Consider the following 288,358-nt stretch of genomic DNA (forward strand, 5'->3'; position numbering starts at 1 on the left):
AAACACATATAACAAGTGGCAAAGAAACCAATTTGTCCAAGTCATTAGCAAAATAGAACTCAGAAAAGGTATACATAGGAGAATATATACTAGACAGCAGAGTGAAGTTCTCCATTAGGACTGTTAACGGAATTTTTAATATAATCCAGACAGGACTGATCTCTAAACAGGGAATTGCTGGAAACACATAAAGTAGGCAAAAGCTAAGAATGCCAGGAAATATGGTTTAATTAATTACTTTCAGAGAGGGTAATCAGACTTCAGATCTTTTAACTTCTGTGGAGAGCTTGCCCCTGCTGGATGAAGGCTAAACTTATATACATAAATCACAAGTAGGAAGGAAGAGGGAGATGGATAACAATACAATCATGTTCCAGGGTCTGAGTGGTTTCCCAAAAAGCCCATGGTTACAGGACAATGTTCTCAAATCCTGTAAAAACAGTTCTTAAGTGATTATTTCAAATCTCATGGATCATTATTTGCTGAGGTACAGAACCTATAATGAGAACAGGTTCTGCAATCTTCAATTCACTGTCAGTTAATGTGCACAGGAGATCTTTGTCAAGAATTGATTGATTATTTCAAGCTGCTGAGTGAAAACTGACTCCCAAATCAGAATCTGCTGGGAAAATGGTAGCTCTGAAAAAATCTAAATTATCAGTGTATTCCTTACACATATTATCTCAATTAATATGAAAATTACAATATTCTTCACAGACATAAGGTAATCAAAGGAATCCAAAGGGAAAATCCCGTGAAATCTCTAGTGTAGCAAGCTGAAGGCTTTTCTCAAGTTGGCTTCTTCTTCTTCCCTGTTCTTCAACTTCAAGTGGGGTTGTCATTGTCCATCTTTTCTCCTGATGTAATTGTCTTCTTTCTGTAAACATTAATGAAGCCCCAACTATATGCCTGGCACAGGTGCTGGATATAAAGACAAAAATGAGACAGTCCTTGCCCTGGAGGGGCTTACATTCTTGGAAGTGGGAAGAAGACAGGAAGTACTACATGACTGGCTCAAATCGGACCTGACATATTAGAGTAAAGCTCTACAAGTCACTTTATCTCTGTGCTTCCATTCCCTCCTCGTAAAACAAGGGGAATCGGACTTACGGGATTCTAGGATATAGAATAGGATATTATAGGGCACTATCCTATTATGAGATTTGAATGAAGGTTTAGTTTCCACCGTTATGAAACTGACATTAGAAAAATCCAGAGAAATGGCACTGAAACCTAAGATATGCAAGCTAAAGATTACACAACTTATAGAAGGAAACCATAAATTAGAATAAGAAACACATTCCGTATTTTTGGGGACTCTCACTCCCGTGGGTCTCTCAGGATAGGCTGTGACTCTGTAATCCCCAGCCAATGGGGAATCAGGGCAGGGACTAGCATTTCAGAGACAGGATATAAAAAAGCATGTTTTTTAATTGATTATAAGTGTGCTGACCAGCTTAGATTCTAGTTCTTGCCAGAACTCAAAAACAAAATCTTTTCCTGACTTCATCAGCACGTCTATAGAATTCTCCCGTAAGATGCTTGTCTCTTACATCATCCTGCTCTAAATGTGGCGACTAGAGAAGTAAGCCCAAAGGAATTTCAGGGAAGACTCAGTGACAGTTGGGGGGACCAAGGAAAGGCAGCTTTCTAGAAGAGACCCCTCTTCTTTTTTCTGGAATAGATACCCATTCTTTTTGTTCTAAAGGAGATTCTCTCCTCTTTGAAGAAGATACTTTTTTTCTAAGGAACATAATTTGTTGTAGCTTTTCTTTCTTTCTTTTTTTTGGGGGGGATCTGAAGGAGATGATTTTAAGTATTGATGGGTTTTTAAGTTGGAAGGAAAAAATTTCAGGCTTGAGGACCGATGCAAAGACTAAGAGACGGCTGCAAAGTGAGAATGAATCACTAAAGGGTCCGTTCCCGTCCAGCGCCCTTGCACCGGGGGCACCGAGAGGAAAGCACGAGCTCCAGGAACTCTGAGGACACGTGCTCCAATTCTGGCAGTCCGCCAGCCGCGCCGGCGCACCAGGCGGCAGCGGAGCGCGCCGGGGCGGGGCTCCGGCGTCTCTGACGTCACGAGCGCGCCAAGCTCTCGCCGGCTAACGGGTGACAGCGAGCTCTGGTCGGTCAGTCATGGCATCTTCCGCGATGGACGCACTGGTGCCTTTGGTGACGGCGCTGTACGAGGCGCAGGCGTTCAAATTCGGGGACTTCGTGCTCAAAAGCGGGCTCTCTTCCCCGGTCTATGTGGACCTGCGTGGCATCGTCTCCAGACCACTGCTCCTCAAACAGGTGGGAAGCGAGAGGCCGAGGCCGGGGAGTTAAGGGTGTCGCTGCGTAAGGTCTCACGATACCAGAGGGTGCCCTTTAACCTCTTCGCCTTTTCTCCCCCAACCCCCGCCACGTGGTTTTTGCTCCTTATTTTTAGGCCCCAATTTCCGATTTACAAAGCTCCCCGGGAGGAAAATTCCTTGTCTTTGCTGATCAGCATCCGTTTGACAAGCTAATTATTATCTAGCGGGAATTCTTGTTCTGAAATGTTCACTGAGATGTCCGGGGTCGCACAGACGCCGAAGTGGAACCGAGGGGCTGGGTCCGGGGCTGCCTCTCCCTCTGTGCTTGCCACGTGGTGTTGGGGGTCGCGCCCTGCCCTTGGCCCTGACTCCTCGGACACGGGGTTCTCCATCGCCTTCTCCATGGATTGAGGCAGGCCGGGTTAAGTGATTTCCCCCGGGGTCGCACAGCTAATCCGCGTCTGAACTTAAATTTGAACTCGGATCTTTCTGATTCCGGGCCGAGTGCTCTAGTCACCGAGTCACGGAGCGGCCTCTGGGCTTCCCTTAGGGATGGGTAAACGTTTTTATATAAACTTGCTAATCGTCATAGTTGGAAGGTTTACAAATCTAGTAATGACGCCTATCTCAGGGTTGTTGTGAGGATCACGTAAGATGCTCGTAAATCGGTAGCTTTACTTTTATCAAAATGTTAGCTTTTCTCATTTCATTGGATCAAATAAGGCTAAAATAAGCTAATTATAAAGCTGTGAATGTTAGCTGTTCTTGTTTCATTTGATCCTCACAACCCTGGAAGGTAAGTAGGGTTAGAATCCCCATTTTGCAAATGAGAAAACTGAGGCAGCTGGTGGCTTCCCCAAGTGGACTGAGTTTAGGGCTACCTGAATCCAGGGCCAGCTGTTCTACTCCCTGACCAATGCAATTATTAATCACTGTACTGGTAATGTGATGAGGATTTTGGGGGTAGAAATGGCATTGTCCTTAGCAGCAGTGCCCTCTAAGCTGCTTGCTTTGCAGTTAATTAATTATAAATTTATGCCTGCTGTTAGAGGTCACATTCCTGCATTGCTTCCTGTGGGAGGGAGTAGGGGGAGGGAGGATCTTTTATTTTTTCTTAGGCAAACTGTAGAAAACGCTTCTTTTCAAATTCTAAAGGATTTGATTCCTACAGGAAATCGGATATATTCAAGTGAATTTATCATTACAATTAGAAAAGAAAATGGAATGTTTTTGAACTTAATGGGGCAAAAGTATTAGCTTCCTTTTCTTGTGCTGGGGATTGCACAGTATCTTGCAGTCTTTGATTTTATACTTTGGAGGTTTGCTTACAAGTATAGCAGAATAATAGTCCTTTTTACATTCTTCCTACTACACTTTGTTTTAGAACTGGCTTTTGGGGAGTCGGGATGCATTGTAATTTCATTGGTGTGGAAAACTTGTGTGAAAACTTATTCCATTAGGTCAGATTGATGACATGCTACTTTGCAAATTTTTAGAATTAGGATTTAGAATCGGGTGACCATATTTATTGTTAGGTTTCAATTATAAGCAGTACTTGACTGTTGTTTGGATCTTTGCCATACTATTTAACCTCTACAAGATTCACTTTCTTCATCTGACAATGGAGTTAGATTAGTTGACTCCTAAAGAACCCTTCCAACTGTAAACTTAATATCCCTTGATCTTAAACTATTATTGTTATTATTCTAAAACAGTTTAGGGTAGGTTTGGCAGAAGTCCTTGGGAAATTGGATATAGAAGTCTTACATTTCCTCCTCCTCTACCTCTCTACATCCAATCCAAAGTTTTCACATGTCTAACACTGGTCTTATTTACCATCTTCCTAAATTACATGGAGCAACTACTGTGAAATTTTCACCCGACAACAAACACTTTCATTCAATGAAAGTGTCATGGATGAAGAACGATTACTACTGGGAATTGTTCAATTTATCACTTACAATACTTTTTTTTTTCTTTTTTGCTGAGGCAATTGGGGTTAAGTGACTTGCCCAGGGTCACACAGCTAGGCTTACAACACATTTAATATACTTTATTCTCTCTAAAAATAAGAAAAAACAAACCTACAGGATGGGGAAGAAAATTTTATCAAATAAATTAGAAATACTGGATATGGACAGGTGCAGAGTAACATTCAGTTGGAAATAATGTAGCTTGGCATACTTCCCTCCAAAAATAAAAACCCAACCATCATTATGAGCATTGGAAGCCAAACAGAATGAAAATCAAATCTTTATTGTATACCCACCTGTTATGCCACAGTTCTCTTTTATTGTCCTGACTCAGTCCTGCCTCGGTTTCCCTGCTTCTCAGTTCTGCAAAACCTCCCCTCCCTCTTTATCAGAAAACTTGATAAAGATAAAAGATCCTATGTTTTAGAATATCAGAATGCCTCTCCCCATCCCAAGCTATTGGAATGGCAGATACTGTCTTATCAAGATGCCTCTCCCCATTTCCAGGGTGCCTCCCTCTGATTATGTCATCCCATCTCTAGTTGCTCATCCCTCCCCCCACCCCCCATCAGAATCCCATCAGTACCCTGACTCCGCCCCTGAGAACTCTGATTGTTTGCTGGATTCTTGGAGATGATAGTCTCATTCAGCCCTGGAACCAAACCATGAATCCATTTGATCCCAGTAAATTTTTCCATTTAATAAATTATTAAATACTCCCTAATCTCTGTCTTGCTCAGTTTCTCCAGCATTACACTTCTTTTGTATTACCTTTCCAAGCTTCTTATATATTACCTTGTGGAGTATATTACTCACATATTCACCCTGTGAAGATTAGAATACATTTGGGGAAATTAGTTTCTGGGTAATTTAATCATTTATTGATAAGGCCAGCACATTATTAATAAAAGAATAGTCATTTGACTTTCAGACCTGCCCTTGTGATAGTGAGCTCACAGTTTATATGCCCTTTGATAAGTTGAGTTGAAGAGTTATTGGTTAACATAATGGGAGGTGAGCTGTCTTGGGGTATGACCCTTAGGTTACCCAACTTTTGGTCAAAGAAACATTAACTTCCATATCACAAAAGGAAGAATTAACATTTCCCCAGACTTGTCTGAGGAAACATCTGGAGCAGGAATATATATCCATTAGCCCATCCTTAGATTTTTTTTTCCCCCCTTTTCTGATTAGATCTTTGCCTGGGTAAATCTTTAAGAGTGATTTCCCACACTAGTTGGTTGGAATGTGCCAAAAACGTTGGGGTACAGGGACATGTTGTGGTGTTATCTTTGAAAGGATTCAAGCTCAAACTGTCTCCAAATCAAGCAAATAGCATTTATTTGGGCATTTACCTGGGTTATGGGGTAACACTCTACAGGCCCTCTCCTTAGAGAAAGTAGACCACATAGTCATTGAGGAACATGATTTTATATAAAAGGAAAGTTAGAAAGGAAAAAAAAATGGGAGAATTGGGCTGAGCAGGAAAATTGATTGTTCTCAAGTAGTATTTTGCATATCCTTGGATAATTTCAGATAAGGATATTCATGAGAAAAGTCCCAGTGATTAGATTTATTTCAAATGAGGTCTGCTTGGGAAAAGTAGGTCCTTTTGTTCTAATAGGGTGAAGGAGAAAGTGACTAGGATATATTGGGGCGGAGGCCACAATAAAGATTCCATCATTGAGAAAATAGAAAAGGGGGAAAACTTTGTTCCTAATAAAATAGTTATTAAATACAAGAGAGAAATATTAATTTTTCACATTACATTCAGTGAACCAGTTACACTGGCTTTGATGCTATCCCATCCATGCAACATGCTCTCACACCAGCAAGTCATGTGAGACATGAGGAATTAAGAATTCGACTTTTCATTCTACCACTTACTAGCTGTGGGGTAAATGGGACTGGGCAAGTCATTCAACTTAAATGAAATGAATGCATTGGACTAAATGAAATCCAAGGTCTTTTCCAGCTCAAATTACTTTATTCCTGTCTCAGCTGAACAAAAGCCATTATAAAATCTACAGAAATGAGATTCTTCAGTCTAGTGAGATGAAAGCTAAAAGATGAATTTGAAATCTGTAAAATCATGAAAGGTATGGATGTAGTGACATTTACTTGAATACCCACACAGGGAATCATTTAGTATTTTTTTTTCTTCCAGGTTGCAGATATCTTGTTTAAAACTGCTCAAAATGCAGGGATCAGTTTTGACACCGTATGTGGAGTGCCCTATACGGCTTTGCCTTTGGCAACAGTTATCTGCTCAACCTACCAAATTCCAATGCTCATTCGAAGGAAGGAGACAAAAGATTATGGTAAGAATTAGGATCATTATGTGAGAAATAGATGGGCACATATTTGGTTTTCACTGTTATGAAAATTAAATTGGAGAAATGAAACAAATTAGAAAATTGAAACCTACAAGGACATCAGAGAATCTTCTCCCCCCTTCTAGAATGGACTGGCTTTTGTGATCTGAAGTGGTGGCCTGAGATTTGAAAGGAATCTTTTGTTCTTTGCTTCCTGCCCTCCACTGTTATATCTTCCCTCTTCTAGCATATAAGCTCCTTGGGGGCAGGAACGTGCAAGAATGTAAAACAGATCTTTCCTGCATTCATCTTTTGTAAGTCTGGAGATTTTGGATAGATGCTTTGTTTCTTACAATCATAATAATAGCTAACATTTATAAAGCACTTTTAGGTGCCAAGCACTGTGGATAACCATAAAATTTGCTAATTCTTGCAAAGTCTTTTCTTAGTTGCATGTGCTATACTTTGCTCTTAGTGGGTGTTTAATGAGTGTTTGTCAAAATGAATTAAGTTGATTTTTTTTTTTTTTACCAAATTATATTTACCATGAGATGTGCAAATTGGAGTTTATTTTGAATGCAATGCTGCAAATTATATTATTATTTTTATAAGATTTTGTGATGACATTGTAATGAATTAGCAGGGGAAATTAAATGCTTTGAATGATTTGAAGAAAGGTTGGTAGATTTTGTACAAGACAAACTTTCACTAGGTTGTCCTTCACTCTAGCTAAATTTGTTCTGGGATTTGGGACTCTTCCATTGATGAGGTGTGAGAATTGAGGTATGCAAGTCAATATAGCAATATGGTCTACTATTCTTTTTTTTTTTTTTTTTTAAAGCAAATAATCCAGTAGAGCAGCATAAACTCCACATGGAATTATAAAGAAGTATCTTTTCAGACTCATCAGCCCTAGGGGTTAGAAAAATTCCTAAAATTTGCAGTCAGCCCACATCAATCAGAAGTTTTGATCTAAGGGTATCTCCATTCCATCCTAGCAGTGTACTAGATACTATTGTTTTACTGTTGTCAGTAAATTAGTCCTTCTGAGCCTCGGTTTTTTTTTTAATCTGCAAATTGAGGATGTCTTGTATACCTTAATTTTCATAAGAGATGAGAACTATGTAAATAGTAGTATTGTTATTTCAAATTATAAGAAAGTTGCTCCTGATGAAATGGGTAATTGTTATTTATTTACCCATAATTTCCTTTATTTCACTTGAATCATGTCTTTATAAATAGAAGTTTGTAGTAATGGTAAAATGTGTTGAACCTGTAGACATATGCTCCGAAGCAAAATGTTTGGGCTTATCTTGATGGGTAGTTCCAGCTAATTTGAGAAGGTGGGAAGAATAGAGAAAAAAGTACATTTTGCTAAAATTCCGTTCTTAAAAATGAACGGAGTTTCTCTGCTTCCCCAGTAAAAGTATTAGTCATCATTTCCTATTAAATGAAATAAAGCAGTTCAGAAATAGTAGGAATCAAGCCTTTCACTAAGATATATTTCTTATGAACAAAACAAGATAGACCTTTATTGGCGTCGACAAGCCATAATATTTTTAATCAAAGCTAATAGAGATTTTGTTGTTATTGTTCTTTTTTTTTAGGTACTAAACGTCTCATAGAAGGAACTATTAATCCAGGAGAAACCTGTTTGATCATTGAAGATGTGGTGACCAGTGGTTCTAGTGTTTGGGAAACTGTTGAGGTCCTTCAGAGGGAAGGTTTGAAAGTCACAGATGCCATCGTATTGCTGGACAGAGAGCAGGGAGGCAAGGCCAAGCTGCAAGAGCAAGGCATTCACTTACATTCCGTCTGTACCTTGTCAAAGATTCTGGAGATTCTTGAGCAGCAGAAAAAGATTAATGCTGAGATGGTTGGGAAAGTGACGAGATTTATTCAGGATAACAACTTTGGAATTGCTAAGCAAAATGGTATCGAACCTGCAAAGGAAACTCTCAAAGAACTTAGCTTTGGCATGCGTGCCCAGCTCCCTGGGACCCATCCTATGGCATCAAAACTTCTCAGGCTTATGGAAAAGAAGCAGACCAACTTGTGTCTTTCTGCTGATGTTATTGAGGCCAAAGAACTGTTGCAGCTAGCAGCTACTCTTGGTCCTAGCATCTGTATGCTCAAGACTCACGTAGATATTCTGAATGACTTCAACATGGAGATCATGGAGAACTTGAAAGCCTTAGCAGAAATCCATGAGTTCTTAATATTTGAAGACCGAAAATTTGCGGATATAGGAAACACAGTGAAGAAGCAATATGAAGGTAAAAATTGTATTTCTTTAAAAAAAAATTTTTTTTTTTTTATAAATTTATTCTCTTCTCCATTTTTCCCTTTTCTCTAGTATTTACAAAACTATGCATGGGTAATTTTTCAACATTGATCCTTGCAAAACCCTATGTTCTAAATTTTCCCCTCCTCCCCCTATCCCTTCCCCTAAATGGCAGGTAATCTAATACATGTTAAATATGTTGAAATATATGTTAAATCCAATGTATGTATACATATTTATACAATTATCATGCTGCACAAGAAAAATCTGATCAAGAAGGGGAAAAAAAACCGAGCAAACACCAACAGAGTGAACAATTTTAAAAAATTAGTCATGTCTAAAATTGTATGTTTCTCTTTTTGCATTTTAAGTATCATCACCTCTCTTGCAGGAGGTGAATGTCTTGTTTGTTTTAGACCTCTGTACTTGGAATTAATTATTGCATTGATTAGCGTTTTTAAGATTCTTCCAGGTTTTTCTTTACAGTATTAAGGTTTTTTGTATAATCGCTCTAGGTCAGTCCAGAAGTGTCTTCAAAGTTTTCTCTGAAATTGCCTATTTTGTCATTTAATAAATTCATATACTACAAAATTTAGTTCTTCCCCAATAGCTAACTAGACATCTTCTTAGCTTTTAGTTTTCAGCTATTAGCTATCATGAATTTTGGGGGGGGCATTTGGATCTTTTTTCTTTTCCTTTGATTTTTCTCTCTTTTTCTCTTCATTTGATTTCTTTATCTATATGTGTGTGTGTACATGTATATACCACACACATATATCTGGATCAAAAAATATTTTCAATTTAGGAACTTTTTTTTTTTTAAACCTTCTTCCAAATCATTTTCCAGAAAGGTTAGACCAGTTCCCAATTTCATCAACAGCACATTAGTGAATTTATTTTCCTTCCGCCCCTTCAGAAGTTGTCATTTTTGCTAATTTGAGGGATATAAAGCAGAACATCAGATACATTTGATGAGTTATTAGTGAGCTGAAACTTTTTTTTTCTTAATGTGGCAGTTGATAGTTTGAATTTTTTTTTAACTACCTAGTTTAATTATTTGGCCTTTTTTTTTTTTTTTTTTTTTTAGAAAATAGGTTACTCATAAATTTGAATAATTTCCTTGAATATGAGAGCTTTATCAGAGAAACTTGATGGAAAAAAAAAATTTCCTCAGCTGTTTTCTCTTTAATTTTAATAGCATTAGATTTGTTTTTGTAAAAATATATATATAATCAAAGATATCCATTTTATCTTTTGTGATTTTAATCTCTGTTGTAAACTTTCTATATCCATAAGTGTGAAAGATAATTTCTCTAATATGCTTGTGATGCCACCTTTTTCATTCAGGGTTTTTGTTGTTTATATGGTGTGAGGTGTTGATCTAAATACAGTTTCTCTGAAACTATTTTTGGATCTCATACTCCCCTTCTCATTCCCTTCACACTTTTTTTCCATTATTATCCATGAAATTATTAGTTTTTTGTTCTTCCAGATAAATTTATTTCTATTTTTTTCTAGCTTTATAAAATAATCCTTTGGTAGTTTGACATGGCATTGAATAAACTGATTTAGTAGTATTTTTTTTTATTATATTGGCTCAGCCAACCCTTGAAAAATTAATGTTTCTTTAGTTATTTTGGTCATTATTTCTGCAAAGTATGTATTATTGGCTTTATATAGTTCCTAAGTGTGTCTTAATAGATCTCTATCAAATATTTTATACCTAGAGTTAATTATTTTGTACCTGGAATTATTTTGAATAGAATTTGTCTTTGTAAAACTTTTCCTTCTGGGAGAGAACTGAATCCCAAGAGACGAGCTTTTGTGCTATTCTTTTTTGGATTTTTCAGTAAAGCAGAGTTTGTCTACTGAACTAGTTTTCCATGTCTCTGGGATTGTTGTAGTCACCATTAAATGCTAAGTTAAAAGTTGATATTTAAAAAAATGTGACTTAAGCAGTTGAGTAGATGAAGAGTCAAGAACTCCAGGGATCAAATCTGACCTTAGATATTTGTCTTGGGACCACTTAACCTGCCTACCTCTGTTTTTTTAATTATAAAACAGGGACAATAACACCATTTCTTTCTCCCAAGTTTTGCAAGGATTAAATGAGGTGATATTTGTAAAGCATTTAGCCAATATTAGTATTAAGAGAAATGTCAGACTTGCTATCAGTTGATATAGTGGTATCTCCATATGCTGCTCATCTTTAAAATAGAGGCTACACAGGCCTGCTGCTACCTAACTCCACAAATGTGTGCCCCCGCTCTTTAAATGGGCTTTCAATGTTTTAGAAAACATTTTAATGAATAGGGCATTTTCCTCATTTTGGGAAATGAGAAAACAGTTGGAGAGAATATAAATCTTTGGAAATTGAATGAGGATAGAAGAACCAAGACTTGGAAGGACTAGATCTTTTAAGATAATTGCCAGGCTTAAAGTTTTGACAGGAATGAAAAATGACAATTTATTCTTTTAATGATACTTTAGGTAATTGGTGTTTGATGGCCCTAACAATCATGAAAAACAGTACTTCATCCTAAAGCCTGTTGGTTTCTCTTCATCAGTTTGAAAAGCTACAGTAACATTTACTAGAAACATTGAGTTCCAGATTCTCTCCCATCCTCCCCATCCTCATTTCCTATTAAGGTACATGTGAAGTTATGCAAAACATTTCCATAAAATAAAAAATAGCATTGTTAACATTTGTCTTCCTTGCATGATGAAGATTACAATGTTCAATCCATGTTAATGAAAAATATTTGCAAAACTTAGTCTCACTTTTTATGGTCTTAAGCTAGTTACTCTAGGGAAGTGTTAGCTTTTCAATGACACCTTTAATGTGGAACCCTGGGTACAATTACATTTGCAACAGCTGCAAGCTCTCAGGAGTATCTGGGTACTAACGTGTTATTACAAAATTTCACATTTCTGTAATTGTCTCTTGCTTGAACAAGTTTCACTTGAGAATAATCCTATCTATTCCCCTCTCTCTTAGGTGGTGTTTTCAAAATAGCTTCCTGGGCAGATCTAGTAAATGCCCATGTGGTGCCAGGCCCAGGAGTTGTGAAAGGCCTCAGTGAAGTGGGGATGCCGATGCAGCGAGGCTGCCTCTTGATTGCAGAAATGAGCTCCTCTGGGTCTTTGGCCATGGGCGACTACACGAAAGCAGCTGTAAGTGAGGGCTCAGCCCACCTAGGCTTGGGTAGGGAGAAACAAGAGGGAAGCAAATAAGGTATGTGTACATAGACCAGATCTAAGGAATGCTTTTTGGATTCTTTGTGGATTTGTGTAATTATCATATCCATTTTCTCGGATGACTCTTCCATGACAGCATTTCATAATGGAAAAGAAAACCCCGTCTTTGGAGCCAGCAAAGTCTGGATGCAAAGGCTGCCTCTACCTCTTGCAGCTCGAGAAGCCATTTAAACAGTAAATTTTGGTTTCCATAGCTGTAAAATAGAGATAATATCTGAAGTAAGTCCTTCAGATATTTTGTGAGGCTCCAATGAGATGAATGTGAAGGATTTTGTAAATTTTAAAATAGATGTTACTGCTGTTCATTAGAAATGCTAAGTGATCACTTTCCTTTTTCTTTCATCTTGTCCTATTCAGAAGTATTCCCTGAAGCCCTAGCAATTAGGGCTGAATTTATTGATAACTTAACATTTAGAGACTTTTAAAGAACTTTAAATATATTATCTCATGTGAACCTCCCCACAACTTCTAGTAATAGATTCTGGTCATTGTCCTGGTTTTATGGATGAGAAAATTCAGTTTTATAGGGGTTAAATGACTTGCTTCTGTATTTCTAGGGGAAAAAAAAAAAAATCTAGTAAATGTAGAATGATTCAAACATAGTTCTTCTTGCCTCCAAACACAGCATTCTATACTTCCTTTAACATGTGTATACATTCTGCTTAGTTTCTCTGAGAATCAAGTTAAGCCAACAGCTTTCCATAATACCACTCTAGCCACCTGACATAGCCAAACTTTACCATAATTTGAATAATTTTATGCTCTTATCAAATTTGTTTTTAATACCTAATTCATCCTGAAAGTATAAATAAGCTAGTCTTTGGAGAATCCTTAAGATACGTGTCCACAGAGTTCCTCTTCCACATGATTGATTTGAATCAATACAGATTTCACAATTACTTCTAAGAGAGTATTTTTTTTCCTTACCTTGTAATATACCAAGATGTAATATATCTTGTGATATTTTAATTCTTTCAAAGAATATAATATTTTCAGTCTTAGAATTAGCAAATTCATAATACATTTTTTTTTAAGGACCAAATGGGAAAGTCAGTTTTACAGTGGGTTTTCTGGGTGATAATCCCTCAGTTATACCATAAGTCTTGGAATCTGCTGTCACAGCAATATATATAGTATTCAGATTTTAAGTGACTGCTGCCAGGTGTTAGAGTTGTTAGTGTTTTGAAGAGTCATAGTGTTGCAGTTATAGATAGGGTCAAATTATAATCCCAGATCAAAGGTGACATGTTTTGTACTCTGTATTTACATAATTTCAATATGAAAGGAAATCCATAAAGTAGTGAGGTTTGAGATCAGAAAGTGTATTATTCCTATAAGTAAATGTCCTATATATTTAAATGTGTTTTGTCTCTTACATTCTACCAGGTGAAAATGGCTGAGGAAAATTCAGAATTTGTAATTGGTTTTATTTCTGGTTCAAGAGTAAGCAAGAAACCAGAATTTGTTCACTTGACTCCGGGTGTCCAAATACAAGCTGGAGGTAAATACAATCATAGATCGTGTTGTCTCCATTATACTTATTAACCCAGTGAACTATCATTTTTATACAGTAATTTACATGTTAATTTGAGGTCTACATTAAACTAGTTTGAAATGATCTATTTCAGGTTAGAATTTATAATGGGAAGACTTAGCCTGGAAGTTTATCCTAACATCCTTGCAGCCTTTAAGAGATGTTATTCCCTTAAGGGTTTGAGAATCCTATATATTGAGAGGAGAGATATTGGTGTTGATCAGTGTGCTTTCAAGTTGGGATACTTGCATTATTCTAGCCATTTAAAATAAACATGGTATTGGGACTCAACCCAAATGAAGAGTAAAGGATTCTGATACATAAACACAAACGTGAATGAACATTTTTAAGGTTTGTTCATTTAAAAGATTACACAGCCCAAGTACTTTAGCCTGGAAAAAAATAATGAGAATAGAAGCACACATTAAAAAGGTGCATATTCTTCAGTCTGAGAAGTCAGACATAATTTTTAGATGGTTCTAATACTGATGGGTGTGAATATTCCTTCCATGGATGTGATCTTACAGCCTATTTGTGCTCACCTCCACCTATTGGAGGATTATACAATAGAGGCTTTTTTTACATTTCAAGGCTTAAAGCATAATAGCCCCTAAAACCAGGATTGCATAAATGATAGAATCCTTCATCTCTTAAAATTGAGTTGAAGTGTGAATTCCAAAAAGTGTAAAGAAGGAAGTTTCAAATAAAATAACATGGTAGCACTATTTAAGCTGATGCAGTAAATGAGTGATAAGAAATTTTATCCTGAGAAACTGTACTGATAGGAAGTTAACTCTAAATTAATTCATAAATAAGTTTATATAAATGCATCAAAAACCTTAGCTGCTGAGCCGCCCTTTTGTTTAATGTCCTGCCTGGGTATTGGCATTCAGTGGCATTTTTTTTAAGCCTCAAAATGATTAACATTTTAAAAGAACTTTTTTTTAAGCCATGATGCTATATCTGATCAGACCAATTGGTAAATCAGTTTTTGTTCAAATAGCCACAGTGTCCCATTATTCTGTCACTGTGAATTAGGGTATAGCTACAGTACAAATTCTGATAAGATGTATGCACATACACATATGTATATTTGAGAAGGTAGTGAATGCCATGGGAATTGTGACTGTGTGTGTGTTTTTCCATTTGTAAAATTGAAGGGCTTAATGCATTTTAAAGCCTTTAATTCTAGCGTGTTAATGGTTTATGGTACAAATAATAAATTTAGGGATACTTGAAAGATTTTCTAACAAGATACCTTAAGAAAAGCAAAAAATAAAATAAGGGGATGAAATCATTTAACATGTTTTCCTTTCTACAAAAATGTTAAACATTATATATGTATAAGAAGTTTGTTCTTTGTTTTGATCCAAATATAAGCTGTGCTTTTCCCAAAATCTGGCTTATATAAAATCTGGAAAACATATAATATGGGGTAGTGCTATTCCTCTCTGAATAAGCATGTATTTCCTTCAGCCTCACCTTTTTAGAGCGGTTTCATTTTGCTCATATTACAGCATGGCATAAGAAAATGAGAATTGAAAAGATAAGATTAGGTTTTAGCATTTTGGTTAAAACTGCTGTAGGTTTCTTTGTGAAATAGTTAACATGAAAGATGCTTTTATACAAATTGTTTTAGCTCTTGTCATAAGATAAATAGTTTCCTTATTTTTTCCTTTCACAGGGGATAATCTTGGCCAACAGTATAACAGTCCACAGGAAGTTATTGGCAAACGAGGTTCTGATGTCATCATTGTGGGCCGTGGCATATTAACAGCCTCCAACCATCTAGAAGCAGCTGAAATGTATAGAAAAGCTGCCTGGGAAGCCTATTTAGCTAGACTTAATGTTTGAATCTCTGAAAATACTTTATTTTTTAAAACATTTCTACTCAAATGCTCTGACTTCACATTGACCATACCACAAAATCAAAATTGCAAAGACTAGGGAAGCTGCCAGGCACTTGAGTATTTAATGACTGGGAAACACTCCTATGGTAATAAATGCTTTCTAAAATATAGTTTTCTTGTGACTGACATTTTATAAGGCAGTCATGGAATCTGTTCCACCTTCTTTTTATTAAGCTAAGAGCGAAAGAGCTGAGTCAAAAGGCTCAGCTTGTCAGTGACAAGCCTTTTATACTTGAATATGTTTATTTTTGTAGAAATTTATTCCCATTTAAAAGACAAAAAAAATTTATTGATGTTTTATTTTTTTAAACATCTTGGTTACTTTACTTCTCATAAGGAAATATAGTTAAGCAAAACAAACTGTACTAACAGTTTTATATGTCAAGGCCACCATTTGAAAAAAGTGTATGTTTTGTCTTCTGGAGTCAGGATTGGTCATTTTATTAAGCAGAATTAATTATTAAGCAGTTGTTATCCTTTGTTACCATCATATAAATGGTGCTTTTTTAAAATGTACTCTGCATTCATTTTTATCAGTCTTCACATGAAACCCCTTTATCTTTGGCATTGAAGTATATGCCTAGTAGAGGTACTTGTGGGTCAGAGAACATGGACATTTTAGTGATTTTTTTTTTGTTTTTTGTTTTTTTGAAGAGGCTTCCTTCTCACCTCCCAAATATATGGCAAAACAATAGCTTGTTAGTAGCAGTGAATCAGTTTTCTTCTTGATTCTGGGATAAGAGGGCACTTTTTTCTTCCTGTTTTATAATCATCCTTTCAATGATAAATTTTAAATGATAGCTTTATCATTCATTCTCCATAATAATAATTTGCTAATCCAAACATGTTACCTAATTTTTTCTTAAAAGATATTGAGACATTCCTCAAGATGTAGTTGACTCAGGAGACTTGATGTCTCTGCCTTATTACCTGGATACTAAGCATCCACAAGGAGCCTGAGGACTCTCAGATGCTTGGTTAATAGGTTGCAACTGGACCTTTGTTCAACTACATCAACTCAAGAGGTTTTTCAATGTTATTTGTCTTTCTTGATACCTTTATTATGGCTAAATAAATCATTCTTGCTAACTGTTGAGTGAAATTTGAGTGTCTTATTTTATTCCAGTATCACATCTCACCTACTGGGGGATTGATCTGAGTCCAGCCCAAGTCACTGGCAAATCCTTTGGATAGGAAGTTTCTTACCTCCAGTTCATGAAGCATAGCTGGTCTTTATTTTCTGGTGTTATTTGTTGTAAGAAGTGTCACAACAAAGTGTCTTTGGAGGTATTGTGATATCTTTTCTGCTGTTTGGAATAGGACTGTAGAGACAAGTTTTCCCTTCCCTGACTTTATCATTGTACTGTTCACTGACCAACTGGCCTAAAAAAACAGATTTAGGACTCAAGAGACTCTACTTTCCAATCAAGATTAAAATGTTTTTTTTCATCATAGAATAGCTTTGAGAAAGTAATTGTATGGAATTAGGTTGAACTAGTAAGAGACTTACCACCATTGTTTGCTCTCTGGCACTGTCAGCAGTTTTGTCTGTGGTTGGGTAATGGGGACAACGTGGATAAATGAACCACTTGGGCAAATCTGGAACTTAATGGCAAAATAAGTTTGTTTGAAATATGGACAATTGGGACATGTAGAATTAGCAGAAGTGACAAAACTTGTGGATGGGCCCTTGTAAGGATGTAAGGAGGGCATATTAGGCCCTCTTAAAATTTTTTTTGTTTGTTTATATCATCTGAATTTCCTCTATTGGTTCCACTCTCAAAGAGCCATCCCATATCGCAGAATATTTTTAAAATGAAATGGAAGAGGAAAAAAAGAAAAACTGAACAAAACAGCAAAAATAAAATCTGACTACATGCTGTATTCCATTTTCCTACTCCCTCACTCTTGCAGGAATGAGAAGAAATGTAGTCTTTACCCTTAATAGGTCATTCATAATGGGATTAATCAAGTGCTCTACACAAGTGCCAATACCTCTGCCTGTTTTCTTGTCACAAAACCCCAATGTAGACATGGAAGAACAGTAAATGCTAGAAATTGGGCCTTGTAAGGGGCATGGTGAGGGGAGTAAGAATTTGGTAAGGAACCAGAATGCAGAAGGACAAGCGTAAAGAAAGGAATTGGCAAGGTGTAGTGATAGTAAGGAGAAATCACAGGATCCTGTTTATGACTGACTTTTGTAATGTCTCTGGGGTCTAATTTAGCTTTTATAATATGAGCAATACAATGTTCTCAACAATAGAGTGATTCAAGACAATTCCAAAAGACAAAAAATGCTAACCTTCAGAGCCTTCTGAGAAAGAACTATGGAGTCTGAATGCAGATTGAAGCATACTATTTTCACTTTTTTTTCCTCTTTTTGTGGCTTTTCCTTTTTGTCCTGCTGCCTTTACAACATGACTAATGTGCAACATGTAAACATATTTCCACATGTAAAACCTATATCAGATTGCCCTGTTGGGGAGGGGGAAATTTTTTTGAAATTCGAAATCTTATTAAAAAAAAAAAAAAGAGTTACGTTTAAGACTTTACATGTAAATGGAAAAAATAAAATAAATTACCATTTCCCCTCCCCAAAAAAGCAACTGGCCTACATAATTCTGTGACGTCCTTTCTCAATGTCCTATAAATAAGCCCGAATGATCAGAGATGAAAAGAAGTGAATTTACAGGGCAATATTTTCCCCCATTCTCTTCTGTACTAACAAAGCTTCAAATACAAGTTAGCTGTACTTCTCTTTGTAGCTTAGTTCAGTTTGCTTTCTCAGTAAGTCTGCAAATGACACATTGATTACTGCAGCGGCCCAATTACTAGCCCTAGAGGAAACATAGTAGGCTAATTTAGCTAGCTCTAGACACCAGTTGGATAAATTGGGAGGTATTGGGAGTGAGCCCAATAAGGTCACCAAACGAGGCAAATCATCAGAAATCCAATAGTAAAGTATTGAAACCTCTCTTACAAAGCAATCTAATTCAGGCAGTTAGAAAAAAAGTCATTCCAAAGCCCTCGTAAAACAATCCCCATGACCTCAAACTTGAACCGGTTGGGCAAAGGACAGACACTTACCTCTGCAGTTGTCACTGGACACCAGCCAGTCACAGCTTGGCTTTCTGGCTGTCGGTTTCCTCAGCACTGCCTCATGTCCCTAAAATTGCCTCGGCTCTTTAATCAAGCAGGAATCTCCTTCAGTTAAATACTCATTTAGACTTAGATCTCCTAGTGAGCCCAGAGACCTCCAAGACCACATGTTCTGTTTGGGAAGACACTTGGTGGTTTAAAGGGAATGATTTCTCCTTATCTCTTCCCTGGCTCTGGCAAGACGCCTCCACACATTCCCATCCCCATGTTTGTTTTCTTACAATAAACACTTCACTCCTCTTGGCTAATCTTTGCTACTCCCATGGTGCCTGGTTACTCAAAATTATTCATGGACCCAAACACAGTGATGGGGGAGGGGAAATAAATCTAAGTTGGCTTTAAGGGACAGGGGTTCTTGAGACAGACTCATGTTGGCTGGGTACAAACCAGATGAAGTACTTTAAGCCAAATACTAAAGATCATTAAAGTTTAGCAGAATCCCCAAGTCAGTTCTAAGGGTAGCTACAGTCCTCAGTCTGCAATCCTGGCCCAATAGATGAGGGCATAGCTTCTTCAGATCCCTACAGCAGCGGATCCATTAAGGTAGAATATCAAATTGCTGATCCACTGTTTATAGAGTGAACTTTTTTACTAAGTTTTTTTCCTAATAGATTTAGAAGAGCAATTTAGATATGGAAAACATGGAGAAGTTAAGTCTAGAAGTTGGGATGTTTTAATTAGTGGAATGTTACCCTCTCTCTTCCCCCCCTTCATGCTGCAAACAAAATTGGTGTTTTCTTTAATAATAATTGATGACTAGGAACTTTCTGTTTTGAGGGAAAGAAAATTTTATCTGGTCCATGGGGTAGAATAAATTCTAGCTATTAAGCTATCTTGCCCACTAGGGGAAATAGGAGACACATTTGACAATGGTTTTGTAGGCTGAAGGGGGCAATAAAGTAGTGATATTTAAACACTTCCCTGCTGGGAGCTTTATTCTTGCAGCTGGAATTTGATGCTTCCTTAAAAGCACGTCCTCCTGGGATCATAGATTAGAGCTGGAACATAGAGGCAACTAAATCCAATCCTCATTTTACGAATCTGGAAATTTATACAGATGAAGGTTAAGGATCTTCCCAAGCTCACAGATCTAGTAAAAGGCAGAATCGCAGATCTTGTGACTCCAAAAATCCAGCATTTCCCACTGTACTATGGGAAAGGCAAACATCACTCACCAGAACATAGCTGCATCATCCAACAGGATCAATAGGTACTTGCCTAGGGTTCTTCAAGGTTAACCATTAGGGTGAGTCTGGCTCTATTCCCTGTCATGTGAAAATTTTTCCCTTTTACAGTGTGGGAGTGAGATAACCAGAGCAGTGGTTCCCTCCTATACATCTGTTCTGCCCAGAACCCCAGTTCTAGACCCCGAATCAAACCAGGGAGAAAGGTGACTGATTAAAGAGAGACTTTTGGCAGGGCTCAGTACAATTCAACAAGGTTTTACTATGTACCCATGAGCTTAGATGCCAAATTAGCTACAGGACTTTATACTAAACTGAAGGCTATTGATACAAAGAAATTAAACAGTCCTTACCCTCAAGGAGCTTACATTCTACTAGAGGAAATGAGCATGTACATAAACCAGTCAATACTAAATACAGGCAAATCACTTCTTAAGCGCAGAGGGAAAAGCACCCACAACTAAGACTCAAAAGTTGGTGCTTGAAAGGAAATAGGGATCGTTTAAAATGTTGACTAGGAGGAGGGAGAGCATTCTAGGGTTCAAGGACAATTTGTGCAAATGCAGAGCCTAGAAAATTGGTTGTCATGTTTTAGGAAGTACACGTGGCAGGAATACATGAAGAGGAGCAATATGAACGTTTGGAAAGATTGATGGATTCATACTGTAGGAAGCTTTAAGTGCCATACTGGTCCAGGACAAGTCCCATTTGGTCATTGTCTGTGTTCTGATGAACTTAGATTGAATGTAAATAGCAATCATTTCTACTTTGGCCAAAAACCCTGAGAGTACCCCTCCCAGGCTTATTTATTTAGCTTTTTTTTTTTTTTTTTTTTTGGGGGGGGGAGGCTAGGTAAGAGAGGAAATTCTTTGCCTCAGTCACAAAAAAAAAAACAAAAAACCAAAAAGACACATTTTTAGGATCCAGATCCTCAAAGATCCAAAGCCCAGCAGAGGGCAGCATGACACCGATAGTACTGGCCCGGCTTGTAAGTAGTGCACATCTGTAAGTTATTAGAAACAGAAGTGGCCCGTCAGAGCAGATGGGACGTCAGACCTGGGGAAGGGGAGGGACGGCGGTAGCCCTCGGTATAGCCCCTCATTTTATGGATGTGCAAGAGGGAGCCCACAGAGAAACAAAGTGACATGCCCATGGTCCCACGGCTATAATCAGTGTCAAAGCCAGGGCTCCCCCGTGCCAAGGCATTTGGCTCTGGGCCCAGGGCTCCTTTCAGCACCATCTTTACTTCTCAGCAATGACTGGCTTTAATTTTCAACAGATGGAGGGAAGTTATGAAAGAACAAGAGTGAAACATCAGTCGTCTATGAAAAATGTGCATCTTTTTTTAAAGCTTCTTGGACATGATGGTGTTGTGTGATGGAAAAGGAACTGGGTTTCTGTCCTGATTCTTTCCTAATGACTAGCACTTATGTACTAGAGTTATTATTATATTGCCTTTATTATTCTCTTCAGTACAATTATTACATCTATCCTTATTATAATTATTACAAATACTATCTTAACAACTCTGAAAGATAGGTTGCTATTATTAGAATAGTTTTGTTTTTCTTTGCTGAGGTAATTGGGGTTAAGTGACTTGCCCAGGGTCACACAGCTGGAAGTATTAAATGTCTGAGGTCAAATTTGAACTCAGGTCCTCCTGACTTCAAGGCTGGTGCTCTATCCACTGCGCCACCTAGCTGCCCCTGGGTTGCTATTATTATAGCAGGTAGATATTAAATGACTTAATCACACAGCTAGGAAATATCTGAGGCTGGATTTGAATTCTGATCTTCCTGTCTCCAGGTCCGGCACTACATGTCTACACCATAGTCTCCCTCTGGGTCTCAGTTTGCACATCCATAAAACTGGGGGATGCAGATTTTATTTGTTGACCTCTCAGAGTTAACATTCCATGGACAAATCACATTCCTTCTATAAATATCATCTTTAAAATTTTTTGGGGGGGACTCATTTAAATTAATCTCTCTAAGCTGATATTTTATGAGTCAATGAAAAAAGATTCTGAAATGTTTAATTTGTCCCGTTAATGAACTCATAATTAAAGAAGAAAGAAAAAGTCTTTTTTCTGGAACAGTTAGGTGATGCAGTGCTTAGAGCTCAGGCCTGAAATCAGGAAGACTTATCTTCCTCAGTTCAAATCCAGCCTCAGATGCTTATTTGGATGATCCTGGGCCCTATTTGCCTCAGTTTCCCCATCTGTAAAATGAACTAGAGAAGAAAATGGCATTTCAGCATCTTTGAAGAAAACCCCAAATGGGATTATGAAGAGTCAGAAATGACTGAACAACAGTCTTTCTCAAATCAATAAATGATTATCATCAACTCAGAAGTGTCTTGTGTTCCTCCCTTGCTATTGCCAGGACTCTACTTACTGCTACAGAATATAGTGGAAATGCCTATTCTCTGGATTGCTTTGGCTACCCAGCATTTGACTAAGGAGTCAAACTTCTAATCCCTAATTAATTTCCAATGTGGACAGGATAAAGGAAATACCAGACCAGATGTTTACTTAGTGAAAAGAGAGTGGCTTCTATGGTTAAAATTTCATTAAACCAAAAGTGTCAAATCTCATCTCTGAGTGAGAATTCAAGATTAAAATAACATTGGGAAATATTGAACAACATAAATAAGAAGTACAAAAGAACATAGGCAATATTACTAAGTCACTGTGCAGCTTAATGTCTTTTCAACAGATGAATAGCCTCTACTTTCTATCTTGAGTTTGACACCACTGTGTCAAAATGTCAATGTTTTCAAGATGAATTGAGAAATATGGTCCAGAGTTGAAGACAAAGAATATATCTGAGGAGAGTAAATTTGAAATTTGAAGGGATTCTGGGGAAAAGCTCAGAATATAGTATCCTTAAAAACAGCATGAAAGAGATCAAGAAAAAAGACATCCACACGGTGAAGCAGAAGCAAGAGAGTTAAGAGACCTATTTCTGCCACTAATTAATTGTGTTACCTTGGATATGTCATTTTATTCAGGCTTTTAATTTCTTCAACAACCACAAAATACTTATTATTACCTATTATGCTTAATGGACACTGGTTACAGAAATTTTTAAAAACCGCATAGCCCATGAGAGGCTTGGACTCGATCAGGGAGGAGTTAGTTCTTTGCCTTTGTTTGGGTCATGTCTCTTTCTGGCAGTCAGATGAAGCCCATGGACCCCTCCTTAATATCATGACTGAAGAAAATGCTAAGTTTCAGTTGGGGATTGGCGAAATTAAAAATGCATTTTTCCCCCATCCAACTTTTCCCAAGTTCCTGGAATCACCCTCCTCCCTTCCCCTCCCAGTCCCTTGCATTAAATGATCAATCACTCAACCAGTATTTGTTAAGGGCTACATGATGCTTGATGCTTAGGATCCAAAGACAAAGCAGGAAACAGTTTCTGCCATCAAGGACCCTTATATTCCATTGGGGTTGGCAGTGGAAACAGCACAGAGATGATCTCTTACTTCCTTTTCAGCTCTGGCATTCTATGCTTTTAAAGGGACATTACTATGGAATGACCTATATAGTTTGTGGTGAAGCTCAGGTGAGTGGGGAAAGGAGAGAAGAAGAAGAGAGAATAATGCATCCAGCAAAAGAATGATTAAAAAGGTAACTGTACTTAGTTCTGGGAAGGGAGTGAGCAATGGGCAAAAGACAGATGCCACTGGCAACCATTCAGTTTCCATTTTGCTGCAACATCTGTTCCAACCCCACCCACACAAAAGAAAAGCATGGAGGCCAGATCACGTTCGGTCGGGACCCCAGCAAGGCATTCGCCCTGGTTACAACCTCTCAGTACCTTCAATCCCATCTCAGAAAGGGTCACGCAAATCCAATTTCTTTTTGGTTTTAATATTTAATCCCTGGAGACATTCCCCTCCTTTTCATCACCGAAGTACCAAACATGGAGGGGAAGAGGAGGATCTGAGTATTCGATTTCTCCTCCCTTACAGAAGCCAAGAATCAAAGCATTTTTACCAACAGGAGGACTGCACAGCCAATGGGGAGGGAGGAGTCATCAGAGCAAAACCATAAATGCTCAGTAATTTTTTCTTTAATATAAAAACGACCAACTCTAAGACATCCAGACTTCTTGACTCCATTGTTGGTTATACTCACACATAATTGGTTCCAAACAAACTTCCCTTCTGCCCTGGGAGGTATCAGGGCAGAATTCCTTCAAGTCAGACGATTCTTTCTAAAGTTCAGGTCACTTAAACTGGAAAAAGCATGGGGTGCCAAGGCCCTCCAGCATCGTCCATTCCTTCTCCTCCTCCTCCCTTCATATACCTCTTCTGGGCCCAGGTAAGTAGGTGGGTGGCAAGGCTGGCCTGGCTCCAGGCTTTACAAAGCATGGCATAACCTGGTGCCCCTTCTCACCTTGACAAAAGGCTTCTTGTCCAAGGCCACTTTAAAGGATTGTTCATCATTTCCTACTTAGGGAGCAGTAATACAGTCAAGCACTTGTCTACACTTGTCTTGGAAATTTTTTCCAAAAAAAAAAAAAAAAATCCCCCCAATCCCTCTTCAGAAGAATGACATCAGTCCACAGTACCGTTGTAGGATTTGTTGAGCTTGTTGAAGGTGAAATCCACAGTGTGGGTAGATATTGGCTTTCTATAGAGAGGGTTGGAAGCCTGGACAAGTGGAAATAAAAAGGAGAAGCATTAAGGAACTTCATCCAAATATAAAGCTCTAATAAACTCACGTTGAGAAGGGCTATTTTAATCTAACAATGCAGTGGAGAATTAATTATCCCTTACCATGCAATCAGCACTGGATATGATCTCTATCTTTCAAGAGTTGGAGGAGAGAGTTAATTTTTAGAGTTTAGGAGAGGAACTAAAACTGTGATTTCACTGCTTTAGTCTATATATTCCCTATTGAAAAAACTCCCTTTTTTGAAACTTAAAACCTCAGACAGATGCCTGGGGCACTGAGAATTTAAGTGACTTGCCCAAAGTCAGATCTGTCAGGGGTGGGGTACTTGAATTCAGATCTTCCTGGCTCCAAGGCTAGCATCCTATCCACTACATCATGCTGTCTCTCTCTGAAATGATGAATACACAAAAAACAATCAGAACTCAGTAAGAGATTACAAGTAATAATAACTAAGTTATTTATTTATTACTAAGTTAGTTATTATTACTAACATTTTCATAGCGCTTTTAAGGTTTACAAAGAATTAATTGCTACCCATGATTCCTTCTTTTAAAGAAAAAGAAACTGAATCTGAGAAGTGTTAAGTGACTTGCAAGGATCATGCAGCTATTAAGTAGATGAGATTGGAGTTGAATCCAGTTCTCCCACCATCCAATGATGGATTATCACAGTGCTTTTCCTATAGCTTGATAATCTTATTCCCTTACTTGTTACCCCTCTCATTCCTTTTTTATACAGTTCTTGAACTGCAACCTTTCCCTCTTTACCCCTGCCCAGACATATACACACAGACACACATATATATAAAGTATATATATATATATATATATATATATACACATACATACATATATATATATAATGTGTACATACATATATGTATATAAAGTATCTATATATATACCTTACCTTCCCCTTTAGTCTTTCTGAATCAATTATAGGGAATCAGCTGGCTTTTCTAGGTCTGACATCTGTAAGTATCCCCCATTTTTCCTCAAACACTACATGGATGCCTCTGCTCCACTGATTTCTCCCCAAATTTCATCCCATCCCACTCAGAGATATTTAAAATCCAGATCAGGATTCATCCATCTAGTATGATTCTTTCCTAATAATCTCCCACCTAATCTACCAATGCCTTGTTTGGGGTTTTTCAATACATGCCAGGGGAGAAGAGGGCTTTTGTACTTTTTAATTTTCAAACTTATGAATGCGCATTTATTTTTAATTTTTCAGGCTGTTTCATGTATGTCTATTTCATGTCTTTTGCTAAATAAAGGCAAGCACAGCTAGGTGGACAGGTGGATAGAGCACAGGGCTTAGAATCAAACAAACTCCATGAGTTCACATTCAGACTCGGATACTTCTGAATTGTGTGAACCCCAGGCAAGTCACTTCATCCTTTTTGCCTTAGTTCTGCCTCTGTAAAATGGGTGGCAAAAGGGAATGGCAAACCACTTCAGTATCTCTGCCAGGAAAATTCCAAATAGGGTTATAAAGAATCAGATGAGATTGAAACAACAACTAAATAGGGCAAATTCCTTAGGTAAAAACATAGTATTTCCCATTTCTGCTATGCTCTGCCAGCATAATAATACATAATATCAATAACACATAATGATAATATTAACAATAATAGCTAACATTTATATAGTGTTTTAGAGATTGTAAAGTACCATATATATGTATGTATACAAACATATAATTATATACACATGTGTAGATATATATATATATAAAATTTATATATTTAGCACTATGTATATGTATATATAACTCTATATATACAGAGAGAATATAATTTCATATGATCCTGACAAAAAACCTTTGAAATATTATCCCCATTTTCCAGATGAGGAAATTGAGGTTGAGAGAGTTGCCTAGAGTTACACAGCTAAGTGTATATCTAAGGCAAGATAAGGATATCTAAGCTCAAGGGTATTAAATGCCAAATCTAAGGTTCCATCCACCAACCACAAAAAACCCGTAGTCAAGGTTTGCCCTCTTGCTCAGATGCTCCATAATGTCAGCTTAGTGTGAGCTTTCCATTTCTTTTGTCACTGTGACAACTGCCTTCCATCTCAAACTGCCGGCACCCAGAGTTCTCCCTCATTCTCAGCTTACCATTTCGTATCGCGCTCTGGATCGTTCGCTCTGGAACTTTGCAAACTCTCTTCGGTCGTGAATGGTGACGAGCAGTTTCCAAATGGCAAGCAGGGCAATGCCAATGAGAAGAATGCTACCCACCACGGCCAACAGGATGGTCATAGCGCTGGGTGCAGATCCACATTCTGCAGAGGGAAAGAATGGGGGCTGTGTTAGGGACAGTGGGGGACAGGAGTCCTTGGAAAGAACGGGATTCACAGATGCTCCGATCACATTGTTGATCCAAGGCTTTGGGAGTCAAACTTAGTGAGCAAATGAACAATAGAGCGAAAACGGGGTCACCTAGCTGAGAATTTCTTCTGCTCTTAGCAGCTTTCACATACAAGCCCAGGACACACATTATCACAGATTAAAAGGACTTTTCCAAGATCACACAAAGGCCTAGGTAAAGTTCAGACCAGTAATCCAAGTTTTAGTGGACTACAATTTTATTACTTTCATTCTCCATCCCCATCTAACTCAAATCTGCCCAATCTAAACACGGTGTGATCTCGTCAAACTGAACATGTTTGAAGGACAGACTTTGTTGACTGGAGGGTCTATAACCACTTTTTTTGTAGTTTGGGTCACAGAGCCATCATTTGGAAGTTTTTATACTATGAGGATCTTGGGGACTTGTTGGCTAGATTTTTCTCTTAATAATTAAACTTTTTAAACTTTCATTTTACTTTTTCAAAATTAATAAGCATTTTCTCTTTCATCTACCCAAAATTTTTTTAAAAAAGAAAAAGACAAACCCTTGTAGTAAATGTGCAATCAAGCAAAACAAGTCCTTGCAAATTCCCACACATTTGTTTCTCAATCTGCATCTCAAGAACTTTACCTCACTGTCCTGAGATGTTTCATCATCAGTCTTCTGGAATTATTAATTTGCTCAGATTTATTTTTTAAATTAATTTTAATTTTTATTTTAATTTTGAATCTATCAAGCACCATTTAGAAGGAACATTTGCATAAACATACTGTGCATGGAGCTACTGGTCTCAATATATAATTTGCTGTGGAAATATGTGTAGAAGAATTGCACATATTTTTGTTTTTGTTTTTTGCTGAGGCAACTGGGTGTAAGTGACTTGCCCAGGATCACACAGTTAGGAAATGTTAAGTGTGTCTGAGACCAGATTTGAACTCAGATCCTCCCTGACTTCAGGGCCAGCATTCTATCCACTGCACCATCTAGCTGCCTCCAAGAATTGCACATGTTTAACTATATTGGTTTACTTGCTATCTAGGGGAAAGGGAGAAAAATTGGAACACAAGGTTTTGTAAGAATAAATGTTGAAAACTATCTTTGCATATATTTTTGAAAATAAAAAGCTATTATTTTAAACATATATGTATATGTAATTTACTTTTCTTCAAAGTATATGATAAAATTAACATAGTTTTTATAGCTGTCCTTGGAACTGTAAAACTGTTCAACTTTCAAAGGCAGAGAAGGAAAGCTCTAGAAAGCACAGTTGGCATTTCCCTTCCATGGTCACTCACAAAGGATTGGGGCCTATGGCTGCCTCCTTCAGCTCTTTCTGCAAGAGAGAATGTGTTCTATGCCTTAGCCTAAATTAGGAAAAGTTTCAGTGTCATAGATTAGCTGTAGCCAGTTTGCCATACTCTCCTATAGCCTGCTGACCTAAAAGCCCAAGTCTTGTTACTGAATGAAGTCCGTAAGGAGATAGCTTTCTTTCTTTTAAAACATTTTTTATTAATTTAATTTTAATTTTTATTATTTTTTATTAATTTTATTAATTTTTAATTGAAGTTTTTTATTTTCTAAACATATGCAAAGATGATTTTTTCAACAATGACCCTTGAAAAACCTTATATATCAATTTTTCCCCTCCTCTAGATGGCATGTGATCTAGTGTATGTCAAACATGGTAAAATATATATTAAATCCAATATGTATATACATATTTATATAATTATCTTGTTGCATAAGAAAAATCAGATCAAAAAGTAAAAAAAAAAAAAAAAGAGAGAGAGAGAAAAAATAAAATTCAAGCAAACCAAAATAAAGAGAGTAAAAATGCTGTTGTAATCCACCCTCAGGTCCCATAGTCCTCTCTCTGGGTGTAAATGACTCTCATTATCACAAGATCATTGAAACAGGCCTGAATCATCTCATTGTTGGAAAGAGTCATGTCCATCAGAATTGACCATCGTATAATCTTATTGTTGCCATGTACAACATTCTGGTTCTGCTCACTTCAATTAGCATCAGTTCATCTAAGTCTCCCCAGGCCTCTCTAAAATAATCCTGCTGGTCGTTTCTTATAGAACAATAATATTCCATAACATTCATATCTCACAACTTATTCAGCCATTCCCCAACTGATGGGCATCCATTCAGTTTCCAGTTTTTGGCTACTACAAAAAGGGCTGCCACAAACATTTTTGCACATGTGGGTCCCTTAAGGAGATAGCTTTCAAGAGGAATAGTGCTGAAAATCAGAATTCCTCAGAGACAATAGTCTATTGTTTCATTAGCCTTAAGAGAGGCACAAAGATCATGATTTGAACTAAATCTTGCTCTACAGAGGGATCAGAGAATGACCAACATTGTGGGAAGTTTAATGCAAGAATAATTATCCAAACTTGCCATGTCTTGGAATCCAGCCTGGGATGGAAGACACAATAGATTCATACTACCAGCTCACACTGTCCTAATCACTCTATGATCTACTCTTGCTAAACCCAACATAAAAGTATACATTTATTCAAAAGCAAATTAATATGTTTTTTGCTACAGGAAATGTTGATTTTTTTTTTTATATTGCTACTTTCATCTCTAACTAAAGATTCCTTTTCTACAACACCTCCTCTACTTCTTGGCAGAGGTGTGGGACTATGGATGTGGAATACCACATATAATATTGAGACTTTTTTCTCTAATATGTTGTTTCATTTTGCTGAACTTCCTTTTTTTCTATTTTACGACTCTATGCCAATGAGAAGCAGAATACAGTAGGTAAATGGGTACCCGTGATTTCATTAGTATAGGGAATTCCCAGATAAGAAAACTCAATGTTAACATCAGCAGCAGCTTTTTTTGGAGAGCTGAGAAGTCAGGAGATTTGTCCAGAATCATTTAGCAAGGATGTCTAGCAGGTAGGAATTGACCCCAGTCCTTTTTTGGTTCCAAGACTGGCTCTGTATCTACTATGCTATGTTGCTACTCAAACAACAAACCACTCACAAACCAAAAGGTGTCAATAAAATTTCTTTTTAAAAATTAAGAGGTCCTATTTCTTTCCTTGAAATCTCCATTCACAAGTGACCTCTCTATATCCAAGGGGTAGTCATTAATCAATGATGTTCACTGACAGCCTTATTCTTCTTTGATTCTTTCTTCCTCATATTTCAGGGACTCTGGGTGGGTAGAAGAAGAAAAAGGGTAGAAAGGAAGCATAGTTAGTTCAGAGTGGGCTAAAGCCTGTTTGTAAATGGGATCCCAGCTGTTTACTGCTTCCATGTCCCTTGAGTTCAACATTGGTCCCTTGGTGCATTAGATCAGGATTCTGAGACTACCCTATAAGCAGCCAGAGGCTTGGTGGGACACCTGTGGCTCTTCTGCATTAAGAGACCAGGGAACTCACCCAGTCTGAAGAGGTACCCACCTGGCTCTTTGAGGACCATGAGCTTGGACTTGCCACTGGGTAGCTCTGAGTAAGTGAACATCATGACACAGTCCTTGGCAGTTTTGTAGAAACACAGGACAGCTTCCTGGTCATCTTTTGCTGTAAGAAAGCCAAAAAGTTAGGAGAAGGAGGACTATTCCTGAACTATGCCAGTTCTATAACTATAACTGAGGGGTCTGGCTAACCTGAACACTGGAACATCCTAGAGATGGAGACAGACAGCTGGGAGATTGAAAGGAGGAGAGATGGAGGAGGAGAAGGAGGAGAAGCAGGAAGAAGAGGAAGAGGAGGAAAGGGGAGGGGGGAGGCTGAGTTCTGAACAGATTATTTTTGGTCTCTATCATCCAAAACTTTGGCTAAGGCTCTGGATTTCTCATTCCTCTAGGGACTATGAATTCCTTTCCGTTTCAGGGGTTTCCTGTGGGGACACATGGAAAAAATTAGGTAACCTTTAAGCATCTGAGAAGTTTGTTAGTGATGTTGATATAGAAGAAATGATTAACACTCAAGGGGGGAAGGGAAGGATTACAGATGGAAACCAAAAGGGAAGAAGAAAGTGCCCTGGAATCTTTAATAAAGATGTATTGAGGAAAAGGAGTCTGTAAATATACTTTATTCCTTCAGGTCCCTTGCAAGAAGGTAGCCTTAAGTACAAGGGGTTTAGTTACTGATAGATAAGCTAGAATGGAAACTAAGCATCTGAATTCTAATATTAGTTTTGATTTCACTAGTTTTTGGTCCTAGATAAGTCCTTCTGCCTATCTGGGTCCAAGTTTCTCTCTCTTTTTTTTTCAGTATGTTAAATCCCATATATGTATACATATTTATATAATTTTCTTGCTGCACAAGAAAAATCAGATCAAAAAGGGAAAAAAATGAAAAAGAAAACAAAATGCAAGCAAATAACAACAAAAAGAATGAAAATGCTATGTTGTGATCCACACTCAGTTGGGACCAAGTTTCTCATCCATAAAATGAAGGGATCAGACAAAGTGACCTTTAAAGTCCTCAAGACTGACTGAACCAAGATGTTCATCAGCCCTACTCAACTGACTGCTAGATAAAATCTGTCCTTGGGAACATAAAGGCATTAAAATATTTGGGTTATTTTTTTCCCATTAATATCAACGAAGCAGGGATACACACTGACCCCAGCTGCTAACCTCAAAAGGCAGATGTCAGGATGTTGGCCGATGAATGCTTCAATGGCTACTATTTAGGTCATTCCAGCTGAGTAGCTAAGCTGAGAGATACACAACCTTCCTTCTTAGTAGCATGATTTTCAGGGAGTGAGGATAAAAAGATTAGTCTGGTCTATGTTTGGAAAGCTCTCCCTACTCCCCTCCTCCCTCTCATTTAACTGCTGACCTAAGGGTGTGTTATCAGAATCTGACTATTGCATTCTGCAGCTGAATTAGGAAATCGTTGGAATGTTATTTTCAGGAAGGAAAGGAACTAGGGGAAGTGAGAGGTGAAAATGAAGGTACAGATAGGAAGTTACAGACTATAACTTTAAATAGACCAAAAAAAAAAAGGACAAATTAAAAAAAAAAAAAAAACTTGTTGAAAGGAATACTGCTCAGTTCTTGCCTCACTGTTTAGAGAAGCTTGGACTTGGGGCCAGATAGATTAGTTGGCTGTCAAAGTAGAAGGCCTGGACCATTTCAGCTTATATGTAAAAAAAAAAAAAAGAAAAGAAAAGAAAAGAAAAGAAAAGAAAAAAAAAAAAAAAAACACGAACATTTTGCTTTAAAAAGTCTCTCTCAGTATCCAAACCTTTTGTGATTGAAGCTGTTTACATCTGCACTAAGGGAATAAAAAACTAAAGAATTGAAGAATAAGAAAGAGTATAGTGTAAATTAGTAAATTTGTGTTTTCATAAGGAAACAACTATCAACTTTCAAAGACTCAGGAGAATAACAGAGTAAACCACCATAAACTCAGACATAATTTGAGAAAAACAGTTAATGAGTCACAGGAAAATTCCCAGCGTTTGGAGACTAAGTTAGTCCAATTCCATCATTTTTGCAAAAGAAAATGGCTCCTAGTATATGGCAGGGTCTCCCTTCTACCTTCTTTTCCAATCACATGTGATTTACCTTATATCTTCTACACTCCTTCCATGCAGGTCATTCCTAGTAATAGGCTGCATGCAGCCTATTTCCACTTCCCATGTCCCCTTCTATTGTCCTTTATATCATTTGCAACTTCATGAGATCATGGGATTCTGAGATTTGCAGCCATACACCATCAAATAGAAATTAAAAATCGTGGCTTTGGCAGCAGCAAATAGCTTTGGATGACTGAATAAACTAGGCAGTTTCTCAAATGTAATCTGGACTTTTCACATCCTCTTAATCAATTCTGGGTTCTATTTACTGTTTGTCATGTCCTATCCTGATTACATACTGAGAAACTAATTCAGTGGTCTGCTATCAAACCGCATAGATAAGAACAATTCATTCTTTCTATCTACTTTGTGTTTCTAATACATATGGCTAGGGTAATCTCTTGGTGTCCTATTGAATATACAAAATATTAAAAAGATATTAGTGCTGAAATAGCTTAAATCAAGAAGAGATTATTACAAGCTTTAATAGATTAAAACAAGAAAAGATTTTTTTATGAACTAGGACAGCTTAAAATTGTTTTAAAGACTTTGGGAATGTACTGAATTTATTTATTTATAATAAAAATAATAGTTAATAATTATGTAATACTTTTTCTAAGCACTTTGCACATGTGTTCTCATTTAAAATTAACTCTGTGAAGTGGGTTCTAATATTATCCTCATTTTCAGATGAGGAGACTGAGTCTGAAGGCCATTAAATGACGTGTATGATTTTTAAGTATCTAAAGGAGGATCTGAGGTCAGTGCTTCCTGACTCCCAGGTCTAGCACTTTATCTACTGTATTGCTGATGTCCCTATGATATCTAAGGTAATCCTGAATTTTTGAAAGCAATGTAGTGGAAAAATTGTGTGTATCATCCAAAGATCAGCCTAAGTAACTGGATTAAATATTTCTATTACTGGCACCTAATCAAGTGTCTGACCCATAGTGAAGTCTCCTTAAACATTTGATTTGATTGATTCATCATCGGTATTATCTATTAAGGTCTATAGGGTAACTATCAGTAGTGGGAAGTTTCACTTACATTCAAGAAATTGCTAACACTTTTTAACAAAATAGCATAACTATTAACGTCCTATATTCTGAATTCTGGATTTAATTTTATTAAGAAATATTTCATCTACTATTCAATTCTTTATTCAGTTGACTGCCCATCTTTTATGCTTATGTAAGACAGACAGATAGATACATACATACACCCCAATTAACTCAATGGGTCACCCCTCAAAATGCAAATACTAGAGGCTGAATCTGCTATCTCATCTAGGCTTAAGAACAGTGACTACTCCAAGGCTGAATCCAATAGTGATCTGCCCAGAAGTTTTGTTCCATTTTTTTTTTCCAGTGTGAGCCGGTTCATACCTCCTTAGGCAGTCTGGTGGCCCCTCACTTCTAAGGACTCTTCATGTATGAGCGGGACTCAATGAGGACACCCAATTGGCTTTAGATTCCCTGCTGAATTATTCAGAACTCCTAAAGAAATGCACCAGCCTCAGTCTCCCCAAGAGCAGGGATTATAGCCATATGTCACCATTCAGTAATGAATAATGAACCCTAATCCTGATAATCTTATTTTTTTTACATCTAAAGTGTGAAGAAATGCTTAGGGAACTAGTATGAACCAGCATACAGACATTTCATTTCTAAAATATTTGAACTAGACTAAAACTGTCATATCACAATTTGTTTTATCTCAACCTGAATTGGACTGGTGTTCCAGTATAAAGTTCTGGTCTCTAGCAAGAAGGGTTTTTTGGTTTTTTTTTTTTTTTTTTTTTCAGAGCTTGAGGGACAGAGAATAATGAGATTAAAAGCTCTTATCTTTTTCCCTTACTGGAAAATAAATTAGCTTTCTGTATAGCACTATCAGTGATCCTGAGCAAGTCACTTACCCTGGTTTGCCTCAATTTCCTCTTCTATAAAATGAATTGGAGGAGGAAATGGAAAACCACTCCAGTATCTTTTCTCAGAAAATCCCAAATAGGGTAAAGGGTCACAAAGAGTTGGACACCATTGAAAATCAGTACATATGTAGGAAACCTTTATCCATCTCCCCTAGAGTAGCATGATAATATGGGGAGAAGGAATGAGTTGAGAGCAACCCCAAAAATATCTTCTATGACAATGTAATGGATAATAAGAATGATGATAACTAGCATTTTTTTTTATTTAATTTTTATTTAATAATTACTTTATATTGACACTCGTTTCTGTTCCGATTTTTTTTTCCTTCCCTCCCTCCCTCCCTCCGCCCCCTCCCCTAGATGGCAAGCAGTCCTTTATATGTTGGATATGTTGCAGTATATCCTAGATACAATATATATGTGCAGAACCGAACAGTTCTCTTGTTGCACAGGGAGAATTGGATTCAGAAGGTAAAAATAACCCGGGAAGAAACACAAAAATGCAGATAGTTCACATTCGTTTCCCAGTGTTCTTTCTTTGGGTGTAGCTGCTTTTGTCCGTCATTTATCAATTGAAACTCAGGTCTCTTTGTCAAAGAAATCCACTTCCATCAAAATATGTCCTCATACAATATCGGTAACTAGCATTTATTAAGTACCTACCAAATTCCTGGCCCTGAGCTAAGACTTTTTCTTATTTTCTCATTTGGTCTTTACAATAACCCTGGGAGGTAAATACTATTGTTATCTCCATTTTACAAACAAGGAAGCTTGATTAGGATGAGGTCACTTGTCCAATGGACAGCCTGCAAGTATTTAAAACTGAATTTAAACTAGGTCTTTCTTGACTCCAAGACTAAGTGCTAATGAAAATGAAAGAGGTACCCAGGAGAGCCCAGGTATTCAGATAGGAAGAGAGAACAGTGAACAAAAAATGAGGGAGTATGAAATTTCCAGAGAAAGAGCAGACAAGGTTAAACTTGTAGTCCCAACAATGAGCTGACTATCCTGCTGTTGCACCTAACTATGTTAGATGCTACCTACCTAGACAGTAAATAGCTTAAGCAAAACATTGCTAAACTGGGGGTGGGGGTGAGGAGAAGGACAGAAATAGAATTTGGAATTAAATAAAAATGTCTTGGCTAACCAGGGAGAGAAGGACCTGATTGGGAAGAGGCAGAAGCTGATGGACTGAGGCTTAAATAATTAGGGTACTTTATAAATTGGTATCTATTTTATTCATAAGTAAATGCTTAATGTCTAGATCAGAGTTACCCAGAGCTAGAGCTAATAGAGACCTCAGAGACGATCTAGTCTAGTCGCCATCATTTTACAGAGGAGAAAATTGAAATCCAAGGATTTATCTAAAGTCATAAAGATTTTACATGTCAGAGACAGGAGAGTATTGTATGCATGTAGACATTTAGACATGATAATCTATCAGAATCTAAAATTATAGAATAATAACAAGAGATTACCTTGTTTCTTTTTATAGCTGACGAAATGGGATCAGAGGAAATGTGATTTATAAAGTAAATTAGTGACTGTTATTGTTGTCTGTCCTTTGTCTTGAAGAGAACCATAATATCAGGCAGGTGATACTATGACATGCAAGGGAACTGCATTGAAGGGAGGGAGGGAGAGCTGGGCAAGGTCACCTGCCTCACTTTTCCCTCCAGACCCATCTGGGTCTGTGGTCAGACAGAGATTTGGACATTTGGCGATGGCCCTGGATGCAATGGGAGACCTTAGGCTTTTTAAGCTAAGATCTTTCAAGAAGTCTTAGTCTGACTGAGGCCATACCAATTTAGTGATTAAGGATAAGTAGTAATTGAGGCAAAGAATCTCTGCTTTCCCCTAGTCAAAAAAACCAAATAAATAGATAAATCTGGGAGGGTAAGACCTTCAGAATTAGTGGCAGATCTAAGGTGAAAATCCAAGTTTCCTGAATAGCAAAGGAATTCTTAGGGATTTCATTCCATGTTCTTCCAGAGACTTCCCTTCCTTATTCAAAATTGAGAATTCCCCCTTTCCTCATGGATGAACTCCAAACATCTCAGCTGAGATCCCAAAATGGAAGGTATCCAAAGTGATGAACTTATAAGCAATCTGCATCCCCATCCCCACTCCCCAACAACAAACCTCCCGCCCCCCCCCAAAATAATCCCCATAGTATCCATCTCCTGCCATCCCTCAGCTATACTTACGGATTGAATCCACGCGTGTGATGACTTCATCCCTGCAATGCTTTTGGCACGTCTGGTTGTCAGCCAGTCTCCCTGAGTTAAATAACATACACTCCACACAATCTCTTTGAAGATAAAAAAAAAAAAAAAAAAAAAAGGAAGGGAGGAAGAACATGAAATACCATGCAATCATGCTCTACAAGTATCTATTTTAATGTTGATGTAAAACTTCCAAACTTCAGCTCTATGAAGGTCCTGGCTACACCCCCTCCCCTTTCCCCCTTCACAAGCAGCCTCTGTGGAAGGCTGTGAAATGTAAAAACATTTTTTTTTTTTAAAATGCTGGTGTGCAAGGAATGGACATAGAGAAGAGCATCTGTATGAATTTTATCTACATGTTTGGTTAACTTGCTGACTTTAGGATCAAGGATTTAGAATGAAAAAATATCAGAAACTATACCAGCTAAGCTTTTTATTTTTATTTTTTATTTTTATATTTTACAAGAAAGGACTCAGGAAGGTTTATTGATTCAATGTCACTGAGTCAGGATTTGAATTCAGGGTCTCTGACTCTGGCATCAAGTCTTTCAAAATAGAACTACTAAGATTTAAGCCACCAAAAATTGATATCATGAATCCTGACTGGAATTATTAGGCAGCTGTGTGGTACTGTGGATAGAACCATGGATGGAGCTGGGAACTTGAGGTCAGGAAGATATGAGTTCAAATTTTGCCTCATGTTTATTAGCTGAGTAATTTTTGTCTGCCTCATTTTCCTTATCTCTATAAAATTAGGTTAATTAATGCAACTACTTTCCAGGGTTGTGAGGACTGAATGAAATCACACTTGTAAAGCACTTTGCAAACCTTAAAAATGCTCTAAAATTGGAAACTATTATTATTATTATTATTAATTATTATTTCCTTGGAGAACATAGTTGCACTGAGGCTCAAAACAATATGCTCCTTCATTCTAATTTCTATTGCTTTATCCCACTTTCCCAACAAGTGTCCTTTGTTCTCCCACTGCTGCTTAGCTGCACAGCACCTCCCACCATGGAGACTCTGGGTCTGACCCTCCATCATAGCACCTTGTGTTCAAGACTCTACCCATCATCCTCATTCTGTCCTGTTCATACCAATCCTTCCCTTCACTAGATGCAAGCCAACAGGGGAGCAGGTTTTCATAGCCCTTAATAGGCTCTCTTTTGGAGGTCACAGAAATGTCCCTTCTAGAGACAATCTCTTAAACCAAAAGTTGAATGTTAGAGTTATGTCAGGCACCATATTTTTGGCTATGTAGGAATTTGTATTTCCCTTCACATCAACCATTTATATTACTAACTACTCTTCCCACACATAGAACTGGCATCTGTCCTTCCAAAGCAGACTAAATGCTGACTCAAAGTACTTTGTGTTCTGAACTCATAAAAGCCTGAATTATAAAATATTTTAAAAGAAATACACTTTTCATTTCTCTAAAGTATGTGCAGAAACTCAACAACAACAACAACAACAAATTAACAAATAATTGCTATTAGAGATTCTTCCAGAATTGGTTTAGGAAATAAAGAAAACATTTATAATTAGAATATTTTTGTATCTTGATAAAATGGCTTTATAGACTCATATATTAGTAGAATTAAATGGAATTACTTAATCCAAATACCTCATTTTACAAATAAAGAAACTGAGACCTAGAGAGTTTTAATGGCTTTTCTAGTCACTGAATTATTTAGAAGCAAGATCAGAACCCCAAAATCCAGTTGTTCAATGGACCCTTCTGATTCTTTTATGGTCTGAAGAGCCATCCTTAGCCTGGTCTGGCAAGTCACTTAATCTTTTAAGGCTCTTGGCAATTCTGGAAGACTCTTTAATTGCAGGGTCCATGCCCTAGATGCATTGATAGAGGGAAATGGCTCATTTAAGTGTTTCCCATGCTAATGAAATCAAGTCCCTAGACCTTTACCATCTTTCTCAATCTTTTTCTTGCATTGAGCAGTTTTTATCACCTCATCTTCTGAATACTGGCTTCTCTGATTTTTTGGGACACTATTTTCTACTGGTCTCCTACTATAATGCCCCCAAATTGTAGGTGTTTCCTAAGACTCTGACCTCAGATCTCCTCTTTGTTTGTCCCTATATATTCTCAGAATCTCTATTTTTTTTAGAGTTGGAGCTGAAATGGACTGAAAACACCATATAGTCTAACTCCCCTCATGTAAAAGACGAGGAATAAGGCCATGGAAGTTGTCTCATACAATGATCCAATCAGCTATCATGAACTTAATTATTATCTCTATGCAGCTGAGACTCATAATTTATATTGTCTAGGTCTTACCTGGATCTTTAGATCTATATCACACCAATTCACACCAATTGTCTATGGAACATTTAAAAAGCATTCCAGCTCTAAATATATTTCAAACTCAACATCCACAAAATCACAACTCATTATGAATAATCTTTCACCCCAAACCTACCCTTCTTCCAAATGTCTCTATTTTTGTCAAGGGCATTACCATTCTTTCAGTCTTCCAAGATTGTATGTAGCTTTGGCATTTCCCTTGACTCCTCACTCTTAGTCATCCCACATATCCAATTAGTTGCCAAATTTCACTTTTTCTATTTCTAAAACATCCCCCTTTTTAAATAATAGCTTTTTATTTGTCTAAATAAAAGATAGTTTTCAACCTTTGCAAAACGTTGTTTTCCAAAATTTTCTCCCTGCCTTTGTGCCCCCTTCCCTAAGCAGCAAGCAATCCAGAAAAAGGTTAAACATGTGCAATTCTTCTAAACATATTTTCATATTCATCATGCAGTGGAAGAAAATCAGATCAAAAGGGAAAGGGAAAAAAAAAAAACAGGCAAACAAAAACCACAGGTGGAAATACAATGCCTTGTTCCACATATAGTTCTTTCTCTGAATGCAAATGACTTTTTCCATCATAAGTCTATTGGAATTGACTTTGAATTACCTCATAGTCAAAAAAAGCCAAGATCATCACAATTGATCATCTCCCATAATATTGTTGTAAAATCCTCTTACATCTGACCCTATCTCTTTATTCACATGACTAACACTTTATAGCATATTTGTTCATAGCCTAGATTATTGCAACAGTCTTAAATGGTATCCCTACCTCTGTCATTCCAATCCATATTCTACACTGCTGGCAAAAGGGTTTTTTTGTGAGCTTAAAATCTGACCTTGCCATAATAAATTCCATTGGATCCCCAATGCTCTGAAGACAAAGTTTTAGTTTTAAAATTCTTTAGTTATCTTTCCAGGCTCACTGGATATTACTGCCCTTCTCATATTTTCAGTCTAGCCAAACAAGTCTTCTCTCTGTTCCTCACACAAGAGCTCCATCTCCCATCTCTGCATGTTTACCCTAGTTGTCTCCCATGCTTGGAATATACTCCCTCCATATCTCAGCTTCAGAGAATCTCACTTTTCTGTCAACTCAGTTCAAAAACTTTTTATATGAAATGTTTTTTTATCTCCCCAAGTAATTGATTCTCTAATGCTAGAGAAATTGAGGCAAGATAGAGATTAAAGAGTATATAATATTTTATTTGAAAGGGAGAGATTTACTGGAACCAAATGAATCCATGGTTTGGTCCTAGGGCTGAATGAGACTATCAGCTCCAAGAATCCAGCAAACAATGTGAGTTCTCAATGACATATATATACACATGGCTCAGATACAGGGGGTAGACCAAGGCGGGAGCGGAGTCAGGGTGCTGAGAGTGGGAACGGGACTCTGACAGGATGGGGCGAGCTACCAGAGATGGGGATGATTTCAAAAAAGCCTGGAAAGACTTATATGAACTGATGCTGAGTGAAATGAGCAGGACCAGGAGATCATTATATACTTCAACAACAATACTATATGATGATCAATTTATACATGGCCATAGCAAGATTATATGATATCATTATATGATATATTTGACCCAGGTTTTACCATCTTAAATCACATCATCTTGAGTGTTGATTTTATTATAAATGTTAGCTATTATTATTGCTTTTGTCATCATTAATAATTAATAATAATAATATTTTCCTATTGTATCTTATGGTTACAAAGCACTTTGCATGTTCTCTCATATGATACTTGCCATATAAGGATGGGGATGGGGGGAAGAGAGGGAGAAAAAAATTTGTAACACAAGATTTTGCAAAGGTGAATGTTGAAAACTATGCATTTATTTTGAAAATAAAAACCTTTAAAATATAAAAAGAATATATATATATATATATATATATATCTGCTCCTTGAGGACAGGGGCATGCTTTGCTTTTCTACTGAACTCCCTGACTTCAATTCTCAACTAAAACATCATTTTACAAAGGAAGTCTTCCCTAATTCCTCTTAACTCCAGAGCTTTCTCTCTTTAAATTATTTCCCATATATTTTGAAAATAACTTATTTTGTATATTTGTGTATAAGTTGTCTCCCCCAATAGACTGTAAGCACCTTGAGAATAAGGACTGTCTTCCTTCTTTTGTATCCCCAGAGTTTAGCACAGTGCTTGGTACCCTACTGTTATACTCTATTGCTTAATACATAGAAGGTGCTTAATAAATGCTTGTTGACTGAAATGATATAGGTGAAAATGCTTGGAAAAAATATAAAACACTATAAGGAACTATTGTTATATAACTAAATATTAAGCAATTATTACTATTATTAATAATACTCTGCTCTCTCCAGACTTAAGTAAGCAGCTGCTAAAAATGTTCCTAATAGGGAAAACATCTTGGCAATTATGAGAGAAAAATGCGTACTCTGAATAGCTCATGTAAGAAAAGTAGGTAAAGCATAATTAAGAGAGTTTGACTATAATTAAAAAATCAGTTATTCCAGCATTAGTCACAGAAGTATTACTCTTGTGTAACTGAGGGTTAGAAATGAAAGTTAAGAAATGGATACATTTAGTTTTCTACCAGAAATACAGAATTCTAAAGTTGAGATCCTCAACTATACCACGAGTATGTTGAACTAGATCACATCTAGGGTTTCTTCCAGCTCTGTATCTATGATACTATGATGTAGGGTGAGAGCTGAGGCTAAACAAAATTAAGCCAGATGAAGAGTAGAAAAAAATCAATCTTGCTCTCCCACATGCTCAAAATGATTCCTGTTGGGCTTGTTTCTTTGATGCTTGTGAATTCATACACTCCCAAAGATAGCAATTGTCTTAAGAATGCAACCGATATGATTCATGACTCTCTCCTTTAAACTATAGGTGAAAGTCACCTCATTTAGGAAGCCAGTAAGATTTCAGTTAGCCCCAGGGAAAATATGGTCAATTTTGACTGTTATAAACCAAGTCAGACCAAAAGAAGTTTTACTATATATTAGCTAGTTATACAAACTGGCATGACCTTTTAGGAAGAAAAATTGTTTATTATGACCTTCCACACAAAAGGGTTTAGAGCTAGAGTCTTAAATAACTTATCTTTTTTTGTTTATGCCATGAGAGTAGAAAGAAAGGAGAGAAGGGAAAAAGAAAAAGGCATATTTTTTCTCCCACAGACTGCTCTTACTCAAGAAAAGGATAAGAGTAAAGCTGAAATAGTACATTTGTTCTACACTGAAAAAGGACTTTAAACTGAAACAAGCAAAACAGGAGAACCAAGGAGTCATAAATACACCCCAGGGGATTGCTCTTCTGAATCAAGTGTGTAAGGATAAGAACCAAGAGTTTCTGTTGTTATGAAGGAAATAGGAGAAAGGAATAGAAATGGTACTGATATAATAGGACCCTTTGGTCCCCTGATCTTTGTGGGTAGTCTGTGTCAGAAAATCTCCTGAATCTCCTGACAGCTCCTCTGCACCCTTTTACTTGGCCTTAATAATAATCCTAAAATAATCCCCACCTTCAATTCGCTTGGAGATCCTAGCCTAGGGATAATCACCAATCATTATTTGACAGGAGATTATTCCCTCAATTCATCAGGAGATCCTCAGGCCAAAGGAGGCTAAATAGAATTGAACTCTGTACCCCAATCTCAGCTACCTTCAAATCAGAAGCCCATTGAGAACTATTCCGTGAAAATAAAACTCTATTTTGCCAAAACCTCACTTGAAGACTGGGACTGCGAATTATTTTTTGTGACACTGGTCTGAAGACCCCCAAACATTGTTAGAGTATCTCATTCCTCAACAGTACCAGTTAAGGATCAATGTATTAAAAATATATATTTATAATTTAACTTCTTTAAAATTTGCTGTCCCTTCCTAAATGATTTCAACATCTCATTTACTGTCTTCCTCTTTATCTCATTGCTTGCCATCATCCTTGGTGATTTCAAGAACTATGTTAATGACCCATTAAGCTCCTCAGCCACTAGGTTTCATGGTGTCCTTGACTCTGTAGGTCTCCAGCTACATTCCAAATTTCCACTAACACTTTGACCACACTTCATTAAACTCTATCTATAGGCTTTTCAGCCCTCTTTTCTCTGTAATCTTTATCACTTGGAGATTTCATTTATTTTCAAATTTGGGCAGAAGACTCCAAAATTTATATATCTGGTTGATTATCTCAAGGGACTTGAATTTCTAATTCAACTGGACTCTTAAAAATCAGTTCTTCCTCCTGACTTTTTAATTTCTATATTAGTTGCTGCTGTTCTAGGTTTGAATCTTAGGCAGCTAATTCTTTATCTTTTCCTTATCCACCCTAATCATAAACCTTTTGCTTCTTCATTCAAAATCTCTCCCATATTTATCTCTGCCTTTCCATTCTGACTATAATTCAAGTCCTCATTTCCTCATCTAGACCAAAGCTTCTTAAACTGTGGGTCATATCATATACCTGAATGTGGGAGTCATGAAATTATGATTTATTATCATACCTATTTCATATACCTATATATCTGGAGTTACATAAAAATTTCTCAGGTGAAAAGGAGTTTGTGAACAGAAAAAGCTTAAGAAATCCTTATATAGACCAGTGTTTTCCAAGTTACAGAGGTAGGAAAAAAAAAAAAGAACTGACAAAAGATACAGAATAAATGCTAATGAGGCGTTAAAATTGACAGTGAGTTTGTGAACTCAGTGACTCCAAGGATGGTGTGCTGCTGACAGAAATAGTAAAGTAGGTTTAGATGAGTAAGAGACAGTGATATTTAAAGTGCAGATCATAACCCATTCATGCCCTCTCATCCAGTGAAATTTCACTTTTTTCCTAAGGTGAATGAGGCTCTCTCTACTCCTGGGATGAGTCCATCCTCCAAGGGCCTAGTACAAAGCTATTAGGTGATCCATTAAAAAGGGAATGAGGGAGTGACCAGCATTTGGGAAGATTTTCTCAGTGGTACCTGCACAACTGTTGGGTGTGTTTGGGGAGTGGTTGGGTTATGACTTCCCTGAGAAGAAGATGTCTATCTCAGAAAAGGAAATCTGAGAGCTTGAACAGTAGGAGGAAGAAATTCTATTGGGAAAGTGTTGGGGAAGAAAGCAGGCAATGATGGTGTTGGAGAGAAACCCATGAGGGAGTGGGATGTTGACTCATCTTCCCACCTTCTGTTCTTCTGAAGAGAGAGAGGGGAAACTTCTCCTTGTGATCATTTGATCATATAGCCTTTGATGTTACTTTGATATACTCTACCAATGGCTTTCTAAATGGTCTTCCTCTTTCCAGTCTCTTCCTTCTCCAATTTCTCCTACACCATATGCTGGATTCAGTTTCTTAATTATCCCCTCATTGACCTCGAATACTGCACAAAATCTTTCAGTGGGTTTTCAGTCCCACTTCTGCCAAAGCATAAAAAAGTTGTGATCCATATTGATAATGGAGGACCTCCTTAGAGAAAAAAAAATACACTTCTCCAAAGGACAGAAAATTTAGATGAATAATTATATATATCGAAACCCTTTTTTATGCAAAAAACATCATCCAAAGGATTTGGGGGAGGAGATGAATACAAAAATAGCTTAAGTATAGTCAGTACTTTCCTTCAAAAATTTTAGTATACAGTTAGAAAGATGACGTCTGTACAAGTGAATATATAATATAGAAAAGTTACTCAACCATTCGTACCTTTAGATTTTAATGATCACACCACTGGGCACATAGTCCAAGAACATCAAAGATAAAAAAGAAAGGCCTTGTATGTAATAAGATATTCATGGTACCACTTTTTGTAGTAGCAATGAAAAACAAATAGATCTGACAATAAGATAAGTACCCATTACTTGGAGACTAGTTGAACAAATTATGAAATATGGTGGTAGAATGATTTGATGCCATATGGATGGGATGGTGTTACATTCTAAGAAATCATTAATATATGAGGAAGATGGAGCAATACAGGAAGAATCATAAGAAGTGATGCAGAGAGAAAAAAGCAGAAAAGAATATCATATATTGTGACTATTAGAAAGTAATTGGAAACAACATTAAAAGCAGCTGAAATCAGATTAATTTCAGTGAAGAATATTAGTCCAAGACAAACAGACAATGAAACTATCTCCTCTTCTTAGTAGAGAAGAAAAAACTACAGATGTATAATGTTTCATTCTCTGTTGGACAGAGCTGGATTTTGCTTAGTTTTGTTTAATTGCTTTGTTACAAAAAAAGAGTTCAGGAGCAGCTAGATGGTACAATGGACAGAGCATTGGTCTTAGAGATAGAAGGTTTTGAATTCAAATCTAACCTCAGAGATTTACTGGTTATATGACCTATGGCAAGTCACTTAATCCTGATTACTGGGAAATGGGAAAAGTTTTAGGGGGCATGATTTGTCAGAAAATGACTGTGATATGTTAAAAAAAAAAGAGAGAGAGAGAGAGAGAGAGATCTGTAAACTTTTTTAAGCTATCACATACTGACTGTTGAATGCCCAAGTAGACTGTAAGAGTTACTGTCTTTTTCTTCCTCTGTGTATTTCCCACAATATGTCAGAGCCATAAACACAGCCGGCACTCAAATGTATATTGCTTTTTCTTCACCCACAGGAGGCTCTAATCAAGTCATCATCAATTCTGAGCCACTTGACATTTGGAAACTCTTGAACATGTATCCAAAATAGGATTTATACATTCCTGCCCCATGGATGGAATCTGTTCATGGTTTTCATGCTATCAATACAACACAATTAAAGAACATTTAACTGAAAGACCCATGTTGGAGTGTTAGCTCAGCCACTGGCCAGCTGTATGACATAATTTCATTTATCACCTCCCAGGACATCAATTGTCTCACTTATAAAGAACAGGCATTAGATTGACTGGTTAGTCTCTAACTAAGAACTTTTTCAGCTCTAAAATTCTGATTCCAATTCTTCACAGTCCCCTAAAGTAAAAGAGAATTGGCTGCAGAAAGCAGATTTCCATTTGGGGAAGTAGCTAAATGGTGTTAGTAATTATCTTGAAAATGGCATGTATAAGGAAAAGATAATGATAAATGTGGAAGCAGATAAGGGAAAACTGGGACACTAATGGTGGAGTTGTGAAATTATCCAACCATTCTGGAGAGCAATCTGGAACTAGGCCTAAAAAGCTATCAAAGTGCACACACCCTTTGACCCAGCAGTGCCATTACTCAATCCGTATTCCAAGGAAATCATAAATGAGGGAAAAGGACCCACATGTGCAAAAATGTTTGTAGCAGCTCTTTTTGTGGTAGCAAAGAATTGGAAATGAATAAATGTCCATCAATTGGGAAATGGCTGAATAAGCTGTGGTATATGAAAGCAATAAAATCATCTTGCTCATCATTTTTATAGAACAATAACATATTATTGTTTTTTAAAAATGATCAAGCTGATTTTAGAAAGGCCTGGAAAGATTTACACAAACTGATGCTGAGTAAAACAAGCAGAACTAGGAATACATTGTATACAATATTAATAAGAATGTGCAATGGTCACCTTTGAAAGACTTGGTTTTTCTCAGTGGTTTCAGTGATCCAAAGCAGCCCCAATAGACTTTGGACAGAAAATGCCATCTGCATCCAGAAAAAGAACTAAAGAGACTGAATGTAATCAACACATGGCTATGTTCACTTTTTTTTTTTTTTTAATTTCTCCCATAGCTTTTCCCTTTTACTCTGATTTTTCTGTCCCAACACGTTTCATAAAGCAATGTATGATAAAAATAAATAAATGAACAAAATAAAATAAAAAAGAAAAGAAAAGAAAATTTAATGTGTGCCTCCAGGACAATTTAGGAATTTTGATAGGAGGCAGAGTAAACCCCAGAGGATGGAGACTGATGCTGATTCTCTATGCCCCACTGCAGCAGCTTCTACCAAGATTTTCCATAAAGGTTCATTTATGTAGCTCAGGGATGGCTAACCTAGACTTTAGTCCCAGCTTATCAAGTTTTCTAAGATTAATTGCCTTGATCATCACAAGTCCACGTGTTAATATCAACAAATACAGCAAAACTAAGAAAAGTTGTTAGTGAGCTCTGAATTAAATTAGACACACCAACCTAAAATAAACAAGGCATCCCACTCTTGCTCTTCCAAGGCAGCAATTATTCTGTCCTAAGGCAGGTGAGAATAAAGAGTGACCTTAAGAGATCATTCTTATTTTTATCATAATATGCTTTTTGTTGTTGAGTCATTGTTTAGTTGTGTATGACTTTCTGTGACTCCATTTGGGGTTTTCTTGACAAGAATATTGGAATGCTTCACCATGTCCTTCTGCAGCTCATTTACAAATGGGGGGAATTGAGGCAAGCACGGTTAAATGACTGCCTAGAATCAACAGCTAATAAGTATCTGAAGCTGGATTTGAACTCAGAAAGAGAAAGGAGTCTTCCTGGCTCCTGGCTTGGCACTCTCTTTACTGTGCCACCTAGCTATCCCCCATAATATACTATAGACCACCTAAAGAGAAGAAAGAAATAGATGAGGTATTCAGGAAACAGATGACAAAAATCTGGCACATAGGCATAATATGGTAGTGATAGGAGATTTAATTATTCCAACAGCTGCTGGTGCTCTCTCTCTATGCAAAGCAGAGTAGCTAATAGTTTCTTGGCATTCCTCCTGATAATTTCTTCCCCAAAAAGTGGTGGAATAATTGAAGAGAACTGCTATTCTGGACCCAATTCTCACTAACAAGAAGGAACTGTTTCCCTGTATGTCTTGGGATTTCATTCCTATCCCTCTTAGACTGACTGACCCTGTAGGATTTTTGTACTTGGAACCCTGCCTACCCTTTCCCTGAACTCTTTGAAATTTGCTTTCCAAAAATGTGGAATGTGAATGACTGTGTCTGGCTTTCTATCAAAAAAAAAAAAAAAATCTAAGATAGTACAGTCATTTCCTCCCAGGTTCCCTATTGTTTCTACTTAAACAATTTCTCTTCATTTTTGTGAATTTCTAATCCCTTTTGGGTTTACTTTCCTTCTAAGGAATATCTCTGAACTATTAGAGCTGTTCAAAAGTAGAATGAGTTGTCCCAACAATTCCATTATTGGGTCTATATCCCAAAGAGATCAAAGAAAAAGGAAAAGAATACACAAAAATATTTACAACAGCTAGTAGCAGCAAAGAATTAGAAACTTAGAGGATACCTAACAATTGGAGAATGGCTAAATTGATGTGGACAAATGTGGTGGAATAATATTCTATAAGAAATTATGAAGAAGATTGCTTTGGAGAAACTTGGGAAGATTTCATGAACTGATGTGGAGGAGAGTAGAACTAGAACAATTTATTCAATAACCACATTCTTTCAAAATCAAACATTTTAGAAACTGTTCAGTGCAATAATCAAGGATGATTCCAGAGCAATCAGGATGAAACACATAATCCATCTTTTGGCAGAGGTGATGGGCTCAATTGAAGACTGAGACCCTCTTTTGGATGTGACTGACAAATAAAACCATGAGACAGATTGAAGTCAAGTTGTAAAGGGCTTTAAAAGGTAACAGAGGAGTTTGTATCTTTCTCTGGAAATAATAGGGAGCCACTGGAGCTTATTTTATGAGGCAGCTAGATGGGACTACTGCAAAGTTAGAAAGACTCATCTTGCCGAGTTCAAACCTGATCTCAGACACTTCCCAGCTGTGTGACCCTAGACAAGTTATTTAACCCTGTTTGCCTCAGTTTCTTCATCTGTACATTGAGCTGGAGAAGGAATTGGCAAACTACTCAAGGATTTTTTATGAGAAAACTCCAAATGAAGTCACAAAAAGTCAGATATGATTGAAAAACAAAACAATTTGAAATATATTGAGTAGAATAGTAACATGCCTATATGTACAAAAATATTTATAGCAGCTCTTTTCTTGGGCAAAGAATTGCAAATTCAGGGGATGTCCATCAACTGGAGAATGGCTGAATAAATTGTGATATGTGATTATGATGAATATTATTGTTCTATGGGAAATCCTGAGCAGGATGTTCTCAGAAACACCTCAAAAGTTCTCCATGAACTCAAGCAAAATGAAATGCACTGTGTACAAAGTAATAGAAACACTGTGGGATGATCAATTTTGAATGCTATTCTCAACAATGCAATGATCCAAGACTACTATGAAGGAGTTATGATTTGAAAAATGCTATCCATATTCAGAGAAAAAACTGATTGTGTCTTTTTTTTAAACTTTATTTTTCTTGAGGGTTTTTTGGGAGGGAATATATATTTTCTTTAGCAAGATGACTTTAATGGGAATATTTTATTTCACATATACCTTCTTAATGAGGGTTGGGAGTTGGGGAAAGGGAGAGAATCTGGAACTCAAAGTTTTAAGAACAGTCACACAGACCTGCATTTAAAGAAAATCTTTTTGGCAGGTGAGGAGAGGACTGATGAGAGGGACAAGAGACTTATGGCAGAGGGACAATGGATGGACAAAGTTTTTTTCTCTTGATTACTCTTTATTCTTTTTATGGCACTTATCTACTTTTCTGTATTTTAGTTATCTATCTAGTAGATGGTGTACTCCTTGGTATTACTCACTGTTGTGTCTCTAGCAATATCTAGATCATGATTAGCCCTCACAAATGCTTGAATGATTCAGTTTTGAAACAGGGTAAGAATCAGTGGAATATCTAGCATAATATGCTCTTCCAAGGAGGTAAGGGAATAGTACCCAAGAGAATCTGAATAATAAGGACTCCCATTTATATAACCCTCAGGAGGCTAAAAAGCATTTTTCCTCACAATATCACATTACTGTATCCACTTTACAGATGAGGATACTGAGGCTTAGAGAGGCTATGACTCTGCCTCTATAAAGACTCAGGTCACTTGGGTCCTGAATCAGAGTCCCACAACAGTGGGATCAGGGATACAGGTGTAGAAAAGAGATATTTAAAAGTATGAAGAAGAATTTTAGAGGGCTGGGATCGCTTGGATTTTGGTAGGTAGAATAGGTAGGGGTCAAGGTCTAAGAACATGAACCAGGGGTGAAATATTGTTTTTGAGTGTTAGGGAACGAATTAGCTGAAATTGCTGTCCCATCTCTCTCAATGTCTTTCCATTTTTCTTTCATTCTCTTTCTGACTCTATGTCAGGATTGGAAGAATATTCAGAGTTTAATTAGACCAATCTATACATAAACATAGACTCTCCTCTATTACATCCTGGCTCTGTACTTAGCATCTTTGTGACTCTGTGAACACTATTACAGAGGTACAAACTTAACTCAATTTCCTCATCAGTAAAATTAAGGGGCTGACAAAAAGAAAAATAATTACACTGTATATACCCACTGAGAGGCAGCTAGATGACTCAATGGATAGAACACTGAGCCTGGGATCAGGAAGACTTGAATTCAAATATTGTCTCAGACATAACAGCAAGTCACCTTATCTCGATTTGCCTAATCTACTGGGGAAGAAAATGGCAAACCAATCCAGTATCCTTGCCAAGAAAATCCCATGGACAGTATGGTCACAAAGAATCAGACATGACTCAACAACTCCTGATAGAGAAGGTAATGGCCAAAATATAAAGAATAAAACACACACTTATGGATATGATCACTCTGTTTTGCTTGACTATGCATATTTGTTACAAAGATTTTGCTTTTCCTCTCTTCCCCTTCATCCTCTGGGGAGAAAATGGAAGAGGTGAGAGGGAAAATCAAATATTAATTGAAAACAAAACAAAACAAATTTTAAAAATAAAAGACAACTGGATTAGATAATCACTATTACAATCTCTATTAACTTTAAATTTATAATCCTATGATCCCTGACAAGTGTCCATGCAGCTTCTATTGGAATATCTCCAGCAAGAAGGAACTCACTCACTACCAAAACAGTTCATATTGGGAGGCTTCTAACTGTGAACAAAATTTCCCTTATGTCAGGTAAAACTTGCTTTCAGGCAGCTGACACCACTCATTCTAACTCTGTCCTTTTCCTTCAAGGAAGTGCTTCTGTATGAAAGCCTTCCAATATTTGAAAAAGTTCCCTTTAAGTCAAATGAAATATCACCAATTTCCTTAACCAATTCTCATGCTCCAGGAATCTATTTAATCTTCCTACTACCCTGCCTCCCTCCTTTGGATGTGTCCTTCTTCAAATTTGGCATCCAAGGTGAAGGTGATGCTCCAAATATATATTTAGTGTTTAGCCATTCTGTTCTGTCCAACTCTACATCACTCTACATGTACTTTGTCCATGGGGTTCCCTTGGCAAAGATACTGAAGTGATTTGCCATTTCCTTCTCACATGCCATTTAGAAATGAGGAAGTGAGACAAATTGGAATTAAGTGACTTGCTAGTCACTTAGCTAGTTAGACTTAGTTAGTCACATAGTGTTTAAGGTCAGATTTGAATTTAGAAATTCCTGAAGCAAGGCCCACTGCTCTATCTATTGAACCATCTAGTTGGCCCTATATCTTCCATATTTACTACCTGGAGATATAGCTGTAGACGTGGATAGAGAGAGGAAAAGAGGGAGGAAGAGAGGGGAGGGGAGGGAGGGAGAGAAGAAGGAAGGGAGGGGGAGAGAGAGAGAGAAAGAGAGGGAGGGAGACAGACAGATAAGCTATAGAAATAGATAGAAAGATATAGAGATAAGCTAGAAATAGCAATAAAAAATAGATATATAAATAGATCAATTGATCACCTTCCTTATTCTGAACACATTACACATAAGTGGATACAATACGCAATACAAGCATACTTTTTATTTGCTATGTTTACTGAATCAAATTTTACATGCTTAGTTCTAACTTTTGTTTATTTTAATTCAGATGTGTTATTTCACTGACCTAAGAAACTTCCAGTGATGGAAATTTTCTCCATCAATGCAGATCTGCAACTTATAGTTTTAGAGAATATTATCTTGTATGTAGCTCGTAATACACACACACACACACACACACACACACACACACTCCTCCCTATTATTATTGTGGTTTCTTTGAGCAGGGCTTCTTAAACTTTTTCCATCCATGACCCTTTTCATTGGGAAATTTTTACATGACCTCAGGTATACATGTACATAAAATAAGTATACAAATCAAATGTTTACTGATAATGAATCATAATTTCATGACCTTTATATTTAGTTACAAGACCCATATGAGGCTGTGACCCACAGTTTGAAAAACTGGGTCCCTGAAAACAGGGGCTGTTTTTGCATTATATTGTATATTGCATTATATATAATGTATACATAGTGACCAGCATCAGTAAACGCTTAATAAATGTATATTGACTTATTAAACTAAGAGTTCCAATGACTTGCCAAAGTCACATAGCCAGTATGTGTCAGAGGCTGGTTTGAACCTTGACTGTCCTGATTTCAAGGGACAGTTCCACTCTGCCAGGCTGCTTCTCCAGAGTAACCAGAGTTCTGATGTTTAAAGCTGATGAAATAGAATAATAAAGTGTCCCCTATATATAACATAAACAAACACACATATATATGTATATATGTATTTGTGTGTGTGTATCCCTATACAGATAGTGATAGTTATAGAAAGATCAAAACAAAAAGACAGATAGACCCGTTTGTTATTCTAGATACTGCATACTTTTAATTTACTGTATTTGTTGATTATGTAGTTATACATATATAAATATACATTCACTCTAGTGATTTACATGTGATTACAGTGATTACATTTTAGTGATATATGTGAATTATTGTATATACAGATCATACATATATAAATGCATATATAATATATGTATGATGTTTTATATATATATGCATATATACAAACATATATCATCTATATCAAATAGGAACTATAACTTGCTTACAACCTCTTCTTGTTCTTATATGAATTATCCATTCCCAGTGCTTCACCTGAGGTGGCTTTTCTGTTCCGTCATTGGAGCAGACATTAGAGCCACTTCCCTTAGCCCATAGACATGTCCTTCAATAGTGACCGGTACAAGCTTAGGGAACATGAACTCACTTTAAAATCAGCTTGAGCCCAGCATCATTAGGAAGGAAAATCTGCTGCCAAAAGACAATTACATAATGCCCTCTCTCCAAAGCCAAATGGCTCTTGTATCATCAGATGTTTCTCATTATTCATGTCTCTGTTTCCTCTCCATTCCCTGCCCTCCCTCAAGCACAGACACTGTTGATGCAGCTGTTCTGAAGCACATTTCAAGTTAAAATGTCAGCAGTGCTTTCCAGAAGGCAAACGGCCGCTTCATTTTCTCCTGTATTCCTTTTCACCCGCCTCCATTCCTCCAGAGACCAAGGGAGTAGTAGAGCAGGGTGGGTAGCTGGCTTTGGGAAAGAAAGAACACTGGGCATTGAGTCCAGCAAACCTGTTTTCTAGCAATGGCTCTAGCATTGTATAGGCAAACTATGGGGCTCAGCTACCTCAGCTTTGGGTGCTCCACATGTTCTATCTGTACAAAAAAGGTACTGGGCATAAGGCACATGCACACGCAAGCACGTACACAGAGACACATACACACATGCGAACGGATGATTCAATTCATTTATTACTTACTAAGCACCTACAGTACAAGGAACAGGCCTGGGAGTTAGGAGGCTCTAGTTAGATTTTCTAATCCTGACTTTATGACTTTGGACAAGCCATTGGACCCTCCCAGTACCTCAGGCAATGGTCTAAAACAAAAGTTCTTAATGAAACCTACCTTCTCAGGTTTAATGCATAAAATAAAATACATAGGAAAATATTAAGGTCATTTTTTTTCCCATCCAAGAGAGAGAATCTGTGTACCTCAAGTTAAGAATTCTTGCTCTAAGACTGTAAGTTGCTGAGCAAGCACCAATCTGCACTGGGAGTGGGAGTTTAGTTACTGGCAATTTGTGAAACACTTTGAAGTTTGCAAAGTCCTTTATAAATAAAACATTTGATCTTTACAACAACCCAGGTGCATAACTCATGATATTAATATCCCTGTTTTACAAATGAGGAAATTGGGGTTTAACAAGATTAAAAGGTCACATAGTTAATAAGTGTTTGAGATGGGAATGAAACCCAGTTCTCTCCTGATTCCAAATCCACAAAGCTCAGGATCATAGAGCAAGAGCTGAAAGGGACCAAGGGACCATACACATCTTTTAGTCCAACCCTTTCATTTTGAGAAAACCAGAGTTCACAGAAGAATGATTTACCCATAGTCACAGAGCTGATGAGTGTCTGAAGTCTCTTTTGAGCATCCCCATAATACTAACATTTTATGACTATATGGAACTATATCTGACTTTGCAAATAGTTCTGGTCTCAAGGCCTAGAGGACACTAACCTTCAGCAGAAATATGTCATTGGAAGGATAATTGAAAAATCACTATGTAAGGTTGGAGGATTTCCATCCCTTCCCCCAAGTCAATTGACTTTCTTTAACCATGTTTTGCTTCCGTTAAAGAGCCACCTCACAAGAAGAGCTATTTAGAAATGAAATGGGTTCTTTCAGGATGTATTCAGGTTCCCATCATTTGAATTAAATAGAGTGTAAGTGGCCATTTGTCAGCATACTCCTATAAGGAGAGGTAGTAGTTTGGATGAGATGACATAAAGAACCTGGTCCTCCTCTAGCTTCTAGTTCCTTCTCCTCTGAAATAATCTTTTGTCTAAGAATGGAAATTTTTTTCATTCTTTGTATCTAATACCTGGCACATAGTAGGTGCTTAATAAATGCCTGATAATCTTTTTAGAATTTGAAAGTCCTCAGTTGTTTACATGTTGTTTCTTGCCTTAGAATGTAAGCTCCTTGAGGGCAGGAATAGTTTGTTTGTTTTTTACCATTTTTAAAATTCCAGCTTTTAGCAAATAAATGCTCATTATTTGACCAACTTCTAATTGTAAAAGTCATAATTTTAATATTTAATTTTTTTCAGCCCCTGAGTAAATAAAATAGCATCTGGATAGCAAATGGAAATAAAAAAGGCACAGTAATGCCAGAAGTTGTCTGGTGTAAGTGTCATGCCCTTGCAGGTGAAGCTGAAAGACTAGGGATGCCCCAGTGGCCGAGAAAAGAAAAAGTAAAGGAGAAGGGGATGCTGGGAATTACCTCTTTGTGCTGCAGGCATCTGGGCAGGTTGGACACTTCTCACATGTCTCTCCAAAGGCCCCAGGCTTTGTGCACTGGCACCTTCCACAGGAGCAATACCCTCGGCCACTGCAGATCTGGCCATCGTTGGAGAGACACGTTTCAGTCTCTGTAGAGCAGTTACAGTTGTCCCCGATGTAGCCAGCATGGCATTTGCACTCCCCACAGTGGCATTCCCCGTGACCTAAAACCAACACATAGGGCATATCAGGGCATTTGACCTCAGCAAGATTGGGAAGGACAGGTTATTAATTTAGGTTATTGCACCAAATGGCTGAGCCTCACTAGGATTTCAAAATTCCTGATTCTCACTTCTCCAAACTATAAAATATGGAAGTCAGTAAACATTTATTTTTAAGTGTCTGCTACATACACCATCATAGTCATCATTAAAGTCCCTTCTAATTCCAACATCTAACACCCATCCCTTCCATTCCAAACCAACTGTGGTTGGAATGATCAATGACACTTGCCAACTCCCTTGGTCTGTCTTAGTTCAAATGAGGCACTTAGCTCATTTGTTGGCTCTGAATCCCCCAATCCCCACAGGATCTGAATATGCCCAAAGAAAGATATCTGAGCAATGAGGACAAAAACTTACACAGTACATGCTATGCCCAGGCCTAAAAACCTATTGAGCTCAATCTTGGCTGTCCCATAGGAAGAGGAGCCTTCATCTAAAAGGCTGGAATATTATTTTTCTCAGAAGTCTGTAATAGAGCATTTTGTAACTCAGTGTTTGCCAAGCCCAAGGTTATCACTAACTTAAGACATATAGCCCTTTAGAAAAATTGTTTATACTAAAGAAATATTTCATAATCAGAGCTAACTAGGAATGAAATGGGCTAATTTCAATATAGTGACCTCCCTGTCACTGGAAGTGTTCAAGCTGAGTCTGAATGATCACCTATTTTTCTACAACAGACAAGAGATAAGACTCTTTATGTATGTACAGGGTAGATGGGAAAGAGGTGGTAGGTCATCTCTCGAGAAGTTTCTAACCAAAGCTGAGAGTGATCAACATCACTGACAAAGATACAGATCAACAGAGGCAGCCTCTGCTGGAGTCCTTTTGTTGTCTCATCATGGCATAGAAATCCATGATCCTGAAGGGAATTTCTGCCCAGCCTACCAATAAAACACAGTATAATAAACATTTTTAAGCATCAGTTACTATGTGGCAATGCTAAACAATGGAGATACAAACAGAAAAGTAAGATAGTGACTATCCTCAAATTTAATCTAAGGACAGAAGACAATACATAAAAAGAAACATTTAAAAAGAGAGGATGAGGAAGTGGGACAAAGTAACAAAGATGATAGAATCAAATTTAAGAAGTGCAAGCAGTGGCAGGGGAAGCGCTGGCTGGGGTTCTGAGCTGTCTTTATGGGAGGCTTTGGGAGGAGCGCTTTGCTCCAGCTCTCCAATCAGAGAACTGAGAAGGTATGGGAACAGCAAAGCTGAGAAAGCTTCCCATCCAAGCCTGGACCTGTTATCTCAGGAAGAGCTTCACTAAGTATCTGCACTGTTTTTGGCTTGTCAGTTTTTCCACAGCAGCTCATTAAACCAGTTTCCAAGAGGGTAAGAGCCACAATAGGTATCAGTAGAAAGGTTGCCATGCCATCGAGATTACAACTCTGACGAAATGAAAATGATGGGTGCCAAATATCAGCACAAAAGATACATATTTGAAATACAGATAGATCTTTGTTTGGTGTTTGATGCTTTTTTTTTCAGCAGCAGATTTTCTAATAATTTTGATCAAAGCTAATTTTGGTAAAAGATTAGTTTTCATTCCCTGAGTGTGTCCACACCAGAGGAGATCAGAGGAGCGGAAGGTGGATTGGGAATGTGCCAATCTCACTTCCGAGCCAAAATCAAGACTCAGTTCCGGCAAAAACATGCCAACATGTGCTGCACAGCCAGCCACCAAGTCAGTGTGAGCCCAAGCAGAATAAGACTCCTCTGTGGAAAAGAATCAGTCGGGCGATGCTATCTGGCACATGAAGGGGGGTGATCTAACGGATGGCTAGACTTCAGAGACATCACTAACGCCTACCCTCCTATTTCCAGGCTTACCCTCCTTTCCCCCTCAGGATTTACAATAAATTATATTTCAGTTATGCTGTGATCAAGGCAATTTACAAATCAGCACTGGAGCATATGGTGAACACTCTGGGATACCAGGGAATGCTTATTTAACTGCTGAGATGCTAATACAATGTTTGAACCCCATGGCATACAGTCTTATAACCCAATGACCCCAACCAAGTCACACATAAAGCTGTAATTCTGTAGGAGGCTCATCTAGAAGGCTCCATTCCTCTCCACCAGGTGCTGAAAGCCATTACCTCCTTCAGGTATCAGTTTAAAGTCTAATTTTAATAATTTGGAAGACTATAACTCTATAAAATATCTCATCATCTCCCATTAAAATGGACACAGAAAGTGTAGATGGTTTAAACTTGTGTGGATAGTTGTTGTTGTTGTTGTTTAGTGATTCAGTTATGTCCAATTCTTTGTGACTCCAGGGACCATAGCACATTAAGCCCTTCTATCTTCCACAATCTCCTGAAGTCAGTCCAAACTCATGTTGATTGCTTCCATGACACTACCTATCTCATTCTCTGCCATCCTCTTTTCCTTCTGCTTTTATTCTTTCCCAACATCGGGATCTTTTCTAGTGAATTCCATATTCTCATTATGTGGCCAAAGTATTTAAGCTTCATTTTCAGTATTTGTCCTTCCAATGAACATTCTAAATTAATTAATTTTTTTTTGAAATATAAATGAGAATCATATCTCATTTTTTATTAAACTTTTTTATTTTCATAACGTATGCATGGATAATTTTCAACATTCACCCTTCCAAAACCTTATGTTTCAAAGTTTTTCCTCCCTTCACTCCACTCCCTCCCCTAAATGGCAAGTAATCCAGCATATGTTAAACATGTGATGAATTAATTTTAAGTATTGATTAATTTTAACTCCTAAAGTCTTCTCCAGCAGCATAATTCAAAAGAATCAATTGTGTAGAGTTCAGCTTTTCTTGCAGTTCAACTCTCACAGCCATAAATCATTACCAGAAACATATACATATATTTATATTTAAAAAGCAAACAATCAGCATTTTACAGAATTTTAATTTCACAGTTAAAAGGGAAGTAAGCGGTCACCTGCTCCTATGCATATATGAAAAAGAATATATTTGTCTAACAATCATTGAGCCTCCATTTAAAGACTTCCAATGATACTATATTCACTAACAGTAACAAAAGAGTTTGTACAAAACGAGACCTCTTGCTATTTCCATAACTGAGCTAGCACACAAAAGCAACTCACATTTATTATCACTTTGTTATTTAGAAAACATTTTTCTCCATAACAAATAGATGAGAATAGATAGCACAAATATTTTTGCCCCCATGGGTTGAGCACTGGTCCTGGATTCAGGAGGATCTGACTTCAAATCCAGCCTCTGGCACTCACATAGCTGTGTGACTCTGGGTAAGTCACTTTACCCATTTTACTTCAGTTTCCTCATCTGTAAAATGAGCTGGAAAAGGAAATGGCAAACTAAGTATCTCTGCCAAGAGAACTAAAATGAAGTCAGGAGAGTTGGACTCAAAAAAGAAAAAGAACAGAGACAGAGAACTAAGATGGTGCTCTCAGTCTCACTCACAGCCCAGCGGTAGAATTGAAAATCAGATTTCTTATGACTAATTTCAGGGCTCTTTTCATGACAACATGCCAGTACTTCTTTTTTCATTTTGCTTAACATGCATTTGAATGAAATAAAAGCTACTCATCCACACATTCCTACTCTAATGCATCAGGGTACTGATGCATTTAGAACACACGGTAACCATGTGTTCTAAAAGGCTATAACATTTGACTGTTTGCCCTGAAAGGCTGTCCAATCCTGGAAACACTTTGAGTTCAGCTCTGACAAGAAATGCCTATTTTCTAAGGAGCTGGTTAGCTAAATTATACAATGGCCAATAGATGGGCCAATTGGAAATGGATTCTTTCACAATGAAGACCCATTAAAATGCTCATTAAAAGTTGATAAGTTCTATTTCAAAAGACTGTATTGCTATATGATGATCAAATCTGATGGACCTGGCCGTCTCCAGCAATGAGATGAACCAAATCAGTTCCAATAGAGCAATAATGAACTGAACCAGCTATATCCAGTGAAAGAACGCTGGGAGATGACTAAGAACCATTACATTGAATTCCCAATACCTTTATTTTTGCCCGCCTGCATTTTCTGATTTCCTTCACAGGCTAATAGTACAATATTTCAGAGTCCGATTCTTTTTGTACAGCAAAATAACAGTTTAGACATGTATACTTATTTTGTATTTAATTTATACTTTAATATATTTAACATGTATTGATCATGGGGGGAAGAAGGGGAAAAATTGTAACAAAGGTTGGCAATTGTCAATGCTGTAAAATTATCCATGCATATAACTTGTAAATAAAAAGCTATTAAAAATTAAAATTCATTCATTAAAAAAAAAAAAAAAGGACTGTATTGGTGACAGGTATGAGGTAACCAAGGATTATAAACTGTTTGATTGGGGGGGAGATGTTTTATTATACATGAGTGGATGCTTATATAAAGCACTTTCTGAAACTGAATGCAATGCAATTTCAACTTGCCCTCAAAGAAGAGACAAGGAAATCTACTTCCCTCCCTTGTTTGTAGAAGTGAAGGAGTAGGGGTATTGAATCACCTTATACACTGTCAGCTTAAGTTATTAAGTCGGTTGGTTTAACTGAACTGCCTTTTCTTGTTATTTATTTTTCAGTCTTTGTTAAAAGGGATGACTCATGAGGTCAGAATTAGAAAAAGAATATATTTGGAAAAGAATGCAATATAAAAAAAGAAAAATTAAAGATGTTTTAAAAAAAAATTCTTTCTGAGATGATAGGGGCTTTACAGATATGGTCTTTTCAGGACAGAGAAAAATGTGGGTTACCCTAATTATCAAGTTAAACTAAGTTAGTGACTAATAGTAGATTGGAAATTAATTCACAACATTTCTGGCATGGATTAGGAAAGGAGAAATTAATCTGGGGCATAACAGGGCAGAAATATAACAGAAGGCAAACAGTTTTTCCAGATTGAATAAAACTAGACTCACTCTATATTCTATACATATAAATTATGTTATTAATCTATGTTTGTAACTGAAAAGAATTACAGAACATTAGCACTGGAAGGGTCCTTAGAGATCATCTTAGAGATCTTTCTGTCAAGAGGATTCAGACAGGGTCTTGATGCCTAGAGGATTTCTGAATTCATTAGTTGAAAATGCATTTATTAGGTGCCTGCTCAAGAGGCTGTCTGCAGAGAAAGAATGGGATATTGAAGGAATTGCTCCTTAGGCTAAGCATTGATAGGAATCAGTTTAACCTCATGGTCCTACCCTCTGTGAAGGTCCCCCCCTTCTCCTACCCTTTTGGGTGGCCCCGTCTTTCTGTGTCCTGTCAGAAATCCCAGTCATGTCCCTGAGGTTAAATTTCCCCTATAAATCTGCCTATGACCCACACCATCTTTGCTGAACCCCTTTGGGTCAATCCACCACAGCACTCTGTCTCTTGAAGTCTTTCCCTTCCTTCTTCCCCCATGCCACATGGTATCCCTCCTCTCATTCTCCTCCCTCCACCATGATTCCCAGATGTCTCGCCTCTCATCCCCCACTATGCCTTATAGTGTCTTTCTCCTCTTTACACCTAACTTTTTTAGGGTGCTAAATCCCTTTCAAGATTTAGCCCGCCAGCTAAAGGCATGCCCCAAACTCATGGGATATTCCTGGATAATTGCGAGTTCCAGTAGGAAACTTGTCTTTTCCTTCATTAATTATTAAAACCCCTTTGCTTGCTATGTGCTTTCTCTCCTTTATTTCATATTTACTATTCCTGATGTTTACTGTTCTTCTTCATTTTGTCTATATCATCTTCTCCTAAATAAACTTACCTTTTCTCAAAGAAAATGGCCAATTTAATATGAATTCTTCACATAGTTGAACCCCAATATATGGTGCTCTCCTCAATCACATCATTTGGTATACCAATCACATTACTATTATGTACCAGATACTATGCTTAGGTAGTCAGGATATAAAAAGAAGAAATGAAGTGTTTCTGACCCACAAAGGGCTTATATTCTGTTAGAGAAGAATAACACATTCATGACATAGAAATATGAATAGAAAATAAATAGAAATTTTCATATATAGAAATAAAATAATAGAAAATAGAAAATAAAATAAAAAAATATGGGTAGTTAGATGGCAGAGTGCCAGAGTGCTAGAAAGACTAATCTTTTTGAGTTCAAACTTCAGACATTCACTAGTTGAATAACTCTGGGCAAGTCACTTTTGACCTTGTTTGCCTCAGTTTTCTCATCTGTAAAATGAGCTGGAAAAGAAAATGGCAAACCACTCCAGTGTCTCTTCCAAGAAAACCCCAAAAGGGATCACAGGAAGCAGACAGAATTAAAATAACCAAACCACAAAAGATTTGCAAGTCATTCATTGTTGTATCAGGAAAGTGATACAAAAGCTGTGAGGGAGGGTTATGCAAAGTCACCTGCCTCACTTTCCCCTCTAGAGCAATCTGGTTCCAGTGGCATGATGATATAGGTCAGGATGACTGAAGATGGCCCTGGATGGAATGGGAAGCCTTGGCCTGGGGAACCAAGAAAGACCTTCTCTAAAAGGTGAAGTTTGAGCCCAGTCTTGAAGGAAGCCAGGGAAACTTGGAGCCAGATATGAAAAAGAACATTTCAAGCAAAGGGGACAGCTGGTGAAAAGGTATGAAGAGGAAATCTCCTTCCCTTCTTCCTCTCCCTCTGTCTACTTCAGGTATCATATCCTTACCTGCAGTTGCTCTGCCCAAAGAAATGTAAATTTTGATCCCTGAAACCTCATAAGATATTTTGGGGTATACCTGATAAATTTATTTAATAAGGAACATGCCTTAAACACAAAACACTCTGGCTCTTATTGATTGGTCAATAGTAAGTCCCATTCCAAGCTCTACTTTGTCTACTTATTTGGACCCAGAAGCTTTTCTCTGTCTTATCTTTTACAGAGCCTTACCACAGAATGGGTGTTGCTTCAGTCAAACAGACCTGGGAAAGATCATAACTCCATTTAGGAGTTATGATCTCCCACTCCATCTGGGGCCATCTCCAATTGACCTAATCTATCTTTTGCCACTGGGCCCAGAGAGCTCTGGCCGGGAAAATGAAGTTAATGACTTTGCATAACCCTTCCTCACTTAAATATAATTCACTTACAAGTCATAGCATCGCCTCTCCAACTTCAGGATCCTCTTTAACAAAGGATAACAATTAAGAGATGCTATAAATAACAAATCAATAAGTTAAAATTAAAAATAAAAAACAACACACTAAAGAAAGATCTCGGGAGTTAGAGAAATCCAAGGGGTAAATCTAGAAGAAAATAAATTTCAAAAAAAAAAAAAAAAAAAAAGTAGATCCTCAGAAAAAAATGTTTAGTCACAAGGACTAGAAGAGAATTTCAAAAAAAGGAAACAAGATGGAAAATGGTATAGGTAGAAAATGGAATAGGTAGAAAAAAAATTTGGCAGGCAGAATGAATACCTTAAGGTAGATAGGGATAAAATTTAGCCAAGTACTGAACACTCTGAAATTTATAGTAGGTTATACAGGAATGATATAACTCCATGAGACAGTAAGAAATATTAAAACAAAACTAAAAGTTAAAAAAAAAAGTACATAGTATCAAAAACAACTATCTTGTAAAATAAGTCAAGAGATAATCTAAATCTAAGAATCACTGGATTACAAATGAATGAAGATGAAACAAATCATTTACCTCTCCGACAGAGAGATGATAAAATGAAGAAAGAGACATAAGGCTAATGTGAGGATTTATATTGTTGGATTATGAAATTTTATATTAAAAGCTTTATTTTCTTTTTAAAAAATTTTTACTTACTTTGGTGGAGATGGGGAGGAAGAACTGAGTAATTGGCTCAGGAATTTGGCTATCATTGACCAACAGATCTAGATCTATTCTAAAGCCAGAAGACTAGAATCATTGATAGATTGTTAGAACAGAAGCACCCCAAGGTCAGGGAGATCTCCTTACCACAGTCTTTCCTAGAATCTAGATTCCATCAACCTCACTCTGCCCAGTCTATCTTAGGTGTTTCTATATGGAGTTGGAGGGAGGAGGGGGCTCATCTACCTGAGCCAAGTGCTTTGTTAAATATCCTTTTTCTTTGACTAAATAAAAATTATCCCACTAGAGTGTCTCTTCCCTTTTGGTATGCCTGGTTGATTCAATTATTCAATAGGTAAAAGGCAAGATTGGATCAAAATGGAATTGCTGAACATGACATAGGGGAAGGATGAGAAAAGCAAATAAAACTGATAATCAATACTTGGTTGAATACCCTCTGGATTTTAGAGAAGCTGGATTGCCAGCTTCTCTAAAGAATGAAGAGGTAACTTCATTATAAGAACAAAAGTTAATTGGTCTGGTATATTTAGTTATTAGAGGTAGAGTTCTTAGTTTTTAGGGAGCATGGTACAAACACATCTCTAAGGGGCTGTGCCTCAGAGGGGTAGATGTATATTAGAGGGATGGTATGGGGTCCTCAAACTTTTTAAATAGGGGGCCAGTTCACTGTCCCTCAGAGTGTTGGAGGGCCGGACTATAGTAAAAACAAAAACTTTGCTTTGTGGGCCTTTAAATAAAGAAACTTCATAGCCCTGGGTGAGGGGGATAAACTTCCTCAGCTGCTGCATCTGGCCTGTGTGCCCTAGTTTGAGGACCCTGGTAGAGGGACCAACAGGCCAAGAGATGAAACCTAAAGACTGAATGAAAGCAGGAAGTGGTTATAAATCAGGAGAAAATAGAAGGTGTGACACCTTCTAGCAAGCTGATTCTAGTTCCCAGGCTACCAGAATAGAAGACCCTATTCTGGAGTTCAGAAAAAAAACAGGAAGTTTCCATATTTTGTCGCTCCCTCCTTTTGTTTCCTTTCCCCAAATACTAAATAGATATGGGACCTTTACTGAAGTGAGCAATTTAAACAAAACTAGATAAATAAGAAGTGAGTAAATTAAGAGGGAAAAGTATTTAGGGTGGTTCTTCTTCCTTGAGAATAATATGTCATCAGAAATTATATTTCATCAATATTTGAACAGTTCTGGGTACAACTCTTGGCATAGTTATCGGAATACCCTAAAGTTTTATATTTATTTGTTTGTTTAGGCAATTGGAATTAAATGATTAGCCCTAGGTCACACAGCCAGATTTGAAATGAAAAGTCTTCTTGACTCCAGGTTCACTGCTCCCACAAATGCTTTTTCAAAGCTAGATGACTTAGGGCAATTTAAAGTTATTTGAGAGGCAAGTATGGTTTAGTGGATAGATTCAAGTCTTCCCTTTGAACTGTTCCAGTTAAAAGACTCAGAGTAAATCTCTTAATCTCTCATTGCTCCAAAGGCACACCCATCCCACCCACAAGTTCCAGAAGTTGCAGTCAGGTTGCTGATGATGTGCTTTAGAGGAGGGAATTTCCACACTAGGAATTCCTTGCACTAATCTCAACCAAAATGAACATATTCACATTTCTGTAGTTCCTAGGTTCTAGGGGCATTGCTAGAATGAGTATCCATGACTACAGCACTTATAGCATTAATACCTAGTCAATTTCCTCGGTTCTGTCCACTTTCTGTCTCACTCAAAGCAGCGGAGAATTGAGGTTCTGAGTGTCCCAAGAAGCCACATTCCGAAGTTCTAACCTCTCCATATCATCTAGCTAGGTAGTGTCAGTTTGGAGCCAGAAAGACTCTTCTTCCTGGATTCAAATCTGGTCTTAGACACTTACTAGCAAGTCACTTAACCCTTTACCTTAGTTTACTCTTTAAGGTCACAAAGAGTTGGATGTGATTTAAACAACTGTGAACAACACTTATTTGATACACAGATTTCTGAATGAATGAAAGAAAAAGTATACCAAGCTCAATTGCTGGCTCTCTTGTAACTCATCAGATGCAGAAGTTTCTATTAACCATAATAGATCTGTTGCTTTCAAAGGCCAAGAGAAAACCCTACTCCACTGCCTGCTTTATAAAAAGACATGCTATTCCTGGTACTTCCTTTGCAAGTAGATTAGAATTGCCCAATCTGTTCTTTCCACATCCTCATAAATCCAGGCTTGGCAACAATTTAGTCTGGCTTCCTGCTGTCTTCTTGGGGACAAAAGTATCTCTTGTCCCTCTGGGAATGTGTTTGCCTTGCTCTTTTAACTTTCCTTCCATTCCTTGTACAAATTAGAGAAAGTAAGAAGCAAGAGACTTAAGAAGCATCCAAGATGTGTCTCATCTCTCTGTGGACAACAGGCACTTTAAAGTTTGTAAAGCACTTTATATGTTATTTTATTGGAGCACAACTATTATCCTGTGACGTAGGTACTACTGGTATATTGTCCCCATTTTGAAGATAACAAACCTAAGGCTCAGAGGAACTAAGAATTTTGAATTCTAGACTTTCTAACTTCAAATTTTTTCTCATATATTGTCAGAATCAAAGCTTGGGAAGCTAACCTCGGCTCCTTGACACTTGACTGAAGGCAAGCAAACAGGAGAGGTCTGACTCCCAAAGGAATTTTGTTTTTAATTTGGTATTGTCTTTCTGAATCCATAGACAATCATATCAGTGAAATAAGATGTTGATTGGAAGCAAAGCTCTTATATCATCAGATCATTGATGCCCCCATTTGCTTCTTCCATTTCTTCCTCAACAATCCATGTCCTCCCATTTCTTAAAACCAGACATAATAATCCAGACTTTCTATAATCCTTTCATGATCAACCCATTTCTAGCCCATATCTGTATCCACTAACCCCATTACTTTTCATTCTCTCAGGATTTATTTAATTTGGCATCATGAACTGGCTACCACCTGTTACTGTGGGGAAATGCCAAAGAATATAACCCACAGCCCCTCTTCCCAATTTCTTTGGGAAACAATAAACCAGCAAAATGAGAATAATCCATGATTCTAGCATTCTCTAAGGTTTGCAGAGTGCTTTTCTCATAATAGCCCTGTGATGGGTAGATAGTGCAAAGTGTTGTTTCCATTTTACAAATGAGGAAATCAAATCACAAAGAGGTAAATCAACTTATACATGTTCAGAGCTGAGGCTCAGTGCCCAGCCCTCCTGACTCACAATTCACTGCTCTTGCTGTGACAGCATTATAAAATATAATAAATTGCTTATTCATTGAAAAATAAAATTAAATCAATTTCTTTAATTGAAAGAGTGGCAGTATAGTAATAGTGAGAGCAATAGGGAGAGGAAAGAGACAGAGGAAAGGGAAGGAGAGAGGAGAGAAAAGAGACATAGAGACAGTCAGAGATACAGAAGGAGAGAGGAGAGAAAAGAGACACAGAGATAGTCAGAGATACACACAAAGAGGGAGAGAAAGAGAAAGAGAGAGAGAGAAAAGAAAGGGAAGGGAGAGAAAGAAGGTGCCTTAACAAATTCATATAAGAGAGAAAAGAAAAAGTTCAAAAAGGCATAGAAAGACTTGTATGAATTAATGCAAAATAAAATAAGTAGATCCAAAAGAACAATTTAAGGCATGACATTAGGGATGAATGACATGAGAAAAAAACACAAAAAACAATTTCTATAATAAAATGCAAAAACAACTCTGAAAGCTGTGAGATCCATGCTCCACCATACAATGAACCTCCATGATTCCAGAGGACCAATGAGGAATCATATTATCTATCTATATCTCCTGATTCAGGATCCAAAATGAAACAGATTTTTTTTCCAGCATAGCTAATGAGGGAATTTATTTTACTCTGCTATATGTATTTGTTATAAGGAATTTCTATTTCTTTTTCTTTTCCTTTATTTTCTCCCTGGAGTAGAGATGGGAGGGAAAGAAAATAGATTTCTGTTATTTAAAAAGATAAAGTTGCTTTTTAAATGGGATGCAGATAGGCAGGGCAACACTGAAACTATCAGGCTAAATTTAACATCTATTAAAGAAAAAACTGCAAGTCATAGTTTCATATACAATCTTCATTTTGCCTTACTTAGATGTGAAGGTTTGTCAATTATCTAGTTCACAATAAATGTGTTTGTAATTGTTCAGCAGCTTGTAGGAAAAATCACTTGCTCCTCCATGTACCACCTCATTTACAGATCTACAAATTCAGGTTTTGCAATCGTCACCTAACAGAGCAGTGGCCACAGAGCATGGGTTAAAGCACGAAGGAGGGTTTGGTTTTGAGCCACGCTTCCCCCAACCTTTGCTTTCAATCCTAAGACAAAGGCCAAAGCCAAGACATATTTTTAAAAGACCAAGGACAAACTCATGATGTTATGATATCAATCTGGGTCAAGCATTTTTTCATGAGTCCTTCCCACCCTGATTTGGAAATCATTGATTTCCAAATGATCATGCTCCAGTTGTCAATTCTTTTCTGTTTCAAGGGCCTTTCACACTATGGAGGGGGAATGGGTTAAAGAAAAGGCTTGGCCCCTGGCTCTCATCCAGCAAGCAGCCAAAAACTATGGAAAGAGCAAAACAGGGACAGGGGATTTCTGTAATGTTCTTTTCTATTTACAAAGAAATGGGGGAAAGAGGAACAATATTTGGAGAGGAAAACTCCATCCCCATCTCAGGCTCCTAAGGACAGGGCCCTGAACAAGATGGAAGGGTGGCCAAGGTAAGCACAGGTGCACTGGCAGAGGCAACAGCTTGGGAGGCTCCCATCACCTGTGACTCAGTATGGTGCCTAATGTCCCCACCTGCCTCATTAGCCCTCTCTGGAAAAACGCCTAAGCCACACAGAGATGGAAACTCTGCTGCATCTCCACTGACTTCCCCTCCATCACAGCCAGATGAGACAGTTGCTATTTTCAACCTGGAAAAACCAAACAGCATCGTCTCACTTGGTGAACGCGCTGCCATGTTCCACCCCAAAGCTGGCAGCAGCTCAGTGACTGGGGAAGCAATCTCCGAGGACTAAAGGGTTTGGTTTAGAATGTCGCCTTTGAAGGCCAAGCTTGAAGCAGGCAGCCAAGATTGCGTCCTAGAGAGGGATGGCTGAGAAACAGCAGTGGGCAGAGCAGCCCAAGAGCATCTAGGGCAGGGCTCATGATGGCAAAGGCTCTGAGTCAGCTCTGTGAGGACGGCGTGGGCTGCTTTCTGCTTGTTTGAGAGGGAGGAGGATACAGGGTATGGTTTGAGTCACAACTCATATGGATAGAAATAGTTTATCAACCTTGACCATAATGATAACAAACTGTAAATTTAGGCAGTTTGTTATGCTTCACTTTTCCCACTGGTTAATGCTTTTCCCCTTCCCTGAAATGACTTTATGTTTACTTTGTAAGCACTGCATATGCAATATACAAATATATATATACAAAGGTAGCATTGTAAATAGAGCCAGGAAGAGCTGGACTCAAGTGTAGCTTCACACACACACACACACACACACACACACACACACATAGTGTGATCCTCCTGATGCTCTGAGTAACTCTAAGATAGGGGTGGGGAACATCCGACTGGTAGGCATAGAAGGCCCATGAAATCATTTGGTCTGGCCCTGCCAAGGCAACCACAGGCAATGATGAGCTGAAAGAGAGGTACAACCATCTCCCACGGTTTTTAAGTTGATAATTTTGTAGGGCCCACGAATGATGCTATAAATATCCAAATGGCCCTTGGCAGAAAAAAGGTTTCCCATCTCTGCTCTAAGATCTTTAATAGAGAAGATACCCACTGCATCATTAAAGAGAATTATTTCATCAGTATTATTGAACTCACAGATTCAGTATCTATCGTTATAAGAGGGATTTGCTTATTGTATTTAAGTTTTTTTTTTCCCTCACAGTAGAATATCTGTTAGTCAATAAGCATTTATTAAGCACCTACTATGTGCTGGATAATTAGTTGATGTAGTGAATAGAATTTTTTTTTTTACTTTTAAAATATATATTTTTTTAACAATTAGCAATTGTTTTTTCTATTACTTCTCCTGCCCCAATTGAACAATAATAACAAAAAAAAATCTTTATAATAAATAAGCATAGTGGAACATTCACATATTGGCCATGTCTAAAAATATATGTCTCATTCCATATGTTCAGTCCATTATGTTTCTGGATGGAAATAGATAGTATGCTTCATCTTTAGTCTTCACTGTATGGATCAATGTTCTAAAATTGTTTTTTTCTTTATATTATTGTCTTTGTATAAATTATTTTCCTAGTTCTGCTCATTTCTTTTTTTCTCTCTCTCTTTTTAAATTTTTTTAAAATAACTTTTTATTGACAGAAACCATGGTTGGGTAATTTTTTTACAACATTATCCCTTGCACTCACTTCTGTTCTGATTTTTCCCCTCCCTCCTTCCACCCCCTCCCCCAGATGGCAAGCAGTCCTATACATGTTAAATAGGTTACAGTATATCCTAGATACAATATATGTGTGCAGAACCGAACAGTTCTCTTGTTGCACAAGGAGAATTGGATTCAGAAGGTAAAAATAACTCGGGAAGAAAAACAAAAATGCAAGCAGTTTATATTCATTTCCCAGTGTTCTTTCTTTGGATGTAGCTGCTTCTGTCCATCCTTGATCAATTGAAACTGAGTTAGATCTCTTTGTCAAAGAGATCCACTTCCATCAAAATACATCCTCAAACAGTATCGTTGTTGAGGCATATAATGATCTCCTGGTTCTGCTCATTAGTGAATAGAATTTCAACCCTGAAATCAAGAACACTCATCTTTGCAAGTTCAAATCTGACTTCAGGAGCAGGTAGGTGGCGCAGTGGATAGAGCACCAGCCCAGAAATCATGAGGACCCAAATTCAAATGTGACCTAAGACACTTAATACTTCTTAGCTGTGTAACCCTGGGCAAGTCATTTAACCCCATTTGCCTCAGCAAACAAAACAAAACAAAGCAAAACAAACAGAAAAAACAAATCTGACTTCAGAAACTTACTAGCTGTGTGACCTTAATTGTGTTTGCCTCGGTTTCCTCATCTGTAAAATGAACTGGAGAAAGAAATGGCAAACTACTCTAGTATCTCTGCTCCCCAAATGAGGTCACAAAGAATTAGACCTTATTGAAATACTAAACAATAGAAATAAATGTGCTAGACACTGGAAATAAAAAGACAGGTAAAAAACAGTCCCTATTTTCAAGAACTCATCTAATGGTGGGAGTGGGGAACAACATGCAAACTTATTATATAGACAGATATATATATGTGATAAATTGCCAATAATCATCAGAAGAAAGCCCAAGAATTAAGAGGGACCAGGATCAACTTCTAGTAGAAAAATGAGATTTTGGTAGGGACTTGAAATAATCCAAGAAAGCCATGTAGAGATAAGGAAGGAGAGCCCTCAAGACATGGAACTTAGCTGGTGAAAATGTCTGGAGTAGGATTGTGGTTTGTCTTTTGTTCTTGAAAGGGACCATGATGGGAAGTGATATCATGACATACACATGAGTTGGATTTAAGTAAGGGAAGACTGTACAAAGCCAATAGCTTCCCCTTCTACTTTTCTCAGGGGCCAATAATCAAATAAACCATATTTTAGCTACTACAAAAGATGTCATCTTATAGTTCTATACAAATCCCTCTAATTTTGAATAGTAGGCTACCTAAAGAAAGTTTGTTTTCCTGATAGCACTCTCTACTCCCACTTACCTATTCAGGTAAGTCCTATACCTTTAGTGTACTTATCCTACTCTACTTCTCCATGGTGCCTAATGAATGCCCTATTTTATTAATAAACTGCCCTTCATATCATTCTTGTAACTTCCTTCCAGAACATATGCTGCATACATTTTGCATTTACTTGTATGCAAACATGCTGTTTTCGCCTTTGGTAAGCTGTCAGGAGTGCCATGTTTTTATTTTTGTTTTTTAATTTTGTCTTTGTATCTCTAGCATCTAGTCAAATTCCTGACACAAAATCAGCTTTTTGAATTTAATTAAAAGTTTTTTCATGCTCTGAGACAGACCTTACAAACTTGGATCTCTACACTTTCTGGGAATAAAATGAAGGAATCCAAAAAAGAAAAGTGGTGCTGGTGGTTGGAACAGTGGAGAGGACATTTAGTGACTATGGCTTCTATCCTTCTCTATCTCTCTTTTTGCCCTAGGGTATCATTCATTAATAGGTGGGAATACAGAGGTGGCTCTGTCCAGATCAGACATACATCACTCCCTAGCACATTTATTTCTGGTTTTTTAGTCTTTTCAAGTGTGTCTGATTCTTTGTGACCTTATTTGAGGGGCAAAGTGGTTTGCCATTTCCTTCTCCAGTTCATTTTACAGATGAGGAAACTGAGGCTGCTAGAGTGTACTGAGCTGGAGAGTAAATCTGTCAGTCAAAATGCATTTAAGTGCCTACTATGTTCTAAGCATCATAACAAGCACTTAGTATAGAAATAAATGTAGAAAACAGTCCCTCTTCTCAAGAATCTCAAAGTTTTAAGAGGGAATGATATGCAAACGACTATATACAAACAAGGCAGCTAAGTGGAGTTGGATAGAGCACAGAGCCTGGAGTTAGAAACACTCATCTTGAGTTCAAATCTAGCCTCAGACACTCACAAGCTGTCTGACTGAGCAAATCACTTACCCCAATTTGCTTCAGTTTCCTCATGTGTAAAATGAGATAGAAAAGGAAATAGCAAACTACTCCAGTATCTTTGCCAAGAAAATTCCAAACGGGATCATGACTGAAATGATTGAACAACATATACAAAGTAAACCAAAGAAAATCAGTGGTAGAAAGGCATTAGCATTAATGGGGATTAATGGGGAAGAAAGGATTTTAGCTGAGACTTGAAGAAAGCCAGGGAAGGCAGAGATGGGGAGGGAGAGCATTCCACAAATGATAAAGCTGTGGTTGGATCTCATCTAAATTGTACTTGCTGCAGAGACCTCCAGTTCTTGGAGCCCAGAGAATGGATGTTGTCTTGCAGGCTCTGAGACCCTATTGGGCATCTGCTTCTCAAGAAAAAGCATCTGAATAGTCAATCTTCCAGATGTCTCTAGTAAGAGGCATCTTTCTGTAATAATGTTCCCTCCAGTTCCCACGGAGACATGAGTCCACCCTGACTTGCAGATAGTTTCAAACTATACACACATTTTTCCAAGACAATTCATTTAAAAGGGTTATGGAAAGGAAGGAAAGAATACTAAATGTCTTTCAGATTCTTGGCTTGATTAACTTCAGGCTTGGAGAAAGGAGCACCCTAATTTTCATGGCCTAAAGAGATAACCAATTTTCAAACACATTTAATAACTTCTTTTTTTCCTAAGACCACTAGGAGGTACAGTGGATAGTCAGGAAAATTAATCTTTCTGAGTTCAAATATGACTTTTGACACATTTGCTAGATGATCCCGAGAAAGTCATTTAGCCCTGTTTGCTCACTTTCCTCACCTGTAGAATGATTTGTAGAAGAAAATGATAAAACATTCCAGCATCTTTGCCAAGAAAATTCCAAATGGGGTCATGGAGAGTCAGACATGGCTGAAAATTGACTACTGGGAACCTCTATATTAGGGATGTAGCTAGGAAGAGTTATAGACATGTTACAAACTAAGTAAGCTGTAACACTTGGATCACCCATTCACTAACAGCTGGATCTGTTCGAACCAAGCCTGCGGATACCTGAGCAGCTAAAACAGGCTAATGAGGTTGTGCCAGACCTGGCTCTAGGCCCTAGACATTCTGTTCTGGAGTTCACGCATCTTCTTGCCTTCTCTCCAAGAGGAAAGGCATCTTTGTAAAAGCATCAGCTCAGAAGGACTGCCACAAAGCCGAGAAATCAACATTCTGGGTTGAGTCTACAGCCCCAGGGTGAGGGAAATGAGTGCAGGGGAGGGGAGTGAAACCTCTGGAAAATGCTAAAGTCAGCTGTCTGAGTGACTGAGTCAGCATGCTCAAGACCAGACCAGCTCTTGGGAAACAAGTTTCTCTCCCACTAAAACCCCAAAAAGAACAACAGCTCAAAGACCTCAAACCTGATACAAACAATTCCAGACGGAGAATTCTAAGCTAACCACTGGCGCCAAAGAACTGAGGGCTCCAACTCTGGGTATTCATCACCACCACCAGCCAGGCTTAATAAAGGCTCCCTGATACTTCTGCAGGCCAACAACTGACACCTGAGTGTCAACAATTGCTAAGTGCTGCACAGGCACAATGAGGAGAAAGACACAGGGACAAGGCAGAATGGACAACATATTTTTGTAATTTGGACTTGCACTAACAAGTCTTAAAATTTCAACAGATAAACATTGGCTTTGTTTATTAGTGTGCTGCTTTTTCTTTAATTTTTAAAAGAGAAAAGCTCATGGGAAAGATGCAAATAGGATTTTTGATTCAGTCTCCCTGGATAAAAGTTCCCCTTTATCAGGGAATCCCAGGGATTAGCTGTTAAGGCACTACCTCAGTGACTGAGACCTTGGTCTCCCTCTGCATCTGGAGCCATCTCCATCATTCTGCTCTATTTCTCATCAATGGACAAAATGTTCCTGATGATTCCAGAGAAGATAGTGGGGCTGGTGACTTTGTACAGCTCTGCCTCACTTAAATCCAACTCACCTGCAAGTCATGGCATCACTTTCCTAATGGCAGGTTATATCGTTTGACAAAGGGTGAATGATGATAAATTGGGGTAACCATTTGTCATCATATACTAGTCCCAGAACAGCGAAGATTTGGATTCAATTATACCTTTGAACAAGACCAGGTTGTTGTTTTTTTGTTTTTTTGTTTTTTTTTTTTTTGGGGGGGGGCAAGGTAATTGGGGTTAAATGACAGTTAATTAAGTGTTAATTGTCTGAAACTGCATTTGAACTCAGGTCCTCCTTGTGTCAAGGACCAATGTTCTAGTCACTGTGCCACCTACTTGTCCCTAGTATTTTTCGCAATGATAATGTTTTCTTCTTCCCTTTTCCTTCTCCCTTTCTCATCTGCCTTCTCCCCTGTCCCTTTTCTTCTTCTCTATTTCTTTCTGTTTGTCTGTCTCCCTGACCCCATCTATTTCTCACTCTCCTGTTCATCTCCTACTCCTATATGAGATAAATTTTTTAAATTAAAATTTAAAATTAAAAAGTGAAGACAACTCACCTCCAAAAGCTGTGTTACCATAAGTTAATGATGTCATTTAACCCCTCTAAATCTGTTTCTTCATCTATAAATCAGGATAATCAGTTTTATAGTCTTTGATTCAGAGGGTTTCTGAGACTCAAATGAGATAACATACATATAGCGCTTTGCAAAATTTTAAGCACTGTATAGATATCAACTATTAATATTTCTTACAATGAATCAATCTGTTCTGGGTAGAACCACTTGAATGAATCTCCTCACTTTAGGACCTTATGGGAAGGAATAGGCATATTTGGCATGTATTTTTCAAGTTTGGCTAACTTCAGCCATCACCAAGAGAGTCAAGATTTCTTTGGGATATAAGCTGCTGTCCCTTTTAAACTCTTTAAAGATTTTCTGACTCTTATCTCATGATGGGGAAAAGGAGAGAAAGAGGAGAACCAAAGTGGTTTGTTTTAGAAATCCATGCATCTCAGCACACCTAAGAAAGCAAGAATGCAAACAGTATCATCTATCACTGAGTCTTAGAGTATTGGTCAACTTCACAGGATTTTATTACAATATGATAGACATGGGTTTTCCAAAGCCACAGGATTATCTACATATAGTAAGGAAGGGCTAGATAAAAACTCCCATCAGCTCCCAATATTTGGTGGGGTTGAACAATTCTGGTGAAATTCTGTAAAACAAAACACTAACTTCAAAGGCATCAAGTGTTTGAGAAGTTTGCAAGCAGCAAATAAAAACACAGTGGTTTCCTTCAATATAGTCCCAATTCCAAAAGGACAAGTAAAAGCTTGTGCCACTGAGATATCTATCTCTGTGTCTCAGGTATCTCTCCTCTGACCCTGGGCTCAGAAACCCAGGGAGAATTCTATGAATTGCGGGGAGGGGAGAGATAAATCATGCCACATGAACAAAATCAGATTTCTCAGACAGAAACATTTCTCAGGATTCTTCCTGGCACTTACCTACTCCTGTGGGAATATTATAAGGATCCAGGGAGACCACAGGATTTAGAGGATAAAGAAATTTAGAAGTTATCTTCCACCTCATCCCTGGCATTTTACACATGAGGAAACTGAGTCATAAGGAGGTGTACTCACTTGCTGAAGTCATACAACTAGTGGATAGCAGAGCCATAACAGAAATCTAATGCTGACTACAAACCCAGGGCTGTTGATTACTTATTTATTTAAAATAATCTCTAAGATATGTCAGTATAAACATATAAATTGTTATCATTAAAAATAATTCTAACTCAAGAGTATATTTTCCTGTATCTTTTTTTCTAAAACATTTTAATACTTAATATCTGCTCTCAGTCTTCCTAGGGATTTAAATACAGATCCCTACGTGGAGCAGTGAATAGAGTGACAGGCCTGGAGTCAAGAAAATTCATTTTCCTGACTTCAAATCTGGCCTCAGAATCTTCCCAGCTATGTGACCATGGGCAAGTCACTTATCCCTGTTTGCCTCAGCTTCCTCATTTGTAAAATGAGCTGGAGGAGGAAATGGCAAATTATTCCAATATCTCTGCCAAGAAAACCCCAAAAGGGTCATGAAGAATCATACATGACTGAAACAACTGAACAAAATCCCAAGGAATGAAAAACACTCCAGAACCATTCCAGAGGATCGGAGATTGAGAGGTAGATTACATCTTACTGATCACTGGGTTCAGCAATATCTCCCAATTTCCCCCTTTTTTTAACCTAGAAAGCAAAGCCCAGACAAGTTACCTATAGCCACATAATAAGTGTCAGGGCCTGGATTTGAACCCATATCTTTTCATGTCAAATCCTATATTCTTTCTTTTGCAGCATGCAGCCTCCTCAGCAAGAAGGGTCTTTCCAGGACATTCTGTTTCAAAGAAGCTTGAATGGTCTGGGCCCTCTTTATAATGTGATGATATACGGTCTTTAACAGAATGGAAGAAGCATGGGAAGCATTAGGAGGCTTGGTTACTAGTGGCCTGGCATTTGATTTCTCTGTCCTTAAATTCTCTCATGTCTAAAATAAAGGGGTCAGACTAAGTAATCTCTAAAGCTCATTCTACTTCTAAAATTCCATGAAAGAGTTTTACTTAAGTTTTTTTAGTCAGGGAGGAAATCAGCTCATTCTTTTTATGGTGGAGAAAAATTAGAATTGAAGGAATGTTTATCACATGAGGTAATGGCTGAACACATTATGGTACCTGTGCATAGTACATAGTAGGTGCAAATGTTTATTGATTGATTGTTGAATGTGAGGACTATCATAATACTGAAAGAAATAGTACCTGAGAAGCCTGGAAACACTGAAATGAACTGATGTAGAGTGAAGTGGACAATTATGGGGATTTGTTTTGCTTTGATGATATATATATATGTAATGGGTTTTGTTTTTCTTGCTTTTTCAATGGAGTTAGGGATTGTGCGAGTGATCCCTGTGGACATGAAAAAAATTTTAAATGAAAAGGTGATTATCTGTACCATATCTAAGGGAATTTAAAGTGTATTTTTTGTTTTCTACTAATATGGTTCTCTCATGCCCTCTTTACTGACATTTCCCAAACACAGTTTGATTCAGGGACCAGAGAGTCACAGCCAAACTCTAATATCCATATCTGTAGGAAGCACGGATTGCACAATTAACTAAAACTATGTATGGGCCAAAATCCTCATTTTAATCAAGGGCATGAGAAGTAGTGAAAAGAAAGAGTGAAGGCAGCTCTCTGGGTTCAAATTCCACACCTAATACATATAGACTAGGCAAGGATCTTAGGACCACATACAACTCCTAAGATGAAGATGCAGAACATTCTGATTGCTAATCTGCATTGATAGTTAGCTAGGTGGCTCAGTACACAGAAAACCAGACTAGAATCAAAAGGACCAGAATTCAAATCTGACCTCAGACATTTACTAGCTGTGTGACCCCAGACAAGTCACTTATTCCCTTTTTGCTTCAATTTCCTCATCTGTAAAATTAATTAGAGAAGGAAATGGCAAATCACTGCAGTAACTTTGTCCAAAAAACCTAAAAAGGTTCATGAAGAGTCAGACACTACTGAAAGACAACAAAATTGATAGTGGTAGTTTTCTCCTGGGAGTTCTCTAAACCTGAATTTTTAAAGTGTGGTCTGGAGATCCTCTCATCTGTCAAAATTATTTTTCTAATAAATCTGAGATATAATTCCTAAAGTGGTAAATATCAAAAGATATATACAACATAAACAAAACCTCTTTGTGGGGCATTTGCAATATTTTTTAAGAATGTAATAAGGTCCTGAGACCAAAAAGTATGAGAACCACTGTCCAAAACCAATGAAATCCTAGGTCAGGAAAAAAGAGACTTTCCCAATAATTGGAAATATTAAAGCAGAGAATAGTTGACCACTGAAGTTCCTTCCTACACTAGGAGTCTATGATCCAATGTGCAAAGTTGACACCTTTCACCAAACAGTGAAGAAAAAGTATTTGAATTACTTGACCTTAAATGGCTATTTAAAATTAGCCTTTGGATATTTATTAGATTTGGGGTATTTGTACATTTAAAGTCCTCACAACCTGACCCTTTTCTACCTTTCTAGGCTTTCCGAAGCTTTATGTCCTTACATACCCAAAGATTCAGCCCCACAGGTCTATTTGTTGTTCTTCCCACATGGCACTCCACCTCCTAATTATCTTTTCATTGGTGTCCTCCACAGCTGGAACGATCTCTATTCTTCCCCTCCTTGCTTTTCTGGTGTTTTTTCAAAACTTAGCTCAAATACCACTTTTTGCAAAGACTGTTTCCTTGCTTATTACTCCTCCTCCCCTTTCCTCTCCCTCCAACCCCCAAACTCAATGTCCCTGTTATGCTTTTCCCAAGGGATTACCTTTCAACCACTCTCTGAATATATCTTGTTAGCTACATTGTTACTGGCATGTTGTCTCTCTTATTAGAGTTCTTTAAGGGCAGATACAATGTTTTTTTCTTTCATTGTATCTCCAGAACAGGACAGCTAGGTAGTGCAGTGGGATACAGTTTCAGGCCTGAAGTCAAGAAAACTCATTTTCCTGAGTTCAAATCCAACCTCAGACACTTCCTAACTGTGTGACTGGGCAATTCACTTCATGCTGTGTGCCTCAGTTTCTTTATCTATAAAATGAACTGGAGAAGGAAATAGCAAAACACTCTGGGATCTTTGACAAGAAAACCTTAAGGGGGTCATGAAGAATTCTTCACAATAGAAAAACTATCATAAATAAGCATAGCACCTGGCATATAAGAGGCCCTTCAAAATTGTTCCCTGACTAAACCACAAAGCTCTAGAAACTCTTTACCCAATCATTTCAATGAGCTAGTATCTCTTCTTTCTGACTTTGGACTCCTTCCCCATTTATCGCCTCAATCTGCTGAAGAAGTCATAAATTGGAAAGGCTCTAACAAATCTGGGCCAGGAGTTGCATAAGCAAATCCCAAATTGTAGACTAGGCATTCTGGGTACTGAGAAGTTTCTCTTTTTTTCTCAGGAATAAGTATTTCTTTACTGTTTCTCCCAAACCACAACACACACATGACATAAGCTTATTTCCTTAATGATCAGGATTTCTCTGTTTCTGTCCTAAATGCAAAATTCCTCTACACTCATATATCATAAGACTTTTTGATAATGTTGGTTAATATTGCTGAACTCTTTTCAGGCAGTGTGGAATACAAATACAGATGGGACACTGTATTTGCAGTGAGAAAGATGAATTCAAATCCTATATCAGACTTCGTAGCTCTGTGCCAAAGTGTCCTCATTTGTAAAATGAATGGATTGGACTTAGTGGTCTCCAAGTTCCACCTAATTACAAATTTATGTTCCTGTGTTTTCTCCCCTGTTTTTATTTATTTATTTATGTTTGTTTTAAGGGGGTATCTCTATGGGAGGTAGAGAAAGAAGCATAACAATGGGAAATATAGGTGCCATATAGCAATAAAATTTAACTTTAATTTTTAAAAAGTTATTCCCCACACACCACAATCTTTGCCCAAACCACATTTTTCTCTTATTCCTCAGAAAACTACATATTCTTTCTCCTTAGAAATGTAGTTATCTTTATATATTTGAAGGGGGAGGGGAAATAGAGCCAAGATAGTGGAAAATAGATAGGACTTTACTTGAACTCTTCCTGGCTTCCCTCAGAATCAATACCAGATCAAGCCTCTGAATAGGTTTTGGAGTAAAAGAACCTACAAATGTTTGGAATGAAACAAATTGGAAGGACTTCAGGAAAGGTCTGTTTCAATTGGGCAGGAGGATGGGAGGGAGGGGAATGAAATTGCATTTTAGCGCAGCCACAGCACAGGAAGGCTCAGGGCAGAGAGGCTCTTCATAAAGAATCTAGTGGGAGCCTCTTTACCAAAATTCAGCAGTGTTGGCTACTTTGGCCTACTTAAGAGGCCAGAGAATCAGCAGACTAGCTGTCTGACCTTCAACGCAACTACAGAAGGTAAATAGTGAGCCCCCGAACCCCAGCATAACAAGCAGGACTTGGCCACACTCACTCAATGTGGGAAGGAAGCCAGCAGCAAAAAGCTCCAGGGCAGTGTAAAATGTTAGTCACCCTGTAGAAGAAGCCCTGGTCAATCTTCCCCTTTCCCTAAGAGCAGACCTCAACCTTTAAAACTGAGCTCTGACCATAGGTACCTATTATGGAGAAAGGGAGGAAATGACTTCAAATCCTGAGGACACTAAAGGAAAACACCTCCAAATGAAGCCTCAAAGGGTGTTATGAGTTGGTCTCCTACTGAAAAGGCTCTTAGAAGAATTCAAAAAAATATCTTAAAAGAGAATTACAAGAAAAATGGAAAAAGGAAACAAAAGCTGAGTAGGAAAATTTGGAGATGGACACAAAAATTGTCTGAAGAAAACAACTCCTTCAAAAATAGAATTGGTGTGATCAATGATGGACAAAAGCAGCTACACCCAAAGAAAGAACACTGGGAAATGAATGTAAACTATTTGCATTTTTGTTTTCCTTCCAGGATTATTTTTACCTTCTGAATCCAATTCTCCCTATGCAACAAGAGAATTGTTCGATTCTGCATACATATATTGTATCTAGGATATACTGCAACATATTTAACATATATAGGACTGCTTGCCAACTAGGGGAGGGGGTGGAAGGAGGGAGGGGAAAAATCGGAACAGAAGTGAGTGCAAGGGATAATGTTGTAAAAAAATTACCCTGGCATGGGTTCTGTCAATAAAAAGTTATTATAAAAATAAAAATAAATATATAAAAAAAAATAGAATTGGTGAAATAGAAAAAGAGAATAACTCTCTAAAAAACAGAATTGATGAAATGGAAAAAAAAAATCAATGAACAAAACAACTCATTTAAAAGTTCAATTGGCCAAATGCAAAAGATTAAAAAGCTAAAAAGGTTAAAAAGAAAATCATTCACTAAAAATTAGTCAAAAAACCAAATCAATAAACAACAGACATTTCTATTTAAAAAAAAAAGTTAATAAATTAAAAAAATAAAAATTAGAGTCAAACAAATGGAAGTGAATGATTCAATGAGAAACAAAGAAATCGGTCAAACAAAATCCAAATAGTGAAAAAATAGGAAAAAATGTAAAATACCTCATTGGAAAAACAATTGATCTGGAAAATATATCCAGCAGAGACAGCCTAGAATTATTGGACTACCTGAAAACAATGATGGGGAAAAAAAGGACCTAGACAACATCTTTCAAGAAATCATCAAGGAAAACTGCCCTAATATTCTAGAAACAGAGGGTAAAATAGCTATTAAAAGAATCTACTGATCACTTCCTGAAAGAGATCCCAAAATGAAAACTCCAAGGAATATTTTAGTTAAATTCCAGAATTATCAGATCAAGGCGAAAATATTGTAAGCAGTCAGAAAGAAACAATTCAAATACCAAGAAGCCACAATTAGAGCCCAGTAGTTTCCACTTTAAAAGAATGAAGGACCTGGAATATGATATTCTGGAGGGCAAAGAAGCTTGGACTGCAGTCAAGGATCAACCATCCAGCAAAATTAAGCATTATGTTTTGGGAGAAAGATGGATATTCAATGAAATAGGGTATTTTCAATTATTTTTGATGAAAAGACCAGAGCTGAACAGAAAATTTTATCTTCAAATACAGAACTCAAGAGAAGCATAAGAAGGTAAAAAGGGAAGGGAAAAAAACATATGATTTTTAAAAGTTAAAATGTTTATATCCCCACATAGAAAGATGACACATGTAACTCTTGAGAATTATATCTTTGTTAGGGATATACTCAGAGGGTGTAAGTATAAGTTAACTTTATTGTGATGATATAAAAAAGAAATTAGGGGTGGAAGGGGGTTGTACAGGAAGAAGAAGAAAGGGGAGGTAAAATGGGGGTAAATTACATTAGATGAAGAAGCAAAAAAAAAAAAAAAAAGACCTAATAGGGTTGAGGGAAAGAAGGGGGGGAGGGTGAACATTGTTTGAACCTTAATCTCATCAGATTTAGCTCAGTGAAGGAATACCAAACATATTTAGTTTGATATAGAAACTTTTCTCATTCTATAGGGAAGGTGAAGGAGAAAGGGGAAAGGAAAGGGGAAGGATAATAGAAGTGTGGGGGAGAAGTAAAGGGGAAAGAAATAAGAAAGGGTAAGGGGCTGAAAAAAAGAAGGGCAGATTGAGGAAGGTGACAGTCAGAAGCAAGACATTAATGAGGAGGGAAAGGGGGAAAGAAAAGAGAAAAGTATATATTTGAAAGGTTGTCTTACAAAAAAAGAAGTTGTTCTTTGTTGTTCTTGTAGGCTAAAAGGAAACAAGTGATAGCTCAGTAGATAGAGCACTCTATCTGGAATCAAGAAAATCTGAGTTCAAATGCAGCCTCAAACATTCACTAGCTATGCAATTCTGGGCAAATCATTAAACCTATGTTTGCCTTAATCCACTGCAAAAGAAGATGGTAAACCCTCCAGTATCTTTGCCAAGAAAAATCTTTACAAGCTCCTGAAGAGTTTGATTAAATGATTGAACAACAACAATGAATTAGAGACATAATAAAGACTATAATAAAGTCCCTTTCCTTTTCCTTCCCTCTTCCTTTTTTGTGTGTGTGTGTGAGAACCTTCAAATAACCTGAGTCATCCAGCAACATAATGATAATAATGATCTCCCTGTCATTAATGGTGCTTAAAGACCCTCTTTCAGGGATACAATACATGAGATTCTTATTTTAGGTGGTAGATGAAATTAAATCACATAATTTCCAACCTAACTTCTAGATTCAGTTTTTTATTTTTTCTAAATTATCCTCTTGGATGATTAGAATTATATACAATAGGCACTAACTAAATGTTCACTATTTGATTCTGTCTCCCCCAAGGAAAGCATTTGTGGCAGAAATTCTCATCCGCTCTGTCACTACTGGCATCTCTGAGATAAGGAAACTCATATTATTATATATTTGGAGCTGGTAGGAATCTCAGAATCTATCTAGTTTAACTCTCCCATTTTACAGATGAAGAAACTGAGGCCCAAGGAGCTAAATGTTTTTCCTAAGTTCAAGTAGGTAATAGATGTTCAAAGCAGGATTTGACCAGGTCCAGTGACTATAGTAAGTGTTCTTCCACTATCTCATGCTGCCTTTCCAGGAGAGAAGTGGATACGTTTGATAGTTTGAAGAGTACCCATCTCTACAAAAGTATTCAACAGCACCTAGGGTAGTAGGAATTATATTTAGGCAGCCACATTCACACATTCAGGGCTCAAGCAAAGCAGAGATTATTCCCTGTCACACACCTACCTGAACAGAGGACTCCTTTGTTTCTGGCACAGGAAAAGTTGTCACATTCACAGAAGGGGCCGTAGATCTTCCCAAACTCACTCTCATAGCAGGAGCACTGGTTGCAGCTGCATTCCCCCCGCCCACTGCATAGGGGCTTGCCCTCAGTCTCCCGGCACAAGTTTTGGTAGAGGTCCCGGTTCTCTCCTTCTTGACACTCACACTTGGAGCCCAAGTAACTAGGGTAGCACTCACAGGTGCCACAAGTGTAGGTCCCATTCCCACTGCACCGAAGGCTGTCTTGCTCAGTCCTATTGGTGCAGCTGCATAAGCAGTTATAGGTTACCACAAGCTCCAGAGTGTCCCGGAATCCAACAGGCCTCAGGGTGAATGTATGCACCGTGTCTTTGGGAGGACAACTTCGGGCTTCTACAGACACCTCAAATGATACCTGGATAGATAAAAGAAGAGAGAAAATAAATAATTACTCCAACAAGATAAACAAGACGAATAATAAGACAAAAGTGAATGCTGAATAATTATAATGAGGGCAGAGGAGGAGAGGAGAAAACATTTCCCTCCTTTGGTAAAGAGTGGGGGGACTACAGATAAAGAATACTGCATTATGTTGTTAGCCACAGACTGTCTGGAATATGATTTTATTGATTTTTTTTGGTTTTTGGTTTTTTTGATACTGCTACAAGAGAAGATTATGGTTAGGGAAAGGAAAGAAGAAGTCAATTTGGTGACATAAAAAGAAAAGTCATCAAAAACCGTAAAAAAAATAAAATTGGGATCAAAATGATCCTGTAATTTTATTGGTATAGGGAACTGCAGCTTGAAAAATCACTTTTCCAAGGCAGACTGGCATATGCTCTATAATCTATAGTCTCCCAGGACACTAAGAGTAACCTGTCTACAGACACAAAGCCAGTATATGTGGAAGGCAGGATTTAAAACCTGGATCTTTCTGACTTGAGGCCAGTTCTCCATTCACTCTGCCCCATTATCTCTTCAAAAAATTAATATATGAAAATCTTTTTTTTTAAATAAACATTGGCATATAAATGAAGCTTGGGGATTTGCAGTTTAGATAATTACTTACTGAAGCCTAAGTTCTTTCTTTTAACACTTACCTAACACATAGGAAGTGCTGAATAAATGTTTTATTTATTCAGCTATTCTATATTGCCTCTGCTACAACTACAGGAAGGCAGAATAAGACTGTTTTAATAGAATATTAAGAAAGTGTCAAGGGAACAGAAAAACATATAAAGTTCAGGAGTCAGCGAAAGTTCCATGAAGGAATTTGTCTCAATTCAACATGCATATATTAATTCCTCACTATATGCAAAGTAACAATGTAGGAATGAACAGACAAAATGAAAAAGTCTTTGTTCTCAAGGAACTTTAAATCTCCTGAAAGTTGGCATTTGAGATTATCCTGGGGAGATGGAGCAGCATAGGACTGTGGATGGAGGACACTGGACTAAGAAAAAAAAACTTCCTGACTGACACACAGCATTAACATGTCATCTTGCCATTTCTAGGTTTTCATTTCCTCACCTACAGTCCAAGGATTCTTAACATTTTCTGTCATGGACTTCTTTGGCAGTCTAGGGAACTCTTTTGAGGGAGAATTAGGGAAGTATTGAAGAAAGGGGAGGTAGAACAGCTTATTTTCCTATAACTTTTACAAGTATATTAGATTGTTTCTCTGAGCGTGAACTGTACATTGTTAATTTGGAGGAATAGTTGAACCAATACATTCTTGGCACCAGTGAAACAGAAAAGGAGCAGGCAGCTTCCAGAGATTTGATATACAGTATTGTTAGTTCCCAAATCATGTTTAGCAGAAGAGTTTTTAGGCTAGTTCTATTACACATGCTATGCCATCATCAATGATAGAGATGTAAACCAGATTTGAGGGCAAATAACTGAAAGAATTAAATATTTAGGGAGCCTGTTTGTAAATCCATGAAATAAAATAATAGAAGTTATAAAGGAAGTTAAATCTATTGAAATAGTTATAAAATACTTATATGATGTGTGTGTCTTGATGTGGCTCACAGGGAGACATAAATAGGTGTCTCTAGAGTCTCAGCTCTCCAGTCTTCTCCAACGAAGACTTTAGTTCTTGGCAGGAAGATTGGGGCCAGAAGCTGGCCCTATTTTCCTCAGGGAAAGAGGATAGAATTCTGTCTGTTCCCTCAAATGTTGCTAGTCAAGGGGAAGTAACTTTAAGATTCAAGCTAGATTCCTGATTGCTCTTCATTAATGGGGGAACGAAGGTCCCAGGCTTTGTATCCAAGGCATGGCTTCCTTCTCACCAAATACCAATTTTATAATTTAACACATAGTATATAGTAAATATATCCATTTATCCATGGTGAAATAAAAAATAATTAGATGAAGTATATATAAGAGAATATATGCCAGAGAGGATGATCTCAAGATGACAGAATGGTCACAAGTGCCAAACTTCCCTCCAAAACTATCCTACAAAATAACCCACACAAAGTACCAAATCAAATTCTGAACAGAAAAACTAACAAAAAGTCACAGTGAGTCATTTTTCCAGTCAAGATCAGCTTAGCAAGACAAAACAGAAACTGGTATGGGCCTGTTGCCAAGATACAAAATTCAGAACATGACTTAAAAACATCTTCAAGTAACATTTAAAAGAAAAATGCAGATCAGACACAATCCCAACGAGAATCACCAAAAGAGTTAAAGAGAAATATTATTAAAAGAGAACAAGTGAATGACTTTTAAAATCAAATAAGGATAATAGAGGAAAAATTGCAGGAAGGAAATGACAGCTTTATGAGAATATATAAGCAGACAACACAGATTGAAGGAAGTCTCCTACTGGAAATGAACTATCTCAGCTTAACCAAGACAGGAGTCTCAAATGTCACCCAAAGGGAAAATCTCTAGTAATGATAGACATTACCAACTTTGCTCATGTCATCTTTTCCCCTTTATCAATTGTAAGAGAAACTGATACCGTACATCTTTTCTCATGAAGCTGGAAGCTAAAAGAAACTTAGATCTCTCCCCTTCCCTGATCTTGCTCATTCCTAATGCAAATGAAGGGTACTGGGAAATCCATCTCTATCAATGAGGAAGAAGTCCTTTACAACTGGCCTTTTAAAGGAAGGATTGCATTTAAAAGGCAAGTTCAAAGATGCCAGCTTAAGAAGTCCTAAAATATAATTATTCTAAGGTCCTTCCATCTCTAAATCCTACACGGTTGGCTTAGGGAAGGAAATGAAGAATTCAAGGAAAGAACAAGAAAAGGCACATTTGTTCATCTTTCTTACTGCATTAAAAAAAAAATCACTTTCTGTGTACAAATAAAGTCATTCCCTTTAGAATATGTTCATTGTACAATTAGCTTCTTTCTTTTTTCTCCTCCATTTTTCTTTCACTGCCTTTACATGTTGAATGTTAACAAAGACAACAATATGTAGTATGCATCAAAAGGTAGGACTGACTTTACAATAAAATTTCCAGCCTAATGAGCCCATGGTTATATTGAAAACTGATTCTGCCAAAGTTTAGAATGCATAAGGCTAATTATATTATAGCACGTCTAATGAGTTTGGATGTTTTATAGCTTATTGTAATTTTCAATGGTTTCAAAATAAATATACAAGTCAAGAGTTAGCCTTAAATGGAAAGAGGGTCACTCTTCAGATCAGAGGAAAAGAAAGAAGATAGAAAGACATTCTGAAATTTGGTAGAATTGATTTTAGATACTTACGATCATAATAATGGTCTGCATTTATGTAGAAATTCAGAGTTTACAAGTCACTTTCTTCACAACAAACTTCTGTGATAGGCAAGTATTCTTATTCTCATTTTATGGAAGAGGAAACTAATTATCAGGTAGTTATGTGAGTTCATCAAAATCATACAACTAGCAAGTTGAGATCTAGGACCTGGACCCAGGTTCTCTGCGTCAAAATCCAGGGCTCTTCCCACAACACCAAAATATTTATTATGAAAATAAGACTTAGAATGAAGTGGCAAAAAAGAGTGAAGAAAAGTTTAAAAGAGTTAGTGTGGAAAATTCGATAGGTAATTAACAAGAAATTAGTAAAAGTGTTGTCAATTAATAGAGAAGGAACAGCTGAAGACTCTTCACAAAGTGAATTTGTTATACATTCCATTAATATCATCTTGTAATTTTCTCCTACAATGCTTGTCAATGAGAAGCAGAAATTGTCATTGGTGAGAATTATCCAGTATTAAGGATTGGCCATGATCAAAGAATTAAATTTGATAACATATACTTTAACATATTTAACATGTATTGGACTACTTGCCATCTGGGGAAGAGGGTGGGGGAAAGAAGGGGAAAAGTTGGAACAGAAGGTTTTGCAAAGGTCAATGCTGAAAAATTACCCATGCATATATCTTGTAAATAAAAAGCTATACTAAATCTGAAATGCCCTCAGAGGTCATTTAGCTCAGATAACCACTCATTTACAGATGAGGATACTGGAACCCAGGAAAGGTAATGTCTTTGTGAAAGTCACACAGGGAGTAAGTGGCTGAGCAAGAATTTGAATTCACATCTTAAGACTCTTAGTTCAGTACTTGTTCTCAGGGATCATACTGCACACCGGTTAGAACAATATCACTATGCAAACTAACCAGGCAAAAGTCAAATGAAGCCAGAAAAGAATAATATCAGAATGGGAAGTTTCAAAGTACTAGAAGTCACAATGAGGGACAAAAAGCAGATTCTCTGCACCAAAGAAGCTGAGAGGAACATTAAGACAATGATGTTACAGGCAAAGACGGAAAGTACACATTGAGTATTTAATTTTTATGATCTATTTTATTGATGTTCTTTTCGTAACATTGTCACTTCCTAATGACTCTCTTTCCTCATGCTTCCTAGAACCATCAGCTAAGTACACTCAAGTAAATCAAGTTTGATGCTTTAGAGATAGAGGAAAGAGTGCTGGACTTGAAATCAGGAAGACCTGAGTTTGAAAAGCCTACCTTAGACACTAGCTACTGAGAGTAACCCACTCTTTCATAAAGCTTCAGTTTCCTGCTCTGTAAAATTTAGGAGAAATAGACTCAATGACTTCTAAGATTCTATGAAATCTGTTTGTTGTTGAGGTTAAGAATGATGATGTTGGTGAATAACTGAAAAATAAAGGCCTTGGGGATTATGGAAGTCTGAGAATTAATTGAGGGAAAGTATTCTCAACATTGTTGAAAGCACCAACGAACATGAGGGAGAAGAGGATAGAGAGGAAATTTGTAAGCATGGTGCAAAAATCATTGAAGAAGGGGAGAGTTTCTTGAAGGTGATGAAAAGTGGGGGAAAATGTTTTAATTGAATAGCATGAACATGGCTAATATGGAAATGTTTTGCATGGCCTCACACGCAAAATGAAGATCAAGTTGCTTTTCTAAGGCAGGGAAAAAGATCAGGAAGGAAGGAGAGAATTTAAAATTCAAATTTTTAAAAACTGACCATTAAAATTTTTTTACGTTAATGGACAAATATTTAATTAAATAAATAAAAATAATTAAATGGCATGAACTTCAAACTTCAAAGAGACTGCTGAGTGACAGCAGCAGTGGGAAATAAGAAATGAGACCCAGATTTCTGCCTTTATTCCCCTTAATTAGAACATGTAAGATGAAGTTCCTACCCTATTTTCCATGCCAAGTTCAGGTCAGCTGCAGACATTTATTCTAAACCACAGCAATCTTCCTTCTGCCCAATGGTGACTAACTAGAGGGAGCTTTGAAAGACTATCAGTTTTTCTTTATTTAAAAAGAAAAAGTAAAGAACTTTGAGAAAAGAATTCCACCATCTTTTCTGCTCTAAATTTAAGCTTGAATCTTGCCATTTTGTAAACCTTCATGATCTCTGTTGTTTGACTATAACAGGGGCCCTTAACCTGGGGTCTATAGGCAGATTACAAGAGGCCCATGAACTTGAATAATCTGATATTTCTTTCAATTATGAATTTAAAGCATTATTTAAGAGTCTGTATAACAGACTAACCTGCCTAAGGGGTCTGATTTTTTTATAATGGTGAAGAAATTTTGAAGTGGAAAATAACCAGAGTTGGCATATGGTAGGAGCTTAGTAAATGTTTGATTGAGTGACTGGTAAGACTCAACTATTCAAACTAATTTCATTGCAAAGAAATTTTTATATCAGGTAGAGAAATCATCTTCCTTCTCTTTCCTTCCATAAGCATAAGAGAAAAGAAAAAGAAATTGAGACAAATTAAGTAAAAATTTACTCTAGGATTATTCTTAAGAAACAGAAATAGAAATAGAATTTGTTGCATCTGCTTTTTTTTTTTTAATTAAGAAAAGTAAACCAAGATCTGCATAACAAATACAAGAAATAATGAAAAGTACATGTCAGCTCTTTCTTATGAAGCCAGGAAGGGGTAATGCATAGGAAAACAGTTAAGGGAAGTGGGGAAGAGGGGAAAGGAAGAAGAGGAGAGAACCCCAAAAATGATGCACACAGAGAAAGAAGTGATTAAAAAAGCAGAGTTAGAAGCAAAGAGCCCAGGGTGAAGGAAGAGAGATGAAAAGAGAAACAGAGAGAGATCCCAATGCTTTTAGCAAAACCCCAGCGGCAAAGATTTCTCTCCTAATAACAGCTGTATTATCTTGGACGAGTGATTTTACCATTCTATACCTGTTAGCTCATGTGCAAAATCACAGTAGGAGGGGGAAGAAAAATGGATTAGATATTCTATTAGGTATTTTTCAACCATGATGGCCTCTATTATATGATTTATTATACATTTTTTTCATTTAAATTAGAACCTTTTATTTAGTAGGTTTCCTTTACTAAATACCCATTTGTCAGCCTGAGTCATTAAGATTCCACAAGTATTTATTGAACATCTACCAATGAAATCATGTCAAAAGGAAAACCATACACTACAAGCTGAGTACTATATGTTATTGTATATACACGAGAGTACTACAATTTCTTTTTTTTTTTTTAAATTAAACTTCAGTTTATTAGATACCTTTTGTCTGATTGTGGCTCCACATTGCCCTCTCATTTCTTTCTTTTATTATTATAGCAAAAATTAACTTTATTTTAAAAGAAAAAACAGAATAGAAAAAAGACAGAAAAGAAAAATAAAAAAACCCAAAACATTGTCATGTGCCCAGTAGAATATTTATTATACTTTTTTGGGGAAAAAAGTAGAAACCTCTAGATTCTTTGACTTAATTTTTTTTTGAACAGCACTTTGGATATTCATTATGTTTCATAAATCTAAAGTTCCAATTACAAAATTGCTAAATTGCCAAATTAAAATAAATCAAACTATACTCATTTCTTCAGGAACACACAATAAAACCAAAAATAGTATTATGGAAACACATATTAAGGAGAGAGTGAAGAATATTCTTCATATTCAACAGAAACACCCAAATCCAATTATCATAAGGAAATAATAGAGCTATTCTCAGAGAACTCAAGGACGAAAAGCCTCAGGGCCTATGCCATTACTATATTACCAGTATTTTTAAATATAATTCTTCAAAACACATTCATGCAAAGCACATATCATTAAATTTCTCTAGGTTCTTTCAAGAAGCATGAATAGAGCCAGAAGATTTCTATTGCAGATCTCCTCCAGAAAGGCCTCTGAGATTCTCCAAGCCTCTATTTTTCCCCTCCTGAAGAAGTGCTAATAGCACCCCCCCATCCCAGTCCAACTCTTACAAACTAAGAGGGTTCCAGAGGAGCACCGTGAAGCAAGAAGCTGCACAGATGGAAAGCTCTTTCCACCTCCACGACATGTAATAAACAGGATGCCAGCTCTGGCTCTTTTCATGGGCTGTCCTGGTGACTGGAACAAAGGGAAGCTGGATTGTGTTTGCCAGATGGCAGCATGAGTCCAGAGCCCAGAAGCTGATCACATCTCACCATTGACAGGAAAACAAACACAAAATGACTTATTTTCATCCCCCTGGTTAGAAACATTGAATAATACTCCCCTTTCTCATTCTTGAGAGCAAGGACCATGTTTTACTCCTCTTTGTATACCCTAAAGCACTTCACAATCTGTTTTTCATACAGCCAGCATTCAATATATTTAGGATCTCAGAATTATGAACTCAGCATGTAGATGTTTCTTCATGGCTACATTCAGAAACCCCTTCTCTGAAGTCTTTCCAGATGTCTACTTCTCCAAGACAGAAAGGACACCAAAGCATTGTTTAACCACTATGGGCTTATATTGTCAAATTTATTCCTGTGCAAATGATTGTATTGTTCAGTTCGTGTCTAACTCTTCAGGACCAGCTCAAAATGGTTCCCTGAAAAGAGCCTTAGACTTAGAGTCAGAAACACCTAAGTTCAAATGGAGCCTCAGATTCGCAGTAGCTGTGTGACTCTGGGCAAGTCACTTTACCCTATTTACCTCAATTTCTTCATCTGTAAAATGAGCTGGAAAGAGAGACAGCAGACTATTCCAATATCTTTACCCAAAGAAAACCTCATGGTCAGTACGGTCCATGGTGTAAGGAAGAGTTAGATACTATTGAACAACAATCATTTGCACAGGAATAATTTTGACTATATAAGCCCATAGTGGTTAAACAATGCTTTGGTGTCTATTCTGTCTTGGTCTTTAGAAAAGTTAAAAAGCCTTTGTTAGACAGAGGTGAAAAATACCCAGAGTCCCAAACCCCAGTTTCTTGGTGCCAGTGGTTAGCTTAGAATTCTCTGTCTGGAATTATTTGGATCAGAGTTGAGATCTTTGAGCTCCTTTTACTTTTGGGGTTTCTGTAAGTCTCCATTCCATCAATATGAAAACCTCCTCTCCAAGACTCAGTCACAAAAATAGCAGTTTGAGGTCTGATTTGTTATTTAAACCTTACCAATGTGTTTCTGATTTCCCAAGAGGACTGCTTGGCTGAGTCTATTTCTAAAAGATCTTCTTGGCCCAAGATTGATTGACTGAATGAATGAATGAATGTAAAAGTATTTAGTATGTGCAAAAAACTGTGCACAAAATACTTTAGTATTGGAATATAGAGAAGCAAGACAGTCTCCTCTTTTGGGGATCTCAAGGTATCTTGACAAGCATTTGTTAAACACTTACTATATACAGAACATTGTGCTCACCTTCTATTAGGGGAAGAAAATGCCAGTAAAAGATAGTTTCAGCTGCTATACAGACTCTAAATCCACAAATCTCAACTAGACTGAGTTCAGGGGAGCACAAAAGATAAAAAAGGTGACTTGCTTAGCAAGAGAGTAGAAAAGATGTGGGAAAGGTGTAACAAGAACCATGCTAGTGTTTTTATATGGGACATTAGTAACGCAACCTGAAACCACCTGCATACTTATATAACAGCCCACTATAGAATAAACTCGACTCCTAGGCAGCAAGCTTTATTCTCCCAGCCTCAAGCAGACAAAGGAGCCCAAGGCAATTGTCAGAATCAAAGGTGAGAAGGGATTACAAATGGAATTACTGGAGGAGGGAAACTCAAGGGAATTTGGTGACCTCACAAGTCTTATTTAGAATAAATACACTCTATTAATCCCAGCCTGCCTACAGTCTAGTTTTGTTGGCTGGGCTGCCTTCCCAGTTTGAAGGAGTGGTACATAACAGGCACTGCACTTGTTGAAATGAACAGCTGAACCAAATTAGTCACAGAATCCTAGACTTTTAGTGTTAGAAAGTATCACAAACACCATCTAGTCTAACCTTCTACCTGATACAGGAATCCTTCCTGTAGCATTCCTGACCCTTAGCCAGTTGGCCCTGGACATCTGCAGTGATGAGGGGTTCACTACTTTCCAAAGACTATTCAATTACTGGATGGTTTCCATTGCTAGAAATTTTTTTTCTTTATTTTGCATGGCTTACCTAAAACTTCCAAGGATAAGTCTTCATTGAGTACACTACTCCCTATTTCACAACATCTCTTCAAATATCTAGAGAGAAATCATACTTTTCCCATACTTTTCCAGAATAAACATGCCTAATTTCTTTATCCATTCTCTACATTCTATACCCTTTTTTATTCCTAAAGCAATTGGGGTTAAGAGACTCGCCTAGGGTCACACAGCTTGGAAATGTTAAGTGTCTGAGGCCAGATTCAAACTCAGGTGCTTCTGACTTCAGGGCTGGTCCTCTATCCACTGCGCTACCTTGCTGCCCCATTCTCTACATTCTATAATTTTAGACCCATTCTGGTGTCATTCTTGAATTTGCCCTAGTTTTTTGCAAAGTATTTTTCAAAATATATGACATCCAGATCATATTCCAGATGTCATCTGACAAAAGAGGAAGATGGTAGGATTACTGCCTCTCTTGAAACAAACTTACTTCTATTAATGAAGGATAAAATTGTATTAGTTTTTCTTCCTTCCTTCCTTTCTTTTTGCTAATTACTACTGAGTGATTAATTCAAACTCTTAGTGTCATTTCCCATGAACTACTATTCATAGCAGCTATCTGATATCCTATATTTGTGTAAATGATTTTTGGAACCCAAACCTACACATTCCTTTGATTCCTGATTTGTTGTTATTGCTATTGTTCAGCTATTTCTGTCATGTCCAACTCTTCATGACCCTATTTGGGGTTTTCTAGGCAAAGAATGTTTTACCATTTTCTTCTCCAGCTCATTTTACAGATGAGGAAACTGAGGCTAGATTTGTAATCAGGTCTTTTTGACTCCAGGCCTTGCCATCTATCCACCATGCCATCTAGCTAACCTGATTCCTCTTTAGCAGTAGCTAATAATTTTTGCACTTGGAACAAGTAATTCAAAACACTAGAGGCAAAAAGGAAGATCTTGGCTCCCTTCAATGTTATTATTGGAGCAACCAGGGAGGTGGTATAGAGAGATGAAGTCAGGCTAGAAAAATGTTCACCTTAGAATAAATGGCCATCAAATGAAAGAATCAGGTACTATTCAATAGCTTTCTATTTAACTAATTATTCTTGTTAAGTATTAGACACATTTGTTTCCATGCTGAATAGTGTAAGGACTACTAGGACAACCTATTTCACTCTCCTGAGACAACATTCTAATTGTTTCATCCTTGTTGCAACTCTGATTTTTGTTATGCAATGAAAAGAGCATAAAACTAAAACGTGGTATCAGGTGACTAGGGCTCCAGTCTCTGTTCTGGAACTTACAAGCTATATGATTTGGGGCCTTAATTTCCTGAACCATAATAGGAATTAGAATATTTGGACTAATACTTGGACCTCACAGTTGTTGTAAGGAAAATGTTATGTTTTGGCTCCTTGAATATAAGTTATCATTAATCATCTTTTCAGTGTTAGCCCAAGCATTCCAGTCTGTTGAGATCTCTATGACAGAATCTTGATCCAAAACATTTGGTATTCCTTCTCTATTTAGTGTTATAACACACAACTTTAACATATATGTCTTCTGTGTCTTTCTCCAAGTCATATGGAACATGTGGAACAAGTCAGGGGGATAAGGGTATTTTTATACCAATAAAGGTTTGAAATATTCATGAGACAAAAGTTATAGAGGAAAACCCTAGGATGTAAATTAGATATCTGGTCTTGGAGGAGGTAGACTTTTGGGAGAAGAATGAATCAGCCTAAGAGTAACTAACACTGGAGAAAGGGGACATCCACATGATGTAAAATTTTTATGTGGACCCTGAATTAGACAACTAGCCTTTCAAATCGATTTCCATCCTTTACTCAAGGAGAAGACTGGATTTTTTGGAAGTCATGGATTTCTCATGTCACCTCAATAGCTCTGAAATGAGCCTGTCTCTCGGGGCCTAGTCCTGCCCTTGGCAACCTGCACAATGCCCAGCTCTGAGAGGCTGAGTAGGAGTCTCTCTGTGCCAGCTTTCTCTTTATCTGTTGAAAACAAAAAGCCTAAAATGGCTACAATGGAGCCAAAGGGCCATGTGAGCAGCAAGAAGACAAATCTGGAACAGTGAAAAGAAACAAACAGCATAGCAAGGGAAATGCTTGTCTCTGACCTTGGCTCTGTTTTGACAGCATCGTGGCCTATCCTAGTTCCGAAGGGAACTTCTTTTCTTCCCTCTTGCATGGGAAAGTAAGAAAATTAGCAGAAGCATTTAGAAAAAAAGTCCTTCCTATTCACCTTCTAAAGTGAAATCTAGTTTGATTTGAATTTTGTAAAAATTACCCACCCCAAGTGGAGCAATCATCTCATTTTTAAATGGATATTTTGACAAAAACCTTGATGTTTTCATCTATTCTGGAGAAGTGCCATTTTAAAAGTCATTCCTTTCCTCTCATATGAGATAGCATCCTTTTTCAGAAGTTCTACTTTCTCAAAGCTCTTGCAAAACTAAAGACTTCCTCCCCACTCCCTAATTTTCAGCTCTCACTTGTCTTCAACCTTTGAAGCTAAATGTTGTCTTTTTCCCATTCCCCTTTAGAGGGCAGGGACTATCTTTAAATTTGTACTTTTTGTCTCAAAAATCTTAGTACAATTGTAAGCTTTAACAGCTATAAAAAAGCTTTTAGTGGTTTTAATAACAGTTATAATAATAAATAGCTTTTAGTAATAGCTTTTAAAAATAATAAATGGCTTTAATAATAGCTATTTAACATTAAACCTACTTAATAGCTAGTAAAGTTTACAAGTGCACCAAGACTTTTGAAAAGCTCTGTGGTTCCATCCCCAATACTTAGCACAGTATCTGGCATACAGTAAGCACTGAATAAATGCTTGTTGTCTAGTCTTGTCAATAAAGAATACAAAGTGGAGACTGTACATCTATAAATGTAGTCCAATCAGATGAAGAAATTAAAACCATTTCTAGTCATATGAAAAGTGTTCTAAATGCTTATTGCTCAGAGAAATACAAATTAAGACAACTCTGACGTACCACTACATACCTCTCAGATTGGCTAGGATGATAGGAAGAAATAATAATAAATATTGAGGGGATGTAGGAAAAACCAGGGCATTAATACATTGTTGGTGGAGTTGTGACTGATCCAACAATTCTGGAGAGCAATTTGTAACTATGCCGAAAGGGCTATCAAACTGTGTGTATCTTTTGATCCAGCAGTATCTCTACTGGGTCAATATCACAAGGAGATCACGGAAGAGGGAAAAGGACTCAATGTGCAAAAATGTTTGTGGCAGCCCTTTTTGTAGTAGCAAAGAATGGAAACTGAGTGGTTGCCCATCATTTGGGAAATGGCTGAATAAATTATGATATATGAATGAAATGGAATATTACTGTTTTATAAGAAATGATCAGCAGAATGATTTCAGAAAAGCCTGGAAAGACTTACATGAACTGATGCTTGGTGAAGTGAGTACAACCAAGAGAATATCATAACAGAAACCACAAGATTATGTGATGATCAATTCTGGCTCCATTCAACAATGAGGTGATTCAAGTCAATTTAAATAGATTTGTGAAAAAGAGAGCCATCTGCATCCAAAAAGAGAACTGTGGGGACTGAGAATGGATCACAGAATAGTATTTTTTATCTTTTTTGTTGTTGTTTGCTTGCTTTTTTTTCTTTCTCATTTTTCATTTTTAAAATTTTTCTTGTGCCGCATAATTGTGAAAATATGTATAAAAGAACTACACATATTACACATATATATACATATGTGTGTGTGTGTATGGGATTACTTGCCATCTAGGGGATGGAGGAAGAAAATTTTGGAATACAAGTTTTTGCAAGGGTGAATACTGAAAACTATCTTTGCATGTATTTTAAAAATAAAAGGCTTTGTTAAAAATAATAAATGCAGTCCAAGATTATTTTCTTCGATTTAAGTCTTGGACAATTGTGCAATGTGGCCTGAAGGTGACTGAGTTCTTAAAGACTCTGCTAGGGAAACCCAAAGTCTAGCAGGTTCTCCTGAGGTTAAGAAGCTTCAAATAAAAGTCTAGCAGGTTCTACTGAGATTAAGAAGCTTCAAATAAAAGCCCAGAGATGGACTCTTGATGCTAATTTGTCTTCTGACATTTCTCAAAGTTTACATCTTGCTTTATCTTTAATTCCTCATTCTCCCTCACCCCATGTCTAATTAGTCCAATTATATCATCCCCTAACTTAGTAAACTCCAGCAATATCCCATTCTCTTCAGGATTAAATATAAAATCCTCTGTTTTGCTTTTAAAATCCTCCATAACCAAGTCCCTTCCTAGACTTCTCCACCTCCTCTATAATCTGGTAACACTGACTTCCTTGCTATGCCATGCATATGATATTCCATTTACTGACCCCACCCATTTTCACTATCTCCTTTATATGGGATGACCTTCCCCCCTCATATGGACTTTTCCATGGCTTCCTTTAAGTTTCAGCTAAAGTCCTACTTTCTGCAAGATGCCTTTGCCAGTTGTCCTTCTTCTTCTCTTGGTTTTATATATTCTCTCTCTCTCTCTCTCTCTCTCTCGCGCGCGCGCGCGCTCTCTCTCTCTCTTTCTGTGTGTGTGTGTGTGTGTGTGTGTATCTTATTTGTACATAATGGTTTGAATGTTGTCTTCCAGTGGTGAGATCATTGGAAGTAAGGATACTTTTTTGCATTTCTTTGTATCCTCAGAGTTTGGCACAGTGCCCCGCAATAATGCTCACTGACTCGATTCCATTTGCCAGATCAGCCTCAGGCACTTACTAGCTGTGTGACCCAGGGCAAGTCACTTAAGCTCTTTTTGCTTCAGTTCCTCAGTAAAACAGGGACACACTGGAGAAGAAAATGGTAAACAACTCTAATATCTTTGCCAAGAAAACCCCACGGACAAGTGCATGGGGCAACAAAGAAGCAGACATGACTGAATGATGAACAACAACAAAGAAAGAGCCGAGTTTAAATTTGACCTCATACAGTTGCTAACTGGGAGACTCTGAGCCAATGACTTAACCTTTGTTTGCCTTAGTTTCCTCAACTGTAACATGAGGATAATAAAAGCACCTACCTCCCACAGGAGTTTGTAAAGATCAAAGGAGATATTTGTAAAGCACTTAGCACAGCCCTGATACAGATAAGGCTCTCCTGCCTTTTCCATGTATTCAGGAATCTTTATATTGAACAATACCCTTAGAATCTAGGTTAAAAATGAAAGGAACAGTGTAAGCCGGAAGGAGACTTACCTCTATGTATACAATATATCAAACACAATATATCCATCTAGAGCTCTTTAACATCTCCCAGTGACTGAAGTGGCAGACTAAACCATGTTTAGGAAATTCACAAGATTCCAAATTGGAGGGCAGAATACAAATTCAGAAAAGCACTCAGACAAATTAGAAAAGAGACCAGAAGGTTAGAGAATGAAAATCGATGTTACAAATATTCTATGGGCCAGAGAGTGGGAACTTACTGTGTCACCAATTTTTAAGTCTCCACATTTTCTCTGACCTGGATAGGACAGACCATCTTGGCAGGTGGCTGTGAAGGTAAGGCCAAGATCCTCAGGATTATCCCAGACAGACAGTTCTACTTTAGACCTGATGCTCTGAAAAAGGAAAATGAAATAAAATCAGGTTAGCAGAAAAGACAGGTGAAGTTATGTCACTTTCATGTTACTTATTGTTATGTCTTTTCTCAACATTTTAACAAGGCTAAATTCTACCTGCAGCAGCTAGGTGGTATAATAGATAGACTCAACTTTCTGAGTGCAAATTCAATCTCAGCCATTTACTGTGTGATCTTAAGCAAGTCACTTAACCCTGTTTGTCTCAGTTTCCTCATCTATAAAATGGGAAAATGGAGAAGGAAATGGCAAACCCTTTCATTATCTTTACTAAGAAAACCCCAAATGGAGTCACAAAGAGTTAGATACGACTGATAAACAACTGAGCAACAAATAAAAATTATGCCTTTCAGGAAGTTCTCCACAAAAAACTTCCCTCACCACCCAGCCAGAAGGGATTGTGCTTATGAAGTCAGTGTGGTGGTACAAAAAAAAACTGTGACTCTGAAATCAGAGAATCCATATTCATAGCCTGTTTTTGGTGTTCACCAGCTACATGGCCTTAAGTAAATCACTAATCTCTCCTATCTCTTGATTTTCTCATCTGGAAAAAAAAAGTGGGGATTGGAGTAGATGGTCTCTCAAGTCACCTCAAGTTCTAGATCAAGTTCTAATCTAAGACTCTTTCCTCCTTTGTCTTCTCATGAGACTTATACATCTTGCTTTGCATTAAATTTATGAACTTGTTATTATTTCAATTGTATGTAATTCTTCATGATCCCATTTAGGGTTTTCATGGCAGATACTGGAGTAATTTGCCATTTTCTTCTCCAGCTCATTTTACAGATAAGAAAACTGAAGAAAACAGGGTTAAGTGACTTGCCCAAGTTCGTACAGCTAAGAAGTGCCTGAGGCCTGATTTGAATTTCAGGACTGGCACTTCTATCCACAGTACTATCTAGCTACCTCTTTTGTACTCCTACTCTTCCTCATTAAACTACAATCTCTTTAAGGGCATGAATCAACTTTGTATCTTCCTCCCTGCCAAAAAAAAGTTCCATGAACAGAGTATATGATCAATTATTGAACTGAAATTTATCATGTTCTTGGAGCAAAGGCTCAAGGTTTGTGTAGCTCCCTTCAACCCAAATACTGTAAATCAAGGAAAGAGAATGACAACTTAAACTTGTAATCTTCAGCAACCTGGTCTGAAAGCACCAATTCAATTATAACAAAAAAAGGACGTCGCTTGAGAGGCCAGCATGTGTGGCAAGGTAGACCAGGACACTTTCTTCCAAGTACAAGTGAGGAATTTCAGTGGGGATATAAGTACCATAAAATCATGAATGTTAAATTTTGTTCTACATTCCTCAACAAAGATGAGAGGGATATAGCTCCTGCGCTCAAGTAGCTTACAATTTAATTGAGAAAGGGATAAATTTTGTGTACTAAATATAATTGGGGGGAAAAATCTTAAAGACAAATTGACTATTACTTGAATTAGCCCAGATGTAATTTTTAAATAAATACACTGGATCTTATGATCCAGTATGGCAGAGCAGCAAAAATCCTGGTTCCAGAGTCCAAGGATCTGAATTTAAATTCTTTCTCTGTTCTTTCATACCCTAAAGTTTGCCACTATGAAAATGTTGATATGTATTAAATTTTTTTGCTGCCATTAACTTTTAGATATAATTTGCCTTTGACATAATTTCAATAGTGGGATACCTTTAGCAAAGGGTTTAGTAACTATTTTTGCATGAATCATACTCAATTGATATTCCCAAAGACTGGACCCACACAAAGCATCACCAATACTGAATTAGTGGGCCTGTCTTCCCACAACCCAACACTGATCATTACTGTTTTCTGTCACCTCTGTTAATTTGCATGCTCAGTAATATGCATTTCTTTTTGTTTCTCTTATTTTTTGGTGATTTCAAGCAAGTTTTCACTAGGGTTATTTAAAGTTTTAAGATCTATAATTCTATAACCTTTTGGAAAGCAATGTGGCACAGTGGATATGATGCTGGACCAGGAGTCAAGAAGTCTTTTCTTTTTGAGCTCAAATTTGGCCTCAGATATTTCTCAGCAGTGTGACTCTGGGAAAGTCATAACTCTGTTTACCTCAGTTTCTACATCTGTCAAATGAGCTGGAGAAGGAAATGTCAAACCAGTCCAGTATCTTTGCCAGGAAAACTCCAAATGGGATCACAAAGAATCAGACACAATTGACCAAGAAAAATAATCTTTGTCTCAAAGACACCAACTATAACTGTCCAGAGGTTGAATCAGGGTAAGTTAACTGAACAATTCTGTGATACAGAGCTACTATGGGTTGTGGAACAGAGACATTAATGAATTTTTTAAAGTTTAAGACTAAAAGAAAATGTTTTAAAAATATCTACTGTGAATTTCCCTTTATTCTGATTCTTCTTTCACAACATGATTAATATGAAAATATGTTTAATTATACATATATATGTATATGTATATGTATATATGTATGTCAGAATGCTTGCCATCTTGGGAAGGGGAGAGGAAAGAGGGTGGGAGAAAAATATTTGAAATTCAAACTCTTATAACAGTGAATATTGAAAACAACCTTTACATGTAATTGGAAAACAATAGTATTAAGTGGAGGGAATTCTAAGAATATTCTGAAGGTATTCTAAGAATACCTTTCATCTACACTTTATGGATTTTGTATGTAACTCTTTATATACATATTGTCTCTTCCATTAGAAGGTAAGCTCCTTGGGGACAAGAGATTTTTGTTTTTATTTTTGTTTTTGTTTTGTATTTCCAGAATTTAGCATAGTGCCTAGCACCTTGTAAGTGTTAAACTATTTGTTGACTGACGCTGATATAAAGGGAAGGGATATTGAAGTTATTTTTGGGGAAAAAGAGATCATTCAGGAAAATAGCCACAGGCTGGGGTCTTGTAGATTATGAGTTAGAAAATAATATAAAAAGGAAGTATAAGTCTTCATTGCAGGAGCCACTGACTTCCCCACTCATAGCTGCTCCTCATTTTAATAATCCTTTATCCATCATTTCCTTTCAGATATATTGCTGCCTTAACTCTAAAATCATACTGTAATGGGGAGGCTAGCAGGAACATACATATCTTTGTTTGTTGTACCATCATTTTCAGACATGTCTTACTCTTAGTAATTCCATTTGGGTTATGTTTTTTGTTGTTGTTATTGTTGTTTTTGGACAATGATACTAGAGTGGTTTGTCATTTCCTTCTTCAGCTCATCTTATATGTGAGGAAACTGTGGCAAACAGAGTTAAGTGACTTGTATGCCTACAATGTAAGGAAACTTGAGGACAAAAGGACTCTTTTCAAACTTTTAACATTCCCTTCTAAGAAAATGCTTCTTAACATCAAAGGACATGAGAGCAAGAAGGGAACATAGAAAGAGTTTGGTGAGTCTGACTTCCTTATTTTCCAATGAGGATCAGAAAAAATCTAATGCTGACTAAGAGAGATAAGGTTATATAGTTAGTGGCAGACACAAGATTAGAACTGAATTCTCTAATTTTATCCAGTTCTGCTTCTTGAAAAGTAGAAAAAACTATTTACACCAGCACCTGGACACTCGGCTCTTATTTAAAAGACTGCTACTCTCTACAATGGCTTTCTCCTTCCTCCCCCCGCCCCACTTCCACCCTATCCCTATCCCCTGCTCATAATACCTTTCCCCTTTACTGTGAGCAACTACTCTAATAAACAGATGCCTTTTGGGATGATGTGTGGATGACAACAATTCTTAACAGAACTGATATCATCAAGTTACAGGATAAGACACACGTTTTTAGACATAGTGTAGGAATTTTTCACTTGATCATGAATATTTATTATTTGTTTTCTTTTTTGTCAATGGAGGTGGAAGGAAGGGGTAGAATGGAGATATAAAGAAGCATTGATAAGCAGGACAGCTTTGAAAGTTGCAGACTAAATGTATTACATACTTAAAAAGAGATGCAAACTAAATGCACATGTATAACCTACATCAACTTGCTTACCCTCTCTCAAGGATGGGGAAGGAGAAGGAGGAAGAAAAAGAAAGTGGAACTCAATTTTAAAAAAGTAAAATAACTGTTTTTACATATAATCAGGAAAAATAAAATATTCAAAAGAAAGACAAAGAAATGCCAACTGTATTTTTTTTTAAGATGTCTAGGATCAGATAATATGGCTGAAGCTCTATAGTCAAGTTTATTTATTTAGTCATTATCATAATTTGACCATGAAAAACCATGGTCAAATTATGGTAATAAATATTTGTTGAACTTCCTAACAGTTGGACAGCTTTAGACAAGAGGGTGTGTGTGTATTAGTGGAATGAAGATAACAAAAAGGTAGATCAAGTCCCCACCCAGTAAGGATTTATGGACTATATGTCAATTCTACCTAAGTAACTCTTCTATTATAAGGAACAGGAATGCTAAAGAGTTCAATTGAGATAATGTATATAAAAAGCTCCCCAAATCTAAAAGTGCTACGGAAATACTAACCATTATTATTACTGCAACTATTATCTTTATGATAAAAATAGTTTAATGCCATAGTTAACAAGGCATATTTTGTAAAAATTTTAAAGTGTACCCAGAATTTAAGTTTATCTTGCTGGGTAAGACAGTGAATAAAAAATCGAATCTGTTCTTGGCCACTGACTTAGGATGGAGCTAGTTCTGTTACAACTTTTCACACTCAACATTCTGTTTATATATGATGAGAGAAATGCAGAAATTTTGAATGGTAATAGAATCTTTACCATTAAATTCAACTTGAGGCTTTATGGAAAAAAAGGTAGAGTATTCAGATTCCTTGTAACCCAGGAAAACTTTTCTGAGGTTCAAAGTTTGGGGAGAAGTCAAAGCTATGTTTTCAAAAGTATGTGGAGTTCCAATGTAGCCGAACACTTTAAAAAATTGATAATAGCTTTTAATTTTCAAAATACATGCAAAAATAGTTTTCAACATTCACCCTTGCAAAACCCTATATTCCTAGTTTTTCTCTTTCATTTCTCCCTACCCCCAGAGCAAACAATCCAATATATATTAAACATATATAAGTCTTCTTAATATATTTCTACATTTGTTCCACAAAAAAAATCAGGTCAAAAGGAAAAATAAAACATGAGAAAAAAAAAAAAAAGAAGCAAGCAAGAAAACAACAACAAAAGGTGAAAAGACTAAGTCTACATTCAGTCCCCATAATCCTCCTTCTGGATGCAGATGGATCTTTCCATCACACATCTACTGGAATGCCTTGAATCACTTCATTGTTGAAAAGAGCCACATCCATCAGAGTTGATTATCACATAATTTTGTGCCATTATATACAATGTTCTCTTGGTAGCTGAACACTTTCTATGCAATTTGTACTCTTAAGTGAGTTGCTCACCGAGAAGTTAGGGGATTTACCCAGAATCCCACAGTCAGTATATGTCAGAGATAAGATCTGAATCTTATCATCTGCATCAGGTCTTCCTAACTTTAAGGCCATCTCTCTATCTCTTAAATCTCACTGCCTGTCAAACTTAAGGAATTCAAAAAGGAATTGTGGCTCTTGTTATTGCTCTGAATTACATCATTAACCTGGTGAGGGGCAGACAAAAACAGAGATCAGCCTCTATCTCCCCAACTTCCTTGGAGAAAATTTAATCTGCTTTAGAGATTCCTGGATTTCTTATGGGAAGTGATATTCCTATGGCAGAAATTGAACATACAATTCATACCAAGTGTTTTGGGTTTATTCAAAACCTCTCAGTTCCCGTTACCCAGAAACTATTTAGCTTCCATATCACTTTTAGCTTCAAGGACCAACTCCAGTTTGCTATTCAAGTGACTCCTACCAGGCTAATCTCTAAAAGAAATACCCATAAAAGATGTCTCATTCATCATGGCAGTTGGAGGAAATTATGGTCAAGATGTTATGGGTTTAAAGGCTACTAAGTACTGGGTCAGTTTAGGACACATCTGTAATTGTCTAAAGACCAACCAAGAGGGTGGATGAAATAAGACTTCATGATAACAACAAAAAGACAGAAAAAACATTCACTTCAACAAAAATATATCAAAGGTTTTCAGCATTACCCTCAATATTCAAATGCTTGTCTAATCCTCTAAACTTAAGGAAAAAAAACCACAGTGCTGTTTCATTAAACAATGACTTCCTTTTCTGAATTCCATTTAATGCCTTACAAAACTATTTATGTCTGTCTGTCTGTGCATTCACGTGGCCTATAGCTTAGATCCAGAGAAAAGACATTCATTTTTGCTACTAGTAAATATGCTAAAGAGTTTTACAATTCTTTGGTCATTACTTGGCACTTTTTGAGCTTAAAGGATTGGTCACACTGTAAGAAAAATTACATATGTAAATCAAAATAGTGAATTAAAGATTTTGCCCTTCATAAAAGAAGAGACTCAAGTCTGCCAAAATAAACTCCAAATACATCCTTTTCCCTCTCATCATAACCCAGCCAAAGGCCACAGCCATTTTCTCCATTACATTTACTCCAACAAAAATGTTTTTAAAATAGCCCAATAAATCACTTTCCAGCAACTTAGCAGAGGTAAGAGACTACACCCATACTTAGTCATGCATGTGCAAGTCACTACAAAATGCACTGCAAAGCTTCTTAGGTTTTAAAAGAACACAGAAATATAAACAGTCGAGCTCAGAGTACAATTTAACCCTGGGATGGAAGAGAACAAGCAGCAAGATTAATAAAGTGTAGAATAACAGAAAAGTTAGAGGTAGAAGGAATTTTAGAGTTTGTCTAGCTTAATGCTCTCACTTTACAGGGGAGAAAAGCAAAGCCACAGAAGTAAGGAACCACAGCTATTAATCAGAAGAACCAGATTTGATCTCAGGTCCTCAGACTCTACGTCAGCACTCTGTCTACTATACCACATGGTCACTTTCGGAGTACTACACACTTCTGCAGCTAGTTGAATTTTAGAATATGCACATACACATACACTTAAAATGTTGTACCACCTGAAAAAGCACAAAGGTACATTCAGTATCAGAATTTCCCTTTGATGGAGATTAGGAGCAAAAAAAATACAGGTTTTTTTGAGGCAGCCTATACTAAGGATAAGAGCACGAGATTTGTAAACAGAGGACCTATGTTCAAATTCTAACTCTTTTACTTACCCATTGTTACCCATGTATACTTATAAATACGTTATTTAACCTTTATGAATCTTATTTTCTTCATTTTAAAAATGAGAGTATTTGGAGAAGATGGCTCTCCTACCTATAAATCTATACATACTTAGCACAAACATTTACACACACACACACACCCCCTAAGAATTTTGAAGCTTTGCAATCTGCATTTAATAGCATTCATTAAAACTACCACTAACCTATTTGTACAAAATTTTTACAGCAGCTATTTTTGTGGTGGCTAAGAAATGAAAATCAAAGGGAGAATGGGTAAACAAATGGGAAAGCAGAATTAAGAAAAACTTAGAAAGATTTGCATGAACTGATACATAGTGAAGTGAACAGAATGAGGAAAATTGTACACAGTAATGGTAATATTATTATTCGACGAACGGTGAATGACCTAGCTATTTTTTAGCAGTACAATGATCCAAGATAATACAAAAAAATTAATGATGAAACATATTATCTTCCCATCTTTCCCCTTTTTTCAAGTCTGCTTATTATACAAATGACTAATATGGAAAGGTTTTACATAATTGTACATGTATAATCTATAACTGCTTGCTGTCTCAGGGAGGGGGAGAAAGGAGTGAGGGATTTAATTTGAAACTCAAAACTTTAAATAAAAAATGTTAAAATAATTGGGGGGAAACATAGCCACTGGATTCCTATAGTCTGCCAAGCCACTGTTAATAGATAATGTGTGAGCCATCCTCAAATTATGACTGGACTGTATACATGAGTTCATTTGTAAGTCACTCTTTGGAAGTCAGCTTCCCACAGAGACAAAGTGGTAGCTGGATGCCAGCTGGCTCATGGAAGCCTGTTCAATCCACAATGCAGCTGAACTAGAGTCCTATTAAATCTAATACTATACTTTCTCATTTTTCAATGGAAGAATATATTACCAATTCCAATAGTGGCAGTGGCAGTGAGGTTGTTTAATGAATAGAATTCTGGGCTTAAAATCAATAAAACTCAAGTGTCTCAGAAATTTACCAGACATGTGACCATAAGTCTCTCAGACTCAAGTTCCTCATATGTAAAAATGAGAGATTTGATTCAATGGAAACCATTAATCAGATATCTAGAATGTGCAAGACATTGTACTGGACTAATAGAAATACAAAAACCAAAACTGTACAGTGACTATCCGAAAGAACTCATATTCTTTTTGGGGAATACAATATTCACATAATAAGTAAATATAATATGAGGAATATCAGAATATTGGCAATTGGGGGGAGTCAGAAAAACTTTTGTAAAAGAAGTATCATTTGACCTGAGCCATAAAGGAAACTAAAGAGACAGAGGTGAAGAGAGAGTATGTTCTAGGTCTCAGGGATAGAAATAGAGGTAGAACGCAGCTCCACATTTCAGCATTTAATATCATTCATCAAAACTGCCACTGAATTCCTACAATTCTCCAAGTCACTGCTAATAGATACTGTGAATTAATTTCAAATTGTGAATGAGTTTCATACAGCCTCTTTCAGATATAGGAGTAATATAAAAGAAATCTTGTGGGAAGATTTAGGCATTTCATTTATCTTGAGAAGCAACAAGGAAAGTAAATAGTGGAGTTCTATGGTCAAACCAATGCCTTGGAGAGATTAGTTTGACAACCATGGAGAAAAAAGTTTGAGAGAAAAGAGGAGAAGCAGAAAGGCAATTAGAAGGCTATTGTAATAGCCCAATTGCTTGATAAACAGGACCCCACTAGATAGATCTGAGATGTTATGGAAGTGAAAACACTAAGACTGGGCAGTTTGCTGCATGTTGATAGTAAGGGAGAAGAAATAATCGAGAATGATTCAGAGAGTGATCTCAGACAAGAAAAGATGGCAAAAGAAATAGGGAATTTTGGAAAAGGTTATCTCAAAGGGAAGAAATAGTGATTTCTGTTTTGGACTCTGAGATTTTTTACTGTGCCATATACTCCAATCAATTTCCACATAGCAGAAGCAAAGAAATCTCTCAGGGCAAGGAAAGCAACATTTTTTCTGGTTGCTATGACTAATGGCTTTTGCTGGCATCTTTGGTTTGGAGGATGAGATAAATGGAGCCATTTCCAGAGGTCCTATGGCTCTCCTAGGGTATTTTGTTTTGTTTTGTTTAACTGCATTCTGTTGTTTTATGTAATTCCATATAGAGCTCTGTCATAGCTAGTGGGAGAAATATAAGCCAGTACCTGGCTTACAAAATACAGCAGATGACACCAAATTGTGATACCAATATATTAAATAGGATTTTTAAAAATTATATAAAAATGCACAAGAGAGGTACAAGTTGAGTGCTCTGCAAAGCCCAAAGGAAAAACAGATCATTCTTGGCAAAAATTCTGGTCTTGTGTACCAAATTCTTCCTATTCCTATGGAAAAGAGAATCAAGGCAGAGATTTCACTTGGTTTGAGAAATTCAAGTCTGTGCATCACACCAAAGCAATCAGATTGCTTTTACTACTTCAGAATTCCAGAGAAGTAAACTGAAAAATAGATGGAGAGGGAGACCAACAGACATAGGAAACATGGGAAAGGAAAAAAGGACAGTAGGAGGAGCAAATTAGAAACATCTATATCTATTTTACAATAAAAAACCCCACTTCCTAAGTAAGGCCTAGAACTGTAATGGCAAGTTCAGAGGTTCATATGTTAAGATTTTATAAAGGTCAATATTCTAACCTTGGCTCTAGAGAAGGGAAAAAATACACTTTTCTCCCTTCAGTACAGGGTGGGAGACTATAGGTGTGAAATATCATATATACTGTCAGATAGAGTCAGTGTATTGTTTTATTAACACATTGGTTTGTTATTTTTTAAAATCCATCTAAACTCTTGCTTGCTGGGTAGCAAAAGAAGTGGGATATATTCATAAATGAATATGCTTTAACGTACAAAAGCATCATTGAAAAATTAAGGGTTAAAAAAACACAAATCCTGAAAAACAAAGGTCAGTCTTGTCTTCAAAAATGGAAGTATTATATCATGAAATATGATTGTGGCTAGCTGACTGAGCCTTAGTGTTAATAAAGCCAAGAATTTGTGTTGGAACGTTGTTGTAGTCTGGTTAGCTTCACAACCCCAGTTTGTACTTCTAAACCCAGTCAGCTATTTTGTGTCATTGACCATGGTTAAAGGGTGGGCATGCAGATTTGATCTATCCTCAATCCTACAGAAAAAGCCAAAACCACAAACCCTCCTGCTGATAGTTGAGAAACATTACAATTGTATATAAACAACTGGCTTTCTGCACATGAATGTACATGTTGAACATTTCAAATCAGGGCTATTGGTGCTTCAAAAGAATATATTTTCCTCCTAATCCTGTTCACTATAATTATGGGTATATCTAGTCTATTCTCTGGAAAAGAATGTCAAATAACCAGTTATAATAGCTATATTAACCATACATCTCTGCAAAGTACCTTCTGGTACTTTGGTCTGATAACCAAACACAGATTTCCTCTAACTACCCCCTCTCCCCTGCAGGAACTTAATTTTTTTTTTTATTTTCCTGATTAAAAAGTATTTATTCTTCAATCCATCCATACCTCATCAAACAAAACAAATTCCTATTTTAACCATGTCCAAAAATAAATATCTCATTCTGCATTTGGAGTTCTTTCACACCTCTTTCAGGTGGGTAGTCTATTCCTTCATGTACTTTCTGCACTTGTGGTTGGTGATCCCATTTGGAGTTTTCTTAGCAGAGATACTAGACTAGTTTGCCATTTTCTTCTCCAGCCCATTTTACAAATGAGGAACTGAGGCAAACATATTTTTGCCCAGAGTCACACAGTTAGTAATGACTTGAGGCTGAATTTGAACTCGGAAAATGAATCTTCGTGATTCCAAGGCTCTATCAACTGTACCCTTGAGCTGCCCACAGAAATGATTTAAAAAGAGAGAAAGGAAAGAGACTTGTATGAAAATATTCACAGCTGCTCTTCATAGTAGAAAAGAACTAGAAACTGAGAGGGTACTAGCCCCCTCAATTGGACAATGACTGAATAAAGCAAGGAACATGAATGTAATGGAAAACCATGACAAAAGGAATGGTTCTAGAAAAACCTGGGAAAGACCTGTATGAACTGATGCAGAGTAAAGTTCAAAAGCAGGAGAATAATTTATACAATAACAACATCATACAAACACAAAAAAATTCAAAGAACTTAAGAAAGCTGGCCAATACAATGACCAACCAGTGGTTCTCAAAGTATGGTCTAGAGAATCCTGGGGATCTCTGAAACCCTTTTAGAGAGTCTCCAAATTCAAAAATAGTTTTTATTTCCAATATGGTAAATGTCTATAAATATAACCCAGATAAATGAAAATGCTTTGGAGAGATTCTCAATAATTTTTAATAGGATAAAGATACTGAAAACAAAAGTTTGAGAACCACTGTGGATTTAGCATCAGAGAACCTGGATTCAAATCCCACTTCCATCATTTACTCCCAAATGACTTCAGTCAATTCAAAACTCCTAAACTATAAAATGAGGGGTTGATCTAGATGATAAGGAAGCTTGAGTCCATTCTTATATCTATGATCCCATGAACTACAAGAGAAACTGTGATAGAGCTTCACCAAGAAATGAAATGGTCAAAGCGTCTCCCCAAGGATACAAATGGAAATTTTCTTACTTAACATAGGCTTAAGAATTTTGCTGGCCCAACTCCTCACTACAACTCTTCAAGATGATTTGTTTTCTAAAAATTGATTTCCCAAATAACCCAGACCCATCTAACTTAATAGGTTGGAGTGCTTTACTCATACTGTCACTGAAGTTTCTTCTGACATAAAAAGTTAAAAAAAAAAAGAGAGAGAGAGAGAAGGGGAAATGAAATCTATGAGAGTATTAAGTGAAGGCATTTGAGCACGCTGATAAAGAATGTTTAAAAAGCATTAAGATCTTCTGGTATGATGGGAAAATTGAGAGACATGTCCACTCCAAATGTTCATATGGACTATTGTGCCCTGTGGGAGAACCTTCTGAGCTCATATTGATCTGATTAGTCACAGTTGGACACACAATCCCTTGAATCCAACATGGTGGTATATGAGAACAAAGGACAACCATTACCAACCCATTTAATTCTATAGTCAATATCTCATGTGGTGATTTGGTTCCAAGGTTAGCTCACAAAGTCTACTCATCCCACAATGTGCTTGAGTTACACCTAATGGCTTGCAAGATAGTGCTACTACAGGAAAATGCACTTTAAATTACAGCTCAAGGTTCCAGAAACAGGTTGTTCCCCTTTTTCCTGAGCAATGGGACTGAGCAGCCTCTTAAAGGAGTAAAGGGGGAGGAACGGTAGCGTAAAATTTTTATTGCTAAATCAGTATCACTTGAAGTGGAGTCAGGTACTTTGTGGAACCAGCAACTTAATTCCTTTTAAAAAGAATAAGTAATTTTAAAAATGTTAATTGTTCTTTTTTCCCTCAATTATATGTATAAACAATTTTAAAATCCTCTCCCTTTTCCTCCCCTCTTCCTTACTCTTGAGAAGGCAGGCAAGCAATCACTTTCCTAAAAAAGTCAATTATTCACTGTGGATTGTGGAAATTGAAATTTGTGGAAATTGTGGAAATGAAATAGAAGGTGAGAGAGTATTTATTTCCTAGGGTAGTTTGACAAAAGCACATTACTGATGGAATTAAAAGTTCTGGATTTGAATTCTGCTTTGTTTCCAAGGAGTGTGGTGATTGTGGACTGCCTTCCCCAAGGACAGGACAGAACAACTCCTGGGCAATTTTTCTAGATTATTATCATGGACCTACTTTATTGTTATTCCTCTCTCCCTCTTACAGCCTCCTTGACTCTGGGGCAGTTAAGAGAGGATCAATGAGACATATCTGTTTCTGTTTTCTCCTCTGTAAAACGAAGAGTAGATGGACTGCAAAAGCTCTACACAGTGGTTAAACTCTGAGATTGGTAATGGAAGTATTGTTATCCCATCTTATAGATGAGGTCCATCAGGGCTGTCTTGCTTATGTTAGGGGTCAGAGCCAGAATTTTCATCTGGAGCTCATGTTTCCCAGTCCACTTTTCTTTCCACTACATCAGAGGCAGAAATAAATAGAATGGGAGAGAAGAAATATCTGGAGAATCCGTTAATTAACAATTTCTCTTGTTACAAGGAGTGTGTTGTTCTTTTTTTCATGGGGGTGGGAGGATACAGGTAGGAAAGCTAGTAATAGTGTTACTAGTAATAGTGCAAGAAGAGTCACTAGAAAATGCACAGAAAAGAACAAAAGGAAATTTAGAGAGAGAAATAAAATAACTTTGAAAGTATCACGTTGGATTTATTATATGCTTTTTTCAAAAAAACAAGGAGTTTATAACAATAGAGATTCCTGCTTTCACATGCAGTCCCTTTATTCCTGTTCTACTTTCTATTTAGAAAGTCTCTTCATTTGGGTATTTATGAAATTCATTGAAAAAAAATGTTAAAAGAGAAATTAAAAAGAAGAAGGAGGGAATTAAACAACTTACATTGTACGCATTAACAATCAACTGGATAATATTTCTGGAGTCAGCATGTAAAATTTCCACAGTAGTTCCAGGTATTAATGCTGTAAAATTCTGTGAAGAGGAAAAAAATAATTATAGTTTTTTTAAATTTTTATTCATTATGCACAAAAAAATACTCATTGAAATACAATGAATTGAAGAAATTCCAACAATACTTGCCTCTGCCCATTCCCAAAATCATCAGACAACATTTTCTAACAATAAAAACTAGGGCAGAGCAGTAGAGTTAATGAAGGCAGGCCAGAAAAAAAAAAGAACATGTTGATGCTTGGGGCAGTCTAGATATGTAGAGGAAAGAAATGTTTCTTCTCCCACATATACAAAAAAACAAAGCAGTTAGATTTGTTGAAGAGAGATGGCAGCATCTTCTTCTCTATGGAAATAAAGGAGGACAACATTATTTCTAGGATCATTTGAGTGGTCTGAGATGATCCCTTCAAGATACATGGCTCTTTGAAACCACAGACACCACCTTTTACACTCCCAACATTTTCCTGCAATTCCACCTGTTATATCTTAACACAGTTAAGTTTTATCGGAACACATCCCTGACTCTTTGTTCAAAATCCAAATGAAAACATTTCTAAGAGCCTTAAGTGCCAATACTTCTCTTTTCAAGGGCAATTCAAACAAATCAATAAAATTCTACTTCCAAAAAGATCTCTGGATAGCATATAAGTGAAATTTTTGGATGAAACGTTAGATTAAATCTGAAAGACAAGCCTTATTCTCCTTACTGATTCCTGTATCATTGTCTAAGGTGTCATCCAAGTAAATTAACACTCAAAATTCAGCAGGCTTACATATTGATTTTCTCCCTTTCCTTGACTAATGTAATAGTTAAATGAAAGAGTTTGTGGGAAAACCACCTTGAAGAGTGTTTTTTAAATTCTTTTTGTTCAAGATGTTCAGAAAGAAAAATAAGACTTGGTCCCCTTGGAAAAAACAGTACTGAAGAAGTAAATTGCCAAGACTCTACTTGGCAAAGGCTATTCAGTGTTAAAGACCCATTGATCAGAAAGGAGAGGAAATTAAACTAGTCATATTAACTAAAGTTATGAAAGAGTGCACAGGAAAGGAAAACTATTTGCATGGATATCATCCTTTGTTTGGTTAAATTAGACCTATGATTTCATTGATATAGTGAACCCCATAAGAAAAAGTTACTTCCACTAGTGCAGGTTGGCAATTTCAAGTTTTAAAGAGTTTTTCAAAGATACCAAGAGGTTATATGAACCTGCTATATATATATATATATATATATATATATATATACATACAACTTTTAATTGTCAGAGGCAGGACTTAGAAGTGAGGAATCTAGTCAGTAGGCCACACCACCATTTTAGGATGTTATTTGAGGCAGGCCAGAAAAAAAAAAGAACATGTTGGTACTTGGGGCAGTCTAGATATATAGAGGAAAGAAATGTTTCTTCTCCCACATATACAAAAAAACAAAGCAGTTAGATTTGTTGAAGAGAGATGGCAGCATCTTCTTCTCTATGGAAATAAAGGAGGACAACATTATTTCTAGGATCATTTGAGTGGTCTGAGATGATCCCTTCAAGATACATGGCTCTTTGAAACCACAGACACCACCTTTTACACTCCCAACATTTTCCTGCAATTCCACCTGTTATATCTTAACACAGTTAAGTTTTATCGGAACACATCCCTGACTCTTTGTTCAAAATCCAAATGAAAACATTTCTAAGAGCCTTAAGTGCCAATACTTCTCTTTTCAAGGGCAATTCAAACAAATCAATAAAATTCTACTTCCAAAAAGATCTCTGGATAGCATATAAGTGAAATTTTTGGATGAAACGTTAGATTAAATCTGAAAGACAAGCCTTATTCTCCTTACTGATTCCTGTATCATTGTCTAAGGTGTCATCCAAGTAAATTAACACTCAAAATTCAGCAGGCTTACATATTGATTTTCTCCCTTTCCTTGACTAATGTAATAGTTAAATGAAAGAGTTTGTGGGAAAACCACCTTGAAGAGTGTTTTTTAAATTCTTTTTGTTCAAGATGTTCAGAAAGAAAAATAAGACTTGGTCCCCTTGGAAAAAACAGTACTGAAGAAGTAAATTGCCAAGACTCTACTTGGCAAAGGCTATTCAGTGTTAAAGACCCATTGATCAGAAAGGAGAGGAAATTAAACTAGTCATATTAACTAAAGTTATGAAAGAGTGCACAGGAAAGGAAAACTATTTGCATGGATATCATCCTTTGTTTGGTTAAATTAGACCTATGATTTCATTGATATAGTGAACCCCATAAGAAAAAGTTACTTCCACTAGTGCAGGTTGGCAATTTCAAGTTTTAAAGAGTTTTTCAAAGATACCAAGAGGTTATATGAACCTGCCTATATATATATATATATATATATATATATATATATACATACAACTTTTAATTGTCAGAGGCAGGACTTAGAAGTGAGGAATCTAGTCAGTAGGCCACACCACCATTTTAGGATGTTATTTGAGGCAGGCCAGAAAAAAAAAAAGAACATGTTGGTACTTGGGGCAGTCTAGATATATAGAGGAAAGAAATGTTTATTCTCCCATGTATACAAAAAACAAACAAACAAACAAACAAAAAATAGGAAATCAAGTAGAGTAAGAAGGAAAAAAACACTTGTGCCATGTTTTCCATCTTTTAGGAACTTCTTAGAGCAAAAGGGGAAAGTGGGAAGAGGCAAAGACTTCAGGAAAAGATTGAGTGGTATTTAACCAAGATAGTCTCATTACTTCAGTTTTGACTGCAGATTATTAAAAGCAGAGGAAAAATACAGTCAGGCAAGAAGATACCTTTCTCAACTTCTAGGACCTCAGGTTAAAGGGGAAGTGGTGCAGGCATTAAAAGGTTAAGTGGAGGAAGAAGATGCAACAAGCCAATGTTCTTCCATTGCCAGGGAGCACAGGTTCAGGGCTGACTTGATTTTTTCTGTTTTGTTTTATTTAAATGAGCACATGCTGTATAAATAAAACCAAGTTTCCTATTTTATACTCCCTCCTCTCCCCAATAGCTTCCTACAGTTACTTCAATCACTCCAGAGTAACAGCTCACATTATTATAGTACTTTAAGCTACTAACTACAGGATCTCTATCAAAGTATTTCCATTCTGAGATAGCATTCTATTTATAATGATTTCAGAGTAAGGACAAGAATTTTTTGTTCCTCTCAATCTCTCCTGATCTATAAAATAGGACCTATACTAAGAATATTCAACCAAAGCTGTTGACTAATCTACTCCCATTTTTTACATTTTTAATCTCTTTCCCCTTGAAATCAGAATTACTTTCCAATGCCAGAGAGCCCATGCCTTTAACCCCTTTACCTTGTATAGCATGTAATGGTTCTTTGTTACAGCAAATATCAGGTGGATGTTGTTCTCTGCCAGTTTCTCTCCAAGAAGAGCTAACGATGGATAGTCCTAGGAACAAGACCAAGAAGTATCTGAGACTTTCTGGAACTCACAGAACTGACTTTCTGGTGTCCACTTAGCAGTTTAATCCTTCTATGTAGGATACCTTTTCCATAGGGGTAATATATATAATGAACCAAAAGCCAACTCTAACTTTCCCAGGCTTCTTTTCTGGGCCTAACATCCCTTCTTTTAAAGGATATAACTGCTTGGTAGGGAATTAAAGAAGATAATGCAGGATTCCCTTCTGTCCATAGGAGTCATCAAGAAATATTTAAATTCTACAAATGGAAATAAAGGATATGTAAAAAGAGGATATATGGAAGTCCAAGAACCAGGAGAGTTTGGAATGGAAGTCTAAGTTAGGGCCTAGAGGCAGAGTCCAATGGACAAGTAGGCTATTCCTATAACTGATTCTGCCTAAAAAAATAGAAGACGACACTGGGTCAAGAAGAAACCTCTACAAGCATCTGTTGTTGCCCACTTACCATCTGCTTGGATGCAGTATATTCATTGGCTTCATTCAGATGGCACTGCCCATCATGTGGCTGCACCAAGCCTCCCAGTTTGCCATCCAGGGCAATATGTGGCACGTCATCTGATGTGAACACCAGCAGGTGGAGAGCTTCCTTCCGCCAACCAATCTTCTCCTGTGGAAAGAAAAGACAAATGAAAATACCTGAGTCCTTAGCTAAGGTCTTTTAAAAAATTATTATTATAGCTTTTTATTTATAAAACATATGCATGGGTAATTTTTCAACATTGACCCTTGAAAATCTTCTATTCCAACTTTTTTCCCTCCTTCCCCCCACCCCCTTTCCTAGCTGGGAGGTAGTCCAATACGTGTTAAATATGTTAAAGTATATGTTAAATACAATACATGTATACATATTTATACAGTTATCTTGCCTGCACAAGAAAAATTGGATTTAGAAAAAAAAAACCACCTGAGAACGAAAACAAAAATGCAAGCAAACAATAACAGAAAGAGTGAGAATGCTATGTTGTGTTCCACACTCATTTCCCATAGTCCTCTCTCTGGGTGTAGATAACTCTCTTCATTACTGAACAATTAGAACTGGTTTGAATCATCTCATTGTGAAGAGAGCCCTGGCTATCAGAATCAATCATGGTATAATGATGTGGTTCTGCTCATTTCACTCAGCATCAGTTCATGTAAATCTCCCCAAGCCTCTCTGACATCATCCTGCTGGTTGTTTCTTACAGAACCATAATATTCCATAACATTCATATACCACAATTTATTCAGCCATTCTCCAATTGATGGGCATCCATTCAGTTTCCAGTTTCTTGCCACTCCAAAGAGAATTGCCACAAACATTCTTGCACATACAGGTTCCTTTCCCTTCTCTAAGATTTCTTTGGGATATAAGCCCAGTAATAGTACTGCTGGATCAAAGGATATTTAGCTAAGGTCTTTAACCATTCTTCAAGGACTTTGGAATGAATCAAAGGTGAGTAACTTGTCACATCCATCCATCTATAGCCCATGTGCAAGAACATTGGGAAGTATTCCAAAGACATATTGACAAAGAAACATCCCAGGCAGGGGAAGCTTGCATAAGCATGGGTGTATCTCAGAAAGCTTTGGCCCAGATTGGCCCATGAGCTTCCTCTGGGTAATTCAACAATTTTTTCAAACCACTAAAAGTATTCCTGATCCTGATTTTCTTCCCTGAAACACACTCTTGTAAATTATTTACAATATTTATCCCACATGACTTCATTGGTTATTGTATATTGTTGTGATTGAGCTTACTACCTGGCCAGTTATGGTCATTGAGCCAAATACCTTCTCTATGATACTTTAAGTAGACACAAGGGAATATGAGGACATGATTCTAAGTGGCTTTGCCCTCTTAAATCTTTGGACAGATGTGTTTCCCAGTGCCCTGAACAAGTCTGTTTTATAACTAAGAAAAATTAATGGAATTAAAGCATTTCAGCAAGCAAAATAAGTTTATTTTTCTTTTTTATTGAATATGTCTATTCTCAAGATTAGGAGCTTTCTAACTTGGGATACTTGTCCCTATCAAAGCTTGTCAAATACAGCATTATTTGGTAAAATAATTAAGTTATCCAATTGAGATATTAAAGAAATAGCAGTGTTATTGGGGGTGGGGAAAGTAGACTGGAGAAAGAACTTTATGACACTTTATTGTTGCTAAGCACAATGTTCTCTTGGTTCTACTCACTTCACTTAGCATTAATTTAGATAAGTCTCTCCCGGCCTTTCTGAAGTCATCCTGCTGATCATTTCTTATAGCATAATAATATTCCATTACACTAATATTCTGTAACTTATTCAGCCCAATAGGTAGGCATTAATTCAGTTTCCAGCTCCTTGTACATCTGGCCTTTTTTTTTGCACATCTGGATCCTTTTTTATGATACTTTAAAAATCTGTTGGGCACCAAATAAAACTTTCTTTATGAAAAACAAATCTCTTCACCCTATTCATTTATTATGAACATACATGGAAGATAAATCCTATAATTAATTTCCTTTCACATTGAATAGGAGATAAGAAAAACAAAGGAGAGATCTCCTTTTGCAATTATCATGTTTGCTCACAGTACTCGGGATTTGTTATCTAGTGGGAAGTTCCCATCTTTCAATTACAAATAGCAGTGGCAGTTGAAGGCCCTTACAGAGAATCCTATGAATCATTGAACTCCCTGGCCCTCAGTTTTCTATTCTATTAAATGAAGAGATAGTCCTAGATACCTGACAAAATTTCCTTTAAGCATTAGGTCTAGATTTCTATTGTATAATAATACATACACTATATTGGGCAGCTTAGGTGGCTCATTGGATAGAGTGCTAAGTTCAAATCCGACCTCAGACTACACTAACTGTGTAATCCTGAGCAAGTCAACCCAGTTTGCCTCAGTTTCTGATCTGTAAAATGAGTTGGAAAAGGAAATGGCAAAACACTCCAATATACTTCCCAAGAAAACCCCAAACAAGGCCATAAAAAGTCAGACATGACTAAAAACTCTACAACAACAAAAATATATACAGTGTTCTAAAACAATATGCCCTGTCTCTGCTACGAGAAGAATGGCATGTTTCATTAACTGTTTTCTGGGACCGTTACTGGTTTTTCAATTATCCTAAATTTAATTTCCTTCAGTAATCTTTTTAGCCTAATTTCTCTCTAAAATAAAAGTTCTGAGAACTTTTAAAATTTTTTAATAATTCTATTTAAACATAATTTGATTTCACTTACAACCCTATATATTTTATTTTATGCATTTTAAAAAATTCAAAGAAGGGGTCCACAGACCTTACTATATTTCCAAAAAAAGCCTGTGATATACAAAAAGTTAAAAAAGGAGGCTGGGAATTCAGGGTATAGACCAATGCTTCGAACTCAGGGCACTGCCACATGTATGCACGACTACACACACTGGAGGGAATCTTCATAGCCCTGACAATGGCATTTCTATAACTATGTTATAGAAAAAGCAGGAGCCACCCAACTGATCCATGATGGGGTTTTTCCTTGTGCTGAATGACTAAAAGGTCAACAAAGCACACAAAAGTAACCAACCTAAGACACCAACAACTTTGTCATCTTTGTGTCATGGAGCTAGAAGTCACCCACATGTACTCAGTACATGGGGAGTAGAACAGAAAGGACCTCAGAAGACTATCTAGTCCAACTCCATCATTTTTACAGATAAGAAAATTAAGTCCCTGAGAGCTTAAGATCATGCTGGTAACAAATGATGAGACCAATATTTGAAGAACGACATCCTTTGACTCCCAGATTCCATTGCTTTATCTGTATATCATAGCTGCCTCCTTACACCAGAGATCACTTAAAAGGTGAGGAAACTGAGACTTAGGAAATGATTTGCCTGTAGTCAATATATGCTAGAATTGGGATATGAACACAGGCACAGTAGATAAAATGCCAGCTTAGAGACAAGAAGATCTGAGTTCAAATCTGAACTCAGATACTTACTAGATATATGATGCTAGGCAAATTACTTAGTCCTGTTTGCCCCAGTTTGCTCAACTGTAAAATAAGTTGGAGAAAAAAATGGCAAATCACTATAGGAACTTTGCCAAGAAAACCTCAAATGAAGTCACAAAGAGTCAGGCACCACTGAAGTGATTTAAAAACAAACAACATGACATCTCTCTAATTCCAAATACTAGGCTCCTTCAGTTATATTCCTAGGAGAAAACTCTGTGGGATTTAAAAATTGCCAGGAGCACTAATGTTTCAATGCTGAATCTGTAAAATAATTTGACTATTATTGAAAACAATTTCATGAAGAAGATGACCATAATCCATACTCTTTGACTCTGAGATTACACTTAGGCATATACTCCAAAAAGATCAATGATTTTTTTTAAAAAGCTCCCAAATACAACAAAATATTTGTAGCAGCATCTACAACATCAGCAACTAGAAACAGAGGAAATACTCAGATGTTTGAGAAATGGCTAAATAAGTTTTGGCGCACCAATATAATGAGACAAACGATATGACAAATTACAAAAAATGATGGGAAGATTTCCATGAACCATGTATCATGACTCAAACTATATAAATGGAAAGAAAACAACACAAGACAATCAAAACTGGTCCTGTGAAATTATAACTACTAAATAAGCTTGACTCTCCTCAAAAATTGCTTAATGGGAAGGCATATCCCTCCCTCTTTTTTAGAAGTAGAAGAATATTCATTCACATATGAATATGGAAGATGATAGATATTAGATTCTTATGTATTGACAAATTTTGCTGAATTGTCCCTTAACCCCCACTCTTTATTCCTTAACCCCTCTACCCCCACCACTCTTCTTTTTTTTTTTAACACCTTATTATAAGGAATGGTTTCCTAGGAGTGGAGGGAAAGATAAATATGGATTCTCCAAAAAGTCTGTATTTTAGAAAATAAATGCTTATTGATTTTTTAAATTTTACTTTGAAAAGTATCTATATATTTAAATACATTCTTACAATTTTATATTTAAAAATTATTTTTACAATTTTAAAAATTTATAGCTATTTAATATTTTTGCATTTGCTGTATTTTTCATTATATTCCTCTTCCTATTCCCAGTCCCTTATAGTAAAGAATTTTTAAAAAGAGAAAAAATTGCCAAGCTATATGTGAATATCTTCATTGATGAAAGTCAGACAAAGCTTTATGATTACTTAAATGAATGAAGGAATTCAGGAGCTTCAGGGGTTGAAAATATAAACCCATGCTCTCCATCCCTAAGGATGCTTGAATGATCAAGGGGAACAGACACTGTCAACTCTTATTTACTTTTGCTAATGGATGAACCAGACATGACACAAAATACTGGATAACTAGATACAATAGTATAGAAGAGGCTTATTGTTTCCACATTTTTTCCCCAGCTAGGAAAGAATAATAAAGGTAAGACGGAAGAGACCCACATTCACATTAGATCAGAGCTGAATGGGAAGATTTAGAGAGAAGCATGAGTAAAGAACTAAAAGGAAAAAAGGAGAAAAAGATCAAGAAAAACCCAAAGAATAAGGTGAAGTAGACTATAGGTAAGCAGGTAATTAGGCAAAGAGTGGATACCTCAGTAGAATCTCATATACTCTCCACCAGCTTCAATTTTCTTTGGCTAAGAAATAGGTTCTGGTTATATAATGGCAATAGCTGGTAATAACAGTGTTGGCAGTTGTGGGTGAGTTTTTTAGCACTTGCTTAGTTGAGAGCCAGAACTGGCCTTCTAAGCTGGAAATTTTACAAGTGATGGCTCATTAGCGTATTTCAATTAGAAACAGCCTTCCCTGCTGACAGCTTGGACTGTATGATGATCTACACTGAAGCCTGTAGAGTTTATACCCCATATTTGAAGAAAGAAGCTCTGGGAGAAGAAGGAAATATGGGCAGACAGAGCTCCAGTCCTGGAATCAGGAAGACTTGGATTTGAATTCATGTGAATTCATGAATTCAAATCCAACTTCAGATACTGGCTGTGTGACCCATCAAAATGGGGATGATAATAGCACTACCTCTCAAAGTGGTTGTTACAAATATTCTCTCATTTGGTTCTTGCAATGTGCTTAGCATAGTGCCTGACACATTTTTGTTGCTATTGCTATCATTTCAGGCTCTTTATGACCCCATTTTCTTGGCAAAGAGACTGGAGTAGTTGCTATTTCCCTCTTCAGCTCATTTTAATGACAAAAAAAAAACTGAAGCAAAGTTAAATGACTTGCTCAGAGTCACACAGTTAGTAAATGCCTAAAACCAGATTTGAACTCAGGAAGATGAATCTTTCTGCCTCTCTGACAATCTACCCATTCAGCCACTTAGCTGCCCATGCCTGATGAATAGTAAGAGCTTAATAAATATCTCTTTCTTTCCTAAGGATTCTAGCACAAAGAAATGGGAAATTTGAGTCTCAGGTTTAGCTTCACTATAGGACCATAGGCTTGTAGAATCTAGAACTGGAATTTTGAATATCAATTAGTTTAATTAAATCTTTAATCTTATGGATGAAAAAACTTAAACTTAGAAAAGCCAAGTGACTTCTTGCCCATGATCAGAGTCAAGACTAGAAGTCAGAAGACCTGGGTTTGAGTTAATGTACACTAATGTTTAAATTACTTAACTTCTAGGGGTATTAGTTCCTTTAAATACAAAAGAAGGCATTTAGACTTTAGGGTTCTACATCTGTGAAAATAGAATCACAGACATTTATTTCCTTAGTAGTAGTCATGATACTAGGGACTTTTTCATTGCCAAATATGACAAAACCATCCCTAAAACACAAGAGACAATTAATGCTTGCTGATTATCAGAACTGGAAAGAACCAGGGGTGTGCTAGAGCCAGCTTCAACCTGAGCTGATTGTTAAATTTTCCTTCTAACTGTTTTCTACTTGGACATCAGCTTCTTCTATAAATCAAGGCCTGAGTTACTGTTTTGTTGATTGGCTAGACTTAGAAATGTTAGCAAGGCAGATTAAACTTTAAAAGAATATAGTGGGTAGGTTTGTGACCCCTCCCTCACACAGCTGGATATAAATGTATAAATAAATAATTATGTATATAAATATAACAATATATAATGTTATCTTTATTTAAAATGTATAAATAAATATATATAAAACAGTATTTCAACATAATGGTTTTCCTTTATAATCAATCCTATGCATTTTATTCTTGAAAACATAAATTTTTAAAAATAAGTTTAAAAAATTTTTAAATGTTAAGTTTTAAAACAAATATTGAAATTATATAGGTAAACTTAACAAAACATTATCTGAGGGGGAGTCCATTAGCTTTACCAGATTGCTGAAGGGCAAGGGACAAGTCCAGAATCGTTTCAATCTTCTCTATGATTCTTTCCAGCCATGTGCTAATAAATTCTATTTCATTGTGAGACCCCAATATCCACAAAACTCATTACAACTCTGGGAAACCTAGTAATAATTTCATTTTCAGCAAACATTTGTTTGTTATCTACTATTTGCAGGTCTCTATAGGGAGAACTGGAAAAGATGGACCCTTTGCGTTTAATAGCCAAATAAGAGATAAATTGACGGTATTCTTGTTAAGGCATGAATAGGCCAGGATGGCTTCTAAGGTTTCTTCCAATTCTGAGATTCAATTATTTCATGTTTCCTAAAGGATCTCTAAATGGACAGAAAGGTGGCTTAGTGGTTAGAGTGCTGGATCTGGCTTCAGAAGAACCTGAGTTAAAATCTGGCCTCAAATACCACCTATGTGACCCTGAACTAGTTCCTTAATTCTGTTTGCCTTAGTTTCCTCATTTGTAAAATAAGCCGGAAAAGGAAATAGCAAACTACTCCAATATCTTTGCTCTGAATTTAATTAATTAAAATTAATTTGAAGGGTCAGACAGGAAATTGTTTTCAGTTGAAAACAACTGAACAAAGAAAAAAAAAGGAGCTCTAAAATGGTGCTCTGAATTTGAATAATTAAATGGTGAAATGGAAAATTTGTCCATTATTTTTCCAAATAAAACTGAGACCTAAACTTAGGGAAGAAAATGAAAGATGATTAGGGAGAGATTTTTAATTAATTAGAATAACAAAGAATTGAGGCTTGTAAAGATGGATTTTGTGGTTGGGTTTGGGTTTGGTTTCAGACCTATGTGACAGCTGACACAATGATTCAGCCCTCCCTAGTGCCTGGCAGACAGTATTTCTGTTTTCAGTCTGGCTTGCTGTAGCCACCACATCTCTAATCAGTCCTTCTCTGGGAGCAGATTCTTCCTACTGAGTCCTGACTTCAGGAAATCGTTGCTTTCAGCATCATGTTGACATTGGCACAGTTTGTAGCCTAAGGCTAAACAAGAGCTGGAAGGATAGGTCTTTTAAATCAAAACACTTAATTACCTCTCCTACTCCCAGGGACTGGGGTGAGTCAGAAGCCTCTGCTTAGACATAGTCTTCTCATGAGTCTTTTTCCTCCAGTCCTGAGTCAGGGCTATAATGGCCCCAATAGCAGCCTTCCCAACCCCCCAAATGAACGAGTCTCAGGATGAGGGTCAAAGAAAGACCAGCAGTAAGGGCCCAAAGCTCCTTTCCCACTAGAGAGGAATCTGAGTCTAAACTAGCCTTCGATATCCCCCCCTTCTCTTTCTCTTCCCTCCCACTTTTCCTTGCCAGGAATCTACCACCAATCCTAGGTCCAACATCTTCAATCCCATTAGCCAAGATCTTATCCTGCTAGCCCCAATAAGAATACCTACCATTAAAACCCATTAGACTTTACCAGTTTGGGAAAGTGCTCCATTCCCTCCAGGGTCCTAGCAAGGCATATGCAATCCCTTTCTGGTTCCAGTAGACTAGATATGGTTGTATGATCTTACCTAAATGCCCTTCATATTTGAAGAGTTTCCTTAGATTGTACTGTAAGTATTCCAAGTGTTCTTTCATTAAGACCAAGACAAACCTTTAAGGTTCAACTTACAGTTCACTGTTCTTCTCATTCTAAATTCTCTCTTCCTTAGAAAACTCATATACTCTCATGCTTTCTATCATGAGGAGATACTGTGGTATCATGGAATGATCATCCTATTAAGAAACAGAGGTCAAGTTCAAAGACGCTGCTCCTTACTTACATGTCCCTTGCAGTTCCAAATTTATGATTGTATTATTTTATTCAGATGATACCCTCCCCCAGTATGCATCCCCAGACCCGAGTTCCCTCCTCACAAATATAGCACTATATTTGTGAAGATGGAAAGAATTTGTGAATTACTTAGCCTAGGAAACCCTCAGTATGAGAACTACCTTTACCAACCTATTATGGCTTATGTCTCTGTCTTTCTCTTTGTCTGTCTGTCTCTGTCTCCCTTTCCCCCTTCCCCTCTATCCCTCTGTCTCTCTGTGTGTGTTTCTGCCCCTCTCCCTTCTCTCTCTCTCTCTCTCTCTCTCTCTCTCTCTCTTTATTTGTTTCTTTCTCTCTGACTCTGTCCTCATCTCTGTCTGTCTGTCTCCCTCCCTTCCTTCCTCTCTTTTTCTTCTTTTATTTCTTTCTTTATACATAAGTTCCCAACTCACTCACCTTACAGATTTTCAAATTCTCTGTGTTGCTATCAGCCTTCTAAGTTCAAAGCTACCCCCCCCCCCATTTAGCCAGATGGCTACTGTATTTCCAAGACTAATTTCAATGTCACCTGGACCACATGCAAAATGGGAACTGAAAGAAGACAAACCTCTTAATCTAGGCTTGCAGAACCGATATAAGTAATGCATAACACTCTGTGGCCAAGTGAGCAGAGAAATTGTCCATAGACAGGAATCCCCAGCAGCATCAGCATCTCCCACCACGTATTAAGGGTCAAAGCTGGTTTTAGTTTAAATTTTTAAGAAGATGCAATGGATAGAGCATCAGCCTTGGAATCAGGAGGATCTGAGTTCAAATCCCGCCTCAAATACTTGATACTGCCTAGCTGTGTGAACCTGGGCAAATCACTTAACCCTAATTGCCTGCCAAAAAAATAAAAATAGGAAAATTTAAAAAAAATTTTTAAGAAACACTACATGCAAATATTCTTTGTTTTAAAAAAAAAAATCCAACTCAGGATATAAAATTTCAGATTCACACAAATTACAAAAGCACCAGACACAGTGGATTCAGGTAACATACTTTAAAATTGAGAAGGGCAGTTATTAAAGATGAGAAAAGATGAAAAGATGGGTTCTGTTCTGGACATGCTAGATCTGAGACAAGAACAGAGCAATCACATAATGGTTGAATAGTAATGGAGGAATAAAGGAAATTTGAATTTGCATAAAAAGGTAATAATCAGGCATACAGATCTGGGAATCATTTGGATACAGATGTCAACTGAAGCTGTCAAAATGGATAAGCTCTCCTAAGAAGGAAAGTATAAAGAAAAAAAAATAGGCTGAAAAAAATTTGAGAAACAAATCAATAACACATAATAGATACTCAAGGAATCTAATATAAGTATACAAAATATGAGTATTAGATAAACTTATAGAAAACAAAGAGGGAAAAGTTTCACTATTTAACTAATATTCCTGGGAAGTAAGTTAACAATTTCATGGGGAAAGAATTTAGACCCCTATTACAAATCAGTCCTTCAGTGTTTTACATCTGAATTTTACAGTTGTACAGCTGTAAAAAATAAAGAAAAAACCCTTTAAAATATGACAGAAAATGGAATAATCTATTTGTTTCAAATAGGAAGAGAAGATGAATGCTTTTCCAAGGTAACAAAGTATTCTTGTAAGAACAAGATTTATATGCTTGACTATGTAAAACAAGTTTCTGTGCCACAAAAAATTTAATTAAAACAACAAAGTAAATAAGAAATTAAGAAAATATTTGTGGGAATATAATACTTAGAGAAATACATGTTTCTATACAACAGGTTAATAATTTGACATTTATATCAAATGAGAAATAATAAACTTGATAAATATATGGAATTGTTAAGACACAAAGCTAATTCAATCCACAATATATAAGAGGACAAAGAACATAAAGGCAATTTTCAGAAAAGGAAACAGTTTGTTAATAATCACATTTGGAAAAATGCTTAATTTCACTAATAATTAAAAAGATGGAAAATGAAAAAAGTATCACCTGACACCCAACCAATTGTCAAATTAAAAGTAAGAAAATTTCAGTATTAGTTGTGGAAAAATACTCTTATGACTTATTGAAATAAAAATGGTATTTGAATAAAAGTTACAAAAATAATTAAAGTCTTTGATCCAATAATTCTATTATATTACTATATGAAGGCATAATTCCTATATGCCTTCAAAATGTTATCAAAAGTAACAAAAATGTTTTCTGTTCAAATACTTTCATTGCATCATTATATGCAAGTCACAAAAACCTGCATATTAATATAGATGTCCAAGAAAAAATAGAAGTGGTCAAATAAATCAATTTATTAAAGGAATAGAATATAGTACTCTAGTGTCATTAAGACAAGTATAAATAATACAAAGAAATGTGGAAAGACCTTGATGAAACAACACAAATTTAAAAAAAAAAAAAACTAGAACAATGGAGTACACACTAATTAAAACCAGATAAGAGTTAGAATGAATAGACAAAGAATCCTGCTATATATTTGGTGAGAGTGATTAAAAAATTATTTTATGGGTAAAATTAATTTACCATAAATATTCCTAGGTGATTTAAGTGATTTGCATTCATGTTTAATGTTTTGTTTTTATTGAAACATGTCACTTTTTAAAAATAAAAATAAAAGCAGAACCTGGACTGAACAGAGTCATAGTCCAGAAGAAGGATATTGGATTTGTATTCAATGTGAGTTTATTTATTTATTTTTTATTAAAGCTTTTTATTTACAAAACATATTCATGGATAATTTTTCAACTTTGACCCTGAGCTTGGCATATTTATACAATTATCTTGCTGCACAAGAAAAATCAGATCAAGAAGGAAAAAAAAAATGGGAAAGAAAACAGAATGCAAGCAAACAACAAAAGAAAGAGTGAGAATGCTATGTTGTGGTCCACACTCAGCTCCCGTGATCCTCTCTTTGGGTGTAGATGGCTCTCTTCATCACTAAATAACTGGAATTGGTTTGCATCATCTCATTGTTGAAAAGAGCCATTCAATGTGAGTTTAAATTCCAACTCAACTGCTTATTATGACCTTGTTAAGACAATAAATATTGCTGACTCTCAGTTTTACCATTTATTAAATGAAAAGATTAGATTAGATGATGTCATCACAGAAAAGAGGACACAGGAGGAAATGAAATCTTTAAAAACTTCTATGATATCATAAAAACAATGAGTATCAACTTTTTATAAGATAGATAGGGTACTTAATGGTGTCACGTACCACACAAAAGTCAGGGAGAGCTAGGACAGAAGACACTATATTTACTATGGAGATAATTTTTGGTAGATTAATGTGAACAGAAATTAATTGACAGGGGAGAAGAGCATTGTTTTCTTTATACAAGTATTTTTCATTTTATAAAGAGATTCACCATAGCATTTTTTCAATTCCCTTAGAGCAATTAAAATATGATTTGATATGTGTAACAGCTCCTTTCATGGTAGCAAAGAATTGGAAAATGAGTAAATGCCCATCAACTGGGGAATGGCTAAATAAGTTATGGTATATGAAAATAATGGAGTATTATTGTTCTGTAAAAAATAATGAACAGACTGTTTTTAGAAAGACTGGAAAATATTTACATGAATCAATGCTGAGTGAAACAAGTAGAACCAGGAAAATATTGTACCCAGCAACAGCAAGATTGTGCAATGATCAAATATGATGGACTTGCTTCTTCTAAGTAGTTCAATGATCCAAGGCAACTCCAATAAACTTTGGATGGAAAATGCCATTCAATGACAGAGAAGGAACTATGGAGACTAAATATAAATCAACATGTGCTATGTTCACTTTTTTTTTCTTTTTCTTCCTTTTTTTTTTCATGGTTTTTCCCTTTTGTTCTACTTTTTTTCTCCCAACATGAGTCATAAGGAAATATGTAAAAATATATATGTGTGTGTGTGTGTGTGTATACACACACACACACACACACACACACACACATATATGAATGTACATAAATAATCAAAAAATAATGTTTCTATATGTAACTGGGGGAAACAACAATTTTAAATAAAATTAAATGTGATTTGATTCACCAAAATGCAATAGTCAATGAGACCAAACTGGATTGAACCAGCTTCTAACTTGTGGATGTCTGGAGTCTAACAGACTACACACTACAGACAGAAAAGTCAGGAATTGAACAAAAGTTTAATTTCAAAGTGATAGAAATGGCTTGCAAATAAGGAGGGCATGTAGAAACATGTGCTGGGGCCCTACCCCTAATAGGGGAGACCTGAGGCAGGGGAGATCTCAATACTTCTCTCAGTGACTATCCAGTGAGCTGTAGCCCTGACAATGAGAAGTAACAGCAACAAGAGACAAGTTTAATTCATAGCAGGGCTTCATGACGAGAACATGGGTACTTGTCTAGTCCTTGTCCAATCCCAGAGAACATCTGGTGCTGGTCAAAATAATATAATAATTATGTGATTTTGCCAAAGGGTGAGATTATCCAGAGGGTGAGTGCAAAGGATTGTTGTTATGCCAAGCTCAGGGCACAGCTCTGGAAAACAGGGTGTCTTCTTATATCTTGTTGACATAATTGTTATGTCCTATTTTAGGAATGTATCTTTTTTAAACAGCAAAGTGTACTTGATTTAGCACTTTACTTGAATCCAAACTCAATGACTGATGGCTGGATTAAATGAGTGCTAAGATTTGTTCTTATGTTTGCTTGTTTTTCTTTCTTTCTTGTATTTCCCTTTTGATCTGATTTTTCTTGCTCAACATGACAAATATGGAAATATGTTTAGAAGAATCACACATCTTTAATGTATATCAGATGGCTTGCTATCTTGGGGAAAGGGGAGGGGGAAGGAGAGGGAGAAAAATTTGGAGCACAAGGTTTTTCAAAGATGAATGCTAAAAACTATCTTTGCATGTTGGAAAAATATAATATTAAAAGAATAAAAAGAATTTTTTTTCTTAATCTAAGGCTCCATGATTTCTACCTAAAGTAGGAAAGACAGCCAATTTGTGAGTCCTGATTTTGCTCAGACTTCAATTGATCAGGTAGTATAAGAAAATTATTCTACTTTAACTAGAATGGGAAGTGGTAGAAAAGTTGCCTGAGTCTGGTTCTCCTGATGAGAAATTCAAAAATACTTCAACATCTAAACATTATCTCATTTACTCAGGGCAAAGGGAAATCATTGTTCAAATAACTGGGTGAGTTAAAAGGAACCAAACAAAAAACATTCATAAATAAACTCTTCTTCCTTAGGAGGGAGGAAACTAATAAACATTTTAAAAGTTCCTACCATGTACCAGAAACTATGTCACGTGCTTTATAAAATTACCTAACTTTATCTTCAAAACAACGCTATTATGATCCTTACTTTACAATTGAGTAAACTGAGGTAGACAAAAAATGACTTGTTCAGAGTCATACTATGATTATGTCAGTTTGAGGGCATGGCATATGCTATATATTCCAGCAAATTAAGCATTATTTACATTGTTGCCTTCTTTCTTCTTCCTAAACACACTAATGGCATGCAAGCAAAGCTTTTGCTTTCTTATGACTCACTTTGTCTCCTAGCCACTGACCTGAATTCTTCCAACCCAGAGACTATGCACGTGACCAAAGCTCCCTTTAATTTTCTTAAATTTTGAGTAGATGACAATGTTTCATGAGCCAACAACTGAGCCCAATAAACAACAAACTATGAAAACAGAGCACATATAAACAGAATTTAGCACTAACTTGGAGAACAGTCAACTATGCTATCAGTCTAGATCTTCCAGATCTCACCCCAGACCTCAAGAGGAAAAATGCTAATCTACTGGAGACTGGCCAGGGCAATCCAGAGCCTAAAAGAAAAGCCAAGTCCATCACTGAGCAATAACTTAGGGAAGCAGAGTCACAGGTCCTTCACTAGCCCCTTTCCTCCTCTCTCACCTGCCCTAGGGAGCAGGTTGCTATGGTAAAATGGACAGGAACGTGAGGAAGGTTTTGTACAGATTGACCTAGATTTGATTATGTTAAATACACTGGAGTCCATGTAGCTTAAAAGGAGCATTTCCTAGTCACTTCTATGAATAAAAAGCATCAATGTATTATTCAATTTAATTCAATGAACATTTTTAAAGTACCAAATATGTATTGTGCTCAGTGCTAGAGATACATAAAAGAAGCAAAAGATAGTTCTTGTTCTGAAGGAGCTCACAATCTAATGGAAGAAACAATATGCAAACATACATGTTCAAAGCAAAGATATTCAGGAAGGCACTGAAATTAAGGGGAGTTAGGAAAGGCCTGGAGGAGATGGAATTTTAGTTGAACTTAAAGAAGCCAAGAAGGTCGGTAGAAGTAAAGAAGGGAAAGCATGCCAGGCATGAGGACACTCAAAGAGCATGCTAAAGTTTAAAAACAAAACAACCTCCCCTCTCCCCCAAAAGTATACGCAAATGTGAAATTGAAAATGACTTAATATGGGATTTGGCTTAGTCTCCTACTTAAAAAAAAATATAATAGAATCATAGATGTAGAGCTGGAAGGGACCAAGGAGATTATATCTAGTTCAACTTCAACATTTTACAGAAAACTGAAATTCTGGGGAGGTTAAGTGATTTGTCCAAAATTGTAAAGAAAGAAAGCATCAGAAGTGGATCAAATCCAGGTCCTCTCACATCAAAGCCTACCCTTAATGGGGGAGACCCGAGTGTTTGTTCTCCTGTATCACACTGGTATATCTCACATACAGCAAGGTAAAATTTGTAAAACTGTTTAAATGTGCTATCTCTTCTGAGTTTCATAGTTACTCAATAAAGTATGATAGGAATTATCATTCCCATTTTGCAGATGAAGAAACTAAGATTCTGAGAGGCTCAGTGAATAGCCCCTGTTTGTATAACCAGTAAATTGCATAGATGGCATTTAAACTTGACTTCCCAACTCAAATCTAGTCTTCTATCTAATGCAGTAGTCCCTTCTTCAGAATAATAGACAGGTGCACATTGGCCCTCTAAGAGTGGAGTTTGATCTTGAAAGACAGTTTAATGAGAGCATGGTACAATTTGAAAAACGTGCTTTATTGGGGCTGAGTGTGGGGATGAGGAAGAGAATCTAAAACTATTTTTAAGAGAAAATCTAACAAGATATTTCATTTTAAAAGAAAAAAAATACTCTTATCAAAAATGAAAAATGACCACTTACAATAATTGAAGATAAAAGAAATAATTGAAAATAATTTTACCCAATTATATGCTTACAGAATTGATAATTTAGAGAATTTACATGAATACCTACAAAAACATAAAATATCCTGCTTAAGAAAGGAAGAAACAGGCTATTAAAATAATCCAGTATCAGAAAATTAAATATCATAAATGGTTCCACCAGACATTCAAGAACAACCAATTCAAATATTACAAAACTGTTTTCACTAATCAGAAAGGAAGGCACCTTTCTAATCTCTTTCCGATAGCAATATGGTCTCCTATGCCATATTTGATATAAAGCAGAGAAAGAAAACTAGGGACAATATTCCCAATGAGCATTGACAGTATTTACAAGTAGAGTATTACAATATATTAAAAAGATAATATACTACTGATAATTGATCAGTATCACATACTGATGTACTGGTTACTAAAAAGAAACCTTAACTATCAATAAGCACCTATGTGCCAAGTACTGTGCTAAGTACTGTAACTCAAAGTTTTAAACACAAATATAAACAATTTGTTTTAACTGGAGAAAAATTAAAATTTGAAATAATAATAAATAATAAGAAAGAGGTGTTTGATTTGGAGTCAGAGGACTTGGGTTTAAATACTGGCTTGTTATTTACTATCTATGTGACTACTTATATGATCTGAGGAAGTTGATCTTGGTTCCATTACCATTCACAATTTGATCTGTTAAAAAGTTCTTCCTCATGATTCAGGCCAATTGCAATAGACTTGTGATGGAAAGAGTCATCTGAATCTAGAGAGAGGACTATGGAAACTGAAAGTAGATCACAACAGAGTATTTTCACCTTTTTTGGTTGGTGTTATTGTTTGATTGGTTTTTTTCTTTCTCATTTTTCCCTTGTTGATCTGATTTTTCTTGTGCAGCATGATAAATATAGAAATATGTTTAGAAGAATTGCACATGTTTAACCTATATTGGATTACTTACTGTCTAGAAGAGGGAGGAGGGAGAGAGAAAAATTTGGATACAAGGTTTTGCAAGGGTGAATATTGAAAACTATCTTTGCATGTATTTTGAGAAATAAAAAGTTATTATAAAAAAGTTCTTCCTCAGATTAGACCAAGATAAGTTACTTTTCCTCTCTCTCTCTCTCTCTCTCTCAACTTCTATCTGATGTTCCTTACTGTGATTTCTGGAGAAAGGAGGAATAAACCTAATCTCCTTTATCCCTAGAAGCTCTCTCTTCATGTCTTTGAAAGTGACCATTATGTCTTCCTTAGCCTTCCTTTAACCAAATTAAACATTCTTTGTTCATTCAACTTTTCTTCATCTGCCTGATTTTTAATAGCTCTCATCATACTATTTTCTCTTCTTTGGAAACATTCCAATGGAAACATTGTTAATATCCATCTTAAAATGTGGTATGGTACCCAGAAATGAATCCAATACCATCTCCTCAACAAACACCTCCGTAGAATTATTAGCTCCCTTGATGAAGACACCATATTTTAATGAATGGAATTCAATATTGCTTTGGAGATGTTTTGGGCTTTTGTCTGCTGTCTTTCTCATCATACTATAGGCTCTTAAAGAGCTATAGGGCATCTATGATCTTTTTCATATCAAACTGTTTCAAGAATATCAAAGGAATCAAGGGGAAAAAATGCAAAGGAAGATAGCCTAGCTGAACCAGACCTAAAGTTATAAAAGGGGAAATCATCAAAACCATTTGGTATTTACTACATAACCTGTCAGATTGGCTAGATGACAGAAAAGATAATGAGGAATGTTGGAGGGGATGTGGGAAAACTGGGACACTGATGCACTATTGGTGGAGCTGTAAACAGATCCAACCATTCTGGAGAGCAATTTGGAACTATGCTCAAAAAGTTATCAAACTGTGCATACCCTTTGATCCAGCAGTGTTTCTATTGGGCTTATACCCCAAATAAATACTAAAGAAGGGAAAGGGACCTGTATGTGCCAAAATGTTTGTGGCAGCCCTGTTTGTAGTGGCTAGAAACTGGAAAATGAATGGATGCCCATCAATTGGAGAATGGCTGGGTAAATTGTGGTATATGAATGTTATGGAATATTATTGTTCTGTAAGAAATGACCATCAGGATGAATACAAAGAGGCTTGGAGAGACATACACAAACTGATGCTAAGTGAAATGAGCAAAATCAGGAGATCATTATTCACTTCAACAACAATACTACATGAGGATATATTCTGATGGAAGTGGATATCTTCGGCAATGAGAAGATCCAATTCAGTTCTAATTGATCAATGATGAACAGAACCAGCTACACCCAGAGAAAGAACACTGGGAAATAAATGTGGACTACTTGAATTTTTGTTTTTCTTCCCAGGTTATTTTTACCTTCTGAATTCAATTTTTCTTGTGCAGCAAGAGAACTGTACAGATCTGCGCACATATGTTGTATCCTGGCTTCTTCTTAAAGAATTTGTCTGCTAAGAGACTTACACAAACTAGAGAGGAATATGGGGACTGAATGGGGATGACAACATAATATTTTCAAGTTTGTTGTTGTTGTCATTTGCTTGCTTGCTTTTTTCTCATTTTTTTCTTTTGATTTAATTTTTCTTTTGCAGCATGATAAACGTGAAAATGTTTAGAAGTCAATGACTATGGGAATCTACTGTTTGATAAACCCAAAGACTACAGCTTTGGGGATAAGAACCCATTATTTGACAAAAAAATTCTGGGAAAATGTGAAATTACTTTTTACTTATTTATGTAGAAGAAGATAAAAGATGGTAAGTGAAATAGAATGTAGAGGGGAGATAGAAGAGTTGATAAATACCCATGTTAGTTAGTTGATAAACTAGAAACTACTTGAGGACAGAAATCAGGATGATGGAGGACCTTAGATCATGTCATATGAGAATCAGCTTAAGACAGTCTGTAGTCTGTACAAGACCAAAGGAGAGGAGAGGAACTATAAAGAAGTCTTTAATATGTGAAAGATTCTCCTGTGGAAAAGAGATCAGATTAATTTTAATTGGCCCCAAATAGTAAAAGGGGGAATAATGAGTAGAAGTTGTAGGGATGCAGATTTAGACTTGTTATGAGAAAACAAAATGATCTAATAGAAGCTATCTGAAGAAAATGGAAGGAACTGTCACAAGAAGTAGTGAGTTCCCCTCATCACTTGGGATCTTCAGACAAGGTCTGAGATATGAAAATTGTAGCACAGTCTTGTTTGAACACAAGTTCAACAGGGTGGCCTCTAAAGTCCTTTCCAAGTCCATTTCTACAAAAAGTCTTTCCCAATCTCCCTTAATGCTACAGAGTTCCTCTGTGATGATTCCAATTAATCCCGTCTATATCTTGTTTTTACTTAGGAATGCATGTTGTCTTTTCCATTAGATTTTGAATTCCTGGAAAAAAGGACTTCTTTTTATCTTTCTTTGTATCCCCAGCTCTTAGCATACTGTCTCTTAGAACCCGGTAGGTACATAAAATGCTTGTTGATTGCATACATATAATCTTTATCAAATTGCTTGCCTTCTCAAAGGGAGGAAAGAATTTGTAAGTCAAAACTCTTTAAATAAAGAATGTTTAAAATTGTTTTTATATGTAACTGAAAGCAAATTAAAATATTCTATATTAAGAATGCTAATTAAGTTGACTTCATTCTATGATTCCTGAATGAGAGCTCTTACAACAGAAATCAAGAGAAAATATAGAATATTTATTTACCTTTTTAAATCTTTAAGAAGAGCAAAGATACCTCTTTATGGGTTCAGAGCTATGTGAAGGTGGATGGGAGCCAAAGAATTATCAATGTATTTAGAAATGCATGCATTGGAAAAATGAGATGGAATGGGAGCTGGAACTAGAACCAAAAAACTTTATTTCATAGATGCAAACTTTGTAGTATAGGAAAACCTAGTCTAACTTTCTCTTTATATGGATAAGGAAAACTAGTGCCCAAAGAGATTGACTTGTTTAACATCACAGAGGTAGATAGTGACACAATAGAGACAATTACCAGGATCTCCCACATCCCAGTCCTGCTCTTTCCTCAATGTACCTATGCTTCTCTAGAAATGGCAATGAAACTAAAACTCTAATTCAGATTAATTATAAAAACTTTAAGTTGGGCAGATCTACTTTACCTGTGGGTAATATTAAATAAAATTATGTAACTGAATAGAAAAAAAAAAAAGGAAGAAAAAGCCCTAATTATTACCAAACTCAAAAGGTTTAAAGGTGCAACAATAACTGGAAACCACCAGATGTCACTGTAAAAGTCTCAAATCACAATCTCTAAATAAACTATCTTGATTTGATATTGCCAATTTTTTTTTCTTTGTTTGGCATTTTGTTTGGTTTGGTTTTTAAAGTTGTTTTTTCCTGGCTTCTTCTTAAAGAACATATAAATATTACTCTCATTTTCATTAATGAGAATGAAAATGTCAAATAGCTTGGCTTCTCAGGGGACAGGACCAAAGTCTAAAGACTTATTTTTCTTTCTCACATTCTAGCTTATTGTTTGTGTATCTATGTGGCATAGCAAAACAAAAACAAACCAAAAAAAACCAATGAACTTGGCATAAAAAAATTTTCAGTAAGACGAGTTTGGATACAAGAATTTTCAACTGTAAGACTTTGGACAAATGATTTTAGGAAAGACATGGTACATAAAGACATGGTACATAAAAAAGTGCTAGATTTTAAATCAGAGAATGCGGGTTCAAATCCCAGCTCTGTCATTTAGTAATTATGTGACATCGGGCAAGATATTTTGACTTCTTTAAGATCGATTCCCACATCTATAAAATGAGAGGGTTGGACAAATGGCTTCTAAAGCCCCTTCCAGCTTAAAATTTGTGATCAGGTGTTCTCTCTGATCTGCAGATTCTTCATCTGTAAAACGAAGTGGTTGGATTTTAAGGAACTTTAAGATCCTTTCTTCCTCAAAGCATCCATGATTCCAGCCATATACAATGGACTGTTGGGCTACCTACCGTTGTCCACCATGGCCTTAGAATTTGTCTGCTAAGAGACTTACACAAACTAGAGAGGAATATGGGGACTGAATAGGGATCACAACATAGTATTTTCAAGTTTGTTGTTGTTGTTATTTGCTTGCTTGCTTGCTTGTGTTTTTCTCATTTTTTTCTTTTGATTTAATTTTTCTTTTGCAGCATAATAAATGTGGAAATGTTTAGAAGAATCGCACACATTTACTCTATATTGGATTACTTGCTGTCTAGGAGAGGTGGGAGGTGGGAAGGAGGAAGAAAAATTGAAACACAAGGTTTTGCAAGGATAGATATTAAAAACTACCTTTGTATGTATTTTGAAAAATTAAAGTTATTATATATATTTTTAAAAACCTACCTGCTACCCTCCCTGGCATAGTCAAGGAATTTTATAATCAGACTATACCTATCTTACTCTATTCCAAGAAATGCAGACAATGGTCATTCTGCTATACTCATGAGAGAATTTTTCAATCCCGTCCTGTAAGTGGCCACTGAGTGTCATGTAACCAAAATCAATTTCTTGGACAGGGACTTTGCCTGTGTTATAACTTTCCTTCTCCTTTGTTTATTCCTGGCACCAACAAATGCAATTTTGTTTGGTCTCATTTTATTTGAGAGGAAAACAGGTGATATTGAAAAGGGCTCATATTTTGGAAGGGTTTAGGAAATTTTATAAAAATTTAAAGTAAACCTTTCACAAGAACTCAATGGTTGTTGAACTGGCAAAACAAACAAACAAATATAAAGGACTCTTTGGAGGCCAGACTGTTACAGAGATCCTTCCATGAGTCATTCATTCAAGGCGTTGAAAAGATGGGCTGGTAAGAAAGAGTGAGACAGAGAGTGTGCTGAGGATGCCACTCCAGATGTCTGATCATATTCGCAAAATGGTTAATTCCCAGGCCACTCAACGGAGAACAACCCTGAGGCTCTAAGTATCCCTGGAATTCTTGCTGTGATTAGTTTCCACTTCCCTGACACAGGAGCATATCCAAGTCTGCTTATAACAATAAACATGTCCTCATCAGCCTCTGGTTGTTTTTGCTTCCATCTGCACTCTGCACCTAAGCTTCTTAAGAAATGGTTTTGGTGGCTAGACTCTTAACAATGGAACAAAAGAAACATGTATTTTCTTGGGGAAAATAAATTATGAGGATGTGAACCCCTAAACACTGTCTTCTACCACAAGACAGAACACCTTATATTTATTTAACAGAGTGAAAATCTCACTAATAAAGGTTATCCTTGAGAAGGGCAAACAGCCTGATTTTATAAAATATTTAAATATATCATTCCTTCTTATTCAGAATAAACACTAACTTTAACTGGTTGTTCTGGAGGAAGATGGGGGCTGTACTTGACATTTCTTTACTAACTCTTCCCCAAAGTACCTGTACTTTGATACGGGGGAATCTTTAGGGAGGGGACTGGAACCATAAGGCAATTGACTTACATCTTTTCCAGCAATAGTGGTCTTTATTTAAAACTATTTTCAGAGCCGAGTTAAAAAAGGAAGGAGGGAGAGAGAAAGATTGGGCCAGGACATGACCACGAAGTGGCTCGCTGGGTCTGAATCCTGGATATGACAAAGCAAAGAATGCTCATAATCCTGAGCCCAAGGTCCCAGAAGGGGGAGTTATTAGTATGGAGATTTTGTTGTCAGAACATTTCAAAAGTTTCTTCTTTTAAATATTTTAACCACCACCCTTTTTAAAGCCTTTAAACCTTAATCATCTCTTAATTTTCTTGACAAAAGCATTTCCTACTCCCAAGCCGTAGTAAAATACTCTAAAGGTTGTTAGAATTATAGAATCTGGAATCAACAAGGCTTTTCTCTATGAAATCAGCAATATGCCAAGAGAGGATAAAACCAGTGAAAGCCTACCTCACCCTTCTTTTCTCTCTGCTCTTTAGTTGACTTTTTAAAGAGGTTGCTCCCAACTTTGAATGAAGAATAAAAAATGACCCTACTTGACTGGTAAATACCAGGTATCCTAAAAGTTGTAAGCATCAAAACTGTACTAAGACTTTTGGGGCATCTTGTATTTAGACGAATTTTAAAACAACCACCACTACTTCTCACCTTCTTAAACAATCATAGTGGAACAGCTAACTCATCATAGTGTTCATCTTACCCTAACACTAAGGATCAGATGGGACAAACACTAATGTTATATAGTTATTCCTGATTCCTTCACTGCTTGTTTGCAACCACTTCTCTCAGCAATGTGTCTGGCATTCATCCCACCACCCAGGAATAAACCTTATTATCATCTGCCTACAGATAATTTCAGAGATCTCCTAACATAGTTTTTTGTTTGTTTGTTTGTTTACTCTTTATTTTCTCGTCTTTACAATGCATGCTCCATTCTCCTGATCCAACAATCTCTCTTATGCATATGAGTTCTGGTTACTTTATTCCCTTGCTCAAATATTTTTCAGAGGCTCTCTAAATGCTTATTGTATACAAAAACTTTATAAAGTTCAGATTTTTTGCCTGGCATTCTGCAAGTCTTCTTTGGGTCTTCTGCAAGTTGAATCCAGCCTAACTTTCCATTATGCTTAAGACAAACTGGACTCCTTTTTGTTTCTGAGCAATGTACCTAACTTTCCTGCCTCAGCACATTTGCTGATTCTATTGCTGATGCTTGTGGAATGCATTATCTCTCCTTCCATCACTTATTAAATTTCTAATCATGTTTTAAAACCAAACACAAATAATAAACATTCATTAAGTGCCTTCTACATAATAAGTACTGCATTAAGTGTTAGGGTTAAAAAAAAAAAAAAAAGGCACAAGACAAGATATTCCCTGTCTTCAAGGAGCTTACAACCTAATGGAGGAGACAACATACAAACAAATACATACAAAGCAAGCTAAATGTAGAAATAGAAAATAATTAATAGCAAGAAGGCACTAGAATTGAGGGGCTTGGAAGTTAGGTTTTTTGTTTTTTTGTTGAGGCAGTTGGGGTTAAGTGACTTTCCCAGGGTCACACAGCTAGGAAGTTTTAAGTATCTGAGGCCAGATTTGAACTTAGCTCCTCCCAACTTCTGTGCTGGTGATCTAGCCACTGCACCTAGCTGCCCCTTTAGTTGGGTTTTAAAGGAAGTTAGAGAAATCAATACTCAAAAGCAGAGAAAGAGCATTTCAGGCATGGGAAAACATATGGAGATGGAGAATAAGAGTGTTTTGTTCTTTGGACAGACAAGAGGCCAGTGTCATTGAATGGAAGAGTAGGTATCAGAGATCAGGGGGTAAGAAGACAAGAAAGATAAAAGCGGACTGGACTATGAAGGCTTTGAATGCCAAACAGAGCATTTTGCATTTTCTCCTGGAGGCAATAGGGAGCTACTGAAGTTTATTGAATGTGGGAATAGTGACACGAGCAGACCTTTAGGAAAATTACTTTATTGAGTGAATACAGAAAGGATTGGAATAAGGAGATGCAGGCTGATCCACCTGCAGGTTATTGCAATAATCTAGAGTTGAAGTGATGAGGGACTGTACCAGAGGGATTGGCAGTATCAGAAGGAGAGGTTGGGGGACCAGGTGAGACTAAAATGTAACATTCTCCAAAAAGACTTCCTTCATCTTCATTATTAGTAATGACTTCATTCTGACCTCACATAACACTTTGCCTTCCAATGTGGTTTAGCTCCCATAATCAATCAACAAGTATTTATTAAACAGCTATTGTGTGCCAGGCATTGTATTAGGCACTAAAGATAAACTACCAGACCATAAACTCCATGAGACAAGGACTTAGTAATAATAACAACAGTAATAATGCTCCCTACTACATAGGTTTGCTAGACTTATTATTATCTATTTTATCTGTTATCTAGGATTGTCTATTTTATCCTCACAACAACCCCATAAGTAGGTGCTATGAGTATACCCATTTTACAGATAAAAAAAAACTGAGGCTGTGGGACATTAAATTACTTGCTAGTAAGCATTTGAGGCAAGATTGATTTGAACTAAGGGTCTCTCCCTCTGGATTCAGCACTCTATACCACTTAGATGTCTTATCTAAATTCTGTATCTGTGACTAACACAGTGCTCTGTTATTTCCCACCTGGCTGAAGTCCTCTGGGCTTCATCATGCTGCCCACACCCAGCTAGGTCACATTAACCTTGGAAGTCATATTTCTTCAATAACTCTTGCCCAGGGGCCAGTCCTCCTTCCTTTTGATTAGAGAGAGTGGAGAGTGGAAGATTCTTTTCTGGCCTTCCATTAATGTCCAGACCAAATATTTTTTCATTTCCCATTTTTCTAGATACTATCATTCCCTACCCCTTCAATTTCTTTCTATGTGTTGTCTTCCCTTACTCATTTGTGAGCTTCTTAAGGGCTAAGACTGCCTTCTGTTTAGCACAGTGCCTGGCATATAGTAAGTGTTATCTGTTAGTTATTGTTGTAATTGTTATTATTAATATTATCATCTGGATTCAAATCTTACTTCTGCTTCTTATGACATGGATGAAGAAGTCGCTTGACCTCACTGGGTCTCAGCATTCTCATCTGCAAAGTTAACCGGTTGAACCAAATCACCCCTTCCAGCTCTAGAGCTCTGACTGAAAGAACAAATGAAATCATCCAAATGAGGAACGCCAAAGCAAGTCCTACGTTGTTCAGGGATTGTTTCTTTTTTCTTTGTCTGTATTTCCAATATTTAGCACATAGTAGGTAACAATAAATGAGCTGAACAGAGCCAACATCCACAACGTTATTTTTAGGGCAGCAAGGCAACACCATAGTATACAGAGCAATGGACCTGGAGTCAGCAGGACTCACCTTCCTCAATTCAAATAGGATCTCAGACACTTTGTAGCTGTGTTATATTCTTTTTTTTTTCTTTTGGCAAGCATACATTTGGCATTTGAACAATGTGACCAGTCCAACATTGTGCTTTTTGCAGTAGAATTGGAATGCTTGGCAGTTTAGTTTGAAGAAGGCAAGCATTCACAAGGTGATCAGGAAAAGCAATAGGACACTCCCAAGGTCTCTCTTAAGAACTTTAGAATTGATTGTATGACATGGGAAAACACTGGCATGGGACCACCCAGTATGGTGTGCTCTGACCAAAGAAGGTGCTATGTTCTATGAGCATAGCAGAATTTAATTAGCTCAGAAGAAATGTGAGATATGCAAAGGTAGAGAAGTACCCTAAATGTTCATAAGTATAACTTTTATTCAATTTGTGACAGAGCATTCCAAGATTGTATTGGTCTGATCAGCCACAGTTAGATACACTGTAACTCAATTCAAACATAGTGATATCATTTTGGTCCTCTTTATGATCAAAAGGCAACAACCAATCAACTAGCTATGTGGCTCTAGGCATGTCATTTAACCATGTTTGCCTCAGTTTCCTTATCTGTGAAATAAGCCGGAGAAGGAAATGGCAAACCACTCTAATATCTGCCAAGAAAACCCCCAAATCGGATCACAAAGAGGTAGACATGACTGAACAACTTGATTCAAATATTACCTATGCCACTTAGTACTTGTACAGTTCTTGGCAGGTTACCTAAACTCTCTGAGCCTTAGTTTTCTTGTCTGTGAAATGAGCAGAATTAGATAGCTTCCAAGGTCCTTTCCTATTTTAAAAAATATGATTCCATTATTATTTCAGGACTATTAGCAAAGTACTTGAGCATTGAGAAAATTCTTCTTCTCATTACGTAATAAATATTCATCTTTAAAAAAAACATTTATTTCATTTTTAATTAATGGGATAGAACAAGTAGTTCCATAACCTGGTCATACTGGTTCTTGATTATATATTTTAAAAAGCTTCTTACACATAATTCACCAGTTATAACAAGTTGCAGCCTGTTTAAGTCCATTATGGGTTTTTCCATTACCCTCTGGCATAATTTGGATTTCTCTTAGAGACTTGCACCATTCTGCTTCATTGGAGAAGTAAAAACTGATGTTTTAAAAAAGGATTTGTTTTTGCAGCACCTTGCAGTTGGAGATCACTGAGCAGATGGCCCAATTTCCCAAAGGCAGTGCAGCCCATTTCCTTCTTCTATTCTATGCTGAGGCTGGCTTTCTATTTGTAGTGCCAGTCTCAGAAATAGTAAGACAATCTTGCTCTGAGAACGGCCCATAGAACCAAGAAGACTAGGGTTCAAAATCTGAATTTGACCTATTTCCAACCCAGCACAGTCTAATCCCTTCTGGACAAATTCCTGAACAGGCTAGAGAAGAATCTCCAGCTTTGGACACTTATTATCATCTCTCCAAAGTGGCTGCTGGAGGAGTTGGTGGGGGAGGGAGGGCAAGAAAATCATTCAACTTCATTCAAAGCAAAATTAAAACAGGCCTTTAAGGAAATCCCCTAAAAACAGTCAATTTTCTTCTTTGTAAATGAAATCTCCATCAATGTTGGACTATACAGATGGGATTTAAATCCCCAAACATGAACATTCCTCATTCTTAAATCCTGTGTAGCTAAAAATCTTTCTTAGTTAAACTAGCATCAGTATAGAACCCAAACAAAGAGCTTGCTGTGGCAGCGTGAGATAGGAATACTTATCATTTCCATCTCAAGGGCATATGGTTCTAATGAAACATTGTGCATTGTGAAGGGGGAAACTGCCTGCTAACACACAGTGAAGTCCTTGTCAGGCTCCCACCGGGGATGGGGGCTGGCAGGCTCTTATTACCTGGGAGCATTCAGTTTAGTCAAATGAATGAGAAATGGAGGGTCCTTTATTCTGAGCAAATCAGAAGACTGAAAAATTCTGTTCAACAATCTATCGGAAACTTCTTAAATTAGTAGCTGGGAATAAAATGGAAGTGGATCAAAGTACAGTATTTACTCATACAGAGGCTTTCAGAAACAGTGACAGCAATAATAATGACAATAACAACAGCTAGCATTTATATAGTGCTGGAAACTTTGCAAAGTGCTTTACATACATTGTCTCATTTTAAAGGAAAGCTACAAAAATAGAGAAACTCCTTGCTTACTGATTGCCTCACTCTAAGTAATTTTTTTTTTAAATTGGCAGCATTTGTTTTTATACCACTTTCATTTCCAAAAACTTCCCTCAATTTTCCCTATTCCATGAGCAATCCCTTGTGACAAAGAATTTTAAGGGGGGGGGGGGAGGGGGAGGAGCAGGAGAAGGAAAGCTATTCACCAAAACTAACAAATACAAATCAACCCAGTTTGTTCCATATTCACTGCTCCCTCCCCACATATCTGCCCAGGAGGAGAGGCACGTTTTCTGTACTAACTGACTTTTAAAGTATCCAATTTTACAACATTTATTAAGAAAAGAAAAATTTAACTTCAACAGATTCTAGAGGATTATATAAATTTTAAACATCTTCCCAATTAGTGATGTAGCCACTGTCACTAAGACATAATTGCCCATCATGGAACCTATAGCATCTCTTTTTCTATTGACCTTTGAAGATAAGCAATATGCTTACCTATCTGGACTGATTAGGTGCAGTCCTGAAGACCTGACATACTGAACTAAAAAGACATTTCTAGTGCCAGAAATTAATCATTTTAATTAAGAGAACAAGTCATTGTTTGGTCCTGTCATTTAGCTCTTGCTCTAACCTTCAACAATGAACAATGAATCCATTTAGGTCCCATGTCCTTCCTGAACTACATGTTCCCTGCCAGGGCCTGGAATTATGCTGAGCAAAGAGAGAATCCTTGAAAACAAAACTCTAAAATATACAGATATTTCAAATGCTAAGTAAGCTAATATCAGGCAACCAGTCAAAAAACATTATGATCTCTTTCCAAGATGAACCTATTCTTTAAAATCCAATTTAGATGACATTACCTTCAGAAATTATTCTTGATTTTCCCTAGTTGTAATAACTTAATGATATTCTCCCAAACTATCCTGTCACAGAGAAGTTTGCTTATGTCTCTTTTATGTGGTTACCAGGTATTAGAGTAATATGTAAATAGATATATTAGTTGTGTACAGAACAGATTTCCTGACTGGATTGTGTGCTCCATGAGTTTGAAGACTATGTCTTAAAGTCTATAACTCCCCAAGGGCCTAGTATTGTGCTTTGCCCATAGCAGGTACATAAAACTGTTTCTTGCATTGTTTTCCAAAACCTGTAAAGTCAGTTGCCTGTGTATGTGCCCCGTTTGTTACCCATTGATTCCTTCCAGTTTGCTTAGGCTCATAAAACCTCAAGAGTCCTATAAAGTTCATTATGTGGAAAACATCACTCTTACCATCCCTAAATGAACTACTTAACTTGTTCGTGTGTGTGTGCATCTATAGTGTTCTTCACAAAGATAGGAATCCATCATCTGCCACAAGGTATCAAATTAAATTTAACACAACAAGATCTCCTTGGGACTAGAAAAAAAACAGGAAAATGTCTCTGCAGGTTTTTTCTATCACCACCATGATGATCTCCCTTCCCTAATATAAACAAAGCTCTCATATTGTTTCTTGTTGCTTTTTAGATAAAAAATAAAATACAACAATGGGTGACATGTCTCCTTGTCAGGAACCCATAAAGGAAGAAAAAGGCATTTTTGGCATAAGACATGAAAAATCTGTTAGCCCAGCCTTACTCCACAAGCTATCTGAGGACAAGTACTATATGAATTGAAAGTAGATGGTTTTGCTCAAAATTTAGGAAACGAGTAAGCCTCCCCATCCAAATCTGGAATCCTCCACTTATTTTCTACAAGTCTGGTTATTTCTTAGATCCCTGGTTTCTAACTCTCAGACTACAGAACCAAAGGACTTTGGAAAGGTAAGGAAAAGAAAAGAATTATAGTAAAAGAAGAGCAAATTCATAATTAAGCAGATCTTTTTTGTAGACTAAATGTTATATTTATACTATGTATTATATGTATAATATATAATATGTAATAATAATATAACTATATTTCAAATTGCATAGATGCAACTATTAGTAAGATACAAATTCATTTCAAAGCTTTACTAAATTCCTATTAACTTTTTATCATTCTTTATTTTTTTGGTCAATGGGTATTAATAGTATAATTACTATCCTACATGAGTCTACAAAATATTTTTAAGTTAAAGTAAGATCTCCATACTCATAAAAGTTGGAGAATACTACCTTAGATAACTCTTCTTAGGCAATCTTTTTGGAAAGTCAATAAGCCATGATCAGCAAATAAATATTATTTATACATTACACTGTCTCAAAATATACCATTAATCACTTCCACCTAGAATTTTCCTCCTCTCCCCATCAGCTCATATTAGAGCTCTTCATATTATAAAGTAACAGAAAACAAACTTGTATTAAATGAAAACGGAAATATGAAATTTATTTCCTTCTCTTCCAGCTGATGATTTTCCATGGAGACTGCAGTCACAACATGGTAGCCCAAAAATCATCCCAGAAAGAGTCCCTAAACGTCACAGTATAAATGAAGTCAATTCCTTTCCTTTGGAAGACAATAAACAAGCTGTTCATGCACATGAACTGAGCAGCACTTTTGTGGCCAAAAAGTATCTCATGACTCCACCCAGGGACAGAGACACAAATCCATCACCCTACAGATGTGTACTGCCACAGACCTACTCAAGGTTCTTGCGAAGGCACACCCTCTGATGCAAACAGTGGAAGGGGGCCATGGGCTGGACTCCACAGGAATTTGTGTGAAAACACTGCATCTACAAAGCAAAACTCCACAGATGTCTAGACATGCGTGCGCGCGCACACACACACACACACACACACACACACACACACACACACACACTGTTTAATTTTACTCACAGACACTGAAAGAAACTTACCTTGCATACAGCTGCTTGGAGTATTGCATCAAAGCCCCCTTCGGGAGCATCTCTGTTTCTGGATACCCTCTGCTTTTTAACTTCTTCATTGAAGCTATCAACTTCATCCGTTAAAGAGAGCAGATGGCGGAAACCAAAGGATGGGACGCAGTGTGGAAACAACTTGTAACTGGGGAGAAATAATAGTCTCAGAGCCACTTTTTCACCTGCATTCCCATGTTGGAAGCAGAAACATGCTCAGTGAATTCCCACTAGGAATTTTTGAGAGGCTAGGCTACACAAATACCAAGATATTCAGCAATTATCATTCGTGTGTGGAGGTACTATAGGAGATAAAAGTCATAGTCCCTGTCCTCATGGAATTGAGCTGAGACAGGACAAAGTGACACTTTATGTACCATATGAGTGGAATATATGAGAAGAGTTATAGGAATATCAAACATGGAAGGAAACAAATGTTTACAATTGCACCTACTATGTGCAAAGCACTTTGTAACTACTTCATTGATCCTCACACAATAATTATGGGAGACCAATGATAGTTATCCCATTTTACAGATGATGAAACTGAGTCAGAGATTAAATGAATTGCCCAGGGTCACATAATTAGGAAATATCGGAGGCAGGATTTGAATTCAGGTCTTCCTGAACTCCAGACTCAATGCTCTATCCACTGTGCCTACCATCTGTCTGTCTCTGTGAAACACACTAAATGGGAAAGCTTAATGGACTTGTCCAGACTTGAGCAAATGTTTGAAGAGAAGGATAAGGACATTAAAGAAGATGTGAGGAAGAATTAGAAACATTCCAAAGAAGCCTACAAGAGGAAATACAGCACATGAGAACATTAGATACTGACCTTTATCAACATCTCATTTGTTGAAGGGTACAGGTTTTTCAACAAACCTGTAGAACAGGTCAGCCCCATTTTATAGACAAAAACAAAACAAAACAAAACAAAAAAAAACAAAACAAAACAAAAACTAAGGCTTGGAAAGGGTGTCTCTCCTAGAGTAAAAAACAATCCAAAAATCCAAGGGTCAGAAGCAAAATTTGAACTCAGTTCTACCCTGACTCCATGTCCAGCACAATTTCCATCACACCAAGCTGTCTCTTACTCTTGCTGCTGAGAAATATAAATCTCTTCTGAATAATTTCCTACAATGGGATGCCAGAATGCATTCCACAGCCATATAGATATCCGATTTTACTGAGACCTACAAGAGAGCCAGGCCCATTTTTCTTTTTTGTGTATATATTCTTAGCATACAATATGTTGGCCATGCACAAAGTAGGTCCTTAATAATTATTTGAACTGAACACAATCTGGCATATAGCCCATGCTTAATAAAAGCTCACTGAAAGACAAGTCTGTCTCCCAGGTGAATTGATTTGAATTCATCTTTTTTCATCAAATGCCTACCAGGTGCCTACTGTGCTAGGAGCTCAAGTTACAAAGATAAGGCACCTGGTTTCTGTCCCCAAGGAGCTAACAGTCTAGTAGTTAATGCAATGATCAGTAATTAAAGATGAGAAACCATCAAGAACAAAGTGAGGGGTGTTGGTAAGATAGGGCAAGCTGTTTGGCACAGGATGCTAAGAGGCACCTTCACCCTTAAGGAAGAGATGAAGGCTTAATCAAAATGTGGGGGAATCCAGCCTGGCCACTGGCACAAGCCTGGGCAGGCATAACCTACCAGAAGCAGTTTTCAGATTTCCCAGAGGGGTTGGCAATCAGTTCTCATTTGGGAACTACATTTTCTTCCTATCATTGTCACAATTACTCCCTTTAAATTCTGCTGGAACAAATGCTACCTACCGGAGGCAGAATTCTGTTTAAATAAAAAGATAGCAAATAATGATATTATATCATTAAAAATGGAAGCTTATTGCTACAATACAGGAAAAAGTACAACTTTAAAAAACCCTAAATACCACAAATCTGGGTAGGCTTTACTTTTTAAAAAATTGTTTATAAAAAGCAAATGCTCTGAATACACTGTAACAAATTAGCACTAAAAGATTTGAGGAAGGAAGATCTTGCTGTTTCCATATATATGAGGATAAATATTTCATGATACTTTCCTGCTGCTACATTGTGTTTGAGAGAAATGTGATAAATACAATATGAGAAATGGTACTGTTCAATGGGGTAGAGTAACTTGAAGCCAGGAAGAACCCACTTCTGATACATACTAACTGTGTGTCCCCTGGAAAAGTAACATAATCTTAATATTTTAGATAACTCTCTAGCTCTTTAAGTTGCAGAGAAGGTGACAACATGTATTAGTAGAGTTTCCTAAGATGGGAGTTTCCTTTGCCAATGAAATCACAAGGCCAGGCCCAGTCCCTTGGGAAATATTTTTATATTCCAAGGATTCAGGATCATATCAGTGTAGGAACTCCCTCCCTTTGTGCAGATTGCAAACTTTTTAGTAGCTGATTCTCATGAATTACTGTAGATTTTTTTTTAATTAATCATTTGGGCCATATGAAGGATTTGGGGTGAGAAGAGAGTAATTTTAGAGGGTAGAGGGAACAATCATCTATCTTAGTTGTTAGTTTTACGAAAAACTCTTATTTATTATGAAATTATGTTTGCTGTTGTTCAGTTAATGGTCCGTGGAGTTTTCTTGGCAAAGATACTGGTTGTGTTTCCTTCTTCAGTGGAATGAAACAACAGAGGTCATGACTTGCACAAGGTCACAAAGTTAGTATCTGAGGTCAGATTATAACACAGATCTTTGTGATTCCAGGCCCAGCACCAAATCCCTTTTGTGTTTAGTTAAAAGTAAAAAGGAAGCTATAACATTTGAAAGGTCTAATATTAATCCTGATCACAGGACTTCTCAACTGAGAAAAAGCATAGCCTCTTATCATGTTATACTGCCATAATTTCAAAATAAAACTTGTGACTCAGTCCTCATTTTGAAGTTTGGAATCTGAAGTAGTCCAGAAGAGTATTAGAAAATCAGTAGGTATAGATTACCTGTACAAAACTTCCCTCTCTTTTTTTTCTAATTCTTTCCACTTCTCCTCATCTCTACCCCAACTTCACTAATCTTTATATTTGTACAAAATGTGAATACAAGTGAGAATCCATCTCAATGAGTGTACAATTTTTTCACTATCATGGATTTTTTTTTTCTTTCTTTTAAAGGCAATATGGAAATGGCAAACTACCCAGTATCTTTACCAAAAAAAAAAAAAAAAAAAAAAAAGCCCAAATGGGATCATGGAGAGTCAGAAATGACTGACCAATAATAGAAATCCAAGCATCACAGGATTTAAAATCAGAAGGGACCTTAGAGATTATCTAGATCACCTGGAAAATTTACATGAACTGACACTGAGTGAAGTGAGCAGAATCAAGAGAACATTATAAGCAGTAACAGCAACATTGTGCAATGACCAACTATGTTAGACTTAGCTCTTCTTTTTTTTTTGAAAAAGTATTTTGTTTTTTTCCAAATATATGCAGATCAGTTTTCAATATCCACCTCTGCAAAACCTTGTTTTCCAAATTTTCTTTCTCTCCCTGCCAATGCTCCCCAGCAAGCAATCTGATATAGATTAATGTGTGCAATTCTTCTAAACATATTTCCATATTTGTCATGATGCGCAAGAAAAATCATATTAAAAGAAAAAAACAATAAAAAACAAGCAAACAACACCAAAAGGTGAAAATACTGTGTTTTGATCACATTCAGTCTTCACAGTTCTGTTTGGATACAGATGGCAGTTTCCATCATAATAGACTTAGCTCTTCTCAACAATACAGTGCCAAGACAATTCCAATAGACTTGTGATGGAAAATGTCATTCACACCCAGAGAAAGTAGTATGGAGTCTGAATGAAGATCAAAGCAAATTATTTTCATTTTTTGCTTTTTCTTTCTCATGGTAAATCCCTTTTGTTTTGATTCTTCTTTCACAACATGACTAAGATGGAAATATTACATAATATGTAATATAGAAATATGTTCCCTATTACATGCATAAACTATACTAGACTGATTGCTGTGTTGGGGAGGGGGAAAATTTGGAACTCAAAATCTTACAAAAATGAATGTTAAGATTCATGAGATAACTATCTCATTTTAGATGAGGAGATATTAGTTGACATGCCCAAAGTCACATAGCTAATAAGTGGCAGAGACATGGGTCCTTTACACTGCAGATGTTCTATTCTACCACAGCCTACACATAGCTGACACATAGTTGAAGGAGAAACAGCTGATGCCCATGATCTAAGATAAAGTTAACAATCCAACAGAGATGATTCAAAAGAGATCTTGAGTTCTTTCTATTGATTCTTCCATGCTCTTGAATTTTGCTTATATACTATTATAATATATACTTAAGATTTTTCACTACTGGTGAATCCAGGGTTGTAATTGTTTTTTTTTTCTTCCTATGTGGGTTAGTTAGGATGTTTCGAGGCATTTTGCTGTAGTTGATGATATTTATGATTTTCCCCTCATGCAGGAAGTAATAATACTTTCTCAGTGTCTAGAATTAGTATTATGTGATCAAAAAGAATTCTGAAACAACAACTAGAGAAAAAACACATTTCATCATAGTTTGTTCAAAATCTAAGCATCAGGAAGAACTTCAGAGACTATATCACCTAGGAGTTCCCAACTTTTTTCAGACTTCATATTCTTTGACTTCTAGTAAATTTTCCTATACCCCCATTCAATATAAAAGTAAATATATTATAGACTTTACTATAAATGTTCACATAAAAAAGAGGTTAATTAATTGCAATAGGATAAGATTTATTTCCCAAATAATCCACGTACCCATTTGATAAGTTTCTAGTACCCCCTGAGGTTACATATACCTAAGGTTAAGAACTGTTGAGCTAGTGTAATCCATTCTTTATCAAGAATCTTTTCTAAAACATCTTCAATGAGTTGTCACCCAATGAGTCCCTTCAATACAAGGAAATTCACTGTCCCCCAAGTAGCCCATTTACTTATGTACAATCCTAATGTTAGTTTACATTGAGTGTTAATCTGCCCTCTGTGAAACTTTCACCAATTATTCCTAATTCTATCCTCTAAGACCAAACACACAATGCCAAATGCCTCTTCCACATAATACCCCTCTAACTACTGTAAAGAGTCATCATGGTTCCTCTCTTCCACCATATCTTCTCTTTACCAAGCTAAATGCCCTTTATTTCTTCAAGCTATCTTCCCATAGGTTTGCTGGTCCTCTCAGTATTCTTGCCCCTGTAGTCCCAAAAGATCCTTTTTAGTCTACATTTTCCCTAAAACTTAGGAAAAGTTTTCCTAAAATTAAGCACCATGGTACTTAGAACTTCAAATGGGAGAAGAGTAGAGAACTACTCCCTCTCTTGTTATAAATACAAGAATGGCAACTGTTTTCATCGACATTAGTTGGTTGGGAAACTCCCTCTTATTACCAATTCAGATCACCACTTTCTCTGCTATGAGCAGCCTTCAAAGAGTATGCTACCGATCTTAAGAACGAACAACTAAAAGACAGACATATCAAACACACTCTGAGTGCAGCCTGAACCAAATTAAAATGTACTTGGAAAATATTTATTAAATAACTGAAAATATAATAAAACACAAAAAACATTACATTTTAAAACTAAGTCAAGGAATCCTTAATGTTGGGATTAGTGACCCCCATTTTCTTTTTTTAGTTTAATATCACTGACATAAAAAAGTAATGAGAGCTGCAGTGACTTGTTCAGGATCTCACAGTGGGTATGTCCCAGACATAATCCTTGAACCAGGTCTTCCTGGCTCCAAGGTCTATCCTCTATTGATTAAACCTCATTTCCCATGAACTCTACCACCCCTCTTAAAGTAGCAAAAGGCACCATTAAGTTTTTATGACTATCTTTTAGGAACTGAAATTTAGCCAGCCCCTTCCTAGGGTATACTTTTAAAGTTGATTTTTTTTTTTTAATGTAGAACTTACATCTAATCCTACTAAGATTTTCCTTATTTGATTTGCTCCATTATTTTTGGTTGATCCATTTACTTGAATTTTGACTCTGTCATGCAATTAATGTATTGTCTATCCCAAATTTACACAATGACCAGCCTGCCCCTTGGTTTTCAGCCTCTTAAATCACTAATTAAAAAACTTTTTTTCTGAATAGCACAGAGCCAAAAAAAAAAAAAAAAAAAAAAAATCCCTGCAGCATTCCATGACAGATTCTGTCAAATGTTTAGTATATCCAGATTTTAACAATGTCACCACTGGCAAGCAATATTCTATGACTTACCCATGGGTAATGGGTCATGGACATAACTGTGTTATATGAAATAAAGTATTTTGGTTTCATGAGATTAACTCATTCAAACTTAAAACTAGATTTGTTCAACCATCTCATTCAAGTCCATGGTTTCATATCTTTTTGGTATTTTCAGGCTAGTGTTTTCCCAAAGTTAGCCCTAATGCCTATTTCATTGGCTCTATAGAGTATACAGTACAATTCATATTCAAGTTAAAAATAAAAATTTTCCAGAGTAGTTGACTACATTAACTTATAAAACACTTTCATTGCAGTAAGCTCATGAGCTTGACAGAACAAATCCTTATTTTGTGGTTAAGTTACCTCAGATTCTGAGAGGTTCTATCACTTCCCTAGCAAGTAGTATCATCTGCTTTATACAGACAAGACAAGCAAAGTTCAAAGCTCCAAAGTTAAAGAAACTTGTCAAAGTCTATTCTGCCTAAGTGTCAAAATCAGGATTCGGGAACAGGTTTGCTGATCCCAAGTCCAGCATTCCATTCATATCACATAAGATCCTCTCTAGGTAAGTGCCAAGGTTTTTTTGGAGAGAACCAAAATTAAAACAGATTCTTCCCCTCCCACCCCGAGGCAATTGGAGTTAAGTGACTTGCCCAGGGTCACACAGCTAAGCAGTATTAAGTAGATGCATTTCTTAAGACAGAAAAATTTAAATGAAGCAAACAAAAAAATTCGCATCAATTTTCAAGATCTAAAAAAGGCAATATTTCAAAGTAAGGGACACAATCACATGATATTTATATCAAACGCCTCCCTAGAATAAATGAATGAATGAATAAATAGATAAATAGATAAAAGATTACCAAAAAGGCAGAGCAATATGACTAATTTTTTTAATGTATAAAAATCTTTATGAGAATGATCTATACATACATTGAGGGTATCCTTGATGAAAAAAGGCAGTCACTACACATATCAAAAACAGTAAGGAGCCAAAGGAATCAAGAAGAAAACATTGTTCTCTGTCAAATAAAGAGATTAATTTCTCTAATAGAAGTTTACAAGAATATAAGTTGTTTATTTCCTCATTCTTTTAAAAAATGTATTTAGGTAGAAGAAAAGGGAACCTTAAAGGTTCCCCTCAAACGAAGTATCTTTCACATATAAGTTAATATTACATAAAATTCTAAGTCAGATGCGACTTCAGAGATAACTTTGTTCAATGATATATTTCAAACAAGGCATACAACAGAGAAACATATGCTATAAGCATGAAACAAGTTCTGTGTGGAGTCCAGATAGAAAGATTCCTTATCATTCATCAGAATCTCCAATTATTTCTACTTATTGATGACACTATACTAACTTTATCAAGAACTACAAATGAAATCCACATTCAATTGGAATAATTCTATATTCATTAGAAAAATAAAGTGAATGAAAACTATATTATCCAGGAAACTACATATTATCCAGATTATTATATGAAATTGAATGGAAAATCCAATGAACAGGTCATTAGTATAAATATATTTGGTAGGTGCTGCCTTTGAACAATGTGCTGGACCCAAATTTAAATAAGAGGAAGCAATCCAAGCTAGATACATCTAGGAAATTGTGAAGTATTTTTAATGATCCTAAAATGCTCACTATAACAACAATAGAACCAAATTATATTATTATCATCATTATGCTTTTTGGGGTCCTGACCTACATTTCATAGGTTTTGGGAACTCTTAGATTTCTTTTGTTTAAGCTAGCACCCTCAGACAATGCATATCCATACCTGCTCTGCCATATATTATCTTTGAGTAGTAGAGTCTGTTACCCTAGGTTCTGGGACTTTAAGTGACTTATCAAGAATTAAACAACTCGGTATATGTGAATGGTAATACTTGAACCATCTTTTTGACTCCAATATTGATTCTTGCTTACTTATACCATATATATTTCCTTTCAAGGCATGCATATAATATCTACTAATACTAAAGTCCCACTCTGATGCCTCCCTGTATTTCAAAATGACTTTGACCATTCAAAAAACCAGTCACTGCACAAACATTCCTTCCTTCAACTGGAGGAAAATTACTGGGAATATTTACTTCCTTCATGCAACCTTTCACTCATAGAAAACTAGATAATGTTTTGGTAAATTTGGTAAAGGTATGGCCAGATCTGATGAATCTGTTAGGCACTATTTAATCCTCACCAGCCACTCAAACCATCAGACCTCAAATTTGGAGTATGAAAATGAAGAAACGTAATCTTTGAATTATGATGAGATCATATTATAAAGCAACGAGAAAACCACAAAAAAGAGGGTGACAACTCCCCAATTAGCTAAATGCTTACTATTAGCTATATTAACTACTAATTTGATAAAGCAAAGGCTCTCCAAAAAAGCATCTTCTTTATATGTGTCAAAATTGTAGGATATTCATTGAAAAATGAAACAGAAGGGGTAACTTTGTTCTACTCCCTCTGATTATGATATACACTGTATATTTTCTAGAGATATCTTCTACTATCATGGACAATGTCCAACAGGATCAAAATTCATAAAAAATGTCAGATCCTTCGAAGGCTCCTTTTTGCAGAGAACACTGTGCTGATTGCAGCAGAACCCAGGAAACCATAGTTTCTTAAACAAGATAAACCCTGATAAGATAAACAATGCACTAACTGAAGAAATTTCCTAGGTATAATTTCCCTACTTTGGTAAAAATGTAAGTCTAGATAAAAATAAAGATACTCAAAAGAATTGACTCTATCCAATTAGTCAATCAAAAAGCAAATATTAAGGGCTACTCTGTGGGAGGCACTGTACCTCTGAGGAGGCAAAGACAAAAACAAAGGAGCTTCCATTCATAAGCATCAATGTAAATGTAAGTAAAATATGGAAAATGGATTCAAAATAAATACAAGATAAAATACAAGACAACATTGTGATGAGCATGGGAGAAATCAAGAAAGGCTTCATGAAGGTAGCATTTGGGCAGAATCTTAGAGGAAACAAAGGGATTTTAAGATATTTTCTACACAGGAAAAACCAAGTAGATGAAAAATGCTTTTTTATCCAAACTACGATAATCAGTTAGATATACAATCTACAGAGCTAGTCCATTAGTACATATAATTTAAATAAACATTATAGATAGACAATGAGTCAGGTCCAGCATTGAAGTGGAGAGAGGACAGTGAATTGGAGTGACTTTGGAAAATTGCAACATGCTTTTTTTTTTTTTTAATAACAGCTCTTTATTTTTCAAAATACATGCAAAGATGGTTTTCAACATTCATCCTTGCAAAACCTTATCTTCCATATTTTTCTTCCTCCTTCTCCACCCTCAGACAGCAAGTAATCCAATAGAGGTTACACATGGGCGATTCATCTAGTCATATTTCCACATTTATCAATTGTAGCATGCTTTTTAATGAAACCCACTACCTCTCTTGGAAGTAAAGGCCCATCTATTTCACATATATATTCTCCCAGTGATGCCTCAAGACTATGATCCATGAATACTAAATTGTGGGTGACTCAAAAGATAGTGGAGAGGTGAAGGTCATGAACAGTAAACTGCAACTGCTTACCAATGAAGAATTGTTAAAGGAAAGCAACATCAGAGGGGTATTAGAAAGGAAAAGAGCTAAGTTGATCATGGAGTGATAATCAATGAACAGCATATGTGCTCTGCTGGTAATCACATAATATCACATGATCAAAGGGAATCTTCCCAATTTGTAGGGTAGATTCCTTATGATAGACTTATGTAGGACACAGATAACGATAAGAAGTCATGGATAGAGGACAATCTGTACTATTGGAGGAATATGTTCAAGGATGAGGGCAGAGTAACTAGCTTGATAACAGAAAACCGCAACAAATTTCAATGGGACATTTTATTGTGCCTAGTTTATTGAAACAATTCAATTCCTTTACCAAAATAAAAGTATAATCTAATTATGTCAAACTCAAATAGAAACAGGAGCCACTGGTCCATGAGGGAGGAACATTGACTTAGAATAACAACATATTAATATAATCTATATTCTATTTATATTTTAACTTATTTTGTTAATTGGCCATACTCAGGAATGTCTCAAAAGCTAGTATGATGCTGAACTTGGAATAACGAAAACTCACCTTCCTGAGTTCAACCATGGCCCCAGACACTTCCTTGCTGTGTTACCCTGGGCAATTCACTTAACTCTGTTTGCCTCAGTTTTCTTAATTGTGAAAAGGGCTGGAAAAGGAAATGGCAAACTATTCCATTACCTTTGTCACAAAAACCCCAAATGGAGTCTCAAAGAGTCAGACTGAAATGACTAAACTAAAACAACAAAAGTAGTGTGTTAGAATCAGTTTGACACCTCCAGCCTAGTAGATTAAATTTTAGTTCTGGAGTCAGGAAGCCCCAGGTTCAAAATCTCACACTTTGCTAGCAGTGTGATTCTGAGCAAGTCATTTTGGGAAAAAAATTTTGTCTCAGTTTCCTCATCTGTAAAATGGGGATAGTAATAATACCCACTCTACAAGGTTATTGTGAGGACTACATGAAATAACATATGTATAACTGCTAATCATTAAGATTATTGTTGTAAACCTCAAAGTCCTATGCAAATGCTAGCTGTTGTTATTTTTAAGATGCTAGGCCTCTCAGATTGAGTACTGCCACTTGTAAACACAAAGATTTACATGTCATCTCTTGGATGTTCCCTTGAAAACAATCCCATTCCCTACTTATTTCTTTTTTTGCTTAGAGAACCAGGGATTAGGTATCTTACATTGGCTGCAGACTCCCTGCCTCCTGGTAACTATAAAAGTGGATGGGCAGGCAGCTAAGAGAAACAGGCTTTAACTCAATGACACGTAATCACTCGAACAATTTAAAGAGTTCATGCTCTGGACCGGCCCTTTATTCTGTGCCAATTTTGAACAGCCCACATCTATTTCCACAACACAAGTATCTCACATTTATTGGAAGCTTTCCCAAAGAGTGAAAGCAGAGAACCATGTGCAGAGTTATGGATCACAGCCCCATGCAACAGGTCCTCCATTAATGTGACTGACCAGGATTGCACACTCATGTTTCTGCCCACCAAGAAACTATAGGAACTATTGCTAGAATGGAGACTAGGTCCAAGCAGAAAAATTAAGCCATAGGCTAAAATTTTATTTTTAATAGGACATAGTAATGTGAAGAATTATTTTATCTAATTTATACTGCAACATTGTTTTCCTGCAGGAGGCAGCATAGTACAGTAGAGAATATAGAGAAGTTTTGCTGAATAATGGGCTTTGACTTCAGATATCAGCTCTTTATTCATTGTGTGACCTTGGCAAATCACAACTTTTCTGGTTCTCAGTTTCCTCATCTATAAAATGAAGGGGTTTAACTAGAGGATTTTAAGGTCGCGTCTAGGTCTAGATCTATGATCCTATGATCTCACCTAAAACTTTTAATTGGGTCCACAAAAAGATGGTGCCAGGAAGAGTAACATAGTTAAGTTTAAGAAAATCTAAGCCAACATTTACTTCAATTTCCCAATGCCAAAATTAGTCAAATGAGGCACTTCTAATCATGTAATAACCATAGCCCAAGTTAAAAATATTAAGTATTTGGAGCAACTAAATCATATCCTTGGGACATCTTCTAAACTCTCAAATTCTTTCCCATGGCGGGAACCTTTCTCTAAGGAGGCTTTATGGCATAGGCAGGAAGAGAAATGAGGTCCATAGAGGGATTCCTCTTTCCTTCTAGTCACTGCTCCTCAGGGAGAAAAAAAAAACTGGGAGATCTTCAACCAATTTCATAATAACTCACCTCTTCCTGTATCATGGAAAGATGGAACTCAGCCATTGTTAATCACATCAGAAGCCAGGGTTTGAAACCCAGGTCATACATTTCCTTTATTTATTTATTTCCAAACCTTCTTGAAGATGAAAGAGCCCTGCTGCCTCATTCATCACCACCTAATCCCATCCTTACCCAGGCTTTATAAACCCAACCCAAGAAAAGTTGGTTACTTACCCAATGCATGGATTGGTTTGGTATCTTGGCGCTGTGTAAGAAAAGGGGGAGATGTTTTTGTCAACAAAAGATCCAAAACCCAAACGGAAATTGCTAGTGAGTTTCCTCATCTCTTCAGCCAACTTAGTGCCCAGATTCCGGATTGTGTCTAAATCATCCTTCATGGATAGGGAGAGATCCATCAAATAGTAGAGGTCCACAGGGTAATCTTCTACCTGTCGTACTTGGACTCGGAAGGGCATCTTATCACCTATACCAAAAGAAAGATGTAGAGCCTCAAAAGGAGAAGATAATAAAAAAAATTCCTATCAAATTTGATTCACCCCAGATTTTCCTCAGTGAGTGTGTCACATCAAAGTATTTGTGAAAAATACTGCTAGAAGGCAGAGCATAGAAGGTTTTGACCAATGCAAGCAAGATTAGAAAGGAAGCAGTAAACAAGGAAAAAATGTTTACATCCAAGGGTTCTGATAAAAGCCTCATTTCTAAGATATATAGAGAACTGACTCAAATTATAAGAACATAAACCATTCTCCAATTAATAAACAGTCAAAGGATATGAACAGACAATTTTCAGATAAAGAAATTAAAACCATTTCTACTCACATGAAAAAATGCTCTAAATCACTATTTATCAAAGAAATGCAAATTAAGATAATTCTAAGGGACCACTACATACCTCTCAGGAAAAGATAATGATGAATGTTGGAGGGAATGTGGGAAAACTGGGAAATTTACATTAATTAATACGTAGTTGTTGGAGTTTTGAACTTCACCGGAATGAACTCTCATTCTGGAAAGCAATTTGAAAATATGCCCAAAGGGCTATCAAACTGTGCATACCATTTGATCCAGCAGTTTCTCTACTGGGTCTATATGCCAAAGAGATCATAAAAAAAGGGAAAAGGATCCACATGTCCAAAAATATTTGTAGTGGCAAGGAATTGGAAACTAAATCAATGCCCATCAGTTGGGGAATGGCTGAATAAGTTATGGTATATGAATGTTATGGAATATTATTGTTCTATAAGAAATGATCAGCAGGATGATTTCAGAAAGGCCTGGAGAGAATTACATGAATTGATGCTCAGTGAAGTGAGTAGAACCAGAAGAACATTGTTCACAGCAACAACAAGATGATACAATGATCAATTCTGACAGACATGGCTCTTTTCAGCAGTGAGGTGATTCAGGTTAGTTCCAATAATCTTGTGATGATGAAAGTCATCTGCACCCAAAGAGAGGACTGTGGGACTGTGTAGATCACAATATAGTATTTTCACTTTTTTGTTGTTGTTTGCTTGGTTTTTTTTGTTTGTTTGTTTGTTTTCTTTCTCATTTTCCCCTTTTTGAGCTGATTTTTCTTGTACAGAATAATAAATGTGGGAATATGTATAGAAGAACTCCACATATTTAACATATGCCTAGAGAAGGGGATGGGGGAAGGGAGGGAGAAAAAATTTGGGACAGAAGGTTTTGCAAGGATGAATATTGAAAACCATATATTCATATGTTTTAAAAATAACTAGCTTTAAAAAAAAAAGAAAAAGAAAGTTTTGAGAAAGCAGTATGAAGCACTAGAAAAACAGAGGAGTCAGACAGCCAAGAATTCTAGAAGACATGAATTCTATTTGTCTGACAGTTGTTGTTGTTCTATCATGCCTGACTCTTCATGACCCCATTTGGGGTTCTCTTGGCAAAAATACTATAGTGGTTTACCATTTCCTTCTCCGACTTATTTTACAGATGAGAAAACTGGGGCAAACAGGATGAAGTGACTTGCCCAGGGTCATACAGGGTCATACATACATAAGTGTCTGAGGTTACATTTCAACTCAGGAAGATAAGTCTTCCTGACTCTAGCCCTGTTTGATCCACCACATCACCTCCCTGTAGTGTCTGGATTATTTATGTAATATGATCTCTAGACCTCAACCTTCCCATCTGTAAAATGAGGTGGTTGGACTTGATGATGTTTGAGGTCTCTTTAAAATCTAACCATCTATAATTTCCCCTAACATTCAGTCAAGTAATCAATATTAGTTGATTGATTAATTAAAGGCCAGCATCACACTGGTCCTTAGACCTCAAAAGCTTCATGTTTTCTCCATAGCATAAAGGTAATATTGCAATTAGCATAGAGTGAGGAGGGCAGACAACCAGGATGGGGATATAAGGCAATCGCCATCTCCCAATTTACAAGTTACTTCTCAACAAATGTTTTTTCCACTCCATATCTGTAGAGTTCAACTCTAAATTGGGACCAGACATCAGAACAAATGAGATATTTAATTTGGTTAAGTTAATAAATACCCAAGAACTCCTGGGCACTTCTCTAGAAACCTGGTATACAAAAATTTAAAAAGTTCTCATTCCAAAAAAGCTTACAGTCAGAAGCCAACACATGACTTTAGCCCTTCCAACAAGGCTACTAGATAACCCTGAATCTGAGGCTGTCCTTTGGACTCCAGAAAGGAAAACATTGCTGGCTTTAGCACCTGTTGGCCAAAGGCCAAAGAGAAAGGAAATTAGCCAAAGAGAAAAAAACAAAAACAGGGAGAAACTGGCTGCATCTCATTTTATGACCTTAGTCTCAGAATTCCAAATCAGAACAACCTATGACCTGGAAAATTAACACAAGACCTTTTTATGACTCTAGAAAGCAATCATTTGGGATTGAGAACTATACAGTTTTCTATTCACTCTGATAGCAAAAGGCTCCTTCACCCAGATTTGAAATGAAAAGACTTTCCTTCAAAGTCCAAGAACAAAACGACCACAGCAGATTCAACACTACATAGCCACTGTTCTTTGCACCTCCAGCTGACAACCACAGTTTTCCCCTTTTCCTTCCAGAATAGACAAAGAGATACTTTACACTCTGTGGCTGCAGAACAACTCCCTATGCTTCATGGAGAATTGCTAAGACCCTTTGTATCTTTGGCAAGACAAAAGGTGGTAGTTCTAAGGAGACTTGTGTATAGCTGTATTTGTGTTATTATAAAATAATGATGATGATATTAGAATCTAGTTTGTAGTCAGAAAGTACTTTAAAGGTCATTTAGTTCAATAATTTCATTTTATATTCGAGAAAACTGAGAAATAAGAGAGGCAGTAAGATCTAAATGCTCCAAAGTACCTGCTTCAGCATGTACTTTCATGATCACTGGAACAAACTGTTCTCATTTGCTCATCCCACCTTGTGAAGTTTTCATATGCTTGGGTAAGACATCCCCCTAACTCACCAGCAGGTTTGAAGACTACTGGTTACCTGGTATAGACTCTCTGCTGAGATTGTTTACCAGGGTATGACCAATGTCCATGTTACAGATTTGTGGAACCATAGGTGAGAGTTGGATGAAAGGCAGACACCAAAAGTGAATGAGCAGCCCTGAAAAGGGTTCAATAGCTCTTATATCAAAGGTGCTAGTCCTCAAGAGATGGAAAATTATTTATCTAAAGGCACACCAGCAGTAAGTACAAACCTGAAATCCAAATCCATGTTCTCTGATTCTAAATAATAAAAGTTGACATTTATATAGCATTTTATATGCAATGTCCCACTTGAAATCTGAAGAGCATTGAACTAAAAGGCAGGAAAAAGCAGGTTCAGATTCTGGCCTAGTCATTTAATCAGTCAGTAAACATTTATTTACTATCTATGTGACTCTAGGAAAGTCATTTAACCTCAAGGAGCCTCAGTTTCCTCATCTGTAAAATGGAGATAATACAAATACCCTGGATTATTAGATAACATATATAAAACATTTTACAAGTTCTGTAAGTGCTATTATTATTCTCTTTTTGCAAATGAGAAAATAAAAAATTTAGAGATTAAATGATTTACTCATGGTCATATCCAACTATTATGTCCCAAGGTGGTATTTGAGGGCAATTCTTACTCCAAATCCAACATTTTATCACTTTTTAATCTACTGTGTTTTTTACTCACTAAACCCAAAGTTACTTTTTTTTAAACAATTGAGATTCTGACTCAAATAGAAGAATGTCAGTGTTTTCACTGCTGATAAGATCATGAGTAGTAAAGTCTACATGACTCCTCACAGGAAATTATAGTACCATTACCAGCCTAAATATAGCACAACATCACTTCTTGGAACAAACATTCTCTTCCATTTCCACCTAGATAATGAACTTGCACCAAGTAAAGTCTGAAAAACTAGAGCTACACTTACCAGTTGAAGGAACCTGAACAAGTCACTGAATTTCCTCCCATGTAAAGTGGGTCAAAACCCTATGTCACAGGATTATTGTAAGAATATAATAAGAAAATATTTATATAAAGTGCTTTGTAAACATTCTCGCCTTCTGTAAATGTTAATAGCTATTAATATTTTTATAAGTAGGACAGCTAGATAGTGCAATGCATAGGGTACCAGCCTAAGAAGACTCAAGTTCAAATCCAACCTCACACTTTTACTAGCTGTGTGATGCTGGGCAAGTCACATCACCCTCTTTACCTCAGTTTCCTCATCTGTAAAATGACCTGAAGAAAATGGCAATTTTCTCCAATTTCTATTTACTCCAATTTCTCCAATACCTTTGCCCAGAAAATCCAAAATGGGGGTCACAGAGTCAGTCATGACTAAAACAATTCAGCAACAGCATTATTATAAATACTTACCCCTGCATTTACTTCTTCACCCACCGAATTTGTACAAGAACACTGTCAATCAGGGCAAGACTGCTAAATTAATTCATATCAGTTTCCCAGGTCAAGTTCATGAAATTTAAGAAAATTAATTTAGCTATTCATTTCCTAATCTTTCAGTTCCAATCAAAGGGAGTAGAAATACCAATCCATTTCCTTAAGATAGATACCAGAGATTTTTGTTCTAAACATGACACTGAAGTTAGATACAAAACACTGCCAACCTTGTCTCTTGAAACTACAAATAAAAATAAAATACTTTCCCAGAAAAGCAACAAAATTTCATAATACAAGAAATTCCACCCCCAAATAGCATTTCTTATTCAGAAAAAGAGTAATGTATTATTTGTCTCTTAAATAAAACTGAAAATGTTTGATTTTAGGAATACTCCAATTCTTTTTAATAATTAGGTCTGGGGAATTTTTACTAAAGTAGTTGGCATAAATAATTTATAAAAGCTACCTATCTTTAAGAGTAGTTGAGTCCCAAACAATACTCAGCAGTTAACAGAGAAGGGCCACTATATTGAAATTTCAGTTTACCTCTATGCCAGCTTTAGATTTATATCTGATTAGGATAGTTTTTCTTTTACTTAAAATAACAGAATTTTTTTTTCTTTTGGATCTGATTTTTCTTATGCAGCATGATAGTTGTGAAAATATGTATAGAAGAATTACACATGTTTAACATATAATGCATTACTTGCTGCCTAGGAGTGGGGTGAGAGGAAAGGAGGGAGAAAAAATTGGAACATAAGGTTTTGCAAGGAGGGATGCTGAAAATTATTTATGGATATGTTTTGAAAATAAAAAGCTTTAATTAAGAAAATAATAGAAAATAGCTTTATCTAGCTTGGGTGTGTTGGTGAAAAGTCTTTTAATTCTCCTGATTTTGACATAAAGACATACTTATTTGAGTATAATTTCTCTCTGCTTCTACTGGTAAAGAGAGAAAAAATATATCATCAAATTAGAGGAATAAATAGTAAATAAAAAGACTAGAAGAATAAAGTCTAGCTATGCCTTTAATTAGGAGCAGAAAGACAGAACTGGGCTTGGAATTAGGAAGACTCATTTTCACAAGTTCAAATTTGAACTGAGACATTTAACTAGCAGTATGACCCCTGGACAAGTCATTTAACCCTGTTTACTTCAATTCCCTCATCTGTAAAATAAGCTGGAGAAGGAAATGACAAACCACTTCAGTATCTTTAAACTCTAAATACAGTCATGAAGACTAACTGAAATAAGTGAACAACAGTCTCAGAAGATGAATAGATTATTATTATTATTATCATTATTATTATTATGGCAGAAAGATGCGAGTAGCAAGCTTGGAAGGCCTTTGTAACAGTTGGTCTAAAATCCAAGAGTTAAAGACTGGCCTTGAAGAAATCTCACTAATTCAAGGACCAGGGATATTTCAAAGGAAACTTACTAGCTAGGTTTGGAGATAATGCCAGGATTAAATCTGAACTGTGGTTCTGAAAATAGTTAAGCAATATTGGAAAAGGTAGAAAAATTTTGTTTCTTCAAAAGCTTATTCTTTTGTAGATTATATATTAATCTAATTTGGGGATTTTTAAAAATTTTACTTATTTTTAGAAATATTTATCTTTTTGGTTAAAAAATAGAATAAGTGGGAAAGTACAATTATCTTTCTCCATTGTCTATAAAGCCCATAGATCAGATGACACAATCATAATAACTATGTTGTCACAACATAACAGAATATCTCAACTGAATCAAATTCTGATGAGTGAGTTGATAATAGTCATAACATTTTAATATACAAACCTAAACATAAAACATCAACATGACCATCCCATGCCATAATCTAAAAAATGACACACAATGATTGGAAAGGTCCCTCTATGATTTTTCTATAAGGAAATTATCATGTAAGAAAAGAATATGTCTGGGATATCTTCTGTTTTTCATAGTTCAGAACTAGGAAAGTGTTTTTGAATTCTTCCAGCTTCCTCACCAACCTCTTACATAAGAACTAACTTTCCAACATTGCTTCTAGATTCATCAAAATATTCTGTTTTCTATCAAAATTCCATTTCAGTCTTAGTCTTGGCCACAAGCTATTATGGCCCCCTCAAAAGAAAACTGGATTCTGGAAGCATAATTTTTCAAAATATAGTTAAATTTCCCCAGTCTTCAGTTGCTCTGAAAGTAAGATGGATACATACAACAACTTACTACATATATCCATGTGCTATCACATGGCTATCCTATAAGCTGACTTCAAACTTCTGAGAGACATGTAGGAGCTCTGGAAGAAACCTTTCCAAATCCTTTATTTTGCCCATATAGAATCTGAGGCCAAAGGATTAAGGAACATTGACCAATAAATCAGCGAATCTACTGCGTGTCAAATAGTGCTATATAATAAAGATATAAAGACAAAATTGAAACAATCCTTGCCTCAAGGAGATTACATTCTAACTTCAGAGATAAATATACCTACCTAAGCACAATATATCCAGGAAAGATGAAGCAGACAGGTGGAAGAATCAAGAAAGAGAAAAGGTATCATAAAAAACCCACAGGAGGTGGTCCACTATGTAAAATATTTAAGAGACACCAAAAGGATAAAAAATTGGAAAAGATGGACAGATTTAACAATCAAGAGTGCAAGAGTAATTTTGGAGAGAACAGTTTCAGTTGTGTGATAAGATTGAAAGTCAAATTTCAAAAAAATAGGAAAATGAGAGGAGAGGAAAAGAAAAGTAAAAACAGAGTATAGATCTTGTTGTTATTGTTTGGTTGTTTGTGCAACTTTTTGTGACCCCATTTAGGATTTTCTTGGAAAAGATGCTAAAATGGTTTGCTACTTCCTTCTCCAATTCATTTCATAAATAAGGAAACTGAGGCCAACAGAATTAAGTGATTTGGCCAGGTTCTTCCTGACTCAAGGTCCAGTTTATCAATAGGGCCACCTAGCTGCCCCAGAAATCTACTACTACTCCCTCATTTTCTAGGACTTTAACTGAATTACAGGTCAATAGCTTGAGGGGGTAGCAAGAGAAAAATGAGGGTGATAGGATCATGTAGCAGTTATCAAGGAAAGAGTCAATAGACTTAAGGAGGGCACAGAAGATAAAGGGAGAAGAAAAAGAATGATTATGACAATGGTTTTCTCAGCTTTCTAGAATGCAGTATTATTATTACCTCCAAAAAGCCCTATTCTCTTCAGAGAACCATGAGAAGTAGGGGATTTGCTATTAGCAAATCTTGAATTAGGAAGAATTTTGTTCAGTGTAGGAGTAGTGAAGCCAATGGTATGTTTATGCTTCATCAAATGTAGTTATCTTCAATCTTAATAGATTTTTAAAAAAATTTTAAACTAGCAGTTCTGGAGTTATTTCTACCAGGGAGAATCCCAAGAAGTGCTCTTCATTTTATATAAACTCTATTCACAGGGGTCCAAAAAGCTGATTTCCTGAGGCATACACACATTTTTTATATTCCTTATTAAGTATCATTCTCATTAAACCTTCTTTACTTAACAACCTAGTCCCTTACAACTTAATATGTTCAATCCATCAACAGGTATTTGTTGATTGCTTGTTGGACCATCAGCTAGTGTTCTCTATCTTTGTTTTCAGAGTTTGTTCTGGGACCTCTCTTTCATGTCTTCTATTTCTCGATTTGCTTACTTCAGATTTTGTCCAGACTTGTCTTTCTCCTTTCTCCTACCTTCTCAGCTCCTGTGTAACTACAGTCTTCCAGTTTGCTGCCAATGCTCAGACTGTACCCCTCCCCTAGAGTGTTTTAAAGTAATCCTAGCCTCAGGAGTTAGGGATGATTAGAAAACCAAAATAAAGTGAACTCATTTAGCAATTGCACCTGTGAAGATCATAGCCCTTCTGGCAGGAATGATTTTGGAAGTGCTTCAAGTTTTTTACCATTTCAAAAGCCCCTACATCTGAATCTAAAATGGAATTCTTAGCACTGCAAATCCAAAATGCTATGTTTTCCCATCATAATCAAATATACGTGTATTAATATTTATTAAGAGGAGGAACTAGTGGAAGAGTAGGTGGGCTGGGGAATGGGAAAGTGAGGGGAGAAAATAAGATAATGAATCAAGTAAAAAGAGAGACTGGCAAGAAAACAAATAAGCAAAAAAAGAGGGAAATTCACAAGTAGTGATTATAATTTTGAATGTGAAAAGAGATATTTATAGCAGTTCTCTTTGTGGTGACAAAGAACTGGAAATTGAGAAGATGCCCATTAATTGGAGAACGATTGAGCAAGTTGTGGTATATGATTGTGGTGGAATACTATTATGCTATAAGAATGATGAGTTCAGTGATCTTAGAAAGGCGTAGAAAGACTTCCACGAAATAGTGATTAGCAAAGTGAACAGAATCAAGAGAACATCATACAGAGTAACAGCAATATCGTTAAGAAATATATTTCTCAAAGCCACCCTTTTCCCTGGCTCTCCCCTTAATTAAAAAAGAAAACACTGAAATATTTATAGATGTACTTTTTAATAACAAAGAATTAAAAGCAAAGTAGATACCACATTGACAGGAAAATGACTAAACAAATTGTAATACATAAATGTATTAAAATATTAATGCATCATAAAAACAAATACAAATACAATACATATAAATACAAAATACAAAAAATACAGAGCCAGCTAATCAATTGATTAGTATATATTAAGATCCTACTATGTACTAAGCACTGTGTTAAAACTTGGAGACACAAGAGATGCATGGAAAAAACTTATGAACAGATGCAGAATGAAGTAAGTAAAGACAAGAAAACAATATATATAAGAAGCTGTAATGTAAATGGAAAACACCTGATTAGGACATCTGATTGTTGGAACATCTGGCTGATTGTTAAATTTTCATGGTGAATTTTTAGATCTGGGAAATCTCAAACTACAAATCGGGGCTCAATTTACTGTTTCATTGATTGTGTAGAGACAAGAAGATAGTACAGAAAATGTTAACTTTAAAATGTTTTCCATTCAGAGAATCAGTTGTTAAACATTTTACCTCTGTCCTTTACAGAGATGGGGAGCCAATATACTGTTGGCAGCTAGGTGGCACATACTTTCAGGCACATAGTAATCACCATATAAAAATGCTAGTGTTATTGGACATAAACTGGCTAGTTTTATTGAACTACCTTTTTTTTTCTTTTTTGTTCTTTGTGGTTTGTGGTTCTTTGAGTGGCAGGAATGGGGAGAGATATATTGGGAAATGAAAGTGATGTAAAAACAAGGTATCAATAAAATAATTTTAAAATTGAAAAGGAAAAGTACCAATGACCATTATAAAATAAAAAGGAATACAATGATTGGAGAATCTTATGCTCTATAATGCACAAGAATGCACAAGAATCTATGAATGGAGAATTCTTGGTAGTGAGAAAGGATAATTTTTCCCAAAGGATCACAATGAAATACCTCAGCAAATAAGACTTTTCATCTATAGATAAATTCAAATGGTCTTTCACCCCTCTCCCCCGGCCAATTTAATTTATTAAGTTCCTACCATGAGTCATGTACCACACTAAAAGGTTTACATACATTATCTCATTTTATTATCCCAACAGTCCTGGAAGGTGGATACTATTATTATTCCCATTTTATAGTTAAGGAAACTGAAGCAGACAGATTAAATGGGATTTCTGGTTATCAATGATATTCTTAAAAAATCATTAGTGTTGCACATTTCATGGTTTGGAATTTTTTTTCCCAAGGTATTGATTAGTTATGCTGATATTTTCTTCTCTTTTTCATCTTTAAAGGGATTAAGTGTCACAGTAGATAAAGCACTGCCTTTGGAGTAAGGAGGACCTGAGTTAAAATCCAGCCTCAGACACCTTACTAGCTATGTAATCCTGGGCAAGTCACTTAATACATGATTGGCTTAAAAAAAAAAAAAAAAGTCATTTTTTTTTTGAATGAACAGAATTAAAAAGAAGGTTGTTTAGAAAAAAGCACAGCAGGGCAATTTTAAAGTAACATGTAGGTGTGTGTGTGTGTGTGTGTGTGTGTGTGTGTGTGTGTGTGTGTGTGTGTATTAAAGCCAGTAGTATTAAGTAGAGATTCAAGGATTAACAGAATCATTTTTTGTATATTTTGCTGTGTACATGGAATGCAATGTCCCCGCCCTGAGGCAATTGGGGGTTGTCCAAGGTCACACAGCCAGGAAATGTTAAATGTCTGAGACCAGATTTGAACTCAGGTCCTCCTGACTTCAGGACTGGTGCTCTATCCACTACACCACCTAGCTGCCTCATGGAATGCAATTTTTAGGAGTGTTTTAATTTCATGATTTTTTTAAAAAAATTGTCTCTGATGCAAATTATGGGCAGTCATAGTTTATCTCTGACTCAGACAATATCTGCCTCAAAATGATCATAAACATTCCTATTTTCCCTTACTAATAACACTCACATTTACATAGAACTTTATAGTTACAACATGCTTCCCTCAAAATAATTCATAGTATTACAAATATTATTAGTCCTGTTTTACAGATGAGGAAATTTCATCTCATAGTGGGTATGTTTTGGTCCAATATCCTCTGAGAAATTTGAGAAAATTGTCTCTTCTCTAATGCCACTGTCCAAAGCTCCCACCACCTATGTTCCCCCACTGTTAGCCACCAGTTACTATCACTACAATTTAATTATTTAACATAAATTAGCTTTTACAAAAAGCTATTTACTTTGAAGACAAAGCCTCCCAAAATACATACTAACATTTCCATAGCTGGAGTATAGTCTGCCCAGTCTCTCCCTGTCTCTAGGGATTAAGTGGGCTCAAACTTAAGTCAGTCTTATAAAGCACTGATCCCACCAATAGTCCATTCAGAATTGTCTCCTTAGGATAAACAATTTGTGCTATATGAATGTAATGGAATATTATTGTGACATCATGATGCAAGAAACAACTTCAGAGAATCCTGAGTAGTATGAATTGATGAAGTAAAATGAGACAATCAGAAGAACAATTTATAGAAAGGGTAGTCACATTGTTACATGTAAAGAAAAACAATTGAATAACTACATATAGTTCTACCTTCAATGAAGTAGGAAGGAAGGTATTTAAGAGTAAGTTATGCAGCTAGGAGGTTCAATGAATAGAACCTGGATTTGGAGTGAAGAAGTTCTGAGAATGAATTTTACTTCACACTTAGACACAGGCTCCCCTTTCAAGCCCAAATCAACTTCATCTAAAAAATACAGTCATAAGACTTGAAGACCTCTCAGCCTTGGGTTTCTTAGCTTTTTCCACTTGTTTTCCCTTTTTGCCTGAGAAATTTTTACATGACTCTGGCTATATAAGTGTGTAAAAGAGTTAAACAAATCAAACATTTTCTGAAAAATCATAATTTCATAACTCCCACATTCAGTTATGCAGGTTCAAGACCCACAATTTTTTATTATAGCTTTTTATTGACAGAACATATGCATGGGTAATTTTTAAACATTGACCCTTGAAAACACTTCTGTTCCAACTTTCCCCTTCCTTTCCTCCATCCCCTCCCCTAGATGGCAAGCAGTCTCATACATGTTAAAGTATATCTTAAATACAATATATGTGTACATATTTATACAGTTCTCTTGTTGCACAAGAAAAATCGGATTTAGAAAAATAAAAATAACCTGGGAAGATAAACAAAAATGCTAGTAGTCCACATTTATTTCCCAGTGTTCTTTCTCTGGGTGTAGCTGATTCTGTTCATCACTGATCAATTGGAACTGAATTGGATCCTCTCATTGCCAAAGATATTCACTTCCATCAGAATTGATCCTCATATAGTATTATTCTTTAAATGTATAATGATCTCCTGGTTCTGCTCATTTCACTTAGCTCATGTAAGTCTCTCCAAGTCTCTCTGTATTCATCCTGCTGGTCATTTCTTACAGAACAATAATATTTCATAACATTCATATACCATAATTTATTCAGCCATTCTCCAATTGAGGGGCACTCACTCAGTTTCCAGTTTCTGGCCACTACAAAGAGGGCTGCCGCAAACATTCTTGCACATACAGGCCCCTTTCCCTTTTTTAAGATCTCTTTGGGATATAAGCCCAGTAGAAATACTGCTGGATCAAAGGATATGCACAGTTTGATAATTTTTTGAGCATAATTCCAGATTGCTCTCCAGAATGGTTGGATCCATCACAACTCCACCAACAATAAATCAGTGCACGACTCACAATTTAAGCTTTGCTCCAAAGTGCTTTCTAGCTTTTGACCTGCCACCTGTGTGACTTTGAGCAAATCATTTACTCCTTTTCAGCCTTGTTGTTTTGTGGTGCCATTTGGGGAGTCTCTTGGCAAAGATATTGGGGGTAGTTTGTCATTTCCTTCTCTAGCTCATTTTATAGAAGAGGAAATTGAGGAAATCAGTTAAGTGAGTTGCTCAGGGTCACACAGCTGGAAAGTGTCTGAGGATAAGATGAGTCTTCCTGATTCTAGGCCCAGTGCTCTATCAACTATGACCCATTTTTCAACCTCAATTGCTTTCTATATAAAATGAGAGATGATCTTTAGAGTCTCCTACAAGGTCAAATTTAATAAACTTCATTGTGTAAAATGAACTAAGAGCTTAAAAGGTGGCCTGTTCTTTACATTTTTGTCACTGTTACTCAGGATCTGCACAGCTACAGCTGGGGTAAGAAAGGGAGTGCGGCCCAAATTGGGTCACCATATAGAGATGCTATGGACACTTAAAGATCCCTAGCTTGATGTGAATTGTCAACTCCTAGTGCTTGAGATCCCCATCTCCCTTGGATATTCCCCTGACCTTGTCTACCACCTCCTCCTCACTCTCAGGACATTCAGATCTCAGATTCATTTCCTGACTTTGTGCACTGCCAGTTAGCTGAGCAATAAACTTCAGCTCAGCTGTCTATTAACAGCTTGAATCTTGGATTACACCAGTCCATTCTTTCTCCCTAATAATTATTTCTGCTCTTCAAGACATCAACTCTCTTAATGATCAGAAACCAGAGACTTCAAAACTACTGTTTTGATTTAAAAAGTATTTACCAAATTATTTTCTAGTGCTACCTCTGGATTTTTCATGTAAATTTTAATTTAAAATTATCTAATTTCTCAAGACCTTCCAAAATCTTCTGTCTTCTTCCTGTTTGATGTTTGGGGAAAGGATTTTTTTTTCCCTTCTAGGTTCACTAGACAAACTTAGCATTATGTTTGTTTGTTTTTATTTTTTTTGTAAGATCCTTTTCTCAAAGGCTGCTGACAGTGCAGTTGATTAATCTAGTTCCCAGATTTTATGACTGATAATGTGTTCATTTTCTTTAATAGGTACTTTTGGTAAAAATTGCAAAAAAAATACTTGTTAAAAAGCATAATTATAAATAAATTCAGTACATCTCAAAATCCATATAGTAGAAAGTCCCTTGCTCTATATGGGAGAAACTGCCCAACAAGTGTTACTGTGTAAATTCATTCTCTCTCTCTCTCTCTCTCTCTCTCTCTCTCTCTCTCTCTCTCTCTTCTCTCTCTCTCTCTTCCCTTTTCTCTCTCTCTCTTCTTTCTCTCTCTCTCTCTCTCTCTCTCTCTCTCTCTTTTTCCTCTCTCTCTCACTCTCTCTGTTACAAACACACACATCAAAGAAATATTTTTAAATACACAGAATAGAGGAAAGTAACATTGACAAGAAAGATAATTTGTTAATATATTAAATTTAATATATATTTTTAAAAAACTCTACATACCAGAAATTCAGAGTTTTATATGTAATCTTTTTCAATTCTTTGTATATTAAAATGTCCATGTTCCCTGTCAATATCTTTCATTTGCCACCAACCATTTGTTCTTAATTTCAACTCTATCGTCATCTTCATCACTTTAGATCCAGGAAAAACTCATCACCAGAAAACTCATCATCATGGAAATATGCTTCAGTTTTGCTATTCATGCTGCAGTAGCACCAGCAGCAGCAGCAGCAGCAACAGCATTACCCTCAGTTGCTTCTGCCCCTTTGATTGGAGAACCAGAGTGTCAAAATGCCAGCCATCTTTTCATTTGTCACCAGCTGCTCTCCTTGGTTTCAAATTCACCTTCATTTTTATCATACTCCTGGATGGGTTATCCCCTGGCATTCTTCCTATCCTTTTCAATTTTCCTTTTGTCTTCCCCCATTAGACTATAAACAGCTTGAGAGCAGATACTTACTTTCCTTTTTTTATTTATCTACCCAGCACTTAATACTGTACCTAGCACTTAGAAGCCACTTAATAAATTTTTTTTGTATCACATTTTTCTTTTCTTTTTTTTAACTATTTATTGATTCATAATTAAAATGTATTTAATGGATTATTTAGAAGTCATCATTTCTCTAACATGCAGATAACTTAGTCATGAATATGTTCCCTTATTCTTCCAAATGCTAATGTTTCCCTGCTTCTTTTGAGTGCTATTTAGTTCTAATATTTATTATTAATAATTGTTACAACATTTCTATCATGATTTAATATTTAGAAAACACTTTATATAAAGTTGAGCTTCATAATGACTCTCTAAGAAAGTTATTATAGGTTATTGTTATTTCTATTTATAGACAGGGGAACCACAGGAAGATTGAGAAGCTTGCTGTGTTCACACAGATGCTAATTTTAGGAATTAGAATTTGAATATAGATCTTCTTAACTCCAAACCCAGCATGGCATCAACTATCCCATGCCATCTCTCGACTTCTGAATTTACAAAGCTGATAAGATCATGATCATTTTGTCCAGTTAGGTCAAAAATGGTTTTATTTTTGTCTTTTATTCACAGTCCCTAAAATAGTGCCTGGCACATAACAGCCACTTAATTATTGTTTGGTGATTAATGGATTGAATGACCTTACTGATGGCTAATATACCCCAGTCTCAACCTTCACCTTTTCAGACTGAAGAATCCTAATTGTTTGGAGCTGCTCTCATATAGCAGCCTCTCCTTCCCTGGTAGTTGTCCTTGTCTATATTTTTCTCAGTTCCTATCTACACTTGAAGCTTCTTTCAGCACTGTTCAGGTTGAGAGACACTAAGAAATAATATCATCTGAAATACTTATTTTATGGGATAATTATTATAATAAAAATGAGATAATACATGCTTTACAAACCTCAGAGTACTATGCAAGTGTGTGCCTAGGACATAATAAGTTTTATATAAATGTTAATCATTATTATTGATGATGATGATTATGATGATTTCCAAAGAGGCATCAAATAAAATAGAAAGAAGACAAGACTTAAATTTCAAAAACCTAAGTTTGAGGACTGGATCTAGCATTTCCTAATTAAGTGAACATGCAAGTCAATTACCCTTCAAGTACCTCAATTTCGCACACTGGTAAAAGGAAATAACAGGATACTTTCCTACCTAATCCACCACACAACCAATCAACAAGCATTTATTAAGTTCCTGCTATTTTTAAGATACTGGAATACAAAAATAAAATGAAAAATAGGCCTTAGCCTCATAGAGTTTATATTCTACTGGGGGAAACAATCCAAAAAAGCAAAGTGTACATGGGATTATAGATTGTCCTTTGTTTTCGAAGAGGACAAGGATATTGACTGGCATATGAGTTGGATGGAAGTGAAACACAAAGTCATCACCTCACTCTCTCTTCCAGAGTCATTGAAGTCCAGGAGCAAGACAAAAGTCAGAATAACTGAAAATGGCCCAGGATGTACTGTATGACTATGGCACCTTCAATGTCTGAAGTTCTGGGCACTCCGCAGCACCTGCTTCATGCCTTTATGGTCCTTGGAACAAAATGTTTTAATCTACCCATTCTGTCACATGCTTGAGTAGATAGCCTCCTAATTCTGCAACAAGTTTGAGGCCCCTTGATTATCCTCAATCTGGGTAACTCATCTGCCAAAATAATGGCAGATGTGCCATCATTTACTGAGATGCGGTTTCTGTACATGCTACAGTTTCTTAGAGACATAGGTGCTCATTTGCCTTTGGTATTTACCTATCACCATATATGGGATAATTCGATATGGAAAGAAGACAAGGACATAACTAAGAGGACAAGGGAAGACTTCCCAAAATCTAACAGCTGAGTACCTTCCTTTAAAAAGGGAGGGATTTTAAGAGGGAGATGAAGTGCTGAGCTTGACAAACAGCAAGTAATCTATTTTTTAATGCAATATAGGAAAAATATAGGATTTCCTTCTCCAGCTCATTTGACAGATGAGGAAACTGAGGTAAACAGAGTTAAGTCACGTGGTTAGGGTCACATAGGTAGTAAGAATCTAAGGCCAAATTTGAATTCAGGTCTTCTGACTTCAAGCCCAGTGCTCTATCCACTACACCACCTAGCCAAACTTTCATCTGAACTTAAAGAATAATTAAACTCATAAGAGCTGATCAGATCACTAAGAGAACAAAAAACATGCAGGAAAAGAAAAAACCCCAGTCAGATCCTTGGGAGGAATCCATTCCTAAGGGACAGGATATGGATAAAGAACAAACATAGTGAAAAACTTGCTGTCCACGAGGCAGGAGAAGCCTGCCAAGACAAGAAAAGTGTAGGGCAACCTATGGAGGAGAAATTGGTCAATGATGTCATCAAACACTGCAAAGATCAAAAGGATCAAGTCTAAAAATAGATCATTGGATTTAGCAATTATGAGATCATTGGTAATGCTGTACAGAGCAGTTTCATTTGAATGGCAAGACCTGAAGCCAGGCTTCAAGGGACTGGAGAGTATGAGAAAAGAGATAGAGACAATCAGCTTTTAGAGGGATGCCTTTTTGTTTGTTTGTTTGTTTATTTTAAGATTTTGGCTGCACAGTATTACTACTATAAACTTTGGGTTTATATCCCAAAGAAATCTTAAAGAAGGGAAAAGGACCTGTATGTACAAGAATGTTTGTGGCAGATCTCTTTGTAGTGGCCAAAAACTGGAAACTGAGTGGATGCCCGTCAATTACAGAATGGCTGAATAAATTGTGGTATATGAATATTATGGAATATTACTGTTCTGTAAGAAATGACCAGCAGGATGATTTCAGAAAGGCCTGGAGCGACTTACATGAACTGATACTGAGTGAAACGAGCAGGACCAGGAGATCATTATATACTTCAACAACAATACTATATGATGATCAATTCTGATGGACGTGGCCATTTCCAGTAATGAGATGGACCAAATCAGCTCCAATAGAGCAGTAATAAATTGAACCAACTACATCCAGCGAAAGAACTCTGGGAGATGATTATGAACCATTACACAGCATTCCCACTCCCTATATTTTTGTCCGCCTGCATTTTTGATTTCCTTCACAGGCTAATAGTACACTATTTCAAAGTCCGATTCTTTTGTACAACAAAATAACTGTTTGGACATGTATACTTATATTGTATTTAATTTATACTTTAACATATTTAGCATATATTGGTAAATCTGCCATCTGGGGGAGCGGATGGGAGGAAGGAGGGGAAATATTGGAACAAAAGGTTTGGCAATTGTCAATGCTGTAAAATTATCCATGCATATAACTTGTAAATAAAAAGTTATAATTAAAAAAAAAAAAAGAAATCTCTGGGTTCAGGGTAAAAGAAGAGAATGTAAAAACTGGCTTGAAAATAAACATTAAAAAACAAAACAAAATAAATAAATAAAAATCCTAAAATCATTAAAAAAAAAAAAAAAGATTTTATCTGCATAGCAGACTAGACTTGACTCCTGCTAATCCACCTGTAGTTTGGGTCCAGTGCTGGAACAAAGTGAGACACTCACAGGTCACTCACCTATCAAAAGGAGGTTTACATAGCCATAGCTTAGAAGGGATACTCAAAGATACAGCAAGCAGCTCAGGTGAATTGTCTGCAGGGTGAGGTGGAGTGACTCAGAAAACCCTGAGACATCTATTAATTCTGAAGGGTGGAGACTCCCCATGGACAGGCCTGTTTTTGTCCTTAAGTGACCAGAAAGCCATAGTGTCATCAGAAACCATACAAACACAATCACAACTTGGGAACACTTTCCTTGGCTTTTAAGAAAAGAATTAATATAACATATTGGAAGGATGGAAGGAAACATGGAGAAAACCCAGACTTCCCAGGGGTTATGAAAGGACAAAGAGATGTTATTCTGAAAGTTTTTTATGATGAGTTAGACCTAGGTATATAAGCAGCCTTTAGAGAAAGAAGTAAATAAGGAAAATGAAGATGAAAGCACAAGGGCATAATTGATGGGGGTAAATAGGTAAATGGGATGATTGGGTATCAAGGGGCCAAGTAGAGGGGTGAGCCTTAGGAAGAAGGAGCTTGTCTCTGTCTTCAACAAAAACAAAAAAGCAAAAAAGGAGAAAATAATGGTTGATGCCTAGAGGATTTGAAGTAAAGGAAAAGTGAGAATTCAAAATAGATGGCCTCTTTTCTTAAAAAGAAAAACAAGTGAATTTCTTTGCTGATAGCAAATAAAAATGGGAGGTGGGAAAGAGTATGGGAGAGGAAGGGAAAGGAACATTGTATATTAGGCTTCAGAAGGAAGTTACAGTTTGGAATGACCTCATTGTGGAATGCAAGAGAGCTTCAAGGGACTATAGGAGTTAATGAATTCAAATCTTTCATTTCTTCAGATAAGGAAACTGAGGCAATTTTAAAAGCGATATCTTAGACTATAGGGCATGGTCAAGGGTTGCATTAGAGAGTAAGAACATAATCCTAGAGTTTTCAGAAAAGAATAACTCCCTTGAAATCAATATAAACTTGTAGAACAGTGATACTCAATTTTCTACATCATATGTCATCTGTTCCTCTCAAGATTTGCCCAAACACTGATATTTGCTAGTTCTATGATCCTACCATCAGTTTCCTCACTTGATATTCTGGCTTCCCTCAAGTCTCAGATAAAGTCTTAACTTCTAGGGAAGGGAAGGGAATAAATATTTGTATAGCACCTACTATATTCTAGGCACCGAGCCAAGTGCTTTACAAATATTATCTCTTTTAATTTCCCCAACAAACTCTTGAGATAGGTACTCTTATTTTCCCCATTATACAATTGAACTAAGACAAAGATTATGTGATTTGCTTATGTTACTCAGCTAGTAAATTTCTGAGGCTAAATTTGAACTCAGGCCTGACTTCAGGCCTTATGTTCTATCCACATAAGGTGCCTCCAATAAACCTTTCCTGATCCCCTGTGATGCTAGTATCTGCTTTCTCTTGAAAATTTCCAATATAACTAGCATACCTCTAGGTTTGAAAATAGTTAAGACTGTGAATTCCTTGTGGGAAGAGACTGAGGTCACTTTTTTTTTTTTGATCTTCCCAATGCTTAGCACAGTATCTGGCACATAGTAGGTACTCGATAAATACTTGCTGACTTGACTATGAAATGGGAATAATAATATTTATACTGCCTACCTCAAAAATGCTTAGTTACTGCAAATGCTTAAGTATGAACAATTATGAGAATATTAAGTTTGGCTCCACACGACTATATCAAATTAGGATAAGAAGACCCCATCCAACACAATCCAACAAAGGGCCTACTATGTGGGAGGGATAGAAAGACAATGAAAGCTGCCCCTGATTCCAAAAAGCACACATTCCATTGAGGGGAATGGCAAGTAAAAAAATGTGTCTCCAAATTCAAGTACTGAAATGCCAATCTCTGGGCACGAGAATGTGCCCCCTTCAGAATATTGCTAACTCAGAATGGAATGTGCTGGCTCAAATAATTACAATCTTTGTTTTCTGTAGAAGTATCATTTCCTCCTAAAATGGAAGTCATTTTATTAACTTGGAAGTGAGAACACCAATATTCCCTGCCCCCATGAAAATTAGGAGAAAATCCCTTCCCTTATTATCACTCCTTAACTCCACACCCAATCACTAATCAACTAAATGCTCTGGTTCAGGGCAACTCACCAGGCCGAAGATTCATAGCAATCTTCTGGGGTGTCATCTGAATGACATCTGAGTTAGCAGGGCTAGAGCCCTTGATGCTCAAAGGAAGGTTCTTCAAGACAATGATGCTGCTCTCTGGGCTCTCAATTTCCCCTCCACAACCATTTTTGAGGAGATTTGCCCTGAGATCACACCGGGATGTGACTGACCTCAGGTTGCCAAAGTCCTATGAAGAAAGGGGAAAGAAGGATTAGAAATTGGGCCACTCTTAGATATCTCTTTTTTTTTTTCCTACACTTCAATATTTGCTAGCTGTGGCATCCTGGATAAACCATTTAACTATTCTGTACTTTGGTTTCTTTTTCTATAAAATATGAAGAATGATACTTGCAATCCCTACTTAATAAAGATATTAAATTCCAAATAGTAGTAATGCTAATATTTATGTAGCATTTTGAGGTTTTCAAAGAATGTTTAAAATATCTAATTTGATCCTCACAAAAATTCTTCAAGGTAGGTACTATTATTAGCCCCCATTTTTATAAGTGAGGAAACTGAGGTAGGCAACAGTTAAGTGACTGGCTCAGGGTTACACAGCTAATGTCTAATATCAGATTTGAACTTGAATATCCTGAATCCAGGTACAGGACCCCGATCATTACATTACACAGATGATCACACACACACACACACACACACACACACACACACACACACACACACTTATAGAATCAAATTGTGTATTCAGAAAAAAAAAAGAATTTTGTTATCCCCAAGAATTAAACAGGTCTTCCTAGGATGAACAATTCTTATGTGAGATCAGCAGAACATTTCTGCTAAACTAGAAGGTTGCTGTGATATGTCAAAAGGAGGATTCGATTTTTGTGTCTCGAGATAAAACCTTAAAATCAGAGATTCTCAGACCTGAAAGGGACTTTCAAAGTCATGTGGTCCAAACTGAACAAGAACTCTCTACAACAGAGATATTAACTATCTAATTCAATTCAATAGATTTTTATTAAGTGTGCAAAGAACTGTGCTAAATGAAAATAGACATTTTTTCCTCTCAATAATAAAATGGAGGGGAGCAGCTAGATGGCACAGTGGACAGAATATTGATCCTGGAATCAGAAAGATCTGAGTTCAAATGCGGTCTCAGATACTTAACACTTACTAGATGTGTGTCCCTGGGCAAATCATTTAACCCCAATTGGGAAGAAAGAAAAGAAGGGAAGAAGGAAGAGAAGGAGAAAAAAGAACAAAATAATGGAGAGAAACAACACACAAAAGGACAAAAAAAGTGAATGGGGGGAGGCAGGGGAAAACAGGAAGATCGAAGGCCTTATTCCATGGAGTTGAAATGGGGCAGAGCAGAAGATTTAGAGTAGAGACTTGGCCCACAAAATCTAGCCCAGCAGAATCAGATAAAAATGCAATTGGAAAATATTTCACAAAATAAATAAAAAGGCAATACAACATAGATAATATTTGTGCTTTTCTAAATCAATGTGCAGCCAGCAGGGATCCATTTCTCTTTTGAATTTGATATCAATACATTCTACTTTGAAACCATTAGTTATGGAAAGTCCATCACCTCCAGATGCAGTTGATTCTATTTCTGGATAATTCCAGGGCTTAGACAGTTTTCCTTACAACAAGATTAAATCTGCCTCACTGAAACCTCTATCCATTGCTCATAATTATTCCTTCAGGTACACTAAGGAAACCAAACCTCTTTCAGAGTAGGGACCATCAAATACTTGAAGACAGAAAACATGACCTTCTTCCACCCAAGATAAGATGATAACTAGCATTTATATAGCACTTTAAAATTTATAAAATACTTTACAAAGACAGCATTCTCTCTTTTACAACAACCCTGGATTGTTTTTTTAAGTCATTTTTCAGTCACATCCAACTCTTTGCGACACCACTGAGTATTTCCTTGACAAAGATACTAGAGTGATTTGCCATTTTCTTCTCCAGCTGATTTTACAGATGAGGAAACTGAGGCAAACAGAGATAAGTAACTTGCCCAGGATTACATATTTAATAAGTATCTAAGGCCAAATTTGAATTTGAGTCTTACTCTAGACCCAGAACTCTAACCATAGTTCCACCTAACTGCCTTTAAGCTAAGCACTCCCACTTCCTACAAGTAATCCTTGGTATTTAATCCCCTAGCAATACTGGTAATACTATTCTGGACATATTCCAATGCCTCTCCTAAACTGAGGTGCAGAGAGCTGAACATAATACAATAGAGAAGATGTGGTCTGATCAGGAAAGAGTACAAAGGAAAATATATAACAAAGAAAAACACACACATACACAGATTCCAAAATAAAATGAAAGTAGTATGCTTCAATCTGCATTCAGACTTTATCAGTTCTTTCTCTGAATGTGGTCAGCATTTTTCATCATGAGTCTTTTGAAATTATTTTAGATCATTTTATTGCTAAGAAGAGTTCATACTGGGGAGTTCTGGGGGGCCCATTGGCTCCCAAGCCCATTTTAAAATTTTCATTTACAATGCACTGACACCTTGGAAGATGACAAACACTACAAATTGTGGCTTGATTTAATGTTTTGCTGATTACCCAGACTTCTGCTGATTATCTCTGAGGGAAAAAATGTTAATAATGCAAATTAAACTTAAATGTGTATCATGCTTCAGTTAAACATTTATTAATCCACCATTGTATTATGGCCTCTTCTATTCTAGACATTTACCTTCTCTTATTATATCTTAAAATCACATTAGCTTTATTGGCTACCACATCATTCTTACAACTTATATGGAGGCTGTAATGCACTAGACACTCCATATGTGGCCTTATATTCCATATAACGTCCTCAGCTGCCACATATGGAGTGGGTCCAATATTTCAAAAATAAAATAGCACCACCCAAGCTTCACTTCACTCCAGATCCTCACGTCTTCTCTTCACAGCCATGTTACTCCTAATTCATCCTACCCCCTCCAGTTTATTTAGAACCACAGCCATAATTAAATTGACTCTAATGTAGCTCTTGGAAAAAGACAGTCAACTTTCACGATCAAGTTGCTCTTCCCTGGCTACTACTAGAACAGCTAGGTGGTAAATCGTATAGGGAGCTTGGTCAGGAGTCAAGAATATGAGACTTTCTGAGTTCAGATCCAGCACCAGACACTAGCTATGTGCAAGTCACTTTACCTGTTTGCTTCAGTTTTCTCACCTCTAAAATGAACTAGAGAAAGAAATGGTGAACACTCAAGTATCTTTGCCAAAAAAAAAAAAAAAAAAAAAAAAAGAACCCTTAAATGGAGACACAAAAAGTTTGGCATGACTGAAAATCAATAACAAAATTTATCTCCTCATTAAGAATGTAAATTCTTTGAGGGAAAGGGACTCTCAGATTTTGTTTTTTGTTTTGTATTGTTATTCCTAACATTTATTTATATATAGTATATAATGAGCACTGAATAAAAACTCAATTAATAAACTGAATAAACAAATTGTTTAATAAATTCATTTATTACACTATGCTAGCTCTTAGTCTTCACTATGCCTCCCTTTCTGCCATCCCTTTAATATTAACTTCTATTTTAAACTATGCCCCAAGGGCTATAAATCTGTGCATACCCTTTGACATACCAGTGTCATTACTGGATCTGTATCCCAAGGAAACATAAAGGAGAGGAAAAGCCCCCCATATACAAAAATGTTTGTAGCAGCTCTTTTTGTAATGGCAAAGAATTGGAAAATGAGTAGATGTCCATCAACTGGGGAATGGCTGAATAAATTATGGTATATGAAGGTAATAGAATATCATTGTTCTATTAAAAATTGATGAACAAGTTGATTTTGGAAAGGCCTGGAAAGATTCACAAGAACTGATGCTGAACAAAACAAGCAAAAGCAGGAATATATTGTACACAGTAACAGCAAGATTGTGCGATGAACAATTATGAAAGACTTGGTTCTTCTCAATGGCTCAGTGTTCGAAGACAACTCCAATAAACTTTGGATAGAAAATTCCATCTACATGCAGAAAGAGTTCTCTATTTTCTATCCAATTTCTATCTAATCTATGGAGATTGAAAGTAAATCAACACATATTATGTTTACTTCTATTTCCTTTTTTTTTCTCTCATGGTTTTTCTTTTTTTTTTTTTTTTTGATTTTCTCTCCCAAAATGATTCATAAAGAAATGTACATATAAAATGAGAAAAAATGAAATAATAAAAAAATTAACTTTTAGCATTTTGTTCAAAATTGGAGCTTACTGGTTTATAAATTGCAGATTTCATCCATCTTCCTTGAGGGGAGGGGCAGGCAGAAAGAGGGGAAAATCTGTCAGACAAAATGAGCTGAGCTTCTTTCTAGCTCTAAATATATCAACTATTTATTACAATCTTACTATATGTAAGGCACTATGCTAATTGCTAGAGATAGAAACAAAAATCAAATAGTCCTGTCCCTTTTAATAGGGTAAATGGCATGTACATATATATGTGTATATACAGAATATCTTCAAAATAAAACAAGGTCATTTTGGAAGGAAAGGCATATTGGGGGAGAGAGGAGGAGGCACATGACACGGAAAGATTTCTTGTAAAAGGCAGTATTTGAACTGAGTCTTGAAGGAAATCAGAGATTCCAAGATTGAAGTGAGAAAGGAAAAAACATTTCCCTTTCAGGAGATAGACAGCCAGTGCAAAGATGCAGAGATAAGAGATAGAACATAACTCATTCCTTAAGAGTTTCTTTTAAAAAATGACTTGGGAGGTCAGAACAATTTCCACAACTGAATCTCTCAAATCCTTCCCCTAAAGTTTTTTCTTTCTCTCTCATCAGATCAGCAATGGTCCTTCTCACCCCAGCTTCCTTGGAATTTGAATTTCTCCTGATCCTTTGGGCTAGATATTGCTTTTTTATAATTTAATCTAGACAAATGTTGCTAAGGAAGTAAGAAAAAAAAAAAGCAAAATAACATCAAGTTGCAAAGGTTACAATATAAAGGAGATATTATGGGTTTGATTCCAGACCACTACAATAAAGCAAATATCACAATGAGGGGAGTCACACGAATTTTTTGGTCTCCCAGTGAATATAAAATTTATGTTTACACCATGCTATAGTCTATTAAGTATGCAATAGTATTATGTGCCAAAAATGCCAAAAATTATATGCCAAAAAAATGCCTTTATTAAAAATACTTTATTGATTAAAAAAAAATGCTTATCATCATCTGAGCCTTTACCAAGTCATAATGTTTTTGCTAATGGAGGGTCTCCTCTTTGTTTATGATTACTGACTGATTAGGGTGCTGGTGGCTGAAGATTGAGGTGGTTGTGATAATTTCCTAAAATAAAATAAAGATAAAGCTTGCTGCATCAATTATTCTCTTTTACTTGAACACTAAGAGGCCATTAATAGTTGATATAATTTCAATATTGTTGAGTCTCATGGAATTGGGAGGCCTGAGAAGAGGGAGGAAGACTGGGAAATGTGTGGTCAATGAAGCACTCAGAACATACACATTTATTAATTAAGTTCATAGTGTTATATGGGGACAGTTTGTGGCACTCCAAAATAATTACAATAATGGCATCAAAGATCACTGACCAGAGAGCACTATAACAGAGATTATAATTATAATGAAACAGTTTGAAATATTACAAGAATTACCAAAATGTGACACAGAGATTTAGAGACATGGATGTGAGCACATGCCACTGGAAAAATAACATCAATACAATTTACTCAACAGAGGATTGCTACAAACCTTTAATTAAAAAAAAAAAAAAACCCTCAATTATCTGCACAATGGAATAAAACAAAGTATAATAAAATGAGGTATGCCTGTACTTTATCATTCGACCATTCTAACTTGTTAAGCACAGGAGTAGTCACACTTCTAGTCCATTTCTGTGCTCTAGCCACGCATGCCTTATTATAAGCACCCTCCATTCTCATGGAGTCAGGAACATGACTTTCCTGTGTGGCTCACCTGCTAACCCTTAGAACCAAAGCTCACACCTGCTGTACCACCCATCAAGTTCCCACATCTGGTCCTTTACCCGTTAGTAAAGCCTGGATGACAAATATCCTCTCAGCCAATCAATTAACAACATTTGACCTATTAATGTACCAGGCTCTGTGCTAGGCCCTGGTATATAAATATAAAAAATAAAGTCATCCCTACTCTCAAGGAATACACGTTTTAATGGGAAAGAAATGAGTTAAGAATTAATTAATAAAATTCCCTTTTCCTCCTCTGATGCTTAAGATAGTGACCACCAAAAACAATAATTACATGATCATCAGAATCAGGAAGGTTATGACAAGCAGGCTTCTTCAACATAAGCAGATGGGTATAGATGCCCTTCATTTTGGAAAGGCCACAGAACTTATGAATAAAATTTGAGGAAAAAAATTCACTGAGATGATGTCATTTTAAATATTTGGTTCAATCAAGAAATAAACCTTAACATTTTAATCTATTACTCGTTATGTAACATTCTTTTCTTTTTAGATTTTAAGTTCCAAATTCTCTCTTTCCCTCCCAACTCTCCCCCAACCACTGAGAAGCAAGCAATATGATATCAATTATATGAAATCATGTGAACAAGTATGTGAAATCATGAAAACTGTCTTTCCATATTAGCCATACTGCAAAAAAATAATAAAATCAAGAAAAATAAAGAAAGTGAGAAAATTATACTTCAATTTGATCTGAGTTCATCAGTTTTCTCCCTGGAGTGGATGGCTTTTTTCTTCATGAGTCCTTTGGAACTGTCTTGGATCACTGTATCAGAGTAGCCAAGTGTTTTACAGTTGCTCATCATTAAAACATTATTGTTGCCGTGTAGAATAATCTTCCAGTTGTTCTCACTTCACTTTGCATCAGTTAATATATGTCTAGCCATGTTTTTAATAAACATTTTATTAAGTGCCTACTGTGTGTTAGGCACTGTGCTTAGTGCTGGGAACACAAATACAGTGTAGAAAAATATAATCTCTGCTCTTAAAGAGCTTACAATAAATAATATTCAAAGAGAAGTTGAAGAGGGATGGGGAGGATGGGATATGAGAAGAGGGAAGGTAGCCATGAGGAAATGATGGAAAAGTTCAGAGGAGTGATGCTAGGTGGGAAATAAAGTGGTTGGACTGAGCCCTTCCTTAAATGGAAGTTTTGAGAGAAATTCTCCACTCTCCAATCAGAGGGAGGGAGCCCAGAGACAGGAGTTACTGATGAGACATGTACCAGGATGAAGATATTTTTACATGATGGAAAAGTCCAGATGAGTGAATATAGCTGGATGGGAAACTACTCCAGCAGTGACCAAAGAACAGCTTTGGACATGATTTATGATTACTTTTCTATGCAAAGGATAATCAACTAAAGCACAGACTTGCAAAGCCTAAGAATCAAGAAAACAGTGAAAGGAATGCAAGAATGGAATGAGGCAAGTCAGGGGTGCTGCACAGACACATGTTGGTGCTGGCAAGAAGAAGGATTAAGGCCTTACAGTGATTTTTATCAGGGAAGGCAGTATGGATTTTTTCATCAGAGCATAAAACAAACTAGGAAAGAACTTTAAAGAAAAGGAAAAAACCCACATGGCTTAAGACCATTAGCTTCTCTTACTTTCCTACTTTATTAGGTACCTTCCCACTCTCCCACTCAGGGATAGGATCTCTTTCTAGGATCCTACCTTGCTGCTTTACAATACTACAACTTAAAGCATACAGCAACAATAGTAGACAAATTCCCCTATTGACAAGAGAAGGATCATTTCATTTGTATTCTGAACAGAATATCAGGTAAAATGATGAATTGACTATAGTACATAACAAAGGGTACTGAATGCTTTATTCCACACAAAAGACATGCAATAGTGTGATACAACTTGATTGTTATGGTCTGTAATTTCAGTCATGTCCCAATTCCTTGTGACTCCTTTTGGGATTTTCTTGGCAAAGATATTAGGATGCCATTTTCTTTTCCAGCACATTTTACAGATGAGGAATTGAGGCAAACTGGATTAAGTGAGCCAGGGACACACTGCTAGGAAGTATCTGAAGCTGGATTTGAATTCAGGAAAATTCATCTTCCTGAGTTCAAGTTCAGCATCTATCCACTGTGCCAACTAGCTGCCCCACAACAATATTGTAAAGTAAAACAGTTTTGAAAAGTGTAAGAACTCTGATCAAGGCAGTGTCCAATTACTATTCCAAAGGACCAATGATAAAGCGAGCATGTTACCCACCTCCTGAACATAAGCTGATGAATGCAGAGGAGAGAGACCCAGTCACAGAGGCAGAGTTACAAAGAGACAAGAAGACAGAAAGAAAAAAGGAAAGAGGAAAGGGGAGGAGAGAGAGAGAGAAAGAGAGAGACACATACACACCCATATTAATAAATACATACCATATTAATGTATATAATTACCCAATAATTATATACATTACAAATAATCAACTTGGGAATTTGTTTTGCTTAATTATGTATATTTTTACAAGGGTTTTGTTTTTTTCTTTTTTAAAGATTTGGGGAAAGGAGAGACGGTAAAGTTTTTTTGTTCATTAAAAGATTTTAAATAATATTATAAGTGATCAAAATTCAGAGAGATGTATATTGGCTAGAGTTCAATTCAATTCAATTTAACATCATTTATTAGGCACTTACTATGTACCAAGCATAAATGAAAAGAAAATGGAAAAAAAATCCCTATTTTCAAGGAACTTTCTTCTAAAAGAGACAGGAGTGAGCAGCTTGTACGTAGTACATACGAACTTGGAGAAAGGATGCAGATAGCAATAATAGGAAAGGCACAGATTTAAGGGGATTCTTAAACAATGTTCTAGATTCCAAGAGGTGCCAAGACGGGAGAAAAACATGGGAAATAAAGACTTCAAAAATTAGGCAGGCCTTTCAATGCATCTTGAAGGATCACAAAACTAAAGTCTGAAGTGCCTTAGAAGTCACCTCATCCAACTCTCTATTGGAAACTGAGAGCCAGAGTAATTAGTCACTTTATCAAGGTCACAATGGTAATAGATAGCAGAGCTTCTATTAGGTCTTGTGACCCAAGTTCAACACTCTCCTTGGTACCAAGATGGCAGCTGCGATTTGTTAGTGTCATACTATGACAAGAATGGCCAACAATAGGACAAATGATTTTTAGGCAGGACCAGGACTAAGGTTGTAAATATTCAGTTAAGATTTCAAAAACCAAACAATTATCAGGAGCTTGAAGAAGTGATAACCTTGACCTTGTTCATCCTTCATTTCTAAAGAGGACTAACGACTTCATAGTTAATATCTTGACTTGTGAGTAAATTATATTTAAGTGAGACAGAGATGCACAAAGTCATCAGCTTCTCTCTTCTTAAATCATCTAAGCCCAATGGCAGAGCAAAAGTCAAAAATGACTGCTGATGGTCGGGGATACAGTGGATGACCTTGTTATCTTCAATGTCAGACCAAGCTCTCAATGCTCCATAACACTTGTTTCAGCCCCTTTCATGGCCAGTGGAAAAAATTGTTCTTATCCACCCATTCCTCTAGCTGGAAGTCTTCACATGCTTAGGACACACATCTCCCAACTCACCCCTAAATCATTGGTTATCATCAACCTGATTTAGCTTGTCTGCTGAAACTGTTTAAGAAATAAAGGAAAAGCCACAGAAGTCAAGGCAAGGATTCAATATCTAAAACATCAGGCCCTTTAACATGCATCTCAAGCAAAAAGATCAAATGGATTCTGATCCTAGGCAGGGAACATTTGTTTCAATTAGTTTTTTTTTTTTAAACTACTGCTAGCATTCCCTAATTGATAAATGATCAAATGATATGAAAAGGCAGTTTTTAGATGAAGAAATCAAAATCATCTATAGGCATATGAAGAAGCTCTAAATCACTTTTGATTAGAGAAATGTAAATTGAAACAACTCTGAGGTACCACCTCATATGCTAATGTGACCCCCAAAAAAGGGACGAATGTTGAAGGGGATGTGGGAAAATTGGGACACTAATGTACTGTTAGTGGAGTTGTGAGGGGATCAACCATTGTGGAGAGCAATTTAGGACTATACCCTAAGGGCTACCAAATGGTATATACCCCTTTCTCCAGCAATACCACTACAAGATATGTATCCCAAAGAGATTTTTTTTAAATGGGAGGAAGGCAGAAGTGGCAAGGAACTAAACGTGCAAAAATATTTATAGCAGTCTACTTAGTAGTAAGAAAAGAGTAGAAATTGAGCACATGCCCATCAACTGAGAAATGGTTGACTAAGTTGTGGTAGGTAAATGTAATGGAGTACTATTGTGCTATAAGAAATGATGAACAGGCAGATTTCGGAGACACCTGGAAAGACTTGTATGAACTGATACAAAGTGAAATGAGCAGAACTAGGAAAACATTGTATACAGTATTAGCAACATTGTGTGATGATGATCAACTATGAATGACTCAGCTCTTCTCAGTAACACAAATGATCCAAGATAAATACAAAGGATTAACAAAGGAAAATGCTATCTACATCCAGATAAAGAATGCAGATTGAACCACTTTTTTCTCTACTTTATGCTTTTTCATGATTTTTTCCCCATAGAATAGAGACCACAACGAAATGTTAACACCTATGAGGGACTCGTAGATTTATCTAATTTCTAACTAGAGCAGAAAGGTTAAGAATACTGGAAGGGCCTGGGGAATGGATAGAATCACTGCACTGTTTTTCTCTGGCCCTCTCTTCTCCAAGCAAAATAACCTGAGTTCTGTCAACTAATTCTCATATAACATGGACACCAGGCCCTTGACCATTCTGCCTTTCCTTTCTCTGTGTCTTTTCCAGTTTATTGATATCCTATATAAAATGTGCAAGTCCTTCAGAACCTGATCCTCCCTATCCTTCCAGTCTTCTGCTTTCCCCTTTTCCCTACACATAGTGATATAGTGACAATGGCCTCCATTCCCACATGAGGAAACTGAGGCAAATAGAGTTAATGTAACTATTTGCATCCCTGGAACTTAAAAGACTCCAATTCCATCTGTGCTCCAAAGGTATACATCTTTTTTGTGGTTCTTATAACACTCCTAATAGCTCATCCTCCTCTCTGAGTGAATTATTCTTTTGCCCTCACTTTCCAATGCTTTGCCTCTTATAAATGCCATTACATTCACACTCTAAGCTGCATACACCCAATTTTGTCTATGATCTGTTCCACATATGCACCACCAAAGGAAACAATTTTTTTTTGACAGTTCTTGGGAAAGAATGGCAAATTTCCTGGGTCTATTACCTTGGTTATTGGGAACTTAATGATGTCATACCAGGACTACTGCTAGTACCTCAAAGATGTCAAAAGTCCCTTGACTCCTTGGTCAATGTAGTCCTAGACAATAGTATAACTCTGGACTATCTCCCAGCCTTTAAAAAGCCCATTGGAGCTCTGGCCGAAATTTCCTGTTGTGTTTACATCAACACCTCCAACATCCTCAAGAAAACCAATTGGATACATGACCATCAGCAACTACTTTCAAAGGCTTTAGGAACAAGCTACTGGTGATTCAGGTTTCTTTCTTCTCTGTCCCCTCTACTGACACCTCTCCTAATTGTTACTCTGCTTTTGACATTTCTGTCTTTTAAACCTTTTAATAAGATTTGTGTCTTCCAGACTAATCTCAAGCAGATTCCAGATGGCCTTACAAGAAAAATATCAACCCCTACCTCAGCTTCTGGAAGGGGCATCTCAACCCCTAGACATCCTCAGACGCAATTCACATCCATTTCCACCTTCTCATAACTGGGCCTTCAGGCAGGGCCAGATCTACATCTGAAGCAGTTATTGAAGATGAGAACTTCATCCCTAGTCCCAAATGAATTTGAGTCCCAGTTTTTTTGAGAGGAGAATGAAGTAATCTTAGTTGCTGCTCCAGCCTTAATAATCCTGGCACTTTCACTTTCATTCCCTTCCTCTTCTCTCCCCCTCTGTTCTCCCTTCCCCAACTCTTTTCCTCTCCCTCTCACTCTCAATCCACTCAGGATCTTTTCCCTATGTATCTTATTGAGATTACCAAAGGTATGCAAAATCTTCTGAGGTCATTAACCCAATTTTGTTTTTTCTTACTTTCCCTTCTATAAACCCTTGCTCTACTCTGCTGAGTTGTTTCTCCCTACCCAAAGACAGCCCACAGAATGTTTTATCCCCAAAATAATTGCCTTTGTCTGATCTGAAGATGGTTTGAGCCTTGGTACTCTAACATCAGTGGCATACACCAATAAAATGATTTATCCAATATCACAAAGTGAGTAAGTGTCTGAGCTAAGATTTGATTTCAGGTCTTCCTGACTCCAGATTGGGTACTCTATCTACTATTGTACCTAGCGGTCCAAATATCCTAGAGATAGGAAGATTAATTTTCATATGTCCAAAATAATTAGTCCTCTTCCTTTCTTCTGTGCACTCTTATCCTGACCCAACAAAGCATTCTTTTTAAGAATTATTTTATTTTTCTGTGAATGGTTAAAATCAGTTTTGTCGATCACATATCTTCTGTCCCAATGCAAAAGGAGAGAAGAATATTGCTGCACCTCTGAGAGTAGCTTTTTACCCTCTTGCCCCAGGGAAAGTCAATCCAACAGGAAGATGTCAAAATAGGTTTTTCAGGCAACACCCAGCCCAAGTGATCCTTACAAAGCTAACAGACTCTCCAGGCAGGCAGCTTTGTTTAAAAACTTAGAAAGAGCTCCAAGGCAGCGTGGGAGACACTGCACAGGTGTAACTCAACGGGATCTAAGAATAGAAAACTCCCCAATAGTTACTCAGCCTCTCTGATCACTTGGCAAATCAGTCTGCAAGGAAAAGCCACTCCAACACAATTCTGGGGCATAGGTAGAAAACATACAGAGACTTGGAAAGACAAAGTCTGGAGCTAGAAGGCCAGTTGCAATATTTACTGGCCACCTTGTCAAAGTGATATTACTAACTTCTTTGTTTTCCTCATTTAAAAAAATAGGGATAAAAATATGTCCATAGTGAAGATGCTATGCAAATTTGTCCAAAACCAAAAGAAATCAGAAAAATAAGATTTTTTGGAAAAAAATAACACAAATGAAGGATAGAGATTCAACTCATAGTCATGTTGTTTTAAGTCCTCAAACTACGGCCAGCGGACCAGATGCGGCAGCTGAGGATGATTATCCCCTTCACCCAGGGCTATGAAGTTTCTTTATTTAAAGGACCATAAAACAAAGTTTTTGTTTTTACTATAGTCCAGTCCGCCAACAGTTTGAGGGACAGTGAATTGGCCCCCTATTGAAAAAGTTTGAGGACCCCTGTTTTAGAGAGATCCTAGAGAGAATTTCCTCTGCATCAAGGCAGGTCATCTCTTTCTTTGCAACTTTTGAGTCTAAAAAAGCTCACAGATTAAACACTTTGGGGGGAAGAAAGGACACGAACAGTTTGGTGTCACAGTGGATAGAATGCCAGTCCCAAAGACTAATCTTCCTGAATTCAAACCTGGCCTCAGATACCTCCTAGCAGAGTGACATTGATCAAATCACTTAAACCTGGTTAACTCAGTTTCCTCATCTATAAAATGAACTGGAGAAGGAAATGGCAAATCACTCCAGTATCTTTGCTAAGTAAACCCAAAATGGGGTCACAAAGAATGGAACATAACTGAAAAATGACTCAACATCCAATTTGGTGACAAAGAGATGGCACTGTTCACATACTATTGCTTCCTAAGTTTTAAAAATTACTTAGGATCATAGAGTACTTTATCCTAAGTTGTTCACATATTAACTTCTACAGAAACGTTTGCAAACTAATCTAAATCTTATAGCACAATGATGGATTCCATGAAAAACTCAGAACCTCTTTTCCAGGATCCTAAAATGAACTAAACTGAAGATGGAGTCTCCACCCAAAACCTACTGAATGAAGATCTTGCCTTCAAGATGTTTAAGTTTTCAGAGTATTTACATCTCCAAAATCAGCAAATACCATAAATCTGACTTGACATATTATATTGTCCATTGTCTAAACTAAAGAAAGTACTGGAAAAAATGTTACTAATACAGATGCAATTTAAAAGTTTGTCCTAGATGCATTTTTTTTTTCTGGAGGGCCAATTATTGAACATTTACCACCACATCTCTCCTTGCCCTGTCCAATAAAAAATTCTTAGTCTTTATTCCTCTTCTCTTCAGCCTCTCTAAAATGGAGACTACCAGAAGTTGAATAGGAAATCTGAGTTCCCTAGAATCAATGCTTAGCTCTGAAATAGAAATAGTTCAAACTGTAAGGGATCTAGAAGACCCTTACCCAAAATGACTACTCAGAGATCACTCAGTAGAAGGCAGAAAAGTTGTTTATTGAAAAACCTGCAGAGGATGAGCCGTCCCATCGGAGGATGAGCCGTCCCATCGCAAGATAAGCTCGCGGTAGGAGGGCTAAAGGAGTAGTAAAGATACATAGCTTTTATACAAGAAATTACATCACAAGTAAGAGAGCATTGAGAAGGGGAGGGGGAGGCATCTAATTGGTTGTTGCTAGTTGGGGAGATTGGAATGGAAGGTTTCTGTTTCCCTGAAATCTCCTGATTTCTGGGAAACAAAGTCAGGCCTTCAGGCTTAATCAAGCAGACAGTGGTCCAGCTAATAGACTAAATATTGATAAATGTCAAATACCAATAAATGTCATCAGTTCAGGTTAAGTAAATATGTTTCTAGCTGGCCAAGGCTCAAGTAGATATGAGCCTGCACATATACAGGTCATAGGGGAAACACAGAAATAATAAAATACAGAAAAAGAATTCATACATTCCTGTAAGTTCTTCACCTTTTCTATTCCCCACAAAACTAATGGTGAGGAACTGTTTTACCAAAGGCTATTGACTCATGGATGCTGGAAAAATAATCAAGTATAACCTAACATAAAGGAAACTCCCACTGATTCCAAAATGGAAAAAAAAATGTCAAGAGATCAGCTCAAACAAAATTAAAGCTGAGGAAACTGAGGCCCAGAAAGACAAAATGCTTTGTCCAGGTCACACATATTAGTTGTGCTTTATGGGAGGGAAAGGGAGAAAGAGGGAAAGAAGGGAAGGAAGGGAGAGAAAGAAGGGAAAATAAAAAGACAGAAAAGAATAAGGAAAGAAAGAGCCAAATCCCTTAAGTGTAATCATTAAATTAATTTACTAAAACTGATATTTTCAATCCTTTAGACTTTGTTCTCAATGGTAAACTTGGATAAAGTTACAAAAAAAAAGTTACTTCCCCATCCTACCTAAATTTTGGGAAAATCAGTAAAATCATCTCTCAAGTTTGCAATTTAAAAAACCCCTAATTACCTATCCTAGGGGGGAAAAGAGGTTATTAGATGTCATTTTAAAGGAAGAAGAGGAAAAAAGCTAAGCTCTCATCCTTCAGCTTTTCATTTGAGTTTTACTGGAGAACTTAGAAGTTGTGCTTCATTTTCAAACCTATAAATAAAGGGAACAAGAGAAGGGAATGAGCATTTGTTGAGCATTTGTTAAGTACCCACTTTATGTCAGGCACTGTGTTAAGTACCTTACAGACATTATCTCATTGGCTATTTCAATAGATATATATCGTGCTCTTACTACTTATGTTATGAGCTAAATAAATTAAGAAGCAGCTAATGTGGTCCATTAGGAATCCCCCAAATGTTAAAAATTAAACTCAGTTTCCCTCATGATTATCCCCAACAAACTTGAATCATATGACTTTGTTTAATTGGTATTCAGAGTTAGCAACACGGTAAGGTGGAAAAAGCTGAGGGACAGGGAAGAGAGGAGAGACTTGGTTTCTATTTCTGTCTATGTCCCATGCTAGTTGTGGATTGTAAGAAATTTGCTAAACCTCTGTAGGACCTGTTTCTTCACCTGTAAAATAAAATTGTGCAGTTACATGATCTCTACACCTTTTCCAATTCCAGGAGCCTTTATGAGAGATAACTTGTTGTAATGGATAGAGCACAAGACAATGTCTGGAAAGAACTGGCTTCTGACACTTATTAGCACTATCAATCTGGGTAGGTAATTTAAACACTCTGAGCCTCACTTTCTGGATCTGTAAAAAGAGATGAGTTGGACAAGATGGCCGCCAAGGGCCCCTCTATATCTAAATGAGGTCTAAGATGGTTTTTTGGCTGAGCTGACTGTTTAACCAGAGTACGTAGGTAGGTAGATAGGTAGGTAGGTAGGTAGGTAGGTAGGTAGGTAGGTAGGTAGGTAGGTATTAGAAAACTTAAAGATTAAGACAATCAGATTCAGATGGACATTTCAGCTCACAAATCATGGCAATAAATTAATCTGACCTAATCGTCTCTCAATTTACAAACAAAAGTATTTTGAACAATTGTTATCTCCCATTCTAGACTTCTTCCCCCCAGAACCTCCCAAAATCCTTACCCAGAGTCAGGCACTTTATTACTTTCTAGCACATTATATCAAGCAAGGGACTGTCCTGTAAATAACACCATTCAACAGCTACCTTCTCCCACATATCTGACAGTTTATTTCTGTGTATCAGTGCATATACAAAGAAGGATCATAGGAAAAATTGGCTTATCACAAATATAACTTACTACCCCAGAGTTTTCGAGAAAGAAATTATTTTTGGAGAAAGAAATTATTTTTGTATCCCAGCAGATCACAGAGATGCTGCTTTTTTGATATAATTAAATCAAATTCTTCACAATTAATATACTGGTGTAACATAATCCAATCTTTTTTCAGAATCTGACCCATAAAACACAAACTCTCTATAACAAAAGAACTTAGGTATATGTTGTTTGAAATGAAGATGAGGTCACAGGAGTATATTTGGAGCTGGAAATGACTTTAGAGGTCACTGAATGGAATCCCATTTAACTGAGGAGAAAACTGAAACCTCCAAAAGTTAAGTAAATTGACTTGCCCAGGGTCACACAGCTAGAAACTATTAAATGTGGATTTAGAATCCCACTCCAGTGTCGGTTGCAACTTCTAATCTACATTGAATTCTTTACAGCAGAAGCATCAAATGCCTGACCCCAAATGCAGCCCCACAAGATTAAAATTTAATCAGGAAATAGTTAACAAAATAAATGAAAGTATAATGGAGCACAGAATGTTAATACGTGATTTTCTAAGGCTATATGACCCACAGAGATCCTTATGTATATTTAGTGGCCTCAGTTTCTGTTCAAGTTTGCTACTACTATTTAGGTATAATATAGAAACTACAATACCATATGCTAGTAAAGGATATTACAGTTTCCAAAGCCCTGAGACATAAATGATTTCATCTGATTTTAACAAACTCTATAGGGCAGGTATTCTTATCCCCCTTTTACAAATGGAGAAACAGGTTCAGAGACTACCTCTTTGGAGATCTTCAGAGGCTGGCTGACCACTTGTCATCATCAGTGGATTGGATTCAATGGCCCTGAGATCTTTTCCATCCCCCAAATTCTTTGATATTGTAATTCAATGAAGATAGCCCTCTATGTCTAAACCTATTAAGATTTGGTTCTACTTGATTCAAAAGTTCTACTGGCATCGTCATTGAGATCAGAAGAAAACTTTAGTGGATTCTGCACATTTGGTGGGGGTGAAAAAGGAGGTGGTGTCTGGATCTGTAGTTTCAGCAGTATAGTAGGCTCCCAGTGTGGGAAAGTCTCTCCATCAATGCAAATTAGTCAATGCCTCAGAAATATTTTCTCTTAGAGAGCTGCCGAGGGCATTGATAGGTTAAGTGACTTGTCAGAGGAATATCTTAAACCTAAGTGTTCCAGCCACCAAGGTCTGCTCTCTATACACAACATTATTCTTCATCTAACATTGTTGTTCATTTCAGTCATGTACAACTCTTCATGACACTATGTAGGGCTTTCTTGGCAGATATAGAAGTGGTTTGCTATTTCTTCAGTTCATTTTACAGATGAGGAAATTGAAGCAAACAGGGTTGAGTGACTTGATCAGGATCACAAAGCTAGTGTCTGAGACTGGATTTTGAACTTAGGTTATTCTTAATTCCCAGGCCAGTATTCTATTCATGGTTCCACCTATCCATCCTTAACTGAGGAGGAAGTAAAGAAGAAATCTTCATGACTCAGGCCCAGCATTCTATCCATCTAGCTACCTCTTTAAAAATAATAGGCATTAAATAAATGTTCATTGAATTTTATTGCACTTATGCTGAATACTGATTAACAAATAATAAATGACATATTTAACAAATCATTCATTACAAAAGAGGGTGGGAAAGGAAATCCTATCTGTATCAGAAATCAAAAAGGAGAGAATAGGACCCACATGTGCAAAAATGTTTGTAGCTGCTCTTTTTGTGGTAGCAAAGAATTGGAAAATGAGTAGATGCACATCAATGGTGAAATGGTTGAACAAGTTGTGGTATATGAAGATAATGGAATATTATTGTCCTACTAAAATGATGAACAAGCTGATTTTACTAAAGCCTGAAAAGATTTACATGAACTAATGCTGAATAAAACAAGCAAAACCAGTAATACATTGTATACAATAGCAACAAAATCGTGCAATGATCAACTATGAAAGACTTGGTTCTTCTCAGTGGTTAAGTGATCCAAGGCAATCCCAATAAAATTTGGACAGAAAATGCCATTTGCCTCTAAAAAGAGAACTATGGGGATTAAATGTAAATCAATACATACTATGTTCACTTCTTTCTGTTTTTTTCCTTTTGTTCTGATTTTTCTCTCCCAACATGATTATAAAGAAATGGGTATTTTAAAAGTTAATATACACATATAGCTAGAAAAAATAAAACAATATTTTTTTAAAAGGAAAGAAACTTCAGAGTGAAAAGTTGAAAATACAAATTTCAAATGGAACAGAATTGTAGTTCATCCTTTGTTTTCAAAGAGGACCAATGACATCAACTGTATTTTGGAGGAAATAAAGTAAAGGAAAAGCAGGGCAGTTAGTTACAAGCTCCAAATTTTTCTTATCTTGAGGCAGCTAGGTGATGTAGTATATAGAACACTGAATCTGGAGTCAAGAAGATTTGAGTTCAAATCCAGCCTCAGACACTTATAAGCTGTGTGACTCTGGAAAAGCCATTTAACTTCAACTTGCCTCAGTTTCCTCAATTGTAAAATAATAGACCTTATATGAAAGGGTTGTCATGAAGATCAAATGAGGTATTTGTAAAGTTCTTAGTTTAGGGCCTAGCACATAATAGGAACTATATAAATGCTTATTCTCTTCTCCCTTTCCCTATCATTGACTTCTTACTAAAAAGGTGTACAGATTAAGAGTTGCCACTTTTACTGAAGTCTGGTTGAGCAAAATTCAGGATTCCCCATTGATGGTGTAGACACACTAATACCAAGAAGAATTGTACTCTTTGAATATGTTTGCTTCTCTATATTCCACTTCCAGACTGTTAAAACACATAAAGTGGTTCTTTCATCTTCTTGCTGGGAATTAAACAAAACACATTGGATTTGTTTAATGTTTTTCTGCTTCGTTTAACTTGAGCTCTGTGTACCTAAAGTCCTGGAGGCACCCTGTGATGTATAGTTCATTATAGCTCACACTTTCTACTTTTCTTTTCCTGAGGCATTCTTAAATACAGTGATTCCGAGGATCTGATTCTATTTCCAAAGGGAAAATGTTTCAAAAGAGAAAGTGTTTTCCAGAAAATTCTAGACAAGGTGGAAATTTAAACTTTCTAAATTAATTTTTAACCAAAAAAAAGTGTTCCCACCTAAAAGGACTGGAAAATTAAGACATAGTTCCTTTTCTCTGGCCTTCTCTTTTTTTCACTCCTCTCTCTGTCTCTGTGACTCACAGCTAAGTGTGCATTGGTTAAGTAACTTCTAGAAACCTCAGCTACATCATCTGGGGGGGGGGGGAATGGGGAAAATAAAAGTAGGGTTCCTAACTTCCCACAATTGTGAGGCTATGGGAATAACTGATCTCTTTGATCCTTGGAACAAATTTTCACAGGCTTCCAACAGATTAAGTCATTTTAAGGATTCGTGGGAGATACTTTTAAAATTATTTCTTTTCATTATTTTCTAACTAATGCTTATATTTTATTCAGTTCCCTTTTTCTTTTTTTTTTCCCCTGAGGCAATTGGGATTAAGTGACTTGCCCAGAGTCATACAGCTAAGAATTGTTAAGTTGTCCCAAGCCAAATTTGAACTTAGGTCCTCCTGACTTCTAGGTTGGTGCTCTATCCACTGAGCCACCTAGCTGCCACAAGTTCCTTTTTACAAAAACTGAATAATCACATGATGTATGTCTATTTTTCTTCTCCTGCATTTCCCTAGACAGTGGACTCAAAATGTGGCTACTAAAGCATACCTTCATAAATTCTGCAGTTGAAACTGATAGGCATTCATTTCTTCAGCAAACATTTATTAAACATTTACAATGCACAGATGCTGAAGAGACACTAAGTTTAGATAAGACCCTATTGATGGACATTACAATTTAGTAGTGGACCAAGACGCCCAATAGATACCTTCTGATATATAGCCAAAAAATGTATATGAAAGCGTTACAAACAAAATGCTAGAAAAGGTTTGTAGGGGGTTATTAAGAATTATAAAGTTCAGAGAAGGGTTTCTGGGAGAGTAAAGATTTAATCTCTACTTTAGTGGATGAACAGGCATTCACAGGCAAAGGGAGAGAAAGGGAGACATTTCTCCAGGCACAGAAGAGGCCACAGAAGATTCCAGATGCAATGAAGCATAGAATGTATAAAAGAGACTAATAAGAGAAGGCTAGAAAGATAGGAAAAGCTTTGAATGCCAGAATAATTTGAAGTTTCTTTGGTATGCAATAAAAAATTTTTTGATATGTGCATAACAGCAAGAGCAGATATGTTCACATAAGTATATTCTGCTAATAATAAGGACAGATTAAAAGAAGAGAGTCAGGGCAGCTAAATGGCACAATGGATAGAGCATCAGTCCTGAAGTCAGGAGGACTTGAGTTCAAATGCGACCTTAGCCACTTAACACTTCCAAGCTGAGTGACCCTGGGCAAGTCACTTAACCCCAATTGCCTTGGGACAGGGGAAGGGAAGAAAGGAGGGAGGAAAGGAGTAGAGTTGGCTGCTGTTGTTGTTTGTTCTTCATCGTCAAAGACTTCTATGGCATCAAAAAGGTGATGTCTTGCAAATGAGTTGGACTGAAGCAAGTGAGGGTTGTGCAAAGTCAATCAGCCTTAATCTCTCCCCCAGAGCCACCTAGGTCAGTGGCAAGATATAGACCAGGAGGCCTGACAGGTTTCAGTTGGACTGAAGCAATGTCCATTCAGTGATTAAGACTAGATAAAAAATAAAGCAATAAATAGAACAAATTTGCATCTCAGGTCTAAATATAGAGTGCTGAAAAACCAAGAAGACTTGGAGAAGAACAGGGGTCCTCCAGATATAATCAGACAAGATCTGAAGAAAGACCCATGGCTGAGATTAACCTCTTTGAAGAGCAAATACCTCCAGGTTAGCTCTGCAGAAACACTAAGTAGGGACCCCTGGGGATAGCTGGTTGTGGTTGAAGCCTCAGCAGGAACCACAGACATTTTCACCTCCCAGGATGTTTGTCTAGTGGAGTTTTGAGTGGAAAAAATAGAATGACCCTCTGCTGATTGGAAATGACAGGTCCAGCTGTATTGCTGAGATGTAGCCCTGGTCAAGGAGGAACCTGGACAGGGTAAGTGCAGAAGCATCAGGGTAGGGCACTGCTGGCTGTGGGCACTTACAGGTAAGAGGAGCACTTGGTTTGAGGTTTGGTCAGAGGGGAGAGCTGAAGGCAAGCTTGAGGAACCATTCCCCCAACCCACAATTAGAGGTGCTTACACTAATATCTCTTATTTAAGAAAAAATGAACTGGCAAAGAAGAACCCCACCATTGAAAGATATTATGGGAACAGAAAAGAATGGGATTCATCTTCAGAGGACACTTTAGTTAAAAAAAAAAAAAAAAAAAAAAAGCTTCTATTCCAAAGAGTAATGTGAAATGGCTCCCTGCCTGGAAAGAATTTGTAGAATTCAAAAAAGAATTCAAAAATCAAATGAGAGACATTGAGGAAAAACTAAAGAAAAAATTAAAACCATCCAAGAAAAACAAGAAGATAATGAAAAAAATTAACCAATTATAAAAGGAAGTATAGAGTCTCAAAGATGAAAATAACTCTTTGAAAATTATAATTGGGAAAGGGGAAGCCAGTGAAGCTATGAAAGACCAAGAAACAACAAAACAAGATTATAAAGAATGAGAAAATAAAACAGAATATGAAACAACTCATAAGAAAAACAACAGATCTGGAGAACAGATCAAGAAGAAAAAATATAAGAATAATTAGACTGCTTGAAAGTTGTGACTAAAAAGAGATCTTTGACATAATAATATAAGAAATAATCCTAGAAAATTGTCCTGGAGTGATAGAACATGAAGGGAAGTAGAAACAGAAAAAATCGACTGAATACCACCTCAGAGAGATCCTTTGTGGAAAACACATAGGAATATTATTGCCAAATTTTGAAACCACCAGATCAAAGAAAAAATTTTGGAGAAACAAGAAAAAAACAATTCGAATACACTGGAGCTATAATTAGAATTGTACAAGACTTAGCAGCAGATACAATAAAAGCTCACAGATCTTGGAATCATATCTATAGGCAGAGCAAACGAACTAGACCTGCAGCCAAAAGTAGCCTATCCAGCAAAATAATCTACAAATTATAAAATATAAAAAAATATAAAATATGGACATTCAATAAATAAACTTGAAGATTTTCAGGACTTTCTATCAATCAAATTGGAACTTAACAGAAAATTTAACATATAAGAGCTTATATAAAAGAACAAAGGAACTTAATATAAATAAACTGTTTAAACATAGACAAATTGTTTTTTTCTTAATAGAAAAATGTATTTTATGTTTAAGAATTACATGAACAATAGGGCATGCTCAAAAGAAAGACTGGCAGAGTAAAGGTAAAAATAGTAATCATGCTATACAAATGAGGTGCAGAGGAAGAATAGACACAGAGGCATTGGAGGGGGGGAGAAGGGCTCAGAGTTCTGAAAACTTACTTATATAGAGAATGGGTATACACTACATGTATACCATGAAGGGTATAGCAAGCTCCAAAACCTATAAAGAAATAAGGAGGGAGGGATAAGTGGATGGGGAAGCAAAGGGTGAAGGAAGAAGACAAGGATAGGATCCCTGGGTGGGAGGAGGTGGGGGGCGGGGGGCGGAGGTTAAGTAACAGTAAGCCAAGTTATGGAGCTGAATTTAATGAAAGAATCAGCAAGGATAGGAAAGACTTGTATATGGGGGGGAGGGAAGGGAGGAGTCTGTGTGTATATCTACATATGTGTACATGAATATATCTTTTCTTAACTATAACTTGCTTGGGGGTGGAAGGATGAAAGGGATATGTGTGTGTATGTTTATGTGTATTATGTGTATATGTATATATCTACATATGTATATATAAATATATCTTTTTTTAACTATAGCCTGCTTGGGGGTAGGGAGAGGATGAAAGGTGGGGGGGGGTAAAGTAAATAAAGTGTGCAGCAGAGAACAAAGAACGATTTACAAGAAAGTAAAGACAGAAACTCATAAATATAATTTCTTCTAATACTTATGCTTTTTAAAATGGGCATTTGTTGTTATATATTTTGAATCCTCTCTGATATTCTGCTAGGTATATGATAATGTTCTCTTTTGTTTTGTTTCATTTTGTTTCATATTGCTTTTCTGTTTTTCTTTTTGCTTATTCTGTTTTTTCAAATAAAATATATTTTTTTGGTGGGGGAGATATTTAACAGCCCAAAGGAACATAAACTGTTTTAGTAGGAAGGATAAAGAAGTGGGAAACATCAAAGATTTCCCCAAAGTTGCAATATTCATTTTCTTGACTAGATAAATGGTGATGCCATAAACAAAATAATGAAGTCAGGAGGATCAGATTTATGGAAAAGATAAAGTTGGCTTTGGGACCTGTGGGATATAAGGTACCTACAGGACATTTAGAAAGAGCTAAAGTTCATAGAAAAGAATGGGATTAGAGCATAGATATTGGGGTTATCTGCATAGAAGTGGTATTTGAAGCTGTTAGAATTTAAAGAGAGTTACAGAAGAAAAAGCACAGAAAGATAAGACACATCCACTTGAAGGGGTCAAAAAAAGAAGAAGAAAAAGACAGTGGAAGAAAATAGGAAAGGCTAAAGAAATAGAAGAATCCAGAATATATGGTGCCTTGAAACCCACAAGACAAGAAGAAGACCCTGCAGTGGTCAAGCACAAGTGAAAAACTAACAGTTTAGTGATCAGAAAACTATCAGAGATTCCATTTTCAGTAGAATCGTGAAAATAGAAGCTAGATTTTTTAAAGTTGCAAAGAGAAATAGGTTAATGAAGAACTAGAGGCATTAGGTAGAGATAACTTTTTGAAGAAGCTTAGAGTAAAGGAAAGAAGAAAGATGGTAGAGTGGCTAGTTAGGATATAAGGATTATGGTTTATACTCTGATAAAAAGGATTGGGGGGAACAGACAATATTTAGAGGAAGATGAAAAGCAATCAATGGCAATGAAAAACTGAAGAAAGAGAGAGAATGATTACTAGAGCAAAGTCCAAGAGAAGAAATTGGATTAGGGATAAAAGTAGAAGAATTAGTTTTAGGAATGCAAATATCTTTGTGATCAACTCTATCATGTGACTGCCCAAGCTCTACATGCCCACTCCATTCCACTATTCATCAAACTATAGGATCAACATCTCATGCTCAAATATAAAATCTTCTACTTGCCATTCAAATTCCTTCACCATGGGACCCTCTCCTACCTTTCTATTTTTGCTTTTCCACCTTATGCATCCCATAGATTCTCTGTAATATGGCAGCACTGGTTTAAATACTTCATATTTTCAGGCCCTGGTCATTCTAACTGACTATCTGTCATGGCTTCTCTTTTCTTCCTCTTCATCTTCATCTCTTGGCTTCCCTGGTCTCCTTTAAATCCTAGTTAAAGCTCCTCATTCTACAAGAAATCTTTCCTGATGCCCCTTAATTTTAATGTTCTCTCCCTGTTGATTATCGCCAATTTGTCCTGTTTGTATAATTTATATGTAGAGGTTTTCATGTTCTCTCTCCTGTTAGATTGTAAGTTCTTTAAGAGCAGAAACTGGCTTTTGCCTTTGTTTGTATTTCCAGCCTAGCACAGTTCTTGGCACAGAGTACAGCACTTAATAAATGTATATTGACATATTACCTATATCAGATTGCTTGCTGTCTTAGGGAGGGGAGAAGTAAGGTAAGAAGAGAGAAAAAAATATGGAACACAAAGTCTTACAAAAATGAATATTGAAAACTATCTTTACATGTAATTGGGGAAAATTAAATATTAAGTGAAAAAAATGCATGTTGAATGACTAGTAGATTAATGATGCTAAGAAGTTTGGAGGAATAGAGAAAGAATATTAATGAAGTTCATAATGCCATACCCTCATGAGATAATTTTAAATCTGAAGGGACCTTATGGGCTAGTGTCTAGTCCCCTTTGTGTAATTTTATCATTTTATTTTTTAAATAGGCTTTAATGATTCATTGTATTTACATTATTACTAGTTATATACTTACTCACCATCACCAAAATTGAAACCTTCCTTATTACAAAAAAAAAAAAAAAAATAGCTAAAGCAATTGATACAACTGGCCTATCTGACAATATTTGCAATTTCCTGATCTCATAGTCCTCCCAGTTTTCTGCTGAGAAAAGGGACAGGATGTTTCATTATCTGTTCTAAGGAAACATTATTGGTTTTTTACTTACTCACTTTGGCTGCCTTTCAGGGATATTTTTAATTACATAGTTGCATACTATTTTCTTTTCTATATCTATTTACTTCACTCTGTATCAGTTCATAGAGATTACCCCATGATTCTCTGAATTCCTCATATTCTACATTGCTTACAGCACAATAATATTCCACTTTATTCACATAATAATGTTAATCGGTAGCATTTATATAATGCTTTAAGGTTTATAAAGCACATGTCAAATTTTACCAAATATTACAATGACCCTCTAAGGTACTACTATTATAATTGACTTGCCTAGAATCACATTGCTAGTAAATATCGGAGGTTGGGATAGAATTATCTATTCCTAACTCTAGGATCACAACTCTATTCACTACAATACCTATTTACTTCACTCTGTTGCCTTAATATGTAACAATTTATTCATCCATCTTATTTCCAGATCTTAATTACCAAAGTTCTTAATTGTAAATAATATACACATATACTGAATATAAACTGAAACTCAGTTTTTGCCTTTGATCTCTCTGAAGTATAAAAGTATCCTAGAATAGTTGAGTCAGAGTAGGAAGACTTTAGGACTAGTTTTCATGCATAATTCTATATTGTTATCTAGAATAATCACAACTCACAATTATTCTCACAATTCTTCAACACTAACTCTTTTCTTTTTCTTTTATTTCTTTTGTTTTTGATCACCTTTGAAAAATTTCAGGGTATGAGATAAAATAAATATTTTTAAAATGTCTGTTCCTCTTATTATTAGTGATTTGGAAGATGTTTTCAAAAGGACTGATATTTTGCCATTCCTTTGAAAATTATTCATATTCTTTGATACATCTCTTGGATTCATATATTTGAATATCTATGTATATGTGTATATATTTATATATATACATGCATGTATATATATGCACATATGATAGCTAAATATGTTTGTATACTGTATGATATAAGTAACATTGGTAAAAAAAAAAATATTTTTCTATTCTATAGTTTCTCTTGTTCTATCTGCATTAATTTTGTCTGTACAAAGAATCCCTTCATATTACAAATGAGAAGAGTTAGGTCCAGATAGGTTAAGTGATTTTCAAGAATCACACAAATAATAAGTTTTTTTAAGCAGGATTTAAGAAAAAGTAAATTTGAGAGAGATATTAAGTTTAGGTATTACACATTTCCTTATTAGATCACAACCTTAAAGCTACTATCTTATAAATATGCCAATGAACAACTTTTAGAACTTGGAGAAGTAGCAGCTGCTTTAAACCCAAAGATAGTAAGAGCCAATTTATAATGTTTGTACTCTGATAAAAAGCCAACGTAACTATTACTAACATTCCGCAACATTCCACATGCAAATACCAGAATGCTATGTGCCAAGGAAGTAATCCCACAAATTCAAAGTTGCTAGTCTCTATCTATGGGGTTCAGCAAAGGGTTCTGGCCCTGAGTTCTTAAGTCAAAATGAAATGAAAACACATTCCTAAAAGGAAAGAAACAATACAACTCAACAGCAAATAGAAATACTGCTTAAATAGTTTCATAAAACAGCAACACTTTCTTTGTCTCTAATCTAAGTAATCAGCTTGCAGATTTACACAAAAACCTGTTGTGTCTTGGGAAACAGGGGAGTGGGAGTAAAGAAAATGAGGAGTTTTAGTCTCTGATCAAGTCCCTTTAGGAGAAGTAACAGGCAGCATAGTGAATAAAGAACTGAGCCTAAACTCAGGAAGAGTCGAGTTCAAATGCAGCCTTGAACACTTACTGGTTGTGTGATTCTGAGCAAGTCACTTTCTCCACTGTCTGACTCAGTTTCCTCATCACCAAAATGAGAACATTGGCACTTACTTCCCAGAGTAGTGAAGATCAAATGCTATATATGTAAAGTGCTTTGTAAGCCTTACAACACTATATAAATGTTAATTCTGGTTGTTAGCAGCAACTCTCAACCCTTCTCCCTCTCCTACCTCTTTGGAACACCAAGCACATTTTGGGTTGATGAGCAGACACTCTTCACAGGAGGTGGCACTCCCACTTGTACAAATGTTGAGACCTTTCAAAGACAAAAAATAAAAGAGACAGTGAGTTACCAAGCTATCACTTTAATGGTGAAGCTTTTGAGGAGTCTTGAGGAGTCATTGGGGGACCATTTGTTCAATAGAAAGCTATTGTTGCATCTTTTCCTTCCTTACTATTCAACAACATTCATCAAATCATTATCCCCTTCTTATCATTACAGATCTCTGTATCACACCGTCAATCCTAACAAATATTTATTTTTTGATGTTTAGTCATTTCTGTTATGTCCAACTCTTCGTGACCCCATTTGGAGTTTTCTTGGCAAAGAACTTGGAGTAGTTCGCCAATTCCTTCTCCAGCTCATGTACAGATGAGGAAAGAGAGGCAAACAGTGTTAAGGTCCTTGCCCAGGATCACACAGCTAGTAACTATCTGAGGCTAGATTTGAATTCACAAAGAGAAGCTTTCGAACCCCAGGTCCCATGCCCTATCCACTTCACCAGTTAGCCTGTTTTCAAATAGGCACCCAAGCCTTTGAAACACAGAATCCCTTAGAAGAAAGAAAGGGAGGAAAGTGTCATTCATTTTTTATCTAATTCTCCAAAATTGCAAGAAACATTCTGAAAAACTTTTGGTCTTTTAAATTAACTATAGTTTTTTTTTTTCTTTACCACACTGAAATTTGTATGCATGTTAATTTTTTAAAAGAGGGAAATCTATTTTCTTTTCCTCTCACCTCCAACACAATAGGAAAAGAAAAAAGACATTTTTTGTAACAAATATACACAAAGAAAAAAAAATAAATTCTTCATTGGTTATGTGCACAAATAAGACCAAAAAAACCCCACCACATCTCAATCTGTGCCTTCAATTCTTTCGCTGGTTCTCTGGAATCAAGGAGGGTCATTGTTGATCAGAGTTTTTATAGCTTTCAGAGTTATTTGTTCTACATAGTACTACTGTTATTGTATAAATTATTCTCCTGATATAAAGGGCTGAAACTCTGAGTTGATGCACTGGAATTAGATAACTGAGCACTTAAGGCTAATTACCAATTGGACAATACTCCATTAGCATATGCTTGGAAAATGGTCCTTCCTACTATTCTGTGCTGGCTCGATCTTTTGCTATATACAAAGAATTGTAGGAGGGATTAGGGGGTGGAGTAAGACAAGCCAGAGTCACTTTGGCAGTAGAGGAAGAGAAGGGAGGTCGTGGAAATCCTGCATCCATCCAATTCACTTCTACCCCTAAAGACCAAGAATAAAAACCAAGGACTTTTGCTTATCCTGACTCTGGTTGATTCTAAGATATCCAGGGTGCAAACTTGGTCTTCACATTTGGTGCCCAGCGTGTGGACCAAGGACCCTAATTTCACTGAAGAAGTCCCTAGTGACCAGGAAATAGGGCAAGTATTTTAATAGACAAACAGGGAACTTACTTTATTAAAGGCTAAACTAGTAACCTTTTCTGGCTGAAATGGGGCAGATACTAGGAAAAGATTCTCCCCATCCCCAGCCCAACCCCCATCCCTTCCCCGAGGGGGCACTATAGAAAGCATACTTAAGTTGATCAAGGGACCAGGTTTAATTGTAACCTGGGAGCAGATCGCTAGACTCTTAAGTATATTAGAAGGCACGTCCCCTTGGTTCTTAAAGGAAGAAGATATAGGGACAGATAACTGGAAATAGTAGGGAGATCAACTATGTGAATACTACAATGATAAAGGTCCTGATTCAATTTCCAAGGAAACATTCAATATATACAACATAATACAATTGGCCTTAAAGAATCCTGCAAGTTATAGAAAAAAGAAAAGTTTTTAAAACATCCAGATGAGGAAGTATGAGGAAAAAGAGGAAGACCAAAGACAGATTAATGGCAATATCAGCAGAGGGCATGAGGAGTTAAGTGAGGTTCAAGGGCATGGTGATTCTCGCTCTCACAAGGCAGCTTCAAATACCTAAATGGGAGCATATTATTGACATGCCCACATAAACTCCACCTTCCAGGATGAAGGGAGGAGGATTAGTGGGAGGGGCAGTGATACCACCAGCACCTCCCCCAGCAATCACTCCCTCCTATGACTAGATTGCAAAAGGCAGTACTTAAAGCCACAGAAGAAGGGCAGGATATAGCTGATTTGAAAATAGGAATGTATCCTGTGATTCAACAGTTTAATTCTTCAGGTCAAGAAAGCAGAAGATATACCCCTTTTGATATAGAAATCCTCAAAGACTTGAAAAAGGCTTCCACTCTCCATGGGGCTACATCAGTTTATGTTAAGATGTTATTTCAGAATTTGGCTTATGAAGTCTTAACCCCAGGGACTGGAAATCTATAGCAAGGACATGCTTAGAATCTGTACAAAACTTGTTGTGGCTTTCTGAATATAGTGAGCTCTGTAGAATATAAGCCCAAAAAAATAGTCAAAGTGGAGTTAATACTCCAATCACCTATAACCAACTAACAAGTGTAGATTCTTATGCAGACATTTCAGTACAGATTAATTACCCCATAGCAGCATATGAACAAATAGCTGCTGCTATCAAAGCATAGGCTTTTCTCCCTGTTAAAAAATGACAAGGGTGAAGCTTTCACAAAAATTGCACAAGGGCCAAATGAACCCTTTGCTGATTTTGTGGGATGTTTGCAGACAGCTGTCATACGAACTAATGGTGAAAATGCAGTAATGGACATTATGATAAGGCAACTTGCTAAAGAAAATGCTAATAGGTTTGTAGAAGAATTATACTGGGACTACTCAAGGATGCTTCTTTAGAGGACATCACAAGACACTGTGCCACAGTGGGCACAAATACCTTTTATGGCCAGGCTATGATGCACACTTCCCAAGATCCAAACATGGGAAGACAGGGTCCCTTTTGGCAAGAGACTTCCAGAGAGACTCGTCAATGCTTTCAATGTGGTAAAGTAGGGCCTCTGAAAGCTCAATGTTGGCATAGAGACAGAATGAGAAAACAGGGTGGGAGAACAAGACCCAATACCCCATGTCCAAAATGCAACAGAGGCTTCCATTGGGCATCAGAATGTAGACTTATTTAGGGAAACGGGATGAGGGGCCCAGCCTCAGGGCCCAAGGCAAAAAATACTTGGGGCATGATGGCAGCCAATGCTATACCTAGAGAATGCCTAGAAGTTCAGTACCCAGATATGACCAATCAGCCAGGAAGCAACCTGATGGGAGACAGGGATTACAATTGGGGAGAATAGAGTTGTATGCAGCTGGGACAACTGAGATACCCCCTGGAGAGGTGAAATCTGTTCCCCTCCAGCCTATGGATCCCTTGCCTCCAGGCATAGTAGGCTTGACCATTTCACCTCCTGAGAGTACTTACAAAACAGTGTCCATCCATACTGTTGTGGGAAACTGGGGAATGTGCAGATAATATCCCAGTCACTAATACAGGTAGACAATATATGACTTAACAATCAGGAGAAGTAGTAGTATCAGGTTTACTGATACAGACTCCTAATAAGTAATCTGGTGATAGTAGCCCAGATTCTGACTCCAAGCAACAAAACCCAGGAATATACTGGACAGCAGCTGTGACAGCTGACTGACCTATGCTCACTATCTACATAAATGGCATATCATTAGAAGGATTGGTAGATACTGGTACAGATTGTACAGTCATTAGAGGTGCCAACTGACCCAGTAATTGGCCAAAAATCAAGGCAGACACCTACATGTCTGGCGTAGGAGGATCAATACTAGCTGAAGTTAGTGCTACCCCTTTGAGATGGACTTTTGAAGGCAAAACAGGAGTTTTTATTCCTTTTATAGTTGAAAAAATCCCCATCCATTTATGGGGAAGCGACATTTTACAACAATTAGGATTACAAATGAGTACTTCAATTTTTTAGGAAGGGCTGCTGTTGAAGGCCTACCAACACTTTCACCTGTTCCTATCCAATGGAAAACTGATACACCAGTGTGGATAGAACAATGGCCCTTAGGTAGCGATAAAATTCAGGCTTTATTAGATATAGTCCAGGAGCAATTTGACCAAGGACACTTACAACCTTCTCTAAGTCCTTGGAATTCCCAGTATTTGTTGTAAGAAAGAAATCGGGAAAATGGAGGATGCTCACTGATTTAAGAAAGGCAAATAAACAGATGGAAACTATAGGAACTCTTCAGCCTGGACTTCCATCTCTTACTCAATTGCCTTGAGAATGGCCTCTTTGGGTTAGAGACATTAAGGATTATTTCTATTCTATCCCTCTAGATAAGGAGGATATAAAAAGATTTGCCTTTTCAGTGCCCAGAGTTAACTTAGCTAAGCCTTATAAAATATATGAATGGACAGTTTTGCCACAGGGAATGAAAAACAGCCTTACTATATGTCAAATGCTTTTACTCCAATAAGAATAGCATTTCCAAAAGTAATGTTATTACATTACATGGAAGATATATTGGGATGTACACCTGAGGAACAAATGTTAGAAGCATGTCTACAAAAGACCATAGAAACACTAAGGAATTACAAATTATACATAGCTCCAGAAAAAATTCAAAAACATGTTCTTTTTCAATATTTAGGATATGGAAGTATACCCTAAGGTGCTTACAGTACAAAAACTTTCCTTAAGAACAGAGGAGCTAAACCTTAAATGTCTTTCAGAAATTGATAGGAGATATCCAATGGATGCGTCCAGTGTTAGGCTTGACTACCTATCAATTGCAACCATTATATGACATTTTAAGGGGAGACAGTGCTTTAAACTTACTATGCCAGCTTACAAAAGAAGCTCAAAGCTTTGAGAGAAGTTGAATTGGCTTTATCCAATGTGGTTGAAAGAGTCACTCAAAAACCCTTGGAAATACCAGTTTTTGCTACAAAAGAGGCACCTACAGCAGTCCTTCATCAAGGAGACAGTGTGATAGAGTGGGTGAACCTCCCAGCACAACCAGAATAAAGCCTTACCCCTTACCCAGTGCTTGTGGCTAGAATTTTATTAAAGGCCATTAAGTGAGCAGTACAATTATCTGGGATAAGACTGGTAAGATATACACCTTTTATACTAATGCACAAATTAATGTATGCTGTGAAACCATCCCAGAGTGGCAAATTTTATTAGCCATGGCTCTAAATTTTACACACGGGTCTCCATTAAAGATAACCAGACTATTACATAATTGGCAATGGATTCTTTAAGAAAAGGTTTCTAAAGTTCCTCTTAAAGGACCAACTATCTTTACAGAAGCATCCAAACATAATATTTGCACTGTATACTCTCATGACTTAACTATAAAGAGAGTAGTAAAAATTCTTTTTCAGTCCACTCAGCTGAATGAATTGTGTACAATCATTCTAGCTCTTACTTATTATCCAGGACATATAAATATAATATCTGATTCGGCCTATTCAGTAGGTGTGGTACAAAGAATTGCCACAGCCCCAATAAAATTTGTAGCCTCTAATATATATCAGCTCTTTAAGGAACTTCAAGAGCAAGTGAGAAAGCATCCAGGTAAGATTTATATCTTGCATAACCACTCTCATAGTGGACTTCCAGGTCCTGATGTTAATTCAAAGGCAGATAGCCTTTTAACTATGTTGGCCAATACTCCTCTATTTCAAGAAGCCCAAGAATCTCATTTTAAATATCCTCAGGCTGCTTTATGTTTACAATTTGGAATAACAAGAGAGGAAGCTAGGAACATAGTAAAAGCCTATACAGCTTGCCTTTCTTCCCACGCTCCTACACTGGCTCCAGGGAAGAAGCCTAGTGGTTTGAGACCCAATGAAATTTGGCAAATGGATGTGACACATTATAAATCTTTTGGTCATCTGTCTTTTATCCATGTTGTGGTAGACACCTTTTCAGGATTCACTTTTGCAATACCAACAGCAAAAGAGATAGCCCGAGTGGTCACTGAATTTCTTATACAAGCATTTGCAATTATGGGTATGCCACAAGCAATAAAAAAAGATAATGGACCTGCATAGACTTCTAAACATTTTGCACACTTTTGTGCACAGTATAAAATTTTACACACCACTGGCATACCCTTTAATCCTCAAGGACAGGCAATAGTAGAGAAGAGAAACAGGGACATCAAGACACTACTCCAAAAACAAAAGAAAGGGGGAATCACAGGTAACCCTAGAGAACTTCTAAATCTAGCTCTTTATACTATTAACTTTTGATTTTGAGCACTGGCTCCAGCAGACTGGTTTTATAACTCACCAAAAGGGCATTATCCAGTGCGAGCAGCTTCACTATCTTTAGATAATTGCCAGGTGATGTGGAGAGACCCAGAAAGTGGTGAATGGAAGGGACCAGATAGGTTAACTGCTTGCGGGAGAGGGTTTGCTTGTATCTCCACAGATGGAGAAGGAATCAGATGGGTGCCAACAAACCGTATTCATTTTATCCATTGTAGAGAGATGGAGCAAACCCTTGAAATAAAGGAGAAGACCCAAAAAACATCGGGTGGTTTTGTTGCTAACTGTGCCCACCACTGAAAGAGCATGACAGTTATGTTGTTTGACTCATGGACATCAAAAATTGTTGGACTTCAAAACCCTCAGGAATCATTGGAATCCCTGAGACATGAGAAGATTGTTGTAGGACTTGAAAACCCTCAGGAATCATTGGATTCTCTGAGACATGATAAGATTGTTGTAAGACTTGAAAACCCTCAGGAATCACTGGAATCCCTGAGACATGAAAAGATTGTTGTAGAACTTGAAAACCCTCAGGAATCATTGGATTCTCTGAGACATGATAAGATTGTTATAGGACTTGAAAACCCTCAGGAATCATTGGATTCTCTAAGACATGAAAAGACTGTTGTAGGACTTGAAAACCCCCAGGAATCACTGGATTTTCTGAGACATGATAAGACTGTTGCAGGATTTCAAAATCTACTGGAATCATTGGATTCCCTAACACATAAAAAGACTGTTGCAGGACTTCAAAAACTTGCAGGGATCATTGGATTCCCTGACACGTGAAGCAATGGACAATAGATTGATTTTGGACTATCTCTTCCTGCTGAAGGAGGCATATGTGTGATTGTTGTTTACATATCCTCCTTCTAGGACTTCCGGAAATCTTTTACACCACCATGTGATTTATATTGTTTGTTATACCACTACTTGCATGTACAATTCATGTTTGTTACACCACATTGAGCCTGCACTGGCTGTGGGGAGAGTCATCACTAACAGCCTATGTGTTATTGCTATGTGCTTGTATAATACCTCCCATGCTGATGGGTTTGTGCATACCTGTTTCTAGTAAGACGCTTCAGCTCAGAAACCCACTAGCAATATCTGGCTTGACTCACCACTTCCCTTTGGTGCTTTTCATCTCCCTTCCTGAGAAGTCAGGGAGGGCATGATCATCTCCTTTTTAGTGCTTTTACCTCCCTTCCTGAGAAGTCAGTGGGGGTGATCACCTCCTTTTCAGTGTTTTCACCTCCTTTCCTTAGAAGTTAGGGAAGGCATGATCACCTCCTTTTTTGGGTTCTCACTTCCCTGAGAAGTCAGAGATGGCATGACCACCTGTGTTCTAAAACAAAAGAAAGTGGGAGATGTAAAAGGCTGAAACTCTGGGTTGATGCACTGGAATCAGACAATCAAGCATTAAGGCTAATTACCAATTTTCCAAAACTCTGTTAGCATATGCTTGGAAAATGGCCCTTCCCACTATTGTGTGCTGGCTCGATCTTTTGCTGTATTCTCTGTATACAGCAATTCTCTGTATTGTAGGAGGGACTAGGGGGTGGAGTAAGACAAACCAGAGTCACTTTGGTGGGAGACAAGGAGAAGGAAGGTTGTGGACATCTTGTGTCTATCCTGTTCACTTCTACCCTTAAAGACCAAGAATAAAGACCAAGGACTTTTGCTTATCCTAACTCCAGCTGATTCTAAGGTATCCAAGGTACTAAATCGGTCTTCACATCCTGGTTCTCATTTCATTTCATTCATCATCAGTTTATAAAGTCGTTAAAATTGCTCGTTCTCATCATATTATCACTTCAATAGAAATTATTCTTTTGGTTCGATTCACTTCATTACAAATAAGTTGAAACAAGTTTCCCATGTCTCTTTGAAGTCATCTATTTCCTCATTTCTTACAGCTGTCAGTCAGTTAACATTTATTAAGCATCAACTATGTGCCAGACACTGTGCTAAGCACTGGGATTATACAGAAAATCAAAAGACAGCTTCTGCTCTTCAGGGAACCCAATCTAATGGGAGTGACAAAACATAAGTAACTATGAACAAATATGCTTTATACACCATAAGTTGGAAATATTGAAAAGAGGGGAGGCACTAGAATTGAGTATCCCTTCACATTCATATACCAAAATTTGGCCAGCTTTCCCCAAATTGATCAGCTTTAAAAATTAGAAATAATAGCAGCTTTGAAGTTGATAGTTTCTTCATTTTTCAAATGTTATCACAAAAGCTATCTGACATTACTTTTCTCAGGGAATAAGAATTTAATTCTTTGTAATGGAGAGAGTGCTGACTAAGACAAGAAATCCTGCCTCCATCTGACAATTATGAACTGATTTTTTTAAAGCTTTTTATTTTCAAAACACATGCATGGATAATTTTTCAACATTGACCCTTGTATAGCCTTGTGTTTTAGATTTTCTCCTCCTTCCCCCCACCCCCATCCTCTCCCCTAGATGGCAAGCAATCCAATATATATTATACATGTTAAAATATATGTTAAATCCAATGTATAAACATATTTATACAATTCTCTAGCTGCACAAGAAAAATCAAATCAACCCCTAGATGGCAAGCAATCCAATATATATTATACATGTTAAAATATATGTTAAATCCAATGTATAAACATATTTATACAATTCTCTTGCTGCACAAGAAAAATCAAATCAAAAAGAAAAGTAAATGAGTAAAAAAACAAAATCCAAGCAAACAACAACAAAAAGAGTGAAAATGTTATGTTGTGATCCACATTCAGATGAACTATGAAATTATAAACAATCTACTTAAAGCTTTGAGCTTCTGTCTTCTCATTTTTATGAAACAATAATTCCTACCTGACCATATTGTTGTGAGGCCCAAGTGAGGTCATATACATAAAAAGTTTTGAAAACTTTCAAGTACTATAAAAATCTTTGTCATTAGTACACTATTTTTGAATATCCAGGTCAGAAAGGGATCTAACCTCCAGGAAAACTGACAATGGAAATAAGGGTCTTTCAAACATTGTCATTAGGTTATGTCCCATACCAAGAGTTTTGATCATTTAACATAGGAACCAATAGGCAAGGCCTTTATTAATGATTTCAGAGGAAGTATAGGCCAGATAATGGAGCAGAAATTTTCAAGCACTTAGCTAAAGAAAGGAAATAGAAAAGACTAAGTATTTATATAATACCTACTACATGCTAGGTGCTATATTACACACTTTAGAAATATTATCTCATCTGAGATTTTAATTAGGAATCAATTCTAATACTTTTGGTTTATTCAGGCACAGAACCTTTTAAAAATTCAGTCTATTTATCTGTTAAAGGGAGATAAAACAATTTTCTAATTGGATATGTCTTCAAGGTCTAGTCCAATCAAGTTCAAACCCTGACCCCCTCATTATTGATGCATACAAGGTTGAAAGACATGAAATTATTTGTTTAGGGTGACAGAAAAGAGACAAGACAAGAAATCATGTCTTCTGTAATCTCTCTCATACTACCAAATACAGCAATTTCACAGGCTTGTTGCAAGGATCAAATGAGCTACTACAGATAAATGCTGGTAGTAGGTGCTGAATAAATGCTTGTTAATATTATCAACAAGACTGGAAAGGACGTAGCCAACCTAGACCCCATATTATATTACTTACTAGATCATTCAGGGTTTGCCTGCTTCTTCATCCATTCATCTCCTTCCCCAAGAAGGCTGGATGAGAACAATTTGTTCCAATGGCCATAAAGGCAGCTGAAGGAGGTGCTATGAAGCACTTAGTTTGGTCAGACATCAAAGATGCAAAGGTCACCTGCTGCATCCCCGGCCATGATCAATTATCCTAACTTTTGTCTTTTCACTGAACTTCAATGACTCTAGAAGACTAAGATTTGTGATTATATAGCTCTGTCTCACTTAAATCCAACTCATGCACAAGTTAAGACATTATCTTTATAATGTCACTGATGCTCTAAGGGAAAAAAAAGACAAAAAACAACTTCTTCATCCAAGTATCTGCATTAATCATAGAATACAGGATTATAGATTTATTAGTTGGAAGGGACCTTAGACAATCCTGAGATTCTTAAACTTGGATCTGTGGATTTTTTTTAAAAATCCTTTAATGAATGTCTTTCAAAATGACTAATTTCCTTTGCAATTCCAGGTATCTTATTTGTGCTTTTAAAAACATTATTCTGAGAAGGGTCCTTAGGCTTCACCAGACTGTCAGAAGAATACATAACACAAAAAAAGATTAAGAACCATTGACCTAATTCAACTTCTTTATAGATGAAGAAACCAAGATCCAAATAATACATTGTTGGCAGAGTTGTGAATTGATCAAATCATTCTGGAGAATAATATCGAACTATGTCCAAAGGGCTATCAAACTGTGCTTACCCTTTGATTCAGCACTGTCTCTATTGGGCCTGTATCCCAAACAAATCTTAAAAAAGGAAAAAGGACCCACATATGCAAAAATGTTAGTAGCAGCCCCTTTTCTTTTTTTTAAAATTTATTATTATACTTTTTATTTATAAGATAAATGCATGGGTAATTTTTCAGCATTGACAATTGCAAAACCCTTTGTTCCAACTTTTCCCCTCCTTCCCCCCACCTCCTACCCCAGATGGCAGGTTGACCAATACATGTTAAATATGTTAAAGTATAAGTTAAATACAACATATATATATATATATGTCCATACAATTATTTTGCTGTATAAAAAGAATCGGACTTTGAAATAGTATACAATAAATCTGTGAAGGAAATCAAAAATGCAGGCAGACAAAAATAGAGGGATTGGGAATTCTATGTAGTGGTTCATAGTCATCTCCCAGAGTTCTTTCCCTGTGTGTAGCTGGTTCAATTCATTACTGCTCTATTGGAACTGATTTGGTTCATCTCATTGTTGAAGAGGACCACGTCCATCAGAGTTCATCATCATATAGTATTGTTGTTGAAGTATAAAATGATCTCCTGGTCCTGCTCATTTCACTAAGCATCAGTTCATGTAAGTCTCTCCAGGCCTTTCTGAAATCATCCTGCTGGTCATGTCTTACAGAACAATAATATTCCATAATATTCATATACCACAATTTATTCAGCCATTCTCCAATTGATGGGCATCCATTCAATGTCTAGTTTCTGGCCACTACAAAGAGGGAGCAGCCCTTTTTCTAGTGGCAAAAAAATGGAAGATGAATGGATGCCCATCAGTTGAAAAAATGGCTGAATAAATTATGGTATATGAATGTTATGAAATATTATTATTCTATAAGAAATGATCAGCAGGATGATTTCTGAAAGATTGGAGACACATGCACTGATAACCGTGAAGTGACTAGAACCAAGAGAACATTTGCCCAGGATCCCAGTCAGGAAGTGTCTCGAGCTAGATTTGATTTCAGGAAGATGAATCTCTATCCACTGCACCACAGGAGAAGTCCATTATTAAATTACACATATAATACTGTAAAATTTCCAAAAGGCCTGACTATTTGGGGTTAAGACAGACAAATGGCTTATAAAAGCACTTAGAAAAAACTTGGAATCTTTCATTCCCCTCCTATCTGTTTCACCAATTTATTTTATGACTATAGGCATGTCACTTAGTGCTTTCATAGACCAATTTCAAAACCTTTGAAATAAGGGTAACATTACCAATGACTTCTTTCTTTCGCCACTTCTGTTAAAGACATCATTCTAATAAGGTACTTTGGAAATGGTTAGACTAATTCTGCCAACCAGACTGGACAAAACTACATAATGCTAGGCCACGCCAGGGTTTCCAAGCAATTGTTCTTTCTTTTTCTCTCAAAAAAAGTACAAAAACTGTGGGTTAACTCATGAGCCACTGGGGAGATATCTGATGTTTTCTCAAGGGAGTGGTATCAAGCTAATGTTGGGAAATCCTAAGATGAAAGATCTTGCACTAGACCTGGAAGATGTATCTTTTTTAATTCAAATCTGGCCTCAGATATTTACTGTATGACTCTAAGCAAGTTACTTAATCCCTTTTGCCTCAATATCCTCATCTACAAAATAAACTGGAGAAGGAAATGGCAAACCACTCCAGTATCTACACCAAGAAAACCTCAAATAGGATTATGAAAAGTTAGACATGACTGAAAAACAACACAACAAAGATGAAAGATTACTTATGAATACACATTTTACAAAGTGAGTTTTAGAACTGAGAACTTGGGTTAAGACAATCATTTACTTTTTAACTTGATCCTAAAATGTTTATTTTATTTTATAAATGATTATGAATTTTTTTCTAAATTTGTATTTAATAAACATTGCATAAATGTTTCTTTAATAAATATATTTTACTTAATATTTATGAGCAGGAAATTATTTTCTATGCATATTTCCCCCTCAATCACAGGGATCATAGATTAGGAGCTAAGAAGGATCTCTTTTGACCACCGAATCTAATCTTCTCATTTTATTGATCAGCAAACCAGAAGTCCAGAGTATGAAGTGACTTGGAGCTGGTTGCAAAAAAAATAAAGAGATTTCCATTAGAACAAATTAAAGAAGAACCCAAGTATGACATGGAAGAGAGAAGAGGAAATAGTAATAAAAGTACCATTTTGATTTCAGTAGCCAGTGATTCTGGCTAGTTCTTCCTAAGCTAGGAGTTGAAACCTATACAGATGCTAGAGATCTCTCAGAGATTGTTCAAAGGGAAATCTCTACTCAATCTCATCATTACAACAATACATTTACAGAAATGTACTTTTATCTATAGAGAATATATACTATTCTGGGAATCAAGCCAAAGGGACTGAAAAGGGAACTCAGTAATGATCTCCCAAAGAGTTGGTGATCTTTCTAAATTGTAGGTCTTCCCTTACTCAACGAACTCCAGTGGCTCCCTATTTTACCTTCAAAATCCAATATAAAATCCTCATCAAAGGCTTCTCATACACACACTTTTTTTTTCTCTGATGGACTTTTAAAGCCCTTCAGAAATTGGCCCCTTCCTTTTCAGTCTTCTTCTATACTTATATTCAACACTAGGCAGTCCCTTAACTTTTCAATGTTCTAGATAAATAAAGATGAGAAGCTGCTGACCTCAATTAGAAAAGGGAATTTTTCCCACTTAAGAATCCCCTAAATCAATAAAATCAAAGATCTAGTCCTTAATTCCTAATTATTATTATAAAGTATCACCTATTATTTTAAAGCAATAATTTTTTTTTTTAACCGTTGCAAAGTATATCCCAAAGAACATGTTACTGTTAGGACTTCCTGAAAGAGGAATATTATACATTCCAACCTCAAATTAAGTAGAATGTGTATGCTGGCATTTGGTGTGACAGAATTTTAGCACTGGAAAGGACTTGGAAAATTTGAGAAAACAGATGGCCACACCAAATTATTCTCAAGTCTCACCAACACATCCAATCTGTTTCCATTCAAGAAATTCAGCCACTAATTTTTTTTTTTTTTGTTCATTTGGGGACTGCTCTCTAAACACACTAATATTTCAGAGAGAGGGGCATTTGGCTGGCTAGCTGAGTCACCCAGACTCACTATGAGTTCAAAGAAAAGAAGCAAGGAATAAAAGTTGAATCCTCAGAATGTCACGCCAGGTTACTAAAATAGGAAGTAATAAACAGAATATTGCCACACTTACTTTTCTATTATACTGTGACTTCCTATCTCTAACCCAACTTAAATACTTTTTTCAATGCTCTACACTTTATTGCAAGCCATAGTCTTTTTTGTCAATCAACAAGCATTTGTCTTTATTATTATTTTATATTTTTCCCAAATATATGCAAAACCCTATATTGCAAATTTTTCTCCCTCCCCATTCCTTAGACAGCAAGCAATCCAATACAGATTAAACAAGTACAATTCTTCTAAACATACTTCCATATTCATCATGCTATGCAAGAAAACTCAGATCAATTGTATAAATATGTTTATATATATTGGATTTAATATATATTTTAACATGTTTAACATATATTGAATTGCTTGCCATCTAGGGGAGAAGGTAGGGGTAAGGAGGAGAAAATCTGAAACACAAGGCTAGACAAGGGTCAATATTGTCAAATTATCTATGCATATGTTTTGAAAATAAAAAGCTTTATTTAAAAAAAAAGAAAAATCAGATCAAAAGGGGAAAGAAAAAACATGAGGCAAAAAAACAAGCAAACACACAACAAAAGTAAAAATACTATGCCTGGATCAACATTCAGTCTCCATAATTCTGTGTGCTATAATCTTTTTTTCCCCCAAGCCATAATCTTTATTTTTTTTAAAAAGTGCTACCTTTGCAACATGGTCAGGCTATTTGTATTTGGGGAAAACAATAAAATGGTAATAGTAAAAAAAAAAATGCTTGTCAACTGACAAAAAAAAAAAAAAAAAAGATTATGGTTTACAATAAAGCTGAGAGCCTTACAGACTTGGTAAAATATAGCCTCAACTACAATCATCCTTCCTTCCCCATTAGTGGTAGAATGGAAAAAGAGTGGCTGGTGCTTATTTCAGAAGGTCTAAGTTTACAGCTTCTGAGGTATGCTGCCTCTGTGATATTTGGCAAATCACTAAATCTCAATGAGCCTCAGTTTCCTCAAATATAAAATGAGGGGCTAGACTATGTTGCTTCTGAAGTTCCTTTCAGACCTAGACCTAACATCCTATGCTTTCATCTCCTGGTTTTCCTTTTAAGAGATCTTTTAAAGCGCCACATTTCTCTCTTGGTTTGTTTTAATTCTTGGTTTGGGGGGTGGAGGGATTGGGTTAAATGATTTGCTCAGGATCATACAGATAGTTAAGTGTTAAGTGTCTGAGGCTAGATTTGAACTCAGGTCCTCCTGACTTCAGGTTTGGTGTTCCATCTAGCTGACCCACAGCATATTTCTCTCTGATGAAATTGGTTACGGGAACAGATTCCTTGACTTGCCCAGAGTCACACAGCTAGCATCTGAGGCCAGATCTGTACTGATGAATGACTGTCTTCCAGATTCCAAATTCAGTGCTCTATCTAGTGTGCCTTCAGGCTATGTCTACAGCCAGGGAAATCACAGACCTTAACTCAGAGTTTCTTAACCTTTTTTGTGTCATACATCCCTTTGGTACTCTGGTGAAGACTATGGAGTCCTCAGAATATTTTTAAATATGAAAACTAAATCCTTAGGATTATAAAGGAGATATTGAAATTACATTGAAATAAACTTATGAAAATATTTTTTAAAACTACAACAATTTCACAAATCCCCAGGTTAAAAATCCCTGCAAATCTTTTTGGATTTTGGTGTTAAAATCTTCCATTAAAAAAATAAAAACAAAAACAAAACTCTGCAAAAATCTCTGCCAATTAGAGATCCATTGGGATTAACTTTTCTTTTAAAATCCAGATAATCCTTGGGATGATTCTAGTAGTCAGTCCATTAAAAAATGAATGTAAAGTACTTTATGTACAAAGGACTCTCACATATATGTCTATATACAGATACATACATATATACAATATAGAGATAAAAGAGAGGGATGATTTGGGATTAAGACCTGCTTAGAGGAGGAGGGAATCTTGGGCCAAATCAGAAGCTTGTAGTTACTGTGACGTAGATGGATGACCCCTGTGAACTCAGGGGTGAGGTGGGGGAGGTAGGGGCACTTTGATCTCAAAGATCCTAAAAACAAAGAAATAATAAAAAAAAAAAACTAATAATACCTTGTGTGGTTATGGAGGAAGAAAAGGAGGGCAAGTGGAAAATGATGTTCTATAAATTTCCTGGTGAAGGGGGAATTTTTTTTAATTGTTCAATTGCTTCAGTTAGGTCTGATTCTTCATGACCCTTTGACAAAAATCTGTAATGATTTGTCATTTGTTTCTTCAGCTCATTTTACAGATGAAGAAATTAAGGTACAAAGGGTTAAACCCAGAGTCACATGGCTAGGTTCTGAGGCCAAATTTGAATTCAGGAAGATTGGTTTTCTTGATTCTAGGTCTGGCACTCTATCCACTGTGCCACCAAGCAGCCCCCTGGTAAGTTTTTAATTTGTGATTTTGAACTCGGGTCTTCCTTGATTCCGGACCCAGTGCTCTACCCACTGTGCCACTTTGCTGCCCTTAACTGAGAAGGAAGAGAAGCCCTACGAATATTTCTACCGTGTTTAACATATATTGGACTACTTGCCATTTAGGAGAGGGGGTGGAGGAAGGGGGAATTGGAACTCAGGATTTTGCAAGAGTTAATGTTAAATGGAAAATGAATGGATGCCCATCAATTGGAGAATGGCTGGGTAAATTGTGGTATATGAATGTTATGGAATATTATTGCTCTGTAAGGAATGACCAGCAGGATGAATACAGAGAGGCTTGGAGAGACCTACATGGACTGATGCTAAGTGAGATGAGCAGAACCAGGAGATCATTATACACTTCGACAATGATATTGTATGAGGATGTATTCTGATGGAAGTGGATTTCTCTGACAAAGAGACTTAACTGAGTTTCATTGGAGAAATGATGGACAGAAACAGCTACACCCAAAGAAGGAATACTGGGAAATGAATGTGAACTATTTGCATTTTTGATTTTCTTCCCGAGTTATTTTTACCTTCTGAATCCAATTCTCCCTGTGCAACAAGAGAACTGTTCGGTTCTGCAAATATGTATTGTATCTAGGATATACTGCAACATGTTTAGCATATATAGGACTGCTTGCCATCCTGGGGGGGGGGGGGGGGGAGGGAGGGGAAAAAACGAAACATAAGTGATTGCAAGGGATAATGTCGTGTAGAAATTATCCTGGCATGGATTCTGTCAATGCGAAGCTATTATTAAATAAAATAAAATTTATATAAAAAAAAAAGAGTTAATGTTAAAGAATTATCCATGCATATATTTTGAAAAATGAAAAGCTTTACTAAAGAAACAAAAGAATGAGGGTAAAAGGGAAAGACCGCAGAATGGTAAGTCAATTTGTATAAGATTAGAGAAGGTCTGTTAGGAAGTGATACTGTACTTAAGTTCTGAAACTTTTCTTTGTATATCCATAAAATGATTTGTTATATGTAGTTTTATTTTTTATCATCAGGCAGTCATTTAACTTCTGTTTCTTCTTCTACAAAATGGGAATAATAATACTTGCAGCAATCTACCTCAGGGACTCAATGTATAGGAAACACTTGGGAAATGTTAAATACTACTTACATATGATTTATTTTTACCAGTATTATCCATGCGCTCTTGGCTCTCTAGGCAGCCCAATCTGCTCATCCTTCAGCCCCATGAATAAGTCTTTCTTAATACCCTTGCTTCGCTGTCTTCACTCTGATTTGGAATCAGAGAAAGTGGGTTCAAATTCTGGCACTGCTATTTATTCGAAATGTGACATTGGGCAAGTCACCTTTCTGTGGTTCAATTTCCTCAACTGTAACTTGAGAGCTGGATTAGATAATCTCCCAACCTTTCTTCCTGCTCTGTACCTATAAACTATGAACTTGGTTGTTTTGTTTTGTTTTGTTTTTTTTTCCCTCATCTAAATTGCTATTTCCTCCCCTCTCTTACTATCTAAATACTACTAATCTTTTAGGGAATCTCATCACTCTGAAGGCTTGCCTGACTACTTCAACCCCGATTTACTTTTCATTCTTCTATAACATTGGAAAATAAATTAGCTTTAACCACATGGGAAGGGGGATGGGATCGAGATGCAGACTTGTGTTTTCATTAGTGAAAGGAGTTCATTGTAGGGAAAGTTGTTCTAACCAATTCAGATCTGTGATTATAGTCTTAAAGAATTGCCTGGTTCATTAAAAGATTAAGAAATTAAAGCCAGGTGGTATGTAGATGGACTTTGGATGGATGGATAAAAGGATGGATGAATAAGTATCTGGAGAGTTGAAGGATGGATAAGTAGAAAGATCACAAAGAAATGGAAGGATGGACAGAAGGGATAGAAGGGTGGATGAATGAATGAAGAGATGATGAATGGATGGATGGATAGTTGAAGTGAAGGGTAGATGAATGGATGATTGGCTAGTACGATGAATGAATGGATTGGGGTGGGGGAAGCATTTTTTTTTAGTGTTTACAATGTGCCAAGAACTGTACTGAAAGCTGAGAATTCAATGAAAAACCAGATTGCCTGCTTTACTTACACTTATTTACATAGTAAATATTTACATGTTCCTCCTATTAGAGAGGAGAGTCAGAAGCCAAGCAAGAGACAAATTTGTGATACATACCAGAGAAGTTACAAAAATGGGACAGCTCTCTTCACTGAACATCCTATTCAGTAGCTTCTTTTAACTTTTTGTTAAATGTTTCAGTTATGTGCCCCATTTGGGGTTTTCTTGACAAAGATACTGTTTTGCCATTTCATTCTCCAGATCATTTTACATATGAAGAAACTGAGGCAAACAAGACTGGATCACACAGCTAATGTCTGAGGTAACATTAGAACTTAAATCTTCTTGACTTTATTAAGTTTATTAACAACTGTGGGAAAATTCTTGGAATTATAAATATGATTCCAGTTTTAAGAGAGCTTAAAATCCAAAAGATAGATTAAAACATATCCAAAATATAAACTTCATATTTCATACAAAATACTTTTTACTCCCGAAAACATTTGTAGAGAGCTTCACACAAGGCAGTTTTCTACTTTTTTGGGTTCATGTCATTACTGTCTCTTTTGAAGATCAACTTTTCCCTTGGGAATAATGGAGTCAATTCTCAGAAGAATTTTATAAACTTCCCTAAAATTTGTCATTCTGCCTTAATAGTGACATGTAACATGTTTAACATGGATATAAACTAAAGCCTCCGAAGTCTCAGAGCTCTCCCACATTCATAATGACTTTCTTAGCTGTACTAATCTTGACCAAGCCACAAGATGGCAGGAAGAGGAGTCCCATAATTCCATCTTTAAAAATTCTATGATTCTTAGGTGACCTGTGCACCAATTTGGAGACCATAGCCCTTGGGGAATGAGTATACAAAATACATATGGAATCTAAAAGCACCCAAACCAGGGACATCCATCCAACAAATTGCATATGGAGAAACAGGAGATAGCAATCAGGATTCAGCATCCTGGCTGTCCTATACTTTTGTTCAGAAAAGGAGTGGTGATCATGATTACAACTGTGCTGTTTTCTTTTTGCAGATAAGCAAAATAGATCTTTTAAGACAGAAAAACATTCAGTGCCATGTTTCAACAACTCAAAAAAATCTTCATTATGAAGCAGATTGTTGTAGGGGATAACATTAGTAAAAATAGGAGTGTTGGACTAAGATTCTGGAAGACCTGAGTTCAAATCTTATTTAGCTATATGCTAGCAGAGTACCCCTGAGCAAGTCATTTCATATCTGTAAAATAAAAGGGCTGCTCTATATTGATCTCTAAGGTCTCTTTTAGCTCTCAATCTATGATCCTATGAATGAAAAACTATATTAAGGAAAGACTGTCAAAGTACCATCTTTGTCACTGAAGCAGATCATTCCTATCTTCAGAGAGATTAGACAAAAATTAGTTGTTCGGTCATGTTGGACTCTTTATGACCCCATTTGGGGTTTTCTTGACAAAGATACTGTTTTGCCATTTCATTCTCCAGATCATTTTACATATGAAGAAACTGAGGCAAACAAGACTGGATCACACAGCTAATGTCTGAGGTAACATTAGAACTTAAATCTTCTTGACTTTATTAAGTTTATTAACAACTGTGGGAAAATTCTTGGAATTATAAATATGATTCCAGTTTTAAGAGAGCTTAAAATCCAAAAGATAGATTAAAACATATCCAAAATATAAACTTCATATTTCATACAAAATACTTTCTACTCCCGAAAACATTTGTAGAGAGCTTCACACAAGGCAGTTTTCTACTTTTTTGTCTCTTTTGAAGATCAACTTTTCCCTTGGGAATAATGGAGTCAATTCTCAGAAGAATTTTATAAACTTCCCTAAAATTTGTCATTCTGCCTTAATAGTGACATGTAACATGTTTAACATGGATATAAACTAAAGCCTCCGAAGTCTCAGAGCTCTCCCACATTCATAATGACTTTCTTAGCTGTACTAATCTTGACCAAGCCACAAGATGGCAGGAAGAGGAGTCCCATAATTCCATCTTTAAAAATTCTATGATTCTTAGGTGACCTGTGCACCAATTTGGAGACCATAGCCCTCAGGGAATGAGTATACAAAATACATATGGAATCTAAAAGCACCCAAACCAGGGACATCCATCCAACAAATTGCATATGGAGAAACAGGAGATAGCAATCAGGATTCAGCATCCTGGCTGTCCTATACTTTTGTTCAGAAAAGGAATGGTGATCATGATTACAACTGTGCTGTTTTCTTTTTGCAGATAAGCAAAATAGATCTTTTAAGACAGAAAAACATTCAGTGCCATGTTTCAACAACTCAAAAAAATCTTCATTATGAAGCAGATTGTTGTAGGGGATAACATTAGTAAAAATAGGAGTGTTGGACTAAGATTCTGGAAGACCTGAGTTCAAATCTTATTTAGCTATATGCTAGCAGAGTACCCCTGAGCAAGTCATTTCATATCTGTAAAATAAAAGGGCTGCTCTATATTGATCTCTAAGGTCTCTTTTAGCTCTCAATCTATGATCCTATGAATGAAAAACTATATTAAGGAAAGACTGTCAAAGTACCATCTTTGTCACTGAAGCAGATCATTCCTATCTTCAGAGAGATTAGACAAAAATTAGTTGTTCGGTCATGTTGGACTCTTTATGACCCCATTTAGGGTTTTCTTGGCAAAGATACCAGAGTAGTTTATCTTTTCCTTCTCCAGCTCATTTTACATTAAATTATAAGCTCCTTGAGGGCAAGGACTATTAATTATTTCCTATATTTCCTGTATATAGCTCGCATCTCATAATTTGTTTGCCTGTTATCTTTCTCATTGAACCATAAGCTTTTTAAGGACAGGGACAGTCTTTTGCTGCTTTATAGCCTCAGTGCTTGGTATTGTGTCTGGCACATAGTAAGAATTTAATAAATGCTTATTGAATCAAATTATTTCATTTCATCTTTTAAAAATCCCCAAAGCCTGGCTCAAAGTAGGTACTTAACAAAGTAGGTGCTTTCTTGACTGAGGGAAAAACTCAAGCACCAAGTCACAGAAGACATTCTCTCCACAAGCTTCTGGAAGGAAATTAAAGGACAGCTGAGTATTTCTTATTTCTCTCAGGTTATTTCTTCTGCCCATTCTTTCCGCCCCCACTTCTTTTAATGATTCAGCCACCATCACTTCTAAGTGAGTTTGAGGAGAGCCACAAAAATCTCTATTTTGAACTACTGCTCAAGTGACATCTTTTCCTAATTTTGCTATCAGTGCTGACTTGAACTTACCCAGTATTATCCATAACGGTCAAGCAAGTAAAGAGGGATAGGGACAAGTTGGACCAACATCCCCAGCTTCCCAATCATAAGTGCCAGTGTTCACTTCACCTCAGCACACACCCAGAGCCTGCATAGTTTCAAACTTTATCCTATGTTGCATACTGAGGGGAAAAAACCCAAGGTTTTGACCAAAGTGGAGGAGAGGACTGAAACAAACAGGATCATTTATATTTATAAGTATAATAAACAAAATAAATAGGATAAATAAAGCGCCTCTATATTTATAAAAGCCATTAATCCAATTCCAGGGTGGGGGAAGGGGCAAGAAGGGAACAAACTACACCAAAACACTAGTTCCCAAAGTACTGAACCCCAGCCAACAGATAAATGCCTTTGCAAATATCTATCCCCCTGTTAGCCCAGAGATATACAGTCCCATTCTGAAGGGCTTGTATTGTCTGCAAACTGTGTGACTGTCCTGAGTTATTAATATATCTGAGCCCTCAGGAGAATATTTCCATGACCAGTCTGAAGAAGAAAAATTAGCTCCCATGGCAAACAAGTACAAAGGGCCCATTGCCAAGTTCAGTAGATATTTTATTCTCAGTTGCCTCAATAGCTAAATCAGCATGGAGGACAAGCCAGAGAGGAATACTAATCAGAATTAATTAGCCCCTTCCCTCTTCTACCACAAAATCCTTCATAGAAATCCTCAGTTCAGGGACAACTGAGTTAAAATGTAAACCTAAGGAGCAAACAAAAGTCTGGTCATGTCTAATCCTGGCACTAGGCTAGCTGAACTGAGATCACCATCAATTCTCAACTTTCTCACTGTCCTGTGTATGAAAAATATAGAAATGGAGAGAGGGACTGCCGACGAGTACAGTTGTGTAGAGGAATGAATGGGCTTTTCCTGGACTCTATGAAATCTAATTCTTAAGGTGTTCACTGAGAAAATAGACACATTGATTTTGTTTTCAAAAATAAAACAACCAAGGGTCAAAGAGAACTTTATAAGGTTTTCAAAGTACTTGAAATAAATTCTCATTAGGGGCTCATTTTGGGGGGCTCAGAACTGTGATTTCATTAGCTTAAGGAACTCCCAGTAAAGAAACTCCTTCTAGCACCTCCTAAATTTAGGATTTCAGGGAACTATCTAGACATTGAGAGGTTAAATGACTTGCCAGGGTCATAAAGATGGGTTTTAAATCCAATTATTCTTGACTTTGTGGTCAAGTCTCTTTCTACCAAGTCACCTTTCTTTGGAGGCCTTTCTTCATCCTCTCTCTTACACCCAGACCCCCATTATTACTGCTTTCCATTTATACTGGATATATCTGGATATACTGGACATGGAATCATGTCCAACTCTTCAACCCAACCCCCACCACTGGGGGTTTTTTTTGGAAAAGATACTGGAATGGTTTAGAGGATTAAATGAGATAGCTAGGATTATTACCTAGATAGGAAATGTCTAAAGCTGAATTTGAACTCGAGTCTTTCTGATTATTGAAATGCCTCAACAATAGGATTTCATTAACCCCCATTCTGTTTCCAAGAAGTTTCAATTTGTGAAATGATTTAGATAAGTCAAGTGTCAAAGTGGCCATTGCAAAGGAAAGGTATATTCCTAGAAGTGAAGTTCTTTGAAAAGTTTTTTAAAATTTGTTCTTGTTTCTCAACTGAAGTAAAATACCACAGTCCTGAGATGAACATAAGAACCAAGGCTGACCTTTTCATAGTGGCAAAGAACTGGAAATTCAGTGAATGCCTATCAGTTGGGGAATGGCTAAATAAGTTATGGTATATGAATATTATGGAATATTGTTGTTCTATAAGAAACAATGAGCAGGTTGATTTCAGAATAGCCTGGAGAGACTTACATGAACTGATGCTAAGTGAAGTGAGTAGAATCAAGAGAACATTATACACAGCAGCAACAAGAGTATGTGATGACCAACTGTGATGGACTTGTCTCTTTTCATCAAAGAGGTGATTCAGGCCAATTCCAAAAGATTTGTGGTGGAGAGAGTCATCTGCATTCAGAGAGAGAACTGTGGGGACTGAATGTGGATCACAACATAGTATTTTCACCTTTTTTGTTGTTTGCTCACTTTTTTCCCCCTCTCATTTTTTTTCCTTTTTCATCTGTTTTTTCTTGTGCAGCATGATAAATGTAGAAATATTTTTTGAAGAATTTCACATAGTTAACCTATATTGGATTACTTGCTGTCTAGGGAAGAGGGGTGAAAGGAAGGGAAAGAGAGAATCATGGAATACAAGGTTTTCAAGGGTGAATGTTGAAAACTATCTTTGCATGTATGTTGAAATAAAAAGCTATTATCAAAATAAAAAAACAACTTTTTTTGTAAAAGAACCAAGGCTGAAAATAAAGGAATAGAATAAAAGTTTCAGCACCATGACTTTCTCTAAGCTTGGGAGCCAGAAAAACTGGGTTCCTGCCCCAGTCACTATACTTATTAGTTATATGACATTATAGCCTCTCTAGCCTCAGTTTTCTTCATCTGTAAAAAGGGATTAATAATTCCTGTATTACTTGCTTTATAAAGTTGTGGTGGGAAAGGTATATTTAAATTTTTTTAATGGCTCAGTCCTGTAACACTCTTTCTACCCTACAATTAATTTTTTTTTCAAGTACAACTTAGGCCTTGGAAACAGTTGTGCTGCTTTTAAAAGAGAGGGAGAAAGCAGGGAGGAAGGTAGTAGTAGAAAGGAAGACAGGAAAAAAGTGGGGCTTTTTTCATTTTTGAAAGTCAGAAGAAATAAAATTGGACCAACATGGTGCAAATGGAAAACTGCTAGATCAAGTGTCAAGGAAGCCAATTTCTCTTTGCCTTCTTCCCCCTGCCAATTACCACTTGTGTAACTTTGGATAAATCATTTAGCTTCTTTTCCTCAGTTTTCTCATCTGGAAAATTGAACTGGGTGACTTCCTAACCATTCAGAATCTATAACCTGTATAACAATAGTCAAATCTCAATCCTTCCTTGGAAATTTCAAAGCACAATGTACTTTCCTAAAGTAGAATATATCAAATTACAATTTTTACTATAGTTAAGATCTCTGAGCTCTAAGACTCATTTTTTCTCCATCTAAAATACACACTCCACATAACACTCTCTGCAGCCTGCTAGAGAGAGTTGATATAATCCAGACCTTTTTTTTTCTTAATTTAAGCATCAGACTGGTCCAGAAAACTCAGAACTCTGGAATCTGGGCTTTCGTTTCTCCTTTAGTCACTAACAAGCTCAGTCACCTTGGGTCAGTCACTTAAACTACTTAGTCCTATAATCTTCTATAATCATCATCTTTGTACCCTATATTTCCCTCAACAGTTATTAAAATAGTTTATCCATAGTAGTCATCCAATATTTGGCAAACAGATTGCATCTTTCTTTCAAGGTTCTTTTCAACTCAATATCTTTGCAAGTCCAATTCATTAAGAGAAATATGACTGCCCTGGAAATACGACTGGGCCATGACAACAAACTTCCTCTTATCACAGATATTGTTCCTTCTAGATGCTAGCTAAATACTTATGAAGGAGATGGCAAAAGAGGAGGGAGAAAATGAGCAGCTCAGCATTGAAGCAAAGGAAAACCACAAAATGGTAATTGGAGTCCATTCATATAGAACTTTCTACCTTTTTCCCAACTAAGCTCTGCATTGTGCAATAGGAAGGTCTAATCAATAGGTCTCCCAACCACCACCTCCAAAGAGAAAATCCAATTTTAAAAAATTACTATGTTGGACCTGGAAGGGACATTAGAGGTCATTTAACTCTAACTTTGGGATATTTACTTCAATGAAAGCAAATTTTATTAAATTATTTATTAATTTACTATTTTAAAACTGAATGACAAATGAACCTTTTTTATTTGCTTAAAGCTCTTGCTCCTCATCTCTCTTCCCCTTCCCTTCTCCTCTTGTCATTCTCTTCCCCCCTTCTCCTCCTGTCTTTCTCCCCCTCTTCTCCTCTCCCCCGTCTCTTTCTCTCTCTTCTCCTTCCTTTCTCCTCCTGCCTGTCTCTCCCCTTTCCCTTCTCTTTTTTCTTCTCTTCCTCTGTCTCTTCCATCTTCTTCCTTTCTTCTTCTGTCTCTCTCTTCTCCCTTCCCCTATTCCTCTTTTTCTTCTCTTTCCATTCATCTCTTACTTCCTCCTCTTTCTTTTGTCTTTCTTTCTCTCTCTTCCTCCCTCCTAAAATGCTTCTTTTAAGAGAAGTGCAGGAGTAAAAGAGAAAGGGGGAGGAGATAATCATCTCTCCAGGCTTCTAAGAATGATGAGGTGGGCAAGTGACAACTTGCTAACAATGCACAGTGCATTAAACTTCCCCAAATCCTTTGGAAACTGTATAGGTTTCGTTATTTGTATGCTTATTATTCTCTTTTCCCATTTCATTATCAAGGGGGATGGGGGAAACACTCCATTGATAAAAAGTGATTTGCCTATCAGTTTAATAATGCTGAGGTCTTGATTCTGGGGTATCACTTCGGAAAAATACAAACTCTTCCTCCACCAAGCTAAAAAGTCATAAAATCGGGGACCTTAGACTCTCATAGGAGAGTTTGGGGATAGTAGAGAGAGAAATAGCAGGGTCTGGGTTCAAGTCTCTTTGTCCCAGAACAAATCACGGTATGACAGTCAGTGTAAGCCCCAAATCAAATCACTTAAATTCTCAAATCTCTCAGCAGAACTAAGACTAAAGTGCAAAACAGCCGTATATCTGCTTTGGTAGCAGTTTTCGGAAGTTCCTGGCACTAAAGAAATCACCAAAAACGACAGACAGACAGACAGACAGACACACACACACACACACACACACACACACACAGAGAGAGAGAAAGAGAGAGAGAGAGAGAGAGAGAGAGAGAGAGAGAGAGAGAGAGATTACACACATAGAGAGACATATACACACAGACACACATTCCAAAATCAGATTAAACAGGTGCGCTCAGGATGCCCCGAGAGTAATCCCTACGACAATGGTTCTCAAACTTTTGTTTTCAGTATCTTTATCCTATTAAAAATTATTGAGGATCTCTCCAAAGAGTTTGTTTATCTAGATTATATTTATAGACATTTACCATATTGGAAATAAAAACTATTTTTGAATATGTAGACCCTCTAAAAGGGTTTCAGAGATCTCCAGGATTCTCTAGACCATACTTTGAGAACCACTGCCCTATGATGTAAAATATATCACAGATGACACAGACAGCGGCAGTGATTATTTTAAACTTGGGGCTTCTCCCTTTTTGAGCTGAACATAAAGTTGGAAAGTTCAGGAGCATGGCTTAGGACCTGGGTCCTATTCCTATTCCGTGACTATCTCGAGATTATTCGTGCCAGATGAAGCTCTAAACTTACTCCTCAGTAAAGGATGGGGGTTGGGCTCAACTACCTCAAGGTCCTGTCCGGATCGGACATTCAAAGAATCTTAGATATTGCCAAGGGAGACAAACCCCCTGCTCAAGTTTATAGGCTCCGCCTTCCGGTTCACAAGGAAAACTCAGACTTCTGGCAATAAACTTTCCCCAATCCAAGGACATCGTCCGCATGGCTCGCACACTCCCCAAAAGCTCTGCCCACTTCCATCCACAGAGAGTTCTTTTGTGCCCGAGGGTAGGCAGAAGCCCAGCTCCCCCTGGCTCCCTCTCCCTCCTCCGACTCGATGGGCACCTCCGAGCACACACCACGGGCTCAGTCAACAGATGAAGTCGCTGTTTACGCAGGAAGAGAAGGCTCCTCCAGGAGAAAAGGAAAGCCAGGATAACATCCACCTTGGCTGGGATTGCGCAGCTGGGCTAGAACCACCAAGTTCTGCGCGCTACTTAAGAGGCAAGCAATTCAACCCTTTCCCAGTCCCTTCTCTCCCAACTAAAGTCAACAAGATGCTCTTGGTCCCAGAGCCTCTTTCTCCCACCCCACTTATTCCTTAACCTCACTCCCAGAGTCCCAGGGCCCAAGTTTTGCCCAACAAAGTTTCCGTTTGAAGCTCCGGGTTGCAGCTGAGGCTTACCTGGGCTCTGGGGCAGGAGGATGCAGAACACCAGGAGGCAGGCAGAAAGTGGCCACAGCCTTCGGGACATGGTGAGGGGCGCGACTGGGACAAGCCGGGGCGCCCGGATCCCGGGGCCCGGCTGGGCTAGGATAGAAACCGCTCCAGTTGAGGGGGACGCCGACCACGCTGAGAGACTCAGATGCGTTCTGAACAGCGGAACTGGAGACCCGAACTGCGCCTGCTCTGGGAACTGGGGGGTCGCGACTGCACTGCCAGAGCCGAAGTGCAGAGGACCAGATCAGGGAGACGAAGCCTCATTACCGTCGCGCGGGACCCCGCAAACTCGCAGCCCCGGCCAAGGCAGAGGAGGTGGAAGGGTGCCGCTGCCGGTGCCGCCGCCGCCGCCGCTGCTGTGATTGCAATGGCCCCGGCTCAAATGCTACCATCCCTTCCTAAAACTGCGCTGTTGCATGGAGGGCACTAGCCACCCGACCACTCAGTCCTAGCCGCCGCCCACCCCTCAGCAACCGCCGGCAAACCGAACTAAGTTATAGTGCCTCTGGCTATTACGGTTCAGTCTTCCCCAGAAGGCCAGGCCTGGCCCTGAGCAAGGACCCCGCGAGGAGCAGAGGTGGGTGGGCTGGCTCAGCACCCCGGGACCCAACTTCTGTAGCTGCAGGACCAGCTCTATCCCGCGGCTTCCTCGCGCGCCAGCACACTCTTCCCTTTTTTTTTTTTTTAACTTCGGCTTCTCTTCTCTTCTCTCCTCCCCTTCCCTCCCCTTCCTCCCTCGAGGCGGGCCAGCCGGCCAGCCTCCCCAGCCAACTAGCCTCGTCCGATTTCCACCCCTCCCTTTCTCCTCTCCTCTCCCCCCGCCCCTACTTTTCCCTCCTTTGGCCCCGCCTGAGCTGACACTCAGCCAGCGAGGCGGGGCGAGCTCAGTCACCCAACCCGCCCGGCTTAGCCCAGCAGCACAGGTCGGGAATTTATTCACAAATGAGATCTACCTCCTCCCACACCACCACTCCCCCGCCCCCTACTCACACACACTTTTAAAAACTGACGCCTTTTGTTTTTACATCTCATCAATTTCCGAATATATCCCTTCCCCCCTCCAATTCAACAAGCTATCCCACGTAATAAAGATTTTAAAAGAAAGGCGCGGGGGGGGGGGGGGGGGGGGGGGGGGGAAGAAGAGGGAAGGGAGGGGAACTTGGGGAGAGAGCAATCTGCAAAACTAATTTGACAGTGGACAAACTCTTACCACACCCATGCCCCCTAATAACCCCCGACTTCTGTAATGAAAGAAGAAAGATTTATTTTCTTAACTCTTCTCCAGGGCCAAGTTTGATCATTATAATTATGCAGCATTCAGTTTTATTATTATTATTATAGAATGTCTTTTAACAAACTTGAGGATATGGGAACTCCAAAATTGAATTCAAACTTAGTTTGCATAAAAATCTTATTGCTGTAATAAGGGAAAGGCATATTATTTTGCTTTTTACTATTGGCTTGGCAATGCTTACAGAACTTCATGTAGTGATATTCATAGTATTTTACAGTTAGATCGAATTTCTACACCTGAACACACATAATAGCTTCGGGTAAATTTCAGTGATTCAGAAGAGCAGTAGGTCAGTCAATCCACAAACATTTGTTTAAGGTGTACTAAGTGACAGATATATTATTGATTCCATTGTAACATCTGAACACAATTTAGCCCTGATTATTGAAGCAAACATAGGCTGTATTATCTTATTGATTATTTGATCCATTTTTCAGAAGAGGAAAGAGGCTTTAAGGAAGATTGAGATGTCAACTAGTTATCAAGTTCATCCACTGCACTGTTCAAAAATTTGGTGTCATTAAGTAAAAACTTAATTCTAGCATCTTCTAATTATTATCCTCTCAAATCCTTATTGTTAGTTTTCTTTGTCTAAATCTCAGTCTGCAATTAAACTCTCCATGTCCTATTATTGTCCCTAAATATGTCAGAGAGCAGCCACACGACACAAATCTGGCCTTAGACACTTCCAAACTATATGACCCTGAGTAAATCACTTAATCCCATTTGCCTCAATTTACTCACTTGTAAAATGACCTGGAGAAGGAAATGTCAAACCATTCCAGTATCTTTGCCAAAGAAAATCCCAAATAGGGATAAGAAGAATAGGGCACAAATGAACAATATATGACATACCTCACCCCAATAGGAATATAAGCTCTTTGAAAAAAAACTTTAAACCCCCCAAACCTGGCACAATGCCTTGCACATCATAAGCTTGTGATTGTTGAATTTTACTCAGACTTCTAAAAAAAAAAAGTCTGCATAGACTTCCTCTCATTGACTCTATGGCCCTTTATAACCTGGTTTCTGACTCACTGCTTAACTGAAATTATTAACCTCTTATTAAATGCTATGGTCTCTACACAGTCTTCATCCTCAAATCTACCATATCTGAAAGTTAACTATCTACTTCTTCATACTTTTCCTATGACTTCCTTGACATATCTCTTATAGCTCTGTCTTTATCTTTGAAAACTCTTTTAAGTTAACTCTTTTAACTTCCTGAACTGAATGAATGAATGTTTAACCTGCAGCACACAAGCTCTGAACTTAATCTGCCAAACAAACCCCAGTTTAAACTAGCAGGGCAATCCCCAGAGCAAGGATATTTTTTTCTCCCCTTCAGAATTCTAGGGATTACCCAAGAGATTTGAGGATTTTCTTGTATTATCATTTACAAGACCATGTCCAGTACAGTCCCCCCAATATATGATATGATAAACATTTATTAATTATTTACTAGTGCCAGGCAAACTGGGGATACAAATGAGAAAAAGAAAGACAGTATCTGCCCTGAAGCAACTTGCAATCTAATTTTCAGTGATCCCATTTAGAGTCTTCTTGGCAGAGATATTAAAGCAGTTTCCCATTCCTTTTCTAGTTCATTTTGCAGATGAAGAATTGAGGGAAACAGGGTTGAGTGGCTTACATGGCTATTAAATGTCTGAGGTCAGATCTGAACTCACGAAGATGAATCTTCCTGACTCCAGGCCTACCTATAATCTAATGAGGGAAGACAATATAAAAAAAAAAAAAAAGGAATCTGAAAAGGAGGCTTAAGGATGATGGTGGTGGAGTCTAAACTAAGCAGAGGAGCTGGTGACAAGTCATATCATTTGACTATCATTTGACCAGTTACCATCTTCCCCAATATCTAGTTGATCAATTTATGCTCAAAATTAACCAATTAACATCAATTGGATTTTACAAAGGAATATTTACTGAGACAGTCCTGTAAGAACAGCTATACAGTAATATTGGAAACCAAGCATTTCTATCACTTCAGTCTCTGGGGAGAATGGACTCAGAGTTTAAATTATAATTACCAACATGCTACCTACCAAGTCCCCTTCTAGGAGTGCCATAGCAGATAGATGAGTCACTCCCTTTCTCAAAGGACATAAAGTATGTGCCAAGTTGTTTCATTAGTGTGCACCAAGTCAAGCAAGTTCGTTAAGGATTGGCTTACATTGGTCTTAGCTCACCAGCAGGTTCTACCATGAATTCTAATTGTTGAACCTTTGGAGGCTCTTCCAACATTTTAAAGTTTACCAAGTCATAGCCAGATGGTTTCTTCCCTTAAGATCAAGGCAAAATAAACACAGTGACAGCAACAGGAGAAGCAGAGATGATCATGAATTTATGGCCACGTGGAGAACTGGGTAGCAGCAGCTGCCACCATCTCTCTCTACACCAGAAGGTTCTCTTCATGGTCATTAGAAAAGAGAGAGATTCCTCTATTCAAGTCTTTTGTATGCACACTCAATTCTGGCTAAGCAGTCAATTAAAAGGGCTTTGGTCACTGCACTTTAAACTGACCAGAAATAGTTAGGATCACTACATGTGCTTTGAAAGGGGGAAGGAAAAGGCCCCTCTCATGCATTTCTGAAAACAGTCACCAAGCCCATCAAAGCAAGTTCTTCAGGTTGGACATTCATTGTCTAATCTCCCACTACAAAGGAATGAATGAAAAAAGCCTTTATTAAGTACTTAATCTATGCCACAGATTAGTTAAGGGTTTGGGTGACTGATTCTAGAGATTTTGAAGGCTGATTTCAGCTTTTTTTTTTTTTTTTTTTTTTTTTAGATAAGGGATCCTTAACTGATTCTTCTTTGTCCCACAATCCTATGAGCAATTGTGTCAAGTATTTTCAATTCTATCTTTGCAGCATCTTTCTTGTATCTGCCCCCGTTTCTATACTTCCACTGACACCTCCCAGGTTCAGGTCCTTATTGTATATCTTCCTTAATGATCTTTCTTTCTCTTATCTCTATCATCTCCAATCCTCCCTACACAGAGCCATGAAAATAACCTTCCTCTATGCAAGACACTAAGATTTCAGAGATTTTTTTAAATAACTCAACCACTCTCAAACTAAAAAATACCAATTACTCTTAAACTCAGAAAATATCAGAAATGGGTTCTCTGTTGCCTATCAGATAGCAATTTCTCAGTTTGGCATTTGAGGTCATCTGTAATATTACTTCAGCCTAACCTTCTAACTTTATTTCAAGTTATTTCTTTTCACATTCATTTACTCAATAAATAATTTAATAAGCACCTTATGTGCCATATACTGCAATATGAATATGACAACAAAAATAAAAATAGCCCCTACCCTCAGGGAGTTTGTGTTTTGAGGCAGAGATGGAAAGGAAGATAGCATGGGCACAGGTAACTATATAGAAAAATATATATAAAATATGACAGAAGTGGAACTATTAAGAGAATCAAGGAATACCTGGAGGTCAGTGTAAGGAAGGAGAGGACTCCAGGAATGAAGGAAAATGAAAATACATGGAGTTAATAGTGCCTTTGTTGGAGGAGCTGTATGTGGAAAGAAAATTGAAATTATGTAAATAACATAACTAAAATGGAGATATTCTCCTGAAATCCAGAGATTTCACTACTAGGTTTTTATCCCAAAGTACCTATTAAAAAACAAAGTCCCCATATACATCAAAATGTAACAACACTTTTTCTGATTAAAAAAAAAAATTCAGTAACAAATTAAATGCCTATAGACTGGGAGTGAATAAACAAATTCTGGAACATAAGTATAGTGGAATATTACTGAACTCCAAGAAATAATGAATATGATGGATACTGAGAAGTTTAGAAAGATTTTCATGAACTCATGCAGAACAAAGAAATCAAGAGACAAGAAAACAGTATGAACAATGACTATAACAATGCAAATGGAAAATACAAAATTGCAAAGAACTAGCATGGTTCTAAGGGGCAGCGAGGTGGTGCCAAAATTTGGAGTGGCAGATCTGAAGGCAGGAAGATCATCTTCCTGAGTTCAAATCTAACCCTAGATAGACACTTACAAATTTAAACACTTAGTATCTCCAAGGCTTCAGATGTCTTGGTTATAAAAGTAGGTACTTAATAATCACTAACACTCAAACTTGGGATAGAGGTGTTATTTTTATCCCCATTTTTTTAGATAAGAAAAATGAGATGGAAAAAGGTTTAGGGTCAAATATCTAGGAAGTGGCAGAGGAAAGGTTTGCTTCAAGTCTTCTTGTCTCCGTGCAGAGTGCTTTTTCCACTTCGCCATCCACATACATTTTTTTTGGAATCAGATCACAAAGAGAGTAGTGCCATGAACTTTAAACAAGCATTAAGCTCAATCTAGAGGCTGCTACGATGGGTAACTAGAGAGATTTGGAAGTACAATGAAGTCACTCTTTTTTACATCTTTGCTAGAATCTAAAACACTGGTCATTGCTGTTCAGTCATGTCCAGCACTTCATGACCCCATTTGGAATTTTCTTGGCAAAGATTTTAGAGTGGTTTCCTACTTCATTTTCCAGCTCTTTTTACAAACAAGGAAACTGAGGCAAACAGGATGAAGTGACTCACCCAGGGTCGCACAACTGATAAGTTTTGGAAGACAGATTTGAACTCAGGAAGAGGAGTTTTTCTGCCTCTAGGTCTGGTACTCTGTACCAACTACCTGCTTTTTTGGTGTTGTTTGTTCTTCATTCTCAAAGAGGGCCATGATATCAGGGAGGTGATGCTATGACATGCAAGTACCTCACTTTCCCCTCCAGAGCTGTCTGGGTCCAGTGGCCAGAGAGAGATCAGTTTGATTGGACATGACCCTGGCTGCAATGGGAGACCTTGGTCTTTTTAAGCTAAGGTCTTCAACTGAGAGACTGCCCACATTCAGTAATTAACTGAACAATTGAATAACAATTGGGTAACAATTGAGGCAAGGAATATCTCTTCCACCTAGTTTAAAAAAAAGAAAAGAAAAGACAAGACACTTAATCTAAGTAAACAAAAACGGGAAGGGAAAATCCTTAGAGTTTCAGACCAAAGCAGAAATGATTGCTCTTTACGTTCAATTTGAGTCAATCAAGACCAACAGGTTCCAAGCTAAGCCCCATATGATCTGCTTTCTAAAATACTGGAGGGCAAAAAATTAGGCCCTTAATAAATATTTATTGAATTAATATGCTAAGAAGCCTTTTCAGAAAATTAACTTGGCAGAAGTGTGTAGGATGAACTAAAAGATGAGTTTAAAAGTTATTACAATAATTCAGGAAAGTAATTCATGTAGGAATTGGAAGGAAGACAGTTGTAATATAATATTACAAAGGGAAAGCAGCAGAACTTTGTTATTTCAGCGTTAAAGAGAAATATTAGCAAAAAGATAAGATAAATTTTTGGATTTAGAGGAAATTATAAAGCCCTTTTGTTCCAACCTTCTCTGTCCCTCTCTAAATGCAATAATTCTCCTTAAAATTACGCTTCCTAGAAATATTAATCCATCCTTTGATTACTAATGACTAGTAAGTAGTTCTTGTCCCTTGACAGCCTGTTTTATTTTTGAATAATCTTAATATGAATAATATTTTCCCTTATATTAAGCTAAATAAAATTTTGTTTCCTCCATTTTTCTAAGTTATTGGAATAGGAAAGAAAATTAAATAACTTCCATATGACAGTCTTAAAATTTTAAAATATCATATTTGGGTTATCTTTTCTTTTTAGGCATTAAAAACTTTGGATGTCTTCCCCTCCCAGACTGATTCTTTTAAGAAAGCAAACAAGGTTATCTTTTGCCTCATTTGTTACCTAACTTTTAATCACTGAATGGAAGTTACCTCAGACAAACTGAGTCCTGGGCCAGGGAGGGAGCGGGGGAGAACTTTAGCTAAGGAAAAACCTTAGACCCAGGTCTCCCACTGCATTTGGGGTCATCTCCAGTCATCTTGAAGTGTGTCTTGCTACTGGACTCATGACTCTGGAGGAGAAAGTGAGACTAATGACTTTTTACAGCTCTGTCTCACTTAGAACCAATTCACTTGCTAGTCAAGATACCATCGTCTTGATATCATTGGTCTTATTCTAGAGTAAAAGTCTAAATATCATATCAGCAATAGGAGATCCAGATGTGGAGAGGAGAGCTGGAATTGGTAAATCCAAAAGAATATGTTATGAAGTTGTTTCAGCTGTGTGAGACTTTTGATGACCCCATTTGGAGTTTTCTTGGTAAAGATATTGGAGTGGTTTGTCATTTCCTTCTTTAGCTCATTTTACAGATAAGAAAACTGAAGTATGTAAGATTAAATGGTTTGCCCAGGGTCACACAATTAGTAATTGTTTAAAACCAGATTTGAACTAAGGAAGATGAATATCCCCAACTCCAGACCTGGTGCACTATCTACTGTGTCATCTAGCTGCCTAAAAGAATATAGATGAAGCAAATGAAATCACAGGTCAATAGAAGCTACCTAAAATAGATATGACAGGATACATAAATACCAAGCAGAAGGCAATTTTCTAACACCAAGAAAAAGCTAGAAATATACAATTATTCACATCTACTTTGAAACATCCCAGTAGACCAGGCATTCTTTTTTTTTTTTTTTAGCTTTTTATTTACAAATTATATGCATGGGTAATTTTTCAGCATTGACAATTGCAAAACCTTTTGTTCCAATTTTTCCCCTCTTTTCCTCCACTCCTTCCCCCAGATGGCAGGTTGACTAATACATGTTAAATATGTTAAATACAATATATGTATACATGTCCATACAGTTATTTTGCTGCACAAGAAGAATCGAACTTTGAAATAGTGTACAATTTACCTGTGAAGGAAATCAAAAATGCAGGTGGACAAAAATAGAGGGATTGGGAATTCTATGTAATGATTCACACTAATTTCCCTGAGTTCTTTCGCTGGGTATAGCTGGTTCAGTTCGTTACTACTCTATTGGAACTGATTTGGTTCATCTCATTGCTGAGGATGGCCACGTCCATCAGAATTGATCATCATATAGTATTGTTATTGAAGTATATAATGATCTCCTGTAGACCAGTCATTCTTAATCTAAGGTTTGTTTTGTTTCCCAAATATGTGACAATTAAACCTCACTATAAATGGTTTCCTTGGTAGTCCTTTGTATTATATTTTAATCCATTTAAAAATATTATTCTAAGAAGGGTCTAAAAGCTTCATCATAGGCTTTACTGCCAAAGAGATCTGTTATGCAAAAAAAAAAAAAAAAAAAAAAAAAAAAAAAAGCTCAGAAAAGCTGTACTAGTCCCTTGAAATGAATGGATAAGAAAGCCTTTATTAAGGATTTACAGCATGCCAAGCATTATGCTAAGTACTGGGTATTTAAATAGAAAATGAAGACAGACTCTGTTCTTGAGTAGATTGAACTCTAATGGGAGATGGCAATAAATGCAGGAGAGTTCAATTGCAGGGTAGATAGAAAAGGCCCCAATGTTCTTAAAATGCTTTGGAGTATCTGCTTCACAAGAATGGTCCAGTACCACCAGGAAAGGGGATGCCTGAGCATCAGAATGGAAGGGAATTCTGCATTTGTTACTACTGAGTTAGGGATTGAGGAAGATAAGTTAGTGTCCATCAAGGAGGAGAAAATGGGAAGATGGCACTAACAGAAAGACTGGGAACAGGCAATGGAGCAGGGAAGGGGGATGAGGAAACTGCTCCTGCCTGGTCATTTATCCTACTTGTTTCCCTACTTTAGATACACTCTAATTTTTTTCTTTACTTCTTTATTTTCTAAAACGTATTTTATCTTTAAATTTAAACTTAGATTTTAATTTTTTTCTTCCTTTTTAAATAGTATTTTATTTTTCCAAATACATGTAAAAAGTTTTCTCTCTTCATTTTTGTAAAATTTTGTGTTCCAAATTTTTCTCCCTCACTCCTTTACCTTCCCCTTCCCTAAGACAGCAAGCAATCTGATATTGGTTAAACATATAGAATCTTTTTTCCCCCCTGAGGCAATTGGGGTTAAGTGACTTGCCCAGGGTCACACAGTCTGGACAGTGTTAAGTGTCTGAGACCACATTTGAACTCAGGTCCTCCTGACTTCAGGGCTGGTGCTCTATCCACTGCGCCACCTAGCTGCCCCATATACAATCCTTTTAAACATATTTCTGTTTGTCACATGGTGCAAGAAAAATCAGATCAAAATCACAAGGAAAAAAAAAAGACCTAAACGAATCTCAACAAAAGGTTAATATACTATGTCCACATTCAATCTCCATAATTTTCTGTCTGGATATAATTAACATTTTCCATCTCAATTGTATTGAAATTGCCTTGAATCACTGCATTGTTGAAAAGAGCCAAGTATATCACAGTCAATTGTCACATGATTTTGTTGTTAATGTGTACAACGTTCTCTTGGTTCTGCGCACTTCATTCAGCATCAGTTCATGTAAATCTTACTAGGTTTTTCTGAAATCAGTTTGCTCATCATTTCTTATAGAACAATAATATTGCATTACATTCATATACCACAACTTATTCAGTCATTCCCCAACTTATGGGCATCCATTCAATTTCCAGTTCCTTGCCACTACAAACAGGGCTGCTACAAACAATTTTGCACATGTGGGTCCTTTCCCTTTCTTATGATCTCTTTAGAAAACAGACCTAATAGAGACACTATTGAATCAAAGGGTATTCATAGTTTGATAGCCCTTTGGCTATCAAGTTCCAAATTATTCTCCGGAATGGTTGGATCATTTCACAATTCCATCAACATTACATTAGTGTCCCAGTTTTCTCACATCCCTTCCAAGATTCATCATCTTATTCAATCTGAGAGGTGTGAAGTGGTACCTCAGGGTTGTTTTAATTTACATTTCTCTAATCAATAGTGATTTAGATGGTCAAAGGATATGAACAGACAATTTTCAGAGGATGAAATTGAAACTATTACCACTCATATGAAAGAGTGTTCCAAATCATTATTGATCAGAGAAATGCAAATTAAAACAACTCTGAGATACCACTACACACCTGTCAGATTGGCTAAGATGACAGGAAAAAATAATGATGAATGTTGGAGGGGATGCGGGAAAACTGGGACACTGATGCATTGTTGGTGGAGTTGTGAACGAATCCAACCATTCTGGAGAGCAATCTGGAATTGTGCCCCAAAAGTTATCAAATTGTGCATACCCTTTGATCCAGCAGTGTTTCTATTGGGCTTATATCCCAAAGAAATACTAAAGAAGGGAAAGGGACCTGTATGTGCCAAAATGTTTGTGGCAGCCCTGTTTGTAGTGGCTAGAAACTGGAAATTGAATGGATGTCCATCAATTGGAGAATGGCTGGGTAAATTGTGGTATATGAATGTTATGGAATATTATTGTTCTGTAAGAAATGACCAACAGGATGAATACAGAGAGGACTGGCGAGACTTACATGAACTGATGCTAAGTGAAATGAGCAGAACCAGGAGATCATTATACACTTCGACAACGATATTGTATGAGGACATATTTTGATGGAAGTGGATTTCTTTGACAAAGAGACCTGAGTTTCAATTGGTAAATGACGGACAGAAGCAGCTACACCCAAAGAAAGAATACTGGGAAACGAATGTGAACTATCTGCATTTTTGTTTTTCTTCCCGGGTTATTTATACCTTCTGAATCCAATTCTCCCTGTGCAACAAGAGAACTGTTCAGTTCTGCAAACATATATTGTATCTAGGATATACTGCAACATACCCAACATATATAGGACTGCTTGCCATCTAGGGGAGGGGGTGGAGGGAGGGAGGGGAAAAATCGGAACAGAAACGAGTGCAAGGGATAATGTAAAAAAAATTACCCTGGCATGGATTCTGTCAATATAAAGTAATTATTAAATAAAAATTAAAAATAAAAAAAACAAATATAAGAGATGTAATAAAGATAAAAAAATTTAAAAAAAAGAAAAAAATAGTGATTTAGAGCATTTTTCATATTACTAGACATTACTTTAGTTTCTTCATCTGAAAACTGTCTGTTTATATCCTTTTGACCATTTATTACTTGAGGAACAGCTTGTATTCTTATGAATTTGAGTCAATTATATATTTTAGAAATGAGACACAATAACTGACTATAAAATTTTTTCCCCAGCTTTTTGCTTCCCTTCCAATCTTGGTTCCATTAGTTTTGTTTGTGGAGAAACATTTTAATTTAATGTAATCAAAATGATCCATTTTGCATTTCATAATGTTCTCTAGTTCTTCTTTGGCCATAAATTCCCCCCCTTTTACATAGAGCTAAGAGGTAGACTATTTCTTGTTCTCCTAATTTGCTTATAGTATCACCATTTATGTCTAATCATGAACCCATTTTGATCTCATCCTGGTGTAGGGTGTCAGACATTAGTCAATGTCCAATTTCTAATTTTTCCTACAATTTTGGTCAAATAGCGAGCTCCTATTCCAGAAACTTGGGTCTTTGGGTTTATCAAACACTAGATTACTATAGTCATTGACTATTGTATCTTATGAAACTAGCCTATTCCACTGATGTACTACTCTATTTCTTAGACAGTACCAGATTACACTCCAATTTTTCAATGTCAGTCAATAAACATTTATTAAATGGATCTATATCCAACTAACTTGCTACTTTGTGAGACACTGTACTGAGCATTGTGGTAATGTGCCTTAATATGTGATACCCCGAAATGAATATGGCATTTATGCTGGGTTGCAGTGAAGGGTCCTCTGTAGAAATCAAACATAGACATATAGGGTAATTAAAGGAGGTCTAATATCACACAAAGATATAGTGGACTTAAAATTAGAAGGAAAAAAAATAAGCTTTTATTAAGCATCTACTTATATTTTGTTGTTCAGTCATTTCAGTAGTGTCTGACTCTTTACGATCCCCATTTGGGATTTTCTTGGCACACATACTAGTTTGCTGTTTCCTTCTCCAACTCATTTTATAGATAAGGAAACTGAGGCAGACATGTTTAAGTGAATTGCTCAGAGTCACACAGCTGAGGCCAGATTTGATGAGTCTTTCTGATTCCAGACCAGCACTATATCCACTATGCCACCTAACTGCCCCTACTTACTTATAAGCCAAGCATAAACATTATCCTCACAACAATCCTAGGAGGTAGGTGTTATTAAGGTTATGTAGCAGAATGAAGTGTTATGAGTAGAGAGGGCTCATGTGTTGTTCAAAAGGAGGCAGAATAGACATTTCTAGCTTCTTCTTCCTCTATCCTTTTTTAAGAATAGAGGATCCCTTCTTTAAGGGACATTCATTACTGAAAAGAGAGGAAGCAGTAATTAGAATGTGGGGTCTCTGCTCTCCTCAGAAAGAGGGGGCACCAGGATAGTTATTTATTTGTTCTATTAAATAGTGTTTGTCTATGGGTTTCAACTGAGTAATATCTAAGTTTTGATCACTTTGTCATTTGGGGGTAGAAGAAGATCTATATCCAACTAACTAATACCAGTTCAATAGTGAAGGTACACAGAAACAACAAGGAAATCCATTTATCAAAATCATAGCAAAACAGAAATCAAAAAAATATAAATAGGAGAATAGATATTGGATATACAGAGTGAAAGAATTCTTCCATTTGGAACTCGACTTAGAGAAAGGGTCCCAAATCTCATCCAAGGGGAAACTCCCTGAAATCTCTAGAATAGTAAACTGGGAACAGGGACTTGATAGAAAACTGCTCCTTCTGTCATATCTTCATAGAGTCTTTTCCTTCAGCAACCTGAAATGCAACAGGTATCTCCATCTTCTCTATTGAAGCTGGATGACAGGAGCTCCTCAAGGGACTTGAGACTTGAAAAAGATTTGAAGTTTGACCAGTCTCAAAGGGGAACTGACCCTAAAGAGTTCTGAAAGAGAGCTTAGAGAAGACTATTGCTTAGAGAGGCTTAAAAGAGACTGGAGATGGGAGAAGGTTAGTGCCCTCTCTCTTTTCCTCTCATCAACTCCACTCTAATCCTCACATAGGTCAGGGCATTCATTTTCACCAATAAAGAGAGTTTCTCATACCAATGAGCTTTTGGAAGGGGGTTACCACCATCATCCCTGTTTTACAGATGAGGAAACTGAATCAAAGAAAGAAGCTGAGTAATTTGCTCAGGATGATACAGCTATTAAATGTCTGAGACGATTTGAATTCAGGTCTTCTTGACTCCAAGCTTAACACTTTCTCTACTATATCAGTTAGCTGCCTCCAGCTGAAGACCTGGATTTAAGTCCCAGTTGCATCACTTATCCATTTTTTACTTTATGTTAATTCTGGATCTCACTTTTCTCTTTCTAAATTACTAATGGACTGGATGATCTCTGTAGTTCTTGGTTCTAGTCTTAGCATGCATGTTATGGTTCTTTTTATTAAATGCACTTAATATTTTTCCCCAATTACATGTAAAGATAGTTTTCAAAATTCCTTTTTTTTAAGTTTGAGTTCCAAATTTTTCATCCTCCCTGCCTTCCCCTCCCCCCCAAGAAGAAAGCAATCTGATGTAGGTTATACATGTACAATCATGTTAAATATATTTCTTCATTAGTCATGTTGTAAAAGAAGAATCAGAACAAAAGAGAAAAACTGTAAGAAAGAAAAACGCACAAAAATGGTGAAAATGCTTCAATCTGCTTCTTTATGATGAAAATGTATGTTTTGATAGTTCTTTTTCTAGATGTGGATGACCTTCACAAGTCTTGGAATTGTTTTGGATCACTGTATTTCTGAGAAGAGCTAAGTTTGTCATAGTTTAATCATCACACAATATTGCATGCTATGATTCTTGAACACTATAAACAGGAAAGAATTGTCAAACAAAAATCTATCCAGCAAAAGCTGGGCATAAGTCTGCATATTTCCTGAATTTTTACTTCTACTCTCTCTCCTGGTTTTTCTGTCTTTTCTAGTTTTGTCTGTCTTTTCCCCTAAACCTCCCCAAGAAGTGCTACCCCACCTCTCCCTGGTTTTGTTCCAAGCTCAAGACTTTTCATCATATCCCTGCCTCTGTCCATCTTTTGTACTTGTACCTTTCAAATCTAAGTTTAATAGAAACACCATGATAAATCAGCTAACTTCCCTCCTTCTTTTTGATAACATTCACTTACATTTCATGGCATCCCTTCCTGATGTCATGGTTCTCTTCAAGAACAAAGGACAAACAACAATACATAGAACCATCAACCACTTCCACTTTATTAAAACACTCTAGTTCTAGGATTTCTTCGATCTGCTATTGCTCTAACCTTTTCTGTGTTTCTTCTTTTCCTCCTCACTCTGCTGCATTCTACTCATGTAGAATGAGTGTCACATCTGGAACCAAAAAATCCTGGGTTTCTCTCATTTCCTTTCTCCAGACCTGAATTTACTCATCTGTCAAATAAGGGGGATGGGATAGATAGCCAGCATTTATACAGTTTGCAAATACTCTCATTTCAGCCTTACAACAACTCTGTGAAATAGATGAAATTTTTATGCCCATTTTTCAGATAATAAACTGAGGCTTGAGAGAGGTTTATTAGGAATCTGCTATGCTGCAGATACAACAGAAGGCAAAAGACAATCTTGCTCTCAAGGAGTTCATGGTCAAATGGCGGTGGCAACTGCATAAACAAGCAATATATAGAATAAATTGGAAATAATCAGCAGAAGGGAGGGGAGATTAGGGGCAGCTAGATGATGCAATGGATAGAGCCCTGGACTTGAAGTCAAGAGGATCTGAGGATCTCAGACTTAACACTTAAAATCTGCATAGGGCAATTTCCTCATTCCATTTCCCCCTCCCCCCAAAAAAAGAATCTAGGGAGAATAGAGAAAGTTTCCTATAGAAGATAGGATTTTACCAAGGACCTGAAGGAATCCAAGGAATCTAAGGGGTGAAAATGAGGAAGAAAAACATTCTGGGAATGGGATAAATCAATGGATGTGAATCTGAAGATGAAGTATCTTATGGAAGAAATAGTGAGCAGGACAATATTACTAGATCGGAGAATATGTGGTGGTGTGTAAGGTATAAGAAGACTTGAAAGGTAGAAGGGGGCCAGATTATGAAGTCTTTGATAGCCAAATAGAGGATTTTATATTTGATCTTAGAAGGAATAGGGAGCCACTGAAATTTATTGAGTAAAAGGGAATATATATATATATATATATATACACACATATACATATATAAATATATACATATATATATAAATATAGATTTATGCTATAGGAAGGTCACTTTGGCAGCTTAGGGGAGGTTGGACTATAATGATAAAAACCTAAGGCAAGAAAACCCACCAATGGTTATTGCAGTAGTATAGTTGTGAGGTGATGAGAATCTGCACCAGAATGGTAGCAGTGTTAGAGGAGAGAAGAGGGCATAATAAAAGCTTTTTGACTCTGAGGCTAGCTCTCTGTCCACTGTGTCACCTATCTATCACCTTAAATGACTCCCTAGAGTTCTTCTAAGCTCCAAATTTGTAGTGTTATGATCTTAACTGTAATTGCATTTAAATTTCTCTCCTGACTTTCTCCCTCATTCTTTTTTCTTTTTCTTCCTCCTTTATCAGAAAGCTATCAAAGTTGGGGCAGCTAGTGGGCACAGTGGATGGAGCACTGGCCCTGAGGTCTAGAGGACCTGAGTTCAAATCCAGCCTCAGACACTTGCCATTTACTAACTGTGACTCTCGTTAAGTCGCTTAAACTCTGCTTCATACAAAAAAAAAAAAAAAAAAGAAAAAAGAAAAGAAAAGAAAAAAGAAAAGCCTCATCTTCAGTTATGTTTCCTTTGCTGGGATCTGAGTGATAATATATTACATTGGAAAATGACAGGATTGGTGAGCAACAGATCCCAATGGGCTCTAGAACCCTTGCTACCTTGGATAGCTACCTAATTTTGGGTAAGCCATTTAATTTCCTGGGGCCTCAGTCTCCTTCTCTTTGAAATGAAATAGTTGAGCTAAACATTCTGCCAAGACCAAAATTGGTCTGACTCTGATTTTATGATTTCCAAATCTACACCTCCAGATCTGACAGCCCCAACCCAATATTTCCAGTTTCCATGGATAATCTATGCAGTCTACTGGAATCCTTGTGAGGTACAAAGGAGACATCCCCTGATTCCTACGTTTGATGCATTATCTATGATGAACTTATAAGAGGATGAGTACTGTAGTCACATATGATTGTCAGGAATGAATGGATTTGGATTTTTTATTTTATTATTAAGGGACTTTTAGGCTGGGCTCACAGGAGCTGAACCACTAGCCTATCCCTGTGGTACACTTAGCCATGTGATTTAGAATAAGCTCAGTCTAGGGAGCTTGGATTCTGGAGATGGGGAAAGCCCTTTTCTCATATTCATTAAATTTCCCATCCTGGAGATCTCAAAGACACCTAATGTTAGTAAATTAGCTTATAGCTCACAAGTCTAGCAGTTCCCAAGAAGAGAGTAAAAGTGGAATTTAATACAAAATATGAATCAAGATATGGGATGAGTAATTTATCCATATACACAAATAATGCTAACTATAAGGGATTCACATGCATGCATTTAAAAAATGGTTGGCATAGACTTTAGTAACTGAACTTATGATAACTGTTATCATCTTCTGAAAGGCTTTAAACGTCACTAGAACATAAAATAATTTTTGTTGTTATTCCAGAGATAGATTTATTTATTTGGGATAAAGGACACATACACATATATGTATATATGCATATGTATATATTTACATACACAGACATTAGGTGGATTATTAGCTTAGTAATGAATACACTAATTCATTAAATATGATTTCTATATCATTGAAATAAAATCTTTAGCAGTAATATTAGAACTATAAATTATTTTTGGCAGAAAATTACACTGTATTATCTCTCCTTGGTCAGTGGAACAAACTTCCATTTTGACTTTCCTAACAGAGATACTGAAAAAGAAAAGTGAGAAATAAGAAGAACACAGCCAAATCTCCACTCCTCTGTTCAACCCAGAAAAAGGGAAGAATTGAGGCATTTTTTTCTTTTTCTTTTATTTTAATAGTATTTTATTTTTCCCCCAATTATGGAACATATAATGATTTTAAGAAGTGATAAACTTTTACATTTTACATTGGATTGGCACTGTCTATAAAAGTGCGTTGGTTAAATAGCTTTGTTTAGGCCAATCTTCTTGTTGGTGACCAATGTTTTTAAAGCAGATGCTTCCCCTGATACTAGCAAATTCTAATCTCATGAGATCTGAAGCCTCCAGATATTTTGAATTTACAAGTTCACTTCTAATCTTGGACACTTCTACCATGAACTACTTCTCCTAAAATAAGGAAAAAAAAAAACACAAAAGGGGAAAAGAAAACCAGGTTCACATGGTCATATGATAAGGCAATTGCTCCTTTCCCAACCAACTCTCAAAACATCCCACAGGCTCTCAGCCAGAAAAGCAGAAGCAAAGGGAGCTTGATCCTACTGAACATCATCTGAGTTATCAACTCCTCCAATTCAGCTGCTGGAGACGGGAAAACTATTCCCATTGCAAACCTCTCAGCAATAAATCATAACTAACTGAAAGTTGCCCTTCCCATCCCCCAGCTTTTAGGAATGATAACTGGATATGTTCTATGGGGAGGATGGAAAGGGAGAAATGATCCTGTTATTATGTGCTAGCATACCTCATTTTATTGTGCTTTGACTTATTGCACTTTACAGATACTGCATTTTTTACAAATTGAAGGTGTGTGACAATTCTAAGTTGAATAAATCTATCGATGCCATTTTTCCAATAGCATATTTTACCTCTATCACATTTGAGTAATTCTTGAAATATTTCAAACTTTTTCATTATTGATATATGTTATGGTGACTTGTGATCAATGATATTTGTTGTTACTATTGTAATTGTTTTGAGGAACCATGAACCACTCTCAAATAAAATAGTGAATTTTATTAATAAATGTTATTTGCGTTTTGACTACTCCACTGACCTGCCATTTCCCATTTCTCTTTTCTTCTTAGGACTTTACTATTTTCCAAGATACAACAATAGTGAAATTAAGTCAAATAAAAATCTTACATTGACCTCAAGTGTTCAAGTGAAAGGAAGAATTAATCAATGGGGCAAATTTCATGGTTGTTTTATTTTAAGAAATTGCTATAGCAACTCCAATCTACAACTACTACCACTCTGATCAATCAGCAACCATCAATAAGGAGGTAAAATCCTCCACCAGAAAAAGATTATGATTTGCTGAAAGTGCAGGTATTTTTTTTAGCTATAAAGTATTTTTAATTAGAATATGTACAATGTGGTTTTAGACACAATGTTATTGCATACTTAATAGATTACAATATGGTGTCAACGTAACTTTTATATCTACTGGGAAACCAAAATTGTGTGATTTTCTTCATTGTGATATTTGCTTTAGTGCAGCTCTCTGGAACTGAACCTACCATATGTCTGAAATATGGCTATATTCATTTGAGTGTCCAAGTACCCAATATCTCTACTTACATGTTCTGTCATCATTTCAATCTCAGCATACTCTAAATTATGTCATTCTCCTGCTCAGAAACCTTGAGTAGCTGCCCATTCTCTCTAAGATAAAATGCAAACTTAGTAGCCAAGCATTTAAAGCTTTATATATTGTGGTCTAAGACTACTTTTCTTAGTTTCTTATTGTTCCTGTTCATACATTCTGTAATCTAGCCAGATGAGACTACTATTTCATAAGGTTCTCTGCCACTTTCTAGATATATACCTCCCTGATCTTCCCAGATGAAGATATTCTTTCTCATTTCAAATATTTCTTGAGCAATTTCTCTGCTTCTATACTTTGCCCCATGATTCTTCACTTGTCATATTTACCTACATTGTAAATATGTTATATCCTTTCTTTCCCCAGTAGAAGGAAATAAGCTCCTTGAGAACACAGATGGTTTTATCCTCAACACTCACATAGGTACCTTGTATGTAATAGGTGCTTAATAAATGTTTGTTAAATAGAATTCAATTATTTTCCCCTTTCTAGTTTCTGTCAGAACAATGAATGGAGTGCATAAAAACAACATTATAAATAAAAGTAGATTTAAGAACTCTGATTTAGTACAACAACCAACCATGATTTCCAGAGACCAGGGAATGTTTCCCACTTACTGACAGAGACAATGATCTCAAGATATTAAATGAGACATACATTTTTGCACATGGCTATTGTGGAATTTTTCTTTTTTGCTTGATTATACATATTTATCACAAGAGTTTTCTTTTTCTTTCTTTTTACTTTGTTAATTGTTAATTGTTAATAAATATTTCACAAAAATACATAGTCAATGGGGTATATCTTTGTAAACATTTGGAACAAATTATTCTGGTTTAAATGATGGAAATACATGTCTAATATTTGGTAGTGTGTGAAACTAAATAATGATTCCTTCATCCCATATTCCCCTTTTACTGAAGCAAAGGGAAGAAATTAGTTAATGTTCATATAGGATGCTGTTGATCCAGACTGGAACTCAGCCACAAAGGATTAGTGCTTTATGATGGACTGAGGAACTGATGCAAATTATAAAACTGGATAATAGAATCAATTTAGGAAGCTGGGGATAGCCAATCTAAGAAGAAACATTAAAACTAAGAAAATTTAGTGAGAGGAGACTGGGAAAATGGCAAATGTGCTTTATCCTGGCACCTTCTTGCTCAACAGTTATTAATTATACTATCCTGACCACTGTTGGCCAACTTCTTCATCTCCCAACACATAAAACACAGACACACATACACACACACATATCTTAAAATATCATAAAGACTTCAACTTCTAATTGGGCATCACAATGATTTATTGCACTCGACAAGAAAAATATGTTATGCAGTTCTTACATTGAACTGAATCTGTTCCCCCAAAACCTCAAAACCTTTAGTATAACTTCTAAGGTCTTTCACCATAATACAGTCAACCCTTGGAAACACCTGTCTTTAATTTAGCAGCAAGGTATCCCATAAGAAGTACTTATAGCTAACTCACTAGAGTCAAAATCTCATAAGCATTTTATATGATAATCAAATGGGGATCTTTGTCTTGATTCATGGCCCTTTTTGACCAATCTAGTCCATGGTGTTCTTAATCACACCAGCCCTTGGTTAGTCTATGTTTTTTCTACTGTAGTTTCCTGTAGCTTGAAATACTAATAATATACTTTATTCATTTATATATAACTTATACCAAATTTTAAAATGAATACTACCAATTTTACTATAACCAATGACAATCAATAACCTAATTAATCACACAAACTTAATGTCTTTATGTCACTAGACCACTGTTCTTCTCACCATTTCCATCCTAACATACCACATGGCAAAGAGATTGACCCCTCTATAACTGTGGGAAAGACTAGACAAATGGGTGGATTTAATAAACTGGATAATTGTCCAGTTAAGAGTGGATAGATTTATTTTTATGTACCTTTGAGTATCTGTAATCCCATAATACCCCTTTCCATAATTGCTCTTTTCTTGTGAATACATTCTTTTGAAAGTGTGTGGCAGAGTAGAGAAGGGAAAATGAGATTGGGTGCTGGGGACAGGGTATCCACATTCAGTGGCAACAACAATAAAAGTGGGTCAGGTTACTGGGGATTGGGCTGTGGGTAGAATATTTAGCTTTAAGCTGCTCAGTGATTAAATGACTAGATCTCTCAGATAGTTGAATCAGAGATTAAAATATTAAAGGCTTTTAGAGTTTATTCAGAACTCCTAGGGTAGATTTTCCTCTTTGGATTAATTCATTTGGGTCTGTTCCCCAGGAAATGACAAACTTTTTTTTTTTTTATTTTGGGGTTACATTTTAAATTCCAAATTATCTCCCTCTTTCACTCCCTTCCCACCCTATACTAGAGAAGGTCACCATTTGACACAGATTTATAAATATATGTAAACTATCAGCATCTTTGCTTTATAGATCCTTTATAGTTGATTTGAGTATTTAGAGTGCTCAGAATAACTTGGTTGTGAACAACTATTCTTTGAACAATATTGCTGTATAAAACTTTGTCTTGGTTCTGCTCACTTCAAGTCTTTCCATGCTTTTCTAAAATTCACAAGCTCATCATTTCTTATAGCACAATAGTATTCCATCACAATCATATGCCACAAGTTGTTTAGCAATTCCCTAATAGATGGGCATCCCCTCAATTTCCAGTTCTTTACTAACAAAAAGAAAACTGCTATAAATATTTTAGAACATATAGGTTCTTTTCCCTGTTGTCCTTGGGAAACAGAACTAATAGTAGCATTGCTAGGTCAAAGGATGTTTTATAACTCTTTGGGCATAATTCCCAATAGTTCTCTAAAAATCATTAGATCAGTTCACAATGCCACTAGCAGCGTATTGATGTTCCAATTTTTCCACATTCCCTCCCCCATTTGTCATTTTCCCCTTATATCATTTTAGTCAATCTGATAGGTAAGATGATATTTCAAAGATGTTTCAATTTTCATTTCTCTAATTCATACTGATTTAGAGCATATTACTATATATAGTTTTGATATCTTTATCAAAAAATTGTCTGTTTATATATTTTGATCATTTATCAATTGGAGAATGACTCATCTCACCTAGATCCCCAAAGTTGTGGTCCAGGTGGTGGGTTCATAGAAGAATGATTACCACTTCCTTTTATTTTGACTTTCTACTAAACCTCTAAACCTTACCAGATAGAATCCCTGCTAGTTATGAACAAAATGATTGAACATGCATGAATTAAAAAACAATTAAATACTATGTACCAAGCACTGCACAAAATTATGGAAATACAAATACTTTAGTATTTATTTTAGTATTATTATCCTGCCCTTAAAAAGTTTATATACTAATCAAGGATAATATGCATAAGGGATATAGTAACCAGAGAAACAGGTCTTGGACTATGAAGTCCCAAGAATGATCAGTGGAACCATAGGGGCATTGATTGACATTAGAAAGTAGCAGATGCAACCAAAAAGATTATGACCAGAGAGTACTAAAAAATTCACAGAAGATAATATCAAAGAGGTGAATGAACTATAGAAGTCATTATCTCAGATATCTGTATTCAAATGTCAGGCAGGCAGCATAGCATAATGGAAAGACTTCTGACCATGGAGAGAAGAAAATGTGTTCAAATCTTTGATGGCAGTTCAGAGGGCAATTGCTTTGTGCATTAGTTGGGCCAGTAGGATTCCACAATGTTCAGCATTGAAAGGATGCAATCCTCTTGGATGTTGGCACCTTGGGGCAAAGCCCTATCCCACTCTCCTAAGTATATTTCTGGAAGGAGGAATACATAATCACAGATGAATATAAAAGAGTATGATAAATCTGTGAATGTTCTCAGAAAGAATGAAGTGTTAAATGAGCAGTTTCTCTATGTTATGACCAGTGAGAGCATGGGCAAGTCATTTAACCCTTCTAAGACCTCAGTTTGTTTATTTATAAAATAAAAAAATTGGACTATATGATCTATAAGACACCTTTCAGATATAAATCTATGATTCTTTAATTCTAAATGCACAAAGTAATAGTAATAAGGTAAATTAGCATTCTTAATAGGATTTAAATTCAACCTCACAGATACAATTAGAAATTTAAAAAATGAATCTTGAATCTGACTTTGAAATATCACATCCTATAAACATTTTAGAACATGTAAAAAGTTATTTTCCTTTTTTTCCCTATTCATCTTTGGAAATAGACCTAATAATAGTATTGCTAGATCAAAAAGTATAAGAATTTTAATATACTATCTACACATAGAAAAAAACTGATAAGTAGAAATTTATATAAAATAATTTTACATACATACATATCTATTTGTATCTAATGCTAGTTATCTCTAGGTTGGAGGGGAAAGGGGAAAAGAAATTTGTATTATTACTTCATTATATATTTAAAAGGAATAGCAAGTTGCACATAATAGATTTGCAGTTTCACGTAGAATCATCTTTTTTATTTTACGATGTTAGAGAAGTGCTTCTTTTATAACAAATTAAAAATAAAATAAATAAATGTGGGTGAAAAAAGAAATAGTATGCCTTATTCAAAAGGTACCAATGAGATAATAGAAGTAGTAGAATAACATTTTTTTTTTTTGTCTTTTTGTATGTCAAAAGGATATACTTGTAGGGAAATTCAGGAATAGGGGTCATTGGGATGGGATTGGAGGACCATTTGAGGAGAGTATTTCAAGGGAAAGAGAAATAGAAATGAAGTTATTATAGACTGTCTAGAAGAAAGTAATTATTCAGGAATTTGAGAAACAATTCACCAATCTGACTCAGAAGCATGATAGTGGATGTTAACTATTGAAACCTTTGCTGGACCTAGCTCTGAGATGAAAACAAAGCAGGGGATAATTCTTTTACTTTCCTTAATGATAATTTCATCCCAATCAGTTCAACAAACACTGAGTGACTATTATGTAAAGGAAACAACCAGAGGAACAGCTGGCAGTTCTGAACCAGATTCTGACCAAAAACGAGGAACAGGTTGTGAAAGTAGAAAAGATGGGAAACTGGGAAGGAAGTGACTTCTCCATTTCAGGGTTAATGACCAAGAAGAAGAGGGAAGTCAAGCTTGGTGTAATACATAATTAGATTTTGGAGAAAGATTTCAAATGAGTAAGCATTCAGTAAAGATTAACTAAGTACCAGACACTGTGCTAAGTACTGGGAATATAAATATAAGTAGAAAGAAATATAGCTTCTCAAAATAAAATCTTCATGCATATTTTTAACATCATAATTTTTCCCAGATTGCCTTACTCTCTCCTTTCCCAAAGAATCATCTCATGTAGCATTTTTGTACAAAAAGGTCCTGTCCTCCCCCTTTTGTATGTCTTATGTAGGGATACAGGCTGAGTAGAGGTATTCCCGGATTAAAGAATATGCATATTTTTATTGCTGTTGTTGTTTATCCTTCATCTCGAAGTAGACCAGACATCAGGAAGGTGATGCCCCGACATGCAGGTGAGTAGGATTTAAGCGAGGGAGGGCTGTGCAAGATCTCCTGCCTCACTTTCCTCTCTAGAATTATCTGGATCCAATGGCCAGATAGAGATCAGGATGATTGGAGATGGCCCTGGATGCAGGGGGAGTCCTTGGACTTTTCAAGTTAAGGCCTTCAAGAGGTCTCAGTTTGATTAAAGCTGTACCCATTCAGTCACAAAAGCTAAGTAGCAATTGAGGCAAAGAATGGTCTCTTTCACCTAGCCCTCCTGGCCCCCCAAAAAACCCTTCTAAATAAACGAATCCGGGAGGGGAAGACCCTCAGGATTTCTGGACAAAGCAGAAATGATTGCTATTTACATTGGACCCGAGTCAAGCAGGACCCAAACAGTGACCAAATGGGGCCGAGGACACACATGTACATGGAAGTTCTAGTGATGTTTTTACTTTCATTCATCTATCTATGAAAGCAAAAAGTATTACTATGCTTTCTTGGATGCCTAGCTCCAAGTTTCTGCACTTGATTAACAGAATAATCAGGACTAATTGGTGGTACTTTAACACTTCCTCAGTCTCCCAACTTTTCTTTCTGCACTGTAATTCTTAATTACTCTTAAACTATAACTTGGATTTATATCATCAACTATAAAAACATAATCAACACTTTGGTCATGTAGATGACAAACCCAGTGAAGCCTTATTAACTGCTACAGTCACAAACGCTCGTGAGGGATACAAAGTTCTTTCTAAAAGCATGCATATCTTTCCTGAAGAAGTTTTCAACTTAAATAGATTTGACAATAAAAAAATTCAGCAGGTACATATGTTGGGCTTTTAAAAGGCTCCAGTTTGTTATTGTTCTTTTAAAATCACCATCAAAGTAAAGCATTTTGAAAAAAAAAAAAAAAAGCTGAACTTTAATGTTGTTAATGACACAGTTGCTAAGTTAAAATCCCAATATGACATTGTCATTTGCTCATTGCCCAAGGATATATATTATATAATGCCAATCAATGAGACCATCTGTGTGCTATAATTAGACAGTTAAAATAATGAGAAAATGTGAAAAAATAATGTGACAAAAATAATGGAAAAAAATGAAAGTGACACACATCAGAGATTAAGGAATATAATAAAAGGAAACTGGCTTTAGGCTTCTTGTGGTAAAAAATTAAAATGAGTTCATTTAAGAGGAGAGTCATTGTGGTTTAGTGGGTGAGAAAGCTGTTATCTGAGCTAGCAAGATCTGGGTTCAAGTTCAAGTTCTGCCTCAGAAACATATTTGGCTACATGACAATTGGGCAAGATACAACTTTTTAGTGTTCTAGTCTAGACCAGTCAAATAGAATCAGGGCCACTAAACCACACATAAGGATCCCAGTGGGCCTCATGTTATATAGAAAAACCACATATCAAAATTATCTGTTACATTTAAAAAAATGAACTTTCATTGACATTTCCTACCTTACATTACCATGGTATCCTTCTCTCTCCCCCTCCCAAAGAACCATTCCATATGATAAACAGTATTTTTAGAGGAAAAAAAGATGAGTCCAACTGATTGATACATGGAAAAAAGTCCAAAAACATGTGTAATGTTCTATTGTACTATTTTTCTATTTATTTAATTTGTTAAATATTTTCCAATTACATTTTAATCTGATTCCAGCAGTATTTTGGAGTGAGGTGAGTATTTGACACCTCTGCTTTAGGCAACTAAGACTAAAAGTTGCAAATAAAATGGTAATCTGTGTTGGTTACCAACTTAAAATTCCTATTTTAAAGATAATTCTGAGGAAGAAATTGGCTTTAAATCTTGGCTCTAACATTTTATCTTTGTAACTGGGCAGGTCATCTCTGAGTCCTAACTTCTGAAATTATAACATTAAGAATAGAGTTGGGCTAGATTAATGTATAAGCACCTTTTAGGGAATGCCCATCAACTGGTCAATGGCTAAAAAAGTTGCGGTCTATGAATGCAATTGAATATTATTGCTGTAAAAATGATGAGCAGGAGAATTTCAGAAAAAACCTGTAAAGACTTACATGCACTGATATAAAACGAAATCAGCAAAACCAGGAGAACATTGTACACAGTAACAATAACACTGTGCCATAATCAACTATGATTGCCTCAGCTCTTCTCAGCAATACAGCGGTCTAAAACAAGTACAAAGAGCTCAAGAAGGAAAATATACTCCACATCCAGTTAAAGAACTGATCACCACAGAGAACTGATCTGCCCCTTCATTTAGTCCTTAACAGATTTTTTGAGTGCAGATCCATGAATACTATTTTCACTTTGTGTGTGTGTGTGTGTTTCCCTTTTATTCTGTTTCTTTTTTCACAAGAAAAGCAATTTGGAAAATGTCTGACATGATTGCATGTATATAACCTATATCAAATTGCTTACCATCTTAGGGAAGGAAAGAGGAGGGAGGGAGAAAAATTGGAGTTCAAAATTTTATATATAAAAAAAAGTTTAAAATTACCTTTATATGAAATTGGAATATATATATGTATATGTATATGTATATATTATTTTAAGAGGAAAAACGAAAACAAAACAAAACAAGGCATCTCCTAACTTTAGCCCTATCTATGGTCCTACCCATGAGTTTTCGAAACCATAAAATTCTCTTTGGGGAGAATTTCCAGGCGACACCGCCATCTAGTGACTACAACGATTTAGGTGTAACTAAATCAGCAAAATGTAATAACTTGTAACAGGAATAAATCAAGGCCACTATGACACTCTTCAGATCCACTAAGAGGAAGAAAGGGAAATTTTCTCAGACATAACAAACCTCGGCATTGAGGCTATAAGACAAGAACGTGTAGGTTGACGTAAGGAATTAAGGACATAAGGGGCTCTCAGCACAGGTGCTTCCTGGTTTATGCATCAGATACCGTGATGGAAAAATTATGTGTAAATCAAAGTTTTTAAAAATTGCTTTATATTTTAAGAAAACTCATTATAATTTCCTTCCAAATCCACTTAAGTCATTTCCCCTATTCAATTAAAAAGACTGCTAGTCCTCTCCTCATGCAGATTTGCAACTGTGGGCTCATTTTTCCTATATCCTATCTTAAGTCTTATTGATTCTACATCCAGATGGTCCCTCACATGCATCCCCATATCTGGAGTGTATGTAGCCCCCATGTAGCCCCTTTAAGACCAAATCACCTCTGGGATATTACAGTAGCTTCTATTTGGTCTCCTCGCCCCAAGTGCATATTCAATTTGGCCATATACGTGATGTTACTGAAGTACAAGTCTGACCATGTCCTTGCCCTGCTCAAAGAGCTGCGACAGACTTCAAATTATCTTTAGCATTAAAAAGCAACCTCCTTCCTTTGCAACTTAAAATTCCTTTACATTGCTCAATAAAGGGGAGAGGGGAAGGAGAGAATTTGGAACTCAACATTTTTTTAAAGGAATGTTAAAATTATTTTTACGTATATAGTATATTTGACTCTAACAATAAAGCTTGACAGACTGTCCAAAAAGAATAAAAACATTTTTCATGTCATTGGGGAAAATGAAATGATAAACCATTAAAAATATTGTTTATAATTTGGCTTCAGCTTACCTATCCAGGTTTATTGCATCCTCATCTTGCATGCTATGTTCTATACTAGCTCACTTGATACTAACGTACATTGATTCTATATACAGAACAGTTTTTAAAAATAAAAGAAAAGAAGAAGAGAAAAATGAAAAAGAGAAGAAAATATTATGAGATGCACTACAAAGGACTGATAGAAGAATAAGAGTTGCCCCTGATGAAAATGCCGAGATGAATTATGATGCATTCTATGAGATATATATACCATTGAAGGGAATATACACATTAATGAATATGAAATTGTATTGAAGTATGAAAAATTTTGTGAAATTTAAAATTTTTTAAATTAATTTTGAAAATAGAATACTGGTTTACAAATTGAATTGAACATTTTACTTTATAAACTTATAAAAACATGCCATTGATACTGCTTGATTTTTATTTTACAATAAGAAACTATAAAGCTGTAAAAATAAGTTGGATTCACTAAATATGGGATTGATATAGATTACAAATTGGATGAAATTCTAACATATATCAGCTTCAAAGAAAAGGAATTTTAGGAGGGAAAGGTAATAGTCATCAAATGAAATAAAATTATTTTTTAAAATATGAATTTTCTCCCTAAATAACATGACAAGCCTCAGAATGGTCTCTAGCACTCCAGACATATTTACTAAAGAGCAGAGATTGAGGACTACAGCCAACAGAATGGACAAAGTCATTCAGAAATTAATATTGATTTGGAGTAAGGCCTTAGAAAGGATTGCTGGAAGTCAGGAAGGCTGTATCAACTATAGTCACTTAGCCTCTGGAGTGTATCCTTCATCCATAACCACTGGGTTGAGTTAGGACCCAGTGATCAGGACTCCAGATATGTGGTAAAAAAAATTGTTAGGTCAAGAGAATAGGAGCATGGTCAGCATTAAAATAGTCTTGGTATCTGTTTGCCAGTTCCTTTTGCTAGCCTTAGGGAATGCCGGCATATATCTAATATGTGTGTAAGGTAATCTAGCTGACCCATATGGAAAATTGGGGCAGGGTGGCTAGAGAAAAGATCTGATAGGTTCTTGTAAAGGAATTAGAATAGCTGGCCCTTTACAAGCTGCTCCATTTAATTTTTGGCTAGACCAAAACCTCAAATTTTACATGTTCTGTGACTTATAGATTCATTACATTTCCTTAATTATTTTCCTTTTCTGTTTTCTTTCTGTTGCTTGGTAGAGTTCCTTTAAAATAACTTTAACTAATTAAAATTTTAAAAAAATTATTGTCATTATTAATTAATTATTGTTTTCATTGAACTAAAAAAAACTATGAGAAGATGAATCTGAATGCTTCAGAGATGAGTTGTTCCTATCTCACTGTACCTCAGTTTCTTTATCTGTAAAATGAGAGAGTTGGATTAGATGGGATTCCTTCCCATCCTTTTGAGAATTCTTAAAGCTCCAGATCCATAATATATACCTAAACAGGGCTGTAACTGTTGTGTCAAGGATGTCCAATGCATTTATTCCATACTCTTAGTGGAAGAGCCACGTGGTTAGCTGCTCAGCTAATAAGTATTATTAAACAACTTACAAGTAAGTTTAAAATTTCTTTTTCATCATGAACTTAATCATCCATAAACATCTTTTTTTAAATAACTTTTTATTGACAGAACCCATGTCAGGGTAATTTTTTTACAGCATTATCCCTTGCACTCACTTCTGTTCTGATTTTCCCCTCCTTTCCTCCATCCCCTCCCCCAGATGGCAAGCAGTCCTTTACATGTTGAATAGGTTACAGTATATCCTAGATACAATATATGTGTGCAGAACCGAAGAGTTTTCTTGTTGCACAGGAAGAATTGGATTCAGAAGGTAGAAATAACCCGGGAAGAAAAACAAAAATGCAAGCAGTTTATATTCATTTCCCAGATCCACAAACATCTTAAGTACAACAAGAAAAAAAAGGATTGTCTAAAGACCTGTGAACTTTTGTTGCATACAATTTGTGAGGAGGTTTTAAAGTAAATTTTAAATTTAATGAATAACAAAATTGCCCTGTTTATTTCCTTACTTTTTGGTTTTTTTCCAAATACATATGTTTATGAAGTCTTTTATTTTTCTAAAGTCTTTACCCTCCCAAAAGAAACTTCCTCCTTTTGTTAAAAGAAAAAAAAAATTAGTATACACAAGTAAAACTCATCAACACATATCTGGAATTGCCCACCTTTAGACCATCTCCTTTTTGGCAAGAGGTAGGAAGCATGCTTCATAATTGGTCTTTTAAAAAATTAGGTGAATTCTAAATTTAAGTATAGTTCATCTAAGTATAACAACATTTAACTTTTAAAGCTATCCTACTTGTCTTGATTTATTCTGGTCTTCCTTATTCTCTCTGTCTCTGTCTCTGTACATGTATGTGTGTGTGTATGTGTGTGTGTGTGTGTGTGTAATCTTATACCCACTATCTCTCTCTCCTTCCTCCCCTTCTTCCATTAAAAAAAAGAAAGAAAAATAAAACCCTTGTAACAAAATTGCATGGTCAAACAAAACAAATTCCTTCAACGGTCATGTCCAAAAATACATTTTCCATTCTATATCATCAATTCTTGTCTACAACAAATGATTCCTCACTTATTTGTTTGAAGATGAATAGCATACTTTGTTATTATACAGATTGTTTTCCTAATTCTTCTCATTTCACTTGCATCAATTCATGCATGTCTTCCCATGTTTTCTCGAGACCATCCTTTTTATCATTTCTTATAATACAATAAGATTCTATTCCACTCCATTCATACACTATAATTTCTTTAGCCATTCCCTAATCAACGTTTATCCTTAGTTTCCAGTTCTTTGCTAATCCAAAAAAAGCCACTATGTAGATCTCTTTCTTTTTTCTTTTGTCTCTTCTGGATAGGGGTTTAAAAGTGATATCACTGGGTCAAAGGATAAGCCAAGTTTAATGATATTTTGGGCATGGTACCAAATTACTTTCTTGAATCACTGCAGCAGTTCACAACTCCACCAATAATGTGGCTTTTCCCTCATGGCCCTATATCAACTATCATTTTCCTTTTTTGATCATCTTTGCCAATTTGATGCATGTTAAGGAATACAGATTCCTTGTGTTTATTGAAACAATCTGAGAATTGCTTTACCTTTTTTTCATTTTCTGTAATTATTAATGATTTGGTACATTTTTATGTGGTTGTTAGTTTGGCTTTCTTCCTATAAAAATTTATTCATATTCTTTGGTTAACACTTCCTAGATGTGTGATCCTGGGCAAGTCACTTAACCTCAATTGCTTCAACCAAAAAAAAAAAAAGATTGCTTGCTGTCTTTGAGAGAGAGGTGGAGAAAAATTTGAAACACAAAGTCTTACAAAAATGAATGTTGAAAACTATCTTTACATGTATTTGGAAAAATAAAATGCTATTGAGAAAAAAGATTACAAAGAATAAATTATAAAATAGAAACTTTTGATTAAAGAAAATTCTCAAAATTTGTCCAAACAATATCAACATAGTAAAAAATCAAACAAAAATGGTTAGGTTGGGGGGGGGGAGGAGATATTGTAACAACTTTCTCTGATGAAGTTCTTATAATCTCCTTATACATAGATGGCCAAAGGATTTAGATTTTTAGATATTTTAGAAATTTTAGATATTTAGATAGTGTAATTGATTTTTAAAAAATTATTGGTCTTCTTTCTTTTAAAATATCACCACAGTTTTTTTTTAACTAGCATTTCATCCTCTCCCCCTTCTAAAGAGTCGTTTAAAGCATATAACAAATACTACTTTTTCAGATTAAAAAAGGGAGAAAATCAATATAACCGAACTATTATGAAAATATGTACAATGTATAATTTTGGTGATCCATCTATTTTTGCAAAGGGGTGGGATGTGGGTGTCTTCTCATATTTATTCTTTCAAATCATGCTTGGTCTTTATAATCTTGCAGCATTCATTTTATTTTATTCATGGTGGGTTGAAATGGGGAGAAGGATTTGTTTTTTAGTTTATAATAGTATAGATATTGTACTATATATTGTTTTCTTGACTGGGTTTACTTCACTTCAGCTCATATAGATCTTTCTATATTTCTTTGAATTAATTAATTCTTCATTTTTTATAGCATAGTAATATTCAATTACATCAATGTACCACAATTTGTTTAGCCATTTCCCAACTGATGAGCATTTACTTTGCAGTTTTTAGCTACATTTTCATTTCTTTTGAAAACTGACTGTTTAATCACTCCCTTGTTGGGGAATGACTTTTGTTCTTATGTATTTGTACCAGTTCCCTATACATTTTGACAATCAGATCTTTCTCTGATAAATTTTCTGATGTAATTTCCCCCAGTTGATTCTTTCTCTTTTTATTATAATTGTATTGATTTTGTTTATACAAAAGATTTCTGTTTAAAAATTGTGCATTTTGTCTTTTATGATAGCATCTATCTTTTGTTTAGGTATGTGTTCTCCCCCCAGTCATAGTTATGAAAGTTATTTCAGGAAGCACCATTGTTCAGAATCATTCTGAGAACTATACCTGCATTAAGAGGGCTCTAGTCCTTAACTCCATTGTGCTTACACATTTACAATCTCATGGTATCATGACTATTGATTTGGCAATATGTCAACTAACAATATGTTAGATAAGGAAACAAAGCTATGTATGAAAGAGAAAGCAGATAGGTAGATTTTGATAAAAAGTGTATTGAGATTCAGAACAATAAGTTAAGCCTGCATGAGACGTCATAGTGTAGATTTCTAGGTTGCCCGGAATAGCTGAATGCATTATATGGGTGACTCATAGGGAACAGATTGGGTGGGGCAAATATTTAAGAATACAAAGGAGCCAAATATGAACATTTTTGAGGTAGCATGGTATAGTGGAAAGACTCTGAAAACAGATTAATTCAAATCCTTCCATGACATTTGCTAGCTACATTTGATTTAATTCAATTCAATAATCATTTGTTATTGTTGTTTAGTTGTTTTCCACTGTATACAACTCTTTGTGGCCATGTTTTGGGGTTTTCTTGGCAAAAATATTGGAATGCTTTGACAGGAAACTGAGGGAAATAGGATTAAATGACTTGCCCAGGGTCACACAACTAGGAAGTATCTGAGGTTGGATTTGAACTCAGGTCTTTCTGACTCTGAGCCTGGCACTCTATCTACTGTGCTATCTAGTTGTCCAAACATTTATTAAGCACCTACTATGTGTCAGGTACTGTGCCAAGTACTTGGGATATAAATAAGAAAAAGAGAGCTCCTGCCCTGAAGGAGATTACAATCTAATCAGCTTCCTAAGAAGCTGAAAAGCTGGGAAAGGAAGGAGAATAGCATCTTGTTCTGTAGAGATGAAATCTGGCAGAATTGCAGAGGTAAAGTGCGGTGAATTAGAAGGCCAGTTTCTGCCCTCTATAAAGGAAGGCTTTGGGAGGCTATTGGTACTTCGCCCTCCAAACCTCCAAACAGAGTGGAAAGGAAGCAATGGAGGTATATAGGTTTCATATGGCCACATGATGATAAGCTTATCTTGGGAGGGATATCTTGTTTTATGGAGATGAAACCAGATGGATTTCTAAAAAGTACCATAGAGATGAGACTTCCATATTTTATAAATGGGGAAATTGAGGCTCAAAGAGTTTAAGTGACTTTCTCTAACTTATACATTTAGCAAGTATCAGAGCTAGGATCTGAACTTAGAGCTTCTGATTCAAAATGTCTGTAATAGTACACACCATATTTCCCTCAACTGTTTGAAGGCCATTTCATTCCTCTTCCTTAAGAGGCTTGGGGAGAGAGCAGATTTAGGCTCTCTGGAAATCATTCCAGCTTTACTTATGGCATTCCCCCAATTATAGTGGGGTATACATCTTCTACATCACAGTTCCATTTAGCCAAATATACTAGATTTTAAACCAAAATATTTACTTCTGAAGGTATAATTACAAATATAATACAACTATTTGCATTATATTACAATTACAATTACAAAAATTATATTATAATACACATAATTACAAAAACAAATATAATCCTTCCTCTCCCTCCTATCTCAGTCTTAGGGGAAGGGAAGGAAATTAGACTCATAATTAATCCCAGTTTCTGAAGAGTTCTAGTTAAAATTCTCTCTCTCAAGATTAGAGTTGATTTTTCATGTCGCTTTCTTAAGGCTTCCATGCTAGTTTTTTTGGATGCGCCAACCTGCCTGGCTTCAAGCCCACTCTGGCTCAAACTCCTGGGTCCAGTCAAGCATTTCTGGAACCTATAACCAAGGAGAAATAACACAGAGTAGAAACAAACACCCCCAGACCTCTTTTTTGAGCCAGGGTAAAAAGTGGAAGCAGGGGAAAGAAAATCAAAGTCATCCCCCTCTCACTGGTTCTGTTCATGGGGACATCTGGATTGTTCATGTGACATCTAGATATAGCAGAAAATAAAAGAAAAGTAAATAAGAATGCAGGGGAAAGAGAGTGGCCAAAGAAAAGAATCTGACAAATGCAATGGGTTCCGTCTGGCCAGTTTCAAAGATCCACAGAGTTAAGCTACTCCCACCCACATGGTGAGGGACACAATCTACCACAGTGTCCAGTCTGGACATGTCCAGTAACTTTTTTTGAGCCTTAGTTTATTCATGTATAATATTGGAGAGGGAGGTAGAGATACTGTTTATACTCCCTTCCTCATCAGAGATTTTTGGGGAAAGTATTTTGTTGATTTTAAAGTTCTCCCTAACTGTGAATTACTTTTATTTTTACTTCACTTTTTTGCCTCGAGCTGACATGTTCCCTTTTGCTTTAGGACGCACCTCTGCTTCTGTGTACGGCCATTAGAGGGCAGCCAACATCATCTCTTCCAATAATGGGAATAGCTCTGTGGGTCCATCTGGGAGTAATATTGGTTTTGTATGTAGGTGGAGGCAGTTAATGAATAGTTTAAATGGGTATTTTAAGGACACATTACAAATTCCCTGTTTTAAGACAATAAGAGTTTAAGTACCTGTTATATGTCAGACATTAAGCTAAAGTACAAATAAAAGTAAGAACAGTCCCACAATCTAATGGGGACAACAACATGCAAACACTATGTACAAACAAAATAAATTGACAATAATTTTAGATGGAAGGCACTAACATTATTGGGGAAGGAGAAAAACCTCGTGTAAAAGGTAAAATTTTATCTGGGAGATTTAGGAAGCTGGGGCCAAGAGGGAGAGAGGAGCAGTAGAACCTATAGTTTTATTTCTTAAATCCCCATTACCTAGTACAGTCCTTGGTGAATTCATTCATTCAAGTCTTTCCTAACCCTTCTTAATTAAAAAAACTCTTTTAATTATTTCCTATTTATCTGTACAAAGCTTGCTTTATTACATATGTTTGCATGTTGTCTCTCTTATTAGATTGTAAGCTCCTTGAGAGCAGGGACTTTTTTGCCTCTTTTTATATCCCTAGTTCTTAGCACAATGTCTTGTCTCTAGTAAAGACTTAATATAGTTTAGTAAATGACTTAAATTTGGCAAGTACTTATTGAGCATCTGTCGTATTCTGAGTGGTCTGGCTACACCATACTGCTTGTAATTCTAGCACCAAAAATACCACGACTCAAACTCCTGGATTTGGAAGTAATGCCCTCTGGCACCTAAAACTGAGGACAAATAACATAGAACAGGAACAAAGATCCCAGGAAAAATGGATCTGGAAGTATAGAAAAAATAAATAGTATAAGAAATGGTTTCTCAATCAGCAGGATGATTTCAGAGAAGCCTAGAGAGATTACATGAACTGATGCTGAGTGAAGTGAATAGAACTAAGAGAACATTATACATGGCAACAAGAAAAATGTGATGATTAACTCTAATGGACAAGGTTCTTTTCAACAATGAGGTGATTCAGACCAGTTCCAATGGCCTTGTGATAGAGAGAGCCATCTGCATCCAGAAAAAAAAAAAGACTATGGGGACTTAATGTGGATCACAATATAGTATTTTCACCTTTTTTTTTTTTTATTGTGGTTTGCTTGCATTTTGTTTTGATCTGTTTTTTCTTGTGCAGCATGATAATTGTGGAAATATATATAGAAGAATTGCATATGTTTAACATGTAATGGATTACTTGCCCATCCAGGGGAGGAAGTAGGGGGAAGGAAGGGAGGAAAAAAAATTGGAACGCAAGGTTTTACAAGGGCGAATGTTGAAATGCATGTGTTTTGAAAATAAAAAGCTTCCATTAAAAAAAAAAAGAAATGATCTCTGCCATGGAAATAAACAATTAAGTAACATCATAATAATGATAGTTCAGATCTGTATAGCTCTTTATATCATCTTGTTTACTCTTCACAACCAATCTAGGATGTAATTTAAAGTGGAAAATATTGAGAGGTTAATTAACTTGTCCAAGACACACAGTTAGTAATCCTGAGATGGGATTTGAATCCAGATCTTTCAAACTCAATGTTTTAATACTCTATCCATTATACTGTTATGCCTCTTGTAAAGTGTAGGAGCTAAAGGGGATCTAGGTGGTGCAGAGGATGGAGTGGCAGGCCTGGAGCTTTGAACCTGAGTTCAAGTCTAGTATCAGACACTTTCTACCAGGCAACCTTGAGAAAGTTTACTTAACCTTTTTTGCCTCAGTTTCCTCAGCTGTAAAATGAGCTGAAGAAGGAAATGGCAAATAACTTCAGCAGCTGTGCCAAGAAAACCTCAAATGGGGTCATGAAAAGTCAAACACGGATGAAATAACTAAACAGCAACATAAAATGTTAGATCTATAAGAGAGAATTCATTCCTTATTTGATAAACTTCATTTTAAAATATGCTAAGACCTAGAATTTTCTTTTTTAGAAGGTCATTTAGACCCTGTTTAATTTCTCTTTCTGATTTTGTATTGCTTATCATTAATTTGAAGATCTAAAGTTTTGTGGACATTCATGCATATAATTAAGGCTTCATTTTTTGGACATAATTAGTTACTGTATTTTCAATTTTTATATTTCTTCATCATTCCTTGTGAACTACTGTTTGCTGATGTCAGATCTTACATTCTTTCTACTAAAATAAATCAAGTTGATTATTTCAATTTTGCCTTTTATGGAAGAAAATTAAGGGAGAAAAAACAGAGAACATGTACAGAATGAGGAAGAGATTATGAAAGTGATTTGGAGGGATTTGGATTTGTTATAAAACCCAGAGAATGAAATTATGGAGAATAAATTTAGGAGATATTGAGGAAATTTTAAAGGAGAAATAAATCCAGGTGCAGATTCTATTTCTAGGTTTTTACAAGAGAGGTTTAAAGAAGGAGTAAGATTGAAGATCTAAAAGTGAGGATTTTAAGAGAAGCAAAAGAGATGGTAACTGACAAGACAAAGTAAGAAAGAAAAAATAAGCAAATAAGTTACAACCTCAACATGGAAATAGAGTGTGACTCTAAAAATGCTATGAGGGACAGCTTGGTGGCACAGTGAATAGAGAGAACTGAGCTTGGAATCAGGAAGGCTCATCTTTCTGAGTTCAAATCCAGCCTCAGATACTTACTAGTTGTGTGACCCTCAGGAAGTTATTCAACCGCAATTGCCTCCAAAGAGACAGTTAAAAAAGCAAAATTATACAAATTTGAAGAAAGTGCTTAGAAGAAGAGGCATAAATAGTGATTATTAGGGGTTTTTTTTAATATTGAGAATCTCAATTATTATGGAAAGCAAAGGAAATTTTACAATACCTGGCATTTACTATTTGCTGTTTGAATCTGCCATAGATGCATAACTGCTATCTATATTCCACTATGGGCTGGTCTCCCTTCTAGAGGAGGAGATTTAGGGACTTGAGGAATATCTCTCTACACTCCGGATTGAAATATACAATTAAGTGTCCATAGGGAAAAAAACAGGGTTTTAAAGTGGGAGAGGGAAAACAATACTTTTTAGGAGGTAGGAGAGTAGAAGAATGACCTATAAAAACTCAGCAGGAGAAGAATACCTATACCCTTTGAATTAAATAAACTTGGATCTCTTCCTGAAGAGGAGGGAGTTGGATACTTTGAGACTGAAGTAGTTGTTTGTCTTCTGAGAAATGATATTGAAGAGCCTTAAGAGAGATGGAGCAAAAGGTCATCTAGGGAGGGTTAGAGGAAGAAGAGAAGAATACTAGTGGTGGGCAACTCCCTCTTTAATGGTACTGAGGCAGCTATTTGTTTAATTTCCTAATAACAGGGAGATTTGTTGTCTTTATGGGATAAGGCACAATAATAGCTTACCAAGAATTATCAAAATATATGACTATAATACACTTGTGATGATTCATGTATACTCAAATATACTACAACCTAAAAATATATTGCCAAAGATTAGGAAGACTTGGAGGGAAATCTAAGGGCTATAAGGCATAGGTACTATTTTCTTTCCAATGCCTATTGAAGATAAATTTGCATGGGTGCAGAGAAGAAAAATTTATTTGGGATATGAATTTCTGGCTAGGAAAATGTTTTTAGAAAATGAGATTAGAATTCCTGGACCATAACTTAAAATATCAGGGATGACAGACTCCAAGCAAAGGGTGAGGTGTACTTAAGAAAGGCTAGTAAATATACTTTAACATATTTAACATGTATTGGTCAACCTGTCATCTGGAATAAGGGGTGGGGGGAAGGAGGGAAAAAGTTGGAACAAAAAGATTTGCAACTGTCAATGCTGAAAAATTACCCATGCATGTATCTTGTAAATAAAAAGCTATAATAATAAACTAATACCCAAAAAAGAGAGAGAATAAAGGACAACCAATAACCAACCAAAAAAAAAAAAAAAAAAAAGAAAGGCTAGTAAAAATGGATTTTCCAGGTCTCTTGCAAATCTAATCACCTCATCAGAAGGGTGTTAAGTTAAAAAAATATGGAGGAGGAAGAAACTGAGTGTGTGTGTGTGTGTGTGTGTGAACACACGCATATGTGCTTGTGTCAGGGCATTTCTGTTTATATACATAGACACAAAGACACACACAAATATATATACATATACATATTTATACACATATATGCATATGTATGTATATCTACCATGATAGTTTTTATGTCTATTTTAAAAAGTAGATACCATAGAGAAAAGCTACAGAGAAGGAAGAGAAATAACAGCTGAAATGCCCAGAAGTTCACTGGAGAAAAAATCAAGAAAATTTTTCAGCCTAATGTTTATGAATAAACACCTGATGTTCAGGCATCAAGAAAGAGAAACTAAGTTAAGTATAATAATTATACATATTAACTACTGGATCCACCAGCTTTCCCTCTTCTTCCTATTACTAAAGGGCTCCTTTCAGTTCTGAATCCATGCATTTGGGTGAACTGTGTTCACTCCTGGGGCAGGCTAGCCCTCTAAGATGAAAGATCAGGCCATTTCTTACATTTTTTTAATCTTTATGCCTCCACCTTGTAATGCCTGGGAAAATCATTTAAAGTTCACATGTGGTTCCTCTCAAAAAGAGGATAATAAAAAGGTACTTAAGGTAAGCTAGGAATAGAACAGCTACTTATTTCCTCGACGCATAAAGATATGCTGAAGAAAAAAGATTTAGAAATAAATATTAAAAGAAAAATAAGCAACAGTAGATTGTAGCTGCCACTATACTCTTCTGGAAGGCCACAATTAAAAATTTGGGACATAAAACAATTTTGGAAACTGATGAATCAGAATTTTATATATCAGCTCTGCTCTGTCCAAACAAAATTCATATTTTCTGGCATGCCCAGTCAGAGGATGGATTCATCCTTCTGCTTTTCTTTAGTTCTAGTCTTTTTTTTCATTTTTCCTTTTTGGTGAGTGATGTTCTATAACTCAAATTTGTTTGCTTTTTAAATATTGCTCCCTCATGACTAATTACACGAGTCTCTTTTATCTTGAAACTCTGAAACTTGGCAAATAAATTTCTTGGAGATTTTCTCAAATAGAATCTTTTGGAATCATTTCCTTAACATTGACAACATTTCAATCTCTTTGGTCCCTTTAGGTTGTAGACCTAGTAATGGTACTGTTGGGCCAAAGGTTATGCACAGTTTTATATCCTTTTGGTCATAGTTAGACCAATTCACAACTTCAACAACAATGCATTAGTATAACTATTCTCTCCTTCTTCCCGTCTAATGTTGTCTACATTGGTTTTGTTTGTACAAAAAAAATTTAACTTAATATAATCAAAATTGTTCATATTGCATTTTATAATTTCATAATTTGCGTATCAAATTTTCATTATAATCAAAATTATCATTTCGCATTCATAGAATTTCTAGTTTTGCTTTGGCCACAAATATCTTCCTTCTCCACAGATCTGACTATCCTTTGTTCTAATTTGCTTACAGTATCACTCTTTATGTCTAAATCATGAACCCATTTTGACCTTACCTTGGTATAGAGTATTAGGTGTGGTCAATGCCTAATTTCTGCCATACTAATATCTAATTTTCACAGCAATTTTTATCAAATAGTGAGTAAGTTCTTACCCCAGAAAGCTGGGGTCTTTGGGTTTATCAAACACTAGATTACTATACTCATTCACTATTGTGTCTTCTGAACTTATCCTATTCCACTGATTTATTACTATATTTCTTAGTACCAAATGGTTTTGATGACTGCTGCTTTATAATACAGTTTTAGGTCTTGTATAGCTAGACTACATTCATTTGCATTTTTTTCATTAATTCCCTTGAAATTCTTGATCTTTTGTTCTTCCAGATGAACTTTGTTATTATTTTTCCTAGCTCTGTAAAATAATTTCTTAGCAGTTTGATTGATATGGCAGTGAATAAGTAGATTAATTTAAGTAGAATTGTCCTTTTTATTACATTAGTTCAGCTTACCCATGAGCAGTTGATATTCTTCCAATTGAATAGATCTTTTTTTATTTGTGCGGAAAGTGTTTTGTAATTGTGTTCATATAGTTCCTGACTTTGTTTTGGAAGGTAGACTCCCAAATATTTAAATTATCTCCAGTTATCATTTATTTATTTATTTTGCTGAGGCAATTGGGGTTAAGTCACTTGCTCAGGGTCACACAGCTAGGAAGTGTTAAGTGTCTGAGACCAGATTTGGACTTAGGTCCTTCTGACTTCAGAGCTGGTGCTCTATCCACTGCGCCACCTAGATATCCCTATCTCCAGTTATTTTAAATGGAATTTCTTTTTGTATCTCTTGCTGTTAGACTTTGTGGGTAATATAGAAATGCTGATGACTTATGTGCATTTATTTTGTATCCTGCGACTTTATTAGAGTTGTAAATTGTTTCTAGTAGTTTTTTAATTGATTCTCTAGGATTCCCAACATGTCATCTGCAAAGAGTGATAATTTTGTTTCTTCATTACTTACTCTAATTTTTTTCTCTTATTGTCAAAGGTAATATTTCTCATCTAATATTGAATAGTAATGGTGATAGTGGGCAACCTTGTTCCACCTCTGATCTTATTAGGAATGGTTTTAGTTCATCCCCATTACATATGATGCTTGCTGGTGGTTTTAAATAGATACTATTGATCATTTTAAGAAAAACTCCATTTATTTCTATACACTCTAGTACTTTTATTAAGACTAGGTGCTGGATTTTGTCAAATGCTTTTTCTTCATCTATTGAGATAATCATATGATTTCTGTTAGTTTGGTTATTGATATCATCAATTATGCTAATTGAACCAGCTTTGCATTCCTGGTATAAATCCTGGTCATACTTTATTATCCTGGTGATAAATTGCTGTAATCTCTTCGCTAATATTTTATTTAAGATTTTTGCAATAATATGCATTAGGGAACTTGGTCTATAATTTTCTTTCTCTGTTTTGATGCTACTTGGTTAAGATATCAACACCATATCTGTGTTATAACAGGAACTTCTCTATTTTTTCAAATAGTTTGCATAGTATTGAAATTAATTGTTCTTTAAATGTTTGGTAGAATTCACTTGTAAATCTATCTGGCTCTGGAGATTTTTTCCTTAAGGAGTTGATTAATAGCTTCTTCAATTTCTTTTTTTCTAAAGTAGGACTATTTTAAGTAATTTATTTCTTCCTCTGTTAATCTGGGAAATCTATATTTTTGTAAGTGTTCATACATTTCACTTATATTTTCAGATTTATTGATATATAGTTGGGCAAAATAGCTCCTAATTTTTGTTCTGATTTCCTCTTCATTGGTAGAAAGTTCACCCTTTTCATTTTTGATCCTAGTAATTTGATTTTCTTCTTTCCTTTTTCTAGGCTTATGTATTTTTTTTCATAAAACCAATTCTTAGTTTTGTTTACTAATTAATTCAATGATTTTCTTACTTTCAGTTTTGTTAATTTTTTTTTATTTTCAGAATTTTAAATTTGGTATTTAATTGCAAGTTTTTAATATGTTCTTTTTCTAGCTTTTAAAATTGCACGCCCAATTTATTGATCTTCTCTTTCTTTATTTTATGTAAATAAGCATCTAGAGATGTAAATTTTCTCTTAAGAACTGCTTTGGCTGTATCCCATAAATTTGGGTATGTTGTCTCATTATTGCCATTCTTTTGGATTAAATTATCAATTATGTCTATGATTTGTTGTTTCACCCATTCATTCTTTAGAATTAGATTATTTAGTTTCCAATTAATTTTTGGTCTATTTTTCCTGGCCCTTTATTACATGTAATCATGATCTGAAAAAGATGCATTTGCTATTTCTGCCTTTTTGTGTTTGATTTTGAGGTTTTATGCCCCAATACATGGTCAATTTTTGGGTAGGTTCCATGTACCATCAAGAAAAAACATATTCCTTTCTGTCCCCACTCAATTTTTTCCAAAAATCTATCATACTTAACTATTCCAAAATTTTATTTATCTCCTTAACTTCTTTCTTATTTATTTTGTGGTTTGATTTATCTAATTCTGATAGAGCAAGGTTGAGATTCCCCCACTAGTATAGTTTACTGTCTGTTTCTTCTTATATCTCTTTAAACTTCTCCTCTAGGAACTTGGATGCTATACCACTTGATGCATAGATGTTGAGTATTGATTTTACTTCATTATCTATAGTATTTTTTTTTTTAGCAAAATGTAGTTTCCTTCCTTACTTCTTTTAATTGGATCTATTTTTGCTTTTGCTTGGTCTGAGATCAGGATTGCTTAGTCTGCTTTTTTTGGTCAACTGAAGCTTAATAGAATCTGTTCCAGCCTTTTACCTTTATTCTGTACATATCACTCTGCTTTAAATGTGTTTCTTGTAAACAACATATTGTAGGATTCTGGCTTTTAATCCAGTCTGCTATGCACTTCCATTTTATGGGAGAGTTCATCTAATTCACATTCACAGTTAAAATTACTAACTCTGTTTCCCACTATCTTATTTTCCCCAAGTTATACTTTCTCTTTCCCTTCCCCCTTTCCCTTCTCCCCACTGTTTTGTTTCTGACCACCACCTCCCTCAAACAGCCCTACCTTTTTTCAGCCCCTCTCATCTTTTTTATCCCTTTCTCATTCTATTTCTGTTCTCCCTTCTATTAGCCTTCCTTGTTTCTTTCCCCTTTCTCCTCTTACTTCCCTCTAGGGTGAGACAAGTTTCTCTATTAAACTAAATATGTCTGATATTTTCTCTTGGAGCCAAATCTGAGGAGATTAAAGTTCATACCATGTTCACCTCCTCCCTTTTTTCTCTCCACTGTAAAAGATCTTTTTTTGTCTCTTTGTGTAATGTAATTTATCTCATTTTATCTCCCTTTTCCTCTTCTTCCCATACAAACCCTTTTCCACCCCTAATTTCTTTTTTATATCATCACAAAGTCAAATTATACCTACACCCTCTAAGTACACCCCTTACAAAGATACAGCTCTCAAGAGTTACACCTATCATCTTTCCATGTAGGAATGTAAACATTTTAATCTTCCTGTTTTTTCCCCTTCCCTTTTTACGTTCTTATGCTTCTCTTGGGTTCTGTATTTAAAGATCAAATTTTCTGTTCAACTATGGTCTTTTCATCAAAAATAATTGAAAACCCACTATTTCATTGAATGTCCATCTTTTCCCCTGAAAGATAATGCTTAATTGATTGATTCTTGGCTGCAGTCCAAGTTCCTTTGCTCCAGAATATCATATTCCAGGTTCTTCAATCCTTTAAAGTGGAAGCTGCTAGATCCTGGGTAATCCTGATTATGGCTCCTTAATATTTGAATTGTTTCTTTCTGATTGCTTGCAGTATTTTCTCCTTGATCTGATAGTTCTGGAATTTGGCTAAATATTCTTTAGAGTTTTCATTTTGGGGTCTCTTTCAGGATGTGATCAGTAGATTCTTTCAATGGCTATTTAACCCTCTGGTTCTAGGACTTTATGGCAATTTTCCTTGATAATTTCTTGTTGTCTAGGCTCTTTTTTCATCATAGTTTTTAGGCAGTCTAATAATTATTATATTGTCTCTGCTGGATCTATTTTCCAGATCAGTTATTTTTTCCAGTGGTATTTTACATTTTCTTTTATTTTTTCATTTTTTTTTGGTTTTGTTTGACTGATTATTTCTCATTGGGCCATTCACTTCCATTTCTTCAATTCTAATTTTTAGTGAATCATTTTCTTCTTATTTAGTTCTTTTTTTAAAACCTCCTTTTGCATTTGGCCAATTGAACTTTTTTTTTTCTGAGGCAATTGGGGTCAGGTGACTTGCCCAGGGCCACATAGCTAGGAAGTGTTAAGTATTTGAGGCCAGATTTGAACTCAGGTCCTCCTGATTTCAGGGTTGGTGCTCTATCCAGTGTGCCACCTAGCTGCCCTGCAATTGAACTTTTAAATAAGTTATTTTGTTTATTGGATTTCTCCTCCCCTCCCATTTCCCCAATTCTGTTTTTCAATGAATTCTTTTCTTTTTCCATTTCACCAAATCTATTTTTAAGGAATTGTTTTCTTCAGATAGTTTCTGTGTTTCCTTCTCCAAACTCTCCTATTAGCTCTCGTTTTCTTTTCCCATTTTTTTCCTAGCTCTCTTTTAAGATCCTTTTTGAAATCTTCTAAGAGAGCCTTTTGAGTGAGAGACCAACTCATATCATCCTTTGAGGCTTTATCTGGAGGTGTTTTGCCTTTAGTGTCCTCAGGATTTGAAGTTATTCTTCCCTGTTTCCATAATAGCTATCTATAGTCAGAGCTCTTTTTTTTATTTTTAGCTCATTTTTTAAAGGTTGAGGCCTGCTCCTAAGGCAAGGGAAGATTGTCCAAACATCCTCTACAGGGTAACAGGAATTTTACGCTGCCCTGAGCCAGAGCTTCTATTTTCCTTCCCATATTGGTTGGATGTGACCAAGTTCTGCTTGTTATGCTGGGGTTCAAGAACTCACTATTTACCTTCTGTAGTAGTATTAGAGGTCAGACAGCTAGTCTGTTGATCCACTGGCTTCTGAACTAGGACAGAGTAGCCAACACTGCTGAATTTTGGCTAAGAGGCTCCCATTAGATTTTCCATTCAGGGTCTCTCCTCTCTAGGCCTCCCTATGTTGTGCCTGCATTGGGGTGCATCAGGTCCTGCCCGAATAAGACAGACCTTTTTATGAATATAGCCTGAAGCATGTTATTTTTTCACTTTCTTTCTTTCATTCCTTTTCTTTTATTTCAATCTTCTTCTACAAAATGATTAATATAGAAACATAGTACATAATGGCATGTGCATAAATTATATCTGATTATTTATCATTTCAGGGAGCAGGGAGGGATAGAATTTGAAACTCAAAACTTTTTTTTTAAATGTTAAAAATTAGTTCAACATGTAATTAATATAAAAATATTATCAAAAAAAATAAAATTAGGGTATGTTTTCAGTCCTACCCTATGTCAGTTCAAGTCTCATGTAATCTCTTTCTGACCAATTGTCCAACCTCTTTACTGTCTCTAGGCTAAGAGTTCCTAAAACTGCTGCTGCTGTTTCTATTATTGCCAGGACACAGCTAAAGTTGCTTCTGGTAGAGTCTGGGCATCCCTACTCCAATGTCACAGACCTGTACTGCTAGCCCTCTACATTGTCTTGGTCTGAGAAAATGTCTTACCTTAATCTTTTGTCAATTCTGATACTTTAGAATTTTATCTATTTATCTATGTATCTATCTATTTGTTTATTTATATATTCACTTATTATTTTACAGTTATTTGGAGGGAAATGTTCAAAGAGTTCAAGTAGATTGCTGCCTCTACTACTACATCCTTTTTTCTTTTCTTTAGAGATGTCCATTGAATCTGGGATTTCATTGGTATAGGGCGTTCTGGGTAAGGAAGCTCTCCCAATGAAGATTCATTGCTAAGTATTCTACAATTAACAATCTTAGGGAATTGGCTAAAGCAAAAAGGGATTGAATGACTTCTTCAATATCGCAAATAGTTTGTATCAGGATCTGGATTTAAATTAAAGTCTTCCTGATTCCAAAATCTGCTTTATTCACTATACTATTATTCACTGACTCTTATAAACACAATACTTTCTTTTAATTGTTGTAAAGTTCCTAAGTCACTCTGGAATTTCTTGTGGTTGTTCCTTTATCTCTTCAGGTATTATCAGATGACGCCCTACTTTCCCTTTATACATTTCTCCTCACTTTCTTATACATAATAGTGTTTATTCATTGTGTTAGGGATGTTTTGTTTTTTTATTTATTCCTTTTGTCTTCCTACTGGTGTTTCTGTGAAATTTTCCATGTAAGAATTTCTCTCTCCCTCCTTACCTTTTTTATCCCCACAGCTTACTAAGTGTCCTTGCTATTGTTTTGAAGTGATGAAGCAGAGCTAGGTTTAGAACAGGAGCACTCATTGAATGATCTTGCTTAGAAACCCTGCCCCCTGTCATTTTATAGATAAGGAAAGAAGAAACTCAAAGATTTGAACTTGTTTGCCCAGGATCACCTAAGTAGTAAGTGGTAGAACCACAACGATAATTTATTTATCTATTTCAACTTCTAATCCAGTGCCCTTTCTACTATTCCAGCTGCCTCTTTCTTTTTTATTGCTTTCTCCACTTCCTTCTACATGTTTATAATTCTATTGCTGTGGTAAAATCTTTTTTATTCCACACATAGAGCTAAATACAAAATAGGCATACCTCCAGGAAATGGTAATACTTTAACTGAAACCTGTTCCTAATGAAGAATAAGGATAATGTCTTTGCAGAGAGGGGTTGAGAGGGAGAGCATTGAATTATGGAAAAGGAGTATAGTACCAGAGGAAATGAAAAACATGCAGAAAAGGGACATATTTCACCATCTTGCCTAAAACTGGGCTTCTTCAGTGCTATTTTTTTTAACATGTTCTAACTATTGATTTCAGACTCCATGAAAAATGTCTCTCTCTATACTGTCACACAGAATATTCTTACCATGGTCACTGTATCAATGAGCTGTTTATAAATCATATAAGGGCAATACATATAGAAATTATGGAAAGGTTAAGTTTAAAAAAAAAAGAAATTTATCTCATTCCTATATAGTTCACTACTAGTAGTGATTTTGTCTTTCTGAAAATAGCTTTTAAAAAAAAGTAATGCTATATATATTTTAATTAAGAGAAGCATATTGAAAAATGTTTGCTAAGGGGGTTTTCAGAATTTAGTCTTCCAAATAAGGGCATGTGCCAACCTCATGAGGTATTTCTTTTCTCCTGGTAAATGGCAAGTTCTACTAGGTTACCTGTCTTTTCCACAAAACCCTTTTCTATGCTCCCCAACCCTATTTCATATTTATCATTATTGGTGTCTATTGTACCTCTTATTTTGTCTGGAACCTTTTCCCCTAAGTAAACCTATCTTTTGTCAAGTAGAGTAACCATTGTGAACTCTTCACGTGACAATCCATTGCAGCTCTTGACAAGAAATGCTATTAAATAGTGAAGGTATCATAACAATTTTCATTCCTTTCAAAATACTTGACTGCTGCTACTTCAGAGTTTCTCTTGGTAAATAAATAATGTTAACATAGTTAGAGGTAGTCTAGTATTTAGAGTACTGGACCTGGAACCCATAAGATTTGAGCTCAAATCCTGCTTCACACAGTAGTTATGTTTCCTTGGATGAGCCACTTAATTTCCTTTATTCTTTATTTCCTTTATGGAGATAATACCTACTTGCCAGGGTTGTTATAAGAAACAAATGACATAAAAAGATAAAATGCTTTGCAAATCTTAAAGTGTTATATCTAGTGTTTATTATAATTTTTTTCAGTTGCAATTAGAGATAATGTGAATAAAATGCAAATTGTCACTTTAATATAATTTCAGAAACTCTGAAAGCTTTGGCAAATCCTAGAAAACTCTTTTTTCTGCTTAAGATTAGTTAGAAAGAACCTCTAAACTGACTTTGCCTTTTGGGATCTAACTTTGTAATGAGCAGTTGTATAATATTCAAAAGAAAAGGTCAGGAATGTGTCTGAATAATATATTGGACCCACAGGGTACATTGTTTCCTATCGACTAGTAGAACCAGAGAAGCAGGACCTGTTATACAATGCAATGGCACAGGTAAAGTGAGTATTATCTGATGAACAGATATCATCTAAATAACCTTTCTGTTAGGGAAAAATGCAATCTCCCAAGGCCAGTATTTCCATACCTACTTTATATTTTTGATGCTATCAAATCTTTATTATACCTTGGAATAGTTTTCATTCCTTTTGTTCTTTTTATCAGATTATTCTGAGTCAGTATCAAGAATGTTAGTAAAATTAACATTAAAAAATCTCAAGAATAGAACTATAGCAAATACCTGGAAATACAGATGTCATTCTAGGACCCAAAGCCTCTACTTACTCAAAGATTATTTCAGAAACATTTAAAATCTAACATCTAAGCTTTTAAAATTCAGTACTATTCTAGAAAGCTAAGTAAGTACTTAAATAAGTAAAAACTTAAATATGTGGCCACATAATGAGAAAATGAGACTCACTGTAAAAAACCCCAGTGTTGGGAAAGATTGAAGGAAAAAGGAAAAAGGAATGGCAAAGGATGGAATGAAGAGTGTCAATTGGAGAATGGCTTGATTTCTTATAAATTACAGTCAATTCTCTATATATTTTAGGAATGAGGTCTTTATCAGAAGCTTTAATTGTAAAAAATGTTTCTCCAGTTTGTTGCTTTCCTTTTAATCTTGTTTGCAGTAGTTTTGTTTGTACAAAGGCTTTTTAATTTGATATAATCAAAATTTTCTATTTTGTGATCAATAATGATCTCTAGTTCTTCTTTGGTCCAAATTCCTTCCTCCTCCATAAGTCTGAGAGGTAAACTATCCTATGTTCCTCTAATTTATTTATAATCTCGTTCTTTATGCCTAAATCATGGACTCATTTTGATCTTATCTTGATAAACGGTATTAAGTGTGGGTCCATGCCTAATTTCTGACATATTAATTTCCAGTTTTCCCACAAGTTTTTGTCAAATAGTGAATTCTTATCCCAAAAGTTGGGAACTTTGGGTTTGTCAAACACTCAGATTGCTATAGTTATTGACTATTTTGTCCTGTGAACCTAACCTATTCCACTGACCAACTAATCTATTTCTTAGCCAATACCAAATGGTTTTGGTGACTGCTGCTTTATAATATAGTTTTAGATCAGGTACAGCTGAGACACTTCTTTCTAGCTAGAAGAACTTTCTCAACCATTATTTTATGGTTATAGTTATAGTTATAGTGAAGAAAGGACTAGGAGAATTTTGTGAAGAGTGAATCTATAGAGTGATTGCTCAAAAGGATGGCTTGAGACAAACCAAAAATATTGTTTTTTTGTTCCATCTGGAGAAAGATTGTAGAGATTGATAGGAAAAAGACAGAGAAATATCCATCTTCTTAAATGAAAATTGCACTTGAAGAGTTCCAAAGAGTTGTATTAATCTGCCTTTTCTGTAATGATAAATGTAAAAAGAGGTATCTCTTCTTGTTTAATATTCAGAATCCAATTTAAACTTACATGTATAGAGTGGGGTGTAGGGAATATATTAAATAAATAAGAGATAGTAGAAGTAGGACAATAAACAGGCTATATGATCAGAAATGTTGAGTTCTCTTTTCTGGGGAAGTGAGTCATTTATTATTTTATTCATTTGGGACCTTTCAGATTCCAGTTGGAGAAAGAGTAAATGAATGAAAACAAAAAAAGTATTAATTGCATACTATATGCACTGAACTGTGCTAAAGTGCTGAGGTTAAAATTAAAAAACTAAGTTTTTGTTCTTAAGAAGCTCACCTTATAAGAGGTAATACAGAGAGGAGGTTTTATTTGCAAGTCAAAAGAAAATGGTTTATAGTCCTTAAGACAAGATATTTGCTTTAGTGTCATTTTCATTTGTAAAATCATTTCCATTTTTGATGCTGATCCATTTAATAGTATCAAGAACTTTCTTTTCAGTGTCTTTAGCAGCTTTTCTTATAGTACTTACAGAGGGAGCTCCAGATCAAATCTCCACTAGGATTGCTTCCTTAGACAATAACTGTACGGGAAGGCAGGAAGCAGAGCCAACAGTCTGAGAAGTACAGCTCTATGTCCAGATTGCTTGGGCTACCTGCCTCTAATTGATAGTTCAGCAATTGGTGTGTAGTTCAGTGGTGATTTTCTCCACAAGGATAGTCACCTTAGTCACTATAGCCAGCTGGGCTGGGAAAAAGAGCCTATATTCTGGAAAAGGTGGCTATTTCTGGAGGGCTTGGGTTTTTTCTTTTGAGTATTATTGCAAAATGAATGAATCTTTTTTCAGAGGGGATCCCTCCTTTTTGTGAGCCTTCTAGTAAAGCAAGAACTCCTTAGAAACCACTTAGGTTTATGGCATTTGCCATTTTTACACTGAGTCAAATCATACTCAGAGAGAACAGTAGTGGAAAAGTTACTTTAAAAGAGATGTTTTAATCACTATTTAAAATTGCACAAGAAATTTAGATTTTTTTTTCTAACAACAAATCACTCAACATTAATTAATGTATTCATTTACTCATTTGTTGATTTATTTATTTATTCATTTATCTATCTAACTTAATTATTCATTCATTCATCAGTCTATCTATTTATCTATCTACACATATATTTATTTATTTATTAATTTATTTGACTTTTTTTGTTTATGAGGTTGAGTCTCCCCATCTTGCCCAAGTTGGTAGTACTTTGACCAGTCATAGTTGTATCCCACTGCTGACCAGATGTAAACCATAATCTAATTCCTTATCTCTACTTGAGCTAGTTTGCTCTTCCTTGCGGAGGTAAAGGTCTCCCTGGAATATACCATATTGATGCTGAATCTAGTATGGATACCTGATTTTCTTGAGCACCACTACAGTTCAGAACTCCTGCTTTCAGGTTTTCCATCACTCTCAGCCTCTTCCAGTAGCAGAGATAAAAGGCTTGTGACACAACACCTGGCAATAATTCACTTTAAGCAATTTTGCTGGATATGTGATTTCTTCTCCCTTAATTAATGTGGACTACATACAATCTTTTGGCTCTTACACTCAGATTTTCTCACAAATCCTCCATTTAAAATGGACAAAATAAGCATCTTCTTACTCACCACTTTTATTTCAACTACATCATAAATATTTCCACTTAGAGGGAATTTTTCTCCAGGAAGAAGTGGGAGAAATAATGATTCTGCAAGAGAAATGTAAGACTTGTGACTCATACCCTAATATGGTTGTTAGTTAAAATATGTTTACGACTAATGACCTGCTTTTTGTGAGCAGATCATAATTTTATCCAAAAAGATATCCACTTATCTTGTAAGAATAAGCAATAGAGATGACAGGTGGGAAGAGAAAAATGTTTCTGGTCATATCAAAGGCACACCACTGATTACATTAAAAGCACAGGAACATAGAAAAATTTAAGTAGAATCTCATAGAGTCTATGAGATTCTAGACTCTTAAAACAAAAAATTATTTCAACTTGTGTTCCACCTTGTAAGGAGTTTGAATATTGAGCCATATTTAATGTTCGTAATTCTGATACCAAATTACTTCCAAACTAGTTGGAATTGGACAGAAAGGAGAGGGAAAAAAACTTTTTCTTTCTTGTTTTTGACTCCAGAAAAATAATTGATAGAATTTGTTTATGAGATTGTATCTTCTCATCTTACCCAGGTTGGTAGTCAGTATGATTTGACTCAGTATACATATAGCAAATGCTATAAAACTAAGTGTTTTCTGAGGAATTTTTGCTTCACAAGAAGGCTCACAAAAAAAAAAAAAGGAATCCCTTTTGGAAACAGATTCATTTATTTTGCCATAACATTCTATAGAAAAACCCAATCAATAAAAAAATCCAATCATTAAACAAGCATTTATTAAGTGCCTATGATGTGCCAGGTGATGCTCTAGCTGTTGAAAATTAAAAGACAAAGATGAAATAGTCCTGTCCTCAAGGATCTTATGTGATATTGGGGAAGAAAATCTATGGATAAATAAAAAATAAATTTTGTTGATGATGTCTTCCCCCAGACTCTGCAACATAATCAAACAAAGCAATGGCCAATAAAATATATCTCATTCTGCATCTTGAATGTTTTACCTCTCTTTCAAGAATTGGCTGCATGCTTCATCACTGACTATCTGGTGTCATAGTTGGTCATGAGTTCTTAAGTCTTTCAAGTTGTTTGTTTTTACAATGTTTGATCTATAAATATTTATTAAGCAACAATTAAAAGGCCAATTTGGCTGGCCTATATAGAGCATAAAGAGGAATAAGATGTAGCAAACCTGGAAAAGTAATTACTTACCAGCTCATGAAAGGAGATTTAATTGGAACCTAAAAACAATAGGGAGCCATTGAAGCTTCTAGAGCAGAAGGGTAAAATGGTCCGACCTATGATTTAGGAATCATTTTGGCACCTACATGGAGGATGGATTGGAAAGGGGAGAGATTCATAGAATTACAGATTTTGAGTTAGAAAGAAGTTTAGAGGCCATTGGTTCATTTTACTGAGGAGGGAACTGAGGCACAAAGTGATTAAGTGACCTTCCCAAATCACATAGCTAGTTAAGTATCTGAATTCAAACCCAGGTCTTCCTGATTCCAAATCCAGGAACCTATCCACTGCCTCTTGGGACAGGGAGATCAATTAGGAGGCCAGCAGTCTAGGTAAAAAAATATCAAGCACTTGAACTAGGGTAGTGGTCATGTGAATGAAGACCTACTGATCTGAAAGATTTTGTGGAGGCAGAATTAATAAGACATGACAACCAACTGAACATGTAGGAGGAATAAAGATTAGCTATTAAGGATTATTTCAAAGTTGTATACCTTAGTCATAAGGCAGCTAGGCGACACAGTGGATAGAGCATTGGTCTTGGAATCAAGATAACTCAAGTTCACGAGTTCAATGGTGGCCTCAGACACTTAATAGCTGTGTGACCCTGGGCAAGTCATTTTACTCTGCCTCAGTTTCC

At 36.3% G+C, this 288,358-nt stretch overlaps 2 protein-coding genes across 2 annotated transcripts; one reads left to right on the top strand and one right to left on the bottom strand.

The window, feature by feature from the left end:
- The first annotated feature begins 2,105 nt into the window (after positions 1 to 2,105).
- On the top strand, positions 2,106 to 16,660 carry UMPS (uridine monophosphate synthetase). The gene is made up of 6 exons (XM_051985463.1): positions 2,106 to 2,295; positions 6,438 to 6,591; positions 8,193 to 8,861; positions 11,868 to 12,043; positions 13,514 to 13,628; positions 15,346 to 16,660. The coding sequence occupies exons 1-6, from the start codon at positions 2,137 to 2,139 to the stop codon at positions 15,513 to 15,515; spliced, it is 1,443 nt and encodes a 480-aa protein (XP_051841423.1). The 5' UTR covers positions 2,106 to 2,136; the 3' UTR covers positions 15,516 to 16,660.
- A 7,115-nt stretch (positions 16,661 to 23,775) lies between these two features.
- ITGB5 (integrin subunit beta 5) lies at positions 23,776 to 235,194 on the bottom strand. The gene is made up of 15 exons (XM_051985464.1): positions 235,105 to 235,194; positions 207,445 to 207,530; positions 179,650 to 179,854; positions 159,065 to 159,314; positions 146,787 to 146,955; positions 116,176 to 116,337; positions 115,601 to 115,696; positions 112,215 to 112,304; positions 98,425 to 98,559; positions 83,088 to 83,517; positions 55,070 to 55,292; positions 36,650 to 36,753; positions 30,385 to 30,504; positions 26,726 to 26,892; positions 23,776 to 24,576 (listed from the first exon to the last, which is right to left on the bottom strand). The coding sequence occupies exons 1-15, from the start codon at positions 235,172 to 235,174 to the stop codon at positions 24,481 to 24,483; spliced, it is 2,403 nt and encodes an 800-aa protein (XP_051841424.1). The 5' UTR covers positions 235,175 to 235,194; the 3' UTR covers positions 23,776 to 24,480.
- Positions 235,195 to 288,358: the final 53,164 nt, after the last annotated feature.

This window comes from Antechinus flavipes, chromosome 3, assembly GCF_016432865.1.
Source record: "Antechinus flavipes isolate AdamAnt ecotype Samford, QLD, Australia chromosome 3, AdamAnt_v2, whole genome shotgun sequence".
Taxonomy (NCBI): domain Eukaryota; kingdom Metazoa; phylum Chordata; class Mammalia; order Dasyuromorphia; family Dasyuridae; genus Antechinus; species Antechinus flavipes.

Bases quoted from the DNA above. Each gene is read 5' to 3' on its own strand.
- UMPS (XM_051985463.1), top strand. From the start codon at position 2,137: ATGGCATCTTCCGCGATGGACGCACTGGTGCCTTTGGTGACGGCGCTG. The intron at 6,592-8,192 runs GTAAGAATTAGG...CTTTTTTTTTAG, and splicing joins GAAGGAGACAAAAGATTATG to GTACTAAACGTCTCATAGAA. The intron at 13,629-15,345 runs GTAAATACAATC...TTCCTTTCACAG, and splicing joins TGTCCAAATACAAGCTGGAG to GGGATAATCTTGGCCAACAG.
- ITGB5 (XM_051985464.1), bottom strand. From the start codon at position 235,174: ATGTCCCGAAGGCTGTGGCCACTTTCTGCCTGCCTCCTGGTGTTCTGC. The intron at 207,531-235,104 runs GTAAGCCTCAGC...TGTCTTTGAAAG, and splicing joins CCTCCTGCCCCAGAGCCCAG to GTCTCAACATTTGTACAAGT. The intron at 26,893-30,384 runs GTGGGTACCTCT...TTCCCTCTGCAG, and splicing joins CATGGTCCTCAAAGAGCCAG to AATGTGGATCTGCACCCAGC.